Source organism: Tenebrio molitor, chromosome 1 (assembly GCF_963966145.1).
Source record: "Tenebrio molitor chromosome 1, icTenMoli1.1, whole genome shotgun sequence".
NCBI lineage: Eukaryota > Metazoa > Arthropoda > Insecta > Coleoptera > Tenebrionidae > Tenebrio > Tenebrio molitor.
In genome coordinates, this window is record NC_091046.1 from 25,295,184 (window position 1) to 25,541,988 (window position 246,805).

At 33.2% G+C, this 246,805-nt stretch overlaps 2 protein-coding genes and 3 long non-coding RNA genes across 13 annotated transcripts; 2 read left to right on the top strand and 3 right to left on the bottom strand.

The window, feature by feature from the left end:
• Window positions 1-5,223: 5,223 nt before the first annotated feature.
• On the bottom strand, window positions 5,224-231,626 carry Mp (Multiplexin). Of its 9 annotated transcripts, none has more exons than XM_069054718.1 (20): window positions 231,313-231,625; window positions 168,994-169,023; window positions 150,207-150,313; window positions 56,550-57,094; window positions 32,318-32,389; window positions 32,076-32,120; window positions 28,140-28,230; window positions 28,036-28,061; window positions 27,908-27,985; window positions 25,241-25,555; window positions 24,335-24,940; window positions 23,969-24,085; window positions 23,481-23,558; window positions 22,747-22,999; window positions 14,321-14,380; window positions 13,204-13,403; window positions 12,868-12,990; window positions 11,699-11,713; window positions 5,956-6,500; window positions 5,224-5,849 (listed from the first exon to the last, which is right to left on the bottom strand). In XM_069054718.1, the coding sequence occupies exons 1-20, from the start codon at window positions 231,321-231,323 to the stop codon at window positions 5,792-5,794; spliced, it is 3,375 nt and encodes a 1,124-aa protein (XP_068910819.1). In that variant the 5' UTR covers window positions 231,324-231,625; the 3' UTR covers window positions 5,224-5,791. The 9 variants fall into 9 exon arrangements, with proteins under 9 accessions (XP_068910819.1, XP_068910808.1, XP_068910827.1 ...); XM_069054707.1 differs by having other exon boundaries at window positions 28,036-28,079; window positions 231,313-231,624; XM_069054726.1 differs by lacking the exon at window positions 32,076-32,120 and having other exon boundaries at window positions 28,036-28,079; window positions 231,313-231,626.
• Window positions 61,672-67,906, top strand: LOC138140808 (uncharacterized). Its single transcript, XR_011162749.1, has 3 exons — window positions 61,672-67,370; window positions 67,430-67,570; window positions 67,631-67,906. It is a non-coding gene; the product is annotated as an uncharacterized lncRNA (long non-coding RNA).
• Window positions 166,274-168,437, bottom strand: LOC138135837 (uncharacterized). The gene is made up of 2 exons (XM_069054755.1): window positions 167,864-168,437; window positions 166,274-167,806 (listed from the first exon to the last, which is right to left on the bottom strand). The coding sequence occupies exons 1-2, from the start codon at window positions 167,960-167,962 to the stop codon at window positions 166,427-166,429; spliced, it is 1,479 nt and encodes a 492-aa protein (XP_068910856.1). The 5' UTR covers window positions 167,963-168,437; the 3' UTR covers window positions 166,274-166,426.
• On the top strand, window positions 202,212-204,008 carry LOC138141213 (uncharacterized). The gene is made up of 2 exons (XR_011163035.1): window positions 202,212-203,021; window positions 203,076-204,008. It is a non-coding gene; the product is annotated as an uncharacterized lncRNA (long non-coding RNA).
• Window positions 204,591-214,193, bottom strand: LOC138141488 (uncharacterized). Its single transcript, XR_011163169.1, has 4 exons — window positions 213,177-214,193; window positions 213,032-213,116; window positions 207,276-207,428; window positions 204,591-207,225 (listed from the first exon to the last, which is right to left on the bottom strand). It is a non-coding gene; the product is annotated as an uncharacterized lncRNA (long non-coding RNA).
• Window positions 231,627-246,805: the final 15,179 nt, after the last annotated feature.

Consider the following 246,805-nt stretch of genomic DNA (forward strand, 5'->3'; position numbering starts at 1 on the left):
CCGACTCAAAAATCACATATTTAATGAATGCAAACGAATGAAAAAACTTGCACTTTTTTTGACAGACGTTAAAAAATGCATTTATCCACAGTCACTATATTATAAGGTCATAATGCAATTGCTTGGCAACATGACAACCTTTAATGTGGTCTATAAAATTTTAGTGTTTTTATAAGTCATAAAACACGCCATAAAACATTCAAAATGAAATTTCAATTATTTTTGAGGTGACAGCCGCTGTCAGAGTGAAATGTCAAATTAATTTTGGATGACATCAGATAAAATTTCGGCGATTCTGATTCTAAATGAGTGTGATTGTGGATAAAACGTTGAATTGCATGCGTGTTTTAGATGCATTTTATTCACTTAAGAAAATTAAACGCTCGAGCAAGCTTTCGCGTTTAAACATTCTTGCGTGAATTAATTGCTATATAAAACACTTATAACTACAATAAATTTTCGTATCCCACCTCCACCCGGCGGCACGGCAATTTTGCCGGAGTACATACACTATTACGGATAATACTATCAAGTAATAGTGCAGTGCTTATCAACATAATTACCGGTGTCTCGCCTCCACATTTTGACTTTTTTGTGTTTTATGTTCTGTGTCAATGTTAAGGAATTTCCTCACGATGTGACATGAGTATAATAATATACCTTTTTGAATTTCAACCACCAATGTGTTCTCTAAGTCCAAAATTTTTAAATTTTTAAAAAGAGATTGCGGTACTATTCCTGTTGCTGAAATTATAAATGGTAAAATCGAAATTTTTTCTAAACACCAAAGATTTCTCATAGCAACGGATAGTTCTAAATATTTATTAATTTTTGTATTATATGTTTGTGTTATATTGTGTGAATTTGGAACAGCTATATCTAAAAGATATGCTTGCTTTTGTTGTTTATTTAAAATAATAATGTCTGGTCTGTTATGCTGAATGTGAATGTCAGTTAAAACTGTGCGATCAAAATATAATTTGTAATTGTCATTTTCGAAACAACTTTCTGGTTTATAAATGTAATGTGGTTGTGTATCCTTTAATAAATTGAATTTAACTGCTAAATTCATGTGTATAATTTTTGCGCATATATCATGACGTTTTTTATATTCGCTTTGAGCCAAAACGGTGCAAGAAGAAATGATGTGTTCAATGGTTTCCCCTTCAGTTCCGCAAATCCTACATTTATCGATGATCGATTGTAAACCGCATATGTGTTTTTTATAATTTCTTGTATTTATAACACGATCTTGTATTGCAAATATAAAACCCTCAGTCTCAGGATGAATATTTGATTTTTTAAGCCATGCATGAGAAGCTTGAATATTAATTTCTGGCTGTTCTAGCTCTTTAAAATATCTCCCATGTAAAGACTTTTGTTTTATATGTATTTGCTATAGTGTCAGGTATATTTGGCTCAACAATATCTGAAATTAAATAAATAATTATTATCATTGCAGAACCCAAAATAAATTCGACTGCAAATTTGATGTTGAGGGCTGCGGTTCCAACACTGAATACTGTTTTTTTTGTTCTCTTTCCACTATGTCCAGAAGAACTATCTGACAAAGAATGTTCATCAATCATCATCATTCTCTATCTGATATTCTTCTGATGAGTATTCAAAAGGTTCTTTATCCACATCAGATATGACTGTGTCCGCAAGATATTGCAAACACTTTTGTTCTTATTCGTACGTCTCTTGCAATAGTCTTACATCAACTAGACGGCGATCGAGTGATTGCAGCCTATAAAAAAATGAATACTTATGCAAGTTTCTGCAAGTTCAAACCGTGCACCACGTATGACTCACATGGCTCCATGAAGGCATTTTGGTTATTGAGGATTCGTAAAACATCCGCGATTCACACAGAAATAAGTGAAAATTGACTTCAATTTTTCATTTTTTTTTTTTGTTATATTTTCCTATGTATTATTTAGAGGTCAAAATTTTTAATGACAACCCAACTCGAAAATTTTTAACCAATCGAATTGCAGCATTTTTCAAATTTGGACCAATCAAATTGATTTATAGTGAAAAAACACCGGGCAGAGTGAAAAAACAACCAGCTGAGTGAAAAAACAACTAGTGGTTTTTCAGCGAAAAAATTTATGTCAAAATGAAACGTCAAATTTATTAGGTTAACTCGATAAAAATTTTCTCGGTGGATTGTCAAGTCGAATACAATTCGTGGTCTAATTTTTTCTTGAAAATTTGTCATTTAAGACATTCGTAGCTTTTGCTTTTGGAAAATTACACTCGTCTCCTTCGTCGACTCGTGTAATTTTCATTGCAAAAGCTACTCATGTCTTTAATGACAAATTTTGTTGGAAAAAATTACACCACTTATTGTATTATACAGGGTGATGAAAAAAAGTGCCCGTGCTAACCTGCACGTTATAAAGTATTTTTAACTAAACACAAATTCGAAATCCAAAATTAAATTTGTCCACTCTTCGCCAAGATATAAGATTTCCTTTTTAGACAATAGAAATCTATATGATTAACCGTTTACTAATAATTTTATTGTTGAAGTCTAGATTTTTGTCGAGTTGATAATGTTCTTAAGTAAAAAATGCAAGAAGTCTATCGGAACCAACGTTATTAAAGATGTTAGAGTACCATTTCTTGGGTCCAAAGAAAATTCGTCAATGTTACAACATTGCAAAGCTCCTAAGATACAGAAACATGTAATTTTTGAAAACGATAGCAACAATAATTCAATTTTTAATGTTAATGGTTTTGTCAAATTTAACCTGTCAATTTTCCAAAAAGTCTGAAAAAATGGCATACAATTTTAACGAATATGTAGACATGTTACTCTACTTGGGTGCATCAAATGATAACGCATCTGAAGCAACAAGAGACTATGCAATACTGTACTCTCAACGACGTCATCCAGATGCTAAGGTAATAAGAAGATTGATGCAGCGATTAAGAGAAAACGGCCAGATAATGCCTCTTTATGTAAAACGTGGAAGGCCCGTGAAGTTCGAACACCAGCTTTGTAGGAAGCTTTTTTGGAAGCAATTGAAAATGCGCCAGGACGAAGTATACGAGGATTGGCGCGAGAGTTTCACGTAGACTATCGCACGGTACAAGGTATCCTGGCTGACGAACATTATCATCCTTACGAGTATCACTATGTTAAAGTGTAAGCTCTTCGTCCAGGTGATTATCCCCTCAGAGTAGAATTTTGTGAATGGCTACTTGGACGTCACAGAATCGATCCTAGGTTTATTCAAAACATTTTATGGACAGATGAATCATATTTTTCTCAAGACGGCATTTTTAATCAACACAATAATCATATCTGGGCAACTGAAAATCCTTTCGCTGTGCATCCTCGTGCACATCAGCTTCGGAATTAATTTGTGGGCTGGGGTCATTGATAATAACCTCGTAGGACCTTTTACGCTACTTGCCAGAGTGAATGCAGAAAATTTTCTACAATTTTTACAAAATGACTTTCAAGTTTTGCTTGAAGATTTGCCCCTTGCAATTTTGAGGCAAATGTGGCTACAACTGATGGTGCCCCTCCACATTTTGGTAGGATAGTACGAGATTGGTGTGACGAGACTTATCCAAATAGATGGATTGTTAGAGGTGGCGCGATTGCTTGCCCCCCCCGGTCACCTGACCTTAATCCTTGTGATTTCTTCGTCTGGGGTCATCTCCAAAATTTTGTATATGCTGAGCCGATTGCTAAATTAGAGGAATTAACAGAAAGAATCAACGCAGCAGTTAATACCATAAATGTTCCTATACTTCAAAGGGTTCAAGAGAACATTGTTCGAAGAGCAGCATTGTGCATTGAAGATTTAATTAAAACATTTACCTTTTTGTTCAATTTATTGTAAATTAAAATTTTGATTCATATCCACATGACAGCTTTATTTTTATGCAGGTAACAGAATCTGTCATCACCATTGGTTTCTTAGATACGGCGAAGTACGTGAATATAATATTTTTTGGAAAAAAAAGTGCAATATTGCCAATTTGTACTGTTAGGAAAGCTGTTTAATTTTTAAAAGAATGTTTTTAGATCATTTTTGTGTTGATTTTCACAATACTTCGACACAAAAGGACAAGTTTCAGTCGTGGGCACTTTTTTATAATCACCCTGTATATGAAAAAAAAACGGCCTATAATCTGTTTCAAAATCAAAAATCCACCACCTGTTGAATTATGTTGGCAAAAAAAAAGAAATCCCTAGAATAAGTTTCATTTTTTGGGTTGACCCAACCTCCTGCCAAAATTTGACATTGAACTGTTGAGTTTATTTACGTAACACAAAATAATTATTATGTACAAAAAGGTGGTAGCTACCGTATCATAACTTTTGAAAGATATAATAAAATGAGAATGAAAAACACGATAAATTACGACCTAAACAATTGTCAACAGTTTTCTTTCATAACTCCACTTTTTTCTGACACTTGCAAACACACTAAAAGCAAAAATTGGCGACGTTGTCGGTTGTATTTTCGAGGTAGAATGCAGTGTTGGTGGATTTTTGATTTTGAAACAGATTATAGGTTGAATTTTTTCTTTACATTTTGGTAGTCAACGTGTTCGTTGCGAATGTATTGTGGATTGCATTTTCAATTCCGTCGGGTTCATTATCACTCGTGAAATACTACCTGCATATTAAGTTGGTTTTTCACGTAAGAAAGACTTGTTTTAGTTATCGTGAAGATTAGAGTTTAAATTTAAAAAAAATGGCTAAATAGTTGCTATCATATTGACCACTACTGTATATACAGTGTCATTAATGATTGTTCCATCGTAGTAGGCGTTGGTGACGTAGTTGAATGTGCCACAAGCCTCATAACATGAGTGAGACTAGTATCGCCACCGGCACCGCTACCGGCGGTAGTGGAAATCTGTCTACTAGTTTGATAGTTTGTCTAACGTTGCGCGGCTGCAGCACATCCAAAATTTGTGTAGGTTTTCAACGCCAACTGGGATGGGACAATCATTTATAATGAACTTGTACATAATTTCATTGGTTATTACTTATTATGTTGCATTATTATCAATTCTGGCCCATGTGGATTTAAATGAGATTAGTTTTAAGTATATTGGTACTTTAGTGTCTTTTGGTCATGATCATCAAGCCTTTAAAATTTGTAATACATTGGTGAAAACATTTATATTAAAAAAAGGAAAATATGTGATAAAATAACAGGTGTTTTTTAAATACCAAAAACAATTGCATGATATGTAGGACATTTATAAATAATTTATTACAAATACATGGCATTCAATACTATTTAGTAACATTTACACCAAAACATTTTGCAACTCACATATTTACAATCAGTCCATTAAACATAACGTTAACGTACATTTTTTATATAAATAAGACAAATCTGATATGTAGTCAGATAGAAAAAGGTTATCGAAACACTTACAAGAAAGCTAAAAATTCGCAAACGCAGAAAGAAATGCTAAGCAAGTACATGAGATGTACCTATCCTAGAGCTTAAAAGAACCTAGAACTTTCTTTTTCAGGTTTCTTACATTTAACGCAAACAATGTAACAGTTATGAAACCATAAGTCCTATTCAGATAGATAAAATAAAAAAAACTAGATTGAAAACAACAAAATACAACTATCTGGTTACATTAAATTCTTGTTTTCATATTAGTTAGGTTTTATTATCTTATGTATTCGTAGGTATACTTAAATTTAAATTAGTGGACATATGCATTACAGATGACACGGAATAATCGATGTTTGACTATGGATGGAACGGTCGTTGACCAATCACAAAGTTTCACTTCAGTAGATGAGATTTAGTAGACTGCGATAATCGTTCTCGTTCAATATTTCGTCGTTGCTGAAACAAAATTCCATTTAAAAGAGAAGTGTTAAATTTAACGCCATCTTTAATGATCTTTAAATAATAAGTGACGCGGAAAGATCAGCGATTTATAACTAAATACCTGTTATCTACATCCCTACGTTTCCTCTGAACAAATAGCTCACTGGTCGCTTCAATGCAAAGCAGAATTAGTTTCTTGTCGCACGAGTACGAGGTTTGTTCTAGCAACCTCGGTCCTTTGAGCGAGCCAGCAAGTCCTACTTTGTCGCGAGAAGCTGAGTGCCAGGCGTCACACGACGTGTCCAAAGCTCTTTCACCATTCACCAAAGCTCCATGCCATACGGCTTTGTGCGGCCAAGAAAGATCAGTTAATACGTTCTTCCCATTAAAAGAGTAAATGCGTGGCGGATGCGGGAATGGCGCGCCGTCTCCTTTGAACATTTCAGACCAAGAGTTGAAAAGTACTTCACCTCTGAGATTAGATACAGGCAACTTGCGATCCGCCAGACGCACAATGGAATCGACATTTTGAACGCGCGAGGATAGAAAGGCTCTGAAAGTTCCTCGCAAACCCGCACGTCGAGCTTCTCGATAACATGAGTAATCTGCCCCACGTACTCCGTGAACGTCTCCGGTATATGCCTCATTCAATGCAGCCATACGAAGCTGAAAATGTCAACGAGTTATAGGTTGTTACAACTTTGATGGAGATGACGTTAGATCTTTTATGCGTAGTTGAGGCGGAAATGTGCATGTTTTGGTGTATCACTGGTTAAAAAGTCAAACTTCGTGAGTTCGTTTTCATAGGGCATACAAAAATGTGAAAAACAACTTTCCACAATGAGGTTACAAAAAATTAGTGGATGATTCTAAGCGAGTATTTTTTGCATATGTACCTAATACAGCGCGATCAAGAATGACTGAGTCTGTTGGCAATGAAACAATTGAAAAGTACTGGTGTTTTTTGTCTCGCAATTGGCACTGATCGGATTTTTTAGGTTGAGAAGACGTTAAAAACATTTTTGCCGGTTATGTTTATGCTATGTATTACAAAAATGAACCTTTGTTGTTCAAATTTCATTATTACCAACAGACTCAGTCATTCTTGATCACAGTGATCACACCGTATGTTATAAAAGTGAATCAAAACCCTCTTTGCTTTTCATTTGTAATAGTAAGTATATTTTTAAACGAGCAAGTAAAGGTTTTTATCCACAAAAATAAAAGTTGCAGCCCAAGCCGAAAGCGAGTGCTGTAATTATTTGAGTGGATAAAAACCTTTACTTGCGAGTATAATACTTATACTTTATCTACGATCAAATGTACAAAAAAAAAAACAAATTCTTAGCTCGATATTTTTAATTTTTTAAATTTTGATGTTCCTTTTGATACCATGGTTACGTTCTCGAATTTTGTTAGGTTGCTGCAGTTACTGCAATTTTTAATTTTGGTTGGTCCAAGTCTGATGGATAAAAGATTCTGGCAATTTTATCCATGGCTGGGAACCAATAAGAGCTCTCTTTCAATTTGTCGGTGGATGAAATGACAATTTAGAGAAGAGCTTTCACATCAATAAAGTTGCTTTTATCCGATGATTGTAGTTAAAAATAATTTTTCCTATTTGATGCGCTTTCATTAGAACAAATACATATTTTACCCACCCCGAACAACAGAAGTAGGATTTAGATGATATTTTAAACAAAGATATAGCTATCTAGCTATATTCTGTAAAATATTCGAGTCTAACTAAAAACTAAAACTTTTTTTTAATAAGATAAAATAGCTTGTTGCCTGTCAATTTCATGAGAGACACTCTCAGCTGACAATTATTTTCGTCAAATTTCTGTAAGGTAACAGTGCGTGAGTTGTGAGTTGAGATGTAAGTCGACGAGATAATTTTATAATTCTGGATTCAAAACACAAAATATTATTTATACAGGATGAAATCGATATATACTTACAATATCCAAACTAAACACCGTTCACGTTGTTTTGGCATACCTAATGGGAGGCCATGATTTATTTTTTTAACGTTGGACATACCTACTGTTTGATTCACTAAAGTGCTGACATGCGGACCTATCAAAATGAACATAACATGTTGCTGAATTTCCTGCGATGTCTGCGTATTCTTCTGTTGCAAACTACTGAAACTGACAACTGTGCACTAGACATTGACGCTACTTATGCCGGTTTGCGCCGTCGTACTAAGCAATACTTAAGTATTGGAATCACATTGTGATCGAATACTTAAGCATTGCTTAGTACGACTGTGCAAACTAGCATTATAACCTAATTCAACAGACAGTTTTACTAACAAATTAAATTTCCATGGCCTCCCATTATCCCAAAACAACGTGAATGCGTTCTACAGGGTTATTCTAAATGATTGTAGTCGAAGTAGGCGTGAAAACTGAATGTAAAATTTATGGTTGCCGCTCCACATAAAAAAATCATCAAAATGATGTGTTAAATTGGGTGCAAAACAACTCAATATTTTTAAAATTGATTGCAGAACAACTCAATATTTCTGGATTCAATCGTTAATTTAACAAAAATAAATAAAATCCTCATCACCGCACTTTTCACCTAAAAAATGACAGTGACAGCGACACAACTGACAGTTCACATGAAAGCGGCAAAAACGTAATAACATGGGCATGGCCTACTTCGACTACAATCATTTAGAATAACCCTGTACATGCACCGATATCAAATTTATGTATGTTTAACCCTTCCCGATTTGAAAGTGTAAGTCTGAAGCATTTTTTCCATATTTTTTTCATGCGTATTATTCCGGACACGGAATCTTGGCGATAACTGACATTTAACTGACAAATATGTGTGAACTGGCCTTTATTGAATATAACCCAACTTTTGACTCGATAATGCCACTTCTTTGCTTTTTGATGTCAGAATAAAAACTTCAAAGTGATTTTTAATAATTGTCATTTATTAATGACGCTAATGATTGGTTTACATTATTTTTTTTAGAAATGTCACAAAAATTGTTGGCCAAGATTCTGTGTCCGGAATAGTACATTTAAACATCCTCGATAACGCATAGTTTGTTTTTTAATCAAAGAACCACAGCACCGCAATTTACACCCAAAATAGAGGTGACAACATTGCACACTTTTGACCTAGGGTGAAAAATCTCATCATATAAAAATTGAGGTTATTAGAGATTTTAGTAGCACTGCATGTTAATAAAGTTAATAACAATTAATAACAACTAATTTGAGAGTTTAATAAATGTCTTACTTTGCAAAGCATTTTTGGTAATACATTCAAATTTTAAATGCGAGTTTGCGTATTTTCAAGGACATTAAAAATGACAGGCGCTGGTGGGTATAGCTAATAGATATCATTAAATTCCCCAAATTTAGTAAAATTTTATATTTGCAAACCTAAATCAACAGGTCGTGGTTCTTTGATTAAAAAATAGACTATAGTAAGTAGTAGTGAATAAAATTCCATATCTGCAGAAAGATTCATATTCTATACGAACTAACCAGTAACTACATATGTAATTGCTTTTTGATAGACTTTATTCAAATTTCTCCCCCGATTGACTGTTACTGCCAATTATATAAAATTATTATACTCAGTTTCAGAACAGAATACAGTTTAAAGAAGCAAGTACTGTCGCGAGCAATAAATTTTGGTCGTCAAGGTCATTCTTTGACACAATGGAAAGTGCTGTAATGTGAAACGGGGGCATCACCTCTAATAAATTCTATTTGTTTTGTCTTGTCAACTTTTTGGAAATCCCAACTGGATCGCCACCCTAGCTTCTGACACATCATCATCTCCATCAGCGAAATAATTTTCACTCTGTTAAAATACGATATTGGGGCCATAATTCTGAATATTTAGCATAAAACTTTGACAATTTTTTTTTATTGACGTTTTATTGACATTGGCCCTAATTAAGCAGGCAAAATTTTTCATTTATGACAGTAGCGGGAAATTTCAAAATGACCTTGACGATCAAGATTTAATGCTCGCGACTGTACATAGGTAAAATTATTTTAATATGAAGAAATGTTGGTGAGTAGGTACTTAGAAACTGACATGCTAATTGAAGAATCTGATTTGGAAATATAAAACAGGCGAGTCCTATTTAAGTATTAATACACAGTTATGCATTTTTTGTAATCTGTAATACAGGGTTATTAAAAATGATTGTCCCATGCATGGCAGTTGGCGTTGGTGGCGTAGTTGAACGTACCGTACCGCAAGCCTCATAACATGCGTCAGACTAATATCGCCGATAGGTGGGAGGCTGGCGGCACATCCAAAATTTGTGTAGTTTTCAACGTCAATTGCGATGGGAGAATCATTTATAATAACACTGTATTACAGATTTAGTTTCTCAAGATTTTATGTTCCCGGATTTTCCCCAAAGTTATATCTCTATTAAACAATAATATCCATAGAATAAAGGTATTTCCTGTTTGTTGATAATTTATAAAACAAAATTAACATGCATGAGTGACTTGTTTATTGTTTTCATGTTGTGGAGTGTAACTTTACTACATAATTTTCTGGATAATTTTAATTTTTAATTATAAACGAAATCAGTGCTTATAATTAAAAACTTATTTTTTCAAAGGGAGAGACTTATTTTGTGCACATAAAACGGGTTTTAATTTATACGGACAGCGTGCACAAATGCTACAAGTTGTATAAAGTATAATTAAAAACATTAAGATGAGAACGTAAAATTTTTCACTACTTATCGTTAATCGATACTGATGAAACTCGACTTTAATTCTTACCTTTTAAATTGATTCGTTTTGTTTTTAATAGAAAAAATAAAATAAAAGCAATATGCTTTTAATTTAACGTCTTCTAGCCGAATAGGTATAATATGTATACATATTGAATTTTATTTTAACTAGAAAGGAAAATGTAAAAACGCAACGGTGATAATATTTCTTATGTCGATTACAACTGCGTGCAAATCATAAAATTTTAAACATGTAGGTATGTGATATACATAATATCTAAAGTTGTTTTTTACATGTCAAATTCACGAGTTCATTCGGATTCAGAAATTACTGTTTTATCTCATTTTCAGCAAAATTTTTTCGACTTTCCTTTCTGGGTTGATGTCGGAGGTAAACAAACAAAAACACAAATTAATTAAACAACATTTACGTGTCGTATTTTTCTTTGCGTTACAGATCAAAAACATTCTAAAATTACAGCCCAGCACAAACTCACGCATTCTACGTAAATCCCTCATTTAATCGATTGAGAAACTATATTTTAATACACCATATTTAGGTCGTATGTCTGTTGAAATAACAATACCTACTGTCGTACTGTCGTACTTTGTGATTTCATTTAATTTATTTATCGGTGATTTAGTACTAATTCACTTTACGTCAATTGCTCTCTTTAAAATTTTACGAGTATAAAATAAAATTTATAAAGCTCAGGTCGTTGTGTGATATAAGCGAATAAAATTTGATTATCTGTTACATCAAGAATATTTTTGGTGAATGTTGCTGATACAGTGAAGCTATATAAAGAAACATCAAAAGAAGCCTTGCTACGAAGTGTCTCTTTTCTATACAATGGCTGAGCTCATTACAGCGAGAGAAACTGTTGATACATTTTAGAGTTTGTTTTCAAATACATTACCTGCTTGGACTATTACAGTCTCCAGCGTGGTCATCGATTTTATACCAATAATTGACAAAGTCAAAATCACATCTTTTACATTGACAACAAAATAAAGACCATAGGTAATTTACCATTCCGACAGAATGTAGGTGTTTGTCATTGTACATATAGATACTTACTTTGTAACTTTAATTTTATAAATAAATAATACATATAAAGAAACTTACCATTTTCGGATGCCACTGAAACAAAGTAATACGTATTAAAATCACTAAAAAGCTTAATTAAATACAATGATACCTATTAGCATCAATTTGATATCAGCATTAATTATGTAATGACTAATAGTTAGGTAGTTTTAGTGACGAGTTAATAGTTTACTGTAGAGTTAAACATTATCTCCACTCTAACGTTTTTTAACGTATTTTTTATAAAATGTAAAATTTGTTAAAAAATTCCATCAGGTGAACGAGTCACAAGGGAAGTAAAATCGATAACAATTTGTATACAGAAATTTACTAAGTAAACAAATGTGAAGTGCTTTATTAAAATGGAATCCCATCCATATAAATGTAAATAAGCCGGAAACTAATTTTTCTTTTACCTATAAAATGCAATAGGTAAATGTACACATATCCTCAAACAAAGACAAATAAAATCGGATAACTGTTTTTTACTTTGTAAAATCTGATTGTTAATAGAGACATTTGTATTCTAAAAGTCAAAAAGAAAAAAATTAATTTTATTTCTATATAAAATGTATATTTTTAGATATCAGTAAGATTAATATTTAATTATAGTAAATAAATATAATTAAAGAAGGAGGCATAACCAAGCAAGCAATCCTGCGACTTATTTATTTTATTTCAACAAAGTCTAATAACTGATTTTGACGTGCTCGACTTTTATGGCATTGTAAAACGTTTTCACATTTTAAAGTTTGTATTTATTCTAATAAATAAAACAAATTTATTGTAAAGGCCAGAGCAAATGGTAAAAATCTAATTTTTCAAAAATAATTGATATGATAAGAACAATCTTTTTGACGTAATATATTGGAGTAATATATTATCGTTCCATTTTATCTTTCTTCTTGCAATTTATTCGCTCGATTCTTCGTACATCTGACGAAAATTGAAAAATGTGTATGATCAACAATTCATTAATTAATTATTCACATTTTATACGTTTTCATCGCAAATGCAAGTCCTGTAAACGTTTTCCCAATATTAACAACTCATTAATTTGTTAAGATCTTCATCCCACACGTAGGTAGGTATTTTGTATATAAATGAAATAATTGCATGTAGGTAGGTACTTGTTATTACGTCAAATGTAGCTCAATAAATTAAACTTAAAATATAATTCCAGGGAAACTAAAACCATTATTACTTACATTAGAAACATCAGCTGGCTTAGATATGTGATTAATGAGATTACTAGCTTCGAAAGGTGGTCTTAGTTGTGGGCTGCTTGTGGTAGGTGGGGCTGGTGTAGTTACAGGTAAAACCGATCCCAACTGAAACACAATATATTCACTTTAACCACAACTAATTCAGGAGTGATGGAGATATTGGACTTTAATTCGCTTTGATAAGTAACGTTTTTCGACATTTTAATAACTTTAGTCAAGTTAGGTACACCACAAAATTGTATAGATGTGGTATATTTACTATTTTGAAAACGTGGATTATACTGATACGAGTTGATGATAAGCAGTTATCAGTCTTACCGCAATGTACTGCCAACCATTGTTGACTCGCACAAGAAGAGCTTCTTCTTCAATGACATAGGCCAAGGTTCCCACGGGACTGGCCGACGACATCTTTATCATGGCGTCGTGGTCTTGGAAAGTTACAGCTCCCGGCACAATGCGAGCCGTAACTTCTTGTTCAGGAACCGTGAATATAGGTGGGCTTGCTGTAGATCTGCCTAAAAGGGATTTCAAATAATGGACACTATTCTCTGCGACGTCTATGAGCAACATGACCGAATCAAACTTCAATCATAACTTAATTATGTTTCATGTAGATATGTTAAATTGGTAGCCATTCTTACTCAAATTTTCAGCAAGCAGGACTAAAAATCATTGTAGCAGTATCTACTTGAGGCATATTTAAGTTTTGTAATCAAATGAAAGTAAATACAAATATGTAAAAACAATATTTTTAGAACTCTCAATGTGAAGCGTCATTTACAAATCAAAATATACCTACTAACCTAGTATCATTAAATTGTGTCTTCAAATTAAATCAATTTTGAAGTTTTTATTACACTCAATACTGGTATCCTAATTTCATACCTATGTTAGAGAAAAAAAAATTTAAACAGAATATTTGTTTCAAAGAAAATATCTCTTAGTTAGATCTCGATTCAAATTTTATTCGTTTTTATAAGGATAATAAGAATAAGATAATATAGAGATGATATTATCAAGCGTGGCATAAATTTATAATAAAATATTTTTAACCCAGTAATCCAGTATGTTAGTACTTAATATTATTTTAAAATAGTCTAAAAGTAATCGGCAGAGAAGATAGGTAATGATGATATTAAATATGTAAATAATATGTGTATAAAAATTTGTAAACATATTAATAAATTGTGAGAAAAAACATGTTTTGTCTAAATTAACAAATTCGCAAAGATTAAAAAAAAAAAAAAAATAAAGTGCAGGATTCTTATTTATTTCATTGTTAATCGTGGAAATGTTAAATTTTTGTCCAATTAATTTAAGATTGTTGTGCCAAGCTATAAAAAAGTTTCAACGTATATTATGTTAAAATGAATATTAAGAAAAACGAAGATCCAAAACCAAATTATGGACAAGAATAAGTGGGTCATCCTACCTGACTTTAAATCCTTCAGTTCTCTTAATGCTTTAAGTTCTTCCAAGCTACTTCTTACTCCTTAATTTGTATGCACAGAAAAAATAATTAACATAATTATTAATCTATTAAAAAAGATAAAAAGTAGGTGGTTATGTATTTAGGTATATTGAGAGGTGTCAGTTAGGTAGGTACTAAGAATTAAGGCACAATTTTTTACAAGTAGGTGCCTTTAATACAGTAACACCATAAATCATGTTAGAATGTAATTGTGAACTGCATTTAATTTTTTATTCTTTACTCACAACCAGAAGTATCTAGATGTGATTATTTTTAAAACACTGTTTGCAAATAATATCAAATTCTGTTTTCATGTGAGATTTGGCTGTTTACCACATTATGGAATGAGACAAGAAAATCAGTACCTAGCAACTCAAGGAATAGCAACGTAATTTTGGCCGTACAAAATAACACAAAAGATTCAGTGTCCGTCTATTGTTAATTTCTTATTACATATTATTACAAATCAGACAATCAAGCGAGTGAGGATAGTATTGAGTTGAAAAATCGCACTTTGATCACTTATAGTGTAATATACTATAGCAACATCGATTATGAAAATGAGTCTCAATTTTAATACCCTATTTTTTGAATTTTCCGGATCTGGAGTTTCAATTAATGCAAGTAACAGTGTTTTAAATTTTTATATTAATAGGTAGGTAGTTAGTAGATTGTTAATGTGGTAGATTGTTAAATACATTTTCCTCACTAGTGATGCAAACACCTATTTTCCTCACTAAATTGAGTGAAAAAAGTATCATTTTCATAATCGATGTTGGAAACACAATTTTTACTTTAATTATAACTCATTACGTTTAAAATATTCACATATTATATCTCAAGTGCAAAATTTTTTATCGGAAAATTTTTTGCTAATAAACGAAAACATCCATAAATGAGGTCAGAAGACCAATTATTATCAAATAAGAGCACGAGACGAAGTCGAGGGCTTTTATTTGATAATAATAATTGGTCTTCTGACCGAATAAAAAATTTACCCATATTAAAATTTTGCACGAGGGGTATACGGCTGATTATTTCCTGAATAGAATGAAAACAAACGCATTATTTCCAATCTTTTTTATTCAAAATAATTTATTAAAAAAAAATCAGGTACCGACATTTTTTATTCGATGATTGCACAGTGTGCATTTTAGAGAAATTTTATCGGGTTATTTTTTGTTTTCTCGTTTTGATTGGTCAATATTTGTCACGCAATTGGTTGCTAAACATATGAAGGAAATAATCTATTTAATCGATTATTATTAAAGTTATTAGGTAATTTTAAAAAACAGTCAAATATAAATTAATTAACAGAGTTATACAGTGTGGTGATAAAGTAAGGAACAAAATTTATAATTGCGTTATTAATTTAATGTTTTCAAGTTCAGACAGGTCAATTTTGTTTTTTAATTAGCTGCCTTATGACATGACAAATTTTTACTTATGACGTCATCATTGTTTTTTTTTTTTTTTAATGACAACCCCTACTTTTTTATTCTCTTTTTACATAACAATTTTTTTCAGAAATGACAAATTTTACTTCAAACAATAATTTAATTTTACCGTAAAATTGTTTTTCAATGGGGTTATTTAAAATTGAGGCTTTATTTTAATAGACCAAATAATTTAGAACATTTAGGGCCAGTTTACAGAAGCGAAATTAAGTTAATCGTAATCAAATGCGAGATTAACTGAACACGTAGCCGTAGCCGTAGATATTTATTTGTTCTTGTTTGAGCTCAATTAAAATTTCATAATAAAAATTAAATTAAATTTTCAACGTAAAATTTGTGATTTTCTCGTTCATTCATCGTTGAATTGGAAGAGAAGAAAAAAATGGGAGTTGTCATTTAAAAAAAAATTGGTAATGACGTCATTGCGCAAAAACCAATAACGTTATTTAAACAAATTGCACGTCATATGATGGCATTTTTCGAAATAAAATCGACCTATTCGAGCGATTTTCTTAAAAATGTCAGATAAATTTTGTTCCTGTCTTTATCACCATACTGTACCTAAGTATATTTCTTGCACTGTATCGTTTTCAAATTACTCACAAAGCTTGAATTTCCACCTTCACAGAACTAAATAGTGTTCACAAACGTCTCTTTAAATAAACAAGTGCTACATCGTTCCTACAGTGATGTTTTATCATTAGACTTTAGAGTAATAGATATTTATTTATTAAATAAATAAGATACCTATTGTATAGTTATTTGCGCAAAATGATTGTTTTTTGTTGGGGCATGAGAATGAGTTTTTGGTCGAGACAGTCAGGGCGGTAATTTTTGTAAAATTTTCCTTGGATGCTAAAATATACTTACCTACATAAGTACAGTGGGGAGCACGGAATTTCGCACACCAATTTGTATGTCATTAAAAAAAACTATCTAGTCTAAGCTTTATGGTCATTATAATCAATCATGATATATGTGATCATGACTGATGTTTCACCTAAACTGTCACGAAACTGCCGCCAGTATCTCATTTTAATAAAATTATGTCAGTGAAATGTCCAATGTGTGCGAAATTCCGTGCTCGCCACTGTACGTACTCTCGTGTCAAAAATGGATTACTCCCTAGAATTCGAACTTTTAGGGAAATAACGTTTTTCATGTTGTGTGTAACTAGAATTTTCAAAAGTTATTTTGAATGCCTAAGGTTGGTTACTTTGAATTGAGAGATTAAATCCAAATAAATATGCCGCCCGTAACCAAAATTAATTGTAAAAGGAGAAATTAGTCATTGCAACTGTTCCAATTAATTTGTTGTCTTACATTTTTGGGATATCTTTTGTTTGTCACCAGAAACCACATAGCCTCCAACCTAACCAAATTTATGGCAACCTAGTAACGAATATCCCTAAATCCTAGGGAGTAATCCATTTTTGACACGAGAGTACTATCCGTTTATTAAACTCCCGCACTGTCAGTGTCAAATTTTTGATTTTTTTTTGGAGTGTACCTTTTCAGTTGCCTGTACACAAAATCTAGTTATAAAAATGTCAACAAGAAACGTTTGGTTATGTTACTGGAGTTAATTCTCTTCTTTCCAAACAATAATTAACAATACCCTGCTTCTCTCTGGCCGCTAGCAGTATTTTTTTACGTTTCATATCTTTTTCTTGTTCAGCCTTTTCGTGTAAGTAATACTTTGAATGAAAGAAAGCAAATTTATTAAACTTAACTTCAAATTTGAAATTTCAAACTTTTGCGCCAATGTTAAAGTAAAAATTACTAGTTTCAGAACGGCAGTGTGGCAACTTGCAAACACTTTGACAGTGCGGGAGTTTAAAAAACGGACAGTAACTATTTTAGCATCCAAGGAAACTTTTTCACAAATATTTTTTCACTATAAAAAATTACATACTTTGCGACTTGATAACGATGCATAAATGTCACGTTTTTTTGACGGTTGTAGAAAAAATTCCTTTTTGTAATGACGAACTAGCTGGAACAATTTTTTTTTGTTAGATCTTTTTACAAAATAAATAAAAATTGGACAGTTGGTAAAGCTTTAAATTGTCATATTATTGTCGCTGCCATAATGAATGAATTTCCAAAACGGAGTCGAGCATCAATAAGACGAAGCAGTACATCTTAAAGGCTTTCAACAAAATAAAAGAAAGAAGCTACTCAAGGAGGAAAGGTAATGAATAAGTACAAAATTGTAGAAGCAAATGACGTGACTCATACTCTCGTGTCAAAAATGGATTACTCCCTAGGATTTAGGGATATTCGTTACTAGGTTGCCATAAATTTGGTTAGGTTGGAGGCTATGTGGTTTTTGGTGACAAACAAAATACATCCCAAAAATGTAAGACAGCAAATTAATTGTAACAGTTGCAAGTGACTAATTTCTCGCTAAGTGATAGATGATTTTTCGTTTCACAATCGTTTTTGCCTACTGGCGGCATATTTATTTGGATTTAATCTCTCAATTCAAAGTAACCAACCTTAGGCATTCAAAATAACTTTTGAAAATTCTAGTTACACACAACATGAAAAACCTTATTTCCCTAAAAGTTCGAATTCTAGGGAGTAATCCATTTTTGACACGAGAATAATAACCTAACTTTTTAAAATCCCAAATTCGCGGTAAATAGGTGTGTTCACAAGACAAAAGTTACTAAATTTAGTAACTCTAGTTCGTCATCAGAAAACTGAATTTATTATTCACCGTAAAGTTTCAGCGAAAATTTAATGTTATGCAACACAAATTACCAAAAGCTCAGATTTTTAACGTTTTTATTTTCTGTTAAGGTTATAAGAAGATTCATTTTATAGTCTGACATAATAAAAAAAATTGTACTGTCGCGAGCAATAAATTTTGGTCGTCAATGTCATTTCAAAATTTGGTTAGATTGTTACAAATTTAAAAAAATTCCCTGCCTGATTATGCCCATGTCAACAAAGTGTCAAAAAAATGAGAACAAAATGACAATTAATGTCATACAACATGATGTTGGGTTATGACATTTACGACTGTTTTACAATGGAGCATTTTCGATTGCGTCAAAGAATGACCTTGACGACCAAAATTTATTGCTCGCGACTGTACGTTTTACACGATTTTATCATGTATTCAAACGATGAAAAAACAGACATGATTTTCATTGTTGGTGAGTGCCGTAAAAATGCTGTTCAACCTGGACATGTTTAGTCTCAAAGATATCCAAATATGCCTATTTCTCACTTTTTTGTCTAACGTTGATTTCATCCAATATTTCTTCGTAAACCTTACATAGAGACAAAATGTCATTTTGACTTTTAAATGAAACTATTTTGATTCCTTATTTGTAAAACGTTAAACATGCCATCTAGCAATCTGAGCTTTTAGTATGTTGTGTTGCATAACATTAAGTTTTCACGGGAACTCTCTACGGTGAATAACTCTGTAAGTATACAGGTGTCTCAGCTAAGACTTTCGAGCCTAATAACTCAGTTATTTTCCAGCGGATTTTTGTGAAATTTAAAATGCAGATATTTTAGACGGTGAAGAATAAAATCTCATTAATGCAATCACCCAAGTCTTAAAAACGTAATTTTTACATGCCTTTTTAAAATGTTGAATCAATTAAGATTTACATAAAAAATTTATCATCAATAAAAAATGCTGTAGGGAAAAACTGGTCCTTGAAAGACGTTTGGTTTGCAAGAAAAAAGCAAAAAACTGTGTTAGACGTGGCTGCAAATGCAAAAACGTAGACGCGTATGAAACAAACGGGCAATTTTGCAGAATTTTGGTCATCCCTTTTCGCAGAAGCGCAGGTGACATATTTGACGTTTATCTTGCTAACCTTACAAACACTTATAAAGTTAAAGACAACATTTGGACGTATGTAATTTATTATACTGGATGCTTTAATTTTTCCATAAAGGACTAAAACACTCTCCATAGGCAATTTTTTTTCCTTTTTCAACAATATTAAAATTTCTGCCGCTGTAGTCTATTTTTAGAGCATTTTCAATAAATTTCACAATTTGACGTTTCTAATAAAGCGCGCCCAATTTTGGAAGACTTTAATGGGTGTAGGTACAAAATGTTGCTTGGCAATTAATCAGCAATTGTTTCAAAAGATAACTGCTCAAATACCTTCAAATTTTACATTAAATTTTTAACGACAAAATCTAATCTTTTCGTTGAATCAGACAAGTGATTTACTTACCTAATTGTTTGTGTAGACCCCTATTTTTTAATGTTTAACAATCTAATAATAATCGCGCATAATTTTCGATAAAGGAAACATGTGTTAAAATTACATTTTTTAACTTGAGGTAATTTTATTATTACTAATTGAACCTTCACGGTCTAAAATAAAAATCCGTTGGCAAACAACCGAGATATTAGGCTCGAAAGTCTTAGCTGAGACACCCTGTATAAATAATATTAAGGAATCTAGAATAACGAGTGTTCAAATAAATTTGTGGTCAAACAGGTTGCGATCTTCACTATTTTTTCCAAACGTAGGTCGTCTTTTTACAGATACATAAGCTCATTTCTTGTTGTGAAAAATTCCATTCTTTCGTTTTATTAATTTATTATTAATTATTTGACAGCTGATGAAGCGCCATAGGTACTATCGGGTAGCAAAAAAAAATGGTACAGTATGTTACTGTAGACACTTCCAAACTGAATGAGTTTGAATGAGTTTTGGAAGTGTCTATAGTAACATAACTGTACAACACCAGGCTACTCGACCACCAATTTTTTGAACACATTATCAAAATTTTGATTAATCTAATATTAATGTAATAATCCATATATATGTATTCTACTGATCTAATCTGAACCTATAAACATTTCCATCTTTTGTTTTCAATTATTTTACTAAAGAATTATCACGGCAATAAAGCAGATTTACCTCGTATTGACAGTGTTGTTTTTTAATACGTAAATTTTTACTTTTAAAGGTCCATTTTTATTGATATTCGATCAAGTTTCGACAAAATTCGAAGCGTACTAAACAAATTCACGTGATTATATTAATGCATTAGCCGATGAAGGTTGGAAATACAACACTGAGGCGAACAATTTTTCACGTCGCCCTGCTATTTGAAAAAAAAAATGGAAAAATAGCAGAGTTGTCTAGACAAGAAACACTGCAACAACTATCATCTTAATTTTTTTTCTGAAATAGTATTTTTTGAAACAACAATTTAAATACATACATGTATACAATCTTTACATGATTGTATACATCATACATACATACATGTATAAATTAAAAAAGTGACCAAAGTAGAAAAATTCTCACTGCGTTCATCGTGCCCCAACCAACTCGTGTCACAATCAAGCGTCTTATAAAACTCGTATAAATAACATAGATACTATTGTACGGTAAATACTTTACAGTTTTTGAAGAAAGAACGATCGGTGTTCTAATACTAACAGTTTTTATTGTTATTCATTCGATTAATTCTTTTCTCGTGTTTCGTTATCAATGGATGTGCAAACAGATGAGGGGTGCGAATTTTAGGGTTCAAATTCTTATTTAATTCAACTCTGTTTGGAAAATTTTCCGGAAAAATGACAAATAAATAAATGCTTATTTTAACGAGTCATATTGGTGGTTAAATTTATTACGTGGATTTTCATAATACCCGGTACATAAAATAAAATATTCTTATATAATGTTTGTGATGTACAGTCATGTTCAAATAAATCTGGAACAACTTTATATTTATTTTATTTAGAAAAATATTTTGGCTGAAATTAACAATTCAATTGTTATTGTTATTTTATTATTATTAGGCATTTTGCGGTAAAATTGTTTTGAAAAGTATAATCATTTGTTAACTTTGACAAATAAATTAAATCTGCTAATTGTTCTGGCAGCAAAAAATGGAAATATTGTTCAATGTTTAGCCCACATTACTCTCGAAAAATAAAATTGTCTCAGATTTATTTGGACATGACTGACTGTACATTGTACGGTCGCACAATAGTGTCGTCGTGCTGTCATACTTTCTAAAACGACGTTCATGTACTTATTAATAACCTTAATTTTGATTGTGTCAATTTTGAAAATACGAATGTCAGATTTACCGACAAAACATTCAAGATGTTTTAAAAATCAGACAAATGGAATACGAGGTTTCAATTAAATAATTAAAAATAGAAAATGAATAAATAATCGCTCATATTGACAAATTGTAGATAAATTTGATAACAATTTCATCATTCATGTGTGACAATTTCAATAAAGCACGATTTATAGTATTTTTTTTTATATGACAGAAAAATTATGTCCAAAATTTAATGATCCAATAGTATTACAACATTTTAAAAACTCCTAATTGTACATTGTATTTTAGAGAATCACAGTACGAGTAGGTATCTACATATTATTAAAATTAAAATTTATTTCATTTTACAGGAACATATCAAACACACTGATTTTATTTTCTTTTTCTACAAAGTTTACATTCGTAAAATGATATTTTGTCACGTTCATGTTTCATTAGATATTCGTGCAAAAACAAACGTAAACCTTAATTAACGACGGCTGCTACAGGCACTTTTTCGGTCTCACCTTTTATAACGTTATTTTATTGTGGACACATAAAAATGATAAAAAATCGGTAGGAAAATATACAAAAATAAAATAAGTACTGTCATATTGTTATCATTGTGTAATATCCTAATATCATTTACGTTGTCAAAATCGGCAACGGCAATTTGATTTTTATTTATTTGAATGTATGTATGTACATCAAAATTACCTAGTCAATTAATAATATATGTAATTATTATTTCCCACAAGCATGCTGTAGTAATAAACTCAGCAAAATATATTTGATAATAATTCGTAAAACATGGTGCGAATTTAAATACGTTTTTACTTTTAAATGTCGATAAAAATGTAAAAGATGTGTACGTACCTGGCCTTAAGTTGTAGGTTGGTTCTCCATATGGATAATTACCCGGTTCCCCTTTTGGTCCTGTTATTGATATTCCAGGTTGTCCTGGGGGCCCAGGAGGTCCAGGAGGGCCCGCAACGGGAATATAGCGAACTGTTTCGTCCGAAGGGGCTGCTCCAGGCAAACCTGGCGGTCCTGGATTGCCATCTCGGCCGTCTCTTCCTGGAATTCCATCCTGGCCTCGTTCACCCCTGTCTCCTTTGTCGCCTTTAGGCTGTTGGATTACGTTCGTTTAGATATTTCATAGGGATACATTTTTAGTAACGAAAATGCCTGTTCCGAAATATCTATTCGAAATATTTGTTTGGATTATCAATCAGTGGAATTAATGTAGCAAATCGGCAGAAACTGTAATCGTAGTGCTTTATTAAACGCACGCAAATTTATCATTAAATAATGTCATCATTCATCAAATTATATTTTATTTGTGATATTACATACACAATCAACGTTTCTTAGGTAACAATAATTTTAATATGTAATTCAAAACAGCTCGCAAATGCGTTTGTAAATAATAAGCACGATTGAAACGCTATTTTTTTTCTTACAACCTTTACATGTAACCTGCATTATATCAGTTAAATCGCTTCTTCTTCGTAAATTTATAAATAACAACCTTACTATATTCCAATGAAAATTTGCAGGGATAGATTAGATATACAACTTCTCTGTCTATTTAAGAATATCAAACTTACCCCTCCGTAATTACCGGCATCTCCTTTTTCACCTTTTGGTCCCGGAATTCCTGGTAATCCTGCAGAACCCGGTCGACCCTAATGTAAAAATAAACTCTAAGATCTGTATCGTGCCAACAATTTAGATTACAAAAAAGTACCCCAAAACAATTTTCCGTGATCTAAAACGAAATTTATATTTGAAGTTACACAAATCTTTTAAACGTATTATTTTCCTTAACAACCCATTTTATTTTATGGGATGACTTTAAAAAAGTACATATAAGTTCTTATTTGGCTGATAAATTGTATTTGAATATAAAAGAATTATGTACACCAATATAATTCATGAAGGTAATTAGTGTTTCTCTTTAAGTACAAATAGTTAAACTAATTTATGTGAATACAACTGTACGAATGGAATCCTTACCTTTCCATTCTAAGACGACAGCGTAAGCACGAAAAATTAAGTAAGAGACAAAATATACAATTTTTTGTAACTAACTTACCATCCAGCCAGGCAGTCCTATTTCACCTATAGGTCCAACTTTGCCTGGAGGTCCTGCTGGTCCAGGAGGACCCGGCTTACCTCGCCTTCCGCGTCTACCCATTTCACCCTTGTCTCCCTAATTCAAAACGTATAATAAGTAGGTAGGTACATAATTATATTATGGTAATTTACATGTTTCATAAAATAGGAAATCACAATATCAACTGATAATAATAGTTGAAGTTACCATATACCACACATGGAATTTAGGGTATTCCTTCAGTGAATTGAGTAGGTACAATAATTATAATTTATAAGAATAATATATGATACAAATTGTAGCTTTCTGAATAAGAAAAGAAAACCTACTTGACTTGAAGCTTACTTTTATTGTTATGATTTCCTCATTCCCATTAGGCGTAATTATACTTCCGGGAGGACCCCGTTCGCCTTTTTCCCCTTTTGTACCAGGGGATCCTACGGGTCCAATAGCTCCATCTATTCCCGGATCTCCCTTTTCACCAGATGATCCCGGTGTTCCATGCATTCCAGGCACTCCGGGTATTCCGGCTTCTCCTTCTTCTCCTTTGTCTCCTTTAACACCTTTTTCTCCTGGTTCGCCCTTAACTCCTTGAGCTCCTGGTATAATGCTGGTCACGTCTCCATTATAAGATATGCCGGGTGGTCCAGGAGGTCCTTGAGGTCCCGGAGAACCTTTTTCACCTTTTTCACCATGTTTTCCATGCATTCCCGGTGTGCCTGGTATTCCATCAAGACCAGAAGTTCCCAGTTCACCTTTGGGACCCGGAGTGCCTTTTTCACCAGGAAAACCACGATCACCTCGTTCACCCTTTAAACCTGTATCTCCACGTGAACCTTTCATTCCTTGTGCACCTTTTTCTCCTCTTGGGCCGGAAGGACCGGATTTTCCCGGTTCTCCTTTGGTTCCTGGAACACCTGGGCGTACCAAGGGTCCACCGAGAACCGTTTCCTAGATAACAAAACAAATAAAAATAATGTATCTACTTAAGATTGTCAAAATATACAATGCATTTTCAGTTGTAGATATACAGTAGTACTTAATATAAACAGTTCAAAATATCTTTGAGTACCATTTCTACTAAAATTTCACTAATAAAATCAATACACAGAGGGTTTTTACTCCGCTTATACCTTAAATGGCCCTCTAGGTTTCCAACTAGGCTGCTTGTGAAATTAAAAACATAATATAAAATTAAAAACTTAAGACTAACGCTAGTAATGTGGTTAATAAGTTAAATTGTAAACTCACGTCAACATTTTCGAATTCCACCGGACCAGGGGGTCCCGGAGGTCCGGGAGGACCAGGTTTTCCAGAAAGACCATCCTTGCCAGGTTCCCCTTTGGGACCTTGTAACCCACTTGGGCCTTGAAGACCCCGCTCTCCTCTATCGCCTTTATCACCCTGTATTCCAATCGTTCCCCTCTCCCCAGGAGGTCCAGGTGGTCCTGGAATACCAGGCATACCTGGTTTGCCTTCAACACCCTGAATTCCTAGCGAACTAGGAAGGGAATTGGATGACGTAAAAGAGTTTAATAAACTGGTGAAATTACAAGAGCATACACCCTGAAACAGATGTGATAATTATGTATATTATTATTAAACATAGTTAAATATAGCACGTGTGTGGGTGTATGTGTTGGTGTATACAGGGTGATTCTGAAATAAGTTTGAAAAAAAAAACCGGTAATTGGTGATGATGAGAAGTCATAGCCAAAAAAATTTTCTTATAAAAGTTTTTTCGTTTTCGAGATACAAATGATTGAAAATTTGGTCAAAATTGCTAGTACGCTGCTGAGTTAAAGGTGATTACATGATTATATTTCTACCGGGTGATCAAGAAGGACTGTTTAAGTTGGCAGTACAATTAAGAAATTTTTTTAATTCGGTTATTTTTAACACTGCAACTGGATATGTTTTGTTGGTTTATTTGACAATTATCTGATATAGGTATACCATTAACAACGACAAGCCACCAACAACCGAAAGTTACTCCTGTTATACGATTTAAAATACCATTCAGTGTTACCAACTTAAACAGTCCTTCTTGATCACCCCGTAGTTTAGCAACAATAATAATCAAAGGTGCCCGTCAGTCACAAACGTAACCTTACTCCTCTCGATCATTTCCATAGAAACATTTACAAAGCAGTGTGCTTGCACCTACGCCTTTATTGTGGAGTTGATGTAACAATTGTTGCTAATGAAGTGAACAAATTCGGACAAATTTTCCCTATTCATAGGCGTCGAAAATACAAGGATATAGGGTAATTTCCTTCCTTTTGATTTCACCTCCAAAAGTCATTTACGCAGAATTATTTTGTGTCAAGAATACTCCACATTTTTTTTCCAAACTTATTTCAGAATCACCTGTATGTATGCAGCGGCGGCCCCAGCCCTTTATCAGGGAAGAGCGAGATTGTCTTTCGGCGCTCTTTGGTCGACAACTTAAAATCAATTACAATTCAATTTCTGATAATAAAATACAAACATTTTCAAAAATTGGATTTTGGCGCCCCGTGCCACTTGGCGCTTAGAGCGGCCGCTCCACTCGCTCTACCCCAGGGCCGCCACTGTATGTATGTATACAGGTGTCCCAAAAATGACGCAATAATGGTGCACTACGGTGTAGAAGAGATTACCGCAAATGTGAGGAAAATGTTTAAAACATTCTATTGGACTCATTTGCTGATTTGGAGGTCTTTGAAAGTGACATTTAACACTCTTAACAGGTCAATTATTTTGAAATACATATATGTATTAAATTGTCATGAAAACTATCTCGAATCGTACATATTATCAAAGTACAAGACCACTCACTACCAATATCTGATCCTGCATAATAGAGAATTTAGAAGCTTTGGAAATCTCAAAAAAATTATCTTAAATCCACTACGACAACATTGCAACGTAATGATGTATATCTTTGGTTACGTTGTGTTCTTGTTAATTGCAATAATTGATTTATCTGTTATATCACCATAGGTGTCAAAATTAAATGAGCTTAGTGTCAGTATTTTATTTTTTATTTATATTTTGATTTCTGTCACGTTGCTATAGTGTTAAAATGTAGGTAAATTTTATTATTCAAACTACCTACATGCAACGATGCCAAATTTATTTACATTTAACCCTCTCCGATTTGAAAATGTAAGTCTAGAGAATTTTTTCCATATTTTTCTCATGTACAGTTGCGGCCAAATAAAAGCGACCACTAAATTGACATTTTATGTCATCTTTATAAATTTTGGTAATTCAGGCTTTTAAAATGAAAGTTTCTCTGGTAACCAGATACCCATACCTGTGGCACAACATAACAGTGACGGATGTTACGTTATGGTATCTCCTAGGAGATGATTTTTGAGGTGATTTAATATTTAATTCCGATTTACAACAGAAAAAATTGCTGCCCAGTTTTATTTGGCCGCAACTGTACATTTAAACATCCTCGATAAGGTAGTAAGTATTGGGTGATTCAAAATGATTGTGGATAAGCATGGCAATACAATGGCCGGCAATAAAAACTAGCCATCACTTTTCTGTCACATAAAAATCCACATGTGTAATTATTAATGCTTTAATAAGACTGACGTTTAAATGATGGCTAACTTTTTTTGCCGGCCACTGTACGAAAATTTATGTGGCAACTGTGTGGGTAGGATAAAGTTGATATTTCTCTGACAGTTCATAGTCGCGTAATTTTTAAAATTGTCAAATAAATGTGCAATGGTATATTATAAAAAAAATCAAATGGACGATTATGAAATGTCATACAACTCATACAAATGTCAACTTTACTCCACCCACATAGTTGCCACATAAATTTTCGTACATAGTTGCCATATTTCCATACAATCATTTTGAATCACCCAATAGTTAGTGCGCCAATTTTGGGACACGCTTTATATATGTACGTACCTCTGGAGCTACAGGACCAGGTAATCCTGGTGGTCCAGGTGGTCCAGGAGGTCCTCTAATTGATTCACCCGGAGGACCCTAAAAATTGTATGTTTGCAAACAATTGAAAAATTAGTTTCTTAATTTACCCTTGGTCCTTTTTCACCTTTGTCTCCTTTATTGCCATAGATAGCTTTTATATCATTCAAAAGATAATTGCAACAATTTTCGTTATTACACATGCAAAGCTTACCGTCCGGGGGTGGAGGAGGAGGCGGAATAAAACCGAAATCTTCGGATCCACTGCCTTCTCTAAATGTTCCATCGTAGTCACTGCGTTCAACCTATAGAACATATTTTACATACGTTTTAAATCTCGGTAATTAATAATGATACCTACTTAATGATTTTGTGTGTTAATATTTTCATATGTACCTATATTTTATATTCCAGTAAACGTTAAAAAATGTATTTCATGAACTTAGCTCATACTCTCATAAATATACTTAATCACAACTTTTTAAAATAAAAATGACAAAATGCGGAATTTTTTCGGATTTTTTTTTTTGTGCTTAATAACGAAGAGTAGCATTTATTCGAAGTGGTCAGTGACGACCACAATCAAGTAGAAGAGACTTAGTCAGCACTGATACATTAATAAATACAAATCACTACTGACAGCACTGGTGTTTTAATGAAACTCAATAACAATACTTATTGTAGTTTCTTTAAAACACATCGTGGTTACTAGTTGTAACAATGGCTTGTAGGTATGTACTATTGCGGGTAAAAAAAGTGGGACATCAAATTTCTCTCAGTTTTGAAAAATTCGATGTAGTTTAAGCTTTATTGTCATTTTTTTTGACACTATTCCAGCTGACAGTTTAAAAATTTATTTTATACTCCTATTTTCCCTTTCCAAATGCCCTCTTCTTTTGATAAAGGTAGATTTTGATTGGAACTTTGCTTTAAATAAATATTCACTACGTGCTTACTTACAATCATTCCCTACAACCTACAATACTTAATGACAACGTCAATCAATTCAAAGTAGGGTTAGAATCAGGTAAGGGTTATTTCACATTAAAAGTCAAGACAATGACGTTGATGTCCCACTTTTTTTGCCCGCAATAGTACATATTTGTAGTTTGTAAGGATTAATTAGGCTATGTGACAAATATTATTTTTTATTTACCTATCTGGGTTGTAAGTGTTATTTTATAATTTGCTATGCATCAAAAGTACAGCAAAAAGTCATTATTCTCCATAATCTTTATTTTTGTGATATTTTATTTGCTATTTTATATTTACGACGCGAGTCAAAAATTTAATTAGGAATTCTGCCCCTGGATTCAAGAAAATTAGATTATAGAAAAAAGTTGTTTCATTTCTGGCCAATTTTTTTGCTTTCAGGGGGTAAATTTGAATTTTCTTCGTAAATATGAAATACATATCAGTCCTGGCAAGGCGGATTCTATTTTAACAGGCCAGGACTCTGGCTGTGTTGCCAAATTTCTTAGTAGGCCATTCCATAGCATCCTGAGTTTCAAAAATATTGGCACTTCCATAGGAAGGCGGTTCATTCAAAAATCATTTTGACAAAGACAATTAATTAATAATTGAAAAATAAACATGCCACACAAATGTTGTGTTCTCGTAGATACCCAATTGCAAGTCAAATTATGCTTCGAGTAAGTCTTCCTATGTTAGCGTTTTCAAATTCCCATCGAAGAAGATTAGAATGCAAGAATGGATGCGGATTTTGGAACTAGAAAACTGGCGCGTGAGGTCTTTGTTGCTCGTTCCATTAGGTCTAAAATCCATTTTAAATTATAAACCTGTATTGATGGTAGGGTCCATACACCCGAGTGGCTAGCTTTTGCAGTTCTTATTTATTTTCAACAATTCATACTGCACCTTTATTGGTCTTTAATGGTCTCTGTGTACGACTTTAGAAAAAAAATCTTGTCCTGAGCTGTACAGTGTACAGGTGGCATGTGTTGGAATTTGCACACGAGCTAATGCAATCAAGGTGAACTAAAAGGACTTCTACGAGTATCTTCATTTTGGATAGGATACTTGTTCAGAATACAGGACTATGAAATTTTACTAACAATAGCTATCTTATAAAACAGGATACACATAATTACCTTGACTTGGTCACCTGATATACTTTGACTGAAGTAAAGTTGCAATACGAGAATTAGAAAAATCTTTCAGTGATGATTAACTGACAGCTAACAATGACAAAATAGTGAGTGACAGTGAGTGATCACAAAACTTCAAAACTAGTAACTTTTTTTAAAGGTTGGCGAAGCAACGTTGTCAGACGTTAGTGAGCCATTCCACAGACCACTTTCTGAAGTCAGTGTCACGGCCTGTTAAAATAAAGACCGCCTTGGTCCTGGCCATAAAAACAAAATTTGTGAAGAACAATGGCCATTTTCTAAAATGTTTAGGCGGACAACATAGTCGAACCGTGATTTGACTCTATTTTCACCTTGTTTTTTAAAACGTCTGAGTTCTTATTAGATGAAAACAAAATTTTACTTTTCAAACATTTTACATAGGTATGTACAGTCGATGGACAAATAAAACTGGGAAAAAAATGACAATAACATAAGTCAAAATTTACAAATTTGTATCGTTTAATTACGGCTTTATCACAAATACACTCACCGGCACAAAAAACGACTCATTATGATTTCTTTAATATATGATCTTGAAATTATATTTTTGCTTATTTTTCTTTATTATAGTTAAATTGGGATATTTTCAATGATCGGGTGTACTATGGTTACCATGGCAACCGAATTGTTTTGTTTAAATAAATAATTAGAAAATTTGCGTTACTTCCACGCTGTGTTTTTGTCGGTTGATTTATGTGTTAAAAGATTTAATGTGACAATACGAGATACTAATTTACAATGCTGTTCACATTTTTGCAATTTTTCATAACATAAAATTTTTTCTGAAAAATTACTTTTATTTTTTTTTCATTAAAATTTTATTTGCTGTGTTTGATGTTTTGTTTGTCGGATATTCTTTGATAAAGGATAACTTAAATAACACTTATCAATACAACATGATATCAAAAAAAAATACTAAGACAATGAATTACTTAATTATATTAATAAAATTCAAAGTGAGTCGTTTTTTGTGCCGGTCAGTGTAGTTAAACTTTGGTATGACATATTATATACTAGAGATATTTTCATATTTGGTGGCGGAAACAAAAGACTGAGAAATGTCACAAATTTGTATTGTCAGTGTCAAATTTCTCAAAGACGTTCGTGATTTCGACAGAAATGCAGCAAATTGGAAATAAGAAAGTCATTCATCGTCGAACTAGAGAAATAATTTGTAATACGTTTGATTATATGAGAATAACTTTTCCTTTTGAAGCACTGACAAAAATTGGTTTCCTTAAAATTTGTTTTTTCAATCTATTTAGCGAAAATTTAAATTTACCTAGACATTCCTTTTTACGGCGTTTATGAGAAATTTGACACTGACAATACATTTTTGTGACATTTCTCAGTCTTTTGTTTCCGCCACCAAATATGAAAATATCTCTATCCGTTTATTAAACTCCCGCACTGTCAGTGTCAAATTTTTTATTTTTTTGGAGTATACCTATGGTGACATACATTTTACATAATTAACAATACCGTGCTTCTCTCTGACCGTTAACAATATTCTTTTACGTTTCATATCTTCTTCTTGTTCAGCTATTTCGTGTGCGTAATACTTTGAATGAAAGAAACCGAATTTATTAAACTTAACTTGAAATTTTAAATTTTTGCACCAACGTTAAAGTAAAAATTGCTAGTCTCAGAAGGGCAGTGCGGCAACTTGCAAACACTTTGACAGTGGGGAAGTTTAGTAAATGGATAGTAGACACTGACAAATATATTGACAATTAATGGTCCGGATTTACATACATTAAATTTTAAGTGTCCCAGTTTTATTTGTCCACCGACGGTACCTATATGTATGATTAAATAAAAAAAAATACAAAATGTTAGCTTCTATTCAAATGTAAATTAATGGGTGGTTTGAGAGACCGGTTTTAATTATCTATTCACAATAAAGAAAAAAAAGTTACTAGTGAGTCGGCGAATTGTTAGTAAGTTATTGTATTAATTCTTGAACGTGCAGTTAGTAAGTTATTTTAGACTTTACTTACGCTGTTTATTTCGTTTTCGTAATCTGGGTTGAGGTTTTGAAAACCCTAATTATAAAAAATAAAGAAAATAAGAACTAATATCTACATAAAAATTTAAAAGAAATTATTGTAGGTTCTAATTGTAAGATAACAACCTTTATTATACGAATTATACTGCAATTTTAAATGCAATGAACAAAACATTAAACAAAATGATCCATTATACATATATATTATATATTTTAATGAAATAAAAAACAAACCTGAAAATCTGTTTTACACTGGTCCGCTGCCATGTTAAGGTTTCGAAATATTTTCAGTTGATCCAAGGCTCCCTTAAATAAATTTTTTTGTGTAAAATATTAAATTTGAGTTATTGAGAAATATCCATCATAATCTGTAATACGATATTTTCGAATATTTTTTTTTAAATTTGATCGGCCAAGAACAATACTTAACGGTTTGTCGAATGTTAAACAATAAAATTCATGTTTGTAATACCTACTGCCATCATTTAATTAACTTTTTATCAAGTACAGTGGCGTTTTTAGAATTAAAAAAAACTGAATAAGTAATACTCGTATTTATCATCTATTTCAAGGTGGATGGCTTTTCTTTTTTCCTGTATTTATTAAAAATTAGTGCTCTCAAGTTTATGCTTCATTATTAACCTAAAGTGGGTAAATTCCTTGATTTACGACATTTCTAATACTACTTATCATCAATATCTCACCGTCTTTTCTAAGCACGCGAGCTTTTTTATGAGTTTTTATTAATCCATAAACTGAAGTAAAGTGATCACCGTGAAGAAATGCCACTTGCTTAAACATTTAAAATATATAACAAAGACATGCACTAATCCGCACTAAGTACTAGAAGATAATTAAAAAATAAACATTTCAATTAATTTTGAAGTCAAATTTTGATGCATATACCTACCACAATTCAGTTCTAAATACTGGAAAAAAATCAGTTATTTTATGGAAATTCTTGTTTATTTTTGAAGCAGCCAACAACATAACTCGTAGTCGTAAGTATATCGGTGTTCTGGTGTTCATTTAAATTTATTCTCAAAGTAGGTATTGGCGAGTCGATTGTAAACGCACCACGGATTACAGATCACGGATCTGTTTAAATCTAACCTCACTTTTGCGTTGTTTGTGTTTTTACGTCCAGATTGACGAGTGGCGCGTTCACAATCGACTCTTCAACATCAACTTTGATAAATTTAAATGAAAACATAGGTTTAATCATACTATAGTATTTCCACCGATATAATTGTATTTTTTAAATTAAGACACCTACCAGAATGTAACTAAAAAGTACTAAAATCGATAAATTACATTTAAAACAAAATTACATTTTATCTTGGTACGGGAATATCTTTTAGCGGGTTTGTATTGATACGATGCACATAACAACTGCATGGGTTAACTTCAACTTTTGATACATAAGTCGTTCATTTTATTTATTAATAGGTGTGTGTTCAGCCAATCAGAGCGCTTGCTTTCATCCAATCAAAAATGTTTATCGCGATAAAAACGTTCTACTACTCTGTCATCTGTCAAAAGTGATTAAAATTGTCAGATTCTTAAATAGTTTTTAATAATTGTGTTTTTAATAACTGTATTATACATAAATAATTATCGTTAAAGTTTGCATTTTGGAATTAATCTTGACAAAAATAACACGACCTAATTTTTAATACGAGTATCTGATAATTTTCCCAATTTTACGAGTTGATATTTGGGCATTTTTATTCAAAGGTTAAACCCTCGAGCTAAAGCAAAAAGTTTTCGTAAAATTGAAAAATTTATTCGATAAAAAAATTAGGTCTTGTTATTTTACTTTCAACTAAAAAACTCTAAACTAATAACCATTAAACTTGGGATACGTAATATTTTTCAAGTACATATTAAGTAAGTACTATGGCGGACAATAAATTTAGGCCGGCCTGTCATTGAGTTGACATCAAAATGTGAAGCTGGCATTATGTTCAACTAACCCCATTTTCGATTTTTGTCATTCTTGTCATCGTGACAGCGATAATCAAAATTAAAATTGGGAAAAGAAGCGTGCACCAGAGAGAAGTGCTACTACAAATCAGTTATGCTAGTGCGTCATGATCTGTAACTTACGAAAAAGGCGAAGGAAACGCCAAACAGATTGAAAACCTTCAGTTTGACAAACTGACAAATCAGTCATAATGACAATAAATGGTCGCTTGCATTGACTTTTTTGAAATGTCAGAAATTTGCCGGCCTAAATTTATTGTCCGCCATAGGGGTCTAGGCCAACTCGACACCAAACCTTAGAAGCAATAAACATTGACCGGCCAACTCGACACCAAAAAAAGCAGGTAGTTTTCAAAGACACCCCAAGAGATAGGCCAACTCGACACTAAGCGCCCACTCACTACCTGTCTATATGATGCCCCCTAGTAGAGGGTATTTCCTGAAGGGCAGGCGTCTTTTCCGCATCAACCATTGCTTATAACACCCCTATTACCGCAGGTACAATTTTGGTGTACCTACTGCTTTTTCGCACTAGGAGTTCGAGAAACTGGACTTAAATTCTTAAGGGGTGCGTTATAGACACTTCATAATTTTTGTTTGCTACGCACTATTTTATTTTAAATCGACTGGTTCATTTAAACTTTGTATTTTTATACATTGTGCCCAGGGAAGTGGTGACAACTTTTATTTTAAATACATTTTTTAATCTTTAGGTATTCATTATTTTTGACTTTTGCTTAACCTAATTTACAGTGATGCGGACAATGTTTTGTAATGTTGCCATATATCAAAAATATTTTCTCTTAATAGTTCCATTTGGTGGAACTAATTAATTAATTCCTGGGCACACTGTATAAATATCAGTTTGAAAATTTTTAAGTACTTATAGAAATATAGAGGTGGATGCGTAACATAAAACCTGGAATTAAACCGTCCCAGGTAGACAGTGCCGAGTTGGCTTGACCGCGGTGCCGAGTTGGCCGGTTATCCATGGGCTACCGGTGCCGAGATGGCCTGTTGTACTTTATTGCAAATTTTACATAGGTATAATAAAGTGCCGAGTTGGCGTCCGCCCCGCCATAGTACTATGGCGGACAATAAATTTAGGCCGGCCTGTCGTTGGCTTGACATCAAAATGTGAAGCTGGCATTATGTTCAACTAACCCCTTTTCGATTTTTGTCATTCTTGTCATGGTGACAGTGATAATCAAAATTAAAATTGCGAAAAGAAGGCCAAGAAGCGTGCAGCAAAGAGAAGTGCTACTACAAATCAGTTATGCTAGTGCGTCATGATCTGTAAGTTACGAAAAAGGCGAAAGAAACGCCAAACAGCTTGAAAACCTTCAGTTTGACAAACTAACACATCAGTCACAATGACAATAAATGGTCGCTTGCATTGACTTTTTTGAAATTTGCCGGCCTAAATTTATTGTCCGCCATAGTACATACAATTAAATAAAATTTTAGTGAAATAATAAATTGTTTTTATAATGAGCTCTAGCTAAAACTTCTTTGGACAGATTTCTTTAGAAAAAATAACTTATGTCGTATATGGTATAGTAAAGAATAACAGTGGTGATAAATATTAATTGATAAATATGTACATACTTAACTTATTTCAGCTCTAACAAGAGTCAACTTAAATTTTCGGGCCACATGAAAATTAATTTTTAACGTGTGATGGTTCTGTGAATGGAAGTCTCAGTGGAAATACTATACAGTGTGAACATAAAGTTTGGAACAAAATTCATAATAGCATTATGTGTTGTTTTTAAGAAAATCGGTCGGACAGGTCGATTTTATTTGTTTATAACGTCATTGGTTTTTGTGCAATGACGTCATCACCACTTTTTTTAAATGACAACCCCCACTTTTTTCTTCTATTTCTGATAGACCTTCTTTAATGTAAAAATGATTTCCTATGGGGTTATTTAAAATCGATTTTATTGTTAACTTTAGATGTTTGTTTTTGTTTGAGGTCAATTAAAATTTTTACATTTTTTTTAAATTTTGTTCCATCCTTACAATTGTAGTTGAAATGAAACAGTACGAATCCTATTTGTAGCATGAAAAACATTAATATCATTTAATTCCTTGAACAAAATTTAGGCTTCACTGAGTTGTTTAATACATAAATATTTATTAACTCATCATTTACTGCAATAAAATTTTAATAATCAATTGAGCCTTGTTGAAATTTCTGTTGTACTCAACTAATAGAATCCTTCATAAAAAATAATTCAAAGAAATGCAAATATTATTACTATGCTTTTATCATGTTATCATATCGTGCGTTCATTTAATGTATCCTCAAAGTTGGCGTTGAAGAATCGATTGTGAATGCACCACTCGTGTAAAAACGTAAGATTTCAACAGGTGCGTCGACAATCGAGTCTTCAATGCCAACTTTGAGGATAAATTTAAATGAACGCGCGATATCATATATGTGAGATGAAAAAATTCCAAATAAATATGGGATTAAGTACGTAACAAAACATGTTTTGAAAGTGAAAGAAGTATTTTTATAAAATTAAATGGAATAAGAAGTGACAAAATAAGAGCGGATTCGGATTCGCTGATTCGCATGTACCAGGATTAAGAGAAAAAAGTAATTAAAAACGATTCGGAGGAGAGAAAACGAAATAAGAATCTTAGATAGGGCAATAAGATGAATAAAATAGATTTCTTTGTAAAATGCAAAAACTTTTAACTGATTTTTCCTTCTTAAATGTAGATATGTATTTGAACATCATGCACTTGATGTCAAAAAACATCTTGTGAATTGAACATGTATGCTATACAAGACACAAGTATTACATACAAAACCTTTTTCTACCACCACTCTTATTTTGTAATTTTTATTCCATTCAATTTTATTTTAACAATAATTCAAAAATGTTCAATTTACGAAAAGCATAAATATGAAATAAATTTGCGGTAATTATGGAAAAAACATTTTTAATACAGAAAAGAACTTTAAATGTGGATTGCACATTTTTTACTAAAGAACATTCATATATGTAACATATAATTTTATTCTCTTTATATGTCCGACCGCAATGCTGACACTAAAAGTGCTGGAAACGCATAACGCACATTTCCTCTATTGGAAACGAAATGCTTTGGCTTTCCAGTGCCCGAATAAGTGAATTTGCATGGTAATTCAGAATTGCAGCGCTCGTTGCTACTATTCAGTTTAATTTGTTTAATTATAATTTTTAAATCAACATATCCATCATCAAATGTTTTACCTTAAAAATTGTTAATTTCAATTCATTTTATTGCATTTCAGTAGATATTATAACTGCGAACATTTGAGAATTTCAAGTAAGTGTGTGGTTTTGTTGCTAATCTTTGTATAATATGTGCGTCAGAAACAAAAATGTTCCAAACCAAGTGATTTAACTTGGTAATAAATTTTCACTCTTGCAGCGCCTATTTTATTTACGATTAGATAATCTTGAGGGATGAATGAGCAGCTTAACATTTATTATCGCAAACTAGTTTCAAAACTTACGCAGCAATCTCAGTTTTAAACCATTTTCAATCACAATTATTTTTACAACTATTATAGACTGTTTAATTTTTAAATTACTGCCATATTTAATCAATTGTAACATCACCTTACTATCAATTAACAAAACTAATAATCACTGACAAATATGTGTGTAACGTGGTGTTTTCACAAAAAAGGAAGTTACATTTAATACTGGAAATGAAACCGAAAAATGTCGACCTATATGCAGGGTATTTCACGAGTGATAATGAGCCCGACGGCACTGAAAATGCAACCCACAATACACTGCCAAAAAAAGCCGGATATTAAAATTAAAATAATTGGCTTTTTTTGACAGCATTTGTTTGTGGTTGCATTTTCAATGCCGTCGGGCTCATTATTATCACTCGTGAAGTACCTTGTGTTATGTTATATTTTTATAAAGTTTACATAATAATAATTATTCAATAATTTCTAATCACGTGTTCAATGGAATTACAAAACATTACCTATGCATTATTATTATCCCCCCCCCCCCCCCCGGCGGCACGGCAATTTTGCCGGAGTACATACACTATTACGGATAATACTATCAAGTAATAGTGCAGTGCTTATCAACATAATTACCGGCGTCTCGCCTCCACATTTTGACTTTTTTGTGTTTTATGTTCTGTGTCAATGTTAAGGAATTTCCTCACGATGTGACATGAGTATAATAATATACCTTTTTGAATTTCAACCACCAATGTGTTCTCTAAGTCCAAAATTTTTAAATTTTTAAAAAAAGATTGCGGTACTATTCCTGTTGCTGAAATTATAAATGGTAAAATCGAAATTTTTTCTAAACACCAAAGATTTCTCATAGCAACGGAGAGTTCTAAATATTTATTAATTTTTGTATTATATCTGTGTTATACTGTGTGAATTTGGAACAGCTATATCTAAAAGATATGCTTGCTTTTGTTGTTTATTTAAAATAATAATGTCTGGTCTGTGATGATGAATGTGAATGTCAGTTAAAACTGTGCGATCAAAATATAATTTGTAATTGTCATTTTCCAAACAACTTTCTGGTTTATTATTATTATTATTATTATTATTATCAAAAATATAAATGTAGTTTTCATTTATAATACGAGTAGTCCAAATTATGTCGATTATTTTTCAAACTGGTCACGAATTATCAATTGTGCTTGGGAATGAGTGAAACCAGATTGAAAAATAATCGACATAATTTGGATTACGAGTTGTATTCGGGGTACTATTCCATGAACCAACTTTGGCAATTTCACTAGTGGTATTACCGATCCAATTTCCACGAGTGGGAATATTCGGTCGAATTTTTTGAAACCATGGTAACAAATGTGTAAAATTGTGTTTTTATTGGTCCATTTTTAACAAATGACAGGTGAATGGAATAGTCATTAATAATTGTGATGCAAGATCAAACACTTCTATTGTTACTCGAACATGTAGAGACAGTTTGGTATAAATAATCAACCATCAATCGTAAAGTGCAGCTTTTATATAAATAATGTACATAAAATAGGTAGTTGAATACAACGTTTTTTTTTGTTCGACGAGCCCCTTAAAGGGTCCAAATTAGCTTGACGTTTCGTTTTGACAAGTTGTGATATTTATCAAAATCCGTTCACACAGGAGAAAATTCTCAAATTCTGACAGTGTCGAACAAAAAATATTTTTTTACAAACTATAAAAAATAATAAAATGGTTCTAAAAAGACTATTGAACATAGCTACCTAACATACTAATTTAATTTACGATTGTTATTATTTATTTCCATCATATCTTCATACATATAACCTTTTACTTTCACTTCGAAGCAAATAACTCACTTGTATGAGCAAATGCTGAAGAAAATTAAATCAAGTGGGTCTCAGCCAAATCAGTTAAAACTACTGTTAATCCTATTTTCCAGTAGTATCAGTGGGTCTTATGAATAAAATTAAAGCAATTGCTCAAAGTATAAGAGTGTGTCTAGCGTCTAAAGATGAATTACGAAGCCGAAGACGAAGAAGATCTTACAGCGATGAAGAAAACAGGAGAGACGAATTTGAAAATGGAAGGCAGGCAGATAATAATGATAATAACGCATTACGATTTTTCTCACAAGCTTTAAAAAACTTTTCGGCAGTCTTGTCGAAATCGCAGCTGCCGGAAACGAAAGCCAAAAAAAAAAACAGAAGGACTGAAGCGATTAGTAAAATTGTACGAGAATCATTGTGGAAAAACAATAACAATGCAACAAATGGCAAAAAAATCAATAACATGAAAGCAAGACTAAAAAAGAAAACGGACAAGAAGAAAACTGCTAATAAACGGAATAAATTATGCGAATGGGAAAAAAATTGTATAAATGTAATGGATGCTGATGCTGATAGTAATCCTGCGCTTAATAAAAGTCCAGATATGTAAATAGATGTTATAGAAAGGCACACTTTTTATAAAAAAATAAGGGGTCAAACAAAAGTGAGAAATGACACAGACCAATAAATATAACGCCGTCATAGACGCTACTCCTGATGTAGCCGCAATATTCCCAGAAATCACCAGTGGTCAGGAGAAAAATGCTTTGCTGAAAATAAAAATGTTAAAAGCAAGATCGGCTCAAAAATTTGAAACTGAGGAATCTGCAACATTATCCACCCCTGAGTTACAACATTTAGTTTTGATTGAACAGTTAAAAACTACACGAACTCAACGCAGCTATTAGTGCTTATTCACAATGGACATAAGGCATAAGAAATACATAAGAGATACCTAAGAATAATTTGTAAATTTGGGCAATTGGAAAATAATTTATGTGTCCATATAACTCGAATGCCTTTTTGTACACACTGAGGTCACTTCTCATAAGTTACTTAAAAATTAATAGTATATCCACTGTATGCATCATGAATTTCTTATGTCCTTATGTCAAGCTTATGTCCATTTTGAATAAGCACTTACTTAGACAAACTTAAGAGAAGTGGAACAGTCATAGAAGAAGAGACCTTAAAGATTTGATGTAAAACGATGACTTACTTGTGTTGATGATTCTCATCTTGACTAGCATCATAAATTTTGGTGTAAATAGTTAACAACTGAAGCATTTAAGAACCTACTTCATTCTATTAATACAATTTTCTCAAAAAATGAGCAAGAGGTTTTAGTTGAAGTAAATGCTCAGATCGTGTCCTTTTACTTTTAGCAAAAGCAGATGACAGAATTTTTATTCCTATATATTATAAGCAAATGCTCACAAAAAGTGAAGTATGAGCACAAACTCAATTTTATTCATACGGCCTCTTATGTAAATTCCTAGTGTGGCATGGATTTGTTTGTTGTTCAATAATTTTCTTAAAGTTTATAATTTTAATACAGTTAATTAAGTTAATTGTACATGTATGTACTCGTATGTTAATTCAGCGCTAGTTTTAATTGTTTTAACATGTTGAGAGAGCAAAATTAAATTTTTAGATGTGATATGAATAAAAATTCGACAAAAGAGATAGCAATTTGGACAGTAATTCAACAGCCTACTGTGAATAAGCTAGTGTCAATTTCATTTACAACAGGTACGTTTGTTTTAATATAAAATTTGAATATGCTGCATGTGAATTTATTTCGTTCACAGTAAATGTAATCCGGTTTAAATAAAAATAAATTTAGGCTGATTATTTACTAAATAAAGATAACTGAAATTCAACGTTTAAATCTGCATTGCACATTTCTCTGCAATAAAAATTTCCATTGTTTAAATATATCTTTACTGGAGCACTTGTACCAAACAATCTAGAGAGGTTTTGGAAAATTCTGTTTAACAGAATGTTGTAAAAGCACCCCGTTCTGCTGATGAAATTTTGTCGTTATTCATGAATATTATCAAAGAAAAGAAACAAAGTGAATTTATTCTCAAACGAACCTTATATCCAACAAACCGTCTCCGTCCACTAAAAATTCAGTTAAACGTATTTAACATTAGGTACGCATACCTCTACTAAAAACAATTTGTAATTTTGTGTATAGTAGTTTAAAAGTTTAAGAGAAGTGGTACCTACATATCTTCGATCGAATTTTCTTAGGTTTTAAAAAATATTGTACAGATTATCGTAATAATGTCTATCATTAGGGATTACAATTAAATTTAACAGAAATTTACAATTGCATAATTTACGAGTATATGTCCAAAGACCATTTTGTATATGTATTCGGCAATGAAATATTAAAATTTTAACGTTAAAAAACACATTTTTTATATAAATGGTAAATACAACTTATTTCTGACCTAGAGTCGTTTACAAAAAAACTTGTAAATAACATCTGGGTGTTTGTGACGATTAATGTTGAAGTTGTACCTACGTACTTCTCCATAATACCTACTCTCTGTAGAACAAGGACTGATAGTAGTTTACGACAATAGGTACTCATCCATAAAAATTAAGCAATTCAAAAGCAGATGTACAGGAAGTAAAAGTAAAAATGTATTTGTATTGTACGTTTTTTTACGACTGATGGAAGTTGGATGATTTTTTAAATTTCACATCTAGCCATGATTTCATTTGAACGTCCGATATAATGTAGCCGCCTAGATGTGAAATTTAAAATCACCCGGTACAAGATCTGTTAAAAAGTAAGAGGTATTATTAATTGTGCAAAATTTAGGTCACACTATTATATTAGTAGTAAATGGTCGATATATTTCGAGAAGTACAAAGTGAATGAAAGAATCAAATGCACCGATGAAAACACCTACGCATTTGCTGTTGAATATTACGAATGTAATGAATCAAAGTAATGACATTATTGAAGTGAAAATATTATTTTGGGAAAAAATCCAATTAATGTTACCAAATATTGAAAAAATAAATTACTGAAAGAGCTCCGAATTCTTTTTCATGTCGGAAGTTAAAATAAAATGACGTTATTAAACTTTTTGAATTAATTTAACTTTTATTAAATCCTGAAGTACACTTTATGGGACTGTTGTAATTAAATTGTTACAAAGCGATTTAAAAGTGTTTCATTGAGTTTCTTTATTTAATATAAAATGAGCAATTTTATCGTATACACCTGCAGGTTTCAGCTAAGCAGAACAACAACGTTTCCTATTGCTACGTGGTTTTCATAAACATTTTTTATGTTCGTAATCGTTCATTCACTTTGACAACGTAATGTTTAATAATATAAACAATCTCTCTAGGTTCTTTTCACTTTGTTCTGTGATTAAACTGACAAATAAATGATAAATTGGAAACCGTTTCCCAAACATTGTTCTCACTTTTATTAGGTAGATACAATGTAAATAACTACCATGTGCGTCCAATTTTATTTAACAGATTTGTCTATTTTGAGACTTTGAACTGATGCAAAGGAATATCACATTTCCGTAATACAAATAAACTATTCAGTTGAAATAAACTTAATAATATCAGAAGGAAGTAACATTTAAACACATTGCTGTTTTTAGACGATTTTAAAATTAACAATTGATTGATTGAATTAAATTAAATTAATTAAAGAAGTTTGTGGGGAGGCTGCATGGGCGATCTTTGTGCTGGATGGTGAGGTATCCCCCCACATACATAATTCCAGTACATACAGTACAGTTTTTGCCATTCAAATTTTCGGTTACTAGCATAAAAATACACAAGGTATTGCTGTTTGTAGGTAAGTATATTATTTTAAGAAAGGTGAAAATTCATTAACTATTTTCGATCATAACTACTAATAGTCATACGTAATATACTACAGAGATGAGTAAAACTAATGTTTACTTAAGATATGACTTCTAGATAATTTTGTTAGAAATGATTGACAATTATTATTGCGTACATCAATGGGTTATGTATTAAAAAAACTGTGCAAATGTTCAATATCTGCATTTTGTTCATCCAAGTTTCTGCACTCTGCTCTTAAAAATAAAACGACTTTATGTAAAACTTTCAGTTGTATTATGTACCTGTACAGAGTAAATGATGCAAATATGGTTCTAACAGATTGAACCTTTTTTCAGAGTAACGGCAATATTATATTAATAATTGCACAACAGTAATAAATTCTCTTCAAGATATTAAAAAAATCTGTATCAGTAAACATACTGTATAATAAATAATTTACTTTTATATGGACAAATTCGTAGTGAAACTTAGACCGTAATTATAGGACACCTACATACATAAATTGAAATGTTTTTCATGTACTAATTACCATGTAGGTACATGTCAGGACCAAATATCATTTGTTGGCTATCATTAGTAATACATATTTACAATCTAGTAATGATGTACAATAATTAATGTAGTAATACAATGTTCTACATTTACAAGTAAGCCGACAGACAATTTTCTGTAAATAATAAATTAGTAGAACGTATTTTTGTTTACTTATTTATCAGAACCTACAATACAGAAGAAGACAGTATAGGCATCATTTCATCACAGAACCGATACTCACACTGTTTTTGAAAAATTGGGTTGATACGATATAGTTCTAATATCACGAACGAATTACAAACGAAATAAGCATTACTCCCTGTAGTTTCATATATTGCTGCGAGTATACTCATATATAAACTAGTTCCCTTCAAAATAATAAAGCATGTTTTCTTTTAGGCATTTTTACCTACTGTGTAGTCATTGAACTCAAGGGATCTTTTAGCAGTTTCGCTATTGACATCCATGAACAATTAATTTATACACAAATGTAATGAAACTGTTTCGCGTCAGTTTATTTGCGAATAAAGAATATTTTAATTGTAGAAAAGATTGTTAAACAGTGCAGGATATGACTGAAGAAAGAAATCAAAACATATCCTTTAAGCAGAGATATTTGCGTTATCACAATAATAATAATAATTAAATAATTGCAGGTATTTACTTCACTGAAAAAAAACCGGTGTGTAATTATTTATCTTGTTGATGCTATTTCGCGAAACACCGCCTTTATTTAATAACATATACGGGGTGATCAAGGACTGTTTAAGCTGGCAATACAATTAAGAACATTTTTTTTTATTCGGCTATTTGCAACCCTTTGTTGGTTTATTTCAAAGATATTTGACAGAGACAAAACGGTAGGTTATGAGAGTAAAAACTAACGGTAAAAATAACTTAAACTTAAAATGCAGAACAATGATCTAAAAATTAACTAAAAAAATGCTTGAAATACTCCCCATTTTGCTCCGAACATAAATTGACTCTTCCTTTTAGGCTCTCGAACAGATTCACCAACATGTTTATTTTAATTTGAAATGTCAAATGTTATTTGTTAATGATGCGGCTGTCAGTGTTAAGGCATCAACATCCGGTTACTCCAGTTGTACCATTTAAAAATGAAATTCCGTATTACCAACTCAAACAATCCTTCTTCATCACCCTGTATATAGTTTATTTTAATGTAGAAAGCTTTCTTTATATAAGTAAGTAACTATTTGGTTGTTCAATCAGGCCGTTGTTTTCTCTTTCTTTTTCAAACATAGGTCGTCTTTTTAGTTGATAAATGCTTCAGATACGTGTACATAACGTCATTTATGTGATTACCTTCATTTGTTGTGATAAATGACAAATTGAAGTGTCCATATTTTCAATTCTTAAATGTTTCACAAAAAAACACCTCCGTTGTTCTTTAAATTCTTTCAAATATCTATTAGATATATATTTTGATCAAACTTACTAAATATTTTTTATCGTGTGCTATTATTAGTAGCTCAATTAATTACGTCTAGTGTATACCATGGTCTTTAAATGTTTCTAATAAGAAACCTGCACCTCATTCAGTGTTCTCGTAAAATATTACTTGTTTTAATTTAATACGAAATTAATAGTGAGGTACAGAATCACAGGGGAAACAAATTATAAGAAAATATTAGAAGTGTCGTTAGTTTTACTTACTGATAATTTATAGGTGTTCATCAATCACTCCGAATCAAATAAAGATTATTTTTTTGTACCAAACTGGATATTCCGTAATCATCCAATATGATTACCGACAGATATAACTTAAGAAAAAAGAGAAATATTTGCCACCTACTAAAATTAAACGATTAAATAATATATACGGATATAGATCACGTTATTAATTCAATTTTTATTATAAATAGTATTGTAATGAATGAATTCATTTTAGAATTGTAGTATAGCGGACAATTGAGGCAATTGATGGGACTGATTTATTCCATTAAATGGTCGTTCAAATTATGCGAACGTAGATAGAGACTTAAAAAAATTCGTAAACCTACAAGAATTTTTTTTAAACATGACACAGTAGAAGATGAAGGATTTAAACAAGACACTTTATTTTTAAAAATCTGACTTGCTAATGTTACAACTGGTTTATCTGATTCTGAAAAGAATTCACTCACTGGAAATCATAATACTTAAACCAGTTGAATTGAGAAAAAAAGTCGTGACAATTACTTACGAGTATATTTAGACTGATGGTTAAAATGGCGTCTCATTAAATTTTTTTGTCCGTATTAAGGCGCATGCTGTCTCAAAAAACAGAAGTAAGTTATTAAATTACTGTTTATTAAATTGGCTTTCGTTTTAGCGCAAATAAATAAACGGTTGTTCCATTTAACCACAATTCACTATTTTAAAGGTCTGCTAGATACCTAACAACTTTTAAACTTTACATGGTTTCGCCAACAGATAAATTATTATTATTGTTTTTTGCTTATTACCTTTCAGTTGATATTATTTGAATATTACTATTAAAAGTGACGAAAAAAGTTTAACTGTAATTTCTGACGCAACAGACAGCAGGAATTAAATGTAAGCACATTTTACATAATACAAAGTAGTTGCATCTTTCGTATGTCTAAGTTTAAAAAAAAAAAGCATTGCAACAACCAAACAATGTACGATATTCACAATAAAAATTAAACCACAAACATAAACAAGAGCCATTTTTAATTTGTCGCAATAAATAATATAAAGAACTCTGAATATTTGTATTGCAAATTGTTGTAATTAAATGCAATGGTGTTTGTGACATATAGGTATGCATGTTTAATTAATTTTGAATTATACATTCCTATTCAAAATAATCACTTTACTGTTCATTTTAACTTTAACAGGGATTTTAATAAAAAGTCATCCATTTTCTTTTTTGATGATGTAGAATGATGTTTGAATGATGACTATCAACTTATTGACTTTATTGTTGTTTTGCCATTAATTTCTTGATGATGTAAACGCAATTTGTTTCTATGTTTTAATAAGAGTGTTCACAATTTATTTAGCCATTATATCGTGCGATCAACAATTACTTAGATATTTCGTATCTTTGCTAACTTTAGTTAATAAGCGTCAAACAATTGTCACTATTAATCAAATTTTAACGCAAAATGGTTTTTACTTCAGAACATAAAAGATTCATCATTGAATCTTACTTTCGTAATGGTGTTTTCAATAACGGAGAACGGACATACAGCACTGTTGCCTGTTTGACCGAGTTTCGGAAAAAATTACCAATTCTAAATTGAAATGTACATGCATTCCAGAGCATCTGTGGACATACGTCCAAAATCTCAAAGGCTTTTTTGATCTAAATAATTGTTGATCGCATTAATGTGATTAATTTTTTGTTGCAAACTTTATCTGCATATATTAATTGCTGTAAAGAAATAAACTTACGTAATTATAGACATATCGATTCGGACCATTTTGAACATACCTGCAGAAAATATATGATCATGGAAACATAGGAATTTATTTTGAGTAGGTACTGTAAATATACCAATTTAAATGATGTGTTATATTTATTTAATAAGGTATGTTTAGGATCTGTGTCAAAATTAGAAATAATAGTATTTTACAGTAGAAGTCCGTTAGGATAGCCTTTACTGCCGAGCCAGAGATTTTGTGAGACGAGCTCGCAGAGCGAGTCGAATAATACTGGCGAGGCTGGAAAGCCCCTAACGGACGTGTATTGTACAATAGTTTTTGTAATATCTCTACGATTCGTTCACAATTATTTTTTTGAAATACATTTTTTTCGACGCCATCGAAAAAACCGAATGATTAATAAGTGTGCGGAGGACGTCGTCATGTCAACCGTTGTTTGTGAAAAAAAATTGTTTCAATGTTGTTTGTCAGATTTGTTCAACGCTTAACTTTCCGTTGAAAATAAATGAATGAAATCAATAAAAAATCGCAATCAAGATATGCCCGATGTCCGGAAGTGAGGTATCGTTATTGCCTGCAAAATCGCGCTTGTGTTAGCTTAAAATTGTGAAGCATCATCTTCGATCTTGTCTACATTTGCTGCTGTTTGTCAGATTTGTTCAACACTTAACTTTCCGTTGAAAATAAACGACTGAAAACAATAAAAAACCGCGATCAAGATATTCCCGATGTCCGGATGGTCGCAGAGCAAGTGAGGTCATCGTTATTCCCTGGAAAATCGCGCTTGTGTTCGTGTTAAAAGTCTGAAGCATCATCTTCGATCTCGTCTACATCTGCTAGTGGCATACGGATTTCGATTAATTCAAGGTGTTTCCCATAACATTAAACATTAATTATTGTACCAATTGTAAAAAAGTTGAAAAATAAAGTTTTGATCTACGTTGCTATAGTTATTTAGTTATTCATAACGGCCGCTCCCGCTCATAACGGCCGCTTCCGCTCATAACGGACACCCTTAACGGACTCCGGCCGTTATGAGGTTGTTTACATGGTGACAAACAATCCGGAAAGCCACCTTTAACAACTAGGTATTACAAAAAAGATTTAACGACTACCAAATTTATGACTAAATATTATTTGCAAAATCTATTATTTACCTACCATTACTTAGTACGTATTTATCGTTCAGTAAAATGATCAATACGTAAATCCGCTGTATCTCTTTAATAGTTATTTATGTATCAAGGCCAAAAAGTGCATCTTTTTTGTCCAAGTTTGGGTTTTCTAGTTGAGGCGCAGCCGACACTTGAAAATAGGCGAGGACAAAAGGCATTTTTTGGCCGAGGTGCACATTACATTTTTTAGGCGACCGCACGAACTACAAAGTAAAAGACATCATTGGAAAAATTGCAAAACTATTTTGTATCTATGTATTTTTTTCAAATAGATACATTTATATATACATATTAATGATTTTTATAGTATTTTTTATCAGCTTGCCAACAAAACGTTAAATCTTTATATCTCGCAATTACAGTAATAATAAATATACTGAAGTATAAAAGTAAGTTTTTTTAATTACTCTTCTGACTGCATTAAATAATTTTTGGATACTAGGTACACTTTTACTAAATTCATTTCAAAATCCTGATTATGAAAAATGAATATGCCAAAAGTTAGTTCACTGTTAACTATGCTGCCAGTGTTTTGGGAATTGTGGCCAAAAGCTCAGGACTTGAAGACGTTTTTTTTATTTGTCTAAAATTTAGTTTAGCCGTGTAATTTGTAAAATGTTCAAATATTGTTGTAAATAAAATATATTTATCTTATAAAAAGAATTCACTTAAACTAAATTTTAAAAAACATATTTCTCATATACTCGTACAATACGGTAGAGATGAATATTTCCGTTTAATATATTTTTGAATTTTGTCTCAAGTTAAAGAATGTATCGGATCTATATCTAAAGATGGTACAAAATTGATAAAATTTAGTGCGGCCGTTCCCGTCATTGTTATGATGAGCTAAACATTTTTTTTAAATGAATTCACTTCACCGTTAATGAGTTAGGTTTACGATTTTAATTTTACACGTGTTATTATGGAAAACACGATTTTATTTAATATAATTTTGGCTAAAACATACTGAAAAAATGGTACCAGTTTGTCTCAAACTTGTACGTTCAGAATAACTGATAGTTTCTGCAAAATTTGACTAGTCTTCACAACACTGTTTTCAATTTTTACACAGTGCGTTAGTTCCAGGAGCTGTGAAATTGCGGCAATCCGTTGAACAAGTGAAATGAACCTATAGCCGAAATTTTCTACAGCAGAGTCACGTTGTGAGTTCTCTTTTTATTTATTGTTAATCTCATTTAGAGATAGTCGGTGAAAATGCACAAATAGTTGCATAACTGCCAACCTATGAAAAACAGTACAGTGTTGTTAGATTTAATTCTGTCCAGAAAGAGTCGAATATCAGCGTTAATATACAGACTGATTCATATAACTTTCCGAGCCTAACGAATTTTAAATGCAACCAGTAATACGTTAATCAGTTATAACTCGATATTTACTATAAAATCTGAAAACTCCTGGCGTTATTGACAGACACTTGACAATTCGCTTTTGTATAATTCTGAAATATTTTTTGTTAATTAAAATGTTCTCCAATGACTAAACGATCGATATGATATTGATATATGAGTCAGTTTCGTAAATAAAAAAATATTGTCGATTATTGCCATTTTTAAATGTTTATAATTTAGACTGTGAGGGATGTCAAAACCATACAAAAGTTTAAAATTATTCATATTTTTGGATCAAGGTATGAATGAAAAACGTATTTCTGGTTAATTTAAATTTCGTTAGTGTCGGAAAGTTATGTGAATCAGTCTGTATAATATTTGTATTATTTGTTATAAATACAATAAATAGTGCCGTTTATTCTTGTTATTTAAATCACATTTATTAATTTGTGTTAATGTTACTAATGTGAAAAATTTGAAAAATACTATAAAATATTAATTTACTATCAAGCATATGGGTATACATTTATTAAAAAGTGATTAATAGCAATTTTTTGATTTATAGAAATCATCTATGAAGTCAGTGTCATGTAAATTTAATACTCCTATGTAATTATGCGCAATAATGTGTATTTATAAATTTTTTAGTGGATTCTTCTAGAGCCAGTTCAATCAATAATAACTCCTGAATAAGTAAAATTAATTTAAGATACGTGGAAGTTTTATTATACCTAGTCTCATTATAAATTAAACCGTTACGTTACTACAAGTAAGAACAATTGTAAAATTTCATTCGCGAGATCTTCATTCACATGAAACTATTACCCTGCTTTATTTATGTTTTTGCAAAGTTTTCGTTGTAATTTTAATTAAAAAAAAAACAACTACAGCTTTCCTGAAATGCCTCTTGTGGGAGTTGATCATATCAATAAAGCCTTTTAAAATTAAATTGGAATAAAAGTGATGAAATTCAAAACGAAATGGATTGGTACGGTAGACAAAACAGGTATAATTACGAATGTCACATACATTAGTTAAAAGATGAAAAAGTCATTAGAAAAGTGAAGTATTTAGGTTGAAAATGACAGGTTAGCGAGCGTGAAATGGTTTCGTGTGATAATTAAGCTCGTATGGTCGTTATTGTACCTGTCGAAGCTTGGCTGGCACGGGCTCGGATGAGATTCGTGGGTGAAACCACCCTGTCAAAGAGCCAACAGCCAAAGCACCAGCTAACACTAAGAGAGTGAAGCACAGTGCCACCAACAGTCGACTCTGGCTAGACAGTACCATAGCCATTGTCTGAAAGTCACATTACACCATTTCGATGATGAAAAATGCCGTCTTCGCGCGTAAAACACCGTCTCTTCGGTATACAACGTGGTCGCAAGAGCGTAAAATTCATAGCGGAAGAAGTTGACGAACTTTGAAAGAGATCGTCAGCGCCGCAGTGACTGCCCGTCGAACTAACGACGTTAAGCGTCGCGCCGCTACTGTATCAAAGACACGGCTCGTCCGCCACTACAGACGCTTTTCCTATGCCGTCTGCGCACTGCAATGATACGTTTACCGTCAAAATAAATTAAGTAATTATATTCAAGCTTGTTTCAAAAAGTGTTGTTAGACTTAATGAGTTAACGCGTGCCCAGCGCCCAGATGCAGATAAAAAAGAATTACATCGGGAAAGTTTGCTAATAAAATAAAAGATTCAGTCATTGTTTGGACAGTAAAAAGTTCAGAGAGCGTCCTCTTATCGTGAGCTTTATAGGATCTCATTTCCAGGCAGAAGGCCGCGGAGATATCGGTGGGCGAATCGACAAACGGTTACGTTTATCTGTAATCAAAGTTTGGCCGAATCTGGATAACCGCATGTGCGGGAACGAAGGACTCATCTTTGCCGTTAGCTTCGACCGACCATTACAGATGATGATGGCTTACTCTCAAATTTAGATTGCACTTTGGTGCAGAATGTTTCTGTATTACTACCTAACCCTACTGACGAACTAATGGAACGTTCAAGCAACGCTGCTTTATTGCAGACCGACTATATAAAAAAGAAATAAAACCATATAGGTAGCTGCATTTAAACTAGCAATAAAAGAAATGGCTAATAAAACTTCAACAGATTTTAATTTAGATAATAATAAACAAATTTAATTGTCAAAATCAGAGGCGTTATTTTTATTCCAGTTTTAGAATTACTCATAAATTAATATAGGCAATAGGTTCCGAAGATATGATTTTATGATTTTTTTTTATTTCGGTATTTATTTATTGACTTTTGGTTAGTGCTACATTTGATAAATAATAGGCGACCAATATAAAAAAAAATCGACGGAGATTTCGGAAGCAGTGATGTAATTTTCTTTCAAAAAGATAGAAATTTAGTCTAAATTACAGTTGTTATCAAATCGGTTTACATTCTCTCGCCATTTTTATAACAACCGTAAAATTGTAATTTTTGAAGTATTCAATTACTCAATTAGTGTTTTTTTTTATATGAACCATAACAATAACTTCAATTCAATGAAATTGAAATGATAAAATTAAAAAACAAATAACTAATAAATTTTTTATTTAATTCGTGGCAAAAACTTCATTAGAGTGTTAATCTGAGGTGCATAAGTATGTGGGACTATTATTTAGCACCAGAAAGGATATACAGGTATAATATAGAAGACATCATCATAACGTTGTTATTTCTTGTGCGAATTCAAAAAGCGGCAAAGAATAGTTATTTTTCTACTACGAGTAGAGTTTGGAAAACTTCAACATTGTAATACTAATTTGAGTTAGGAAAAGTGAAAAATTTCCTACTAAGGGCGGAATAGCTATTTATGTAACCAGTTAGGAAATGCGTTATTTTGTGTAACGAGTGGAATATTTGCTGGACGAGCGCAGCGAGATCCCGCAAAATCACAGGAGTTACACAAAATTGCATTTCCAAACGTGTTACATACAAGATTTTTTCTAATTTTGACAAAAAAAAAGTTTCTTCAAACGTTAAACGCAGTAATGAATTTCATTAATAATAAATTATTATTGTGTTAAAATATCAAGTAGGTAAGTAGGCACGGTTATTTTGCTTAAAAACAAAAAATATGACAGTGTCAACTGGTGATACAATAAATTTTTCCTAACCAGTTAGGAAAGATTTTACTTTTCGTAACCAGTTACGAAAAGTGTGACGTTTCCAAACGTCAATTAATTTTGAAAAGTGTCACTTTATATGTCAAAATTAGAAAAATAATATTTCAACACTAAAAGTTCAATTTTGGTCGTTTCCTGGGATACGTAACGTAAAAACTGGTATTTAATTGCGATAAAAGCTTAAACGCCTTCACAATTTTTCATTAATAAATTGTTTCTCTATGGTAACGAAAGCAGAACAATTTTGATTTCGCTTTGTAATTTAGAAATAATTAATAGTATATTAAAAATATCCAAATTTTATGTATTTTCCAAACTCCAGTAGAAAAAATCATGTGTGCAATTCGTAGGAAAAGTGTTTTTTCCGTACTCGACGCGATTTTAATCTCGACTTCGTCTCGATTAAAAATCCCGCATCTCGTACGGAAAAAAATCACTTTTTCTAACTTATTGCACAAATAGCTATTGTATCATTAGGTCAGAAACGGCACGTTTACGAGTGGGAATAAAATTTGCGGGCCGAGTTTCTTGACCTGTGATGCACAAACATTTTTGTGCCGCCTTTCTGCGGATTTTTGTTAAATAAAGGTTAAAACACTTCTTTTAACAATTGGTATTATGGAGTTTTTTTGTGTTGGCAACACTTAAACGTTTAAATTTTAAAATTAACATCGCTCTTGTTTCCTGACATTTATTAAATTTAATTAATTTGTTTTTTTTTTGGACATTTTCTTGAAACATTTGGTATAATGGATACACCATCCCATATTCAAGAAGTCGGTCAAAATAACTAATAAAAGTCAAGTCTCTAAATTATCATTTAACATTTTATTGCAATCCATCTAATCATTCTATGTATAACCGCAGTGTTCGATCCATAGATGACATCTTCTTCCAACCGACAACTTTAAGTGCCAACAAAATATTAGGGTCTATTTCACAGTAAATGTTAATAATTCGTGTTTTTTTTTTCATATTTTAAAACTATCTGGATAAGTAAGATATAGTTTTTCTTGGTTATATGTATCTTATAGATCTGAAGAAGAACTGGTCATTAGTTTGATGTTTTTTGTACATAATGAATGGTTATTTGAGCATTCTGCGACGCTGGAATTCAAGAGAAGGATGACCTAAAAAAATATTAGATCTTGTCGAAACAAGAAATTATAATTTTGCTGATTTAAATGTATTCCATAAAATACCACAACACACATTTATATTAAATTTTCTTTGAAATAGAATCCAATAATTTTGTGCAATTCAATGTTGGCGGTTACAAGGAGATCTCAGCTGGCATCGACCACAACGGCATGCAGTTTGAGCAATACCTACACTACACGTAGATTAATTATTTATTATGTCTGTAAGAATTCCAATTCTAAATTTGATCAAGGATAACTATCCGTATTTAACTATTTTGTTACTTAATTATTTAATAAATTAAAAAAAAAAATTCTCGAAAATTTTCTTTTCAAAGAGTATACTTTTTATATCACTATAGAGAGAAAAAAGATTTACTAGAATCAGCTGAAAAAATATACATTGTCATTTAAATAGTTATTTATGTAACATGTGCAAAAAGTGAATTATTATTGCACGCGACGTAGACGTTCGTAGACAGACTGTTGACAGATGCGTGCAATAAAGACTTTTTAGAATCTGCGTCTTTAATAAGTCTATTATTGTATTCAATTTGGAGTCGTTTAGGGATACCTCTTAAAGCACTCGTAGTTTAATAGATCTCTAAGAAAATTTTTATCAATATTTCAGTGTATTATTGTCATTTACACCAAAAAACTTCCAATATTAATGTTCAAACTCTACTTTTTAACATGTGTTGCAGATGTAGTTGCATCCGTTACCTTGAATTACCAATTAATACAAAATTCCCTAGAATTTGACAATTTAATTTTTTTATTTAAAAATTAAAGCAATGGTGCAAATTCTAAAAAATAACATAAAAAACTTGTTTTATAAGGGCATTGGCGCACTCGTTCCATACAAAACTCCCCTACGGGTCGTTTTCTACACCTGGAACTCGTGCGCCAAATCAACCCTTATAAAACTCGTTCTTTAATATACTATTATTGCACTAGTGTAATTAAGAGGCACTTTTTCCACTAAAAACAATGCAATGAAGACTCACTTTTTGCACGATCGTAGAAAAAAAAATTATCGCCTATCAATGGGTCGGTCCATGGCAAAAAGTAAGTGAAAGGATACGGAGAGAGATCGCGGAATAACGTCGTTATGACGGTGTCCATCTTTTATATTTACACCCTGTATAAAATTATTAAAATTAAATGTTCTCACCCAGTTATTCTTACATTATTTCTTTATTCTCATTGGAATAAAGGGGAGAAGTGTTGTGTAATTAAAAATACATAAGTGTTACGTTTGGGTCAGAAATCCCGAGAGTACCTAAAGAAAAAATATATGTACACTTCTATTAAAAAAAAAGCGTACACGTATTAAGGGCTACTGTAAATGGGACAATTAATTTAATCGTTTCCAAGAAACCGTATTACTGACATTTTGTATGTCAAATGTGTGAAAATTGCTTTTATAAACTCTATAAATCTTTAAATTGTAGTTGTTAAATCGCTGAGAATTGCCTTTTTCTATAAATTTATTAATAAAAGTTTCAGTTGTGTTTGTAGTATTTGGTAATGCTTGCCTAATAAATAAGGGAAAAAATTTACACACTTTAAAATCTCTGAAAAATACATCGATAAAATCCAGCTATCAGCAGATGTTTAGTTTCAGGTTTCTAAGTAACAACAATTAAAAGATAGGTTTACAATATGACAATTTAGCCAAAATTGGGTTCACTACTTGTACGCTTTTTTTCTGAATAGAACTGTACGGCTATATGAGTCACTAGCTGTTCTTAATGCCACTCTCCTTTTTGGTTTTTTCATAATTTTCTATTTTTATTAAATTACAAGATGCTAATAAGTGATAAAATGTGTGATTTTTCATGTACATAGTGTTATAACTTGACTTAAAGTCAAAGCAAGCTTAAAAATAAAAAAAAAACATTTACCCCAACACTTTGTTGATAAAAACAAATTTTTCCTGATTATAACCGCACTGATCCCAGTGAATTACAGTGGTAAAAGAAAACAGCGGAAAATTAAAATATTTGCTCGTAAATTATATGTAATTATGTACTAATTATAATAGAAATATCTACGATTCCGTTACTACCAATAAATATTCAAGCAAAGCGAATTTTCAATAGTGCATGACAACAGTTAGTAGCCGAGAAAACACTAATTCAGCAACAGAACTATAATTGTTTGGACATTCTTATCTGCAATATTTTATTTTAGGAATAAATCTGTTAGTTTGATTTTTCATCAAACAGATAGTCTCATAGATCTAAAAGAGCTTTTTGTAAAATAGCGTTGAATGTTCCATTAGCGTGGGAATGCCGCACAAAAGAGTAGGTAGAAATTAATAAAACAGAAAAACCGTCGCTGACATTAAGAAACTAATAACTGTAAGATGTTTGTATTAAAAAGGTTGTAATGCGAGGAAATGAAATGTTGAATAAGATGCAAAGTTTCTCGGTAACATTAAATCTCCTTTGAATATTCATGGCCAACGAATATGCTTCTGTTTTATTAATGGCGGGTAAATCATTGTATTTCATTAAATCAGAAAGTGAACGCTCACCTCATAGGGTTCCCCAATAACAGGTCCAGCTTGTGCAATATAAAGTGTAGATGCAGAATCGAAAATTAATTCTAACGGTTCCCGTTTGACAGAAACGGTTTCTGTTTCGTTACAGTTAAAAAATAGCGTGACGTTTTCAACAGATAACCGGAACGCAAATCTCGTCCATTTTCCATTGAATCTATTAACAGTAAAATTCGCGATAATCTGGGAAGCAATATGAGAAGTGTCCGTGTAAAATAAAGATATGACGGTATTACTGGTTCCCTCCGGAGCAATTCTTACTCCCAATCCTACAACAGTGTCGTATGGGTTGACTACTGCAAATATAAATCCACCCTTTCGAGATCGCGGTTTGGCACTAATTAAAATCGAAAATTCTGATGGCAATTTTTCGGGCAATATTTGGCGGTGGGCTATTTTTACGTCGGATCCAGATTTAAATCCAAACGCTGGAAATCCGTCGTGGCCGTCTTCGTCGATGTATTGAGTTTTCGCATCTTGAAAAGGAATTTTCACAGCCCCAAGCAGATCGTATTCGGATACTGAAACAAAAGATACATATATTACAGACATTTGTCATTCGCACATTCTTAACTAAATTGTTAAAAGTAAAAAGCTCTATCTATTGTATAAATGTAGGAAGTCTAATGTATGGCAAAATGGCAACAAAAAGGTTCTATGTATGTACAATAATAATAGTAATTTTATAAGTAAACAAAATAATTAGTTAATAGTTATTTCGTTAAAGATTTTATCAAATAAAAAACGTTAAAATATCAATGCCATAATTTATCGTAAGAATTGAATATGTACTTTTTTTCGCTATTCGCGTCTACATAAGATGTTGAAAAAATAAGCAAATATTAATATAAATCACTAATGTATTAAACCATTATTATATACTTAAAGTTTATCATTATACAAAAATTCTAGTGTAGTCGACGATATAATAAAAAATTGTTTAAATTAATAAATTAGTTGTTCTGACAGTGTTATCAGAAAATATACAAATTGTTGCAAATTGGTACTACCATTGTAACATCTACATTTTAAATAAATAAGGCTTGTCGGATTGTAAGAGAATTGTCCATTTTTTACAGTTAGTACATAAAACTGATTAAATATTTTTACTAATTATAGTTATTTATAATATTATGCGAAGTTAAGATAGGAACATCGTTCAACAAATAGTAAAGGAGAAAAAATTATATTACACAAACCATAGTAGTAGGCAAAATACATTTTTATTTTTATCATCATTGCGAAAATACAAACGATACAGACTATACAGACCAAGAAAGCATTTCCTTGGACATCGAAATTGCAACAAATGCGGATATTGCAGCGCGATAACAGCAAAAGTACGAGAAATTTACCTTAGACTTTAGGTTACTGCATTTGTGCGAAAAGGTATGCAATTACGACATTCAAATGATTGATATAAAGTCTGATGTATATTGCTAGTAGATTAGATAAAAATAGTTATACAGGGTTATTCACGAGAGGGGTATTTCTGAATTTCTTTTTACGGCAACCCATTATACACATTGCAACAATATCTTGATTTAAAATTTTGAAAATAATTATAACTGAATCCACGATGGCTCTTAGTTCTGTGATTGATTCTGTCTCTTTGACGTTAAAGCAAAAAATCTTTGTCAATTCGAAAAATGTGTTTTTACAATAACGACGAAAAGACTGACATGCTCCTCATTTATGGACAGTGTGGAAAGAATTCTGTCGCTGCTGCGGATGTTTAGAAGCCGATGGTAGACACTTTGAACACCTTTTACACTAAATTAATTTGTTTGTTGAATTTTGATTAAATACAGGTTATCTGTCAATCTGACATTTCTCACAAATCTATCTAACTTACTTTGATTTCTAATTTAAAAGAAATAACACATTTGATTTAGTATACTTGGGCTAACCAACAGATATAGTAACAAAAACCGCCCCCTAGTGCCCGCGTATTTTAAATAGCAGCTTCCAATTGGCTTATTCAAAACGTGCGCAGATTTTCGAAAGCCTGATGTGCATCCACAAAAATTACTTGACGGCATCCGGCATCTCATTCGTTTTAACCTCGCTTCGGGAGTTTGACCACGTGTTTATGTTTGTTTGTTTTCCTTGGCATTTTTCGATTTGTATTAAAAATAGTTTTTTTTTTCAAGACTTTTGGTTCTGTATTTGTTAGAAAGAACCTGCTTCATTGTGAAACAGGCTTCGGCATATATCGTTCTACGCAACTAGGCCACATCCCCTTTTTTTTATTACTATATCTGTTGGTTGGCCCAAGTATAGTTACTGACATTGGTATTGTTGGTTGAGGCAAAATAAAAATTCAGAAGTAGAGTTAAGCCGGCCTGAGATATGTCATTTGGTGGGGGAAATCTGCGCGGACAAATCACTTAAATTACTCAAAAAACAGCTAAATGGAAAGTTTTACTCGTTCACTGAAAAAATCAGCTGATTTTTAATCTGTTGAACACCCCTATTTTACGAAAGATGGACTCGTCCGACTGTTTTCCGTCTTCGCGCACCCCCACCAAATGACATATCTCAGGCCGGCTTAACTCTCGTGAATAACCCTGTATATTAGCAATTATTTCGTACAACTACAGGTTACTACGAGGTTAAAGCTGCTGCCACTTGAGAAAAGATGAAAGCGCGGTGATTTAATATGGACATTTAAAATTTTCAGTAACAACAAATACAGTTCTCTCCAAAAATTGTTCAGATCAATTGACAATCCACACTTGAGAGATCACAAATTCAAACTGAAAATGCAATGTAGCACCACCAACGTCAGGCGCAACTTTTTTCCTAATAGAATGTTTGTTGCTTGGAACCAGCTTACTGAAGAAAGTCTAAATCTTTCTAAAAGCACACTGGACAGTCAACTTTGACGCTTTTTATTTTTGCGTGGGACCTGATAGTGATAGATCAACACTGATCTCGGTTCCGCTCAATGATAATAATAAAATAAGAAGGTACACAACTTTCTTTGCAACTAACACACATCTATAATAATTGTCTTATTAATTAAAAAAGAACCTTGTACATCATACATTACACGCAAAGTCTTTCAATGAAAATTTCCAAATATCAATATCTGAAAAGCTATAAAAAAATAGAAGCAGTTTCAAAATTATATTACACATTTTCAAATGACAATACCTAAAGTTCACTCAAGTTGCAAAAAAACACTTTGCCTTTGCAACAGTACTTTTATGGCATTAGTCTTTTGAAATTACTTTAAAACTGTACTTTTATGGAAAATATTCAGTCCAAACTATGATTTTCTGGTCCCTTCGTGCTTTTATTTGGTTCAAAAATGTTGAAAAAATGCTGTTGCAAATGACAAGTGGTTTTTTGCAATTTGAGTCAACTGTCAACTACATATACAGGGTTATTGTAGTCAAAGCAGGCCATGCCCATGTTATGAAATTTTTGCCGCTTTTATGTGAACTGTTAATTTTTGTCGCTGACACTGTAATTTTCTAGGAGATGAGAATTTTTATTTTTTTATTTTTTTTTATTTTTTTTTTTATTAATGATTGAATCCAAAAATATTGAGTTGTTTTGCAACCAATTCTAAAAATATTGAGTTGTTTTGCACCCAATTTAACTCCTGTGTGTGAACCATAACTTTTACATTCAGTATTTACGCCTACTTGGACTACAATCATTTATAATAACCCCGTATATCCTGTCAATGTGATTACATAGATAGCCTTTTCGAACAAAATAAAAAAAATCTGTATTTAATTTAAGAACTCTATTAGGAGTTTGAATTAGTTTGGAAATATTATCTTGAAATGTGCCATTACAGATTTTCAATTAAAAATATTTGTTTTCATTCAGTGTTTACATACTTTTCAAAAGAAGTGTGTTTTAATTTTGTGAAAATGAACAAGGTAATGCTTATGCCGCGGGTCGTTTTTTTAACGAATTTTTGAAAATGTTTTTCTTTATACCATACTGTTATTAGGATTTATCAGTACTCAATGCTTGATTGATATGATACCTATAACAGACTAGGCCGTTATTCAAAATTATCAGACCGAGGCCGTTATTTTTGCTACCGTTGCTACGGTTACGGCATAGATGACGACTAAATTTAATTTTTGAAGTAAAGAGAAATGTCAGTCTTACAAATAAATCATCGTTAAATGTTAAGTATTATTGGTATAAAGAAAACTATAAAACAACATACGGCCGATATGGATATAACAGACTTGGTTGATTATAAAATCTCGGCTCCGCCTCGATTTTACAATACCTCAACCATGTCTGTTATATAACCCATATCGGCCTAATACCGTTATATACTATTTTGCTTTACTCCTATACATTGGAAACTATACAGGCTGATTCACGTAGCCCGTTCGTTAGAAACTTTCTGATTTTCCAAAATCGTATTAATATGAAAATTGGTAGACGACTATAATCGACTGCTCCGAGTTCAAATAAAATATTTTCAAAATGGCGACATTTCCGGAAATACCGAAAATCGACACCATCTTTGTTTTTTTAAATGGAAAGGCCCCAATTTAACTCAATATTTCGATTCTACGTTAAAGTTTCAGTTTAGAACGTCCTTTTGTCAATACTTATGTGTCATCATTTTTTACCTGTGTCATCTTTTTCTTAAAAAAGCGGGGTTGCAGGGCTTCATTAAAAAATGTATATCTCCTGAACCATTGGAAATAAATAATTGATTTTTAAAATTTCATTCCTAAAGGCTTGGCCGATCTGTTGTGCTATTAGTGAAATTTTTTTATGTTTCATAAGCCTACTGCAATTTTTCAAAATTGGTAATCAAAAAATGTCGAAAACTTCATTTTTTTTAAAGGCAATTACCATTTCTGACAATAGATGTAAATGTAAAATTTAATTTTAAGGCCACTTTTATTAACATTGTGTATGCCTATTCACAGTCGTTTTGGCGTAATTTCTATTTTTTCAATAAAATATTCTTTTTTTTATCAAGCAATTGTTTTATTTGAATTTTTATTCAAAAATCACATGCAAAAGGTTAAAATATTTTTTTGTTAATTTGCTTGTTTTTTATTATTTTGTTGTTATCTACTATTTTTTGGGTCACCATGGTGAGACAAGAGGAGGAGCTCTTTCACCCGAGCTTAAAATGAAAACACTCTTGAAGTATTTGGCGGACCCTGGATTTCAATCTGGAATTGGTGAACAGCTAGGGATTCATCAGTTTACAGTCTCAAAGACAATTACAGAAGTAATGCATGCTGTCAATAACCGTGCTGATTTTGGATTCATTTTCCTGGCAACGACCGCGAAATCCAAGAAGCAAAAGCTGAATGGCAGAATTTTTATGACTTTCCAACAGCCATCGGTGCACTGGATTGCACACAAATTGCTATAGAAAAACCAGCTCATCACAGAGAGGAGTACATTTGTCGTAAAGGGTTTGCTTCGATAAATGTTCAAACAACTTGTAACGCAAAAGAAATTTTCACAGGCGTTTGTGCGAGCTGGCCTGGATCAGTGCATGACAGCAGAATATGGAAGACTGCTAATCTCAGAGAGCATTAGGTACGTTTACAAAATTGTGGTGCTGTGCTTCTGGCCGATTCAGGGTATGGTTTAGAACCATGGTTTACGACACCTTTTAGGATTTGTCATACAAATGAAGAAAATGCTTTCAATAGACTTCTTAAAAAGGAACGTGTTATTATTGAAAGATCTTTTGGACAAGTTAAGAGGAGATTGCCAATCATCAAATACCATATTTATTCGTAAACACTGCTGCATGATATCATAAACAATTGTTATGGTATTTTATTTTATTTAACAAAAATAATTAATTTTCAAAGACTGAACAGGATCCAAATTTTCAATTTCAATTTGATAAAAGCGTCTCTGTGTTCTCAAAGTTTTTAGTTGTTCTAGCATTACTAGTCTCTGAAGTTCAGCATTTGAAAGGGAAGAAGTTTCCTGGGTTTCATTTTCACTTAAAATATTATTTGTTCGTTTTCTTTTAATTACAGGTGAAATAACCGCTAGTTTAGAAATGTCATTTCTGAGGCTACAACACACTATAATTGATATCAATAGAGCATTTGCTCATACGGCAGAAAGCACAGGGTAAAAAATTCAAATTATTCTTTAATTTCTGTTTTATACGACTGACCTGTCTTAGCTGATTCATGCTGCATAGATTCGCGATGAATCAGCCCACGTTCTTCAGCTATATAAGCAAGTAAACAAAAAAAATTATATAAAAGTAAAGTGTGACATGCACTAGTTGTAATCACGTTAAACATTTTGCGTCTTATCTTAAGTTATCTGTAATTGTTTCACGAAAGTTTGCACTTTGAGACTTAAAAAATGGTACAAATCTATAAATACCGTTTTTGCACGACCTGTATATAATGAGCAACTTTATTACCTGATTGTATGGAGTAAACCGGGTCATTTTTCCCCTTGGGCAAAAAACCATAGCCAATTCAACCTTTTATGATACATATTTATTTAAAATTAATTTGTTTTTTTACTCGAGGTGCAGTTTGTAGCCCGAAGGCGAAGCCCGAGGGTCCTACAAAGCACCGACGGGAATAATCTTGCAGTCCCGAAGTGCAGATACTATTACTTGCGCGATCCAAAAATTTTAATTGAAAAAGCCGAAAGGTTAAATAGTATATTATATACCAAGGTGGAGAAGTTCATGATTATAGCCAGAGCGCCAAGATTAGAGCCCGAGGCGCGCCGAGGGTTGTAAGGCGCGAAGGATATAAGGGACTTCTCCACCGTGGTTTATATACTATTTTTTTCACTACTAGATACGTTAAAACCCTTTCTGATAATAATTATTAATCAAATTATTTTGTCGGATGCGACGGGTCCGAGTTGTCATTTCTTGACAGTTGGTATGAAAATCGCCTGCGTTAACCAATGAAATAGACGACAATCTTTCGTTGCTAGGTGACGGTTGTTCCATTATTCACCACTGGTTAATAATGAAAAATTATTTACCTGTCACTGAGCCAACGTAGAAAAACGAAACTTCTCAGTGTTCTATGACAACCGATAACGCTAGACTTTATTACTAGTAGTGAAAAAAAATATTTTTGCACGAGCGGGCGTGAAATTGAATTTTAAGACGCTGTTAGCGGGCGTAAAATAGCATTTTTCAGCCCTAGGGCCATATGCCTTTTTATAAATTTTCGTTGACATTAAAGGCAATAAGTTCAAGGCTGCTGAATTTGCAGTTTTTGCCACATCGGATGGTGTACAGCAGCTATCATTTTCTTCGCCTTGTAACATAATTAAGCTGCGTTATTTACACAAATAAACTGAAACTTTCACGTTTTAATTGTGGTTTTCATTTAAATTTATAAATAACAGAACCATTGTTTTATTACTATGGATATACAGGACCTTCCAAGACGGAGCCCGGGTGCTATTGTATCGTCCCAAATGCATTTTCTTTTTTCATTTAAGAATGTATTAGCAGTGTCCCGTGCAAAAATTTTTGTATGAATGACAGGCGTAAAGGGCATTTTTGGCCCTTATCGTGTTAGAGCCCTTGGCTTCGCCTCGGGCCAAAAACGTCTACTTTACGCCCTTAATACATAAATAACTATTTTAACTGTCAGCTTGACAGTTAGTGATAATTTACAAATTGTCGGCTTTGTTCAATAAAAATCGTTGGGTCGTGCAAAAAATAGTATATGGACCTCGGGAGCGAATGATTTTTACCCTCAGTGCTTTGTAGAACCCTCGGGCTAAGCGCTCGGGCTACAAACTGCAGCTCGGGTAAAAATCATCCACTTCACTCCCTCGGTGCATAATATACAGCTGTGTAATATGTACGGTACCTATAGTTTAAAGTTATATTACACACCCTGTTGTTAAAGGTTAAATAGCGTAACTAAAAAGCCGATAGTGGAGGTCTTCGTCTTCGTCTTCGACTCGGGCGATTAATAACTTTATCAGCAACGAACTCAAAAAAAATTTCGGATATAATCTATGCATCGTGATATTATAAGTGATTAATTCGTATAATTCAGGCTTCGTTTTGCGTGGGTCGTGGGTGATATTCCGTCGTACCAGCCAAGAAATTATGTCGTTTTTCTTGGTAGCCCTTGTTGGGTCTTTATTAATTTTTACGTTATGATAGAATGCATTGTCTATCACTAAAACAGCTTGTGGAGGTAGATAGATTTGGAATAGCGTGGTTCTAACCCAGGTCATAAAATTTGTGTGATTCATTTCGTCGTGATAATCTCCCGACTTCGTACCTGTAATTTCAAGGAAAGATCAACCACTTTGTTTATTTTTATTGGAATTTACTTGAGCGAAATATTAGCAAAGCATTCGGGATGAAATCATCCATTAAAAGTGCTTTCTGCGAATAAATAAAATAAAACAAATTAACTGGTAAATTTTATATTTTGATATTTTCCCTCAGTAAAGAACACTGTTTTAAAACTGTGTAGCCCTGAAAAGAACTGATTTTATAAAAACGGCTAAAAAGACTCGGAAACAACACACGAAATCACCAACACGCTACGTAAATTCGAAATGAATCTGGAATCGCCGAAACTAGACATTTCGACATGGGCGTCACTGTGCAGGTAGAACACCACTTAAATTTAAAAGTGGACTCGGTCCGACTCAATTTGTCATCAACGCAAGTTTATTGGTGTGCTGCTCTTAGAACGGGCGGACTCTAGCCAGATACTTTTCATCAAGAGTACCTATTATGTAGAAATTATGAATTAGGACCGTTTCGTGCGTTTCCATTTCGTGCGCTAATGAAAATATTCCCGATTCCGGCGTCCGTCGTCCGAAGTCTTTACCTGCTACGAGTGCCACTTCGTGCGTTGGTCCGTTGATAATGAGGAATACGGTCATGTACCGAATACCTACCCAATATTTGCTTAAGAAAGCACATTTTTAATCAAAGACATTATACAAATATTTATTTCTCGTATTTACTATGTTTCGTTGTCAAATAATGTTATCCAAACTCTTCAAGCTGGGACTGATTTCATTCACTTGACTGTAGGCTTATTTCTTAGGCTTCTGATACTTGTTTGATTTCGCTTAGAATAAGGTTGCCGAAATGGCTTTATGACAAACTCCTTCTTACTTTATACCTATCTATTTAGAGTGCATTTAAATGCAAAATAAGCGTGTTTTTCACATTAGACGTGAAGAGGTCTTCATAATAACTTTTCCCTTAGCCAGTACCTACCTACTTACATGCACTCAGATAGGTAGGTATAAAATAAGTAGAAATTTGTCATAAAGCCTTTACAAGGCTAAGTGTACCTTATTCTTTGCTAAATCTATAGTCAAGTGGACGAAATCAATCCCAATTTGAAGAGTTTTGGATAACATTATTTGACAGCGAAACATAGTAAATACGAGGAATAAATACGAGTATCTACTGTCGCGAGCAATAAATTTTGGTCGTCAAGGTCATTCTTTCAAGCAAGCTCTAATGTGAAACGGGCATAACCTCTAATAAATCCTATTTGTCTTGTCCTGTCAAGATCTTGTCAACTTTTTGGAAATCCCAACTGGGCTGCCACCCTAGCTTCTGACACATCCGTCTCTATTAGCCAAATAATTTTTACTCTGTTAAAATACGACATTGGGGCCATAATTTTGAATGTTTAGAATAAAACTTTGACAATTTTTTTTTGGTTGATGTTTTATTGACATTGGCCCTGTTACCACCGACCCCCTGGAGCGGTCGAACTGTCGAGTCCATCTTCGGGGCTGGTGTTGAGATTTGTTGACCGATGCCGTTTTAACGCTGGAGTAGCAAATGCACAATGCACCCCGTCGAAGAAGATAGTCGTTTCGCAATCCAGTCGGTTTACCCGGACCGTCAGGCCCTGGGGTTCAGAAGGAGAGGAGCACGGAAAAAAACAACCTTCTCCTCTTAGATCAGGTAGAGAAGTGCCAGTGGCCGTGCCGTTTCCGGCCGGCGTCGACTATTTTTAGAAAGTTGTTAAGCAGGCAAAATTTTTAATTTGTGACAGTAGTGGGAAATTGCAAAATGACCTTGACGACCAAGATTTAATGCTCGCGACTGTAGGTAGGTATACGTATCCGGCGTTTTTTTTTTCACCCCATAGTACGATTTGCAGTACCGATTGTGAACGCAGCGTACCTACTGGTTATGGATCACGCATCAGCTGTTTGAATCTTATGTTTTACACGAGTGGTGCGTTCACAATCGACTGTTCAAGGCCTACTACAAGGGGAAATAAAAAAGATATATTGGGTGGGTATTCCGTACATGACCGACCGTATCCCGCATTTTCAGCGGACCAACGCACGAAACGGCACTACTCTCGTGTCAAAAATGGATTACTCCCTAGAATTCGAACTTTTAGGGAAATAACGTTTTTCATGTTGTGTGTAACTAGAATTTTCAAAAGTTATTTTGAATGTCTAAGATTGGTTACTTTGAATTGAGAGATTAAATCCAAATAAATATGCCGCCAGTAACCAAAATTGATTGTGAAACTTGTGAAACTTAGCGAGAAATTAGTCATTTGCAACTGTTACAATTAATTTGCTGTCTTACATTTTTGGGATATCTTTTGTTTGTCACCAGAAACCACATAGCCTCCAACCTAACCAAATTTATGGCAACTTATTAACAAACATTCCAAAATCCTAGGGAGTAATCCATTTTTGACACGAGAGTAATTCGAGTCACTCGTTTCCTCTACAGTTACATTGAAGATTGTGTCGAAAACAAGAGTCAATTTACAAGACGACCTCAATGTGTAATCAAGAAGACAAGGAAAATTCGGGGTATAAAATTTTCACAATGCCAATGTCGCGGTAAGTGTGCTAATATTATTTGATTGCAGCGGCAAGGAAGGCCGACTACAAGAGCCGTGTGAGTTTCCAGAAGGTGCTAACATCTTGTCTTCAACTTTTGTCTACATAAATGAAGAATTGTCGAAACCAACGACCTTAATGTGTAATCAAGAAGGCAAGGAAAATGCGGGGTATGAAAATTTTGACAATGCCAATGTCGCGGCAAGTTTGCTAATGCTATTTCATTGCAGCGGCAAGGAAAGCCGACTACAAGAGATTTTTGAGTTTCCAGAAAGTGCTCCCATAACTTGTCTTCAACTTCTGTCTACATAAAAATGATTATAATAATCGATTAATTTTGAATAAATTTTACTTACCGTTCTAGAACACCAAAAATTTCTTACCGTCCAGTTTATCGTTAGCAACGAGTACACAGAGCTCACCGTCTTGGAAACAGACGTGGTAAACAAGCAAATAGAGTACAATCGCGCAATAACTTTATTTTAAAATGTCATTTTAGTAGTAAATAAAATAGATCATTAAATTTCGTTTTAATTTTGTATCAAATCCAAAAAGATTTAAAAACAACGCATTCAACATTTTCTTGGACATTCGTTGACTTTCGAATGATGCCACCAAGATCATTATACAATCAATGTTTTCCAGCTTAAATGTTAAGTGACTTTACTTTTGTATAGGATGGTAGTATAGTATTAGAAAATGTGTTGAGACAAATAATTATGTATGCATCAAATTTACATAACAAATCCCAAGTCTTAAATACTTTAACAAACATTAAGTTCTGGCACCTATAAAGTTTAACTATCTCCTTATGTGGTACAGGTCAATATATTAATGTCAAATTTTATGCAACAAAAACTAACATATGTATTTAAAAACTTAATTCGAACTAGAACGGAGATTTGTTTTAATATCGTATCTTAAGAGAATTTTCTGATTCTGGTTTCATTATTGAAATTACTGTAACAGAAAACTAAAAAAAACAACACCTAGATTAAGCATTTTTACAAATATAAGAATATATAAATACCTGCAATTAATACAGGGTGATTCACGAATAGTGTCTGATTTATTTACAAAAATATGATTATTTTGACACATTTGATTGAAACTATTGTTTCATTTTTCTGAAATCGGATTACTAACTATAATCACAAAAAAAATTCAAATTGAAAAACAACCAAGTATTCTATACTTCATTCTTTATCTTGGTGAGTGGTCGATGCGATCAAGCAAGCCATGGGTAGCTTTGTAAGTTTTACTTTTTCCACCAAATTTGTGTGTCGAGTAAATCAAATACATACCTGTTAACAGTCATCGCTATCATTCAGATTCAGAATCTTCGTCAAGCATTCATGTCCAAATCTCGCGATCTTGTGTCGCGAAATGTAAATATAAAGCTGTACACATCGATTCTTAAATTTAACCGTTCCCGATATGAAAATTATCGGCGTCCGTCGTTGGTCAATCCGACCGAACATTATTCCCTCCTGTGCCGGGCAATATTGCAAAGAAGTTTGGGTGTGAGAAATTAACCGGATTCTTAAACTATAAACCGGACCAAATTTTACTGGAAAGTGTGTGGCCGGTGTAGAACATTTTGAAATTCCCAAGCAAGTTATTACAATTTTAGAAAACGATGCGATATGAAGATGACACATTTGAGGTTATGTCTCGGTGCATATGAATCATGAGCAATTTAACCTGGAAAACAATAGGGCAGTCCAACGAGCTGTCAAAGTAAAATCAATATGGCCGCTGGGAGGCTGACGGATCATGTGTTTATATACAGGCCGGTTAAAAAAATCAAAAAGTAAACGTTTGTACTGCTGAAATATGCCTCATTTCTGTTGTGTGGTAAATTGTGATAATGTCTAATTTTATCGCATACCATCAATTTTGCACTTTAAACATAAAGTAAAGCTAAATGAACTTTCCGCTCTTAGACGACAAAAATGAATAAATGCTATCAGACGTAAAGATTTCAGTGAAGAAATGGTAAAAAATGCCCATGTGTGTTCTAAACATTTTATATCAGGTAATTTGTATTGGTATTATATAGACATAAGGACTTCAATTGAATATTTTGTAGGAAAGCCGGCATCATCTCGGCATAAAATCCACACTAGAAGTGGGCGTTCATTCATTCTTCGTGAATGTTTGACCTAAAGTATATAAAACAAAAACAATAAATGAGCGGCATAACATGAAATAAGAACAAAAAACTTACACGTCCTACGACAGAGTACGACTACCATGTTGTCATTAATTTTTATTGCACCACAATTATGCACAAATCCAGCTTCAAAACTTTTAAAAGCGTTTAAACTTTTGTAGGTATGCTTTCATTTGACAGCTGGTATAAAAACTTGTAGTACCAAGTAACTAACAATGTCCATGTTTGTTACAGGTGGAAAAGCCTCTGGTTTGTACGTTAGTTCTGAATCTTTCACAGAAAATGGAACGATACCCTTTACTTTTGAAATTTTCTGTTGGTATTATTCAGCAACATCAGGGTGTTCAACAGTTCAACCATAACTGAATAGTCACTCATTGTGTGGTTGAGAGAAAATACCAAAATCCCACGAAATCTATCTGTAATAATACTGGGACTTATTTACTAAAGCCAAATAAACCTTGCTGCTACAGCTTAATCAATAAGTAAACCTTGCTACTTACAGTAATAATTAATAAATATTCAGAAAATGCATAATTTCAAGAGAAATTGTACCGATCACGTACTTCTGTTGAATGTCGGAAAAGATCCAAGAAATAACAGAATCCACACAAAATCTATCTGTAATAATACTGGTACTTATTTACTAAAGCTAGATAAACCTTGCTACTTACATTAAATGCTCAGAAAAAAGTACAATTTTAAAAAGCTCGCTCCACACCGTTTGGTTCAATGTAAACAAATGAAACACCTCCCAGCGGCCATTTTTAAAGTGCGAAGCATATAGTCTTGGACTGCCCTATAAATAGAAATACTTTGCGGCGTCTCTGTAAGTACATTATTGTAATATTTGAATATTTTTCAACAACTATCAACGCACTTTTCCATTGGAACTTTCAAAAATCCCAAAGACCACTCACCAAGATAAAGAATGGAGTATACGAGAGAGTATTTTATAAAGGCGATAAATCAGACACTACTCGTACGAGTATATCACCTTGTATGTACTATGAAAATAATATGAATGATCAAAAATTTAGATGCTTAGGTTATACATATTAGTTCAACGCCGTGCAGATTTTCGGCAGTTAGACGACTTTCACATAACTGCGAAAAGTGGTTCTTTAATTTTGCACTATTTTTCAACGAATGGGCTGAAGTACTTTGGTCGGTCTGCGTTGTTAGTCTAGGCTACGCAAGATGGTTTCAAAATGGGGAAAATAAATATTGCTTTTCATCAAGATGTCCTAGAAATACCATAAAGCGTAAACATCGACCTCTTCGTCGCTCTACTCTGCGGGATTAATTATCATCAGGCAAATGGAAACGACTGGTCAACTCTAAATGGACGAAGCGTTTCTATGTCAACAATCAATGGGATCAAATTATTTTCAATAGTCTGTAGGACCATTATGGCAGCAAAAAGTAAGATGCCGACACGGTCTTGGTGACAGCGTATTGCCTGTAGACTTGCAGAGCCACATTTTTCAACATGACAATGCGCATCCCCATACGGCAACAGTTGCTTGAACGTACCCAAGTATCTAACTTTGTTGACATGATCGTCTAGTTCCTTTTATAGCCAATAAAACATGTAGGTACTCATGGGATATCATGGAGTTAAGACTTAAGATAGGCGTCTTACAGCTCTTCTTTAAGAATCTCGTAGAACTTTGACGTGGAATTCAGAAAATACGCAGTGAAATATACCAACGAGATGATTTCTAGCATGGCGCAAAATATTTTGCTGTTTTGTTTTTATTAATGCTAAACCCTAGGTAAGTAAATCGGATTAGCTAAATATCAGTTATCCTGTATTTCGGCGAATAAACAACTCAAAATCTGTGGTCATTGTACAGGGTTATTATAGATGGTTGTAGGCCAAGTAGGCGTAAAGACTGAATGTAAAATTTATGGTTGCCGCTCCATATAAAAAACATCAAAATGATGTACCTATAGTCTATTTTTTAATCACAGAACCACGACCTGTTGATTTAGGTTTGTAAATATAAAAATTTACTAAATATAGGGAATTTAATGATATCTATTGGCTATACCAGCCAACGTCTGTCATTTTTAATGTCCTTGAAAGTATGCAAACTCGCAACTAAATTTTGAACATGTTATTAAAATTAATTTTTTCTTCAAACGTCTGTAAAATATGACATTGCACTGCTGCATTGATAATGCTAAAGTGTCACTTCATTGTCATGGCATCTAACGAGCTGACCAGCGTCCGTCCGTGAAGTTATTATCTCCGCTGAGGAGCGCCCGTGAAGTTATTATCTCCGTTGATGAGCGGCTGTAAAGTAAACTAGCTAAATCATGTGAAATTCCTACCTGGTTTCTTAACATGTCTTAAATAATTTGTTATGAAGGAGCAAAAATGAAGTTTTATGTGCTGCGGCTGGTAGATTGGCTGCCGAACGCAGCGTAGTGTCACTTTATATGTAAAAGATTTATTGGTAAAAGTTTAAGGTTAAGGTCTTGTAATATATGCAACAAAAAAAAGGATAAATGGCTACCACAGAAATTAAAATTTCCGAAAACATGTGACGCTGTTTCAGTCATACTAACGGCGATGATAAAGATATGTTTCACCAAAACTCTAATAAACAAGGTTATCTATGGTAAATCTAGTCACCATTTTCTTTATTCTTCCTTTCGAAAATGGAGTTCTGTGATAAATGTCGCAATTGTCAAGTGACAGTTTATTAAGTTACGTCGCACCTTTTCAGAACTTTTGTTTTCCATAGCCTTCACTTATCTATTTTTTGTTGGTAATCTATATTTATACCGCGATGTCAAAAATTATCTTGGTCGAAGGTGGTCATGGATTGGAAAACGTCCGTCTAACTTATTGCGTGTGACGATTTCTTCGGTACGAATAACTGGCTTACCAGCACCTTTTTTATCAGTTACAGAGCCAGTTCCGCGAAACACACCAACACAATTTGCAAGGCATGCATAAAAATCCTTCGACATTATTGCAAAGTGTGGGAAGTGCTCTCGAAAATTGATTTTGACATTTAAAAAATGATTGACACAAAGTTTCGACAATTATTTGAAAATCTATGACTACCTTTGACCAAGATAATTTTTGATATCCCGGTACTATGTCTATACAAAGTGATCAACAAAACAACAAATCAAGAATGCTACCTCATGTTTTATTTTATCGAAACGTCTGTCTTAGCTTAATCCGAACACATATTGAAACGTTTCGACAATGGAATAAAAACGATTGAACACATAAATTTTACTGAACAAGAAATCGTTTCTGATGGTGATTGGTCCCAACAAATGGTAGAAATAAATAAATGAATTTAATGACAGAAGTTGGTGGACATTTTACTCAAGTCGATTTGACTCGCGGCCCACGAATTGAGATCTGACTCATGAATAAATGACAAAGCTGGGCAAATACAGAAGTTTCTGGCACGAACAGAATTATACTAGTTTGAGATGCGAACTATGTGATCCGATTTAGATTTGACTTGTGTCCCCAATTAAATTGAACCCGACGCGGTACCCTGGAATCTCATAGATCACCCTGGTCTACTCCGGTGGTTGCAAATAAAAGGGAAAAAGGTTCTAACAGGGCCAAAGGGTGCCTCTCTTCACGTGTCAGCTGGCCTAGTTTGGTCACTAGCCCCCTTGGGGGTAACGCGGCCAATTTTGTGCTCTTACGCCGGACCACAGCTAATTGAGTGCGACGGACACTGGCGGTAGCTTCCCGAACTCGAGACTCCAAGACACATATAATGAATGAAAATGTTTTATAGTGATTGTATAATGGTTCGCCTTGGTGAAAGCACGTTTCCCCAGTCGGTAAATGCAAGAAGATGCTTTAAATAAATTGTCGGCCGAAAATTTTTTGTGTATTACACGCTAGAAAATGTTTTGCAAGTGCTCGCACGGCTGACGCCTCTGCACCACAAACCGTGCTTGCACTTGCAAAATGGCATTTTCTAGCCTTGTGATACAAATAACTATTGTAATATCTCTACGATTCGTTTACAATTATCTTTTTGAAATACATTTTTTTCAACGCCATCGAAAAAACCGAATGATTAATAAGTGTGCGGAGGACGTCGTCATGTCTACCGTTGTTTGTGAAAAAAAATTGTCTCAATGTTGTTTGTCACATTTGTTCAACGCTTAACTTTCCGTTGAAAATAAATGAATCAAGATATTCTCGATGACTGGAAGTGAGGTCATCGTCAAGGGCGTAGCAATGATTTTTTGCCGGGGGGGGGGGGGCAGATTTTAAACCACAGACAGATGATAGATAGATACTGCAGATGTATCTTGTTTTTAATGTGTTTTACTTTTATTCTAGGGTGGGCCAGAAGGATTCTGGGGTGGGCCGGGCCCACCTGCCCCCCCCCTTTGCTACGCCCTTGGTCATCGTTATTGCCTCCAAAATCGGGCTTGTGTTAGTGTTAAAATTGTGAAGCATCATCTTCGATCTTGTCTACGTTTGCTGCTGTGTGTCAGATTTGTTCAACACTTAACTTTCCGTTGAAAATAAACGACTGAAATCAATAAAAAATCGCGATCAAGCTATTCCCGATGTCCGGATGGCCGCAGAGCAAGTGAGGTCATCGTTATTCCCTGCAAAATCGCGCTTGTGTTGGTGTTAAAATTCTGAAGCATTATCTTCGATCTCGTCTACATCTGCTAGTGGCATACGGATTTCGATTAATTCAAGATGTGTCCCATAACATTAAATATTAATTATTGTACCAATTGTAAAAAAGTTGAAAAATAAAGTTTAGATCTACGTTGTTATAGTTATTTAGTAATTCATAACGGCCGCTCCCGCTCATAACGGACACCCTTAACGAACTCCGGCCGTTATGAGGTTGTTGACATGGTGACAAACAGCCCGGAAAGCCACCTTTAACAACTAGATATTACAAAAACGTATTTAGGTTATCTATTTGACATGTTGGACATTAGTAACCAGTTAACATAAAGTACGTAGAAACGTTACACTACATTTTTGAAAAGTTGACATAACAACGACGTTTTGCTGTCCTAGTTTTTCATAAATTCTAATGCTTATAAGCATTTGCTCATAAGTAGATACTAATTTTTATGAATATCACCCAATATGTACACTTGCACTAACTATCTCGTCCAGTTAGTTCTTCCATTTCTTCTACCGAATTTATCGGCTGGCTATAAGCCAGCTGTTTAAAATGCTCCCATAAAGAAATCACGAGGATTTAAATCCGGAGATCTTGGCGGCCAAAGTGAATCCTGCCTCATCGGTAAATAAAATAACCCGTAAAAATTCTGGTTGTTCTACAAATTTTCCCAGCACAAAACTGTTGTCGCCGCACGTCATCTCCTGTTTGCAGGGCTTGTACTTTTTGTACGTTGCAAGGATAAAGGCCTTGTTCTTTTAAACTGCCCCATACTCACTATATGCGAGTGAAACTTCTACCTGGAGTGTTAGCCTTCGCGTACTTGTTCCAGGATTTGCGATTTACGTTTTTCAAAAAAGCACATTTTTTCATTGACGCCGAAGTATTCAGTACTGACGTGTTTAAATATTTCGATGTATTTTGATTACAGGCTCTATGTAACGGGTGTTTTTTTAAATTTGGCGTTGAAGAGTCGATTGTGAATGCACTATGCAGATAACAGATCACGGATCAGCTGTTTAATCTTACGCTTTTACACGAGTGATGGGTTCTCAATCGACTCTCCAACGCCAACTTCGACGCCAAATTAAAAAAAAAAACCTTCATACCGGAATATCAAAAATTATCTTGGTCATGGATTTTCAAGTAATTGTCGAAGCATTTGTGTCACTCATTTTTTGAATGTCAAAATCTGTTTCACAGTTTTATTTTTTATTTTTTCCCACACTTTGCAGTAATGCCGAAGGATTTTTATGCATGCATACAAATTGTGTTGGTGTGTTTCGCGAAATTGACTCTGTGACTCATAAAAAAGGTGCTAGTATGTATAACTCTGTTTGTGAGGCCGATGCAGCTAAGCCATAAAACGACCGAAGCGCTGATAGATTCCAGAGCGTCCAAAACATTTCATGAATAATTAATTATTAGCAGAAGAATTAATATTTCTAAGAAGATGAACTTTTTGGATTTCCTGCTCTAAAGTAATATCCCTTACCTAGCATCTTCCAAACATCATGTTTTCTCACTCTTACGCCCGCACGCAGCTTTCAGAACAAGGATCCAGTTGGTTAACGTAAGCCGAGCGCAGTATCTTCCCGACAAAAGAAATTTGCATATGCGTGTGTTAAGCGGTGATTATTATTGATTTATGACAACCCAGTTTTACGACTTATTCGCAACAATATCAAAAACCGACCTAATCGTTCGTACCGAAGAAATCGGCACAGGAAATAAATTGAGACGGACGTTTTCCAATCCATGACCATCTTTGACCAAGATAATTTTTGATATCTCGGTAGTATTACTACTACTAAATGATTATCCCGTCGTAGTAGGCGTTGGTGACGTAGTTGAATGTGCAGGAAGCCTCATAACATGAGTGAGACTAGTTTCGCCTATAGGTGGCGCTACCGGCTGTAGTGGAAATCTGTCTACCGTTGCGAGGCTGGCGGCACATCTAAAATTTGTGAGGGTTTTCAACGCCAACTGAGATGGGACAATCATTTATAATGACCCTCTATAATTTATGCAATAATAAAATTTCTTTAATAGTACAGTATGGAAACTACTTAAAATTTTTAATTGAGGTCAAACAAAAACAACAGACATCTAAAATTAACGATAAAATTTAATGCAAATGTTGAAATTGTCCCCCACCAACTATCGACTCGCACTCATCGACACTTTGTACACTGCGCTCAATGATGTCAGGACTTATTTGTTCCATTTCAACACGAATTCTCTGCCGGAAGTCTTCTAAATTGTTTGGTCTATTAAAATAAATCTTCTATTTTAAATAAACCCATACAAAAGAATTTTTACATTAAAAATTAAATTACATTTTTGAATTAATGTTAATTAATTGTTATGTAATTTTTTTCATTTATCGTTTAGGTAGTAGGAAGGTCTTTCAGAAAGAGAAGAAAAAAAATGAGGGTTGTCATTTAAAAAAATTGGTAATGACCTCATAGCTCAAAAATGGATGACGTCACGAACAAGTGAAGCAACTTAAAATAAGCATTATGATAAATAAAAATCGACCTGTTTCAACGTTTTTGACAAATGTCATTAGTTTTGAAATTACTGAATTTATTCCATAAGTAGTTTCCACACTGTATACGTATTATTCAGTGAGTGGATAATGATGGCTATTACACGTGAGGATGATTTTGTGTCGAAGGCGAGTGGCGTAATTCATCCGACAAAGTAATAGCCATTATCCACGAGTAGAATACTATACTTTTTCTACGACTATGAAGAGAAATTGATAAATAAGTTTAATTATTAGACAAACTGAAACTGACGTTTTACAATTATTAGTTTGTATACTTGATACCATTGCATTGCATTAAAATTTTTGCGATTAGATTTCATAAACTAGTTGCTATGGTGAATTTCTTTATAACTGAATACAAAAATTCACTATGAAAACTAACAAAACAAATGAAAATAAATTATACATTTACATAATTAAGTATAGATCAAAACTTGAAATGCTAAATAAAACTGAAATAATATCGATCCGTGTAAACTAAAGTGTTATTACAGCATACACATAAAAATTAATAAAACATAATTGCAAATGGCATCGCTGAGTTGTGTTATATTTCATGTTAAATACATTACGTTATTGGGTCTGTTATTAAATTAATTAATACTGCAACAAACTCAACAACATATAACAGGCAAACATTATTCACTAAGGGAAACAAATAATGTTTAATCCACAACAAGTTGCAATTAATTTTGAATTTTAGCAATAGCAAACTTAATAGCGGTAACAAATTTTGATGTCGTAGTTGACCAGTATTGGTAATTGCTCGTTTACTCCAAAATGGAAAATAACAATTATAAATTGTTAAATTTTCAAATATCCGTCGTAACTTAAAATTCGAAAGATTGCCATGTCGGTTTTTTTTTCGACTTAAAAGCTGACCAAATTTATTAATGAACTGAACAATTGAAAATTGAAATGATTAAAACGAGAGACGCAAAACACAACTATAATAAACGAATTATCTATTGGGCATTGCTGTTGGGTTTATAGACATACGTACGTACTCGTATAACTTGACTAAAATTTGAAAATGCCTGTTATGCCTTGGTAAATCAAAAATTAAAAAAAATGTTGATACTCTTAGGGCCAGTTTACAGAAGCGAAATTAAGTTAATGGTAACCAATCGAAGTTTCGCATTCATGGGCTAATCGCGCATTAAAATTTAATTCGAAATCATTTTTAATAATAGAAAGTAAAAATTCTCACTTTTGAGATAGAATATTTATTCTGAAACACTTACTTCTTATGTGTTTTGCATGTATTTTCATTCCATAACAAGTGACTGAATGAATACTCTATAATTATGCTCAACGAAATACATACAGTGTGTCCCCGGATAGGTTAAACGACTCTTGTAAAGGATAAAAAATTCTCGATTTAAATTTTAATTTTCTGGGTTTCAGCCCGGCTTGGTTAAAGACTTATTTCTAACATAATTTCAGTTTTGCAAAATCAGGTATGCCTTGGAAATTTTCAAAAAACCTATTTTCCTGTAAAGTGCCTTTTATCTGACAAATACGACAAAAAGTTACTAAGAAAAGTTGTTTCAATCATCGGCCAACTATGATTTTTCATTTTTTTAATGTTTATTCACAAATCAAAGAATTTTATTTTTAACAGTTCTCAACAACAACAAAATGCTTTATTTTGCCCTACGGGCTTACGGATTCCTGATTACACAACATAAACATAAAAATAACAATTTATTGTCCTCCCTCACTCCTCTCGTTCTCTACTCTTTCTCTCCTCTTCCTTATTCTTTCATCCATCTCCCTGCCGTCTTCGCTCCATATTTCCCCCCATTCCCTTCTCTTTCTCTCTCTCATTTCGCCGCATGTGTTCGATCTTCTCACTGTCCTCGCGTCACCTCCTGCACCTTCTCTCTCTCTTCTCCTTCCTTCCCATTCCTGTTCTCTCTCTCGTCGTCCCCACCTCTGCAACCCGCTATCATTTTCCTCTCTCACACACAATCTCTCCCCTCCCTATTGTACTTCGATTCTCCTATTATCTCTCTTCTCTCTTACTTTTCTGTGTCTTTGTCCGTATACCTTTTTATTCACCTTCTCCTTGTACATTTTCTCGCCGAGTCGTCTTCTTATTCTCTCCTTCTTCTAGCAAATTTTCTTCAGTTTCTCCTATCTCTTATCCCATCTAAACCAGTCCCCGGGTTTATCTGTATTTTCCTGTATCCTATTTTCACCATTTTTCCTCTATCTCTCTCCTCTCTGGCCAACTCTCTTAACTTCTTTTGTGTTTCCCTTTCTTCTTTTGTCAAATCGTCATCTATATACATCCTCTCACCTTTTTTTTTCCTTTAACTTACTCTTACTTAGCATTATGTTCTTCTGCTCCCAACTTTCTATTTTTGCCAGCATCATCTTATCTTTATTTATTTTAAATGCTTCCTTTACATTCACTTTCACCCCTATCTCCCGTTCTAACCATTCTTCCACCCCCCTCTCTATATTTCCACTTTTAACAGTTCTCTTATGATGAGTAAAAAAAAATCACACTTAGATTATTACTACAAATTACTGGCTTAACACTAATAAGTTATAATTAAATAAAAGTAAATTAAAACCTTAGATTAAATGGAAAAAAAATGAAAAATCATGGTTGGCCGATGATTTTGAAATTTTTTCTAGGGCCCTAGATGTTGATTCTAAACAACTTTTTTAATACATTTTTGTCGTATTTACCATATAAAAGACACTTTACTCTAAAGAAAAATAGGTTTTTTGAAAATTTCCAAGGCATACTTGACTTTTCAAAACTATAATCCTGTTAAAAATTAGTCTTTAACCAAGCAGGACTAAACGCCAAAAAATGAAAATTTAAATGAATTTTTTTTATCTTTTACAAGAGTCGTTTCACCTATCCGGGCACACACTGTAGATTGGCATGGATTTCAAAACTGTCAGATATCAATGTGGCATCCTAATTGTTTTATGACAAGTTTTAATTGAAATAAACAAAAATTGTTTAGATTTAATTGTTTTTGATTCATACTTTCTGGTCGTGGAGAAAATACAGTCTGTTACTCGGTTAGAATGAAAATTCGATCTACTCGCTAAGCTCGCCCTCGCGTTCGGAATCTTCCACTCGTAGATCGAATTTTCAGTCTAACCTTGTTACAGAATATACAAATATTTCAACTTAATGATAGGTATCATGCCAGAATAGTACCGTGAGACGATTTAAATTAATAATTAAAGTGGGGTATGCTTTTTAAATTAAATTGGCAACACTGTTCACAACTTGATTTAAATTGTCAAAATTACGCTACAAAATATGAAACTGCCGGGGGAGTTATGCGTTATGGTAGTATATGCCTCTGAAATGAAGTAAGTATACCTGTATGTATAAGAGAAAGTTTGTAAGTAAGTATGTGTGTACAGTGCCGAAACTACTTATGGAATAAATTCAGTAATTTCAAAACGAATGATATTTTTGTAAAATAGGCCAACTTTTATTTTAAAGTCGTAAGGTACATACTATTTAATAATAACGAATGTGTGACAGTGTAAAGTTGTTGATATTTCAGGTTTAACCAGTAAGTACTTGTTACAAATGTGCAAATATTTTCCAAATGATTAAATGTGAGATGAAATATGGTACAGAAATATTCATTTGGTGTCGTAAACGAAAACAAAAGACAACAGGATCAATACTTGACTCTGTTTTGAATAAAAATGACAACATTGCTAAAATAATTCTTGAGAATTAGTATATAAAGTATAAAAAGATATCATGTAGGATTTGTGACAAAGTTAAGAGTACCTACTAACCAAAACTAAAGCAAAAATTATTGCATTGCATTTAAAAAAAATGAGTGTGACGTCATAGCTCAAAAATGGATGACGTCGTGAACAAGTGAAGCAACTTAAAATAAGCAAATAAGCGTTTTCGACAAATGTCATTAGTTTTGAAATTACTGAATTTATTCCATAAGTAGTTTCCACACAATGTTTAATGTTGGAAATGAATTTATCGCTCGTGCCTAAACTCTACATAGATACTTAACAGATAACATGTATGTAACATATTTATGTACAGTCAGAGACAAAATTGTAGTGTCGAAAGCAAGGTTAAAACAAGCTAATCCCCTGGATTACTGCAATTAGAAGTACCAACATTTTTTTATGATGTGTGTATCAAAAAAGATGAACCACCTACTAACTCATTTTGTTTGAAATCCCCAGTTGCAGAACAATTTTGGTCTCCAAGTCGGACGTATCGGGTGTTCATTTAAATTTCCGGTCAAAGTTGGCGTAGAAGAGTGGATTGTGAATGCATCAGCTGTTTAAATCTTACTCCAGTTTTTGCGTTGTTTGTGATTTTACATGAGTGATGCGCTCACAATCAGATCTTCAACGCCAACTTTGACCGGAAATTTAAATGAACACCCGATATATTCAGTTGTAGCATTCAAACGAAATTTTGAGAAGTACCTCGTCATACTATATTATATCTAACCCTGACTGTATACGTATACATAAAGTTCCGCTTTCCACTGTTTTTTCAATGATCAGTATATGTATTTAGAAATTTTTACAATAAATATACAGCAGTATTTTCATTTAAAATTAATTACAGGGATATCTAAAATAAATGCAAAATATGTCCAATACATATTTTCATGTGTCTCACAACTGGTTATAATAAGTCCCCTGCACATCTTTGCGTATGGCTTTCTAAACCTATTTTTGTTCATTTGTTTTAAAAATTTTGTGGTTTATAGTTTTTCTCTATTCCTAGAATATAAATGAAGTGTTCTTTTCCTTATTTTGAACTGACGTCACTACATCTCTGCACTCAATTCCTTCATTATTTTTTATTACAATGATTAATTTTTATATTTAATAACAAAAATTAACGTCCTTAAGGTATACATGTAGGTACTTTGTTTTCTATAAATCATACTCCAAACAAATTTACTTTAGAGAATAATATATGTATTACTAACTTAACTCCTAGTTGTTATTGTTGCTAACAATAATTTGCTATGAATTTTAAACCTGTTTAGATAGAAAACAGAATTTCATTCTGGCAACTTGAACTTCGTGGTATTAGGGGAACATTATTGGTCTCTAAATTGATAGCAATAGTAAGAAAATCAAATTCTGTATTATATTTCCTGACATTCATCAAGGACATAATAGTTATTTTTATATTAAGTGCGTGAAGTGAGTGTTTTTTGTGCATGAAAAGGTCTTTTCCGCCGAGACGAAGGTCGAGGCAGTAAAAGCCTTTAAATCTGATCTGTCGACTGACAATAAAAATTTCACGTAAAATTTAAATTAAAGTCAAAAATTCCTCGTAAAGGTAGCAGTTTTTACGTTTCTTTTTAAAATATTGAATACGTAAAATAGCAACTAAATCACGTAACTTTAGATTGACATGTCAATCGTAGAAGACATACAATTTCATCTCCAAGACTGAATCGATTAGAAATTTTCTTGATCACACGATAGTTACAACATATAAAATGCCGTAATATCCTTTCAAAATTCAAATAAAGCCTAATCACAATTTAAAGGATAATACAGAAGATACATATAATTTGTCACCCAGCTTATTAATAAACTTTAATTACGAATATAATGTTATATAAATAGAGATACACCACCATATTGGTTTCTTTACTTAATACATATATGCTATTCTAATAAATAGTGAAACTATATTTAACGTCCATATACATATGAAAGTAAAATTTTTCAAAACGTTGTTTTCTGCTGTCGTAAGGACGCTCGACGATTCGAGTATTGTCTTTCATTTTTAATTCGATGAGAATCGCCGGCTGCCATTGACAACCACACTTGCCAATATGAAAACCGCTGACCGGTGGCCACTCCTGCTTTCTGAACAATATTGAATGTGCTCTTGGACTAGTGTTATTCGACAGCTAAAAACAACACCTGTATACTCGGCTGCGTAGCTTGTTTGTAGAAATTCTCAATAGGATGCTTTCCAACGTCACTTTTATCTGATTAGATTGGATGTATGCATGATGATATTCACATGCAAACGCTCTCTCAGTTTTGCTTTGTATTAAATGGTGAGTCAGAACATTGTTCTTGTTTGAATAAAAAAAATGAAAGCCGGAGTAAATGAGACTTTTGTTCGATTTTCCCGTGACACGGGAGTTCTTATTGCAAAGGAGCATATTAAATATCTCTTTCAGTTATGTCAGAGTATACATAATTTGTTTTCCTGCTGCTATACAAATTAACAATGGATCCTTGAGATCCATAATATTATATGTAGGTACAAATTCTAATTTACGGACTTGACTTTTTGAAGATAATAATTACCGTTGAATATATTTTTATACAATAAGTCAATAAGCTTCCTGAATTAAGTACTAAAAATTTTAAATTCAAATTACCACTAGCATAAATCCCTCATGGCTAAGTCGGGGAAACTCAAACATTGTTTAGATATTTAAATTAATTTCATAATGGTAAACTCTAAAAATAAAACTGAATGATATTATGCCTTTCAAATGAATTTTTAAATATAAAAAAAAAACGATCACTATGGTTTCGTTTCCCAACATTGTGCGAGATGAGTTTTTATATTTCTGAAACTGGATGGAATAATCACGTCTCACCGGGGGTGAAAGCTTCATCATCATGTGTGTTGCTCACAGGCATGCAGGCATACGTATATATGTACCTACCACACGTAGAATAGGGTCTTATATTTACACAGACATCAGTGGAAGATACTAAGGAGCGGTAACGAACCTAACTAAATCTCACGCGCTGTTTCTCACCCAACCACGTCTTTGGCCAGGTTGAACGTTGATATTCCGGATACCAGCGAACCTACATCCCATAACAAATCTGTGGTAGGAAAAAGGTAGGAAAAAAAGTGATTTACAGTGAGTAATGGTAGTTAATTATTTAACATGTAATATTTGGTATGCGTCAACATGCAAGGAAGATACAACTTACTTTAGCTATTTATGAATATACACGTGTCTCGGAAATATGTACATTAATTTTAAATGGTAATAGAACTCGTTAATAGCAACAATATATTTAAATATATTTTTTTCCTAAACCTTATACATATGTAGTTATCCAATTAAAATTATTGAAAGATTTGGCGCAAATTTCGTTACCCGCCTATGGGGATTATTTGCTTCACCGATGCTGTAACCTATAATGATAAGGGTGGAAGAGAAAATATGGTAGATATTAAATAATAATAATAATAGACTTTATTTCTCAAAAAAACAAAGACAATACATAACAAAATAAAAAAGTATCCTATTAAAAGGTGAGAAATAGGAGGCGGAGTCTAGCTATAGCTACTCCACTCAACCTCCATAATAAAAAGAAAAGGAAAAATAGACTATATACATAATTATACTTATTTACTAAGTTATTTGGAAGACATAATATTAAGGAAGAAAAAGAAAGTGCAAGTTAAATTCAGATAACAATTAAAGGCCACGACGTATGGATAATAAAATTAAGCAGATGAATGTACATTACTGATTAAGAGTAGATAAATCTAGTAAATGGGCCTTATATTTTATGAAAATAATTTTAATAATAAATATTTTAAACTGACCCTAATGAATCGCCCATAACTAAAATAATGACAAAATGTCTCCTAAAATTAGTGTATTAATCCGTAAAAATTCTCATAAAGTAATTAAAGTAATCACATCACTAACCGTTACAAGAAGTGTTCAAAGTGATCGCCGTTATTGTCAATACTCAACACAATAATGAAGGCGCCGACGAAATGATTCTTTCAACTCTTTCCAACATTCCTTTGTTATTGCAAATTGTTGAAGCAGCATGTTCCACCCGTTTTGTTAAAACTTTTAGGCCCGGTTGTATAAAGCTTAGTTAACATCGTGTCAGCTAACAGTCGGAATTCCGCCCGTTTGATTGTCTGATTCAAATAAAATGTTAAACATCCTGCAATCAGATCGCTTGACATTATGTTAACTTTAACAACGACTTGACATCGCTTTATGCAACCGGGCCCAAATGTGTCAATTGGGATCGAATATACCAAGTCCTTCATGTACCCCCACAAGAAGGAGTAGCACGGAAATTCTCTAGACCCGAGGAGCACGCTTCACCATACACCAAGACAATATCTATGTAGCTATTCACTACTCGAAAATAAACTCGCCATTTTCACAAAATTTTACCTTAAATCAGAGAATCAATACGTAAACACCTGCTTTGTGGAGTCGAACAAAACTAACTAAAAACTACACCTCGGCCGCGAGCGGAAAAACTGTATTCTAAAAACACAATGTTTTGCGTTGATTTTACCAAAAGTATTATTTCACGGTCACTGTCATTGAGTTAAATAACTAGAAAATGTGAGTAAATAGACAGCTCGTTAATTTATGGGGGGGAAAAATATTAAAATGAAAATTAGATTTCGAAAAAATGATACATAAAAATTTTGTTGTTCTTGACGAGAACTGTCACTGGTTAAAATGAATGTACTTATTTCTGAGACACGTTGTATATTTATGAATTATAGGTAGAACATTCTTGTTTTGTTCTCTGGTTAGAGAATTAGCATTTAATCCAGTCAAAATATTAAAGTTAGGCCCGGTTGTATAAAGCTCAGTTAACATCGTGTCAGCTAATAACGCGTGAAGTCGGAAATCCGCCCATTTGATTGGCTGCTTCAAATAAAATGTTAAAAATATCCTCCAATCAGATCGTTTGACATTATGTTAACTTTAACAACGACTTGACATCGCTTTATGCAACCGGGCCTTAATGTCAAACTAATTATCGTTTAAAGGGTATATGTTTTGGTCCTTATTTCATAAAAGTATGTAAAATAAAAGAAAAATGTAATAATAGTATCGTGTGAGCAACAAGTACTGATTCAGTTGGCAATAAATTCTGGTGATTTTTGGTGACTTTTATGTCATGTTCCAACCAGAAAACCATTTTATTAATAAAAGATTACAAAAACCAAGACGTTTAAATTTGAAATGTATACCAGCTGTCAATAATGTCAATAAAACAAACCGAAATAGGTACAATTCACAGTCTTGAAAATTTTATGTAAAATTTTTTATTGCCAACTGAAACAGTTATTGTTGCTCACCCTGTATATTATATACCAAGGTGGAGAAGTTCATGATTATAGCCAGAGCGCCAAGATTAGAGCCCGAGGCGCGCCGAGGGTTGTAAGGCGCGAAGGCTATAAGGGACTTCTCCACCGTGGTTTATATACTATTTTTTTCACTACTAGATACGTTAAAACCCTTTCTGGTAATAATTATTAATCAAATTATTTTGTCGGATGCGACGGGTCCGAGTTGTCATTTCTTGACAGTTGGTATGAAAATCGTCTACGTTAACCAATAAAATAGACGACAATCTTTCGTTGCTAGGTGACGGTTATTCCATTATTCACCACTGGTTAATAATGAAAAATTATTTACCTGTCACTGGGCCAACGTAGAAAAACGAATCTTCTCAACGTTCTATGACAACCGATAACACTAGACTTTATTCCTAGTAGTGAAAAAACAATTTTTGTCACGTCGAGTAAGGAGTCCAGTAAAGTAGAATATGGGAAGTAACTAAAGAATTTAATTCTTGTAAGGTCTAGCGCTCACTGGCATTACATACTTGTTTGTTTACAAAAACGTTAAAGTTGCTGCTAGCATGTACCCTCATTAAAAATAACATTTCAGAGACATAAAACGCCATTACTCACTACCTATTCTAGCAATATAACTGATGGAAACTACAATCTAACATCTAACAAAAATCCGGTTTTTCCTTTGAACTTTTTTAACTTCCATGTTTCGTAAGAAAATGGAAATATGGTCCTGTGTTGCCCTATCCCCAGAATGGTTTTCTGCATCGCGGCTGTACGTGTATCTGTCTGTCGGCTTGTAGAAGTTTTTGCGTTCACGATCACTTTTGCAAAAATTAAATGATATGAATGTTTCCTTTTGCAAAATGAGTAAGGACTCTAGGATGGCTATAGGTTTATTGATTTTGGCGACAATCGGATCAGTAAGTTTTGGAAACGCGCAATTTTGTGCAATTTCTAATTCATTCAGGTTAACTGTGCAAAAGTTCACGGATCTGATCACTTAGATCAGCTATTTTGGAAATAAGCCCAATTTTACGGATACATATTTTATACCTACAACAATACTGTCTAAAAATCGTATAGGGGTTATCTGACAAATTCTACTGAAATTTTTCTGTAATAATAGTACCGCGTGATCAAATAAAAATTTATTTTATTGTTTTATGTGTATTCATTGGTGTAGAAATAATTGTCAAAATTTCAAAATTTGAGTCGCTGTGCTGGAAATTTGATTAAACTAATGGTTAATAATTCAAAGCTTGAATGGTATTTGATTAGATTATTTTATACAAATATGCAATTGCACGGATTCTGAATAAAATATACAAGTGAAATCAAAATATATTAGAATATTAAAACCCTAGGATCTTTAGAGCAATTGTGAAAATCACATGCATTTAGTTTTGTGCTAGATACATCTACATGAGAGCAGACATGCTATGTACAGTTTAAGCACATAAGTTGGGTGCGCCACTAATATCGCATTATGAAGAATAGTAAGATTAAAAAGTTATCGAGTGCAACGCAAAAAAAGTGCAAAAACTTTTGTTATCGCGGGAGCTAGTGCCGCATTTTCATTCATAGTATTATTACAGGTTTTGGCGGCTCTGTGTATTTAATTTTTTTTTTCATATGAGTCAGATGACTTTTCAGGCCGAAATTTGAAGCACGATGCGTTAGCGAAGTGATGCAAAACAGGCCGAATACCGAAAACTGACAGTGCACGAATATTGAATAACGTTTTTCATGTTCGTTTCAGCGAAGTCTTAAAAAACATTGATTAATTGTAAATTTTGAGGTTATCTTTGACAGATGTCAAGATAGATACATGTATAGAGTGTTATGGAAGTCCACGTAATAAATTTAACCACCAGTAAGACTCGTTAAAATAAACATTTTTTTTATTTATCATTTTTTCCGCAAAGTTTTTAAATCAGAGTTAAAATTAAATAGGATTTGAACCCTAAAATTCATGCCCGCTCATATGTTTACACATCCATTGATAACGAAGCATGAAAAAAGAATTTATCTTCAAATGGTCGAAAATCGCGCCTTGTGTACCTCCATAGAGACGGTTAAACTTTCTTCTTTTTCTGAGCGGAGTAGAAGTACTTCAAATCCTAGGAGTAGAAGTGTCCCACAGGCCGCTCGACCGGGTCAAATGTAAGATCATTTGAAGTATTTGTCATGATCTATTTATCAATTATTACAACTATCAATTACACGAAATATTTAATAAATAAACTATCCCCATTAAGACAAAGCCTCTAAAAAAACGAAATAACGAAATTATTATCCAATATTTTAACCGATTCAATTGTGGCTGCGCCTCGACTAGAAATGCTAGACTCGAATGAAAAAGATGCACTTTTTGGCATTGATACACAAGTAACTAACTATTTCGGTTATTTCATTCATAGTAAGGTTTGGTCACTCTCTGTTTTTCAAGCGTTTTTGTGGCTATTTATGTTTCGATTTATTCGGGATAGAATTAAGGTAAATTGGACTTTATGAATTTAAAATGTTTAACCACATTGTCGGTTTATTCACTTATTGAATCGAATTGATATCGATTGTGAACACACCACTGCACAGTAAAAACACAAACAAAGCAAAAAGTGAGGTCAAATTTAAGCAGCTGATTCGTAATCCGTGGTGTATTCACAATCGACTCTTCAACGCCAAATTTGAGGATAAATTTAAATGAATACCCGATACTTTATGTGAAAGTTAATACTATATCACTATATTAAAAAAAAAAATTGAGAAATAATTTCATTGTTAAATCCAGTAAGTACTATAGCCAGCGAATAAATTTCGGGCACCAAATTTGCTGTCATTTGGAAAAATGAAATGTAGTCTAGGCTTTATTGTCATAATTTCTGACATATTAAAATTATTTTCTCAATACTTCAAAGTAACGTCAGATTAACTGAATTTGAACATGTGAATTGTGTCAAAGTGACAACTGTGCAAAATAGGGTTATTAATATGTAAAGGGTGTTTTACAACTAATGACAATGACATGAAATTGATGTCCGAAATTTATTCGCAGGCATAGTATAATTGATTTCATATAAATGTTCATCAAGTGAGCTGTGCATTTGTAAAAGCACCTTTAATTACAAAAGTCACGTTTATGAAGGTCATGTCCAATAAATATTTACTTGGTAAAAATACAAAGACAAAAACAAATAAGAATTACTTTAATTTAATCAGTAAAAAGACGTAACATTGCTTTTGAAATCAGCAATGTTAAAATGGACAAAAACTAAAAAATTAGTCAAATCGGGTTCGCGCAGAGCAAGTAACTTTGAAAGTTAAAGTCACTAGCTTTAGTTTTACTACCAACAGAAAATCAGATTTTCATGGCTTGCTTAGATGCACATTTATATGAAATTGAGTATACCTACATGTTTAATTACTCAAATGTGTCCCCAAATTTTCCCCTTCATAAAACGTTACAGCTTTTTTTTTCAAATATTTTAGTAAAACATGTAAAACTGGTACAACATTTTCAACACTACTCAAAGTAAGTACAAGGATAAATTCATTTTATACAGCGAAATGTAATTTAGGAGTCAAACAAGTAAAGCATAAAGAAATTAAAATCTCTGCAATGAAACCGGGGTTTTGTGTTATTATTATTCTGTGACAAGTGAAAATTATTAAACCGAGAATTATTTATGCTTACTTTGAATACATAAATACAAAAGAGAAGGTACATATTAATTTGTAACTTAAAACATGGGAAATTTATTTCACTATAACGATTAATTAACAATTAAAGAGATTTAAGATGAATACACTATATACAGTGACTTTTGATAATCTGTAACATATTTTTACATTACGTGTGAACTGTAGCTAAATTACCTATTCTATCTATACAGGGTAATTCAGGTTAAATGACCCACTTGACCCCTCGTGGCAGGCAATCCATAATACATTGAGCGATTATTCGTTGATTCAAAATTAAATTTTCAAAATATCGAGAATCAAAGAATGTGTCGTTCAATCATTGTCAATTTGAAAATAAATTATTTCAATGTTTCAAAAATGCCGAGATATTTCTCTTCTTTTTTTTTCTCGAAGAATATCAACATTTGCATAAGACACTATTCGCTCACTCGTTACCTTTTGTGGAGTTCTATCACAAGTTAAAATATCTGCACAACCTTCAAAGTTACCCTGGATATACAGATGTCCCCAGAATTCGCTTTCCAAAGAAAAAAAGAAGAAATTTCCAAAAAAGGACAAAGAAATAATCCCAAAGAAAAAATGTTCTAGCTGGAACGGTGTTCAAGAAATATTACGGTTGGCTTCAAAAAAAAACGGGAACTGTCAGAAAAAGTTCTGTCAGATTTTATTACATTTTTATAGTTTGAAACGGCCTTTTCGAATTTAGGTTAAAAAACTGCACTTATGTGTCAGAAATGTCAGTTATGCAAATACAGTACAAATGCTGTCATACAGACACAAATTGACAAATTCAATTTCCAATTCACATTAGGTCAAATTTCATTTCCCGTTTTTTTTGAAGCCAACTGTAGTTTATTACACAAGAACGAGTTGAATACAACTTTTTTTTGTTCGACGAGCCCCCCCAAAGGCTCCAAATCGCTGAAAATCTTTAAAATTAGCTTGACGTTTTTATCAAAATCCGTTCACAAAGGAGAAAATTCTCAAATTCTGACAGTGTCGAACAAAAAACAAACATTTTAATTCTCGTAATTGTTGCTAGGTTGCATATTTTATTACGTTTTCAATAAACTGACCGACTATGAAACTTTTGAGAAACGACAGTGTCAAAATTTATTCAAATCCCTTCAAATCGCTTTAGTACCGCCGTCGTGCTCAACCGTGCTCTTTGATCATGTATTCTGCAGCGGATTATGTGGAAATGTTGATAATTTAAGGAAGAATGTGGACGGAATGCAAGAGAGGCAGCAAGGGTTTATGCCCAATGTTTTCCTAACAGGAATCATCCAGATCACAAAACGATCCTCAGTATTATCGCACGAACAGGAAATTGATGGTGCTCCTAGGACTGTACGCACTGTTGAGAACGAAGAAGCTACTCGTATTTTAGATGCCTTTGAAGAAGGTGCCGAAAGCATTAGAGAAGTTGCTCAGGAATTTAATATTTCGAAAACTTCTGTACATCGAGTGATGAAAACTGAATGACGACATCCATACCATTATACGCGTATGCAGCATTTGCAGCCAGAAGATTACCCTGCCAGACGGGAATTCTGTACATGGCTTTTAAATCTAGAAGAAAATAATCCTAATTTAATTTCTTGGATTTTGTTTTCTGATGAATCACTTTTCGGCAAACAAGGATGCTACAATGCGCATAATTGGCACATCTGGGTGGAAGAAAATCCACACGCTCTATTTTCAAGAGCATTTCAAGAAAGATTTTCTATATAAATTTGTGGGCTGGTCAATGAAGGAATCGTGTGGTATGTCTTCAATAGAAATTAGTTTACATGACATCTAACTTCCCTCTTTAGGTAGGACCTTTTGAATTTCTTGGACGGTTAACTGGAGACATTTACACAGAATTTTTGAACGCAGAACTTTCCAATTTGCTTGAAGACATTCCACTTCTTTTTTGTGCTAGCGGCTGGTTAGAACACGACGGCGCACCATCATACTTCAGTCGACAAGTTCGAGAAATTTTGGACCAACAGTATTCTCATCGATGGATAGGTCGTGGCGGTCCACTACACTGGGCTGCGCGGTCCCCCGATTTAAATCCTGTAGATTTCTTTCTTTGGGGCCACGTTAAAAATATTGTATACAAGAGCCCTATTGCTACAAAAGAACAACTCAGGGGTCGCGTTCAGGAAGGTTTTGCTACAATTATTCCAGAAATGGTTACGAATTCTAAAGTCTTTTGTGGCGGGCACTTTGAGCACTTGCCCTGATTGTATTTATTTTTCCTTTCATAATCCCTTCTGGCTCATGTTATACCTTTGATGTTGACACTTTGGCAGGAATGTCATTCTGACAGTGATTCTATTCACATTAACATCTGGAGTTCCTTTTCTGGAATTGGTGGATCTCAAACGTCTCACAACTATATTATGCAAGCTATTAATTTTTCTTCGTTTGCATTCTTGGGATCTAGATTGTCGTCGGCATTGGTCAGTTTTCTCTGGGGTGCGAGTACTGGGACACTGTATATAAAATTATTTTATTTCTAATTTGATAACTATTAAATTGGTACTTAAGTCGAAATGTTTTTAGTACATTTTTGAGTAAGACTATGCAGTAGCAAGCCCAGAGGTTCAAGAACCTCGTATTGAAATGTTAATCTATCAGAAGTGTCCCATTTTTGACTTTAACTAATGTCTATATGAGAGGATTGAGAGGAGTATACGACGCTTAGGAGTGATACACAAAAGCGATAAGGGAAACTGTAACGCCCGCAGCTTCTAAAGTAAGCATCACAGCCTAAATCGAGGGTCAGGATTTAAAAAAAAATAATTTTCCAACACTACTACATCCCTAAATGACGCATCTTTAAGGAAATGCAGTACTTTTGGGACACCGATATAAACAAATACATTTTGAAATAAACTAATACTTACTACATTTAAAAAAATATTTCAAGCACATTAAATTAAATAGTGCCGAGGGATGTAAGGCGCGAAGGCTATAAGGAACTTCTCCACCGTGGTTTATATACTATTTTTTTCACTACTATAGTTTGTCTCAATTCTAAATTTCCACCACCTGTTGAATTATGATGGCAAAATAAAAATATTTCTAAATTGGGGATTCTTATAACCAAAGTTGGCAATTTAATTATTTTGTAAAAATTCGAAAACATTAAAACTATGTAGTTGGTAAATTTATTTTGCTTTTAGAATTCGATTTTCTGCCTATTCACTTGCTGAATTTTAGAAAAGGTTTTCACTCTTTTCCTTTGTTCTAAAATTTTGAGTTTTAAAAACGGAAATTGACAGATAACCTAACAAATACAATCTGACGCATTTTTTACCAAACGGTGTTGCCGGTTGTATTTCCAACCTAGAATGCAGTGTTGGTGGAAATTTATAATTAAGACAGACTATAGATACGTTAAAACCCTTTCTAATAATTTCGTATCCCACCTCCACCCGGCGGCACGGCAATTTTGCCGGAGTACATACACTATTACGGATAATACTATCAAGTAATAGTGCAGTGCTTATCAACATAATTACCGGCGTCTCGCCTCCACATTTTGACTTTTTTGTGTTTTATGTTCTGTGTCAATGTTAAGGAATTTCCTCACGATGTGACATGAGTATAATAATATACCTTTTTGAATTGCAACCACCAATGTGTTCTCTAAGTCCAAAATTTTTAAATTTTAAAAAAGAGATTGCGGTACTATTCCTGTTGCTGAAATTATAAATGGTAAAATCGAAATTTTTTCTAAACACCAAAGATTTCTCATAGCAACGGAGAGTTCTAAATATTTATTAATTTTTGTATTATATGTCTGTGTTATATTGTGTGAATTTGGAACAGCTATATCTAAAAGATATGCTTGCTTTTGTTGTTTATTTAAAATAATAATGTCTGGTCTGTGATGATGAATGTGAATGTCAGTTAAAACTGTGCGATCAAAATATAATTTGTAATTGTCATTTTCCAAACAACTTTCGGGTTTATAAATGTAATGTGGTTGTATATCCTTTAATAAATTGAATTTAACTGCTAAATTCATGTGTATGACGGCTGTTCATTATTAACCACTGGTTAAAAATGAAAATTATTAACCAGGAGGAGAGAAATTCTACTTCTGGGTTCAGGTCGAGACTCAATAATGACGCCTTCTAAGACTAGTAGTGAAAAAAAATTATTACTTATATGCAAAACGAGCTAAACTCTTTAGTAACATGAAACATTCTTTTTCTTATCTCCTTTGTGAGATTGTACAGATGTTTTTGGCTAGAATAATATGCGCAATATTTCTTTGTTGGTACAATAAATTCAAAAAATAATAATTTTTCAGAAATACTAACAAGAGTTCGGACGAGAACACTGGAGAATTGTATACCTAATGCAAATAAAGTTATTTCACGGAGTCCGGGTTATGTGATTGGCTGCACGTCATTCCACTCCTGTTTCTCTATCAACAATTCATCATTGCAGGTATATAAAACACACTATCCTTGGGGACCGTGTTTGTAATTATTGATGCCATCTGAAAATCTCACTTCCTCCGGAACAGAGTTGAACTTCCGCAATGCTCAACTTACCAGGATATTCCTGTAATTTCCTACGTGGAAATTCGAAGATTTATTTAGTTTAAATATATCTAAAAGCGACGATATTGATTAGAAACAGAAATTTGATATATCATATGAAATTTAATTGAAAAAATTTCATTCTTGGTTTTATGCCTATTCCACGTCCTGAAAATCTGATCGAACTGTCCAATAAAATATATCTACATTTGCTTGCAAATCGCATGATCCCGGCTTTATCCCCCATACTTTACCAACATTCGAACAAAAGAATATCAATTGCTTGTTTTGCTTATTCCTCCATTCCTGCCGTCTTCTGTCCTCCACGTACAAATTGTTTATACGTTGCTTGGGAAAGTTTCAATCTTGCAACAAAATTTATTGAGGAATGTTTGGAACTGCCCTTAAAACAAATCAGTATGGATAAACCAATTCCTTTTGAGATCGAAGAAAATTTTATAATTTTTATGGAAATGTACTGTTTCCTTCTTTTTTATCTACAATTAAGACATTTTAACTTATACAGAGATTGACAATAATCGATTTTTCCTTTTCTTTTAATTTTTGTACCCATATAAAAAATTCGTGCATACGACGTACAACGTAGATATTAATATTTTAGAATTTTTATTTTTAATAGTTTAGAAGAGCAGCTACTGTTGTTACTAACAGCCGTTTAACAAATTCCCTTAAAGCATAAACTAGATGTACTCCAAAGATAAGTAGACCTACGCCACTGAAAGTTTACCTATCGAACACATTATAAAACAATTTTTCTAGCTGTCACACTGTTTCTAGTTACTAGTTTTGTAGTCTCCAAGTATAAATTAAGGGTTGAAATAATTCCCAGAAAATCGGTGCTTTGTTTGTTTTTCGCTTATATCTCCAAAAATTTAAAGAGATAGGGATAAAATCCCATTGGCAAAAGATTTAGTTTTTTCACAGTCCAGAAGTGTATGTAAATTGAAAATTAAAAATAGAGGTTGTGGAACAAGTGGGGAAAAGTGCAAAATTTCTCACAGGTGTGGAGAAGTATCACACGAGGGAGAAATAGGCTTTTCGCACAATCATGTTACACATTATGCTTTTTCCACATTCATGTACAATAAACGATTGATCAAGTAAAAGCGGATTAACTTTTTTAGATCAACGTAACCAACGAAAATTACAATTTAGACTAACTTGTCACTTGACACGTATGAGACGCGCATATGTATAGTTGGAAATTTCTGTCCAGGATCACCAGATCTCAACCCACTTGAACATGCTTGGATATCTGCTCGATAGAGTTTTAGTCGACCATCGTGGAGTGCAAGTGATGTACGGGCTGCGTGTCCGATTTTTGAGATAATTTAAACCAAGGTATCATTGACATCTTAATTTTAAGTATGCCGCGGAGGATCGATGCTGTTTTCAATAATAGGGATGGAATTACTCGCTATTAACTTTATTTATTTTTTCTTATTGAAGATATTTTGATTTAAGTGGACAAAACAAACTGTGGTTCCTTTTTTGTTAGGGGATTCATGTTTTTTTACTAATCTTATTTATTATGAAAGCATTTTTTAATATATCTTACATGGTGATAAACACAATGGGCCGTATCACGAAGTCCTTATTAAATTTAATCATAACTCTAATTACTATAGTGACGAATTTATCTCTTTCTGGCAAGTTATAATTGCATAAAACTATATTGTTTTATGTTTACTTTAATCACGAATCTAGTTAACGGCAACTTTAATAACGGTGTCGTGGTACCCCATTGTATCTTTAATTTTTCATTTCGACCTGTTTATAAAGTAAAATATATCACCGGTCTTCAAAAACAGGGAAAATAAATGTTTATATAAAGAGAAATAAATTAATCGTGATTATTTTGAAAATAAGAGAAAAGAGAGAATCTAGTATTTTTGATGTCTTGGTTGTTACATGAGTAAAGTGTAAATAAACCTTTAGGCACCGTAACCCCACTTTAGATTCTTGTCATATTGACATGCATATTGTTATTCTGACAATTAATTTAAACTGTTTAAATCTCAGGTATTCCAAAAATCCGACATAAATGAACAAAATTAGAGCAGTCGTACATAGATAATCTGAGGTAAACGTCTGTGTAGTAAAAAATGACAAAAAAAAATTGAAATTTTGAAATTTACCACCCAAAAATTACCAATCATAATCAAGACGGTCGGTAATCATAGTGACAATAAAGTATGGCTTACAAATTTTACTTTTGAACTGACAGAAATTGACGGCTAAAATTTTTTGGCCGCCATAGTACAACAGTTATTGTGCATATTAAAGGGTACATTAAATTGACAAAATGGCGTATACAGGATGATTCCGAAATAAGTTTGGAAAAAACCGGTAATTGGTGATGATGAGAAGTCATAGACAAAAAGAAAATGTTATAGAATTTTTTCGTTTTCAATTTTGGTCAAAATTGCTAGTACTATCCCGACCAAAATACTTTGGTCGTTAATGTGACATTAATGATATTCAATTATTGTAAAGCAAGCTTTAGGATGTAAACCTTATTTCTTACTGTTATCAAAATCATTTTAATCTGTTGGTGTCATACGAGTGGGGTAAATCCTAGCTGCGGAGGCAGTGTTCAAAAGCAAAAGATCAACATCAATTTGCCCCATAGACAACCCTTCAAAAGCAAGTAAGACGATTCTATATTTATCAAAAACTGAAGGTGCCATATTTTTGACAAGAATAATTTGAAATTGTGTACCTACATGTACATTAATACTTGATTTACATTTGAAGTGTCAAAAAGTGACGACCAATGTATTTTGGCCGCGATAGTACGCTGCTGAGTTAAAAGTGATTAATGGATAATTCTGGTAGTTTAGCAACAATAATAATCAAAGGTAAACGGTGCCCGTCAGTCATAAACATGACATTACTCCTTTCGATAATATCCATAGAAACATTTGCAAAGTAGTGTACTTGCACATAATGACTTTATTGTTGAGTAACAATGATTGCTAATGAAGTGAACAAATTCGGACAAATTTTCCCTAATCATAGGCGTCGAAAATGCAAGGATATGGGGTAATTTCCATACTTTTGATTTCACTCCCAAAAGACATTTACCGAGAATTTTTCCAAACTTATTTCAGAATCATTCTGTATTTCGGCAACAACTTGCGGATAAAACTAGGTGAAAATTTTCCATTCAACTTCATAATTTTATTTCATATCTGTGACATTATTCCCCAAACTATTAAACCATCTTAGATACTATTTAAGACAACGAATGTCGAACTAATAATTCAGTTGTATACAATGAATGAAATACCTTGAATGTACCTTTTTGTAATGTATAACCATCAGTGGTAACCACAATATTTTTACGTATTCTCATTCAAAAGTAAGTACCTTAAGAAAAATGTCATATACCTACCATATGTTACAAAAAATGTTTGGTCGACAGGGGCTGTGAAAGAGAAAAGATTTGAAAAATTATGGCGTAATATAAACGAACTGTCTTAAAGTAGCGAATAGAGCTACACGTGTGTTTCAACAGTCTGAGTAAGATCAAAAACAGTTTTGGCTTGAGAATGAGAATTACCGTTACCTACCAAATACTAGTCGACGATGGTACAATCCAATAACATGTAATTCGCAACAGAAAACTTGGGTTATGTGACTCTTAATATGTGGTTATGGCCCGGTTGTATAAAGCGATGTCAAGTCGTTGTTAAAGTTAACATAATGTCAAGCGATCTGATTGGAGAATATTTAATATTTTATTTGAATCGGCCAATCAAATGGACGGATTTCCGACTTGACGCGTTGTTAGTTGACACGATGTTAACTACGCTTTATACAACCGGGCCTAGTGTAATCATCTAAAGCTGAGCCAGACGTTTTCGATGTTTTTGTTTTTCACAGCCGCTCTTGACCAGAGATTTTTTCAAATATACCATATACTGACTCAAAAAGCCGAATCAATTTTTAAGAATCAAGCTTCATAGTACACTAAATGAAAAGAATTCCGGGCACATGCCAGTAGCATTTTCACATCAGTTAAATGATCTTAGTTCAGGAAAGGGAACATCTTGTTACATAGAATCTCTTTGCGCCAAGAAAAACTTTTCATTTCAAATTATTTTCATTTTATTGTAGCTAGTTGACAATTATTAAAGTTTCTTAAAGTACTCTAAGTATCGAGTTATGTAACGCTTTTGTGAAAGACGTAGATTTTACAGATTTCTCTCCTACTCTCCTACACAACTAGTCTCGAGAGGGACATTGAGGGTATGGAACACTTCTGGAAAAGTTTTATTCTTGGCACTAAATGTAATGATGGACTTGTAAACTTCGAGACGGTTGCATTGCGAAGGTGATGTTGTTATGAAATATAAATCAAACATCGTATATCTGTATAGTGTACCTACTACAAGAAAGAGGAAAAAAGCAAATGAGGTTCCTGATTGAGTGTGCTCAATCTACGAACAAGAAGCAAACTTTATAATCGAGTTGAGACAATATTTATTTATGGCAATCGTATGCCATCAGATTACATCCGTTGGGAATTCTCAGATTTATGTTTGGTTAAACTTAAATTTTAAAATAGAGACAGTTTGTTTTATCAACGTGTGTAAGCTATTATTTATTCACTTTATTAACTGTGGGATTCTGGGACTAGGATTAAAACATCCGCCAAATATCACACAATTTATCATTCTTAATTCTCACATAAATTAAAATCTACCCCAAAACTAAATTTCGAAATAAAACTAGGTGTATCTCTTCAACTTACAGTTTAATAAATTAATAAATTGTGCTCGAATTTAAAAACACTACTGATTTTGAGTACTGCATAGAGGTTATATACCTTTTCAATAAGACACATTTACTTCAATTTTATGAAAAAAAATGTGTAAATACGCTCAAGCAATTAGCAGCTGATCCAGAAAATATAGTGAACAGATGGATCACAGAAGATTTCTTCGTTAATTACGATCACAATCAAATGTCTACAGTCATATGCCCTCCTCGTCACTGCATTCTAGTTAATATGTTAATTTAGTAAAGTTTATTGTTTTTCAAATTTAAAAACTTGAAATTGTTATTTTTTGCATATCGTAATGAAAGTGGCACTTTTTTACACGCAAAATCGTAGTCAAAGTAGCACTTTTTTACACGAAAAATCGTAGTGAAAGTAGTACTTTTTTGCATCATTTTATTCCATCTCCTTGGAAATTATTGTCAAAGCATACCTTTTTTTTTATAATATTTCATAAATCCTTTTAGACCAAATTTCTCAACTTATATCGATATGCAAAAGAATAGTGTGTACAACACTTATGGAAGTCTCTTTTTTTTCACTTATTTGTTTAATTCATAACTAGTTGTACAAATAACTATTGTACAACTAATTAGTTACTTTTTTTCATGAATTTGCAGCAAGCAAATAAGTGAAAAAAAGAGACTTTCATAACGTGTTATACACACAATTTTTTTTTTGCATATCGATGTACAAGTAAATTGAGAAATTTGGTCTAAAAGGATTTATGAAAAATTACAAAAAAAAAAAAAAAAATAGGTAGATATGTTTTGACAATCATCTCCAAGGAAATGGAATAAAATGATGCAAAAAAGTACTAGTTTCACTACGAATTTTCGTGTAAAAAAATGCTACTTTCACTACGATTTTTCGTGTAAAAAAGTGCCACTTTCATTACGAAATGCAAAAAATGAATTTTTTAATACAGTTACAGTCTATTTTTTAATCAAAGAACCACAACTTGTTGATTTAGGTTTGTACAGTGGCCGGCAAAAAAAGTTAGCCATCATTTAAATGTCAGTGGGCCGTATGATTTCCCTTTCATTAAAGTTAAAGAACGTCGTTAAATTGTTTTGTCTCTGTCTAACATTGTGCTTGGCATATACTCTCACTTTGTCTAATCAATTATTTAGCTAATGAAAGGCTTAACGAATGGGAAATCATACGGCCCACTGTCATTAAACCATTAATTATACATTTGGATTTTGACGTGACAGAAAAGTGATGGCTAGTTTTTATTGGCGGCCATTGTAAATATAAAATTATACTAAATTTAGGGAATTTAATGATATCTATTGGCTATACCAGCCAACGTCTGTCATTTTTAATGTCCATGAAAGTACGCAAACTCGCAGCTAAAATTTGAATGTGTTATTAAAAATGCCTCGCAAAGTAAGACATTAATTAAACTCTCAAATTAGTTGTTATTAACTTTATTAACATGCTGCGCCACTAATAGGTATCTCTAATAACCTCAATTTTTATATGACGAGATTTTTCACCCTATGTCAAGTGTACAATGTTGTCAGTTCTATTTTGGGTGTAAATTGCGATGTTGTGGTTCTTTGATTAAAAAATAAACTGTGTCCGCGCAGCTAAATGATGCGTTATTTTCTGCGGCACCAAGAGCTAAATACATTATGTATTACAATATTCATCTACGGTAAAACTCATTTTGAAAACAATTTGAAAACTGTCACAATTTCATTGACATTTATTTTATAAAGGTGTTTTTTTTGCGTTGCTATAATAAATAATTACGTTACAATGTTGCCGGGTTTGAAAACTAATCCCTCACAGTAAATTTCATCATATTTATTAACACTGACGAAGGAACGGATTTCAAACGTACTCATGAAAGGAATTTTGAAAGTTGACGCATACAATTATGTTCCCACATCGATAACAGGCACATTTAATTTTACAAGTATGTAGTTTAGTTGTGACTTCCCAAAGCTCTTGTGCGTTAACGAAAGGATAAAAAAAATGTCTTTATGTTCCATGATTACCCTAAATTGTGTCCCTTTTTGGTGTCCGTTCTTTTTGACACACCCGATATAAATCAGTACTTATGTATAATCTTTGTTGTGCAATATATTTTTAGTTATGCATATTATGCCTTATTTAATTTATTTCTTATTATTATTAATTTAAAATACTTGGGGCCAGTTTATAGAAAGAGAATTAAATATTTAATTCGAATTAAATTTTAATGCGCCATTAACTCCGAAAGTTCTATTGGTTCAATCTGATCACGTGTTCAGTTAATCTCGCATTTGATTATGATTAATTTAATTTCGTTTCTGTAACTGTAACTGGCCCTTACGTTATTGTTATGCTATTTAGCCTCAAGGAAACCTTGGTGCCAAAAATTGTAAAGAATAGGACATAACCTATTCGGTTAAACGTTAGAAATAAATCTATTTAAACATTGTAAATTTAAAAATGATTTTTCGTTTTTATAAATTTGAGAACTTATGTTTTCTATTTTTTAGGTTTTGTGTTAACCTTGCCTTACTAATGAATTAAGTATAATCTTGAAAACATTCAATATTAATACACGAAAGTTAAACTGTTATAATGCAACTATCTATTGATAAATTTCGACCCGAAGGAATAGTATTCCATCCTGACATCAAAGTGACCCATTGACATTTGGAATATAGGAGTTAAAGGTGCATGCTAAAATCTAATTAATTAAGGTCAATTACGGTTTCTAGACCCTATGGAATTCATACGGGTTCTAAGCAATTTACTTTATCAATAATGCAAATATTTACTGGTCATATCAGTTTAAATTGCTGCCTGCTGTGACTCTGGAATCCGTCAATCAAACTGTCTCACTGAACATGTCTGTATTACCCAAACGTTAATGATTTAATATATGTATAACATATTTAATACAAACATTTACTTAAATACATAATACCCATCGTATATGTCTTTGATTTTAGTCCAAGTTGTTTTCAACTAGCTACGATGATGAATAACTTTATTTTATAATGTTTATGGAGAAAATTCTAGTACCAAATAAAGATCGTTTAGTAAGGTAAAGGATCGATTCTGTAAACAGGCTAATGGAAATCTCAAATGTCCATTTAGAAAAATATAAAAAAGTTTTAATCTGGCTACAGCTACTGAGTCTAAAATATCAGCATGTTATTAACTTTTTTAATTACGTTTGAAACAAATATAATGTTTACCTTAAATCTTCTCAGTTTAAATTAAAGTTAGATTTACCTACACAATGTTAAAAAGAACTTCAAAAACCTCATCTGAAAAACAAGATTAATGCACAGATACAGAGGTAAATTTCAATATTTACTGACTTCAGTAAATTAAAATTCTTAGTATCAGTTTAACGCAGGGTCAGTAAAGAGTGTTAATAACAAAAATTAATCAAAACAAAACAAACGGAAACGATAACTATCTTCTTCAAGTAAAGTTTATCAATTTCCGCGTTAAATTATTCATTAAAATCAATAAATGCTGAAATGATTAAAGATACAATTATAACGTTGAAAGCAATGCTCATCCTTATTATACAGTGTGGAAACTACTTATGGAATAAATTCAGTAACTTCAAAACTAATGATATTTATCGAAAACGCTGAAAAACAGGTCAATTTTTATTTCCCATTATGCTTATTTTAAGTTGCTTCATTTGTTGATGACGTCATCCATTTTTGAGCTATGACGTCACACACATGTTTGAGGTCATTTATAGTATTTAACATTACTAGCATGGTAAAAGGGTTTTTACTGGCGACAGAAGGATATGACTGGAGAGCTGAAGGCGAGCCAGTCACCTTCTGGAGCCAGTAAAACACGTTACCTTGCGTGTATTGTTGAATATTTTATTTGTTCCACACTTGTAAATAGTTATAGACTACGTCCACTGATAGAATGAATTTTTTTAAATATCCTTAGATAACAAAATCCCCAAACCATAACATTAAAATATTAAGAAAGTATCATAGATTGTGTTGGTAATATCTTGAAGCATTCGCGCCACTGATTCTCATTGGTTGTTATAAAACCCACGCGAAAAATAAATTACATATATGACGTTTCAAATTTGAAATTGTCAGTGCTGTCAAGTGATTTAAGCATTTAGATTTGCGATTTTTCATCTTTAGAGGTTTGTTTTGCGTTCCTCTGGTTTTAAAAGTTATTAGTTTTGATCGTGTTGCTGTTTTGATCTCCTCCGTTGCGATTTTTGTTGATTTCTTTGAATTTGTGAAGTGAGTGCGTGCCTCAAGAATCTAGCATAATGAACACTTTAAGTGACATTACAAACATCGAAAATGATACAGAGGTAATTTTTGTTCACTCATTAAATATTAAATAATCTCTTGTTTGTTTTAGCCATTTCCGAAAAAAGCTGGATATTTTGATTTCTGTAGCCAGCTTTTTTCGGAAATTCGAAAGTGTATTGTGCGTTGCATTTTTAAATCCATCGGGCACATTATCACTCTTGAAATGCCCTGTATTAATAACACCTAATATATTACCCCTGCTATACTGAAGTTTTCTTTCGTCTTTCCTAAGTGCAAACATACAGAATAATAATAAAACATCACGTGTAAACCTGTTCTTTCATTTTTTTTAATTTCGCGCCGGATCTATTTCTTATAGCGTAGAGTGAACACTTTTAGTAACATTTATGTCAAGCAATCTATCAGTGGACAGACTATTAAAAATTCCAATATTTGAAAAAAAAAAATCGTTTGAGCTTTACACGTATTGCACGACACACATGAGCACGGGTGTAAAATTTTACTGGCTAGCCAGTAAAAAATTTACAGACTAGCCAGTTAAGAGACATTTTCAAGGCGAATACAGTGACTTGTAAAACTGACGTTTACAAGTGCGGAACAAATAAAAAAATTTACATTAAAAAAATTAAATTTTTTAAGTAAAAATTGTAATTTAATGTAATTTTCTCAAAAAAATTGTTACGTAAGGTACCAATTTTTTTCATTCATAGTTTAGGTGGTAAGAAGGTCTGTCAGAAAAAGAAGAAAAAATTAGGGGTTGTTATTTAAAAAACATGAGTGTGACGTCATAGCTCAAAAATGGATGACCTCATCAACAAGTGAAGCAACTTAAAATAAGTATAATGGGAAATAAAAATTGACCTGTTTCAGCGTTTTCGACAAATGTCATTAGTTTTGAAGTTACTGAATTTATTCCATAAGTAGTTTCCCCACTGTATAATAACTGCTTCGTTATTTTTTTTAATTTTCGTTAATTTTAAATAGTAAATACATAATCACTTCAGTAATCCTTTGACAGAATATTTAGCACATGTATAAGTCATGCCAAAACCAAATAACCACCAACACTGCATTATACCCAAAAAATCAACTGGCAACGTTGTGTACTCAGATTTGATTGGTCTATCATCCTAGTTATATCAAAATTGCCATTATACACTTAGTGTAATTTTGTTTTCACCAACTTAATTCAACAGGTGGTGGTTTGGCACTGCCTATATGTATGTAGTTTTTGTTGCAAACTCTCTATAGCCTAGACAAAATATCTGTTTGTTGGTTTAATTTATAATTTCTAGTAGATATTATTAATTCAATTTAACACGAATAATAATAAAGGTTTTTTTTTTTTTAATTTGGCGTCGAAGCTGGTGTTGAAGAATGGGTTGTAAACGAACCACTTGTCTGAAAAACAATGATTTTTCAAACTGCATTTAATAAAAACACGCAAAAAGTGAGGTTACATTTAAACAGCGGATTAGAGTTGTAATCCGGTGGTGCATTCACAATCACAATCGACCCGTTACACCAATGCAAAATGTTCTAGCTTTAATCATTTAATAAAATTGTTTTGTTTCAATTTTTTATTTCATGCCTATGTACTGCTTGACCAGAATAGCTTGGCCGATGAGATGCGCAGAAGAGAAAACGAGAGAGTGTCTGTAAGACAAGGATATGGTTACGATCTAAACAACTGCAGACACAACAAACAAATGCGCTTCGCTAGTGGGCGGGATTTCAATCCACTGCGTCACCCCCAAACTGTTTTGGTCCAGCTGTAGATATAATAAAGTAGGTACTATTCCGGACACGGAATCTTGGCCACAACTGACATTTAACTGACAAATATGTGTGAACTGGCCTTTATTGAATATAACCCAACTTTTGACTCGATGCCATTTCCCTGCTTTTTTGATGTCACACGAAAAACTTCAAAGTAACTTTTAATTATTGTCACTTAAATGACACTAAGGATTGGTTTACATCATTTTTTTTAGAAATGTCTAAAAAATGTTGGCCAAGATTCCGTGGACGGAATAGTACATGTTATTATGTATTCATTTTCTAAATGCATGAAGGTTGGCCATGACTTTGTTAGAGTACCTATCCACTCTGTATAAACTATGCCAGTATAAAATGTCATTTTGGAGTGAAAACGTCAGTGTGAAAGCACAAACAACAATAATATAGATTCGAATTCATGTGCCTAATTATATTTATAAAATTCGTAAATTACAATGGTTAAGAAGTCTTAGTTCTCTTTGATTTTAGAAGCAATATTTTAAACTTAACTTCCATCATTTCACTATCAGAATCGAATTTTTCATCATCTGATGCTGAATCTTGCAGGTTTCCTGGTTTTTCTGTTACAACATCGTTAATTAGACGACGTTTCCAGATTATCATAGCTCAAATTATAGTGGAGTAACGATAGACAAAAATACGGCGTTATTTCGGAACCGGTAGCAAGAGTTCGGATTGTAATACTTTATTTTTTTTTATGTCATGAATACAAAATACTACAACCTTTATAGGTTAAAAACTGACGCTCATAGTGGGAAATACACTCACCGGCACAAAAAGCGACTCATTATGATTTCTTTAATAAATAATCTTGAAATTATATTTGTGCTTATTTTTTTTTTTATAATAGTTAAATTGGGATATTTTCAAAGATCGGGAGTGCTATGGTCACCATAGCAACCGAATTGTTTTGTTTAAATAAATTATTGAAAAGTTTGCGCTACTTCCATGTTGTGTTTTTGTCGGTTGTTTTACGTGTTAAAATTTTTAATTTGACAATACGAGATACTAATTCAAAATACTGTTCAGATTTTGACAATTTTATATAACATACATTTTTTTTCTAAAAAATATCTTTTATCATTTTTCATTAAAATCTTATTTCCTGTGTTTAATGTTTTGTTTGTCGGATATTCTTTGGCAAAGAATAACTTAAATAGCACCTACCAATACAACATGATACCAAAAAAAAAATTCTAACACAATGAATTACTTAAAATTCAAAGTGAGTCGAACTCTTCAAACGATCATTGTGACGGGTATTGGTAAAAAATATACAAGAGATACTGAAAGTAAAAATTTATTAAGAGTGTATTATAAAAATCAAATATTTTCCCCGGTTTCATCCTCTTCTATGTCATTTTCATCTAAAATTGTTGATGGTGGGCAATTACAGTGGCCTATTTTTGAACTCGTTGTTTTTCAGGAATGGAAAAACAAAATAATTAAGGCAAGTTGTTGGTACAGTTGGGAGTAAAAAAAACGGACATCAAATGTGACATTTTCAAAAATTCAATATAACCCATTCTTTATTGTCAATGTGACAGTTTATGACAACTGGAACATTTGAAGAATTGATCAGACGTACCTACTACCTTGTCAAAAATTAATTACTCCCTATATTTCGAACTTTTAGAGAAATAACGTTTTTCATGTTGTGTAACTAGAATTTTCAGAAGTAATTTTGAATTCCTAAGGTTGGTTACTATAAATTGAGGGATTAAGTTCAATTAAATATGCCGACAGAAACCAAAATTGATTGTGAAACGAAAAATCACTTAGCGAGGCATTAGTCATTAATTTGCAACTGTGACAAGGAATTAGCCACAGCCTTGCATTTTTGAGATATCTTTTGACTGTCACCAGAAACCACATAGCCCCCAACCTAACCAAATTTATGGCAACCTAGTATCGAATATCCCTAAATTCTAGAGAGTAATTTATTTTTGACACGATTGTAGCACAGTTATTAACTAAACTGTCACAATCAGTCTAAATAAGTTTAAATGTAGGAAGGGCGGTTTCACACTGATGACTGTTATGTCAAAAATTATGTCTGTTTTTTTTTACTCTCCACTGTAAGTGCTTTGAAAGTCCGGAAACTTTTGTTGAAATTCCTCGAGAACTAGAGGTGTTGAATAGGACGATTCGCCGTTTCTGAAGTAACACTGCCCAATGAAAATTTTTTGCTCTGAAGTGAACATATTTTAATAGTCAATAATTAATAATGACAGTTCTCCATTGTAATGACATCTGATGACATTTGAATTACATTTTTACGTGTTTCCAACTGAAGCGTATTACTCACGGACCTCTGGATTTTTTTTAATTTTCGATCGCGTGGTATTACTAAACACTTTTTTGTCAAAAACCATTAAAAATAATTATATATTTTCTTCAAAAAATGCTAACTATGCGACTCTGTTTCTATCTGAGTCGGTCAACACCGGGCTACCGAACATCTGCCTATTGTTCTTCTTTTTCCACATACAATTAATTCCAAACAAGTTTCAATATAACAATATACTCTTCCCAAAGTCATTCTATATTGTTCTCTAGTATTTTTCTGGCGAAAATAACGATTTCTAACTGGAAAATTTCAGTTCTTATAAATAAACAATAAATTAATGAAATAAATAATGAGCGGCAATTTTTAACCTATAAAGGTTTTAATATGTTTAATTTATAACACATTAAAAAAATTTTGTTCAAATCCGAGCTCTTGCTACCGGTTCCGAAATAAAAACCTAACGTTACTCCACTATTAGGCCTATCTTGCTTCATGTTTTCATAGGATTTCAAGATGCTCCACTTGGTTTTTTGAGACACAACTTTCGGCATCGTGTTTAAGAAAATTTTTACTTGATACCTGACAGTTGATGACAATTTGTGTTGTCAAATTTACTATACTGTGTGGAATGTGTCAAAAAATCCTGGCCAACCCTCATGCGTTTAGAAAATGAATACATAATACACGTATAATCGAAAATGGTAAACATGATCTGGACTTACAGAAATATTTAAAAATCTTCATTGCTAAAACGAATGAAAGTGTGGACAGTTCAGAACACAAAATTAATACAGCTGGCTTGATCTAACATCTAACTAAGGGCCGGTTTCACCAAAGCCAGTTAAAGTTCACTGTAGGTTAAAATGTTTCGTGACTTTAGTTACCTAAACTCGGTACAGGTTGCAAAGACACACTTGTCATTTGCAATAGCATTTTTTTCATATTTCTGAACCAAATAAAGGCACAAAGGGACCAAAAAATCATAGTTTGGGTTGAATATTTTCCATATAAGTACAGTTTTAAAGTAATTTCAAATGACTAATGCCATAAAAGTGTTGTTGCAAATGACAAGTGTGTCTTTGCAACCTGTACCGAGTTTATTGTTATAACAATGTTTTCGTACATTTTAATCTACAGTTAACTTTAACTGGCGTTGGTGAAACCGGCCCTTAAACATTTAGTAATTCTGTCAATAAGTCTACAATCGATAGTCAGAATTAAGAACCTTCAAAAATACCAGCAAAATATTCCCGTTAAATACTGTATTCTGATTATATTTAAAGTTGACTCAAGTTGCAAAAAACCAATTTGGATTTGCAACAGCAATTTTATGGCATTAGTCGTTTGAAATTACTTTAAAACTGTACTTATATGGGAAATATTCAATCCAAACTATGATTTTCAGGTCCTTTTGTGCCTTTATTTGGTTCAAAAATATTGAAAAAATGCTGTTGCAAATGACAAGTGGTTTTTTGCAACTTGAGTCAACGGTATAATGTATTTATTTATTTTGAGTGTAATAAAATTTAATGAACCACTTCGTGTTCACAACTATAACACTTTGTTGATTTCCTTTCACTAAATACACATTATTACTATTTAAAGTAAAGCTGACGCGCGTTTCGACAGCAAAGCTGTCGTCTTCAGTGTAACAGTACAAAAGTTGTTCGCATTGAGTGTTTACACGTCAGTTTTACATTAGTACTAAAGTGTTATAATAGAGTTTAATATACAGGGTTATGATAAAGTAACGCACAAAATTCAGAAAACGTAAAGTATTAATTTTTGAAAAAATGCAAAAACACGTCAAACAGTTTTTTAAATTCTTGCTTTAAAGTATTGTTTAATTTATTTATTAGTTATTAAAATCAAGTTTATTTCGTTCTTTATAAATTTGCTTATTTTTTTTTTATGTAATCCCTACTTAAACTAGATTTTTATAATCCAGAAAAATAATCTCTATTAAATAATCTAATCGGGATCGTAGCTTCCAATTTGAAAAAAATATTAATGACGTCATAACTTTGACAAATTTGACCCATTTTTTTTTCTATATACGTTAAAAGACGCATAATTTAAAAAACTGTTTCACGTGTTTTTGCATTTTCTTTAAAAATTAATACTGTGCGTTTTATTAATTGTGTGCGTTATTTTATCATAACCCTCTATAGTAAATAATAATAATAATCATTTCTTCTTGCACCGTTTTGGCTCAAAGCGAATATAAAAAACGTCATGATATATTCGCAAAAATTATACACATGAATTTAGCAGTTAAATTCAACTTATTAAAGGATACACAACCACATTATATTTATAAACCCGAAAGTTGTTTGGAAAATGACAATTACAAATTATATTTTGATCGTACAGTTTTAACCGACATTCATATTCAGCATAACAGACCAGACATTATTATTTTAAATAAACAACAAAAGCAAGCATATCTTTTAGATATAGCTGTTCCAAATTCACACAATATAACACAGACATATAATACAAAAATTAATAAATATTTAGAACTCTCCGTTGCTATGAGAAATCTTTGGTGTTTAGAAAAAATTTCGATTTTACCATTTATAATTTCAGCAACAGGAATAGTACCGCAATCTCTTTTTAAAAATTTAAAAATTTTGGACTTAGACAACAAATTGGTGGTTGAAATTCAAAAAGGTATATTATTATACTCATGTCATATCGTGAGGAAATTCCTTAACATTGACACAGAACATAAAACACAAAAAAGTCAATATGTGGAGGCGAGACGCCGGTAATTATGTTGATAAGCACTGCACTATTACTTGATAGTATTATCCGTAATAGTGTATGTACTCCGGCAAAATTGCCGTGCCGCCGGGTGGAGGTGGGATACGAGAAGTAAATAATATCACTACTACGAAAAAATTGAAAAAGAACTGAGAAAGAAGTTTAGTGTGTAAATATTATCATATACGGGTCATTATAAATGTTTGTAACAACTAGTGGGCGTAGCGGCGCACCTAATGCATAGCGCACAGCCACTTACGATGGGACAATCATTTATAATGACCCTGTACTATTGATCAATACTGTCAATATCAGCAACGTTCCATGGCAACTATTAACATTATTTGATATATCCCTTGAAGTATGAAGAAGTTGCGCGCTAAAAATAGTAAAATATTGTACGGTGCGATCAATTAAAAAATAAATCGAGTCGGCGTGTTACCTACGGCAACCCATGCTATAGCATAGGCTCCAAAGCAAAGTCGATTTATTTTTTAAATGATCGCTCGGTAGTTTCTTTGAGTTGTAGAAAAAAAAATCCGTTTTCTCTGCTTAATTATACAGATATACAGAGTGTATTAAAAATGGCGCGTCATGCGAATCTACGTTGAATAGTAAACAAACAATTCTAATGTGAATTTGGGCTTTGACGAATAATTTTTAAATTATTATTATTGAATAATGACCAAAACCGTGGCAAAGTTCTTCTTAAATTAGATTTCAAAAACGCCTTTAACTCAGTTGAACGGGATTGTATTCTAAGAGAAGTGCATTCTCATACCCCACTTCTTTACCCTTATCTTTATCAATGCCATAGAAATCCTTCAACTTTATTTTTCGGTAATCATTTAATTTCTTCTTCTATTGGAGCCCAGCAAGGAGATCCTTGCGGTCCTATGATTTTTAGTCTTGCCATTCAACCAATTATTTTTACTTTGGATTCTCAACTGAATATTTGGCATTTAGATGATGAAATCTTAGCTAATTACCCAGAAGTCGTTTTGTCCGACTTGAAGAAAGTTATCAATTTATCCTTGAATTAAACTTTAACAAATGCGAGATCTTTTGCTGTTCTGGAGACACAGATTTAAAAGTCATAAAGGAATTTCAAAATTTAGCACCAGGTATTAAAATTTGTGACGGAGGAAGTTTGTCTCTTTTAGGCTCCCCAATCTTTGACCAAGGCTTCAAACACACTATTGAAAAAACTATCATTACAGTTGAAAATCTCTTACACAAAGCTGAACTTCTTAGCAGACACGTAGCTTATACTTTAATCAAGAAATGTCGTTATACTAAAATTTAATTTTTTATTAAGAACAACTCGATTTTGGAAATTTTCTAATTATGTATATTAATTCAATTGATTCTTATTTAAAGTCTTCTTTAGAAAAAATATTTAATTTACGTTTAACTGATTTACAATGGTTGCAATTCAACGTGGAAACCCTGCAAGCATTCGAGCCACTTTTCCAGATTCCGCATTATTATCGGAAATTTTTATAATGTAAAACAAATTTCTGTCACTTCAAAAAAAAATTTGTAAGCCATACTTTATTGTCACTATGATTACCGTCTTGATTATGATTGGTATTTTTTGGGTGGTAAATTTAGAAACTCGAAATTATTTTGTCATTTTCTATTACACAGACGTTTACCTCAGATTATTATCTATGTACACTTGATTTCAAAAAAATAGCGTACAAGTGCTGAGAGCGATTTTTGTAATATTTTCCTAATGTAAAGGGCACGCTATAAACTGTTTCTAGGCAACACGTTACCTTCCTTTTAGTTTAGTGATAATTCGGGGATTCGGGCTTTTGTCACTTTAATGTAACCATGAAAACAAAGCTAACATTACATGGGGAAATACATATTAGGTGTACGCTATTTTTTTGAAATCAAGTGTACGACTGCTCTAATTTTGTTCATTCATGTAGGATTTTTGGAATATCTGAAAATGACAAGCATCGAAAGTGGGGTTACAGTTCCTAAAGGTTTATTTACACTTTACATGAATGTCAAGATAGTGATGGCTAAAATTTTTTGGCCGCCATTGTATTACATATTATTATGTATGTACTTTATGCATTACCTAATAGATTTATTTCATTTTATTATTATCAAAAATGACATTAATGACAATCCTTGTTACTTTCTAACTTTACTCAAATTCGAAAAATCACTCTATCTAAGTTGCAATGTTGCAATAGCTTCAAAATTTATGAAAAGCATTTTTTTAAATGAATTTACAAATAAACCAATAATCAAAATGGTAAAATTAGTGCTGGAATATTTTTTTTTGTTCGATACTGTCAGAATTTGAGAATTTTCTCCTGTGTGAACGGATTTTGATAAATGTGACAACTTGTCAAAACGAAACGCCAAGCTAATTTTAAATATTTTAAGCGATTTAGAGCCTTTAAGAGACTCATCTAACAAAAAAACGTTGTATTCAACTCGTTCGTGTGTAAATTGGACTCTTTATGGCACTCGTAAAGAGCCCAAGTTACACACAAACTCGTTAAATAAACTACTCTCGTGTCAAAAATAAATTACTCCCTAGAATTTCGAAGTTTTACAAAAATAAGCCATATGCAAATATTACAAGGAATTCGCTGCCTTACGGTTACGATATCTTTTGTTTGTCACCAGAAACCACATAGCCTCCAACCTAACCAAATATATGGCAACCTAGTAACGAATGTCCCTAAATCATAGGGAGTGTGTAATTTATTTTTGACAAGATTATATCTACTATATTTTGCTTGTTGAATTATGTATTATTGATATGTACTATTTAAATGTATTTCTTCATTACAATCGAAGCAAATTTCCAAGTTTGACTGTTAACTCAACGAACACGTTAACTATAAATTGGTATACTCCGTCCAGCGAGAGATTGGGAGATTTTAAATTGTAGACTTGTAACCCAACACACAAAATGCACTAGAATATATTAATTAGGGCATAATTTCAGGGCAAAAAATGTTACTGCTTGAAGGTAAATAAATAGATAGATAGATAGATAGATAGATAGATAGATAGATAGATAGATAGATAGATAGATAGATAGATAAATAAATAAATAAATAAATAAATAAATAAATAAATAATTTACGCTAGGTAGTACTTTCTCTGCGTAGAATTAAGTGATTTTTATGTCAACCAATTTCTCGCTGGACAGACTTTAGCAGAGTTTTTTGCTTCATGTGATGTAGATATTATACGCCATTTTTAATACACTCTGTATAAATAAAGATAAAGCCATTTTTAAATGGTAAAGTGATTTATAGACCACGGTGCTTAACGCATTTAGATGTTTTTCATCCCTCTCTTCTCTTTAACAGCTACGTTACTGTGAAAACTAGATATTGCAGTGTTTACTTATTGAGTTCCTGTTATGTCTACATATTTCAGAATTTTGCAAATAGGTATATAAAATAAATTTTACTGGATCAATATTGAACTTGAATTATTGGAATCTTTTCCGTCTGTTTATTTTGTATTGTTTACATTCTACACTTCGTCGATTGATTGTTGCTTCTATAGCTTCTGGCGGTCGAATTCAAGCGTACACCTGAAAAGATAATAAAAACATCTTTAATGTTCGATATTTGATTTCTGTTTTTGTAGCACAAAGTACTATTCGTGTATACCTAATTATATCAATTCCATGGCCCACATTACTTTATAACAACAGTTATTTAGATAAAAGTCAGGAAAATCTCACATTATTGAAGAGGAGCTAAATTGAAATACGAGGCACTTTGTGCCGAGTATTTTAAAGCTCCGAGTCAGGTACGAGATTTTACTGACGTGTTTTGTATTAAATTTTTTCGGAAATCGTAAAAAAGACGAAATTTACAAATTTTAGAAAATTTTTTTACAAATTCCACAAAAATCAAGTTTGTCCATTTTCTTGGCAACTATAGTTACAAAGCAAAAAACATCGAAAAAATTAATTTTGCGTCCTGTAAAGTCTTTACAGTACTAGTCCGAAAAACTCAATTTTTCTGTGCGTAAATAAGTAGGAAAATGTTGTTTCCAAGACAGGGTATTCCCGGAAAATGCATTTACCCACGTAAGCATTGCGGCCATGCAATAAATCCAAGATTTCTAAACTTTACTACTTTTATATTTATATTCAATTAGCACTTTTAAATGAAATGTTTACTTAATTGATTCACTATTAATTTAAATTAGGGATGTAAACAATAATTACTTACTGGTGTGAATAGTTATCGAGATACATAATGCATCACCTTCTAGGCAACACATAATACACAGCCCACATTCACAAAGTTATCATCAGAGATAAACCGGCGCATCCACCAAAACTTGAACCGCATTACAGAAATACAATAAAGAAATATTGTAATACGCTGTATTTTAAAAAATACAGTAATAAAATAGTATGCAATTAGTAATACTGGGTGATTTTTTACAGAAAAATAATAAACTAACCTAGGAGTAATTATAGATATTTTTTCTTTACTATTAATATCTTAATGACAACCCAGTAAAACCATTATTGTTGGAAGCAAACTGGCTTTACTACTTTAATGACATTAACTAAAACCCTGTTAATTTCATGTTTTTATGGTTGTGCGTTTACAAATTATTAAAACTTAATTTACTTCAACTATGAACGTATCCCTGTCCGACATTTTCACCGCCAAATCTAATTAAATATACATTATCTGTCTACACAGTAACAGCAGCAAGACCTTTAACATACTATTTCAGCCAACATAAGCGGTCATTAGATTTTATTAGTAAACCTCCGTAACAAATGCAAAAACTATTATTGGTTTGAGAAGTTTAGCCTTTACAAGGGCCTTCTGTAACAACACAAATGCGGTTTAAAGTCCTAAAATGTACACTAGGCTAAACTTTCATAATACTGTAGAGTCGCGATAACGTGAACACCCTATATGGTGAACACCTCGGTAAGGTGAACACCTCGGTAAGGTGAACACTCAAAATTTTCTACAGAGAATTCTATAAGGTGAACAACTGAAACCTCGATAAGGTGAACAAAACAAACACTTTTTTATTACACATAATGCAATTGTATTTTTATATTTTCCAAAAGCTTCTTGTACCGTTTTTTGTAATTTTAAGTTACTGCGCCTCACCTCCTTAGATTTTACGTTTCTGCAAGTCTGCATATGTTCATTTCAATTCAGATTTTTGTGGCATTAGACGTAGTTTTGTAGTGTTTTTCAAATTTGATAAAGAGTCTAGCGTGACTGCACTTTTTCGCTATTAAGGTATTACTAATTCTACAGTTTGTGGCTCTCAAAAATTAATTCTCGGGTATAAATAATGAAAAACGAGTAAAAAAAGAACTTTCGAAAATGGAGGCAGCATTATAGGCATGGTTTTTGAAAATGCGACGTAGGAATTTGCCAATTCCGGTGCAATGATAAAAAAAAGCCAAAATATTTCAATGGTATTTTAAAGGAAAACAGAAATTTTAATAACAGCCAAGGATGGCTTCACAACTTCAAAAAAAATTTGGTCTATACCTATGATCGCAAAAATTTGCAGTCTACTCGAACTAAAACTAAATTAACGCATTACTTTGAAGACCAATAATTCTAAAGTGTTAAATAAAGAGTTACACGATCATATTTTGCCTTATTTTTTTGACCTTGATAAGGTGAACAAACTCGATAAGGTGAAAAGGGTCTGCCTGAATTAGTTCACCTTATCGCGACTCTACTGTACGTGAATGATATCGACCAGTATCAGCGAAGAGAATGTGCCTATTATTATTATTAACTTGTTGTTTAAAACAACTTTACAGCCATTTTCAGAAAAAAAAAACTATCTCGTTTAATTAACTTATTTCGTTGTTTATTTGTAATTATTCTTCAATTATTCGTAAACTGTAAAATTAGATAACTTGCAAAGATTCAAAACACTTTTGTTGAACTGAAAAGCTAGATTATTTTTAATTTTAACTATAAATGGAATAGAATACACTAGTATCGTAATAATGAAATGTCCCTTATAGTGCAGGTATTTGCAACGAAGAAGAAAACTTCAAAAATTGTGTGCACACATTAGTGTAGTAAATAAAGGGTAACGACGCTTTCTTGTTATGAGACTAAAAATCATTTTTTGTTATGTATTGTTAATGCAGTCATTATAATTTGGTTGGGTACTGGTTTACCGTATGCGTCACTTATGATTAATAAATAAATTTGTTGTGAGAACGCTGCCCCACTAACAATAAGTTTTGTTGTACGTTTTATTAAGTAACAACACCTTTATTTTTCTCCGAGGTGTTTTTTTTTTCAGGAAATAGTCTAGCAAAATATCCCTCCTGCCTATCAAACCAATGCGCATTCGCGTCCTCGAGAAAATTATCGACATGCACTCGGGATACTACTACAGAAAATTATTCTATTTATTACTTGACGGACATGAAAAAAGTGGGAATAATACAATAATAATACATATGAACGGAAATATTAGGGTGTTCAGAAAGTTCTGAGCGTTTTTGTGGTATTCTGTTTCACGATATAAACTAAATGTAAAATGAATTGGCAATTTTTGTTAGTTTTTTAAAATATGAAGTACACTTGTCAATAAACAATTTGACGTTTCTCAGTTAAATAATTTTCAATTGGTTACATTCTGGTAATTGATTGTTTACATGGAAAAAGAACGAAATCGTAATTTAATGCTATATGAGTTTAAATGTGGACATTCCGCGGCAGCAGCCACAAGAAATAATATGCTGAATTGAAGGTGCGGGGACGGTAAAAGAGTACTTGTCGGCGATGATTTGCGAAATTTCTGAATGGGGAAGAAGGTCTTAAAGGTAAGAATCGTTCGGCACAAAAGAGTCCATCTTTTATCGTCGTGGAATTAAGCTTTTGGGACAAAGATGGTTGGAAGTCATTGACAATAACGGCGAATATTTAGTTTAATTGTTGTTTAATTTTTTAAGTAATAAATATTCATTTATTTTTATCTATTTTTCTAAAAAACGCTCAGAACTTTCTGGACACCCTAATATACAGGCTGTTTGATAAAAAAAATGCCTTAACCCATAACTTTTTTATTTGTTATTCGATTTCAATGAACAAAAAAACCAAAGATATGGTTTTTCATGCGCTACGAAGCAGCCATACAATATATTTTTTTTGGCGTTATTTTCAATAGCTAACGATAGTCAACTTTTTTTTTTAATGGACACATGTAGTTTTTTTAGGCTCAGTCTGGTAGTTTTTTTTTTCTGAATCTAATGATGTATTAAAAGTTATCATGTGGTCCCTAGCTAATTGAAAAAAAAAAACCGATGACTATCGTTAGCTATTAAAGATAACACCAAAAATAGCTATTTATGTAACCAGTTAGGAAATGCGTTATTTTGTGTAACGAGTGGAAAATTTGCGGGAGGAGCGCAGCGAGATCCCCCAAAATCACACGAGTTACACAAAATTGCATTTCCTAAAATGTTACATACAAGATTTTTTCTAATTTTGACAAAAAAAAGTTTCTTCAAACGTTAAACGAAGTAATGAATTTCATTAATAATAAATTATTATTGTGTTAAAATATCAAGTAGGTAAGTAGGCACGGTTATTTTGCTTAAAAACAAAAAATATGACAGTGTCAAATTGATGATAGAATAAATTTTTCCTAACCAGTTAGGAAAGATTTTACTTTTCGTAACCAGTTACGTTTGTAGCGCATGAAAAATCATATCTTTGGTTTTTTTATTATAAAATTTGTTACACAGTCTAGGACTGGTTTACTAGACTGTTCATTTATTGTTCATTGAAATCGGGTAATAAATAAAAAAGTTATGGGTTGAGGCGTTTTTTATCAAACAGCCTGTATGTATCTCAAAGGCATTTATTTACTTTCAAGCATTTCATAATTTGCCTAATGTGAGCTAATCAAAATACAAAATAAATCTAAGGTCGGTTTATAATAAATAACCTTTAGTCAAAAGTTCCACTTAGAAACATTATACAGAGTGGTCCAACGGAAAGTATCCACTCGGATTACCTGAAAACTACAAATTTACGAAACAAGTCAATTTTCATATCTACACATAATAGTAACAAATTCAGCAGGGCAACTTCATCCTCCGAGCCAAGGTGGCCTCCACCTGCTTGTGACTCATTACAGGAGACAGGGGTCAAGTTACCCATCATTTTAAAGCAATTTAAATTCTCTTTGCAGTAATACATATCATCACTCATCAGCTTCCTACTATTTATGTAACATCAGTCAAAATGAAAACCATTTACTTCCATATCGAGGATATCTATAAATTATTATCTGGTTCAGCTTGCTACAAAAACTTGTCAAATTTTGAATGTGCCACTTTATACAGGTGTCCCAAAAAAAAGACGAGTCCATATCTCCCTTATTTATCGGTGAATTGTAATTATACCGGGACATTTTTTTAACTCTGAACGTAGTCCATACTTATTCCCTATGTTCAATTTTAAAAAACACAGCATTGTGAGTTGCTATGCAACCAACTATACCGAACACCAGAGATTTTGAAATAATGTTAAAAATTGTTCCGATTGATGGAATTTGTCTATCATGTGTTGCATTGGAAATGTCACGCACATCTCTAATGCTCTGATTGAGATAGAATAACTGCATTATGTGTATTTCTTCTTCAAACAACTTGACCATTTTGTTAAACTGTCAAGTACTTATTTTCGTTACCTTGGTTACGTGATTACATACATGCATTGACCTGTGTTTTTTAAAACTGAACATAGGGAATAAGTATAGGCTATGTTCAATGTTAAAAAAATGTCCCGGTATATACTTACACCAAATTGAGTGGTTGTGAATAGGCTATAAAACGGCCTACTAAATTCACCCCAAGGGCTTCAAGGCTAAACTGTCAAAATATTTTTTTTCAAACACAAACACATAATTTTTTAGTTATTCTGATAGAGATTTTAATTCTCACATAAGAAAAAAAAACACTGACTTTTGAAACAAATGACGAGCACCAAGCGAGAAGCTATCAAAATGCATTGCGTTACAAATGTAATAACCAAATTAAGTTAGCTGGAAAAACAAATGACAAAACATGGAATTGAGCAGAGATGCCGTCAATGTTTAGCGCAAAATAGAGCATAGACGATAGTAGCGTGTTTTATATTTTTTGTTGTTGTATTTTTGGTATGTGAGTGTATACTTGTGACACATTGTTGTTTTTAGAACAAAAATCTCTATCAGAATTAAAGTAAAAGTATGTGTTCGCATTTAAAAAAAATATTTTGACAGTTTAGCCTTGAAGCCTTATAGGGGAATTTATTAGGCCCTTTTGTAGCCTATTCACAACCATTTAATTTGGTGTATAAATAATTAAAATCTTTCTTTTTTTAGGGGACACCTGTATACAGACTGTCTTACAAAAAACGGCCCACGCTATAACGTGGCTATTGATGACCCAAATGAAAAAAATATACAGGAAACGAAATGGCTCTAATGCCATTACAATCAGAAAAAAAAACTCTAACAGAATCAATAAAAAAAATTATAGGTTACCATTTGAAAAATAAAAGTTGCCCATTGCCCATAAATGGGCAGGTGAGATAAAAATTTAATGCTTACTCAGGTTTGTAGTATTTTTAGAGCCATTTGGTTTGCTGTATAATTTTTTTCATTTGGATCATCAAAAGCAAAGTTATAGCGTGGGCCGTTTTTTTTAAGAAAATGTTTTCAACAATACCACTACGTAGGGCAACTTACCAATGCCATACAGGCTGCCTGGAATACCATAACCCAGGGATACCTGGATTCTTTATTTAATTCTATTCCAAATAGAATCTTTGAAGCCATCCGCAAAGGAGGATCTCACACACACTATTAATGTTAATTTTTTAGTAGTTTTTGTTTATTATTTTATTTGTCATTGTTTTTTGTTCCTGTTTTACTATTAAACTGATTTAACTTAACGAATATTTTGCTTTTGTACTTAGGTTGTTGCAGTCGGGCTAATCAGATGTCGCGACGAAATTATTATCAGCTATAATATAACAAGTGGTATGATTATTATCGATGATATTATGAGTGAAATTGTGCTGGAGTCCGAAGGACGAGTGAAATGTCCTGCTTCAATTTCACGAATTTAATATCATCGATGATTAATCATACCACGTGTTATATTCGATGAGATAATATAATAAATGAAATACAAAATTATTCCTTTATTTGTCAAATTGACAAATTTATTTCAATTAAAAATCGTAACGACGAAAGTAAATAAGAAAATATTTTTTTTGTTTTTTATAATCGCTGTGATAGCCATGCAACTAAGGACTTTTACGCGTTTTCATTGGATCATTCATGATCACGTGATAGATGAATTATATTGTCATTTAAATAACGTTTGTTCTTTAATAATTAAAATTTCATATAACTTGATAATGTATAACAAAACAAATCGAACTCACTTCATAACATGCAAACAAGCGTAATTTTGGAGTGAGGCTAATCAGTTGTCCCGGAGTGTTTAGGCTAACGATAAAAAACCTGAGTATGATGGTATTTTCAAAATTCTCGACGCTAAATACTTCATGGTTTAAAAAATATATGCTATAAATATTGTCAGAAAATGTATGAAAGATGATGAAACACACAATGCTACTGATGCACACAATGTTCTTATAAAAAACCATTCTATTATTCATTATTGTACGTCAAGCTTCCATGACATAGAAGTGTATAAATTCTAAGTGTCAAAGCAGGCACATTTCTTTGTGTTGCACTGTTTTGTGTTTTGACTAATTCATATTAAGGGAATTATGAGTATAATACAGGGTAACTTTGAAAATTGTGCAGATATTTTAACCAGTGGTAGAACTCTACAATAGCTAACGATTGAGCCAATAATTCCTTATACAAATGTTGATATTTTTCGAAAAAAGGAGGCTAGAAGTTTTTCAAAACAAGTTTGAAAGCCACCGAATTTTATGAAAAAACTAGCTTTTACCCGTGGCTTCGCCCGCAATTTTTTTACGTGAAAATACAATCGGCAACACTGTATAAATATCATGCGTTCAAATGAAAACCTGGGCTGAGTAGACGTTGAAAAAAGTAAACCATTTGTGACAGTGTAATGTTTGAATTTCCGACCGTTAGACACGGATGATATTTGCTTCGAGAATAGGAATCCTTTGATTTTTTTTAATGTCAAACATTAGAAAGAAAAAAAACAGAAAGATTTTTTTGTTTATAAATTTTAGGTTAGCTGTCAACATTCTAGAATTACAACTGTGAATTTACATCTTAAAAAAGATAAACAATTGACGGTTTCCAACGCCCTCCCAGCCCATGATTTCATTTATTTGAACGCCCGCTACATTCGACGTTTGACATGGGGAAAATAAAACGTCAGGTTAGGCCTTGTCCTGTTGTTTGTGATTGTGCGGTTGAAAGATAAACGAATTGTACGAAAGTTTATACTATAGTATTGCCGTTATAACTTTTTATCTGCTCCGCCCACTAAAATTGGCCAATCAGAATCAAAGCCAGATTCAATCTGTACAACTTTTCATTACATTTGCCACGTAAAAAAGTTAAGGTTAGAATTTTGCTGTCAAGTCCACAATTATTGTTTTATGTTCTAAAAAATAAAATGTCATTAAGACAATTCAAATGTCAGAAATTTTTACTGTGTAAATCAGATCGTCTTAACAACCTATTTGATTGGTAACTAAGAAAATGAAATGGGCGGGGCAGATAAAATGTTACGTTGTCCTTAGTATAATAAATTAGTTTACAATATGCACATTGGCGGCCACCCAAAAGTGCACGATTTTTTTTCACATTAATAATATTACGAGTACATAGGTATTATACTTTTACAAGACTAATTTTAGAATCTTGGCTTTTTTAAACAAAGCATACATTTGTCATAAAAAAATGCATTCAGCACAAACCCCACTGCAAAGGTCCCGTTTTAAATCTAGGGAAAAATTAAGAAGTCTGCACCAGCTATCGTGCACTTTTAGGTGGCCGCGAGTGTACAACCAAAAACGGTTAAAAACAGCACGTTTTGAGTTGTTATTCAAATTATTTCTTCGTTTGCGCGGCGTTTCAAATAATCAGCACTTGACAAATTTTTTGACAGTTTTTAAATTTATAGCTGTAGCCACTCTAAGAACGTTAGCATAACCATTAGGGTTTTTTTTTATTGCCAACTTAATTCAACAGGTTGTGAAGATGTTATAAATGAATGTCAGTTTTCTCTTAAGTTGGAAATACCGAGCGATCCAAAAGTCTTTTTATCAAGTCAGCCATGACATTATTATAATTACACCATAAAATAAAAAAATGTGAAAATAAAAATATCAGAGCATACGGACAGGCTAATGAAACATATTTTTAATTTTCATTTAAATATGCGCCAAATATGCTTGATAGAAAGACTTTTGGATCGCTCGGTATTTTTCAAAAATTAAAAGTGAGGGGATTTCCAACTCGAAAAAACTGTTTTTTTGGTTACCACGGTTGAAAATGGTAATAGGGGTTGGTTGGTTGGTTGGTGAAGCAACGAAGGTGAGGATATACTCAGACGGATTAGTGAGGGTGTAGCGGCGAAGGTGAGGGGATTTCCAACTCAAGAAACTGTTTTTTTTTTTTAATTAAGAGGGTTGAAAATGGTAGTAGAGGCTGGTTTTTGTAAAATAGACAGTCATTTTCCTCTTGTTTTGAGGGTCAAGTGTGTAAAATTTCATTAAGATTGGAGTAAAAATGTAGATTTGCATACAAAACAAACAACCAGATATTCAGTTTTATATACTTACTAGCTTTTACCCGCGGCTTCGCCCGCAAATTTCAGATTTTGATTTTTCCGATATTAAGCTATTTGAAGCTTGTTCTGCTTCATTTAAGACATCTTCCGGTAAAACACAATCATTCAAACACATTTTGCGAAATTGTTACTTTTATAAACAACCAAATGTAACTATGACACTGGACATATCATGTAAACGCGATTTCCAACTCGAAAAAACTGTTTTTGTGCTTAACAGGCTTAAAAATGATAATAGGGGTTGCTTTTTGTGGGTGTCAAGCGGCGAAGGTGACGATATACTCAGAGGATGAAGTAGGGGTGAGGCGGCGAAGATGAGGGTATTTCCAACTCGAAAAACTGTCTTTTTTTCTTAACAGGGTTGAAAATGGTAGTAGGGGTTGGTTTTTGTAAAATTAAAGTAGACAGTAATTTTCTTCTTGTTTTGAATATCAAGTGTACAAAATTTCATCAAGATCGGAGTAAAACTGTAGATTTGCATACAAAATATATAAACAGACATTCAGTTTTATATACAGGGTGGTCCCGATATAACCTGCCAGAAGAAATCCAGTAATAGGTGACGATGAGTAGAACTCATACACAAAAAAAGTTTCTAATAAAAGTCTTTTCGTTTTCGAGATAAAAATAATTGAAAATTTGGTCAAAATTTGCTGTACGCTAATGAGTTAATCGGTTTTAAAAAGGTAATTCTGGTTACTTGGCTGCGATTTCTTTAGCAACGGTACCTGCAACACCTATGACATTTGTCAAGTTTAATTTTAAATTTGCGAATCCTTCAAAAAGTTATGAAATTCACGAAACAAGAATACGCCGATTTGCATTTACTCTATGGCGAAACACGTGGTAATTCAAGACCGGTATGGCTATCATACGGCGAGCGTTTTCCTGAAGGAGTCCTTCCGTCTTGTTGTACTTTTGTGGAGCTACATCTGCATTTATGTGAGGTTGGTTCTGACTGATTCCAATACGATGGCGTCCCCGACCCTCCATTTAACCCCTCGGGATTTTAATTTTTGGGGCCACAGGAAAGATTTGGTATACGAAGTTGAAATAAATACAAAAAGCCAACTCCAGAAACGCGTAAGAGACGCCGCGAACCAGATTCGTAAAAACCCAGAAATGCTGAATTTAGTATATGAAAATTGGTACCAGCGTACTCAAATGTGCTTAAATGCCAACGGAAGGCACACAGAACATGTATTATAAAACTAGCTGACCCGGTGAACTTCGTATCACCTACAATCGCTGTTCGTTAGTCTCGTTAAAACTCAAAAACAGCTTCACCGATTTGAATATATTTTTTTGTAACATTTTGATTAGCCATAATCAATCCTAATCAACCTTCCAACTTCAATTCATTGAGATCAATAGTACTGGCTATATCTTATACGGTTTGAATTTCGTTCGGTTATTAAATGAAACTTGTTTACAATTCCAATAAATTTGATGTCTTTTATGTACATGAAATATAAATACAATTGGTACCCCTGTGATCTAAACGCATTTCTGATTTCCGGTTGTCAGTTTTGACAGAGTTGACAGGCGAATTTGTGATTTCACAATTCATAATTTCATAATTTGACATTTCATAAGCGTGCATTTGATTTTTTAAATTTCATTACACATTGATTTGACAACTTTCAAAATTGCGCGACTATGAACTGTCAAAAAAATGTCAACTCTATCCCACCCACACAGTTACCACATAAATTTTTGTACATAGTTGCCAGATTTATCCACAATTATTTTGAATCACCCAATATTTATATTTCGATTTCGATTGCAAGATCGATGTTCAAGCAAACAATCCTATTGGTTTGATTCCCAATTTCACAATCAGCTGTCACATGACATTTGTGCATGTAGGCAAATAAATTGGAATAGAAATAAAACAACTACTATTTACATTTGTCGGACAGATCGCGTAACAACACAGAAGTAAAAGCAAATGTAATTTTATTTTAATTTACTGAATTGCGTTTTTCCAGATTTTCCAGGTTTTTTTTCAATTGAAAACAAAAAAAAGCATCAAGCAAATATGTAGCTCCTATTGTCAGTTATGACTTATGATCGAGAGTGCATACAAAAATTATAATTTTTTAAATTTGTCCGAATTTTCCGACTTTCTTTGTAATTGTCCCGAATTTTTTTCCGAAAACTTATCCAAAACCCTAACAAACACAACCAAAAAAGAATTACGCATAGCCATCGTTCGAATCCTGAGTTATGGTCTTGAGTTCATACAAAAAAGCACTTTCAGTTTTCCCCGAATTATTTTAATTTAGTTTTTTCAAATTTTTCTCCAAATCTTCCATATTTTTTCAATTGAGTTATTTCCATCCCGGGGCATATCGAACAAAAAAAAAGAATTAATCAAATATGTAGCTCCTATTGTCAGTTATGATCGAGAGTGGATACAAAAATTATAATTTTTTAAATTTGTCCGAATTTTTCGACTTTCCTTTGTAATTGTCCCGATTTTTTTTTCCTGAAAACTTTTTCACGACTATAACGAACAAAACAAAAAAAATAATGCATATCCATCACAAAAAAGCACTTTCAGTTTTTCCCGAATTTTCCAATTTTCCGGGCAACTTTTCCAGTTTTTATTTACATAAAAACCTCATACGGATTATTACGAACATAAAAAAAAAATTTGCCAAATCGTTCCAGCCATTCCCACAGAAAAAAGCACTTTCAGTTTTTCCCGAATTTTCCAATTTTCCGGGCAACTTTTCCGATTTTTTTTTTCTTTTTAAACCACCCCTGAAGTAAAGCGAACAAAATAAAAAAATAATTATTCAAATCGGTCGAGCCGTTTTTGAGTTTTAGCGAGACTAACGAACGGCGATTCATTTTTATATACCGGGTGTAGAATTGGTTTACGAGACATAGGATTTTACATGTAAAAATAAGGAGATCCAATTATTGGCTCCCCTAATAATTTTATGGCAAAATGGTTAAAATGAAAGTTAGAGAGAATTAGAAGTACTGTCTAATTCCACTCTTAGTTTTTTTCCAACATCTTGTGGTACTGAAAGAAAAGCAAGAAAGGAGTTAAGACAAAAATACTAAAAAGCAGTACTAGCAATGAAATTTGACTTCTAAAATTATTTGTCGGGTGGTTTCACTATTATTTAATTTTCTTTTGATCTGCCCTTCAAATGAACTCGTACAGGACTACAGGACCAATGAAAAGGTATCTTCCATTAAATGTTCCAATTCTTCGAATTGTTTCTATGGCTGAAATTGGTCGGTCTGGGAAACCTGAAGCAAATGTTGCTTGGAAGTTTCTTAAAGAAGATCCTCCATAATACCATTTAAAGAAAGAAATAAAATTTCATGCCTAGTAGTACTTTTTCGTATTTTTGTGTTAACTATTTTCTTGCCTTTCTTTCAGTACCACAAGATGTTAGAATAAAACTAAGATTGAAATTAGACAGTAATTTTAATTCTCTCTAACTTTCATTTTAACTATTTTGCCATAAAATTGTTAGGGGAGCCAATAATTGAAACTCTTTATTTTTATATGTAAAATCCTATGTCTCGTAAACCAATTCTACACCCGGTATACAGAGTGCGTCTGCTTAAACTTTATATTTGAATATCTTCGTTATTTTAAATGACTGCTCAATGATATTTAGTCTTAATAAAGGCTGCATTGTCCTCTTTACATAGGCACTACAAAAATTAACAAGGATCTGGACAGAAGAGGAATATTCAAGAAAAAAATTAATGAAAAAAAATTATTTTCACCATTTTCTAACAATATAACTTTTAACATGCATATCAAATGTTTCTGTGTAGATTTTCTGCCTAATAATCATCCTAGTGCTTATTATTGACGAATAAATTAATGTTAAATAAAGACAATTTCCAGACTTCACCAGTGTGTATTTACGTAAAAAAATACTTCAAGGCTTACTGATTTACAAAAAAAAAAAAACATAATTAATTTATTATTTGACAACGTCAAAGTAAAAAAGTTCGTGAAATCTTTGAAATAATCTTTTATACAAGATGTCGTTCTCACAGCAAGAGAAAATTAATATTGTTTTTACGTATGGAGAGTGTCACCGGTGCTATCGAGCCGCAGCAAGAATTCTTCAGGCCCGTCAAGAAAATGATCAATTTTCCGAAATGAATATCAGATAAATTGTAAAGCTGTTTGAAGATACTGGCAGTGTTAAAGAATTGCCACGAGTAAGGGATGCACTCCCCAAAAATATTAACTTTCAAAATGCCGTTGTTGATTAGGTAACTGAAAATCCACACACAAGCACAAGAGCAGTAGCGGCTACACTGAATGTCTCACAAAGCACGATTATTAGAACTTTAAAGTCTTTGAAATTTCATCCATATGAAATGATCCGGCAACAGGAACTTCACTGAGGAGTTTTTATTCCAGAATTGAAAGGTGTGTTGAAGTTAATGGTCAAAATAAATTTTGAGCATCTACATACATAATTTATTTTGAGGACATTTTTTAAATTTTCTGTGCTGCTAATTGTGTTACAGATATTTTAATTGTTATTATTTTTTTAGTATGTGCTTAAATTATTTATTCACCTTCACCCCCTCTTTAAGCTTGACTTCCACTTCCATAACAGCCACTTTTATAAAAAAAACAAAAAAATAAGGAGGGTATCGGCTACCGGGTACCCCATGATCCATTGTTTAAAAAATAAAATTAATAACATTTGAATTCGTTTTATTGAAAACTTACTTTAAAATAGTTTAGTAAATTTTTCCAGAGTAGACTGATCCCTAGGATGCAGACGTACCTACACCGGAGTTTGTACATACATACTTATTTGAATTTTTATTGTATTTTACCGAATAGTTCAGTAGTAAAAGAATTAAATAAGATAACAATGCCCCGTCAAATTGACGTATCTAAATTATTTGCTGAAAAATGAGTCAACTGTGAAACAAATTCGTAACAACTTTTTACGTATAAACTCTGTTTTGAACACAGCTGGAAAATTAGTTCTTTTTGGCCCATATTCACCAACGCCAGTTAAAGTTAACTGTAGGTTAAAATATACGAAAATATTGTTGTAACAATAGGTAACTAAGGTAACGAAACATTTTAACCTACAGTTAACTTTAACTGGCGTTGGTGAATACGGGCCTTAAACACTAATTTATTGCGTAGTCATCAGTAAAAGTGTAATAAAAACAATACAGGGAGATACAGAGGCCACAGCTGAATATGTTATACTCCGTAATCTGAGAAAAAGCCAAAAAAAAAAAAAAAATTTTACTGCGGTTATTTTTCAAATAACTCTGTATCCTTGCAGGTTTCGTTAACTTTTGTTAAGCACATGTCAAGAGGTCATTGAGAAGTATAATATTGCTAAATATTGTTTACCTTAATTGATAATTAAAAACGATATTCGGATATAAAGTTTTAGTAGACGCACCCTGTATAGATAATGTTTCTAGTCTAGTTTACCTTTCATTAGTTAGTAGATATGCTCAGTTAGAGTTGAAAGTACGAATATGTAAAGTGTAAATAAATTTATTCAATACATTATTTTGGCTATTTAACCACAATTAAGACGATACTCTTATTACACAGTTCTTCCACAATTTTGCACACACTACCTATACATTTATTTACACATTGAGGAACACCACTTTATTATTTTATTACTCATTCATCTCAGTCTACAAAATCAGCTTTTGTACCTAAATAAGCTGGTGAATTAACGCACGCAGTGTACAGCGTTTTCAATAAATGTCATTAATTTGATTTAGTTTGTCAGATTTGAGATTTGTCATAAACGATAGAGGTACCTATGTTGCATCCTTACAAACACCAACAATTAATTCCTGAGTAGGTACGTATTTTTGTGGTCAGCAGCGTCGAATGGGTGTGGATAGGGGTTAATTTATCCCCACTATTTTGGACCTAACGAAGGGGGTTTTTTTGGACTTGTTAGATCCTTCTAATGACCCAGAATTTTTTTGGCAGGTTATATCGGGACCACCCTGTATATTTACTAAGTTAATATAAGTTCTTTGAAAAATGTATACATACAAGTTATGAGCACGGTTTAAAAATATTTTAGATTATACAGGGTGTTTGGTGTATCGGTGGCAACACAAACTTATATTTTTTTAAATGGAACACCCAGTATTTTTTTGCGTTTTTGGAAAGCTCTCGTCAAAACAAAGAGGAAGATACCACATTTGATGGGTCTAACTTCTACTGTTAGTAAATTATTCGCTCTTTTGTGTCCGGACAAACCAAACTTTGAAAATTTGTAAAAAATTATAACAGATGATAATTACTTAGGTTAGGTTTTTTTAGAACATTGTAAATATCGTCAATTTTATTGCCTTGTTGAAAAACATTAAGATTTTTACTTAATTACGTAGAGGGCGCTTCAAACGCAAACTCTTTATTTAGTCAATTTTTTTAAATGGAACACCCTGTATTTCGATATACCGTTGGATAGCTCTTTCAATGAGCGTTTAAAAAATATAAGGTGTTTGGCATCTAAAATAAATAGTTTATCCACAAATTTCATTTAAAATATCAAATATTTCAGATTTTTCTTTAATTTAACTGAACCAAAAAAATACATTTCATCGAGTTTAATATTACTGTAGATGTACAAAATAATTCAAAAGAGAATAAATTTAACCTTTAATTAACTTAAAAAAAAGAAATAAAACGAACAGTGGCGGTTGTACACTTTCCAAAAAAAAAAACAAAATAAACAAGTTATCCAAATTTGTGGACAAACTATTTATTTTAGATGCCTTATATCTTTCGAACGCTCATTGAAAGAGCTATCCAACGGTACATCGAAATACAGGGTGTTCCATTTAAAAAAATTGACTAAATAAAGAGTTTTAAGGTACTATATCTTTAGATATAGTATAAAGATATAGTACCTTAAAGAGTTTGCGTTTGAAGCGCCCTCTACGTAATTAAGTAAAAATCTTAATGTTTTTCAACACGGCCTCCTAGATTAATAAGAGACTCGTCTGTCGCATTCGATAAATGTCTGTTTTTCAAAATTCCCCCAAGGTTGGTAGAACTGACTATTTTGTATAATAGGTTGCCTCGTTGAAAATTGGGGGGAGGGAGGGAAAGTAACTCGTGACGTAAAATTAACCCAGAAATTTTGAGTGTTCGAATAGAACTCAAGGTTTATAAACTCCGTGGAGTGTATTGGGTGGCTTTTTGGGCTTTATTCTAGCGAGGGAACACCTAAAGCATATCTACAGACTCTGCCTTAAAATTTTAGTACATTGTGACGTCACGAGTAACTTTTGCGGGGGGAAAAAATTCAAACTATTGCTTTAAATGGAAACGAGGCAACCTACTATACAAATTAGTCAGTTCTACCAACCTTGAATTCCCCGTATAGTATGTCCATCTAGCGGCTTTAATGTGACCCATCTATTAGTATATGCAACTAAAAATACGTATGAATAATGACATTTTATATAATAAATTGTCAATTTCAAAAACTAAGTGCAGTCGAAACTTTAAAAAATGCCACAAACAAAGAAAAAATGTTGTATTAGTTCACGACATAAAGTCAACATTTCTTATCATAATCTACCCAATGATATCACTTTAAATGCGGCATGGAAGATAGGACTGAGAGATCATACTGGTAATATCATGAGTGCCGCAGAATAAGCAAGTAGTAAAATTTTACCAAGATTCCAAAATTTAAGGACCAATGTAAATGTTTCAGTCACCTTGCAAGATAGTTCTCTGGAAAAACTAGAAAAGTTGTCTCCATTTACTTATTTGCCAAGTACCAATTTTCAAATTGAGACGGCGGCAACGGCTTTTTTATGTGGCTACTTAATTATGAAAATAACGGAGGCAATCCATGGATGTGATTATTGCTTGTCACATTTACGAGATCCAAATTCGAAAAAGAAAATCCCTTTATTGGAATTAATGTATTACTAAGATAGAGGAAGGCTAAGTTACCCCAATGATCAATTTGTGGGTCTAGTATAGTTTGGGAATGAGAAATTGGAATTTTAGCTTGTTCACTTGCAATGGGTTTTGGGTAGATTAAACATTTAGATAATAATGAAGATGTACGACTATGAGCAGTTCATTCCAGGGGGGACAAACAATCTGCATTTTACCGATATTCGGCATCCCTTTTTAGGAACTAGCAGGTAGATAAACTTACCACTATCGTAAATCTTCATTATTATAATCTTTACAATCTACCCTAAACCCATTGCAAGTGAAGAAGCTAAAATTCAAATTTCTCGTTCGCAAACTACAATTGACAATAATTTCAATAGTAGAAATTCTACCAAGCATTCCAAAGGAAAATATAAATTTTGTTTTGAAGAATATCTTAGCCTCATATTTTTCGGGAAATCCACTAATTCATGGTCCTATTCATTGTAAAATGTGAGTGAGACACTTATTTAAAAATTAGAACTTCCTGTCATTGTAAATTTTTGTAACTTGCACTCACAGACAAATAAAAAAAAATAATAAAAAAGAAAATTGTTGAAATTAAATTTACCGTTCATAAAAAATGTTTTTGATTTGAGATTTGGAAAAATTGTCAGATGTATTTGCGCGTTAAAACTGTTGAAAAATGTTGAAAACACGTCTATAAAACAATAATTTCCTGCAAGGCAGGCAACCAGTACAACACATAAGCCCCGTATTGTAGCGCACCCTACAAAACAAAAATAATGCTTAGAACTACGAATGCGGCAGGCCGGATAAGAGACGAGTCTCTTATGAATCTAGGAGGCCGTGTTTTTCAACAAGACAATAAAATTGACGAATTTACAATGTTCTAAAACAACCTAATCTAAATAATTATCATCTGTTATATTTTTTACAAATTTTCAAAGTTTGGTTTGTCCAGACACAAAAGAGCGAATAGTTTACTAACAGTAGAAGTGAGATTCATCAAATATGGTATCTTCCTCTTTGTTTTGACGAGAGCTTTCCAAAAACGCAAAAAAATACTGGGTGTTCCATTTAAAAAAATATAAGTTTGTGTTGCCACCGATACACCAAACAACCTGTATAATCTAAAATATTTTTAAACCGTGCTCATAACTTGTATGTATAACACGAAATAATAATATTTTTCAAAGAACTTATATTAACTTAGTAAATCTACTTTGCCAAACCGTTGGGACACCCGGTATAGATAGATTAGAAGAAATCATATTGTTGTCATTTAATTCAAAATTAAACCATTTTAACAAGAACATCAATCTTGAGCTAAATTGAAATCACAAATGGCTTTCATCAACCTGGAAGAAACCGATATGGTTTTGATCTTTGGCGAAGTCCGTGGACGGCAGATCTACGATGAAAGGATACTTCACAAAGCACGAACCTTTGTAAACGTTGTGCAGCGTTTTCGCGATTTCGGGCATTTTTTAAATGAATAAGCGCGATCTTGGCCGCCAACGAGAAGAACGCATTTTAATTGAAAATTAAAATCAGCCACGAACAAGTACTCGGCATCTTGCAAATCACTCAGGAGTTTCTCAGTTTGTACTTTGGCAGCGAGTTCAAAACGTCGCACAGGAAATTCGTCAAAACAGAGGCATTCTGAATCGAATTCGGCTTTCTTGGGCACGTCCGTCGTGCTGAAGCTTGCATTGCAAACGATGGCAGGCATTTTGAGCAACTTCTTTGATGTTTCATTTTATGCTTTTACTCACAATCTTTTTTCTTTGTTGTTTAAGCCTTTGTTGTTTTCTGAATAAGTTGCAGGCACTATTTTATCATAATTTTATCAAAGATTCATGATGAAACACAAAAAGTTTTAACGATAAAAATAACACATAACCTCGAATGACAGAAAAATTTGACATTTCAAGTTTGGTCGAACGGTGGTCGAACGTCAAAACTGCCTGCCAAATTTGAAATTTTTCAGCGGTTCCCTAACAACTGATTCCTTTGATACTCTTGTAAATCATTAACATTTGTATAAGGCAAGTTGGGTTATTTTGCCTTCTTTTAACACGTACACTTTTGTTCACGGAGAAAGCATACACGTCTTGGGAGAGATTTTTGCAATTTTTTGGCTTTGTAAATTTACTTTATATTTGTTTCCATGTTTACACATAATCAGGTGAGAATTTACAAACGAATTTTCATTATGCCAGACTTAAAGAACCCACAATAAACCTTGAACATAAATAATAATACTTCATTAAGTACACTTTTACTTCGACTGAAATCGAAATATTTCAATTATCTGCCACCGACAATGACAGTGACATCAGGTACTCGTAAATCTGATTTACACAAGCAAAATGTAAGTGTATGCTTTTTCAGTGAACAAAAGTGTACTACCTCAGGTTAAAATATCTGCACAACTTTCAAATAAGATGCTACGCATACGACCATCCATATTTTGTTGGCTTTTTGCAAAATGTTGGAGTAAGTTATAAAATGCCCGAATTTGCATTAGGTATATCATATTTAAATGGACCCCATTATAATTAAAAAAAAAACACCTGATAGGTACGGTCGGTGGACAAATAAAACTGGGACACTTAAAATGTAATCTATGTAAATCAGACCATTGAATTGTCAATGTATTTGTCAGTATCTATAGAATATGTCATACGAAAGTTAACCTATTTGTGACAAAGCCGTATTTAAACGATGCAAATTTGTAAATTTTGACTTATGTGATTGTCATTTTTGTCCCAGTTTTATTTGTCCATCGACTGTACATAAGTACTTTTTTCTTCAAACGTCTGTAAAATATGACATTACACTGCTGGATTGATAATGCTAAATTGTCACTCCATTGCCTATTTTATTTTATTTATTTATAATACCACGAGTAGTCCAAATTATGTCGATTATTTTTCAAACTGGTCACGAATTTTCAATTGTGCTTGGGAATGAATCCACGAGTGCGTCAGCACGAGTGAGATTCCCAAGTACAATTGAATGAGTGAAACCAGTTTGAAAAATAGTCTACAAAATTTGGACTACGAGTTGTATTCGGAGGACTATTCCGTGAACCAACTTTGGCAATTTGGCAGCAAATCGGAAGAAGAAATTAACGCAGAAATCGAAGAAAATGTTTCCAACAACACAAAAAAGACACGTGAGTCCATTTGGAAGCAATTCTCAAGGCTGCATTCATTTGTTAAAAATTATCGCTGGGATCACTAGCGGTATTACCGATACAATTTCCACGAGTGGGAATATTCGGTCCAATTTTTTGAAACCATGGTAACAAATGTTTAAAATTGTGTTTTTATTGGTCCATTTTTAACAAATGACAGGTGAATGGAATAGTCAATAAAATTGGTTTACTTCGATGCACACCAAGTTCTTTTTAAACATTATGAATCACAATTAAATAAGAAAAATTAAATTATGTAAAGTTAACATGATATGCAATACGATTACTTCAATATTTTTTATATTTCAACTATATTTTTGTAGAAAAATGTATAACAACTATTAAAATAAACAATCTGATTTATTTTGATATTAGATGTCTGGTCTCATCTGCCACTTTTAACCAAATACCTAGGTAGGTACCATGGAGAAAACATCATTGCCGTCTGATGCAAGATTAAATATTTGAAGAATCCAATAACGTAACACTTCTTTTGATGTAAGCCCATTTTTTATTCCATTTAAAGAAAGTTATCGTTAGCCTGCCCAAGGGAAATTCACGCTTTATGAATTTACTTAAGATTACAAACTTTGTGTTAAGTTACGTAGGTATATTCCCTGTTCAGTTTCCGCATTGGGATGTTTTAAGTGTGTCTCTGTGTAGTATTTAACAAACACACAATAACTTGTGTGTTAGTTTCATATGTGCAATACTACAGTTAATTTCAAAATTATAGAGTACACCTCATTTTCTACAGTGTAAAATGCACTTACATTTTTTGTCAATGATCAATGTCAATTTTGACAAACAAAATATCTAATCTAACGGAAAACGCGAAAGTGGTCATTCTTTCCAAATTAGAAGAAGGGTGGTCGATCCGGAGGGTAGCCCACTATTATAACATCGCCAAGAGCACCGTGCAGAGGATAAAACAGACACTATTATGGTGTTCTAAAATATCAACGACATTTTATGTTGTCAAACTTACCTAACCTATATAAAAAATATGACACTCAAATTTCAAAAAGGCATCTTTACATGTGGAAAAAACTGTAATAAATCGACTTCTTGATTTTTGCGGTGTACTCGATAATTTTGAAATTAACTGTACATGACCAATTTATAAGTAATTATCTTCTGTCTCCGAACTAATATGCATAAATGAATCGTAAAATTGTAACGACAGGTGTGAGTCAAGATTTAGCACGATAAAAAAAAACTAATTTTAAAAATGAGGTAATTAGAACCGTTATACAATCTTGGTTTTCGCCGTAGAAGAGAAATTTAGATTTTGTGTGCGTTTGCTAAATTGTCATTTGAAAAAACTTCGGGTCGTTTGAGGTTTGAGAAGAATTAAGGTTATCACGATCACCTTAAATAAAGTGGCTTAGCGAAATTTTAAATTAAAAAAAGAACAGGTATGAAAATAAATTACGTATTGTTGAGCACATGAATGCAAGAATCTGGCACCCTTGTTTTTCAACCGTGTTATTGAAGCGACTTGAAATAAGCTGTAAGAAGCATCATGCGTAAAATTAGGTTACTATCACTTCCATACTTTAGCCATTATCTATGGCGACAAACGGATAAAGTCATAAAGTAACTGATATATTGATATTTCTGGATCTATTTTTTTTTGTAGAATTAAATATGTAGTACAAAGAGACTGGATTAGTATTGATTAAATTTATCATATTCAAATGAGCTTATTAATTCCAAAGTTTTGATTAGAAGGTTTGGATCGTGGGGAAGAGAAAGCACAATGAATTTGCTTTGGTGCACGTACTTAGGTATGCAATGGGCGAACTTTTAATTCAGTTACTAAAGCACATGAGCCGCCTGAATTATGTATTCTGCGGTCATCTCTCAACGGATAATCTGTTAACATAAACAAACGTGTCTAGATGGGTATAAGTTATCATCTCCAGCCGTTGTTTAAATTTATATAGATAACCGGGTAATGTACAAACAAAAAGTTATAAATTGTGCGTAATCTAATATCGAGATTAATTCTCACACAATTTCAAAAATGTATGCGTAGTCCAAAGATTCGTGCACAATTTTTACTTGCATAGTAATTAAATGGCTGTGTGTTCTACCAGCATGTTGTAACAAGGCCGCAGCTTCAATTGTTTGAATTGCTTTGATGAATATGTCAACTTTCGGGAATTTAATTCACGTACGTAGTTAATTAAGATATCTCAGACATCATACCCGTATATATAACTTTGTCATAAGACTTATTCTAAAGTGATTGATGTTTCTCAGTCTCCAGTTAAAAATATTTATGACAAATTTAAAATAATGTGTACAGTACCGTAGAAGCCATATAACAATATTATTGTGAAATCATTACTAGCTGTTATTTTCAAAAAAGAAATCTACTCGTATTTTTACTTAATGGTTAAATATTCTATTCGAACAAATAGAATACATTGCATTTGTTTGATAATATATCATCACATTATTATTATTCATTTTGTTATGTAAATTTGTATACGCTCATCGACACTGTTGGCATGTGGGTTACCGCAAACCATGAAACTTAAACAATCAATAGCATATTTATAGAAATGTTTTTGTAATATGAAAAATAAAACTAAAACTGATGAATGTTAAAAAACAACTAATTCAAAGCAAGACATTTTTATAAGCATAATATAATTAGTGAGGTGAATCAATTCCAAAAAAAAAAAAAAAAATAAAACATCAAGATGACAGACTACCCGCAGCGTCAATAATGCGACCTTTTAAATACTACATTTTAATTTAGTGGTAACTTTCTTCACAGACTATAATTTCATAACAAAATTCAAATAAACATCTACTTTGTTGTTTGCATTTATCTTCTTTTACAGTAGAGGCTCGGAACAAATTGCTCTATAAAAAACAATACAAATATTAGAATAAATTATTTCATATTTTTGTATTTCGAAAATTCTATTTTGAGATTGTGACCGTATGTCGGCAGATGTCCGGAATGCAAGAAAGTATTTTTGGTTGCATATAACTGTTTCTATTTAAATTTGGAAAATTTTCCCGAAATGCGACCAAACAGGGAACAGCGCTATATGTATGGCCATTCTCCGTTATTGAAAACACCATTACGAAAGTAAGATGAATTTTTTATGATACAGTATTACAATACAGTTTTCACCTTCCTCTTTAATGGTACATACAGTAATGTTATCTGGGAAAATGTTATCGATGTCATTTGCAAAATCTGTACGTTGTTTGTAACATCGTTATGTCATTGGTTATCACAATAAAAAATATACTTACTTAGCTGATCGAAATACGCAACTATTTCGGTATAAAATACTTAAAAGAGATTAGGTATATAATTTTCAAATACTTTATGAAAAAAAAAAGTATAGCATAAATTCAGATGTTTACGCCACTGTTAACGGCCTATGCTAAGTTATTTATTTAACCTACATTTTCAACCAACATTTATGTAAAGAAAAATTGGAGCTAATGATTTCTGATCCTTTAACTAGAAATGTGTCCTGACTAAAAAAACCCTTCCTAACAAGTTAAGGAAACATTGTCAAATATTAAAAGATATTATTCTTGTAATATGTATTTACAATGCCTCAACAAATAAACTGTAAACTGTCTTTTAGGAAGAATATTACTAAATATGGTCAGCCCGAGAACTTTTATCGGAGATCGTATACCTACTGTGTAAGGTCCTTTATTAGATTTCCAATTTTCTTTTGCGTGATTCTGTTTAGTGTGTAAGATTGCAGCAAAATAAACGCATGCTTAAATTTTTTCTGTTTTATTTTTTATATGTCGCAATTTAGTCATTAATTTATTTAGGTACAAATGAGATTTACATAATATCAACGTATTTTTTCAGATTTAAAATGGAGAACTGATACTTAATCTAATAAAATATCGATCAAATCCTTGTTTTATCAGTTAATTCGATTTTCTAATAGAAAAATTATGCCCGAAAGTGTCAAAACAGCGTATGAATTAAAGACGATACTAATATCATTTACATATTATTTCAGTAGATAAACTACAGTCAATAAAGTAATGATTTCATTAATTTTATGTAATATAAATAAAAATTCTCAGAGACCACAAAAAAAGAAGTCAGTCCAATTTGTAAGTACTCGTCAAATTTTCATTTTTTTCAACTGGGCTTACACTTTTTGCTCGTCGTTTAAAGGAAGCAACCTGAAAGATCTATCCTCGACGCATAATTTGTGTTTATCTTTGGCAGGAGAGCAACGTGGAGCGTTGGTAATACTATTCAAGACGACTGCAACTGCTCCCTTGACGACGATGCTGTAATCTTACCGCGGTATTCATACCCCTACTTATCTTTTAGACTCGACGGTTCTGAATTACTTCTTAAATATGCTGCTTAGCTTAGAAGCATCAAATTGTGCCTTTACACTCTATGTCTGCTCGCCATAAAGTTATTTTATTGCAAGACGAATTGCCATCTCAATTGCTCATAGCAATTTACCGTTTAATTTATTTAGATTATCAGCATTTTGACAAAATTAAATTACGTAAGCTGCACCATTCTGTAACTTCTAAAACGTAACTGTCTAATTAAAATCCTACCAAGTATTTTGATTAATTCGTCTGTACAGAAATCAGAGTTCAGTTTAAAACTACAAGGAAAAGTAAAATGTTAATGGCAAGACAAGTGCAAATGAAATTTTTAATATCAGACATTCGCAAAGTCCAGAAAAATACAAGTGTACATTAAATGTTAAGAATGTTAAGAACTGTGCACAATTATGTGAAAGGGGTACAACAAAGTTCATTTATCTTTATATTTACTTAACATTTATTCGTTAGCAATTTTGAGAAATCAGATGAATTTTTTTTTAATACACATTGTTAAATTGTAATTTATGTTCATTTACCTATATATCGCGCGTTCAAATGAAATCCTGGGCTGAGTAGGCGTTGGAAAAATTAAATTAATCTACGCTTTAAAAAATCACAACAACTGACGGTTTCCAACGCCTTCTCAGCCCAGGATTTCATTTGAACGCGCGATACATTGAACATAGTCCATAGTCCATACTTAGTCCCTACGTTCAGTTCAGTGAAAAAAAAAAATCACAGGTCAATGCATGTATGTACCTACCTAATCAATGTCAAAATAGCTACTTGACAATAAAAAAAAGTCAAGTTGTTTGAATTATTATTATTGTGATAAAATAAATCTTTTTTCCCTGCCGGTTAGAAATGTAGGCTGTGGATACCTCATGTGAGGTGAGAAAATTCAACTTTCTCGCTAAGGTAAGAAAGTTAATCATGAAATGTTTATGGTAAAACTGTACCAAAATACAAATGTCAAAAGTGTCAAAAGTGAAATAAGTTATTGATAAATGAAAGCCAATTCAATAAAGCAAGTTGTAAAGCCGAGATTCTATACTGAAATTAAAGTTTAAGATATATAAATAAATGTTAAATAGGTTACTTTACCCTGTTTATATCAAATTTTCGAACAAACGTTAAATCTTCAAATGCGATGACAAGTTAATTAAACAAATAACCCAGCCTACTATTCAATTCTCAAAATTTTCGTTTTAATCAGGAATCTTTTTTTTACTTTTTTCAACGAAGTTGTACCGGTAGGGAAAAAAATAGTATTCAAACCATGTTAAGAAAGTGCCCTTGCAGATCTTGGTCACTTACAAACCTCGCCTACGGCTCGGTTTATAATCTTTGCCTGCGGTCTGCAAGAAAGCACTTTTTTACCTTGGTTTGAAATATACTATAAAATGTATTCAACTGAAGAAAAAATACCTACACACAATGCATTTATACCATGCATGCATTTATAAAGGGTGTTTTTTAAAATTTGGCGTCGAAGTAGGAGTTGGAGAATCGATTGAGATCGCACCACTCGTGTAAAAGCTGATCCGTGATCGGTAACCTGTATAGTGCGTTCACAATCGACACTTCAGCGCCTACTTCGACGCCAAATTTAAAAAAACACCCGTTATTGCTATAGTTGACTCAAGTTGCAAAAAACTACTTTGCCTTTGTAACAGCACTTTTATCGCATTGTCATTTGAAATTACTTTAAAGCTTATAAGAAAAATATTAAATCCAAACTATGATTTTCTGGTCCCTTTGTACCTTTGTTTGGTTCAAAAATATTGAAAAAATAATGTTACAAATGACAAGTGGATTTATGCAACCTGAGTCTACTTTAGTCGACATTTCGATCATTCTTGACAGGTTGGTGGTATAATTGGTTGCAAAACAAATACTCGCAATGCATTGATCTGTGTTTTTTAAACTGAGCACAGGGACTAAGTATGGACTATGTTCAAAGTAAAAAAAAAAATCTCCCGATATGTATGAATCATAACCTGATGTCCCTGTGTGCACATGTGCAGAATTTTATTTAATATAATTTTACCAGAGAGTGGGAATACAAAGCAAAGTAAAGTAACAGCATCTGATTAATTTCTATTAAAAGAATATTACAATATAAATACAAAAATTTAATTTAAACTGGATATGAATAAAATAAATAATAACTGTAAAGCAGTTTTTTGCAAAACTATCGCTCGTACAAAAGTGAATTTGCTAAGCGTAGGTAACAAATAGAGTTATGCGATTCTGTCAGTTGTTGAATTTCACATGGAGACAAAAACATTATAACATCAAGGGTATAGTTTCATGTTGTGCTATTTTATTGTAATACGAAATATCTCAGAGGCTAGATGGCAACATCCTCTAATTAATTGCGAAAACAAACGTATGGTGTTGAGTTTGTAGCTTGTCTATAGTTTTTCTTCTATTTATATCCATTTGGCACAATAAATTTCATTTCAAACGGTGTCTGTGTTAACAAACTGCAATTTCAACGTGTTTACTCGACACGAAAACAATAAGATGCGTTGACAGTGTTGACACGTATACCGGGTGACTGACGGAAAACCTTTGACGCTTCATCTTACTTATTCTTTATTCGATTTGAAATAATGATACATCAAATAAAATAGTTCGAAAAACACTTCCAACATTATCAGGTTCGATATTTTTTTCCGCATATATTTTTTGACAGACAATAACCAACTTTTTTTTTCAAGTTACACTGTATATATTTTTTTGTTTGTTCTAATAGAGAATTTTCTTCTGAATATTCCTACGGTCGATGGACAAATAAAACTGGGACACTTAAATTTTAATCTTCGTAATTGAATTGTCAATATATTTGTCAGTGTCTATACCGGGTATCAACCACCAAACCTGGCCATAGGCACATATTACACATATTAAAATAATATATGAGTTGCTATGAAATATATTGTTGCAATATTTTCTTCTTTGCTCTTGTCGGGAGGTTAATAAAATTACAAACACTGAATTAAATTAAAATAATGATGAATATATTGAATAAAATTTAACACACTACAACACACAAAATATTTTAATAATGAACAATCGATAGAACTCTTATGCCTTATTTTGATAACACTTAGGCCTCTAATTTGAGACTCTTAGTTGGGACTCTTAGTTGGGACTCGTCTCTCGAGCTTACATCCTCACCTTTTACTAAAATTCAAACATTCCTCTACCATTCTTTCATCCATTCAGGATTCATTCTTCACAACGGCCAAACTGGAGCTCCAATCAGGAGTTACTTTCATTACATCATTTTTAACCGATTTCCAATTTAACCGTTGTCTTACTCATACAATTTATTAGACCGTGCATAATCCTAATGCATCGACCGTTGGTCCGATTCTTGCAAATCTCACGTTTGCCACAATTTTACGACAAACGGTCTTCAACGGTCCTAACGAACTTTCCACATTCGTTCCATTTTCACGCAATTTCCAAAATATTATAACAATATTATTGTGTAATGTCATATTGACAGCTATAATTATCATCCGTACAAACAATGCCATCAGGAAACTTTTGATGTAGGTAACGTAGAAAGTAGAAATACTTTTGAAATTTGGAAAAGGGAAGAACGAACACAGAGCAGTATTATGCTCAATTATTGGGCAAATTTGACGAAACAATAAGATGTTTCATAGGAACTCATATATTATTTTAATATGTCTAATGTGCCTATGGCCAGGTTTGGTGGTTGATACCCGGTATAATATGTCATACCAAAGATAACCTATTTGTGATAAACCCGTAATTAAACGATGCAAATTTGTAAATTTTTACTTATGTTACTGTAATTTTTGTCCCAGTTTTATTTGTCCATCGACTGTACATTAAAAGAAAGAATAAAAAACTTATTTTAATTGAAAAATCAAATATAAAGTTACCAAATTTGTAAACAATACAAAATGTATTCTAGTCGCTCAAAATCCTCCATGCTGTTCCAATTTGGGGGTATTTCCTGACAGATTTGCATTATCTCTCTTCTAACTCTTCTCGGGTAGCCGGTGTCAAATAAACATTGTCTGGAATGTTTCGAAAAAATACTGGGTGCCCCAAAATTCGTGGAACAGCTTAGCAGTACGTTGTTAAGTAGGTAGTCATTAAAATATCAGGTAAAAATGTTGAAAAAACCAATCTTCGTTACACTAAATGTGGCAAAATTTAAAAACATTCTATAGTATACTCGAAATGTTTTAGATATGGATTGTCAAACTCAAGGTCGCTTAAAACTTATGATTGAACTGTACATTAGTGAGATCTGTCATAAATTCCAATAACCTTATTGGCGCGCCTAGTTACTTTTGCTGGTAGTGCCAACTTAACGACAAGTCCTCAATCCACATCCATAACATTCCGACTGTAAAGTCCATGTAATACCCCAAGTCAGTAAAATATCCTTTTCTAACATAAAAATTTTGGATAAAACGGACAACTACAGCAAAAAAACGTATCTCTGTTGATTAATTGAATCTTGTTGTTTTATAGAATATCATGCATAACATAATTTCATGCACATGAATTTTATAGTTAAAAATGTAAGCTTTAATTTTACTGACTTGGGGTATTACATGGACTATAGATTCATTTTTGTAATGACAAACTAAAGTTACTAAATTTAGTAACTTTTGTTTTGTGGACACATCTTTTTACCGCGAATTTGGGCTTTTAAAAAATTAGGTTATGGGTCACGTCATTTGTTCTGTCAAAACTGGTCCCAATCAAAGTACTGTGAAATTAAATTTGTTTAATTATTTTGAAAGAAAAAGCAAAGTTGCACTAAACAAATACGAAAAGGCAGTTGAACGTAACAATGAAATAATTTTGCATTTTGCTACTCATCCTCGTCATCGTCGCTGTTTTCTAAGTCCGAATGGTAATCTTCAACCAAATTAACAATAAGCAATTGGGGATATGTCATGGATGCTAAAGTTTCCCATAAGCCTTGTCCTTGTCCTTCATTTAACATTTTGTGCATACTTCTGGGACTGAAGTCTGTACAGCACTTAGGGAGAGTTTTATTTTAGATTAGAATTTACCGAAAAAACTGCCGAAGCGTGTTTAAAACTAATGAGATGCCGTCAAGTAATTTTTGTGGATGTACATCAGGCTTTCAAAAATATGGGCACGTTTTGAATAAGCCAATTGGAAATTGCCGTTTAAAATACGCGGGCACTAGGGGCGGTTTTATATTACTATATCTGTTCGTTGTCCCAACTATAGTCCAATCTATCTCTAAAAATACCACACCACACGTTAACATTAAATCGTCTTTGGAAAATTTCTTCCACAACAACATGATTATTACACTATGAAAATGCTTTATTTTGCCCTACGGGCTTTTGGATTCCTAGTTACAGTATAAACATATACACATAAACAGTAGTAAACATAAAATAACAATTCCAAAAATAATCTTTTTTATTCCTACTATCCAGCCCCACTCCTTCTCTATCCTTTCCCTCCTCTTCCATATCTCTTTCATCCATCTTATGTCCCTTCCGTCTTCATTCAGTATTTGTTCCCGTTCCTTTCCCTCCCTCTGTCTTATTTCGCTATATATCAAACGATTGTTGATAATAAGCTTACCTAAGCGAAGAGCTATGGTACGGGATTCGCGATTCAATAAATTCAAAAACGACTTACCGCTGGGGGTGGATGTCTGAATTTTGTTGGTGTCTCGGTACGCGGTGGAACTCACTTCGTGTTCGAGATGTTACTTGTTACTTGTTTGGTAGTTACCGACGAAGTCTCTGAGACGAACTATTTTCTTCTTTGGGCCTCCCCGAGAGGGAGGATTTTATTGTCGTTTTTGAAGAGACGAATTGTGAATCGAAAAACGCGCCAATGACACACGATAGTAGAGTGCAACCACTTTCAATGAAACTAAATCCTAAGATCTAATATATAAAGAACTAAACTAACTAAAATGTACGGAAACAACAAAAGAAAAAAGTAAAGAGAGAAAAGGAAAAAAATCAACTATGTACAAATTCAACACGCTCTCTCTCCTCATAGCACATTCTTTCTTCTCAACTCTCCTTCCATCCTATTCCTGTTTTCTCTCTCCTCGTTCCCACATCTGAATCTCGCCATCATTTTTCTTGCTCTTGCATTCTCTCTCCCCCGGTACTCCGGAATTTCCTCTGTTATACACCTCTCGTGCTCCCTGTTGTATTTGGATTCTTTAATTTTTCCCCTTTTTTCTTGCTTGCCCGTGTGTTTGTCCCTTTCACTCAACTCTACATTCATCCATTTTCCTTTTGCTCTCAATCTTTCCATTTCTTCACTGGCATACCCGTTTCTCTGGTAGTAGGTACATATTTCTCTTTCTCCTTCTTCTCCATGTTCTTTTTCTTTCTCTCCAGCATTCCATTAGTATGCTGCACTCTAACCTTCTATCCATTTTGTCCTCAAGCTTTGTCGCTCTCTTTCCCGCTTTCACTATCATCCTATTCCTCTTGCACTTTTCCCTCACTATGTAACCTAGCGTTTCTCTCTCCACTCCTTGCACCTCTGTCAAATATTTTTCTTGCAGTCTCTCTCGCTCTTCTTGTTCCTTCCATCCCCCTATCTCTGCCCCGTACATCATTCTCCTGCTGAAATCACTTCCCCACTTTCTCTCTCCTATTCCCCAAACACATCCCACTACTTTGTTTGCTTTCCTCAATATCTATCTGATGTGTGCCTTATCCGTGGCTCTTTCGTTGAATGTGTATTTTCCCTCCTTCCCATTGCCACTCATTCTCTTCACTCTTTCTCATTCTCTTATTGAACATTCACTTCCAGCTTGTACTTCCTCACATACTTTCACAGGCTTCTCATCATTTCTTTGATTTCTCTCTCAGTCTGCCACTATTAGCAAGTCAACTGCGAACACCAAACTCCAAACTTTCTCCGTACCCACCACATTCCCCCCGCTTGTGCTATCTCGTAACATTTCGTCCATCTCTGCCACATATATATGGTAAACATGATTATTATTGTATTATTTCCCTCCACCACCCGGCGGCACGGCAATTTTGCCGGAGTACATACACTATTACGGATATTACTGTCAAGTAATAGTGCAGTGCTAATCAACATAATTACCGGCGTCTCGCCTCCACATTTTGACTTTGTTGTGTTTTATTATGTTCTGTGTCAATGTTAAGGAACTTCCTCACGATGTGACATGAGTATAATAATATACCTTTCTGAATTTCAACTACCAATGTGTTCCCTATCAAGAATTTTTAAATTTTTAAAAATTGACTGTGGTACTATTCCCGTTCCTGAAATTATAAGTGGCATTATTATTATTATTATCATCATCAAACTGTTTTGACAAATGACGTGACTGAAAAATATCCAGAGCTTACTTACTCATTTCGAACATTTAGAACAAACATTTCTCTTGTTTACTTTGGTCACTTGACTTTTTAATTTTGTACCGTAACTTTTAAATTTCTTGATTTTTCCTAACTTTTCTTAACTTTTAATCACCTAATGTTCACCATCTGTCAAAAACTGGACTCAAGAAAAAAATTTAATTTAGTTTGTATTGAAGTGTTCAAAATTATTTCATTTGATGTGTCATTTATTCATATCGGATAAAAAAGAAGCAAGATACAGCATCAAAGGTTTTTAGTCAGTCGGTCGTCAGAACGTTAGTGGTAAAATACGAAAAGTTAATAAATATTTGATTAGAGACAACGTTTATTGTAAATTTTTACTGATGTGGGTAAATGAAGTATGTACTTATGCGTTTTGTTTTATCTGTCCCCTTAACAGTATTTTTAACACCATCTCCGTGAATCGCGTCACTTACTAAATAAGTAAAGTCAGCGATTACTGCTCTAGATGGTAGAAACTGATTATCACAAAGGGTGATAAGGAAAAGGAAAGAAATATAACATTCAATAGGAAAACCTGCAATAACAGCGTGAAATCGAGAAAAACGATAAAACATTTATTACTTATTTTTAGAATACGGTTTTTATTCGAAAGAGATTTGTCAAAATGGCGTGCCAAGAAGATGTCGGCCTTCATGCAATTCAACGTCAATCACTGGGTGGTTACTTATATTATAACAGCTAATACCTTTCGCTTTCTTAGCCGGCGAAAATCGTAAGTAGATCCCTTTACAGATATTATACTTCCTAAATGATTAACAATTTTCGCACTATGAAAGTACGATTCGCAGGCGACTGATGGTATCAAAAAAGTGAAGAAAATCTTGGTGTAGGAATCGTGATACGTAGGTACAACGCGCGGTCAGGTAGCGTGATTTAACAAGTTGCAAAAAAGACTAACCAAAGGGAAATTGGCAAGACAGTTAAAAAAATTCGACTTGAAGATTTGAATGAAATTTAATGGACCACTTATATTCATAACTATAAGACACGCGACGATACACAGATTTTATTGCTCTGACGGTGACAGCTTCACTATCATAAATATAAATATACTTACCGACTTTTTCTCTTGCTTATTGTGTTTGTAAATCGAGTAGGGAACATGGTGGTGTTTATACATTGACTAGCAACTATAGGTACAAAACATAAAACAATTTCATATAAGATATTTTACTTAGATGTGCATTCTTGATTTTGCGTAGTTGAAATGAAATGAAGGAGCGATTAACCATTTTTCTGTAAGAAAGAGCACACTTTTTTAATGTCTCGTCTTTTTTTTTACAGACGCCTGTACAAAGTCATCTGACTCAAAGTCTCATTCATGATCCTTGGAATAATTCATAAGAAAAATTTCAAATTATCAAACATTCTATTAACAAAAATGTTGTAATTGGTACAAGGGATTACGCTAGTTAGTAACTGACAAATAATATTACAATGCAATTACTGTGACAATCACTTCATATTATGCATAATATGCACCAGTGAAGACGATAAATGGTCACAGTAAAACCACACCTAATTTAATGCACAACTGTTATTTTATACGACGTATTAAGAAGGGTGTAACCGTTGTTTTACTATTTTGGAGAAAATGTATAATTCATGTGACATTTGGCTTCATTTATCATAACGTGACTATATTAGTAAACTAAAATTATGGAAAATGGGTTTATGTAAGTCTGTCATCCACATTTCATAACGAATTGTAGAAATTACTTTCAAATAATAATAATAATAATCACAGTTGTTTATTACGACCATTATCTTTACTCCAGAAGATCAACTCCAGATTTTTAGCGGTTGTAATTCAGTCTAGGTTCTGCTTCAGTAACTTTCACTAATCTCTGTGCGTTTTGAGATACAGAAATAAACGTTATATCAAATTAATTTTTTAAAGAAATTGGACCTGCATTAGTAAAGCACAGCTTAGAATAATATAGTTATTTATGTATCAAGGGCATTATGAAGATGTTTATGTTCGAGGGCAACCAGTTTAAAAGGTCGAGGGCCGCCAGGCCCTAGAGTTTTTGAGGTGCCCGAGAGCATAAACATCGAGTAATGCCCGTGGTGAATACAACGTTTTATGTTTCACTGCATTTGAATTTGTGAACATTTAAAAAAATTATAGATTGTGAACTTGATTTTGATAAATTTCCTAGTTTGCGGTGGCTCGTATCTATGACGACTTGTTTGAGCGGGCGTAATAAGCGGGCATTATGATTTATACTCCCTAGGGCATTATATACTACATAATATATCTCGTTGTCAAGGTATAAAAAACAAATAATGATTCAGTGAAACATAATAGCTATTTATGCACCAAGGGCGTTACAACGATGATTACGCCCGGAGAACAATGTATCCAGCTCGAGGGCTTTAGCCCGAGAGATGGATATCGTTCGATGGGCGTAATCATTCGGTGACGCCGTGGTGCATACAAGATTTTATTTTTCACTATACGTGTTCTTAAAAAAATATATAAAAAATTGGCATCTTTGCAATTTTGATTGATGAGGGCGTTATGAATTCATTACGCCCGCTTATTCTTATTACGCCCGCTTATTCTTATTACACCCTGTATTATTCCCCGGTTTTTATGGATATGTTTACGTATTTCGTATCCTAGGAGTTATCATGCAATTATACTAAAGTGAAAAATAAAAAATATTATTCACTTGAAAAATCCCTAACCTCCTAACCGGCATAATTCAAACCAGTTTGCCTTAAATGTAAGTTAATACTAGGATAGTATGTTATACAAGGTTGTTCAGATAAGAATACGAATTTACCTGAGGGCCATAGGCAGCCCAAAATACGTCTTCCATTACTACGTTGATAACTTATTTTTTTTTTTTAAGTTATCTCAAATAATGGCATCACGATACTGACATCCTAATGCGTCAACATGAAAACAACAATGACTAGAGGAGAAACATTTTAAACAATTTATTAAATAGGTAGGTAGGTAATACAACTATGCATTGTTCAAATTTCTTGCCGTTCTTTAACTTCCTCTTTTCCGAGATGGCCAGTTTCCTCGTAATTCTCGTTGTGTTGCCAAAGTCCAGTAAAACGTGAAATGTCAAGAAAACTTTATAGCTATTAAGACAACAAGTGTTTTATAGACGATTTAAAAATCGAGATCGTAGTTTAAATCAGAGCGACCGCAGGGAGCGAGGATTTAATAGATCGAGATTTTTAAACTATAAAACACGCGTTGCCTTCAAGATTTTTTCTAACACTAACATCTTATCAGAAATTTTAATAAACTCAGAAATTATTCGAGGCGCGTCACAATACACAAAATGCGGAGGTTGCCGTGGGTACTATGGTAATAATATCAACAAATTTGGAAAAAAACAATTTTCATCGTTGAAATGTGCCAAAACGTTCCAGAAGAAATAAGAAAAAAGGGGCAATTTGTTACCAATGAAGTCTAAAAGTGCATACGAAAAGGTGTATGTTTCGTTTCAAGGCCGGAACAATAAAAAAAAGCATCACGGAGGTAACGGAAGATGTCATTTTGGCTTTTCTTGATATGGGGTAAGCGTGTAGAACTTCATTAAAAGTTAATTCACACTACGGCAAGAATCATTTGAAGAAAATGTAAAGATTGCCATTTTCGATGGCCAGGCACTTGCATTGGATGAAACAGCAGAAGTTAAAGAAGAAGATGTTAGGAACAAGAGCACGAAGCTAATGTGGCAATTCCAATTCAATAATTGTACTTTTCACTTTTGTGATAATTACTGTAAAAATGATGAATAAAATGTTACTTGAATGACGTGTGTGAGCGTATTTTATGACTCTATAAGATACGTTGCTATTGACGACGTGTCTTATAGAGAGAAGCGTATTTTATGGGAAACATAAGGTGTGAGCTCAAATGCACCATGGAAACAGTATAAGATATTAGTGTTAGAAAAAAAACATTTGATTATATGTTTTATTTATAATATAAATATCGACAAAATATCCCTGATTGATGATTTTTGGGTTGCCTATAGCCCTCAAGTAAATTCGTATTCTTATCTGAATAACCCTGTATATTTTTCATTTGTAGCACAATTCATACATTTAATTGCACAATTCCTGAAAATTCATTTTTAAGTTAAATAGTTATTCTAGGAGAAAATACTATTTATTATAATATTTACTAAATAGGCAACCATTACTACTTTGCTCATGACATAATTCCTAAATCTGCATAATATGCCAAAACACCAGCAAATGTAAGTATGTCAAGTAGTAATTCAGTTAGGTACATGTAATTTTTTACGATCTGACTTTTCCTCATGTGTATTACTTGAAAAAGTACATGTGTATAACGAATTTTTTATGAAATTAAAACAGATCTCGTTACTTACCTTCCAAATTACTCCCTAGAGCAAATGATGGAGGCAAAGCAAATGAATCCTCTCCGAACACTGTTGATAGAAGGGAATATATGTAAACTGCTGCAAATGTTCGTATTCTGCAACATACAACAATAAAACCATAATAGCAAACAATCACATAAAAATAATTATATAAAAATTACTTTAAAATTATAAGTTACATATTTTAACAGATAATTCTACAAATTTTTCTTTAGATTGCATACTACATAATTTACATGTAGTGTGTCCAAAAGTCTGGAAACCTCAAATAAAATAGAAACGAATTATTTTCGAGAAAAACGCAAAAACAGGTGAAGTAGCGTTTTTAAAAAGCTTTCTGTTGATGATATGTGTTTGCTGTTTTTCATGACCTTGAAAGAGTTATGATGTCATCAGAGGTTTTTTTAAATGGCAACGTCGCATTTTTACCACCGTTTTTAATAGATCTTTTAATTGTCTACCCGACAGTCAAAATAATTTTCACTTTACATATAAGAAATTTCCTGAAAAAACCTAATTGGTTATTATAAAATAAAGAAAACTTTATTTTTGAAAGGCAACTATAATTCTTACAACAAATATTCAAAATGTTGTCCTTGAACATCTTGACAATATCCTAAACGATAATAAAATTCGTTTTTGACGTTTTCTATTATTTCAGCAATTTTTTTTTTAATAACAATAACTTTTTCAAGGTCATCGAAAAGACCGAACAGACACTATCAGCAGAAAGCTTTTTTAAAACACTAATTGACCTGTCTTTAGATTTTTTTCAAAAATTATGCGTTACGTTTTCATTTGGGAGTTTCTAGACTTTTTGGACACACTGTATAATAGTATCTATATTATAATATTGTCTCTAATCTGTAATGTCGACCTGGATGTCTAAAAAGTGGGAGTATAGAAAATAAATAATAAAATAAATAGTGCTTTCAAACGAATTATCATTACTTATAATTTTTTTCACACCTCATAAAAGTACTTTTACACTTTTATGACTTGATACGAGTAGACAGGTGAAAGTTTCTTTTTTAGCCTAGGCTTAAAAATGCCTTTGCTTTTGTTAGACCCCAAAACCTAATGAAGTTTTAGATCTTTGCTAATGTCGTCATCGTGATCTCATTAGTGAATAATGTGACCACACACTGAAGCTGTGCACTTTCAAAGCAATTCTTGGTCACTTTATTGTGGGATTGTGACAAACAAGCTGATCAACACTGAACAAGTAACAATTCTAGAAAAAAATAACTTGTTTGTTTTGACTATTCCAGATGGGCCAGACGGACCAATCACGCTTGTTTTAAAAAAATTGCCGCGGAAATTTTCACTATTTATTGACGAAGTGCTATAACAACCTTTTTTAAATTACAAACTACTATTCAAGTATTTCTTTCATGGAATTTTTCAATCTTCGCTCGGTGAATTGTCATGCCGAGTACAAACTCGTGCATACGAAATTGCCGGAAATTTTCTCCTCAGACCACTCGTATTTGTTTCTTAAGACATTTTTCTAAACTAAAATTGTCGCCGAAACAAATAGGTATGTACTGTATCTGAGATCGAAAATTTCCGGCAATTTCGTACCCATTCGTTGTATTACTTATGAATGAGTATTGTATAATCCACAGTATTACCATATGCCTTAGAAGAAGTGGGTCAACAGAGTTCATTTTTATTGAAAATGGTCGACCACACTGAGCAAATCTTGTGAATCAAGATTATACGTATTCTGTCAACTTAACATGGCACACAATAAACAATCGAAAATAGTCGGAAATTTCAGGAAATCCTTTACAATCGAATCCCTTGCGCACGCAAGCATTACTCAGTAGCATTACTGAGGTTTAATCCTGTATTGCTGTTAGAGGAAACCATACCTACTTTCCATGTGCAATTACTTAACGTTTCTTCTGCTAGTACCGACTGTAAGTATTAATAAACTAATTACAAGCAAGCTTGTTGTTCAATAAAGCGGGAATGGTATATTATTATTATACAAGTTTTATAAGACGCTCCAACAAAACGAGTGTAACAGTGAATCTTATAAAACGAGTGTAATATACCTACTATTTTTTCTCTTTTGGTCGCATTGATTTGATAAAAACTTTTGTGTGGCATGAGTTATGATCGCATTTCTATGAAATTTATGCTTGATCAGGTGAAACACAGATTTCCTATACATATTAAAAAAACCCAAAAACAGTTTTACAAAAAGTTTCTTTTTCTACATACTTTGGTATCATAAGTGAGTCTTTGTGAAACTAAAAGTAGTGTCACAAAGGAATTTTTTGTGAAACTGTTTTTGTTTTTTTTTAATACGTATTACGTTGGTATTGCTTTAACAGCACACGCTGGCCGGCTTCCGGCATCTCTAGCGAGCTCCTGTTAACAATTAAAATATTTGAAATTCGACATACATTTCACAGAAATGCTACCATAACACATCCCACACAAAAGTCCCTAAATTATTTCATGATTTGAGTTTTTATTAAATTAATACAACCAAAATAGAAAAAATAGCATATTACACTCGTCTTATAAGACGCACTGTGACACTCGTTCCGTTGGAGCACTCCTCACTGCGTTCGTCGTGTCCCAACCAACTCGTGTCACAATCAAGCGTCTTATAAAACCCGTATAATAATATACTTTTTGTAATTTGCCTCCATTTTGATTCTCTAATAGACATATTAACGAACGCGACGTCATCATCTGAGATGTCCTTATAGCCATTATTTCACGGAACATTTTACGAAAACTTTTAGGTTGGCAAAGCTTGATTCGTCATGCGTGTCAGTTTAAATTACAAAATGTGCAAAGAATTATTTATCAGGATTTATCAAGCAACAAATTCGTGACCGTATTTTTGGAAATTTCACGTATTTCAGCGGGCGTACATGAAAGATTATCTTTCATATTCGTGTTTTGTGACAGAATTTGGATAAAACAAAAGGCGACTTTGAAGACTTGATCAAATTTTCACTTTTAAAATTAAGACATTACCAACCGCCACGAAAATCCCTAAATCGAGGAAAGTAAACATTTTTGTTTAAAAACGGCTTAAAAAGGGCAAATTACAAAAAATAGTATAAAAAACTCGTTTCATAAGACCTTGAAGCACTCATTCTTTAAAATAACTCGTGGCTAAGCCACTCGTTTTTTAATCTTGAATTAGTGCTTCAAGACTGGTCTTATGAAACTTGTCTTTTAATATACTAATTTGACACTACTTTTAGTTTCACAAAGACTCACTTATGATACCAAAGTAGAAAAAATTAATTTCGATGGTTATAGCTAGAGCGCGGATTTCTAGCTATTATACGTGATTTTTAATAGCAGGGTAATTTTAAGTTTATATACAACGTGTCTCAGAAATAAGTACACTTATTTTAACAGGTAATAGAACTCGTTAATAGCAACAATATATTTAAATAGATTTTTTTCCTGTACATTATACAATTCAAATTATTGAAAGATTTGGCACAAATTTCGTTACCCGCCTATGGGGATTATTTGCTTCGTCGATCCCGATAAGCGAAGAACAAAAAAACAAAAATGCAAGAAAACTTTCACTTGTTTCTTGCGAATTTAAGTACAGCGGTTAATTGCTACGTACAGTTGCGGAATTAAAATTTCGGGCACTATTTTTCTGTCACTTCAACAAAATCTCTGTAAAGCACCTTCTACTGTCATCATGACTGACATTCAAAAATTAAACTTTTCTGTGTCAGTCACCCAATCAATTTTGAATTTTGAAATTTCAGATAGTTGCACTGAGTGTAATTAAATCATCGCTTTGATATGTTGCCTACCCGTTATTATGCCACAAATGACAATTTTTGAATGCCAAAAAGACAAAAACATGACAAGAGTAAAAAATAAGGTTATTAACGTAAAGGTTGTTTTAGAGTTTATATCATGACATTGACTATAGCGCCCGAAATTTTAATTCCGCAACTGTACTTACGTTGCTGTAACGTATAATGATAAGGGTGGAAGAAGAAAAAGAGAATTATATGGTAGATATTAAATGAAAACAATTTTAATGATAAATATTTTAAACTAACCCTAATGAAACGCCCATACTCAAATAACAACAAAATGTCATTAGTGTATTAATCCATGAAAGTTCTCATGAAGTAATTAATTAGAGTAATAAGTAATCACTAACCACTATAAGAAATGTTCAAAGTGACTGCCGTTATTGTCAATACAATAATGAAGGCGTCGACGAAATGATTCTTCCACTGTTTCCATCATTCTTTGTTATTGCGAATTGTTGGGGCAACATTTTCCACCCGTTTTTTCTTAAAACTTCAGTTGCCAATTGGGATCGAAAATACCAAGTCTTTCATGTACCCCCACAAGAACTAGCACCGAAATTCTCTAGACCCGAGGAGCACTCCCGCGCTTCACCATACACCAACACAATATCTATGTATTCACTAGGTACTCAAAAATAAACTCGCCACTTTCACAAAATTTTAGCTTAAATCACAGAATCAAGACGTAAACACCTGCCTTGTGGGGTCGGATAAAACTAACTAACTAACATATCGGCTGCAGAGCGGAAAAATTGTATTCAAAAAACACAATGTTTTGCGTTGATTTTATAAAAAGTATTATTTCACGGTAACTGTCATTGAGTCCCATAACTAGAAAATGCGAGTAAATAGACAACTCGTTAGTTTATGGGGAGGAAAAATACTGAAATGAAAATTTTGTTGTTCTTGACGAGAACTGTCACTGGTTAAAATTAATGTACTTATTTCGGAGACACGTTGTACAGAGTGTCCCAGAACTGACGTACATCCAGTTAACTGCAAATGTAAATATTTATTCCGAAATGGATTCTGCAAAAAAAATTGTTAAAATACTTTTGTTTTTAAGTTACAACGATTTTAATTTAACCAATCATCGTAGACAAATATTAATTCAATTCAGCGTTTCCTAGGAAACAACAGCTCCCAGTAGATTTATCTGTAATCTTTCTGTTGTGATTGGCTAACTTAAAATTGCTGTAGTTTAAAAACTATAAGGTTAAACAAAAAAATTCTAGTGAAATCTTTCTCAGCAGAAAGAGCGGAACACGTGGTTAACGGGATGTACGCCAGTTCTGGGGCAGCCTGTATGTATACAACAGAATCACTCAATCACGGAAAAGCTGTTTTATCAACAAATAAACCAACTAAAGCAATGTATTGAAGAAAAAAGGTCCACGCATTGGTCAATAGAAAAGGTTTCATTCTTCCATAACCACTATCCACAACGCTGGTTTCAAAATATTAGAACAACCTTTTTTATATGCCATATCTAACTATTAAATCAGTGATCATTGTTGAGATTCAAATTAAAATACCACCTTTGTGGCAATTATTGAGTTATTATTTCCTTACGTATTTATAAAATCAATAGTTATTTGCACAACTAGTTATGAAAGTCATACTTTTTTTCATAAATTTACGAGGCGTAGCCCGGTTTAATCAAGCAAATAAGTAAAAAAAAAGAAACTTTCATAACGTGTTGTACACACTATGTTTTTCCATATCGATGTAAGTTGAGAAATTTGGTCCAAAAGGATTTATGAAAAATTACAAAAAAAAAATAGGTATGCTTTAACATCCAAGGAGATGGAATAAAATGATGCAAAAAAGTACTACTTTCACTACAATTTTTCATGTAAAAAAGTGCTACTTTCACTACGATTTTGCGTGTAAAAAAGTGCCACTTTCATTACGATAGGCAAAAATTTTTTTAAATATAAACAACAAAATTTAAAGTTTTACTTTAGTATATTGTCTAATTTTGAAAATTGTGCAGATATTTTAACCTGAGGTAGTATGTTAAGTAACCAGTAGGGGTGTCCTTCTCCCACCCCAACTTAGCTTATATAACCACTGACGAGAACCGTCCAGGACTGTCCGTCTCTCTGTCACCACTCTGTCTTTTACCTGTATTATACCTTTTGTAACTCAACACAACACGAGACAATATACATTTGTTAAGTTATACATTCCGAGTACATCATTTTACATCATCATCAAACCAGCAAAACCACACATAGTAAGTCTTAAAAGAAGGCAAAATAACCCAACTTGCTTAATACAAATGTTTTAATGGTTTACAAGAGAATCAAATGAATCACTTTGTTTGGGAAATGCTGAAAACTTTTAAATCTGGGGGGCAGTTTTGACGTTCGACCAACCGAAAATATCAAGTTTTTCTGTCATTCGAGATTATGTTTGATTTATATCGTTAAAGTTTTTGAGTTTCATCATGAATTTTTGATAAAATTTACAGTTATGATAAAATAATGCCTCCAACTTGTCGTCGAATTACTAGAGAAATGTTTTCGAGTAATTCTGGCAAAACTTCGTTTAAAAATTGAAGATAACCGTCTTCATTGAAAGGGTGACGTAAAATATAAGCACCTGTGAGGTGATTTTCAATTATCCCAACCCACACATTAATTGAATATGCTGCTGGAAGTGACGCTCTTGATTTCTTCTGCAACTAAAATGCGATCTTCATGTCGAAACGCCCGAAATTTCGAAGATGCTGCACAACGTTCACAAAGGTTCCTTGAAGAATCCTTTCAGCGTAGATTTGCCGTGGTAGCTCTGAATGTCCATGGGCTTCGCCATAGATCAAAACTATATCGGTTTTCTCCAGCAAATTGCAACAAACAAGTCTATGATTTTTTTTTAGTCCTTTTTACATAAATTTCAGTGGCTCCTAATTTTTTTTTGCAAACCTTTTAAAGTAAAAACGTTTTGGATGTGAATTGTCAAAATCAAGGTGGCTTAAAACTTATGATTGAACTGTACGGTAGTGAGACCTGTCATAAATTCCAAATACCTTATTTGCTGGTAGTGCCAACCTAACGACAAGTATCCAATTCACATCTACAACGTTCCGACAGTAGCTTCCTTTTCTCGAAAAATATCAAAATTTGTATAAATAAAGAGCGATCAAATTAATTTGTAATCGAGTTATCCATTAATCCGAAATCGTATGTCGTTGCTTGAACTCCACGCTGCAATAAACACAGCTTGAAACACAGGTTAGATCTCCACATATCAATCGCAAAAGACATACGGATCCAAATCCATGGATGATTCGATTACAAATTAATTTGATCGTTCATATGTATAAGGCATCATTGAGTCAATTATTACCTATTGTGGAGTTCTATTACTGGTTAAAATATCTGCACAACTTTCAAAGTCACCCTGTATATTTATTTGTATGTATTTGTAATTAAAAATCGATCTTTTCATTAATTATCCGTAAAAAAAATTAAGATCCAATGTAATTGATGTGATCAATTGTGGAGGACGGATCACTTTCAATTTTAGTCCAACATGAGGCGCTTGAGAGTATAGTTGATGACCTTGAAATATGAAATAATGAAATAGAAAATAATTATTATTTATTCCCTCGTTGGTACCTTCACATCATATATGTAGTTGATTGCAAAAAAATCGGTAATTGTTCACTTTAACTACTTCTGGAATTTTCGCGTTTTTTCTGGATAGACAGCCTTAGGGCGTCCTCCTAGATCGTGTCCCACCATTCAAACCTTGTGCAAATGCCCTTTTTTTCTCTCTTGTTGTGTTTCAAGGTCGCGTCAAGGTCGCGCCAAATCTTAGTATAACTAAAGGGTAAGGAAAATTTTCATTTGCACAAGGTTTGACTGGTGGGAAATGATGTAGGAGGACGTCCTGAGGCTGTCTAGCCAGAAAAAACGCGAAAATTCCAGAAGTAGTTAAAGTGAACAATTACCAAAAAATCGAGTACACACATCAAAATTTCTATTGTTTAATTCATCCTTCTTGTTGTCAATTTTGATGTTACCGAGACAAGCAAAATGTCAAAATTTCTCATTTCTTACGTCAGACATAATGACATTCCTTGTATCAGACATAACCTATTTGAAGAACCATGCCACTAAAAGTCAGAAAAGCCTGATTTACATGTATTAAAAATAGGAAAATTCAGTGCACTTGATTTTTATTATGTATGTACTCGATTTTTTTGCAACCGACTGTACATACATTCCTGGACTCAGTGACTTTTCAATTAATAACAAAATATTTTTAATGAAATTAAATGCCTATACTCTTGATCTTATGGACGCACACACCAGAAAATATTTACAATTCTCTAGACCAACTTTTCCTTCTAAAAACATTTGCACAAATAAAAAATAAACAAGCAATTCCGTCAGCTTTTTTATAGCTTTTCATAAAAACATGTTTGTAAATTTAATATTTGATAAAACCAGGCTTTGAATATACCGTATGATTAAGAAAATTGAAGAACCCAGGTTGCCATGACAAATAAAAATGTAACGAGATCGAGACCAAGATAAATTGGTACAATCGAAAAGACTGGCAATGGAATACGTATATTAAAAACATCAAACAGACAGGGTCTGTTGCAGTGAAATTTAATTCATCTTGATTACTATGCAGCAAAATTAATAAAGAACCTGATCGCCGCAGTTTATGCATTTTTCCGCACATCTTTGATTGAGAAATGTGTGACAAGTTCGACGAAATTCGTCAAAGTGAGTTCCCTCATCTATAAGCACCTCAACTGATCGGCAACGTTGCGGTATCAACTTTCATTTTGTAAAGTGTGCATTTTGCATTTTGTAGATGTTGTGTGCCAAGAACGTAATGTAAAACCAAATAATGAAATCAATTTAGTTGCGGCATGTTCATTGATGCTTTGACATCCACGCAGAGTTACTGTAAGGTCAACGCGAAGCCAGGATGAGCTGCGGCGGTGAAAACTAGACGTCGTACCACAGACTACAATGTGGTCAACCCGCTATTCATGTAGATGACCTGGTTTGAAGAAAATCTTGGTACGAGTCGATAGCCACAGGTCGTCCCCAGTTTATTTCCCGGCGATCTTCCTGGCAGTGTCATTTGACAGCCAGTTCTTTCTGTATTGTTATTGATGTAATCAGTAACGCCCGCATTTCTGCTACCAGTTTCGCTGACCAAAGCAAGATTGGGTTTACACTGGTGGGTGTCCGTCCTATCTAAACCTTACTGTTCTTAAGAATTGCGCCGTCAAGCTGTTGAGACGCAGCTCACCCTTCGGAGCTTCATCCCTGGAATGATCCTAACCCAAGCATGCAGACTTTCAATCAGTGACCCTATCACGTTGACGCGGGAAGGAGGCGAACCCCAGTGGACTCCTCGACCTAAATAGTTTGGATCCTTGGTAACTCAGTACTGGTCGACCAACTCCGTCCGTGGAGATCGTCACTCAGACACAGTAACTTTTGCTACAATGTAGTGCGAAAAACTCAAGTGCAGCTATCACAAAAATTACGGAACAAATTTTGCGGCAAGTTAGGTGGTATTTCTTCAATTTCATGCCTGATTCTGGCTTCCAGGTCTTACAAATTTTGTGGTTTCTCTTTGTAAATTTTATTTTTTAAATGATCCCAGAAGAAAAAATCTAGGGAACTCAAATCAGGTGACCTGGCAGGCCATTCAACAGATCTCCGACGACCTGGAAAGATGATATTCAGAAACAGGCGAACATCAACTCCATAATGTGGTGAAGCGCCGTCTTGCTGAAACCAAACGTTGCGGTTTGGCATTCCTTGTCGATCTTCATTCGGAAATACATGTGTAATGTCAGGTACAATGTGATCATGTGGTCACGCTGTCAAATTTCCATCTATAAAGTATAAATCTATTATGTGGTGCTCAATAGTATCAGTCCAGACATTAAGTTTTTGTGGATGCTGTGTATGGTGTTCCACCATCCAATGACGATTTTCACTGAACCAGTAGCGATAATTGTGTCTGTTTACGAACCCATTTGGCAAAACGTGGCTTCATCAGAAAATAAAATGTGGTTTAAACGATTTGAATTATTCTTGCACAAAACTACATCCTTCAGTCAGGGTCATCTTCGTTTAGCTCATGGAGATGGTGTATCTTGTAGGGTTTGTGTTTGTTCTTTTTTAATATTCGAACAATCGACGATTGTCTAATATCATTATCCAAAGCAAGTTGCATGGTTGACGTACAGTGGAACTCGGTTATAACGAACACTCAAGGGACTTCAGAATTTGTTCGTTATATCCGATCGTTCGTTCTAACCGTACGTCGTCGTTATTTGTTAAGAAAGATAAATAATTACATAGGTATACATAAGATAATATGCTAAACATTTTATTTAATTCAAATAATCACTAAGAGTTTCGTCTTCTCAGTACAGGTCATATTAGCGCAAAACAAAAATCGTTTGCCGTTCCTTGGACTGTTTTCCGCCACATAATTTTTCACCTTTGAATTTCAAAGTTTGATTTGGTGTTTATTTTATTATTTATAAAATAATCCCGTTTCATCACCGTTGAAAATATCCCTCTCATTATACAGCCTGTCTTAGATTTATCTGTATTTCATAAACGAAAATTTGTTGGTAGTGTGCTGGACTTAAAAGGCAATTTTACGCACGTTTCATGTTGCATATTTTATTTATCTAATTATAATTCATAAAATTCATCGAATAATGGAGGTCGGTTAACTTGATTTTTTTCATTAATATATATCACAATAAACCGAGCAATTAACCTAATTTTGATGCAACATATTTTCCTTTTTTTCTCGAAAATTTTGTCATCAAAGTGTATATGTAGTTTTTTTTATGCATTACAATCAGAAAAAAAACTCTAATAGAATCAATAAAATAAATAGGTTACCATTTGAAAAATACAAGTTGCCCATTGTCCATAAATGGGTAGATGGTATAAAAATTATATGCTTACTCAGGTTTGTAGTGTTTTTAGAGCCATTTCGTTTCCTGTATAATTTTTTTCATTTGGGTCATCAGTAGCAAAGTTATAGCACGGGCCGTTTTTTTTTTTTTTTAAACAGCCTGTATCTTCTTCGTAATTTTGGCCATACGGACGTAAACTAAGAAACAGTGACTGCCTTGTCAACGCTTGCTGTGTTTATTGTTTCCTAGAATGTAACAAAAGTGCACGTGCGTACGTTATAACCGAGTTGTAGACCGCTTTCGCGCCTAAATATTGAACGTTAAAAGCAAGCGTTCGTTGTAAGCGAGGTTCGTTATAACCGAACAAATTTGTTAATATAATATAGGACTTTCAAACGGGACTTTCAATTCTGTTCGTTATATCCGAGCGTTCGTTATAAGCCGGGTTCGTTCTAACCGAGTTCTACTGTAATTGGATTATCCATAACACTGAGTTAGTTTATACATCAAGAGCTTGATCATGATTTGTGGCTGATTTTTGACGTCCAGACTTTGGGATACCTTTTACATTCCCAGTTTCTCTAAAATTTCTAACCAATTTAGACATTGTGGATTGTACAATAGGATTTCCCTCCGGATGAACGTTATTAAATAAATGACAAACATCTTGGTGTGAACATTGGCATTAGGATTTAAATGATTTCAGTTTCACAGAGTTTCACCACGTTTACAAATCAAAATGAAACTATCGGGTGCTTTTTTAAATTTCACCTCGTAGTAGGCGTTGAAGAGTCGATTATGAACGCACCACTCGTGTATAACGTAAGATTTTAAACAGCTGATCCGTGATCCGTAACCTGTATGGTGCGTTCGCAATCGACTCTTCAACGCCTACTATGAAGTGAAATTTAAAAAAACACCGATACATATTCTTATTAGATTACTATCCATTTACTAAACTGTCAAAGTGTTTGCAAGTTGCCGCAATGCCCTTCTGAGACTAGTAATTTTTACTTTAACGTTGGCGCAAAAATTTATAATTTCAAATTTGAAGTTAAGTTTAATAAATTCGCTTTCTTTCGTTCAAAGTATTACTTACACGAAATAGCTGAACAAGAAGAAGATATGAAATGTAAAAGAATACTGTTAACGGCTAGAGAGAAGCAGGGGAGTGTTAATTATTGTTTGGAAAGAAAGAATTAACTCCATTAACATAACCAAACTTTTCTTGTTGACGTTTTTATAACTAGATTTTGTGTACAGGCAACTGAAAATGTATCTCACCATAGGTACACTCCAAAAAAAATTCCCAATTGCAGGAGCTATGATGCGAGTGCGAGAGATATAACTCTCGCAGAGAGAGACAGAACACAAAAATAATAATAATGCTGATACTAATCAAATTGTCAATCAATATAACACATCAAACTTGATGCAGTGTCAGGATGTCGTAATTTGGTAATTGTCAGTAAATAAAATAATTGGGTGAACATTACGTTAACAATGGTGTCATGACGGCTTGTGTCGTGGATCGAGGTGATCGTGGTCTGCACATCTATCACAGGCTTACCTCCTGTAAAATAATAAAATGGGGTGGTGAGTAACCAGTTCGCTGAAAGTGTTGTGCGAGCACAACCAATACATATTTACAATAATAAATCACACACATCTCAAATATGGTACCATCACAACGTCAACGTCAACTCTTAATATCTTTGGTGATTATCAATTATCATCACATATTCATTGAGCTCTAGTACTTTAGGTTATTATCAATTATTATTAACTCATTGGGCTTTGTCCAGGGTTGTTAGGAAAAGGAAAAGAGTAGGGTTCACTCAGAACCCCCAGGACTCTAACAGTTCACTGCACAACTGTAATCAAACGAGGCGCCCTGATAACACTCAGCGACCCTCAATCAATTGTGATCACCAAAAACAGGTGAGCGGCCCTGATGGACCTCAGCGGCACACTCGACCTGCCACACTGGCAGCATCCCCGGTCTCTGCCAGTGCATCACAATCAATTTCACCCCGCTAGCAGCTCCACGGTCTCTGCTAGCGTACAGTTGCCGGAACAAAGGAAGTTTGGACAGTCTAATTAATTAGCTCGACATGTCGGGGCTCAATCATATCAAATTTAGCAATTGCATCAAACTGTTATGACTCTGATCAACTCAACAACATAATCACCCTCAATGGTGAAAACAATATCATCTCAATTAATTATAACTCACGAGCAGTCCTGATCCCTGTCAGCGACTCTCAACTCATTATTAATCACGAGCGGTCCTGATCTCAGTCAGCGACCCTCAATTAATTAGCAATCACGAGCAGCCCTGATCTCAGTCAGCGACTCTCAATACTCTCAATTAATTATTCATAAATCATTCAAAGACTCATCATGCTGATTGTATTTAATTATGGCCATGATCATCATCAATATCAATTAATTAAAATAGGTAAACTCACCACATCACCAACAGAAACAGGTTACTCAGTGATACACTCACCTTGTGTAAATTAACTACACCTTTCACAAACTCACTTTCGCATAAACTTTAATAAGATATTCTAATTGGATTCTTTGCTCTACACTCTGTCACAGTTCGTCTTCAACTGCCCTAGTCCGCCCTTTAAATACCCTAATAATCAGCATCCAACAATCACAAAATGGGTCTCATGGTCTGACGCTGACAGATTTGTGACGGTCTGGCATCTCGCACTATTGGGGTGTGCGAGAGGGTTGTAAATAATGTCTCGGTACTGTTTTGTTTGTCTTGAACTATTTATCGAAATTCCTGAAGGTCCAAAACAAGTCTATAAATCCATCTAACTTTTGGACGTGACTTAGACATATGCAAAAGACGAAAACAGGAAAAAAAAATGTGTTTAATATTTCGTTGTCCTACACAATATTTGACACTGGCAATGCGGGAGTTTAATAAACGGATAGTAACTTGTTAACTTATTGGAAGGTACTTCACAATGACATGAAAAATAACATTAAGAAGGAAGTATTAAAATCTAGAGAATCTGATTTGGTATCACATTTTGCCGTTTATTGGAAATTACGATTTTACACAGAAATTTTGTTATTAAAGCATAGGAAAAAAATATCAAGCAATTTGAAGAAAAAAAAAAAGACGAATAAAAATCAGCAAAAAAATAACTCGGTTGCAATTTAAAAAAAAATACGTTTCCATGGAAATGTGTTGACACACAAAAACGATGAGTAGGCTAAGAAATTGAGAATAAAACAACTTTTATTAAAGACATTTTGTTAGTTCATATTTACGGAAATACACCGCCCATTCCATATTTTTAACTAACTTGTAGATATACTTGAAGGCAATTAGCTTACGAGGTATTCGAATTGCCACTAATTTTTTACATGAAATGAAACCAACCTAAAAAAGCAAACAGGTTACATTTTTAATTTATTCACACGACCTCTATAAGTATCATAAAAAATTAAAAGATAACAATGATATTAAATTTGATTTGTGGGATTTTTACTTATTAGTGAGGTTGAATGACCATTGACAGAAGTCTTACAATACTGATGAAGCTGCGGTTAGTTTGTCATAGTTTCCAATTTCATAAGCGTTTTGATGTTTATATTTTGTAAAACAGTTTTTTACAATCTAAATTATCGTCTACTTAATACAAAATGACCCTTGACAAAATGAACGTCCCATGAACATAAATAATAGCTACTTATGTCTATTGGATAAGTATTACTTTTTGTTAAACACAATGCTATGTTTTCAGTAACGTGGGTGGGCCAATTCTAATCTAGTCGTAGAGTATAAGAATATTGTCATGGTTCACAGACTGATTATAACAATAATAACAGTATTATGTAGGTACTAAAGGGTTAACAGAACTGTGTCACACACGTGTACGCGGTATTCTAAGTAGTGTCAGCTAATGAACCTGAATGGTAAGCACATCGTTTAAAAAATATATTTGATGTTGTAAAGAAAACTTGTACTTGTAACGTGATAAGAAGTCTATTCAGATGTTTGTGTTAAATATATTTAAAAATTAACCTTTTATATTTCTTTAGAAGCCTCTTAAAAGATGTGTACCTACAAATATACAGGTGTCCCCAAAAAAGAAGACGAGTCCATAGCTCCCTTATTTATCGGAGGATTTTAATTATCTATACACCAAATTAAATGGTTGTGAATAGGCTACAAAATGGCCTACTAAATTCACGTATAACCTCAAGGTTTCCAGGCTAAACTGTCAAAATATTTTTTTTCAAATGGGAACACATACATACTTTTTCTTTATACCATACTGTTATTAGGATGTATCAGTACTCAATGCTTGATTGATATGACACCTATAACAGTCTAGGCCGTTATTCAAAATTATAGGCCGTTATTCAAAATTATCAGACCGAGGCCGTTATTTTTGCTGCCGTTGCTACGGTTACGGCACAAATGACAACTAAATTTAATTTTTGAAGTAAAGAGAAATGTCAGTCTTACAAATAAATCATCGTTAAATGTTAAGTATTATTGGTATAAAGAAAACTATAAAACAACATACGGCCGATATGGATATAACAGACTCGGTTGATTATAAAATCTCGGCTCCGCCTCGATTTTACAATATCTCAACCTCGTCTGTTATATAACCCATATCGGCCTAATACCGTTATATACTATTTTTAGTAATTCTAATAGAAATTTTCGGTCATTGTACACTTTAACTACTTCTGGAATTTTCCCTTTTTTTCTGGCTAAACAGCCTCAGGGCGTCCTCCTACATCGTTTTCCACCACTCAAACCTTGTGCAAATGAATTTTCCTTACCCTTTAGTTATACGAAGACATTGGCGCGACCTTGACGCGACCTTGAAACACAACAAAAGAGAAAAAGGCATTTGCACAAGGTTTGAATGGTGGGAAACGATCTAGGAGGACGCCCTGAGGCTGTTTAGCCAGAAAAAACGCCAAAATTCCAAAAGTAATTAAAGTGAAAAGTATTAACATATCGTAACAGCTATTAACAATTAAAAAAAAGATGTAAACGTACTTTTACTTTTCACCACCGTTACTAACAACTACTACCTACACTGTTAGATCAAGATATGTACACATACATCGGTATTCATGCATACATGACAATTTCTGAAACGTGAAAAAGCTAACCTGTTAAATATGGAAATTCATTAGGACAATTATGATATTTTTAAACTAAACCTTACAATAAATACATAGTAATAGTTAGAGAGCGGATTTATATGCACAAAAAAATAAAAATTAAGCGCTTAAATAAGCATAACATACTGAATAAAAAAGTTTTATTTTAAACAAAAAAGCATTAAAAAGCATAAAAACAAGATAATAAAACACAATTCCTAAAAATGAAAATATAACATTTTTGTATTGCTTATACAACAAAAAACAACTCCTTATGGTTAGAAAACACTACTTGAACTTCAATCTTCTTCTTTGAAACAATGAATGATAAGGAGTTGTTCTAAATGATTAATTGTAAGATTTCTTCGTCGATCATTCAATATATTTTTAAAGTTGGAGAAACTGCGCTCCACATCTACACTTGTAGTTGGCGCAAATTTGAATTTGGGGATAATTGTAGAATCGATGTTTAAGTTTTCCACATATTCGCCTTGTAAAACTCGCGCTATGTCACACAAAATACCAAAACCTGTGTTTTTGTTTAAAACATTGTCGAGTTTCTCAGATACGACACGCCCAACTGCTCCTCTCACAGAGTTAGTTTCTTCTTTAAATTTTTGAACCATATTCACTGAGTCAACCAATGGAACACCTTGTTTTTCTAGTTTTGTTATAGTCTCACATACAAATTCATAATTACTTTTTAGAAAAGCTAAATTCTGTCGCAACTCTTTATTTTTGAAAATATCTATGCAGTTTCTTATTGACTGCGACGGAGCGTCGACAAATTCGGTAACTACTTCTTCAAATTGATTAATATATTGACTATAATAAAATGCGGCCTCTAACCAAGTTCCCCATCTGGTCAAAATTGGTTCTGGTGGTAAAGGTATGGTTGGAAATGTTTCCTTAAAATATTGCACTCTTAGTGGGGCTTTAACAAAAATTTTTTTACCATTTGAAATTAACTTATTTACCACAGGAAATTCTAATCGTATAGTTTCAGCTATTCTGTTTAGTCCGTGCGCAACACATGTACAGTGAATTAATTTTTCGTAAAATATTTTTAAGTTTGTTCCAGCTTTAATCATGTATGCAGCGGCATCCGAAATCATTAGCAAAATTTTGTCCGTTGGTACGGCATTTGGAAGAAAAAAAGACGTAAGACTTTCATTAACAAATCTGGTAATCGAATTACTGTTTGTTTTGGACAATTCTTTGCAACTGACAACATATCCTTTAGTAGGAATATCTTCCTTTAAAATACCGAGAATTAAACTTGCCACGTACCTTCCACAACTGTCTGTTGTTTCATCGACTGCAAACCACATGTAGTTACTTCCGATGCGTTGTTTAATTTTGTTACACACTTCTCGAAATACTGGCTCTAAATAATTTTTACGAAGAGTGCTCTCAGCCGGAACGTGTCTATTGCAATGGGTTTGTAGAAACTGTTGAAATGGGCCTTTATCTAACTTTTTGAATGGTATATTGGACTGAACCATCATCCTACATAAGTCGAAGTTAAACTGAAATTGTTCGTTTTGCCGTGATGTGCTTGCAACAGATTCTTGTAGAGTTTGTTGTTTAAATTTTGAAATCTCGAATTTTTTTCTTCGTTCAACATGAGTGTTGCTTTTCATATGTTGAATAACATTATATTTTTTTTCGCTTTGAATCTAAAATAATATTTTCTGAATACTAGAGAATTAGGTAACTACACAAAAAATACTTACGGTTTTAACGCAAACTCGACAAAATATTTTATTATTTTCAATTATAAATTCTGGAAAATTTTTTATCCACTCATCAGGCGTAGATTTTGGTTTTGGCATTTTTGAATTAAATTTTAAATGAAATGAAACAATGACCTGCACTCTAAGAAGGAATACGAGGGAATCGGTAAATATGGAGCAAATAATTCGCCTAGTGTTATCGTGTTAAACCGGTTTTTCGCAACAACAAAGTGAGAGATGAGTTCCTATAAACCTGGCTGCCACCACATTTCATCAACGACAAACGAGAAATTAATTTTTTTCATTTCTTGCGGCAACGGAATGTTTTCCGTGTTAAAACAATAAAAATTCTAATAAGTAAAGAATGAAAAAATACCTATAAATAAGGAAAAAGGCAGTAAATAAGCATATACATTTTAATATGCATAAAACTGCAAAAAAAGCAAAAAAAGCATAACAAAATAGGGCTCAAATGACTCAAAATTTTAAGTCTGTTACACATCTCAAAAAGTATTGAGCTACTTATAACCCCCACAAAAAGCATAAAAACTAGAAATCCGCTCTCTAGTAATAGTACATGAAGTTTGCGTTTCTACTTATAACTAATTTATTATTGCAGCCAATAATGCAACTTCGCACATTTTGAGAATTTTTTTAATAAAATATTGCCTTCAAACTAATAATGTGCGTCTTTTACGGACAACTTTGATTTTCAGTCACTAACAATACATACATATCTTACTTTTCTTGAATATTTTATCTTATTGTAAAAATGTGTGTAACTTTTTTTTATTTCATTTAAGGATTAAATACGAGTATTTAACTAATATTTCCAGTTTCAATTCAGCTTTGAACGGATTACTTTTGCGAGTTGAATTTAGACTGCAATCCGTTGAGTGAAAAAAATCTACATTTCCATTTACTTCATTTGTTAATATACCTTAAGTAATACCTTTTATCTATGACATTACAGAGAAAGTTGCCCATTAAAACGCATGTAGTACAATTTAACACATTTCCAATAAGATATGTAGATCTTTAATCTTTTGCATTATGAATATTTTTAGGATAATACAGAACTATAAAATAAAATTATACTAAAACCATTAACAATATGCCTCTAAAATTACCTTAATCGAACTGCTTGGACTGCTCTATTCCTGAAACAAAAATAAATATCTACAAAAACTTGCAAAAAATATCAAAATCTAAATTTGCAGTTTTAATGTACAAATGATAAAAACACTATTGATGCGAATTTATAACTTATGACAAAATGTCACTAGGTAACTGTAACAAATTTTGATGAACTAAATTAGACAATTTGCCAGACAATTTGTCAAATTACATTGGTTTAAAAGCACAATAATTCAAACAAAAAGAACTAAATAACACGAAACTCATTTTTCTGTGATTTATTTTAGAGTACGTGTAGATCCCACATGTTATTTAAAATGATGATTTATAGACCAGACGACCATAGGGTGACTGCCGAGTAAACCACTTTTATGTACTGTTTCATGAGTGATGACTGGAAGTTTATCTTTTGGTGCTCTTGCGGGCATATCCAATTAAACTGTTGAAAAAAGGGCTTTAGAGTTACAACAATCCCACATTTACCTCGAAAACTTACACGTAATTCAATTCAGATGGATGTGATGTAATGAAAACTAAGAAATGAATGTGATACTATAAATATCTTAATTAATTTTTATGAACTGTGCCTTACCAATGCCAATTGAGCAAATTATAAATTAAATGTCTTTTTACACAATTGTATATTATGTTGCAACATATAAAAAAGAACAGTATTTCTGCAACTAGTAAAATAATTGTAAAAACGACATTATTATTATACCGGGTGTAGAATTGGTTTACGAGACATAGGATTTTACATGTAAAAATAAGAAGATCCAATTATTGGCTCCCCTAATAATTTTATGGCAAAATGGTTAAAATGAAAGTTAGAGAGAATTAAAAGTACTGTCTAATTCCACTCTTTGTTTTTTTCTAACATCTTGTGGTACTGAAAGAAAAGCAAGAAAGGAGTTAAGACAAAAATACTAAAAAGCACTACTAGCAATGAAATTTGACTTCTAAAATTATTTGTCGGGTGGTTTCACTATTATTTAATTTTCTTTTGATCTGCCCTTCAAATGAACTCGTACAGGACTACAGGACGAATGAAAAGCTATCTTCCATTAAATGTTCCAATTCTTCGAATTGTTTCTATGGCTGAAATTGGTCGGTCTGGGGAAACAAATGTTGCTTGGAAGTTTCTTAAAGAAGATCCTCCATAATACCATTTAAAGAAAGAAATAAAATTTCATGCCTAGTAGTACTTTTTAGTATTCTTGTGTTAATTCTTTTCTTGCCTTTCTTTCAGTACCACAAGATGTTAGAATAAAACTAAGATTGAAATTAGACAGTTATTTTAATTCTCTCTAACTTTCATTTTAACTATTTTGCCATAAAATTGTTAGGGGAGCCAATAATTGAAACTCTTTATTTTTACATGTAAAAAAATAAAATGTCTCATAAACCAATTCTACACCCGGTATAAATGTTATAATAAGTTGTACAAAACATCTGCAAAAAACTACATAAGGTGTATTTACAGGACATGAAGACCATAACAACGTATACATACCTACTTAATTTTTTTTTGTGTACAGCGAAGATGATTGATGCAACCTTCTGCGAGCCGTATTTAGACAGAAGGTAACAGCAACAATTATAAAAGCTGAAGAATGATCAAATAATTATTAATAATACAATACATTTATTGTAGGGAAATTTGTTTATGCTGGGTTGATGGATGAATTCATAAAAAAAAACTCTGTTGTGGATAAACAATATATGTTTTCTAATTGTAAGATAAAACAAATTAAAAAAATTACACAGAACATTTATCATTTATAGCATTTATGTGTGCAGATAAGTAAAATTCCAAACAACATTTGACTTGCTGCAATAAAAACAACCAATAACTCACAATACAAGTTTTTTAATGAAAAGTATATATTTACATCTTTTTAAATTCACATTCGCATGGATGTAAAAGCTATCAGCTTTTTGTAATCAGGGAACCTTACAAGCGAATTCAATACCTTTTGGTTATAAAATTACATGAATTAAAAAACCATGACTACCATATGATAAAAAAAAATCTCGGCACCTTAAGTTATTTTAGGCAAATTTTTATGTAAATGCCTGTCACTTGCCCATCAAAAATTAGGATTCAAGAATAAATCTAGCAGTAATGAGAGCTACACTAAAAACGACAGTAAAAAATAAATATTTGTAGAAAAAAAATATAAATATGTTATATACTAATCATAATATTATTCCACAAATAAACAAATTAAAAATTGCTAAAATAATAAAATTTTTATGTAAATTACTGGCAATATCTGCACTTGATGATTAGAGTACTTTGCACAAATATTTGCAATTCATGTTTTAAATCTGTTTTGTTGAGTTAAAAAAAAGAAAATTACTTATATTTTCACATTCAGCTGTTCAAGGAAACACGTTATAAAAAAAACAGTTAAATTTAGTTTCACATACTAATAAAGGTCATATAAATCTAAAGTTAATGTTAAAGGTTTATGTCAAAATTCAAATAGACTACACCATTATTTTGTTGTAAATTAGATAATCCCCGAAACGCTGAAAAGTCGTTTCATTCGGGATTGAAGTTTATAAGAGTTAAGTTTGAATTTCAAACAGCGAAAGTGAATTTAAAATGTGTAGCTTATCTCTCATTTCAGATGTTTATCTTTTAGAAGATGTTTTTCTTATGCAATGATACTGCTTTTTATCTCTTCGATCTAACTGTATGTTAAATTAAAGAAAATCTGTTTCATTAAAAGTCCACATTTAACACGTAGTAGTTCGTAATAGAAATTTCAAGAAACTTATCATTTAACCCGTTTTATTTAATTTTGATACATGACACTACATAAACGCTGCAAGCATTCGGGGCACTTTTCCAGATTTCGCAATATTATCGGAAATTTTTGTATTATAAAACAAAAATGTTTATGTAATTATGTTATTAATATAGATTTTCTACATAAAATTAACATCAAAATTTTCTATGCATTGTAAGATGGTAAGCGGTGTGCAGATTTTTTCCGCACAAACTTTGTATTTAACTTTTGTAATCACTTTTGGATTGATTTATTGTCATGAAATAGGGCTCAATTTCGATATATGTACATATGATAATTTTGTGATAATAATGTTTAAAAGTGAACGTGTTAAAAAAAAATGTGGTCACGCGACCTGCTGCAGGTTTTGTTTCCATTTCATGAAATAGAAAGTGTAGGACGAAAGAGTGGATCATCAATACGAATTTCAGAAACTATTGAAAGAGAGAGAAAACCACGGTGTGCCTTGACCACAAATTTATTTGCACACTCGTTACCTAATATCTACTGTCGCGAGCAATAAATTTTGGTCGTCAATGTCATTTCAAAATTTGGTTAGATTGTCACAAATTTAAAAAATTTCCCTGCCTGATTATGCCCGCGTCAACAAAGTGTCAAAAAATTAAGAAAAAAATGACAATTAATGTCATACAACATGATGATAGGTTATGATATTTACTGTTTTACAATGGAGCATTTTCGATTGCGATTGACGATCAAAATCTATTGCTCGCGACTGTACGTTGGCATATTAATTTTTTATGTAAAAAAGTGTCTTTCTAATAATATACTTCATTCGGATTAGTACTGACATAAATCGTAAGTAGGTATATCAATAACAACTTCCGATCATATTTATCGGGTGTTGCATTTAAATTTATCCTCAAAATTGGCGTTGAAGAGTCGATTGTGAACACACCACTCGTCCGTCTGGAGAGTAAAAACACAAACAATGCAAAAAATGCGGAGGTTAGATTTAAACAGCTGATCCGTGGTGCATTTTAGGATACATTTGAACACATACAAATGAACACCCGATACATATGTCTATTAATAGTAGGTAGTTTATTTTAAAACGCGAGTGACACGAGCGTTTTAAAGGCCCACGAGTGCCAAAAAGGCCCAATTTACACACGAACGAGATGAATACAATGTCTTTTTGTTCGACGAACTCCTTAAAGACTCCAAATCGCTTAAAATCTTTAAAATTAGCTTGACGTTTCGCTTTGACACGTTGTGACATTTATCAAAATCCGTTCCCACAAGAGAAAATTCTCAAATTCTGACAGTGTCGAACAAAAAAACCTTTTAATGCAAATTTAGAAAGTCAAAAAGCTAGCTTACAATGAAACAATTAATATCTTAATATTAGCGAAATGTTTACAACTACGTCGGTACTCTAAGGGTAATATGAAAACTGCAATTAATCAATTTTTTTTTGCAATTTTTTTCTCCGATATCCAAATAACATACACACATAAGATTGAAGAAGCATAAAACCGTATTTGCAATAGAAATATATAGTAAAACCCCGAAACACATTATGTACTATCCCGGCCAAAAATTTTTGGCCGTCATTGTCTGTCAATTCAAAAAAAAAATTGTAATCCGTACTTTATTGTCATTATGATTACCGCCTTGATTATGAACGTTATTTTTTGGGTGGTAAATTTCAAAACTCAAAATTATTTTGTCATTTCTACTACACAGAACGTTTACCTCAGGTTATCTATGTACGATTACTCTAATTTTGTTTATTCAAACAGTTTAAATTGATTGTCAAAATGACAAGAATCGAAAGTGGGGTTACGATTCCTTAAGGTTTATTTACACTTTAGTTGAATGTCAAGAAAGTGACGGCCAAAATTTTTTGGCCGCCATAGTTCCGGGTGATTTTAAATGATTGTGACTTTTTTTCTTAAGTTGGGAACATTTTTCATAAATTATCTGTCAAACTTGATACCTTAATCAACACATTGGCGTACGTACGTCATTTTGACATTTTATGTATTAATAAATTGTGTAAAATAGGCGAGGAGGCCTATGTTTATGTCAACTATCACATTAAAAAGCAGAATAACCAACAATAATATTACCAACCTATGAAAAAAAGTCACAATCATTTAAAATCACCCGGTACTAAAGTTGACTCAAGTTTCAAAAAACCACTTGTCATTTGCAACAGCATTTTTTTCATATTTTTGAACCAAAAAAAGGCACAAAGGGACCATAAAATCATAGTTTGGATTGAAAATTTTCCATATAAGTACAATTTTAGAGTAATTTCAAATGACTAATGCCATAAAAATGCTGTTGAATTTCGGGCAGCAATTTAATTGTCATTAAAAAAAAAACATTGTAGTCTAAGCTTGATTGTCATAAATGTCATAATTAATTTTTTCGGCCTCCGTCTAGAAACACTGTAGTTTCGTTCGTCTAAATCGTCTGGAAACTAGCATTTCCCTGCCTAGGCAAGAAAATCGAAACAGGAATTTTTAATGAAAGATTTTAGGTTGGCAGCACAAAATGTCAATGTCATGTGGAATTTTTCTACAAATTTGTAAGTGTAAAATATTGATGTCGGGCAAATTTGTATCCTTTATCACAAGCTATACATTGTGTATAGCAGTAGTGGCCGAGGGGGTACCAAGCGACGTCTTAGTAATAATAGAGAGGACGACGATGGTTTTGAATATTTGAGGAATTGATTGACTTTGGTTGTGACTGTCGCTTGCACTTGCAACTTTTCAGGATTGATGAATGCAATTTGTCAAAATGATATGTGACAATAGTGGATATTAAAATGAGGTTATTAATACGTCTAGCACCTAAAGCCTATTTCACATCTTATATCAGTCAAATTTCAAGTCTGCCCGAAATTCCGTGCTCCAGTACAGACATGAAGATATAAAATTAATCAATTGTCGTCTCTTTGAAATAATAGCACACTAAACAAAAAACATTGGTAGTTAATATAAAGAAATAGCTTTTATTTACAGATAAATTGAGTGTAATTATAGAATTACACATAAGACAAGTATAAAATAAAAGTCAGAGAAAATTTATGTTTAAAGCCATTTTAAATACTAAAGGAATAGTTGGTTAACGTTATGTCTAGAAGAAATTATACAGAAACTGTGTAGGCTGACAAGTACGTACATAGATAAATTAAATAACGTGTGTTCAAAAAAAAAAGTGTGGCCAAGTGGCCTGGTGCTTGCTTTCACCATCACTGTTGAGTTAGGGAAATAATATAAAATGAACCGAAAATTCCAATTTGTCATTTACAAATGAAGATATGATCATGCATCTGAACAATTTGTCAACTAAAAAACGATTTACGTTTGGAAAGGTGAGAGAAAAGGGAGTCTGCTTTACTACAAATTTATTTGAATACTCGTGTGAATAGTGATGTTTCTAATTTTTATTGGAAAGTAATGAAAGTAGGACGTAGAGGTCAAAAATGTACACAATACTGACACTAGTTTTGATGTATGTATTAAAAAACAATTTGTTAAATTTTGACTGTAGCGTTCTGTTCATCTTGTTACTTGTTTAACAATTTGATGAGCGATAAAACTAAAATTCATAGCCGTGCTGTACTTCAGTGTTTGCATTCCTCGTATTCAAACGAACGCATAACGCCGAATCACGACTCTTAGATATGTGAACAGTTAAAATATGATCCTCAACAATTATTAATACAACTTGAAATTTCAACGGTGATGTCTTGATTAGCATTCAGTAAATAACCGATAAAGCGTGAGATAAAATTAATTATTTTTTCCTTTAATAATTACATGGAAGCAAGTGCTCTGGCACGGCAGGTAGATACCTGTAATTGTATTTTTCATGGAAGATAATTAATTTCACGTTGGATTAACTTTAAGTTGCATAATGGTCCTTTGATAAGAAAATTACGAAATAATAATTGCGCGCAAGAAAATATCCAAGGGTAACAAAGGAATTCAAAAAAGAAAAGGATGGTAATTTATAAGGACCACCTTCTCGATTTAGCGGTTGAGTGATTGTTCTTTTTCAGGAACAGATGTTGTGGCCTCTTCCAGTTTGCCGCTTAACAGCTATGCAGTGAGATATTGCATACATAATATCCAACATCTCGTGAATCGGAAACTTATAGTCTAGAATAAATATCCTCATATTTTTAAAATGAGACAAACACAATAAGCGAGTATCTATTTTTTAAAACGTCAACAATAATTGTAATTAGTTTTAATGTGTACGAGCACACTCGCCATTAGACGATGAAAAAATTATCATCATAAAGCTCTTCGTAAATACTTTTAGAGAAACCAGAAGTCATAAAATATCGTAAGAAATCTATTATTTGCGTAATGTCTACAAAGATAAATAAACCACACCTATTTCAGACTTGATAAATTTAGATCCAGCCAAATAAATCTGGAATGGGATACCTGTGGAAATACTTAATTTATACAATCAATTTGATCGATATTTCATGAATACAATAACGTTTCATATCTTGATCAGACGCGGCAGGTTTCAAGGCAATAAACAAAACCACGTTTCGGTTAGCGTTTTTTGATCACGTAGCTGGATTAACAACTAAACAACTAACCGGAGGCTTGTACATGTAATCAAAAGACATTATATCGTTTAACATTTTTCAGAATAATCTCACCCTAGCTTAAAGTTATTATCGCCTCCTGGGACAGAAATAAATTTATAGAGGATCAGATACATTATTGCTTCATTTAAATTGCAAAATAATTCTGCACCAAAAGTTGCGGTTGTCTTTGGATGTATATGAACCCTGTAAACAATTCCAAGTTGGTAAATATAATCTACAATAATAACGAACATATTTTATCATACGAATTGAGTCCTGATCAAATATTCAATATTTTTTCGAAATGCATTTATGGGAGGAAATGATTTAATTACGAAATTTAAAAATGATGTTTATGCAATTTCATTGCAGCCATAAACATTAACACACGGAAAGGTTATTTATCTACACTATTTGTGTGATTCGTGCAGGAATAAGATTAGATTTTATAATTATGTATTATCAGACTCGGAATAAATATGTAATTTACTATCATTGTTGCGTTTTCCAGAGATATTTAAATGGGCGGATTTTATTTTATCTTCTTTTAAATGTGTAGGTGTCAACGAATAAATCGTAAACCAGCATGATGCTGAAGTGCATGGCATATGTAATGGCCTAATGGCCCTGAGGAGTGTCTACATGGTTTGCCCTGCGACCTCAAACATTCTCAGAAATTCAGTTTGGCTATTCATTAATACTGTATGTATCTGTGCAGTTTATTCAAACAATATTATTATGTCGTGTACATGATACTTTTGTATTTTTGTGCGTTCATCATATTTTACTCTATACTTAATAGTTGTTTTTGTATTATGTGCGCAAAATGAGTGTTTTTTGTTGATGCATGAGAATGAGTTTTTAGTCGAGACCGTCAGGTCGAGACCAAAAACTCATTCGAATGCGCCAACAAAATACGAATTTTGCCACGAAATACAAACACTATTTTTTCTACAACCGTCAAAAAAAGAATTTCATTTTTGAAGGCAAATTATATGAAGAAAATCAAAGTATCAAGTATTGTGACAAGTCATTGTAACCTAGGAAACGCGCAAATGAAGACTACATTTTTTCACATGTGAAAAAAAAATCAATTTTTTCACATGAGCAAAAAAGAGAAACTTTGCAACTTGATAACGATGTATAAATGTCACGTTTTTTTTGACGGTTATTAATGAATTAATGATAAAATATGACTTGGATTAAATTATACCTTTCGAGATTTTAACGAATTGTTTCAGAGCCAGGATTTTTTATCTTAATTTGCATTAGATACACGTTGATGAAATTAAATTTCTCCAGTGTACTTGAAACGTATTGTATTATAACTTCATATGAATAAGATTGTAACACTCCAAACAGTGCTCTTAAGTACACCAATTTGTTGCATTCCTTCCAAAGACTAAGATTTCCAGAACATCTGTCCATTTTGATGCGTGTTGCATAGTTTCAGTGAATGTGGTGAATGAAAGGTGATGTATTTTCAAATGATTGCCAAATGAAAATGTTAACGCTGACCTACAAGGCAAGTAGACTTAAACTGAAGTTGTAAATACACGTTCTGTCACAAAAAACTTGATAAGACTTTTTGTGTGGAAAGCAATTTGCTTTCATTGCTGCTTTCAGTTACATGTCGAACGACTCGTTAAAAGAAGGAGAAAATAAGTTACTCAAATTGGTAAACTCAATTACCGGTTCAAGTTAGTATATCTATTTCTATTATATCTGTACATAGATTCCGGACATGTAACGCTACTATTTTTTATATAAAATATACATATCTCCAAAAATTCCCAGTTGGACAAAAGCGGTAACAGTTCTTCATCGGAAAAAACAACTTTATTTTGAATTTTAACGATAAAAAAAGAGGAATTCGACTGAATTGAATTAATAGAAATTAAGCTAATCTTAAGTACCTAATGGTAATTAGTAATTATTACAGACATCACGTAATGTTGATAGTAAAAAAAAATATTGTCCACCTTTATAAAAGCCGTTTATTCGGAATCGTATTGTAAGATGCACATTCCTAACCTTACACGAGGGCGGAAAGTTAACAATTCCTTTTTATCTTTACTTCCCTCTCTTGGTCAGTAATAGGCCACTTTCAGCCCTATTATAAGGTTTTTCCAGTGGCAGTAACAGTAATTATGTGTATTCAACACTTATCTTCTCATCTTTTACTAAATACAGGGTGACTTTGAAAGTTCTGCAGATATTTTAACCCGTGATGGAACTCCACAATAGGCAACGATTTTTTCAAGAAAAAAAACAGAATGTGTCGTAAAGACGCACGATAGAAGTGAAACTTTTATATTACAGGGAAACATTGTAATTATTCATCAATCACTTTTAAATAGCATATTCACAACAAAATTGTATATTTTAATGAAGAAAATAAATTATAAACAACGATAACACTAAACAATATCGAAATGCGTAACTCATTGTTCATTTTTAAGCCTCCAAATTAAAGAGAGGACATTATCGATAAATGCCGTGAGTGTGACAAAGACAGAGACACTGCTCCCACTCGACCCAATAGTGTTTACCGCCACCACTTTTCGTCACACAAAAAGGTTGCCGATCAGAATTTCAAGACCCTCCCATAAAAAGTTTCACTTCAAAAGGAGCTGAAAGTTTTTCAAAAAATTTTGGAAGCTACTGAATTTTATGAAAAAAATGGGGCAAAAAAAAAGCATAGTAGACTTTTTTTGTTGTCATTTAATTCAAAATTAAGTCACTTTGACAAGAACCTCTCAATTTAAATCACAAATGGCTTTCACCAACCTGGAAAAAACCGATATGGTTTTGACCTATGGCGAAGCCCGTGAACATTCAAAACTAGCACGGCAAATCTACGTTGAAAGATTTCCTAAGAGGATATTTCCCAATGCACGAACCTTTGTAAACCTTGTACAACATCTTCACGATTTCGGGCGTTTCGAAATAAATAAACGCGATCTTGGTCGTCAACGAGAAAATCGCATTTTAGTTGCAGAAGAAGAAATTCCTGAAAAACCTTCAAAACCAAGAGTTAAGCGGTCATTTTCAGTTAACGTGTGGGTTAGGATTATCTAAAATCACCGCGTAGGCCCTTACGTTTTACCTCGCGGTTTGAATAGAGATGATTATCTTCAATGTTTAAACAAGATTATCTGAATTACTAGAGGAAATTTCTCAGCAATTGGACGAAAAATATGGTCGCTTCAAGATAGTGCACCGCTTCATTATTACATTCAAAATGCTGCTTAGGAAATTCGTGAAAACAAAGGCATTCTGAATCGAGTTCGGCTTTCTTGGAGATGTTGTGCTGAAGTTTGCATTGCAAATGATGGCAGGCATTTACTTTGTTATTTATCCTTTGTTGTTTTCTGAATAAGTCGCAGGCACTATTTTATCGTCACTTTACAAATTTTATCAAAAATTCATAATGAAACTTAAAAAAATTAAACGATAAAGAACAAAAATAACCTCGAATGATATAAAAAACTTGACTTTTTAGGTTGGTCGTACGTCAAAACTGCCCGCCATATTTGAAATTTTTCAGCGGATCCCAAACAAATTGATTCCTTTGATTCTCCTGTAAACCATTTCAACTTTCAAAATCAGATTGTACTATTACGATAATTAAATTTTGGACATATGTACATATTTTTTTTTGTCATATAAAAAAATTACTCTACATCATGCTTTATTGAAATTACCACACATAAATGATGAAATTGTTGTCAAATTTATCTACAATATGTCAATATGAGCGATAACATATTAAGTTTATACTTTTTATTTATTTATTTTCTATTTTTAATTAATTAAAACGTCATTCTATTCCATTTGTCTGATTTTTAAAAGTTCTTGAATGTTTTGTCAGCAAATCTGACATTTACATTTTCAAAATTGACACAACAATCAAACAACAAGGTTATTAATACATAAAGGTCGTTTTAGAATGTATGACAGCACGACGACACTAGCTTTAGAATGGTTAACCTTATTTTTTACTGTTGTCATTTTAATCTGTCAGTGAGGTTCTATTAAACCCGTTCTTCGCCATTTGTTAACTACATACGTAACAACACTTTTTGATATTCCCGTTACTTCGGAAATTTGCCCTATGGACAACCCTTCAGAAGCAAGTAAGACGATTCTACCGAGTGACTATAAATGACTGAAAATTATTTTGTTATGTTGGTAACACATTTGAAATCATTAGTTGGCAACATCGTTGGCATGACACACGTAATTTTTAAAATTGAAACAAACGTCAAAAAAATCTAAATCGACAATGTACTTCGTGATTCAACCTAACCTAAATAGAAATGATTGACAAATGATGCACGAGAAGACTTGCATTACCAACTGCATCAGTGTTGCCAATCCACTATTTTCTTTCAATCATTTATAGTCACTCGGTATATTTATCAAAAACTGAAGGTGCCATATTTTTGACAAGAATAATTTGAACTTGTCATATACATTGACATTAATACTTGATTTACATTTGAAGTGTCAAAAAGTGACGACCAATGTATTTTGGCCGCGATAGTACAAACATATTTTTAGTTATTAATTCTCCAAATATTTTATAGCTATTAAGACAACAATTGCTTTATAGACGATTTAAAAATCGAGGGAGCGAGGATTTAATAGACTAAGGGCCAGTTTACAGAAGCGAAATTAAGTTAATCGTAATCAAATGCGAGATTAACTGAACACGTGATCAGGTTGAACCAATCGAAGTTTCGGATTCATGGGTTAATCGCGCTTTAAAATTTTATTTGAATTAAATATTTGTTGTTTTCAGAATAAAAATCTCTATTAAAATTACTACCCCATAGGGCTATACGGGAATTTATTAGCCCTTTTTGTAGTCTATTCATAACCATTTAATTTGGTATAAATAATTAAAATCCTCCAATAAATAAGAGACTTATGGACTCGTCTTTTTTTTTTGAGGCACCTGTATAAAGTGAATACATATTTAGATTGTCATTCATTATACAGGATTATTAACGTAAGATGACGAGCCTGACCGGGTAAAAATACAACCCAAAATATTACATTATCATAATGCTAATAAAACATACAGTCGCGGACAGAAAAAAGTAGGACAATGTTTTTTCGCTAATGTAAATTGGTTTACTCTTTCTATGGTTACTATTAAAATATTTATTTATTTACCATAGTATGCCCGGTTTGCCCCACTCAATTTTAGCTAAAAATCTTAATAAAACTTCTCATACTTTTTTCTGTCCGCTACTGTAGATGGCTTTCAACGTCAGCCTAATGAATGCCAATTTCGACAGAAAAATACCTCTCTCGACGAAGTATGATTTAATAACAATAATAAGCAATTAAAATCAGAAAAGTAATAGGTAAGTAGGATTATGTCGGTTCTGTCATCGTTCGAAAACATTTTCAAATACATACTAAATATGAACGAAAAATGCAATGACAGATATACCTTTGAAATTAATAGAATATCTTCTTGGATTCTTGATTTAATTTTTAAATACCAAAACATAATGTAGTTTGGGTTGCATTTTTACTTGGTCAGGCTTGTCATCTTACGTGAATAACCCTGTATATTTTTTTTTCTAACACTAATATCTTATACTGTTTCTATGGTGCATTTGAGCTTACATCTTATGATTACTACGGGGTGATCAAAAAGGACTGTTTAAGTTGGTAACACTGGATCGTATTTTAAATCGTATAACAGGAGTAACTTCCGGTTGTTGGTGGCTTGTCGTTGTTAATACTATACCTATATCAGATATTTGTCAAATAAACCAACAAAACATATCGAGTTGCAGTGTTATAAATAACCCAATTAAAAAATTTTCTTAATTGTATTGCCAACTTAAACAGTCCTTCTTGATCACCCGGTATAAAATACGCTTTTCTCTATAAAACATATCGTCAATAGCAACGTTCTTATAAGGTCATAAAATACGCTGATTCATATTATTCAAGTAACATTTTATTCATCATTTTTACTGTAATTATCTCAAAAGTGAAATAGTTATTTACACAATTAGTGGGATAAAAGCAATATTACAGGATTCGAGTATGAAGACTGCAGATGACGAGGGCGTTAGCCCGAGTTCATCTGTAATCACACGAGTTTCCTGTAATATGCTTTAGCCGACGTGTTATGTACAAAATTTTATCTAAGACCGCCCCGAATTAAAAACAAAAAGGTAAATCTTATTTATTTGCGCCAGTTTCATTACACCACTCAGTGGAATAATGACTTACTTATCCCACTGAGTGGGATAATGAAGCTCACTTATTCCACTGAGTGAAGTAATGAAATGCGTCCGGTAATGAAGTTCCTTATTCCACTCAAATGAGTGGGATAAGTGTCATTTATCCCACGAGATTAGATAAAGTACAATTATTGAATTGGAACTGCTACATTAGCTTCGTGCTCTTGTTCCTAACATCTTCTTCTTTAACTTCTGTTTCATCCAGTGCAAGTGTCTCACCATCGAAAACTAGCAATCTTTACATTGTTTTCAAATGATTCTTGCCGTAATATGAATTAACTTTTAATGAAGTTCTACACACTTACTGTTAGTGTATATAATCTCGATCCCCGCGCCGCCCCTGGTGTATTGTCGTACAAACAGTGTCCGGTTACACCGACCGAAACGATGACGTTGCGCATGTGCGGTCGGAGATCGATGACCGAAGAGGTCGACCATAATTGTAACGCCGTACGCCATCTTGTCTTTTGTCTCACGTGTGTCTTGTATCTGTTCATTAATGTAGTGTAGTCTGTAGTAGAATTAAATATACTCCTGTTGCTCCCGGTGCACTGCGTTTTACTCGAACACCGCTAACAGGTTATGGGACCAGGCCAGTGAACGCAAAAATTTCGTTGCTTTGTAGTCCGTCTCCGCCAAACGATACGATGGGTTCAAATCAGTTGGCGAGGATAGAAACCCTAAACAAGGAGAACTACGACACGTGGAAGATGCAGATGGAAGCATTGCTGATCAAAAATGACGCGTGGAGTTACGTGAACGGGGCAACGGTGAAACCAGCGGTGGTAGTCGGCGACGTCGAATCAGAAGCTGCTGCACAACAATGGGTGAGGAACGACAGTAAAGCTAAATCCGACATCATACTGGCGATCAACCCCTCTGAGCTGAAGCAGATAAAAGGATGTGGGTCATCGAGAGAAGTCTGGCTCAAGCTCGAGGGTATATACCAGTCGAAGGGACCTGCGAGGAAGGCCACGTTACTGAAACAGCTGACACTTCAGCGCATGGAGGAATCCGGTGATGTGCGAGAACACATCGATATGTTCTTCGATGCGGTCGACAAACTCCAGGAGATGGAAGTTGAAATCAACCGAGATTTGTTAGCGATCATGCTGCTGTATAGCTTGCCTGACAGCTTTGAGAATTTCAGGTGTGCCATTGAGTCGCGGGACCACCTCCCGACACCTGATGTCCTTCGTGTGAAAATAATCGAAGAGAGTAATGCCAGGAAAACTGCAGCGAGAGGAGCTTCTCAAAATGCATTGTTCAGTAACCATAAAGCAAATTGGCGAAAGAAGAACGTGAAGAAGACTGAAAAAACGACGAACGGCGAGAACTCGAAATCCGGTACCAAGAACGACTATGGAAATTTCAAATATCGGTGCTACAAGTGCAAAGAAATCGGACATAAAGCAGCTGACTGCAAGAACAAAGACTTCCGTGCCTCCGCGAAAAGTGCAGAAGATACTTGCCTGAGCGTATCTGAATGTCATCTGACCAGTTCGAACAAGAGAAACACGTGGTGTCTGGACAGTGGTGCAACTTCTCATCTGTGCAATGATGAAAGAGCCTTCTCCGAAATGAAGTCTGAACCTGGAAAGTTAAATCTCGCAAACAATGGCTCTACAAATATCATTGCCCAAGGAAAAGCAATGTTCACCGCCGATGTGTTTGGTGAGTCGAAAAACATTTCTTTGAGTAAGACTTTGCTTGTTCCAGACCTACGTACGAACTTGCTATCTGTGGGAAAAATCACCGAAAAGGGTTGTGAGGTCATATTTAAAAGAGACAACGCATTCGTAGTCGGTAAGGACGGTAGCGTAAAGCTGGTTGCTGACAGGATTGGCGAATTATATTACGCGCGCGAACGAAACAAAGAGAGATCAACGGGATCGGTTTTCGCAGCGGGACTTCCCTGTACCAAGACGTTCGAGGTGTGGCACAGGCGATTAGGACATCTAAACGCGAGAGACATGTCCGAAGCCATAAGCAAAGGGACCGTGCTTGGATTGGACGTTTTAAAGCCCATGAACTTCGCGAGAGACTCCATTGAGTGTGAGGTGTGTCTTCAGGGGAAGATGGTACGCACACCCTTCCCGAAACGGTCTGACAGAACGAGCGAATTGCTGGAACTGATACATTCGGATGTTTGCGGGTCGATGCGTGTTGAGTCGATGAGTAAAGCACGATACTTCATCGAGTTCATAGATGATTGTTCCAGATGGACTGTTGTTCGTTTCCTCAGGTCGAAAAGCGAAGCGATTGAAGCCACAAAAGGGTTCATCACTATGGTCGAAAATCAACAGGGCAAGAAAATAAAAACGTTTCAAACTGATAACGGTGGAGAGTACACCAGTGAACAGTTCGACAACCTTCTGAAGGGACTTGGAATAACCCGACGATTCACCATTCCGCATAATCCTGAACAAAATGGGATTGCCGAAAGAAAGAATCGAACTTTATTAGACATGGCTCGTTGTCTGATGTTGCAGTCGGGTCTTCCACCCAGTTTTTGGGCCGAAGCGGTCAACACGGCGAACTACATTAGAAATCGATGCCCATCCAAGAGTCTCGGTGGCAGAACACCCTATGAAGTGTGGACTGGCAAGAAACCTAATGTTAGTCACTTTAGGGAATTTGGATGTCGTGTATTCCGCCTGGACAGACAACCCAACAGAGGAAAATTCGACTCTCGGGCAAAGGAAGGTGTATTCCTGGGCTACTCAGAAGAAAGCAAGGGATATCGAGTGTGGATGCCTAATGAAAGAAAGGTCGAAATCACACGAGACGTGAAATTCCTAGAAGGTACTGAGAAAAAGGCTGAGATCTTCACTGAATTTGTGCCAGATGATCTGTTCAAAGGCGAAACAGACGTGGTGGAGTCGCCTAGGTACGTGGGTATCGAAATGCGATCAGCTGAAGAAGTCGAAAACCCAGAAGAAGAGGTGCAGGATGAAATAGAGGAAGAGCCCGTAGTCAGAAGAGAAAGAGGTAGACCTAGGCTTGTTAGAACAGGAGCGAGGGGAAGACCTCGAAAAGTCTGCAGATTTCAGGAAGCAGGAACTGCCGAAATAGAGGAAGAGGCCTTTATATCTGAAATTCCTGCAAGAATAGCAATGAATTCACCAGAAGTCGACGAGTGGTATGACGCGATGGCCGTTGAAATAAGGTCCATCATCAAGAACAATACGTGGAAACTTGTCAAACGTCCTGATGATCGTGAAGTCATAGGCAGCCGAATCGTATTGAGAAATAAATACAACGCGAACGGTACATTAGAAAGAAGAAAGGCTCGACTAGTGGCTCAGGGGTTTAGCCAACGACCTGGAGTTCATTTCAAAGAAACCTTCGCACCGGTTGCGCGACTGAGTTCAATTCGACTTTTAGCCTCTATAGCAGCTCAATACGATATGAACATAAGACAGTTCGATGTAACTTGTGCATATCTGAATGGAGAACTAGAGGAAGAGATCTTCATGGAACCTCCGAAATACCTGTTGCAAGTGCTGGAGATGATCCAATCTGAAGAAGATAGAGAAGTAGGAGACAAGGCTAGGAAGATGCTCAAGCAACTACGAGAGGGTGACCATGTTTGTTTGCTGAAAAAATCCTTGTATGGCCTACGTCAGGCTGGTCGGAGTTGGTACGCCAAACTGGATGGCATACTGAGGAGATTCGGAGCGGTTCCCACCAAGGCCGACCCCTGTGTTTACCAAATCGGGACTGGTGAAGAGTCAACCTTAATAGCTATCTACGTTGACGACATCATCGTCGCTTCGCGTGACCCAAGGATGGCCGATAGGTTGTTTAGTTGTCTATCTCAGAGATTCGAGACCAGTGACCTCGGCGAGATTGGTTACTGCCTAGGTATGGAATTTAACAGGACTCTCGGTGCGATTAACATACTTCAGACGGGTTATATCAACGAGTTGTTGAAGAGATTTGGAATGTTCGACTCAAAACCGGTCTGTGCACCGTTGGATCCTGGAGTGAAGTTATTGAAGAGTGAAGAACCTCCCGACGAGAATTTGCCTTACCGTGAGTTGGTCGGAGCTCTGACGTACTTGTCAACCGCTACCAGACCTGACATCAGTTTTGCTGTCAGTTACCTGGGACAGTTTAATAATTGCTATGGAAAGCCTCATTGGACTGCCGCCAAGCGAGTACTTCGTTACCTCAAAGGCACAACGAAGCTTGGGCTGACCTTTTTTAAGAAATCCCAGTTCTTGGAAGGCTTCGTAGATGCGGACTGGGGAAATTGCCCCAACGACAGAAAATCGTTCACCGGGTATGTCTTTATGTTGGGGGGTGGACCTGTTTCGTGGGATGCGAGAAAACAAAAGACTGTCGCATTATCGTCCACCGAGGCTGAGTACATGGGACTGGCCGAAGCCACCAAGGAAGCTAAGTATCTCCGGTCTTTTCTCATCGAGTTGGGCCTGGATCACTTGTCCTCCGTTGTTGTATATGAAGACAACTTGGGTGCCTTGAAGCTTGCTGCGAACCCTACGTTCCACAACAGGAGCAAACACATCGATATAAAGTATCACTTTATCAGAGACGCTGTCAAAGAGAAGATCCTTAGTCTCAGTCATGTTTCGTCTACGGAGATGGTGGCCGACGTCCTTACCAAGGGGCTTCCTGGATCTCGACACCAACGTTGTGTGCGCGAACTTGGCTTGTGTCGCGCCGCAGAAACTTATCGCGACTAGTGTTTGTTACGAGTTGGCCGGCGTTCGCGAGGGGAAGTGTTAGTGTATATAATCTCGATCCCCGCGCCGCCCCTGGTGTATTGTCGTACAAACAGTGTCCGGTTACACCGACCGAAACGATGACGTTGCGCATGTGCGGTCGGAGATCGATGACCGAAGAGGTCGACCATAATTGTAACGCCGTACGCCATCTTGTCTTTTGTCTCACGTGTGTCTTGTATCTGTTCATTAATGTAGTGTAGTCTGTAGTAGAATTAAATATACTCCTGTTGCTCCCGGTGCACTGCGTTTTACTCGAACACCGCTAACACTTACCCCATGCCAAGAAAAGCCAAAATGACATCTTCCGTTACCTCCGTGATGATTATTGTTCCGGGCTTGAAACGAAACATACGTATGCACTTTTCGACTTCATTGTTAACAAATTGCCCCTTTTTTCTTATTTTTTCTGGAACGTTTTGGCACATTTCAACGATGAAAATTCTTTTTTTCAAAATTTGTTAGATATTATTATTATTATTACCGTAGTACCCACGGTAACCTTCGCATTTTATGTATTGTGACGCGTCTCGAATAATTTATGACATTTTAAAATAATTTCTGAATTTATTAAAATTTCTGATAAGATGTTGAAGACAACACGTCTTTTATACTTAGTTTAAAAATCTCGGGGCCAGTTTATAGAAAGAAAATTAAGGTTATTCACGAGTAATATTGGGCCTTACAAGCATTAATACGCAACCAGTTATACATTTTCATAGCCTTCGTGGATCATTTATATTTATTTTTTTTAAATTAAAACATATTTTTTTATTTGGCATGAAATTGACATCTAAATTAATGTAAATTTTTTAGATTATGTATTTTTATTTAAACACAAAATATATTTTAGGTTTGATAGATGTCACATAACGACAACTGGAAATTGTCTTAATAAAAGCAGACTTGGATTCATTAAAAAATAAAAAAATCAATTGGTATCTACTCGTTTGAGAAATATGTTTATTTGGTTGCGTCGGGACGTTGTTAAGCCCATTATTACTCGTGAATACCCCTGTATAAATGAATACGTTAGGTTTATTGTATTATTATTATTATTATTAATAGACCGTCACAAAAACTGTTTCCATAGAACTATCGTTAGTCAGGAAATAATTGTCACTCTATACACGTAATTCTTAATTAACCCTTACTTTCATGTTGAACCATTCCACTAATATCGGGTGTTTTTTTAAATTTCACCTCGTAGTAGGCGTTGAAGAGTCGATGTGAACGCACCACTCGTGTAAAACGTCAGATTTAAACAGCTGATCGGTGATCCGTAACCCGTATAGTGCATTCACAATCGACTCTTCAACGCCTACTATGAGATGAAATTTAAAAAAACACCCGATACTTGTCCCGTTCTATTACTAGACAATTTGGGACAGCTAAGTGCAACTTCATTAAAATTATTTTCAAGAAAAGACATTACCAGAGGATTATCCATCAAAATAATTAATGCAGTGATGAAGCACCAAGTTTGCGAATTAGATTTAAAGGTCAGAACCTATTGGTGACTGTGTTCATAGGAACTTTATGTTTAAAAATTTCACACCATTCGCCAACTATTTTCTAATGGGAGAACGTAATATTTATATATGATTTGTGAATTACTAAAAAATAATAAAGGGTGTTAATAGTGCAGAATGTTCACTACTGCTAATTAATCTTCAATTTCAAATTTAAAAATATCATTGGATTAATTAATTTTGCTAATACATACATATAAATACACGATATGTGACTCGACGTTAAAAGCCGAATATGATTTGATCTTGTCATCAAGTGCATGAGTGAACGAGGAGCGACACATTTTTTTAATACAAATTTAATTTATGTTTAACCGCTGATGTTCTGATGTGTGCTGCCATGTCAAAACAGAATTTTATGGCCTTAAACATTATTTTATCTTGTATCCTAAACATTAAACATTTATAGGTTTATGTCATGACCATGTTGAGCATTATAGACGCGTTATCTTAGCACGAATAAATAGAGTAAATGAGATTACACACAAATATAAACAATAACAACTTAGTTGGATAAATAACTGTTGATATTATTGCCACTAAAATAATGCATCAAGTAAAAAATATCTAAATATTTAGTATGTAATAATAATAATAATAATAATAATATTACCAGCGCTAATTCCACCTTGATGACCTGCAGGAATCAAAACGCAGTCATTCCCGATTCTCCCCAGTTACTGTGACGTCATGGAGTGGCACACTAGAAAATGCTGTGCCCTATCGTCAAGGGTAGGACGGTGCAGCAGAACAAAAACATAAAATCCGGTTCACCCTATGGGTGAATCCGGCAAAAAAAAAAATATATGAAAAGAAAACTTGCCTTCCATATATCTCTCTAATAAGGTAAAAAAGCATGTGTTTTATAAATAACTACTCGTTTTCTTGATGCCATTCATTAACAAAAGTTTTTAATTTTTTTCATATTTTATTCGTTATCTTGGCAGCCGCAATATGAAACACTAATGGGAAGCATTTATCAAAATTCTAGATCGAGCCACATAATGAAGTCACTTATTATTGTTAGTCATAATTAGTTGTTACAAGATGTTACAGTGGAAAAACTTTTTAATATCTGCTATAAATTATGTAATTGAATTATATGACTCTCATAAGTTAAAATTAAAAATAAATATACACAGTAAAACCAATGAAGTAATTTTTTATTTCAATAAATCCTAAATTTAGCAATCATCTAGATGAAGCTAGCCTGTTTTGTTAAAAACAAAAAGTGGTCTCTTCATGTTACATTTCTATATAAGTATGTTCCGTTTAACGATATTAACTTACATTATTTCCTTAATATTATTTATATAAGTACTTACATAAAGTGTGTATAAAGTGTGTCACAAGATTTCAGACCGTAGATTAAGTAAAATGTGTTCAGAAATAATGAAGATTACAGTGGTCAAGTAAATACATACCAGTGTACGTCGGTGACTATTTTTATCTCCCACAAACGATTCAATTCACACATTAAACATCCATCTTCATAATGAAAAATATTACAAAAAATAGTATGCACATTGTATTAAACAAAATTAGTTCTTATAAATTGGCCTACATGTCTACTTATGTAAAATACAATAATTCTCTCGTGTTTTACAATCTATTCAGAAATATGTACTTTGATGTACTTTTAACGCAAGGTCTAAATATGTATTATGAAATGTATGCAATTTAAGTAAGTTTCGTTCAGTACGCAAAAAAACTGTCTTCTAGTTCTAAAACACTCTGCCGAATTACATGAAAATATTTTTTAAATAATAATAATTTATTTGCGTGTTAGAAATCCTACTATTTTACACATTGTCTACAATAACCCAAAAAAAAAATACAATAATAATAATAAAGAGATATAAGTGAAACTAGAAAAAGTCTATAAGGACGTGAATGAAAAAAACTCTTCAAAAGAATAGAATGCATTTTCTCTCAACAATTGCTTCGAATGTTGTTTGAACGATTTAAAGTCCACATTTTTAGCATACAAAGGAAGAGCATTATAAAATTTTACGCATTAATAGTGAGTGCTATTTTGTGTGCAATCTTGAATAAACGCTTAATAATAAGATTAATAAGTTACGGTGCCTGGTTGAATATGAATGGTCTAACGAGCAGTAGTTGTCTTTATGCTCGTACTTTTTTCAGTACACATTGTAGAATATACCTATATACAGGGAACCGTTAATATATTTAATGTTTTAAACATATCTCAACAGTCATCTATATAACCAAGTCCACCTAAAACACGAATACATTTCCTCTGCTGGTTAAAAACTTTACATAAATGTGAAGAATGATCCCATAGGAGAATAGCGTAAGTTATATTACTGTGTACTAGAGCATAGTAGGCAGTAAGAAGTGTTTTAACGTTCACTTCATTATAAAGCTGCCTTAATACAAACAGCTTTTTGGAAATCGTCTTCACCAAATGCTCTTGCATGAGCTTCCCATGTCATTCTAGTGTCCAGATGGATAACAAGAAGTTTAATGGTTTTACTATTTTCACACCAATTTCCCGGAGCGAAAATATTATTGATTGTGTCTTATCTTTATTAACTACCAGTTAATTTGCAGTAAATCATGTGAGAATTTGTACCTGTGTGTGCTCGATTTCTGTGTTTAGAGACGAGAGACTAAACTCTCCATTTTCAATATACATTACTGTTAGGGAATTTTCTTTTTTTGTATTGCAATGAAAGTGTTTTATTTTATCTAATGTTGAACATTCAAAGCAGACGTTTTGAATTTGTCAAAAAATTTGACGCTGCCAGATTATAATTACATATTGAAAAAAGTACGATTAAGTAGCGATATCATGTAGGCCACAGGCAGACTTATGAAGAGAAAATGCCTCACTTTGGAGACAAACAAAACAAAGTGTTCACCGGTGTTTTAAAAACATTTGGGAAGTAAATGGCCCAAATTTGGAGAGGATACTTACCGAATGATTGGGGAGATTTTTGCCGTAAGTTGATAAATGCACTTTTAATTTAAATTGATCTACTTATTTAAAATGTTAGCTTCAATCTCCTACAGATATCTAAAGGAAAAGTACGGAGTAATTTCTGGGTCGGAGGCACAGGCACACAATAGAAACGACGCACGATGGAACAGTGAAGAAATATTTGCGCCGTTGTGCGCTTTTTTTAATTACAAGACCGCCGGGCTCCAGACTTGACTTGACAGGGTTTGTTCCTGAGCACTATTCATTTCTAATGTATCATGCTTTCACTCTGTGTCCTGCTCTGAAATATTTTCGTTAAAATCTGTTTACGTTACGTACACCTACTTGTTGGTTTCAATGCCGGTATTTAATATTAACCTGTAGATATTATAAATATTCAAAACTAGTTTGCTTAATTACGTGACCCGATTAAAGATTTGTCAAAAATGACAATAATCCTATAATCGTACATTATAACCTCTTCAAAATACACATAACCTGAATTATTATTTGTGACATTGCATTTACAATAGAAAAAAGTTGTATCCTATTACACCACAAAAGTTACTAAAATCACTAGATTAATTGTGTATATTGAAAATGGATGGAGTTTACGATTAGAATTGCATGTGGTTGTATCGTCGGCAAATGGTGTAAATTTGTTCCTCGGTAATGCCAATGGCAGATCATTAATGTAGATGAGGAAAAGCAATTGGCCTAACACTAAACCTTGGGGAACGCCGCAATTGATGAGTAAGTTATCTGATACCATTCCGTTCACTGTAACAAGCTGCTCTCGGTTTTGAAGATAGGACTATATCAGATCAGTGTTGTCTTGTTTAAAACCATAGTATCCGAGCTTTATTTTAGTCGATTGTATCATAAAGTAGGATTTTTTCGGTTTGAATATTTGGAGGAAAATGTCACATTTTCGTCAAAGCATTATTTTTCGTCTTAGGCCAAAAAATATTTTCCTTCCGCTATGTTGTTGAACAATGAATAACGTTCAACAATCGACAACAGTTAAGTTGTCAATAACACCCTGGTTGTTAAGGAAGTTTTTAACAGCCCATATTTTTTCAAAATTATTATGGTTCAAACGTCAGTTTGGTAACGGAATGATAGTATATTATATTATAAGTGATAGAAATGCATCATTATACAAGAGTGAGAATTTTGACCGTCGAGTGCGCTTGCGCACGAGTGGGACACTTCTCACGAGTTTCATAATGGCATTTCGATCACGTGTGATATACAACGTTTTATCTTACAGGTGCAACTATTGCAAAAATCCAAGAAATGCAGTTTCATTCAAGTAAAATGACAGCTGTCAAATTTTGTCACTTGTGAGTGATTTATGTCAAGTTAAATGGCAACTGTCAAATTAACTCACTAGTGAGTACTTTATCTCACTTGTGATTAAAATTTGACTTCTGTCACCGAAAACAATGGTCTAAGGTAGCTCAAAAACTCCACCTGTAAGATAAAAATCTTTACGAGTATGTCTGATATATGGACGAAAACAATATTTCGGACTCACTGCTGTTGCAATTTCCGGCAAATCGTCCGAAATATGTATTTTCTTTTTCATCCTTATAATAACATAAATAACTATTGCATAGTATATAAAATGCTATGAAAATCATATGCGAATATTTTAACTGGTAACAGAATCCACCGATTTGAATGACTTTTCTTTATAACAACTGTTCGAACTTACATATTGTTTTGAGCATTTTTTCTTCTTCATTTTAACGGGTCCTTCGACATGTATACTAGTTCTAGTGTAGTACCCAAAACATTAGCGAAAATCAATTTTCGAGTTTTCGAGTTTTATTTAGTGCCAACATGGTGAATTATACCAATTCTAAATTGACAGCCATGGTGTATATGATAAGGAGTTTGGAAGTGCATTAGAAGCATAACGTTTATACAGTAAAAGTTTCGTGGACGTCATCTTTCGGATTCCAGTGCATTGTAGTAAATATTACATACACTGCTCCCAGAAATTATCACTTTGGAAAATGTGAAAATAGTTGATAGTTGTAAATAACTCACAACAAATCAGTTCTTATTCGGGAGTGTTTTAAATTGCTAAAAAAAAATAAACGTCCCAACTGCCTCTACAAAATAAACTAGAGAAAATGGCTTAGGAGCGGGTTTTTCCATCTCTAGTATGAATGAAGTCTTCACACCGTCTACCTTTGCTGTTAATAGTGGACAGGACATCTGCTTGGCCCTGATTGTCCCAAATAGCGATTATCTGCTCACCAAGTTCACCCAGCGTAGCTGGAGGTGGCTGAAGGGCCCGGACTCGTCGCCTCATCATGTCCAACGCATTTTCTATCGGGTCATGGTCCTGATTTCTTGCTAGCCATTGCATAGAAGCAATACCGACTTCGTCCAGATACTCGCACAACACAATTCTGACACTGTATTGGAAGATGAAATTATCCCCGATAAATGGGGCAAATGGTACCGCATATTGTTCCAGGATATCTGTTACATAAACTGTGCTATTCATTAGAGAGTTTTCGCGTTACGTTTTTCAGATAACCGTGTACGCTAACGCCGGTGTTGCTAGGCAATAGCGTAACCGATTCATTATTACAATAAGCGATTACGGTAATTGCTCGCGAATAGCGTACCGGTTATTTTAACGGAACGTAACGCGAAAACTCTCTAATGTCCCTCTGGGAAAAACATGCAAATCGGTACGAGCCGTAGAACATAAACCACCCCAAATCATAACCGAGCCAGCTCCGTAAGGCTGCCTTCCAAGAATGTTGCATGGGCATAGCGTTCATTTGGTCGTCGAATTACTCTTACACGTCTGTCAGATGAATCCAAGCAAAATCTGGACTCATCTGAGAAAGTACTCGTGCCCATTCATTATTATCATTCCATCTGGCATGGTTTTCGACAAACTGCAGACGTGCTTGCCGATGAGCTGCTGTTCCAGTAGCAGGACGTCGGATGTGCAAGTTGTCTTCTAGAAGACGTTGGCGAATGATTTCGAGGCCAATTCGAACGTTAGTTCCTCGGGCTAGCTGCATTTGCAGACGTCGGATATTGGTGAAGCGTTTCCTGACAGCGAACAATCTTAGATATCTGTCCTGTGGTGCTATTGTGGACCGATGTCTTCCTTGTGCAGGACGCCTAACATGGTCTCCAGTCTCCCTATAACGTTGCATGACCCGAAAAATGGTAGATTGCGAAACACCAAAGCTTCAACGCACTCATCACGCCTGAAATTGCGAGAAACTCGGTTCATTATGACTAAAACTAGCAAGACAATACAAATTATGATACAGTTCAATCAAAACTGTTCTACTGTAACACATCTGTGTACCACTACTGAATTTCTTAGTGGTGCTCTGAATGACCGACGGCAGGTAGATATGGTTTATACGGACTTCTCGAGTGCATTTGATAGCATAGAATACATCATGATATTTTAATTAAAAAAACTCGATTTCTTTGGTTTCTCTGATAAATCTGCGGTTACTCCTTCAGTCATACTTACATGACCGGTTTTGTATACTTAAATGTATTCAAATCTTACTTTTTTAGACAGGATTCCGGGGTCCCGCAGGGATCAGTTCTGGATCCGTTGTTTTTCACATTTACATAAATGACATTGTGGAATCTTTGGACTCGCCATGTTTGCTTTTTGCCAATGACATGAAGGTTTATTCCATGATTGGTTGTCAAGATGACACCCTACGACTGCAGGATGGTATTGACAACATCGTCCGATGATGCGCTGATAATAATTTACTTCTAAACTGCGCCAAGTGCAAGGTGGTCAGTTTCACCAAGAAAACTGAACCTCTCTTGTTCAATTATAGCATCAACGGTACAGCACTTCCACGCAGTAATTCAGTTCGGGATTTTGGTGTTGTTTTTGACTCCCAGCTGTAGTTCACTAACCATATCGAGTCAATCGTCAACTCCTCTTTTAAGTCTCTCGGCTTTGTTTTGAGAAACGGCAGAGAATTTTCGGATGTTGACACGTTAAAGCTGCTCTACTTCACCTACGTTCGATCTCTCTTGGAGTATGCTTCTATAGTTTGGTCGCCTATGTATAACAATCACATATCCTCTCTAGGGCGCGTTCACCGCAGGTTCTTGAAGAATGGGGTACATATGTTAACTGGTAGTTACCCATCCAGAGGCCATCCTAACGATCTTCTTTTGGAACAACTTGGAATGTCATCAGTCATCACTATTTTCAGTGGTTTTCCTGTTCAAATTGATCCACGGTCTTGTCGACTGTTCAGATTTGTTGTCGCAAGTTACTTTTAAGATAAATCGTCCGGCTTGTCGCACGAAAAACACAGAGACAGCTATATACGTGTATTTTAGTTTTTACACGTAGGTACTTTTTTAACAAATCATAGCATCCATCTTTGGAAATTTTTGTAGACTTTTCGATTATTCCAAAAAATGTTAGAGATGCGTTAATTTCTGGAAGCAGTGTAGTTGGAGTGCAGTGCTCATCAAAGATCAAAAAGGGTTGTGGAAATAGAACCAATAATTTTACATGTTATTACTGAAGAATCCAACATCAGTATTAGGAAATTAGCTCTTCGTATGGGTTTTTCGATGTCTATTGTAGAGAGAACACTTCACGAGTAAATAATGTATCCATATTTTAGGGTCAGATGCCTGCTATTATAGTACTAGAATATGGAGATTAATCTCGCAGATTAGCTTTCTGTTGTTGGCTAAGACAGAAATTCAAGAACTTGATTTTCTAAATAATCTAATAGTCACTGACCACGGTGAATTTATGCATGATGGGATATGTAATATTCACAATGCCTACATGTGGTCTGATGAAAATCCACACGCAATTAGACAGTGGTATTTTCAGCGACAATTTTCTATTGATGTATGTGGGAACCTGCTTGCCTTACATATGGATTTTATGTAAAATGCGTAGACCGGTCTTTTGGCCATCGTAGCCTTAGTTAGAATTTAGACTGTGATTTTTACATGACCGTGCTACGCTATAAACGTCGTCAATTTGTTGAACAAAAAATGATAGTTATTTTTATAAGAAATGCGTGAAGTGAATGTATTTTGCACGAAATAGTTATTTTTGTCGCACGTGTTTTTTAGGACACGAGGAGCGCAGCGACGAGTGCTATAAAGCAAACAAGTGCGACAAAATGGCTTATAAAACGAGTACAATACAATGTTTTTTCTCTTTTGCCCCGTACGTTTAAAAAAAGTTCTAAACATAATGCTAGGAAAATGATATTTGGCAAATATGAGGGTTTGTAACGCTGGTAAATAGACGAACAATTGTAAGTTTTCGATTTAAAGTGTCGTGAAGTGCAGTGATCACGTAGCAACAACTCACTATGAGTCACTGCAACATTAAAAATGTTAGTAAATGTTTCGCGTATCGAAAAGAGCTCCTTTTCGGAATCCGTTCGAGTGTTATACTGACTGCGTTATAGGTGCAAAATATGTGTGGAATATGTAGGAAATCCAACAAACAACAATATCTGCTCATTTCATAATTCGTACCTACTATTAACCGCCGTTTGTACAATGTTGGACCTAAGGCTGTCAAAGCGTGGTAAACTTCGATTTGAATGGTTGGAAAGTTTTTGCAAATCTGTTTTAAACTGTCCCACCACTATGGTTCAAATTACATCTAACGGCAATATGGAGCACAGGAACGAAAACATTCGATTCGTATTCGAGACATCCATCCTACCACGGGCATACAAACATAAGTTACACAATATTATATCAGCACTGATATGTCCATTGAGTCCTAAAGCTGGAAACTGAAAACTTTTCCAAGATGGTTATTTTCCCAAGATAATATTTGCTTCAACCTCGCAGGCACATGGCATTCGACATTCTAGTTTCTCTAAATTTAACCCGATAGTTTGCTTATGAAACATGAAAAAAACATAGAAATTCCAACATAAGTACTGTTCAGAAAACCATTTGTTGTGGTATTTTTCAATGCAAAACCAAGTAAAAAATAGTAATAATGAACGCCCATGGCTAATATTTAAATAATTCAAAACATGATGAATTAACAATTAACTCAAAACTAGAGGTCGCCCAGCGGTCGAAATTCGACCGTTATTCACTAAATTTTTAAATTTGAATGTTATTGAGGTTTTTTTTATCAAAGAGTATACTTCTGTAATCATTGCATATAATTTTTTTGAATTGTGTTGTATTACGTCAGCTGCGGGCGTGTACAAATACGTCATTATTCATTAATTTTCCAGTTATTAGAAAAATACGAACCACAGGAAAAATGAGGTGTAGCTTGGCTAAGCCATATTTAAAAAACAATAACGCGTTTTTTTGACATTTCCTTGGGTTGTTTTTATTGCTATACATACAGGCCAGGTTTCCCCAAGGCTACACAGTTAATTTTCCTATCTTTTTCAAATTATATAAAATTTAAATAAAAAATTAATACAAAAAATTAAAAATGAAATACCAAAGAATTTACTATTTCACTCCGAAGATTTTTTTTTTAATAAATAATCTAAATAAACTCCTACTCACTACGGAAGGATTAAGCATAGACGATAGTAGCGTTTTTTAACTTTTTTTTGTATTTTTGGTATGTTAGTGTACACTTGTGTTACATTGTTCTTTTCAGAATAAAAATCTCTATCAGAATTGTTAAAAAAAATTATGTATTCGCATTTGAAAATAGTATATTATGTTATGAGGAGCAAAAATGAAGTTTTATGACAAACCAGCCAAAGCACATAAAACCATTTTTGCTCCGAATAACATATACTATTTTTTCTTCAAACCTTCATAACAAATTATTTAAGACATGTTAAGAAACCAGGTAGGAATTTCAAATGATTTAGCTAGTTTACTTTACTGCCGCTCATCAGCGGAGATAATAACTTCACGGACGCCCTCAGCGGAGATAATAACTTTATTTGCCGCTCTCAGCGGAGATAGTAACTTTTATTTTTTAGTAACACGATATTGTTTCTTTTCGTCATAGATACACATTGTGAAAAACAACTCATATCTCCCTTGGGATTTGTCAAATTTTTTCGCTCTCCACATTGTTGACAACAAACTCATGAGAACGAAACTATAGCAACCACATATTCCGCACTCCTCCACATAAACTTTAACTATGCCAAATCTCACACTCCTCCGTGCGCGCAATTTGCTTAAAAGGGGGTACAAAGTTTTTCCTTCACGTATTAATATATAGATATAATAACGAACTAAAAGTCTCATTATCTCATTAAGATCAAATGTAAAAAAAAACACAAACGTAAAAAATTTCCAAAACCTAAATTAAAGAGGTACATATTTAATTAAAAATGTCGCAATTTATTAAAAAGATGTACCTTTATTTTTTTTAACACTTTATACAGAGTGTCCCAAAACTACCTCCCCATAGAAAAGGGGGAGTATTTAGGTAAATGTGATAATCTTAATTTTAAGACATCATAAACTGGACCAATCAGAGTTGAGCACCATCAAGGTAGGATGACCGCAATTTTGCGTTGCCGAAATTTCGAATATCGATTTTTGTTGCGATATCATATAATTATTTTTGCTGGCTAGCAACCTGTCCGATTTTTTAGTATGTACATAATACATGGCGATAAACTTCTAGAATTGGTGAAATTCAAAACTTTATAACTCGGTTATTTGAGCTCCAGGAAAATTTATTTTAGTGATTTTGTTGCCATAGAAAACAGGCATCTGTTGACAGCAAGAGACTTCTTTTGCTCTCGGCAGATGCCTGTTTTTTATGGCAACATGGCCTTGATTGCTCTTTCTTATTTCCCTGGATACCAAAAAAAAAAAAGAAATTTTGCCGAATATTGGGATAAATCCAATACATATTTCTAAATGTTGCCACATTTAGAAAAGAAGATAATTTATAATATAATATAATTTATAATATATACATAGCTACGAAACAACAACAATTGACCATTTCTATATCAACGGTTAATGACACAGGTTACTTCAGAAAAGGTATTTCAATTTACTTTTTTTGTTGTAATATTCAGATTGTAGTGCAGGTATAATAAAAAATAGCGTATGATACACGTGTATGAAGGTCTTTAACGCACTTGCCACGTTAAAAGCACTCCGCTACGCGTCGTGCTCTTTAAACTCATCGCGCGTGCTTTAAATGCTTCCTTATAAACTTGTAAATATTTTTTTATGGGTTTATTTAAAATTGAAGGTTTATTTTATAGACCAAACAATTTAGAAGATTTGCGGCAGAGAATTCGCGCTGAAATGGAACAAATAAGCCCTGACATTATTGAGCGCAATGTACAAAAGTGTTGGTGAGTGCCAAATGATTGGCGGGAGGCAATTTCAACATTTGCGTTAAATTTTATTGTAAACCTTAGATCTTTGTTTGTTTTTGTTTGAGGTCAATTACAATTTTTACATTAAAAATTAATACACTGACCGGCACAAAAAACGACTCATTATGATTTCTTTAATAAATGATCTTGAAATTATATTTGTGCTTATTTTTCTTTATTATAGTTAAATTGGGATATTTTCAATGATCGGGAGTGCTATGGTTACCATGGCAACCGAATTGTTTTATTTAAATAAATTATTAGAAAATTTGTGCTACTTCCATGTTGTGTTTTTGTCGGTTGATTTACGTGTTAAAAGATTTAATTTGACAATACCAGATCCTAATTCAAAATGCTGTTCAAATTTTGGCAAAGAATAACTTAAACAACACTTATCAATACAACATGATATCAAAAAAAAATTCTAAGACAATAAATTACTTAATTATATTAATAAAATTCAAAGTGAGTCGTTTCTTGTGCCGGTCAGTGTAGTTATTTAATAAACTAGTTTGTTAATGAAGGCAATTAATAATCGAAACTGTTTAAAGCACGAACGCGTGTAGCGAGTGAGTGCCTTTAATAGTTGAGATTATTAATCGCCCATTAACAAACGAGTTGATTACAACTTTTTTTCGTTGACCGCAAACTTTTTTTTTTGTGACAAATTTTCAAATTAAAGCCAAATCAAAACCAATTTCATCTTTTTCGATAAAGATGAGACCTTATAAAATACCTTCATCCCTTTTTTGTCCTCAGGGTAAGCCATTTTTAAATTTTTCAACACTTTCTATTCACTTTTCCACAAAGAGTGTCAGAAGACGTCAACTCCATTCACATTCAATTCACGTAAAAATCACGGTTGCTAAGAAAACCTAGTTACCTTTGAAAAATATGACATGCGAAATATATATAATCAAAAAGGTCGGCTTTTTGAAAAAGTGAATTCGTAATTGTGCAGTTGTGGAGCTATAAAATATAGAAAACCCTGCTGCAATGTTGGTAAGTGCAAACAATGCATGTTCGAGGTTGTTTATACATCAAAATATCATCGAAACGTCAAAATCGCAAAAATCGTTGATTAATGAAAAATAGTGTATTAATGAGGTTCATTAATACACTATATTTTAGACAAAATAATTCATTAATATTGAAATTAACAAGCGGTCAGCGGAAAATTAAATTTTTGAAGTAAAATTTGTCATTTTCATTGTTATGTAAGGTATCAATTTTTTTCACTCATCGTTTAGGTCGTACGGACGTAGACGAGTTCCTCCCAGCGGACAGTTTACACCACAGGTGGTCGGTACTTAGCTGTTATCTGTAGACGAGTTGCTCCCGCTTATTGTCGAAGGATTAAGGAAGGCGGTAGGTATATTTTTACATTTTTGAGTGCAAGATAAACGAATATTTACTAAATATTAAAATAAAATGTTTACTCTCAGGAATATTATTACAACATAGGTTTATTATGATAAGAAATTATTTGTACAAAATTTATTGTAGGGAGTATTCCATTTTTATAATTTTCTATTAATTTTTGTAATGTCTCCTTTTTGTTTCTTACGTCGTTTCTCAACTTTTACATTCCTCTGTTTGCAAATTGAATTTTGCTATATGTATATGTTTGAAAACTAATAAGTACATCTAAAAAAGCAAAAATGGAAGGATGACTAGAATAAATATGTATGTATGTTAGTCTTGTATTAAGTGCGCAAAATGATGTTTTTTGTTAGGGCATGAGAATGAGTTTTTGGTCGAGACCGTCAGATCGAGACTTCAAACTCATTCGAATACGCCAACAAAACAATCATCTTTCGCACGAAATACAAACACTATTTTTTCTACAACCGCATTTTAAAATTTTTGAATTTTTAAATTTTTGTAAAATTTTCCTTGGATGCTAAAATTATTGGCAAAAATTACATACTTTGAGACTTGATAACGATGCATAAATGTCACGTTTTTTTGACGGTTGTAGAAAAAAATATTTTTTAAATGTACAGATGATAATTACCACCCCTGCAATGCGGTCTAATCCCCAACCCTTCACTACCTGCATTCAAGATTAGGATATTTTGGGTACCGGGAGGAACTCGTCTCCGCCGGGTCGTACGAAGGTATATCAGAAAGAGAAGAAAAAAGTGGGGGTCGACATTGAAAAAACAAATGATAACGTCATTGTGCAAAAATAGGTACATGACGTCATAAGTAATAGTTATTTACACTACGAGAGAGGAAGGTAAAGCTTTTGTTCACGCGAATTGCATGTTCGGCCACGACGCGCAGCGGAGTGGTCGATGCAATTCAAGTGAACAAAAGCGGCCTTACTCTCGAGTGCTGTATTTGATTTTGTTCGATACCAGACATAACTCCTTAGAAAATGAGTCTGTAACTTTATATTCAAAATTTTAAATAAAATTAAAATAAAATAAATAAATCACATTTTCGGAGAGATCTGTTGCTATGGAAAAAAATAAAATACAAAATAAACAAAGTTTTGCAAAGTCAATAAAGTGATTGTGCACACCACGTTGTGGAAATGGATGACAAAGAATTCTGCGTTCCTTTTGACGTCCTGGAAGAAGCAAGTGCCGCGAAGTACCAAATGGTGCCTACGAAATCAAAATTACGATACCAGAAAGAATTGGAAATATTTACACAATGGCAGACCGAGATCAACGGAAAAGACGAAAGCAGCATCAGCGTGGTTATTCAATGTTGAAGAGTACACTGTTTGTATTTCAAAACGTTTATATCTCCAGGTATCCAGGTAAGAGGTTTTTTTAATAAGCTATTAGTTGTTTTAATATAATAAATTGTACAGGTTCAACAGTCTCACCTCCTTTTTGAAAACAAAATGTAGAAACTATCAACCGAAAAAAGCTACAACTTCTTCAAGAAACGATGTTTGCAAGTTTTTACTGGAAGCGGCGGACCAAGAGTGGATCCTTCAGAAAGTTGTACTGATGATGGGCATATTCGGTGGCCGTCGTGATTAATTATGTAAAGTGATGAATTGTTATACAGTGAGTTTTTTTTAAGACTGGCCATAGGGTTTTACAAGCTACATTTTTCAACCCCCTGTTAACTTTTGTCCTCATGAAAATATTCAACCCAGTTTTGTAGTAAAGTTGTGGGATATGATAATGTATTGAAACAATTTCAATTTAATAACCAGAATCAAGGAATAAGTTATAGCAAAAAGACAATTTTTGAATTCCGTTTGCTCTAATTTTAAATTTTCAGTAGGCTAAAATTTCACCTGACATTTGTAATTTTGATATGTAATTGATTATGTGATTGCTTAACTGCCTCTGGAGGCCATTTTGAACATTTCATTTAATTTTTATTAAAATAAAGAAACTTGTTATAACATAAATAATTTTATTTCTAAATTGTCTATTACAACCATTTAGGTATTACAAATACAAAGTTAACAGGAGGTTGAAAAATTAGCATGTAAAACCCTCTGGCCAGTCTTAAAAAAACGCACTGTGTACGTTATTCACGTTGAATTGAACATTTCAAGGTCAAATAATTTAGCAAACAGTGACATGCAGGTAAATACCGTTCACGATGGATTGAGCATTGCTAAATTCGCATTATGTTGGTTAGCTGCATGTCACTATTTACAAAACATAATTACAGAGCCAAAAAATAAAATTATTTGACCTTGAAATGTTCAACTCCACGTGAATAACGTTTAGTTATTATTGGTATGTAATTATTTTCAATATACAAATTCTTTTTCATAAAATCGAATTTCAATTATGCATGAGAGAAAGTGCGTGAGCGAAAGTGCGTGAGCGAAAGTACGTGAGCGAAAGTGCGTGAGCGAAAGTGGAACCTTCACTCACTGGTAACCATGGATACAGACCCACTTTCTAGGGAGGTATCGAACAAAATTTTTATTTCATAAGCTCGCTAATTAAAAAATAAAATTAATCTGTCCGAGCGTTTTGCTTGAAAACATTAAATAATGCAATTTTACATTTTGTTTCTTACCTTATCACCACACTATATATACGTATATACAGCCTGTCCCAGAACTGCAACAGGCATGTGCCGACAGCAAAAGAGACTGACTAAAATAAATTTTCCTGGAGCTCACATAACCGAGTTATAAAGTTTTCAATTTCAACAATCCCAGAAGCTTGTCCTCAGGTATCACTAAGAAATCGGACAGGTTGCTTGACAGTAAAAATAATTGACATAAATATTGACATCGCAACAATCGGCAAAATATTATGGAGATTTTAATAATTAGATAGAGAACTTCGAAACACAAAATTGCGGTCGTCCTACCTTGATGGTGCTCAACTCTGATTGGTCAAATTTGGGATGTCTTTTTTCGATTATCGCTTCAGATAGGAGTTTTTTCTTTAAAATTCAGATTATCACATTTATGCAAATTTTTCTGCTCTGAGGAGGCAGTTTTGGGAGACCTATATACAGGTGATTCCGAAATAAGTTTGGAAAAAAAAAAAAGTGGAGTATCCTTGACGCAAAATAATTCTGCCTAAATGACTTTTGGAGGTGAAATTAAAAGGATGGAAATTACCCTATATCCTTGTACCGTGCGATCCCAAAGTCATTCTATCAAGTGGGTCATGACAGTGGAAACGAATGCCGTTGGGCTGCAACATATTTGGCGCAATTTTGAATAAACATTAAAAATATGTTTTATTAGTCTGTCCGTATCCTTTGATATTTTTAATTTCATATTTTTTTATTTTATGGTGTAATTATAATAATGTCATGGCTCACTTGACAGAAAAACTTTTGGATCGCTCGGTATTTTCGACGCATACGAATTGGAAAAATTTGTCCGAATCTGTTCTCTTCATTAGCAACCATTGTGAGTAATGTCATAGGTAAATATTAAAATTGGTGACTGACGGGCACCTTTGATTATTATTGTTGCTAAACTACTAAGATAATCAGGTAATCACCTTTAACTCAGCAGAGTACTAGCAATTTTGACCAAATTTTCAATCATTTGTATCCCGAAAACGAAAAAAATGTTTGTCTATGACTTCTTCTCATCATCACCAATTACCGGGGTATTTTTCCAAACTTATTTCAGAATCACCTTGTATATACAGACTGTCGTCACATTCGTTCTTAAAAACCCATAATAAATACAAATTTATGCAGGGCCTTTCACAACTCGCGCTCTAGAGAAAAAGGGCACCTGCCGACGACAAAGAATTTACTACTGTTTTCATAACTGAGTTACAAGACTTGTAATTCTACCAATCCCAGAAGGGCATCTCGAGGTGTGATGTTATTTCAACCAAATAAAGCCAGTTGCTAGGTTTCAAAAATAATACCATCAGCTACAAAAAATATTTGGGTTACTGTAATTTTGACACTATTAGATTTGACTTTTCATTCTCAACAAATTTAGGTTAACAATCTGAAATGTTAGAGCTGTCATTACATTGCAAGTTCAGATGTCTACTGCAAAGCCTATGGGCGATTCTAGGAGATACTTGGAGTGTAGGGACTCCATGGACCTGAGCTGAGCCACCAGTGTCGGATCTGACAATAAATCGGTTACAGAGGCTCTGATGCTCAAAACCTACCCATGATTTTTGGCTGGCATGACCAGGTCGGACGCGCTCTCAAGTTTTGTCTTGGACGGGCCGCGGGCCTCGGACTCGTGGGGTTGATGCTTGATAGTCGCAACTAAATGGCATTCTAGGTCATTTCAATTATTATTACAACGTATTGTAGCAAAAAATAAAAAAAATGTGTTGCAAACGAAAAAATAATTGTCATTTCTGCTTGGAAAACGTTCTTTGAAGACTCTTGCTGGCTCCCTAGCGTTACGCTCACATTCCCCAAAAATTATTATCATTTCTAAATAATCAGCGGCTGAATACCTGATTGTAACCAAATAAACAAAGGTTTTGGCTTTTTTATTACAAGTTTAATTTGACAGTGACATCTTTCAAAAACAACTCCAATCGCCCAAATATTTTAAAGATGTTTTTTCTTAAATGAAATCCTAGCAACGTAAAATTACGGCAAACACACCTTGGAGGTGTAGATCTCTGATTAGTTAACTTTAAGTTGTCTTTTCTCGAATATCTGTTAAGCTAGATTTTTTTTTCTTCAAAATTACACATCCAAATGCGATCTCTTGTTTCCTCTTTTTCTCTAGGGAGCGAGTTGTGAAAGACCCTGTATGTTATTCTTAATAGTTTTCTTTATTATCACTTTTAGCTTAATTGTTTTGCAACTAACTAGATAATGTTGTATGGGCACCTTCATATTAGATTCGACTTATAGGGGCTCTGCGTTTAGAGTTGACACATTTTCCAAACAACGGTTGTTTGTTTTTTTTTAGTAACCATGGAGCAAGCAACAATCCGTCGTTGTAACCTCAATTAGGTTAGCCAGTGCATTGACTATGTGGCCGTATAGTCCCAATTGTTGAAGTAGAGATTTAATTATTAATGATTTTAAACCTCAATGACATTACTTCTTTTATTCTTTTAACCTTAAACTCATCAAAGCGATGAGTTGAATATCCAAAATTGATATTTTGGTAAACTAAACTCGTTTGTGTGCAACCGTATGCGAAATGAGCACTTCGCGTACAGAAAACAGGCCGCGAAATCCAAGCTCGCGGCCGTTGCTCTTAGTGACGGCCGTTAAGTACTTATACGTCATTTTAATATTTGATACAAATCAGAGCTTCCATGTTTTATTTTGTTTTGAGTTTTAAATTGAATTCAATAAACATTGTACGATGAACTTTTAGAAATAATTTATTATCACACAACATATCAATCTTCATATTTGTAGTGTAATTTTGCAAAATCTGAATTGGTGAGAGTTAAAGTTCGATTTATGTCAGTTTTTGTGTCAGGAACGGTCACTATTAGTACAGAATTTTATCCTGAATGTCATTAATAGACATTTTGGTTGATTCGTCTCTTCGCACAGCCCACGATTAAAATGGCCTAAAAAAGGTCAGATAATACAACTTATCATAACAGAACTTAACATTTACCTTCCACAATAAATAAATTCCAGTACCTAAATAACTAAATACAATATTTTTCGACACCGTTTTTACATTCTTTTTGTTACACCAGTCTCTAAAGTCACTGTAATATTTTTCATACTGCCCTTTAGATTTTTCACTCCAGAGGAGTACACGGAACTAAAACATCGTAATGTTATTCCGACATTTCTAAATTTTTTTTTCAAAATTAATTGTTTTATTTATGTCATTCCTACAGCGACATGCCGACATGTAAGGCAACTTTATATTTATTGACAGTGAAGGAAATTTTACTTGTTCAGTTTATAATTACAAATTTTCGGCTCCACACAAAATGTTGTGTACAAATCCTTTAACATCCTAGAAATTGTGCTGCCTCGGTCGCAAGCGACCTTGGCGACAATTTTTCTCTCGGTACGTTAAAAAACGATTTCGCAGCCTTGATATACAAATAACTATTACTTCTAAAGTTTGACCTTGATTGTGGAGTCTTTAGACTCATTTTTTCAAAAATAGAAGATTTAAAAAAAAAAATTTCAGCACTTCATAACACTTCTAGATGACGTACCTTTAAGGAAATGGGGTACTTTTGGGACAACCTAGAACCTACACAAACAGAGTGACTTTGAAGGTTGTGTAGAAATTTTAACCTGTGATAGAACCTCACAAAATGTAACGATTGAGCTAATAATGTCTTATACAAATGTTGATAGTTTTCGAGAAAAAGGGGATACAAGTTTTTCAAAAAAAGTTTGGGAGCCACTGAATTTTATGAAAAAATATTGTTACTTAACTCAAACTTAAATCACTTTGACAAGAACATCAATCTTAACCTCACTTTAAATCACAAATGTTTTTCATCAACCTGCAGAAAACCAGTAAATGGTTTTTGATCTATGACGAAGCTCGTAAACATTCAGAGCTAGCACGGAAAATCTACGGTGAAAGCTTTCCTCAAAGGATACTTCCCAATGCACGAACCTTTGTGAACGTTGTGCAGCATCTTCGCGATTTCGGGCGTTTCGAAATGAATAAGCGCGATCTTGGCCGCCAATGAGAAGTTCGCATTTTGCGGAAGAAGACATTCATCACGAATGCCAAGAGCGTCACTTGTCACTTCCAGCAGTAATTTTTCAATTAACGTTTGGGTTGGATTGAGATTGTTGAAAAACACCTCGTAGGTGCCTATGTTTTACTTTACCTCGCCATTTGAATATGGACGGTTATCTTCAATTTTTTAAAGTTTTGCCCGAATTACTCGAAGAAATTCCTCTAGCAAGTCGACGAAAAATGTGGTACCTTTTCAATAATGCACCGCCTCATCACGTTCAAAACGCAGCTCACGAAATTCGTGAAAACAGAGGCATTCTAAATCGAGTTCGGCTTTCTTGGACACGTCCTACTAAAGCTTGTAGACGATGGTAGGCATTTCGACCAACTTCTTTGATGTTTCATTTTATGCTTTTACTCACAATTACTTACACTTCCTTGTTCAAGCCTTTGTTGTTTTCTGAATAACGGGTCTATTTTGTAACTTATCGTTAAACAACTATCCGTCCGATAGTGATGCTCGTTAAGCATTGGTCGCTATTGAACTATAACGATTTCAGCATATTTGGTATTTCTTAAATCCTATCGTTATCATTATAATTCGATAACCATCGTTATGGAAAAAGTTTACAATTCTAGGTTGGATAGTAGCACAACGACCAACTTTATAGTACCTATATGTTCATGACAGTTCATGTACTTTTTATGTTTTTTACTGTCACTACCCCGCAAATGTTGAAAATGCAATAAGTAAATAACACTGATCACAATCAATAATAACTCATACGAAAGCGGCAAGAAAAGTTTGCGACTGTATAAAGTTACAGCTTCCCCATTGTAGCTTGAGCTATGAGAGTCGGATGCGCAGTGGTCTAACACTAATTTTGTCGCATTTCTTTGCTGCTTCCAGGGCCTCTTTATCGGACCTCTTTATTACTTTATTCAACTTTGCGCATCCCTCACAGCTCAAGCTACAATGGGCAAGCTGTATATAAAAACAATGCTCAAGCGTAAATGCAAGACGACTCAGCAGCAGTATCAGCTCTATGTTGACGAATTAGAAAACACTATGTTCTTCAGGAATAATAAAACTATGTAATAAAAGTAAAAAAAAAATAAAAAAAAAATGGGCCAAGTGTTTTACCATAATTTGTACAATTTCATAAAGGCTGTGGACTGAGACATTGCTTATTGCTTCATACAGGCTTTTGGTAACTGCCGTGAGCCATAAAACTCAGGGCTACTACAAATTTTAGTATTTTTTTGACTCTGCCGTTATCTACGTAAGGTAATAGTATATTGTTATATAAGTGAGGAAAGGGATGCATTGCTAAACGAGAATGACAATTGGATCACGAGCGATAGCGAGTTGATCTAATCATTCAAGTTTAGCAATGGACCTTTCCTCACGTATATAACATACTATTTTTTCCAACGTCAAGAGCTTTCGGTTTATCTTGCATAGGTATTATCAATTTATTATTTTATACAAATCAACATAGAAGTAAAATTTGAAAATCACGTTTCCATGCTCACAGTAAACAATAAAATTTAATTAATGAATGTCAAGTCGTGTTTTTACCAAAACGTGAAAATTAATCAGAATTTACTAAACAAATAGTGATGGAAGTAGAAGATAGTGTTGTAAATTTACCAAATACAGAAATTAAAGAAGCAGCGAACTAGGTATCTTTGGAATTATTACCTATAAAATCTCGAGCACGCTACGGAAAGGAATACAATCCGTTACTGAGATGGAGACAAGTAGTAAGAAGTGCTAGTTTGGCGTCAACGTCAAGCTCTGTACCGACACGTTATTTAGAAAAAAAAAAAAAATCAGGAACATTTGGAGTTTTAATTCGTGTAAAAAATTGTACATTTAATTTCTATAATACTGATAAAAAAGTTAAGTATCTTTGTATGTGCTAATTGTTAATAAAGAATTCTTATAAATGTATATGTATGTAAAGTTTGTCTAAACATAAGTGAATTTTATGGTTTTAACATCTAAAGTACTTTATGAGGGATTTTAGGGTTGTTCACGACAAATCCATCACAACAGAATATTTAGCTACCCTGTCGTAAATTTTGCAACGCGTGCCTGCTTTGTTAAACGAAAAGCTGTAGATTTGGTTATTGCCACTTTTACAACATCCCTCATAAAGTACTTTAGTTGTTAAAACCGTAAAATTCACTTATGTTTAGACACACTTTATGAACGTTATTTTAAAGAAAGTACCTAAATGGGGATCAAATTTTTGTTTTACTTTCCCCACTAGTGAGGGAAGTGATTTACTTTCCTCACATGTGATGCAAACGCCTACTTTCATCTCTAAATTGAGTGATGGAAATGTCATTTTCAGACTTGACGTTGGAAAAAATTTCTAAAAACAAATCTTGTCCAGCCTCCCTACTAAGTAGCTAGTGTTTTCTGAAATTTTCTTTTGTTGTAAAGAACTGATCAGTTACATCTCTTAAATATTGATTTGAGAATCGATCACGATCTCTGTATTTTATACCGATCAGTTAATAATAATTTATAAGAACTCTTTTCCAATTCTGCCAATATTTGTATCAATATGTCTGTTCATCGCTAGAAAAATTAACAAGAGCAAGTTTTAATAAGACAAATCAACACGAACGAAATATAGTGGATAGTAAAAATGCATAAACTATTTAACGATGACAGCTGACGTCAATTTACGTTATTTAGCGAGAAGCAAACCTTACAAAATACCATTAGATCACTACCTTTAGTAATGATGATCGTTGAGAGTTACAAAATAGACCCGTAAGTTGCAGGCACTATTTTGTCATCATTTTACAAATTTCATCAAAAATTCATAATGAGACGCAAAAAACTTTTAAACAATAAAAATCAAACATAACCTCAAAAACTTGACTTTTTAGATTGGTCATTCGTCAAAACTGGCCGCCAAACTTGAAAATTTTCAGCGTTTCCCAAACAAAGTGATTCCTTTGATTTTCATGTAAACCATTAAATTTGTGTAAGGCAAGTTAGGTTATTCTGCCTTCTTTTAAAACGTACTACCTCACTACTATTAAACAAGGTTTTCGTTCTTTTCCTTTATTCTAAAGTTTTGAGTTGTAAAAACGGAAATTGACAGACACAGAGAATGATAACCGGATAAATACAACCTGACGCATTTTTCACCAAACAGTGTTGCCGGTTGTATTTCTAATGCAGTGTGGAAATTTAGAATTGAGACCGACTATAGAGCTGAATCATGTAGCCCGTTCGATAGAAACTTTCTGATTTCCCAAAATCGTATTAATATGAAAATTGGCAGCCAACTATAATCGACTACTCCAAGTTCAAATAAAATATTTTCAAAATGGCGACTCTTCGGAATCGACGCCATCTTTGTTTTTTTTAATGGAAAGGGCCAATTTTTATTTCAAATTTGAATTCTGCGTTAAATTTTGAATTTAGAACGTCCTTTTGTCAACACTTATCTGTCATCGTTTTTGACTTATGTCATCTTATTCCCAAAAGTACGGGGTTGCAGAGCTTCATTAAAAAATGTATAACTCCTGAACCATTGGAAATAAATAATTGATTTTTTTTGTTGAATATTGAAAGGTTTGGCCATTGGTGACATTTTTTTATATTTCATACGTCTACTGCAATTTTTCAAAAATGATAATCAAAAAATGTCGAAAACTTCATTTTTTTAAATATCAACTACCATTTCTGACACTAGATATTTTTGTAGTTACCTATAAAGTCAACAAAATGATTTCAAAGAAATTTTCAAGGACGGCAGTTACATTTTATAGACCCAGAATGACCCTACTTAATGGAGTTCAAAATTTTGCTCTATGTCAAAAAACTGGTAATTTCAGTTAACGTAATATCAAAAAACAATAGTTACTTCATTTCCACCTGTATCTGAAATGTCAGTAGTATAAAAAGTGGACAACCAAAACCGTACGGTCCGTAATCATTTCAACGTCCATGTTAATTTAAGCCGAAGGCAAAACTATATTTGAATCCGTAGACCACCAGCACGAAAAATTAATTTTCAACTTACTCATTAAATAAAAGCACGACACGAATGTAGCGACTATGTTACAGCGTAGTTCCTCCTGCTAGCATTAAACTCAATACATTATCCTAGACACTGACTCCAAAGACAAACAAACAAATACCACTCACAATCACAAAATGTAAAGGAGTGCCTTGTCGCATGGACACTAATGATTGGTTTACATTGATTTACCTTAGTTTTAATTAAACGAACTGAAGATAATGTCGAATGTGTGTCGTCACATAAGCTATTCTATAAATTCTTATGCGATCTGAACGCCGTTGGTATTTTTAGGTTTACAGACATCCTATTGGATTTCTATTTGAAAAAAGAATAAAAAAGAAATTACGAATCCATGAATTGCTTGCTATTTGTTTTTCGTTATTTTTTTAATACTTAATTGACTGTACATTTCCATTCCCCCACGGTTCCGAGTTTATTTAAGCTGACAACCGTAACGTATAAATAAAAACGTTAAACAAAATAATTATTTATCTGCCAAAATTACCAACCACCTCGTATTCGTATTTGATCAATGAGCCAATAAAATGATCCCTTTTTCAATTAATTTAAAAAAAATACAAAATTACATATTTTGTTATATTACCAAATAATTATTATTATGTATTATGCATTATGTAGAAACTAATATGCATATACCTACGCTTGGACCAACAACCATATCATGAAGACATCAAAACGACACCTTAGAGGTTTTAGATTTTCCTGTTTAACACCCACTGATCTAAAAAATAAACAGTTCATCCTAAAACTTAATTAAACGTGTATTTGTATTTAATGCCACCTGCTGAAAAGAAGTTTGAAGCCCGTCAATAATTGTCATAATAAAAATATATAATTCTATACAAATGTTTTGCATTTATTTAAAACAACGCTTTTTCAGATTTGTAGGTACGACGTGCAGCCGAAATCACTTCGCGGCACCTCACTGTCCAGTCTGAATTGTTACGAGTGTTCAGATCAATTTGTGGTCAAGCAAGCCGCGGTTTTTTCTATCTCTTTTCCAAACGTAGGTTTTCTTTTTAGTTGACAAATAATTCAGATGCATAACTTCATTTTGATCATAATATATTCATTCTTGCGATAAATGAGAAATTACAGTTTTCGATTCATTTTATGTAATTTCCCAAACTCTTTAGGTTTCTGAAATTCGTGCTGATGATTTTCACTGTTTCGTTTCCAGACATAATTAAAAACTGATGAAACTACGCTGTACGTTACCGAAAACTGCTTTGTATTACCTAAGAACACTTTTGCAATGCTCTTCGAGGAATATTAAAAATACATAGGTATAAGAATTTTTCCATGCTCTTCTTGAATGCTCTTATCCTGGCGGAACACCGCTGTAGCAACTTGAACTTGAAACTAGAGCAGTTAGTATGAACTCATATGAATCCGTGTAATATTAACTCCCAAAGAGGCATTTTCGGAGGTTTAATTAAACACAACGTTACAGAAATCCAACGTCATATATGTGAAATATAAGAAGAAACATTTGCATAGGTAAATGAATAATAAAGCAATTTATAAGCGAAAACATAAGTTAACTACTAAGACTGTGTATATATATTTTATTGTCCAGTTCTGAGAAATTATACTTTAAAATTCAGACACACACAGAAGACCGCCAAGTGTACAAACATCACGACACGAGAGTCGGAAGTACAGGAAGTTGCGAGTTCTGAAGAAGTACCTAATTAAATATCTACCAAGAGATACGAGTTGTGAAACGAGCAAAGATTATTTCTTCGTACGTTGACCCAAAACATACACCTAGGGTGTCGTTACTGTATGAGAAATATAATAAGTATCCTTGGCTTCATGTACAAATAGTTGAGTATTTGCGTTTACGAGCCACCGCTAAAATGGTGTCTCAGAACAGGATTTCACGTATTAAGCTTCAAAATTTATAACACTCTGTCGCTACTGCAGATGTTTAACTATGTTATTTCAAATTTTTATTAACTAGAAGTAGACTTGTTGTTTGTTTAAAAATTAAAGTTGTTAAACCGTAAATTTGCCTCCTTGGTGATCCACAAGTAAGAGATAGCTTCAGAGAAGTTATTGTGGAATTGAATGTAATTAGCATTCTTTGCAACATTTGCGTCAATAATAATCAACACTGTAAAAATTTCGTTGAATTCCAAGTAAATTTAATATTCTAGGTACATGTAACTTCTGGGTAGTTTTATATTCCCGAAAGTGCTTAAAAGGCCGCATTAAATAGACGAACAAGCTGTAGTAAATTGCGCCGTGGAATAAATATTTGAGTATCTAATAAGCGGCTACAATAGCAATGCACATGTATGTGGGTAAGATAAAGGTTATAAATAACATCTCTTATTTTTAAAGAATTTTATTACACGCAAGCAACTACGTTAGACGTGGTCAAATAAAAATGGAACAAAAAAAAAACATATTTACGTTCAACAATGTCAGTGTGTAGGTACTAGCATTCTTGTAGAAATAGAATCGACACACTGAAATTTTTCATAGCTTGATACTTTTGCACGTGGGACCTCCACTGAATTTGGTAAAATAAATCGCACTAAAAATAAATATGTATGTAGTTATATCGTATAAAACGCGAGATTCTGCTGACAGTTGTAGGTCAGAATTAAAAGATATTTTTTAATTTAACAAAAAATAGAAAGGAAACATAGATTTACAAATAAAAATCAGTTCCAAAACTTACACTGAAATTATAAAATTGTTTCAGTTTTTTTTTTTTTATAACGTTTCATCACTGTTCCCTGAAAGATACTGCCAAAAGATAGCAAAGAATTCATTATAAATTCTTTTATGAAATCTTGTAAAGTGAAGTTTCTCTAAAAATAATATAAATAATAAATAATAATTGCACCGTTTTGGCTCAAAGCGAATATAAGAAACTTCATGATATATTCGCTAAAATTATACACATGAATTTAGCTGTTAAATTCAATTTATTAAAGAATACACAACCACACTATAGTTATAAACCAGAAAGTTGTTTGGAAAATGACAATTACAAATTATATTTTGATGGAACAGTTTTAATTAATATTATATTATTATTTTAAATAAACAACAAAAGCAAGCATATCTTTTAGATATAGCTGTTCCAAATTCACACAATATAACACCGACAATCTTTGGTGTTTAGAAAAAAATTCGATTTTACCACTTATAATTTCAGCAACGGGAATAGTAGTAAAGTTTGTCCAGCGAGAGATTGGTTGACATAAGAGTCACTAAATTCTATGTAGAGAAAGTACTACTTAGCGCATGTAAAATTTGAAATATATCCTTCAAGCAGTAACATTTTTGGCCTGAAATTATGGTCTCATTAATGTATTCTAGTGCATTTTGTAGTGTTGGGTTAATTTAATATAATTTAAAATCTCCCAATCTCTCACTGGATGAAGTATACCTCAATCTCTTTTTAAAAATTTAAAGATTCTGGATCAAGGGAACACATTGGTAAGTTGAAATTCAAAAAGGTATATTATTATACTCATGTCATATCGTGAGGAAGTTCCTTAATATTGACACAGAACATAATAAAACACAAAAAAGTCAAAATATGGAGGCGAGACGCCGGTAATTATGTTGATAAGCACTGCACTATTACTTGATAGTATTATCCGTAATAGTGCCGTGCCGCCGGGTGGTGGAGAGAAAGTAAAAAATTCACTGTTCACCATTCGCTTTCTTTTAAAGAAAATAATACTTCATTTGTTTTTTGATCATTCTCAGAACGAATAAATATTTTAAATGATTAGATATTATCATTATCACTCAAGTAAATACGATTAAATGTTTCCAGTCTTCTATTTCTAGAGTAAATTTTACTTCAATGAAAGTTTCCTATCCCTACTACAGATGCATTTCAAAAATTCTAAACTAAAGTGCGTCCTCTATTTTTAAGCTGAATAAGTTATACCGATACGATTTAATACACAGAGATAATAGTAATAAACCAAAATATCTTTTGTGGTTAAATCACGTAATTGATAACGCTAAACCAAAAATTTAGTAATTCGTTTTCTTATTATTGCAGTGAATAACGCAACCGCAACCACCACATTACATCCTTCCAGTTAAATGAATTCCTGTCTATTTTAATACATAATTCCAAGACAGTAAAGTCACTTTTTCATAAAAAGCTAAGAATGTAACAAATCAATAATTATACACAAGGGCCTCTTGAAAAGTTAATATGTGGAAAAGACAAAGGCAAATAAATTAATTAGGCAGTTTCCCAAAAAAAAATTATCCAATTAGATCACTGGCAAACTTGGATTTCAGCCAGTGACAAACAAATTACAGCAAATAATTTTATGCACTAGTACTATTATCGCAAATTATCGACAATTTGACGTGTACTCTGGAGATTATTACTGAAATGTTCTTACACATATTACTAATTTTATTAACCGGAATTAATCGGTACAGTGCTGAATATTGTATTGAACGTTTTCGCTTCTGGACCCACCTTCCTGTACAAAATTAAAATAAAACTAAAACTAAAAACTGAAGAAAGAAAGTCTTACGAGTACATCACCATTCACATAATAATATTTGTATGTACCAATAATACTTGGCGATATTAATTACATTTTTATTTTATTCGTACTTTTAAAACACATAATCTCTCGGACCGCACTATTCAACAATGAACCGATATTTGAGAGCCTTTCTATTTGTTAAAAATGTTTAGTTTCAAAATTTAAGAATAAATTATTCCATTCACCTTTGAAGTATTAATTGTGACGGCTTCTACTAGTGAATGACGAAGAGGAAAATTTCTCTTACTCCAATCTAATTTTACTGATTAAAATAATAAACCAAATGGGCACAGAGTTGAACTCTTGCTTAAACAATAACACTTCATATTTTTCTTCCAAAACTAAAACAAACTAAAACAAATCAGGTTTTTCTTTCAGTTTCAACCAGAACTGTCCAAGCATATCTAAAATTTAATAAGAATCGTATTAAAAACCTGAACAGTTGGATTCGAAAACCACTGAGCTCCTAATTAGTATATTGAAGAACGAGTTCTATAAGGGTTGATTTGGCGCACGAGTTCCAAGTGTAGAAAACGAGCCGTAGGGTTTTGTATGGGACGAGTGCGCCAATGCCCATATAAAACGAGTTTTTTATGTTATTTTTTAGAATTTGCACCCTTGTTTTAATAAATTTTCAAATTCTATGGAATTTTGTATTAATTGGTAATTTAAGGTAACGCATGCAACTACATCTGTAATAGATGTTAAAAAGTAGAGTTTGAACATTAATATTGGAAGTTTTTTGGTGTAAATGACAATAATACACTGAAATATTCATAAACATGTAGTGACCCAGTTTAAAATTTAAATTTCCGGTACCGCCACAACAGCGCGCCAAATGTGAAGGTACTAGCGGCTAGACTAGGCACTACGAGCGGAAATATAGCGGGGGGTGAAACGGGCTCGCGCGGGTGGTTGACGGGGGTAGGGCACTTTTGTTTAGTTTTTCGAAACGAACACACCTTGCGAAGAGCGATCCAAGTTTCTCAAATTTGTAAGTTAAATCCGAACCAATTACACTACCGTCCCGAGTAGATATTTTGTGTCCCCGAGAAGAATCCGGCAGTTTCTTTTATCCACACGGGTAATTATTTATCTCACGTTCGTTGTCCGTTGTTTTTTTTTTTGGGACCAGGACCACGTGGTAAGGGTATGTTGTAGATTACCTTTTGTTGCATGCTGTTTCTTTAAGAAGCGCCCATTTGTTAATTTTAAGCGTTATCTTTCTCCCGGGAGGTTCATTTTTTGTTAGCAATCTGGTAATTTCGAAAATTCGGAGCCGTCGTCCGAACCGCGTGCGTCCATGTTGTTTTTTTCTTCCTAACATTTTCTAACAGCACTCGACCCGCCATTTTCTTTTTTTGTTTAATATTGCCAGCAAGTATGGTATTCCTTTTTAAAGCGTTTTATTTTATCGTTATTTAACCTCGCGTTTTGTTCGCTTTTATTTCCTCATTGTTTAATGTGCGTTTGTTTTGCTTATGTTATCATTGTTTAATGTTGCGTTTTGTTTTGCTTATTTTATCATTGTTTAATGTTGCGCTCTGTTTTGCTGGATTTTCTCATCATTGAATGTTACTCCTTGTTTGATTGAATTAAACTCGGTTTTTGTTTTTCTTTGTGTTGTTGCTAGATTTCGAAAAAGTTAAAGTTAAAATGTTGTAAGTACGATCACATGGGGGCTAGGTGACATTCAGAAGGTCGGAGGGGTTGTTTAGTCAAATTTCCGTGGGGGCGACGGTTATGTAGGACCGTATAACGGAGGTGGTACAAGTTCTGCTGTATGCGACTCTGAGAAGCTGACGTGAAGCCCCCGTCGCAGTTATAGGGATCTTGGGAGTTTGTCGGAAACGGTTGGTTGGGGAAGGTGGAACAAGTTCTGCTCTACGCGACTCTGAGAAGCTCATCGTACAACCCCGAACGCTAATATCACTCGGAATTGGTCGGTACACAGTAGTCCGACACGCGATACCCCGAGTACCTATAAATGTCGCTGCTTTCAAGACGACTCAGATTTTCTGAGTCCCCTCGCGGCCGAAAGTTTGTTACCTCCAGCTCTAAGTTCCCGTTGGCGTACCTTGACCGCGTAGTTCCAAATTAAACATTGTTTGTCATTAATCGAATTGTAAAAAATGAGTAATACCTGGGATACGGTTTTTGAAGAGGGTTTTTCATCCGTCCCTGTCTGTAATAACTGCCTTATAATTTGTTTACTTGTTTTGCAAGCTTTAAACTGACATTTTGTCTGTCATGTACCCGTTTTCTGTTATTCTAAATATTGTTGCATTCATCTTGTCGTTTATCTTTGTGATGTACTCAACTAGTTAATTTCTTGTACTTCGTTAACCTTAATTTCTGTCTTTTGTATTCGTTTCAATTTCTTTTTCATCAAAGTTATTACAGGCATTTTTAATAAAAGGTATTTTGCGTCCCTCACATGTGTGTTTTATTTGCGGCACTCTTCCAACTGGAACCCTCACCGTTTGCATTCCGAACCTTTTCCGCCAAAAGAAAATCACAACGTAGGGCTCCTCCGATTCGATGACGATCACGACCACATTTGTTACCGTTTTGCGCAGGTTCAAATATTTGGCGGAAAAGTAATGTATTCAAATCATTACAGAATTGGTGCCGTGACCAGGATGCAAATTGCGTGAGATCCTTGTGAAGAGAGCCGAGTTTAGGTTTTTGTTTCTGTGTTTGTCTGTTTTGTGCCTGTTCATGTATTCACCCCGCGGGGAGCGGAGTCCCCTTGTGTGTTTTTGTTGTAGAGGAGGACGACGATGGAAGCCGGATGTAGACGCGGAAGAGGAAGGGTGCTTAGGCCCAGGGATAGAGCCCCAGACACCCCACGGAACCATACACGACAGCGGGAGGAGGACACCACGATAGCGCTGTTACGCCAACAGCAAGAAATCATGGCTCAGATGGTGGACTTCTTCCTGGAGCGGCAACCTGTGGTACATCCTCCAAAACGTCCACGAACGGAACTTGTCTCACCAAAACCGAACGTGGGAGGCACCACATCGTCAGGACCGACACCACAAGCGCCACCACAAGGATGGTTGGGTCTGCCGCCATCGGAGAGACGGGAGGGGCGATCAACCCATTCTCTGTGCCACCTCCAGGTCACTAGTGTGAGGTGTCCCCCCTAATTTTTCCGGCGATAGGAGAAAAAGAAAAAGGGTAACTATAACATTGCCAACCTAAAGTTGTGTCATAGGAAAGCATGAGTCTGCCTAAAATGTTCTGTTCCATGTACCACGGACCTCGGGGGCGTCGTCAAGGATTGTTACCCCCCTGCCGCCGGCCAAAACGACACCGACACCAACGCGACTACCCACCACAACACGACAACCAGCCATAGCATCACTTTAACGTCCAAAAATTTGTAAACTGCGCCACCGGTTTAAAGCGTCTTCAGTCACTTCCACATTTTTTTTCGTTCCGAAGAAGCTTGGGGGCGTGTGTAGTGACCCAGTTTAAAATTTAAATTTCCGGTACCGCCACAACAGCGCGCCAAATGTGAAGGTACTAGCGGCTAGACTAGGCACTACGAGCGGAAATATAGCGGGGGGTGAAACGGGCTCGCGCGGGTGGTTGACGGGGGTAGGGCACTTTTGTTTAGTTTTTCGAAACGAACACACCTTGCGAAGAGCGATCCAAGTTTCTCAAATTTGTAAGTTAAATCCGAACCAATTACACTACCGTCCCGAGTAGATATTTTGTGTCCCCGAGAAGAATCCGGCAGTTTCTTTTATCCACACGGGTAATTATTTATCTCACGTTCGTTGTCCGTTGTTTTTTTTTTTGGGACCAGGACCACGTGGTAAGGGTATGTTGTAGATTACCTTTTGTTGCATGCTGTTTCTTTAAGAAGCGCCCATTTGTTAATTTTAAGCGTTATCTTTCTCCCGGGAGGTTCATTTTTTGTTAGCAATCTGGTAATTTCGAAAATTCGGAGCCGTCGTCCGAACCGCGTGCGTCCATGTTGTTTTTTTCTTCCTAACATTTTCTAACAGCACTCGACCCGCCATTTTCTTTTTTTGTTTAATATTGCCAGCAAGTATGGTATTCCTTTTTAAAGCGTTTTATTTTATCGTTATTTAACCTCGCGTTTTGTTCGCTTTTATTTCCTCATTGTTTAATGTGCGTTTGTTTTGCTTATGTTATCATTGTTTAATGTTGCGTTTTGTTTTGCTTATTTTATCATTGTTTAATGTTGCGCTCTGTTTTGCTGGATTTTCTCATCATTGAATGTTACTCCTTGTTTGATTGAATTAAACTCGGTTTTTGTTTTTCTTTGTGTTGTTGCTAGATTTCGAAAAAGTTAAAGTTAAAATGTTGTAAGTACGATCACATGGGGGCTAGGTGACATTCAGAAGGTCGGAGGGGTTGTTTAGTCAAATTTCCGTGGGGGCGACGGTTATGTAGGACCGTATAACGGAGGTGGTACAAGTTCTGCTGTATGCGACTCTGAGAAGCTGACGTGAAGCCCCCGTCGCAGTTATAGGGATCTTGGGAGTTTGTCGGAAACGGTTGGTTGGGGAAGGTGGAACAAGTTCTGCTCTACGCGACTCTGAGAAGCTCATCGTACAACCCCGAACGCTAATATCACTCGGAATTGGTCGGTACACAGTAGTCCGACACGCGATACCCCGAGTACCTATAAATGTCGCTGCTTTCAAGACGACTCAGATTTTCTGAGTCCCCTCGCGGCCGAAAGTTTGTTACCTCCAGCTCTAAGTTCCCGTTGGCGTACCTTGACCGCGTAGTTCCAAATTAAACATTGTTTGTCATTAATCGAATTGTAAAAAATGAGTAATACCTGGGATACGGTTTTTGAAGAGGGTTTTTCATCCGTCCCTGTCTGTAATAACTGCCTTATAATTTGTTTACTTGTTTTGCAAGCTTTAAACTGACATTTTGTCTGTCATGTACCCGTTTTCTGTTATTCTAAATATTGTTGCATTCATCTTGTCGTTTATCTTTGTGATGTACTCAACTAGTTAATTTCTTGTACTTCGTTAACCTTAATTTCTGTCTTTTGTATTCGTTTCAATTTCTTTTTCATCAAAGTTATTACAGGCATTTTTAATAAAAGGTATTTTGCGTCCCTCACATGTGTGTTTTATTTGCGGCACTCTTCCAACTGGAACCCTCACCGTTTGCATTCCGAACCTTTTCCGCCAAAAGAAAATCACAACGTAGGGCTCCTCCGATTCGATGACGATCACGACCACATTTGTTACCGTTTTGCGCAGGTTCAAATATTTGGCGGAAAAGTAATGTATTCAAATCATTACAAACATTTTCTTAGAAATCTATTAAACTACGAGTGCTTTAATAGATAGCCATAAAAGACTCCAAATTGAATACAATAATAGACTATTAGAGACGCAAATTCTAAAAAATTTATTTCTAAATATTCACGTTAGAACATTTTTTCTTAGAACGTCAACTATTGTTATTGTATTGGGTGATTCAAAATTATTTTTATACCATTGCACGTTGATTTGACAATTTTCAAAATAGCGCGACTATGAACTGTCAAAGAAATGTCTATCCTATCCACACAGTTGCCACATAAATGTTCGTATGTACATAGTTGCCATACTTATCCACAATCATTTTGAATCACCCAATACTTTACATTTACAACTTAACGTTTTCCCATCTGCTTCCAAAAGAGGCACCACCTTTTGTAAAAACAATAGCTTTAAGATAATATTCACACTGTACCTATAACCAACAAGAAGGATAGGATATCATGTACAAAATATTATTTTACTGCCAGCAATATATTCGAACTATCAAGTCCTTACAATCGTTCGATCCAATTGACATTTATGATAAATAAATAAATAACTTTTGATAAAAAAATTCTAATATTAATTTTGTTAATCTTTACTTAGGCCTTTATATGACAGTAAGATTTGTCTTCATCTTTAAAGAATAAATGCAGTTGAACGCTCAAAGATCTGGTAATTTAATAAAATATTTCGGCAATTTACACACTGAAAAAACCTGGATTATTGAATATAAAAATATTATAAATATTCAATTCTTACAATTTAAATTGTAACGATTTCATACTATTCTTATCTTCATATGCCATGCTATTAGTATCATTATCCTCAATTAATGTCTTGCAAAACCTTTATTAAGTTATAAAATTTAATAGACGCCGCTCAGATATAACGGTAATATCCTTTTTTAGTAGAAGCATGAGGCTTTTCTCTAATTTAAAGAAAGAAAAATGCGTCCTTTGTGCCATTACATTGTTTATCTCCTAATGCGATCATTAAAGAAAGCAAAACGCTCAGACTGGAACGCTCGAGTACTTCAAAGTATACGCAGTTTCAATTATTTCGAAATTTGCTAAAGCGTGAAAAAATAAATAAACATTTTATGTAACTAAAATAAAAAAAGTGATGAAATCCTCTTTGAACAAAAATAATGAATCTAATAAAACAAATAAATAAATATGTCAGCCAATACCGGAAACTGGAGAACAATCCGGACAACCAAGTTTCCGTTAATGGTCTATAATTGTTCGTATCCCACCTCCACCCGGCGGCACGGCAATTTTGCCGGAGTACATACACTATTACGGATAATACTATCAAGTAATAGTGCAGTGCTTATCAACATAATTACCGGCGTCTCGCCTCCACATTTTGACTTTTTTGTGTTTTATGTTCTGTGTCAATGTTAAGGAATTTCCTCCCGATGTGACATGAGTATATAATACTACTTTTGTTGCCCAATTTGATATTAATCAACCATATTAATTCAAAAACTTCATAAAAAATGCGATTTTATATAAAATAAAAGTTCTAATAAAAAGAACCAAAATTCTATACCCTACCGCTTTCAATAGCTATATGGCAATTCTCTAAAAATTAAAACATCCTAACCAAAAACAAAAGAATTTAGGTAAATTACATAATTGAAAACGACTAATCTGACTAACTAAAAATTCAACTCATGGTCATCAATGACATTTTTCCATTATCAGCAGTAAAACAAGAAATACTTTAAGTCGGCAAGTCCGTTTTCAAATGTAGGTACACGTTGTTGTCAATGCGGTAGGTATTATGTTTTGACAGTTGAGGTTAGTGCTTTTGCTTGTGATTTCGGATTTTTTTTCGTTTGTGACCAGTGCAATTGATAATTTTATTAACGCAGGATATAACTGGAAAACCCTTCTACTGCTGTTGACCTAAGTAGACATACTTTGCTATACTAGTCCGTAATTGTTCAATGAATTATATTGTTGTCCTGGGTGTTAGTGTGAGAAATATTGGGTGATTCAAAATGATTGTGGATAAGTATGGCAACTATGTACGAAAATTTATGTGGCAACTGTGTGGGTGGTTTGTATGACATTTCATAAGCGTACATTTCTGCGTGCATTTGATTTTTTTTATATCTTTGCATGTTGATTTGACAATTTTCAAAATTGCGCGACTATGAACTGTCAAAGAAATGTCAACTCTATCCTACCCACTCAGTTGCTACATAAATTTTCGTTACATAGTTGCCATACTTATCCACAATCATTTTGAATCATGCAATATTACCTTTGTAGAAAAAAAAGGAAACATTGTTATTTACCTAACGTACTATTACGGGCAAAAAAAGTGGGACATCAACGTCATTGTCTTGACTTTTAATGTGAAATAACCCTTATCTTATTCTAACCCTACTTTGAATTGATTGACGTTGTCATTAAGTATTGTAGGTTGTAGGGAATGATTGTAAGTAAGCACGTAGTGAAGATTTATTTAAGTCCCAATCAAAATCTATTTTTATCAAAAGGAGAGAGCATTTGGAAAAGGAAAATAGGAGTATAAAATAAATTTTTAAACTGTCATCTGGAATAGTGTCAAAAAAATGACAATAAAGCTTAAACTACATCGAATTTTTCAAAACTGACAGAAATTTGATGTCCCACTTTTTTTGCCCGCAATAGTACGCGGGAAGAGAAATTTTGCACTTTGTTTGCGAACGCGGGAAATTTTCCCCGCAAAAGTTAGGTACATATAATATTTTTTGTAACGAATAACTCAAAAATATTTTAAAATAAAATGAAAAAAGTAAATAATTTGACATTACTAACTTTTTAACTTTGGGTTGGTAGCGTCTTCCGCGCTGATTACTAGATTATTAAAATTTAAAGCATCGGTGGTGGCGTCTTCTATCTACAGTGTGATCAAGAATGACTGAATCTGTTGGTAACAATGAAATTTTGCAAATTTGAAATTTACCATCAAAGGTTCATTTTTGTAATATGTAGCACAAACGTAACCGGCATAACCAAAAATGTTTTTAATGTCGCCTCAAGTTAAAAAATCCGGTCAGTGCCAATTACGAGACAAAAAAAACCAATACTTTTCAATTGTTTCATTGCCAACAGACTCAGTCATTGTTGATGACGCTGTATTATACGGGGTCAATATAAATATTTGTAACAACTAGTGGACGTAGCGGCGCACTTAAAGCATAGCGCACAGCCACCTACGATGATGGTACAATAATTTATAATGACCCCGTACATACGATCACACAACATATTAAACAAATTCTTCCTCTTCACTTGAAAAACAACAAAAATTATTTTCAGGGCCCTGTTATTACTCTTACCCTTTTGAATTGTATTCTTATTTCTTTTATAATTAAATTACTTAGGTATTTATTGTGTTGATGAGAATTGCAAATGTCACGAAACGTTCATTTTATTTAAAGTGAGTTGACTTGTCAGAGTTAAATTCTTCTAAAAGAGTATGTGAAAAATCAACGTGAAACTGAACCTTCATGTTTATACCTTGATAAAACGTAGATATTTATAAATGGTCTGGTAACCAGATCATGGCACGATGATAATGCCAAAAGTGTCAAGAAGTTAAAGAAGAGAACAAAATAAGTTTCAATGGCAATTTCATTGTTCTTTATCGACACTCTGTTTCAGGTATGTGAAACATCACATGAAGATACGGAAAAATTATTAAACGTTATAGCAATGCTTAACTACCGTTTTTTAATAGGGTAGAACCTATGTAGTAAATTATTTATTATTTCTCACCTCAAAGTAGACGTTGAAGAGTCGATTGTACGGATTACGGATCACGGATTAGCTGTTTAAATCTTAGGTCTTTACATGAGTGTTCACAGTCGACTCTTCAACGCCTATTTTGAGCTGAAATTTAAAAAAACACCCGATACATTTTTAAAAGTAAACACATTCTTGACATTTTCGTTGGATTTAATAAAATTCACAGATGAATTCCTTTCATTATCATTTTATTTTCATAATATGTACATATTCCAATTCATTCCAGTGTCACCAGTTGACGAACATATAAAAATAATGTTAAAATTTGTTGCTGTTTGCTGACATTAGAATTTTCTACATCTAGGTAATTAATACACATAATAATACATATTTTCAATGGAAAAGTTGCCCTTTTCAATGTCTCTAGTGTAAATAATGTCCTTAAATAATAATTAGTTAATTAATGATGAATGATTATATTTAGAATATACGTTGTGCATTTAATAGTCTTGTAACTATTGTGGACATTTTGAAGTCTTATGAAGTCTGGTGACCCAGGTGGCCAGTGGCCGCATAACTGGACTATTGGTACTAACTCACCGATTGCCACATCTGTAATTTAAATATTTACCGACACACATCTTAACTGTGGATGATACGGCATGTCAGTTGAAAAAATGATAAAAAAGTGACTAAGTATTTAAATCAATTAAAAATAAATGGATCTTTCTCGATTTAAAAAATCAATTCGATGTAACCCAATTAGACAACGTTCAACTGATTCACAAATAAATCTTTCTTAAAACATTTGTATTATGAAATAAAACGCGGCATACCAGAAGAAAAACAAAACAAAGCAATACTTTTATTGGAGAAACGGTAATAGCATTCCTGCACCACAATTACATATTATATGGTTTTCTTTACACTCCGTTTTATTTGAACGCTTATTTTCACAATTCCATGACACGTTAATTAATAAAAAAAAGTACATCATCGAATAATTGTTATAAAATTGAGTTTTTTATAAAAAAGCGTAATTCAGATCAGAAATTTCTCCAATTGTAAATGTTAGTCGCTAATCTTATTTTCGATTAGGTATGTACGGGGTCATTATAAATGATTGTACCATCGTAGGTGGCTGTGCGCTATACTTTAGGTGCGCCCCTACGCCCACTAGTTGTTACAAACATTTATAATGACCCCGTATTAAGTTTTACTCTTAAGTCTTTTTAAGTTTTACTTTTTTGTAACAAATATGGCGAAATGTGTGAATTCATAAACTTATTCCACTATTAAAAATATCTCAATACGTCAATTAACGCATAGACATTTCCAGCGTTTGGTAAATAGCCAATTGTACAAATTGACTTCAAGTTCATTAACATTCACTTCACCAAAAATAACATCGAAAGAGAATGTATAACCATTATAAACTCCTAATTTTATATTTGAAATAACCAATTAAGCTTAATAATCTTATGAAATAACCGCAGAAAATACCTTGATAATAATTAACCCTTAAATAACAATAGAAAAGACATTACAACGAAAGTATTGAGATAAACATAATTTAGTAAAACATCTAATAATGATTTTACATTGAATCTTATACCATTTGTTAATTAATTGGTTGCGTAATGGGAATATAAACGTTTTATTACAAACTAGAATTCATAGGTAGATAATTATTTAATTTGTAATAAAAAATATAAAAACTGAAGGCCTGTCGTTCCATTAGAATTAATAACAAAACTAGTGAATCATCATTTTGAAATTATCATCTGTTAATAGGATCATGTTCTATTACCGTTAAAACATTAAAAAAATACACACGACAAAACTGCATGAAAGACATAGATTTATTTTTAATTAACGTAAATGTTAAGTTGATGAGTCTTTTTTTGAAAATTTAAATTTGAGATGTAACAAAAGTTTTCAAAGATTTTTGATGCAAAAAAAAATAAGTTTTTATATTTCCCATGCCTTGCTAGAACGATACACAACAAAAAGTTTCAGGATTCACAGTGACAATTGTAACCAAAATACCACACGGTTTAATATCTTTTTTAGTGGCAGAAGTATGTACTACATTTTTCAAGTTATTGACAGTGTAAACTCATATGGATAATACATACTCGCATTATAACATGTGTTCAATTGAAAAGTTCATCAAATTGTCTTTGATTCTTTTTGTCGCTATCTTTGTCTAACCAATTTAATTTACGATGTTGTTGTCTCTTAAAAAATAACGTCATAGCCAACTTGATGAACAATTCAATTGAACACTCGTTATAGATTTGTAAATAATCATTTAAATAATACAGGCTATTTATTATGATAAATCTCTTGTAAATAAATATCACTTGTACTAAAATTTGTATTCAATATTGTTATTACAGTATTTAACATTACTAGCACGGTACAAGGGTTTTTACTGGCGGACAGAAGGATATGTCACCTTCTGGAGCCAATAAAAGTATTAAAAACTTTGTTCATTGAAACTGAAAACCTATTAATACATATTACTTCCATTAAGAAAATCAGATTCTCGATTGTCTTGATTTGTAATATATGTATATGTATCAGCGATCAGTCAATCACTGTGATAAAGAAGTTATGTTTTTTATTTAATTTTGGTAAAGCTTATTAGATCTGTAAACAACAGTACTGGAATTGAAAAAAAGATGTTTTTGTATAGAATTGATTAAAAAAATTGATATTCACGCATAGTTATCCATGCGTGAAGTGGGTCATTTTCTTACATGTATTTTTTTTACATTGTTACTACTATAGAAACAACTATAGAACATATATAGAAGAAACAATACATAACAGTGTGTGAAATGCGATTTAACGCACATAACTTTTTCCGTTTTTCACTTCACGCACTGTTTTTTATTACATGGTTACCTAGCAACATGGTCACTGGTTGATATAAAGTCCATTTTTTAATTATAGTCCGATGTATCAATTAAAAAGCAGAACAACTGTCATATTGCTATCTCTTTTCAACATAATGTAAACAAACTATTGAATTCTTGTACGTATTGTATTAAGCGGGTCCCACTATGCATCTCGCTTTAGCATGTGTGATTCGAGCAAGACACGAGTTGTACGTTTATTACATTAGCGACGTCAAATTTTTAGGTTACGTTTTAACCACATTTACAGCCCTTTCACAATGGCGTTAACGTTACGTCGATGTTAAAACGTTAATGTTAACGTTAGATCTAATTACATGTATTTCAGTACTTTTTATAAATTATTTCCGTTGGCTAATGTTAGAATGTAACGTTAAGAATCCAGAACATTTCTAGAACTAACGTTAACGCTAACAATATCATACAACATGAATTTTCATCATAACGTCATTGTGAACGGTCCACTATGAAATACATGTAATTTTGAATTTCTAGATCTAACGTTAACATTAACGTTTTAACATCGACGTAACGTTAACGCCATTGTGTATGGGCCTTAATTGCGATAATTTTGTTTAATTTTGCTTGAAATGTCCTCCGTATGATGCCAACGAAAACATGTGGACAGATTCATTTACAGAATTTGTAAATTGCAAAAATAATATTGGAATTGCCCGGAAACGTGCAAGACTGGAAGTTAACAGGTAAGGGGGTAAACTAATTCATAGAGAGTTGTTCTGTGTTCATGGCGTTGCCGAAACAAAATCTAGGAAGAAAGAAAGACAGTCTAATCGTGGTTGTTTAGTGCTGTTTTCAACAATTTTTAATATATCTGACCTATTAGTTGATAAAAGTAAATAGTTATCAAAAGAGTTCTGAAGGGAGCGGTTTTTTGAAAGACAAAATTAAAACGGAGGAATGAATTTGCAGAAAAACTAAGAAAGCACGAAAGAACACAACTCAAAATCTTAAAAATTGAAATTTGTAATATCTGTCTCATGTTGCCTAAATAAATGTTCAAATATTGGTAGAACCATGCACTGCTCTCAAATGTCGAAAGCAGTTCATGTCGACTTCTTGATTCGGACTAAGCTCATCGGACTATAGTAAAAAAAATGGACTATACTTCAGATTTCCATCAAAAATTTGAATTTTAAAATTTAGTTTTGAAAGCAATTATAGAAAAAATGTTGTTTATACGAGTACATATTTCGTGCGTGAAGTTTTTTGTGCATGCAAACGCTTTTACAGTGTCGACCTGCGTCTCGGCTTAAAAGACCTTTTCATGCACAAAAAAACACTCACGTTTTTCACCGATTCAAAAAACACTATTGACTATTGTATCATAAAAACTGAATACTATTCAACGAATTCTCGTCCAAGTATTCATTGATACAGAAATAGTTAATAATTGTATTTTCAGTGCATGTGAACAGACTATGGTCCTTTTAAAAAAAAACAATTGTCAATGTCAAAATTGCCTTAAAGACCAGGCTATACCACCCTAAAACCTTTCGTTTCGGAAGATCTGTATCGTAATATCTCCCTAGATCAGGTTTGAGGTTATCTCAATGATTTTTAAAAGTCAGAAAAGTTCCAGGTGTAAGCAAATTTTATACCAACAAACAAGAAATGAAGACGATAATGACACTAAAAAATACAACTGAACATATTCAGTAGCGCAAGCGTCTTTACATCAAAAGGGCTGACCCGGCTGACATACAATTGACATTTAATTTTGCGAACCTAGTAACCATCAAATAACTAGTGACTTTGACAATTGTTTTAAAGAAAAAATGAGCTTTATATAAATTTTAGTTCTTACAAGGTTGTTTTGTAACAACATAATTATTTCAAATGAATTTATTATAACAAATGTGGATTTTTCTACATAATGCAAATATAACGGGCATTGTTATTTAACTATGCTGTTTAATATACTACATATTATACATACACATATATAAATTCATATTCATGTAATATCACTTAAACATAGACTTACCCACAAGAAAACATTTTTTTTATTGAACTTGTTAAATGAGTTTGATGATCAATATCATATTGTGTAATATTTATCCTAAAAACTCATGTAGTTGCGGAAAGCTTCGTAATAAAATTGCCTACAATTGTAGCTTTAACGAAAATTAAATTGACTTTAATGGAATGTCAGAATTTACTTTTACCCGGTTGTATAGGTGCGTAACATAAACACCTATAAAACACATTTATGTCACATGATTCGTATGACAAATGAACGAGTAGAAAATTTGGCATGGTCGAACTTTGATTTATTATTATCAAATATGATTTTTGATCCTGGTATTGACGGAAAGCTATAGCACATTTGAGGCGAGAGAACGCAACTCGGCTTGCCAACGGACTCACCTATAAATCATTTTGTCGCATTCAATCACACAACATTTTCATGCGCACAGTAGCAAACTCGACATGCTTCCACTGAACACGTGGTACCGGCACACGTGGTAAAAAGCTCGCGAAGCCAACTGCAACAGACTCCCCGTCCGATGGATGAAGCACAACTGCCGCGAGATCTGAACTCACTCTCCGCGTCTACAATCGGTCATCTTCGGAAACAAAAGACGCTTCTTCTTCTTCTGGAGGGGATCACCACGATTTATTCTCATTGTTATCCCATTGTTTCCATCTACTTAATTGTTGTGGTCAGGGTTGCTGTGAGTAACGCCCGCTTCCGACAACAGGGTGCGTGAACGGCACAAAATTAACTGGGGCTTCTTGCGTCGCCTTCTCTGATCTTGTTAGCCAAAGCGCATTATAGGACTAGATTCTTATCTCTTCTGTACACCGAATGTCTTTAATCCCAGACATAAATAACAAGCCTGCTTTCTTTTTTTTTTATATATATAAATAGCCACAACGTACGATATCATGAAGTTCAATTTCGCTCTCGTGGCGCGAAAATAAAACGACGAGAATTTTAATGAGGAACAGCAAGTTCTCTGTCAACGGAACGATGTGTTATTAAAGCTTAGAAAGTGCAGACAGATTTTTTCAATGGGTAAAGCACAAGGATACAATGGTTCCAAAGAATCGGCATGAGCATACAAGTCATCACATTGTGCACGTATGAAGGATACATTACACGCGTAACGAAAGACACGAACACATGCAGAAACAATTTTTGCTGTCACCTTGTAAAGGAAGTTGAAAATTATTATGAGTATATGACGACAGTTCATCCATCTATAAAATTGTACATTGACCATTTATGCATTCAGTTTTGCGCTATACCTACCTACTTCCGCACGAGGGCAGAAATGCCATGTGCATTAGGAAGAATAGTAAGATTAAAAAGTTATCGAGTGCAACGCAAAAAAGGTGCAAAATATAAGGTTTTGTGATCCTCTGTTTTTAAAGCGTTTTTGTGGCTATTCATGTTTGGATTTATTAGAGCTTCCAGAAGCGTCTCGTTGGGCATGGAATTACATATTATGAATATGATGCATTTCAATTTCACCCTGTACATATATATCAACATATCAGTGAAACTAAGAAGTAGCAAATGAAATGGTGTACAAAAAGTTTTTAAATCTTTGATTACGGAATTTTGTAATTTTGTGTTACTTTATCCCCAGCTTTGTAACAATTGAATAAATGTACACGGATTCTCAGAATATCCCATCCAAATCGAAAAATAAAATGGGGTTCTACACTAAGGTTGTATGAAAATAATCCTTCGTTATTTTGTAAAGTCGTGTTCAACTAAAAAAATTATGGTTGTTTTTTAATCGCTTGTATTGTACTCGTATACAGGTATCCCAGAATGAACCAACATAATTTTAACCACGAGCTACTGGCTTCATGTAGAACTCGAAAAAAATATTTAAAAAATTCTGTCAAAAAATAAAATGACATTTAATTTTTGAGGTACAATTTTTTTCACATGCTTTTAGTCTTCTACGTTGTGCTACAACCTTGTAGCTAAAATTTCGGCAATTTTAAAAATACACCCTTGTACAGGATGTCTCAGCTAAGACTTTCGAGCCTAATATCTTTATGAAATTTAAAATACAGATATTTTAGACGGTGAAGCTTCAATTAGTAATAATAAAATTACCTCAAGTAAAAAAAATTAATTTTAACACATGTTTTCTTTATTGAAAATTAAGCGCAATTATTATTAGATTGTTAAACATTAAAAAATAGGTGTCTGCATAAAGAATTAGCTAAATCAACGAAAAGATTAGATTTTCTTGTTAAAAATTTAATCTAAATTTTGAAGGTATTTGAGCAGTGACCTTTTGAAATAATTGATGAAAAGTTGCCAAGTAATATTTTGTACACCCCTTAAAATCTGTCAAAAGAATTAGAAAAGTCAAATTGTGTACATTTATTGAAAATACTCTAAAAATAGACTACAATGGCAGAAATTTCAATATTCTTGAAAAAGGAAATAATTTTTGCGTCGTAAGAACTTCAATAACAAAGTTCGTTTTCTCGTGGAACACTATGCAAATGTAAGTAGGCTTTACAAAATGTAAGGTTCAGACTCGTTAATTTATTTGAAAACACAGGAAGCGTATATGAACTAATTACCTTGCTAAAATATCCCGATCCTGTTTTAGTCCTTTATGGAAGAATTAAAGCATCCAGTATAATAAATTACGTCCAAATGTTGTTTTTAACTTCGTAAGAATTTGTAAGGTTAGAAAGATCAACGTCAAATATGTCACCTGCGTTTATGCGAAGCGGGGTGACCAAAATTCGACAATAGTGTGCGTTTGTTTCATACGCGTCTACGTTTTTGCATCTGCAGCCACGTTTAACACAGTTTTTTTCTTTTTTCTTGCAAACCAGACATCTTCCAAGGACGAGTTTCTCCTTACAGTATTTTTTATTGACGATCAATTTTTAATTTAATCTTTAATCTAAGTGATTCAACATTTTAAAAAGGCATGTAAAAATTACGTTTTTAAGACTTGGGTTATTGCATTAATGGGATTTTACTCTTCACCATCTAGAATATTTGCATTTTAAATTTTACAAAAATCCGTTGGAAAATAACCGAGATATTAGGCTCAAAGTATTAGCTGAGACACCCTGTATATCATATTTTATAAAATGTACACCAATGTGGTTTCCTTGTTTTAAAGCATATTTCTTAGAAGTTACTTCGCATTGGCGTATTTTTATAAAATATGGTATACAAGGGTGTATTTTTAAAATGTGCCAAAATTTTACCTAGGAGGTTGTGAGACAACAACCAAAAGCACTGTACCTCAAAAATTAAATGTCATTTTATTTTTTAACTGAATTTTTTAAATATTTTTTCCGAGTTCTGCATGAAGCCATTAACTCGTGGTTAAAATTATGATGGTTCATTCTGGGACACTTGTATGTAATAAATAATCAATGTGTTGGAACATGACACTTCTATCATAATATACGAGCTCAGCAAACACTTTGTGAACAAGAATTTCTCGTAAATTCAAGTGCTGGATCATCTAACCTTTAATACTGTCTTTACACTGCGAAATTTAGTCGCTTTCAATTCGATTGAAAAGACAGTGTTAATTAGTTTCGGTACAAATATGTAAACTATGAAGGAGCATACATTCAAAGACTGCGTTACAAAACTTTTGTAAGTAACCTATAAGAGGTTCTCGAAACAATGTTCAGTTTAAAAGTTCATTACTTTAGTAATCTAAGAACAACTCTTGGAATTTGTAACGCATTTTAGAATTTTCTACTTGTAAATATTGAAGTAGTAAATACAGCGGCGGTGTTTATGTTCCATTATATTTTCCAAGACCTTACCCTTTTCACAGTTCAAACAATTTAAACAGTTCCTAGTCTAAATTTTATTGTGATCATATTAATTTTGAATACATACTAAAAAACGTTAACTAAAAAAATTATATTCCACAGAAAAACTATGTGATTATTGATTAATGATTAGAACTATTGGAACATTTTGACACTTTGACTCACAGTAATTTTAATATAACAGCTGAACTGGAACAAGTAATGTTACGTAAAGTTTGGGTAATTATTCACTTTAATTACTTCTGGAATTTTCGCGTTTTTTCTGGCTAGACAGCTTCAGGACATCCTCCTACATCGTTTCCCACTAGTCAAACCTTGTGCAAATGAAAATTTTCCTTACCCTTTAGTTATACTAAGACTTGGCATGACTTTGACGCGACCTTGAAACACAACAAGAGAGAAAAAAAAAGGCATTTGCACAAGGTTTGAATGGTGGAACACGATCTAGGAGGACGTCCTGAGGCTATCTAGCCAGAAAAAACGCGAAAATTCCAGAAGTAGTTAAAGTGAACAATTACCAAAGTTTGTTTATTTGTCTACAAAATGGCACTACTCCCATTGTTCGGACTACTAAGGAAACTTCCGGCAGAACATTAGAAAAAGTTCGCCCTAGTCCTAGGTCAGTTGTTATAGGGAAAGGGATTAGTTATAACACATTATGAAAATAATAATACATTTGTAGTTTTAATATACAGGGTGTTTCAAAATTGGCGAATTCCGAATTCAGAGCGTGGTAGGGAAAGACCCAGTGGAGCTTGTAAATACTTAGAAAAAAAAAAATCGCTCTTCTTGAAGAAGATATAAGCACTGAATATCCACAGTGACCAAATACTATTCTAGCTACATTGCAGTTCCATTTTTAAGAAAAATTACAAACATTTAAGATTTTTTTACTCCAAAGTAAAGCTATTCTTCAAAAAATTGTTTCACGTTATTATTTTCCACAATCATCTATGTCATAAATAACAATAAACACTAAACTTTTCAGCCTGTATTTGAAGAAAACGCACTTCAAAGGGTGCACCTTCAGACCAATGTATCTTTGTGGGGGGAGTCCCGATTTTTTTATTTGGACTACTGAAGGGATCCCCTACAATGCTCTGAATTCGGAATTCGCAAATTTTGAGACACCCTGTATTTATTGAATGCAAATAATAAAAAAACAACCACTAATACAAGTAACAACTTTTAAAGCACAACATTTCGGCTATTTAGCTTCATAAAATTCTCAAACCATAAACAATAAAAAATAAACAGCCTTTTTACAAATTTGCTATCTTGTAATAGATAGTCGTAATTTATCATCTCAATAATTATACCGGGTGTTATGGAAGTCCACGAAATAAATTTAACCACCAATAGGACTCGTTAAAATAAACATTATTTTATTTATAATTTTTTACGCAAATTCTTCAAAACATACCAGGTCATGTGTTTACACATCCATTGATAATGAAGCACCAAAAAAGTTACTCGATTAAAATACTCGAATGAAAAACAATAAAAACTGTTAGTATAGTTTGTCCAGCGAGAAACTGGATAAAAATCACTAAATTCTACGCAGAGAAAGTACAGGGTTATTATAAATGATTGTAGTCGAAGCAGGCCATGCCCATGTTATGAAATTTTTGCCGCTTTCATGTGAACTGTCAATTTTAGTCGCTGTCAGTGTCATTTTTTAGGTAAAAAGTGCGGTGATAAGGGTTTTATTTTTTTTTTTAATTAACGATTGAATCCAAAAATATTGAATTGTTTTGCACCCAATTTAACTCCTGTGGGTGAACGGTGTGTACCTACTCACTTATTCACATCAATTTGATGTTTTTTATGTGGAGCGGCAACCATAAATTTTACATTCAGTTTTTACGCCTACCTACTTGGATTACAATCATTTAGAATAACACTGTACCACTTGGTGCACGTAAAATTTGAAACATATTGGAAGATATTTTAACTACCGCTAATGAATCTTCGATTTATTCACAGTATTAGAACTTACAACTGTTCCTTACTACAATAATTGACTCCAGTCTACCCTGTTTAACATTACTCTGTATTTAAATGTACGGCCAAATTTTAAAATGCAACAAAACAATTTTTATCTCAATTAACAATTATTCACTACAGTGGAAGAGACTGGGGGAAAATTTAAAGGTTCTGCTTCAGTTAATTAATTCCGTAAATTAAAGCAGCAATACTCATTACCCACTCGAGCATTACACTATACATTTTTACATTCGGTTTACCCTGAAGTGAATTTACACCAGACTCTGTTAAAAATATTGTGTTCTTTAATTAAAAATCAGGCAATTAAAATGGAAAACAGTTTTTTGGAATAATTCTTGTTTAAATTCACCTCAATGTTTATTAATTTACATTTTTCAAATACAGATTTAATATTGTTTTTAAATTGAATAAAAAAGAGAAGAAATTCCTTCAAAGTTTGTAGTCTCTATTGCTAATACCGGTATAATGTTACGTGATTATGTCATTTATAATTTCGCATTATTTCAGAAAAACTCATTTATTTATTGAATTTAAAAATAGAAATAAGTCAGACAAAAGAATTGTATTAATATAGTAACTAGCCATTATAGTCATATTTCTATAGTAACCAACCATTATAGTCACTTGTGAGCATATTATCTCACTAGTGGCTAAAACTTCATTTTATAAAATGTTTTATCATTTTAGTAGCGACTATTGCCATACATTCTACAACTGTTTTCAGCGACCAAAATGTACTACATATTATTCATCATTCCAACAATAATTGTAAAATACAATATGGTCAGGTGACTTATTATCATTTAAACAAAGACATAGGAAAACAGCTACATCATTTCTCTAACTTTCCACAATAATGTTTTTATTTAAACAAAGAAATTGGAAAACAGCTACGTAAACGTAACTTCTCTAACTCTCCACAATAATGTTTTTCGAAATTATCTTTAACCTATTGACCAGTTTAATGACAATGTTCTATTATTGTTTGTGCGGAAGACAATTAATTAGAGATGATGACATTCAAGTTAAAGGTCATGCAATAATTTTGCAGTAGTTAATGAATCATAATGTAGTATATGTAGCGTTCATATGGACGAATGTTCACACTTTGTCATGAAAAATATATACAGGTGCACAGTGAAATCTCTTTAAATTTATATGTATCAGGTATACATTAAAATTTCCCGTCAAAATTGGCGTTGAAGAGTCGATTGTGCACACACCACTCGCGTCAGTCTGCAAAGGAAAAACACAAACAACGCAAAAAGTGATGTTAGATTTACACAACCTTGTCAAAAAAGTTACATTGTTATAGAAAAAATTAAATCATTTAAATTAAACTTCTCGTGGTTACAAAAAAATGTAGAGATTAGTTAATCACACTAAATGACTCGTTTGATAATAATTAGCGGCAAAAAATCTTGAAAAACTTTGCGAATTTTGCAAAATGTTATAGAGAAAAGTTTCATAAATCAGAGAGTTCTTCCACTGGTTAAAATTAAAACACGTATTTCAGATTCACCCTGTATAATATACAGGCAATTCACAAAGCAATCTCGATCCCTATTACATTATCCGTCATTATCACAATACGCATAAAACATAGACAGATTTTAACGTCAGCCTAATGAATGTCAAGTTCTGACAGAAAAATACCTCTCTCAGGAAAATATGATTTAATAACAATAATAAGCAATTAAAATCACAAAAGTAATGTGTAAGTAGGATCATATCGGTTCTATCATCGTTCGAAAACCTTTTCAAATACTAAATATAAACGAAAAATGTAAATACCAAAACCCAATTAATGCTTTGTAAAGTGTATTTTGGGTTGTATTTTTACCTAGTCAAGCTCGTCATCTTAGGTGAATAACCCTGTATGTATTAAATTGTCAAGAAAACTACCTCGAATCGTACATCATTCATTCATTTTTTTAACAAATTTTTCATTACAGGTAAGAAAATTAAATTTAAGTATTGCGAATTTTGGTCCATAGTGGACTTTCACTAATTTGTTTTGATTTCATGTTACAATATTGTCAGTAAAAAAGAGATAAAGGGCGCCTCTGGAAAAAAGAGTGTGTGCTTAAAACCGCACGACAGAAGTGAAAACTTCTATGATGCTCGTTACTGATTTTAAGTCTCTAATATGTACCCATTCTATAATAGTATATTATGATACGAGTCTTATAAGAAGCATTTTATCGCACGCACGGTTTTAGAGCACGACGAGCGTAGCAAAAAGTGCCCTAAAGGAGTAAGTGCGATAAAATGCCTTATAAACGAGATGTCATACAGTATTTTTTCTACTTTGCCACTTTTTCAATGAAAAAAAATAATTAAAATTTAAAACCGTTAAAGTTGAAGGATTCCACCCAAGGTCACGGCTGCGGTCTGCCGCGACACCAGAGTATCCGTCAAAATTAAAAAATTAAATTTCACCATTTTTAGTATTATTATTATATCACGCCTTTTCCTATTACGATACGCAAAACAGTATACGATACTGTACGAACGCAAAGTAGAAAAAAAATATATCATTACGGATGAGTTGGAGGAATAAGGAGCAAGACATAAATAATAATTAATATTATTTAAATCCAATGTTGTTTTTAAATAAACATCAAAAATCTGTATTTTTCAATAGAAACTGCAAATACGTCCGCTAGAGGTACACTCTAGCAAAATTTGTGAGGTTAGGTTTGGATGTTTAAGTTTTATTTTCTTGACAATGATATTGAACACAACACAAGTTGCTTTGTGAGACCTGTCAGCAAGAGCTAATCGTGAGTAAAAATGAATGCCTTTGAAGAAATGACCGACATGCTACATGTCAGATCTAAACTCCATTCGAGGTACGGAAACACCGTGTCCTTGTCAAATTCTTTGCGTAACAAATGCTCTAGCAACTTGATTTTATTCGCTTTTTCATTAAAATGTCTCAATTATTATTTATTAAACATTTTTATTTCTTCAAAACTTTTCAAAAAACAAATAATATTTTTATACAGCAATGTTTAAAAAAATAGTGATTTTAAAAATAAGTAATTAAAAACATATGTCACAATTTAAAATAAGAAAGTTAAATACCACCCAGCTTAAACTGCTTCTTTAAAAAATAAATATTATATGGCAGTTCATAGTCCCTTAAACGCCTTTTCATTTGATATATCGCTTATTGAAATCGGACAAGAAGTAAAGTTGCTAGAGTATTTTTTTTAAAAATTGGACCATCCTGTATATACAGGATGTTTCTGAAATACGTGTGTTAATTTTAACCAGTGGCAGTGGAAGAACGCGCCAAATCATGGAACTTTTCTCTATAACATTTTTACGAAAAAGCAATACAAATTGATTTAAAATTTGGAATAAATTAACCATCAAAGTGTATACCCGCCTATGGGTAAGGGTGAAAATTTTCTGTTGTGATAGAAACAGAGCTTTGTTAAAAAGTTCCATTGTTATAGAAAAAAATAAATAATCTAAATTTAGATTCTCATGGTTACAAGAAATAGAAACTAGTTAATCACATAAAACAACTCGTTTGGTAAAAATTGTGGGGCAAAAAATCTTGGAATACTTTTACGAATTTTACAAAATGTTATAGAGAAGTTTCATAAATTGGTGAGTTCTTTCACTGGTTAAAATTAACACACGTATTTCAAAAACACCTGTATACAATTACTCCTGTAGCTCTGCACTGAGGTCAGTCAGGTTACAACACAAAGTACAACGAAAATTTAAAATTGACAAGTGACGCACAGTTGATTGTTTTTCGCTCGCTCCGCTAAAAAACTCGACTCCCTTGAGTTTAGCTTGCCGTGTCGTGCTGTGAACGATTTTCGCTGAGCTGCGAACGATTTTCGCTTGTGCTGCGAACGTTTTTACCGTGTCACATGAAATTAATTCACTGCCCGGGAATAAAATGTATGTGGCGCGCCTAAAGGAGTTTTCACTTCAAAAATCTGAAAATTTCTCCTGTGTGAGCAAATTTTGATAAATGTTACATTTGTCAGAACGAAACGTTAAAAGCTAATTTTAAAGATTTTAAGCGATTTTGAGCCTTTAAGGGGCTCGTCAGACAAAAAAACGTTGTATTCAACTCGTTCTTGTGTAAATTGGGCCTTCTTTGGCATGAGTGGACCAAATTAAAACGCGAGTGAAACGAGCGTTTTAAAGGCCCACTCGTTAAATAAATTACTATTATTTAACTCGTGGACCTTTAAAACGCTCGTTTCACTCGCGTTTTAATCTGGTCCACTCATACCAAAAAAAGCCCAATTTACACAAGAACGAGTTGAATGCAACGTTTTTTTGTTCGAGGACCCCCTTAAAGGCTCCAAATCGCTTAAAATCTTTAAAATTACATTGACGTTTCGTTTTGACAAGTTGTCACATTTATCAAAATCCGTTCACATAGGAGAAAATTCTCAAATTCTGACAGTATCGAAGAAAAAAAAATCGTAGCTCAAAAAATAAATGTTATTTTATTTTTTGACATAGAATTTTTTAAATATTTTTTCCGACTCAATGAAGCCAGTAGCTCGTGGTTAAAATTTGCTTTTAATTGAAACATTATTGTCTGCGTTTAATATTCTTATTACAAGATTCCTACTACAACGTTGTATACATTAAGTTTAATTAAATAAATAATAATTTATAAAGCATAAAGCTTATTCAGGTTAGTTGTTTTATAGTTTTCTATAACATTATCTTATAGTTATAACTAACGCTTAATAAATTATCTAAAATACCATAATACTTTTATCTTTAATTTAGACAAGTTAGCATCACTTTGAGATACCTATTTACATTCTTTTAAGTCTCTTATTTGAATAATGAATGACTCTGATAAAAAATACCCACTTGTAAAGTACAAAACTTGTTCTGTAAAGTTGTGATTTATCGGTCTTGTAAGGGATTTTTGAGATGTATTATATTTTAATGAGTTGACGACTTTTGATATAGACCACACAAGAACAATGTATTTCAGTTAAGTCTTTGAACATATAATCATTGTCTAGACAGTTAGCTAAGCAGCAATTTATGACGCATAAGTTACTATGAAGTTATGAACTAAGACATCGAATATTGTACCTTTTCTTATAATTAATTTTTCTTCACGCATATGATACAGATTAGACACCATTATTAACACTTAGTATTATTCTGTAATAACTGATTTTCTCGGAACTCTGATTAGGCGCTGTTACAAATATAAATGGCATTGTAAGTGAATCAATACTACTTGTACTCGTGTATTAAACTGGAAGTACGAGTACATACAGGGTGACTGACGAAAAACCTTTGACGCTGTATCTTACTTATTTTTCATCCGATTTGAATAAATGGCACATCAAATGAAATAGTTCGAAAAGCACTTCATTATTATCCTAATCGATATTTTTTTCGACATCTATTTTTTGACAGGCGATAGCCAATTTTTGTTTTTCAAATTACACTCTATATATTTTTTTATTCGTTCTTATAAAGAATCTTCTTCTGAATATTCGTGCATTAAAAGAAAAAACAAAAAATGTATTTTAATTGAAAAAAATTGAAAATCAAAAATCAAGTAATCAAATTTGTAAACAATACAAAATCTATTCTAGTTGCTCACAATTTTCCTCAATGCTGTTGCAGACACTGTCGATACCTTCTAGAAATACCCACCTTTGCATTCAGTAAAAAAATTCGGGGTTTTTCCTGACATACTGGCACTATCCATTTTCTTAACTCTTTTTGGGTACCTGGTGGGGTCAAATAAACATTGTCTCGAAAGTTTCCAATGAAGATTAAAAAAATCCAATGGATTCAAATCTGGGGAAGTAGCGGGCCATCGAATAGCTCCATGAGCACCATTCATCGTTCACCAAAATGATTTAAATGATTTAAAAATACAAAATTCATGCGTGCATTACGTGGTATGGCGCCGTCCTGATGAAACACGACTCTATTCAACACTGCTAATGGTATCTCATCCAGAAAGTAGCTTATTTCATTTGATAATAAATAATATGATATTTTGTTTGATCGAGACTGCTATCAATAAAAAAGGGACCCACTAGTCCATTCTATCTCCAAAAATGCCACACCACACGTTAACACTAAATAGTCTTTGGAAATTTTCTTCCACAGCAACATTATTATTATTATTATCATCAAACTGATTTTACAAATGAATATTCAGAGCTTACTTAGTCATTTCGAGCATTTAGAACAAACTTCTCCCTTGTTTATTTTGGTCACTTGATTTTTAAATTTTGTACATTTACTCTTTAATTTCTCGACTTTTGTTTAATGAATGGGTACAGTTCTTTGCATTTTTATATTCAGAAGACAAATCTCTATAATACTGAAATGAAAAAAATGTATAGTGCTATTTGAAAAAAAGAAGCTGATGTTCATCTGTCAAAAACTGGACGCAAGTATTTTTTTTTATTAAGTTGGTATTGAAGTGTTTTCAAAATTATTTCATTTGACGTATCATTTATTCAAATCAGATAAAAAATAAGCAAGATACAGCATCAAAGGTTTTTCGTCAGTCACCCTGTATATGCATTTGGAAGCCGCGTTACCTTCATAAAAAGTTGTAGATTTATAAATCATAAATACAAAAATTTCAGAAACAAAACAAAGAAATTTACAGCTTAAAAGTGTCTTCATAGCTTTTTACAAATCAAATAACCGTCACTGATCATTCAGATTTACTTCAAGAGCAGGAAGTAAGTCCTAGCAATTTAAAAAAATTATTATATATACTGAGTGCCCCAGATTTCGCGGCACAGCTTAGCAGTAGATACTGTCGCGAGCAAAAAAAAACTGGTCATCAAAATCATGCTTTGACGCAATGGAAAATGCTCTATTGTAAAACGGTCTTAAATATCATAACCTATCATCATGTTGTATGGCATTTACTGACATTGATAAATTTATTTTTTGACACTTTGTTGACGTGGGCTTGATCAGGCAGGGAAATTTTTTAATTTGTGACAATCTAACCAAATTTTGAAATGACTTTGAAGACCAGAATTTTTTCTAAAAAAACTGGTGTAAACCAAATGTACAAATACCTCTCGTGGGTAATATCTTAAATAACCCACTTAAGTTTACCATAAATAACTATTATCTAATCCCGTGAGATAAATGATACTTATCCCACTACTTTTGAGTGGGATAAGAACTTCATTACCTCACGCATTTTCATTACCTATCTCAATGGGAACAGTAAATTCTTATCCCACTGAGTGCGGTAATGAAAGTCATTTATTTCACTGGCGAAAATCAATAGATAAGATTAATTTTTTTAATTTGGGGCGGTCTTAGATAAAATTTAGTACATAACACGTGGGCTAAAGCATATTACAGGAAACTCGTGTGATTACAGATGAACTCGGGCTAACGCTCTCGTCATCTGCAATCTTCACACTCGAGTCCTGTAATATTGCTTTTATCCCACTAATTATGTAATAGTTATTTTCGTGCCGCCGGCCGTTATCGACGGTTTTGCATGATTCAAAATCCGCCGGGAACGTAAAATTCCCGGCCTAGTACTTACAAAAGTGACCTTGACTAAAAATTCGCTAGAGAATGAGCAGGCAGCTTTGAATATAGCCAACGGACTCCGTTTCGGCTCAGGGACGCGAGAGTCGCGGGTTCGATTCCGCTTGTGAAACAAATTTTTTACTTTTTAAAAATGATTGAAATTTCTCGGCATGAAAAATTTTGTGGATTACACGTCCAGAAAATGTTTTGCGAGTGCTCGTGTTGCTTTGCCTCGGCTAAACCGCCTCGGCTACGCAATATCACTCACACTCGCAAAATATCATTTTCTGGACTTGTGATCCAAATAACTATTACTTCATTATTTAGAACTTGATCACAATCATTCAGAATTATTATAGCATTGGCTAATAAAAAACAAATAGTCAAAAAAAAATTTAATATTTAAAATAAACGAGATTAAAGCTGCACCTGCTGAGTGCTCATATCTTCAAATCTAAAATGTATGGAATTTATTTATTATTTTTCTCATAAATTTCTAACATGAGTTGTCATTGCCCCACTGGGCCGTATGATTTCCCTTTCATTAAAGTTGAAGAACGTCGTTCAATTGTTTTGTCTCTGTCTAACATAGTGCTGGCATATACTCTCACTTTGTCTAATCAATTATTTAGCTAATGAAAGGCTTAACGAATGGGAAATCATACGGCCCATAGAGTTGTTCCGCGAATTATAGGCACCCAGTATATTTAAAAGCGTAAGTTAATCAAAAATTTTCTTTTATAATCTAATGGTCTAGATAAATCTCCAATTACAAATAGTTAATTTTTTTCTTTCATATTATGGTCATGTAATAACTCAATGTTGAATTATATTTTTTTTCGAAACCTTAAGACTGACGTATAATATACATACAGCCTAACATATTTGAGCATAGTAGGAAAGTGATTGAATTTCCTCTTGTTAAGATTTCCACAGAATAATCATGACAACTTACCATTTGTCATAAATGCGACATTAATCTTGTATTTTGTAGGTTTAAACGTATTATATGGTGGTTCAACCAATGTTTCTGTGTCAATTCAAGGAAACGGTTCATATTTTTATGCATTAATTCCTAATGACAATGAGTAAACCAAAATTCTGTGAAAAGTTAATTAACTTTCTGAACCGATCGCAGCATTTATCTTTAATTTGATGTATCAATGTACCATTTTAAATTTTAGAAAGTTTAAATCGTAACTAAAAAATAACATATACATACTAATTTTTCCTCAAACCTTCATAACACTAGCAACATCGGTAACTTGTGTGAAGTCAATTGTGTAGATTTGGTAGCTGTTGAGGCTGTTCTTGGTAACAAGTCTTTGGTTATTTGCGCATTGTACATTCCCCCGGGGTCTAAGGTTGACTGCTACACAACACTTCTTGATTTCCTAATTTCGAACAACCTATTCTACGATTCACACGTGATTTTCTTGGGAGATTTCAACATGCCTGATTACATTCTGTGGTCTCAGAGCAAATCGTCATCTTCAATTTACACACATTTTTCATGCTTTTGCATTTTTTTTTACTTTGAATCAATTCAATAATGTAGCTACTAACATGGGAAAACTGTTGGATTTAGTTTTGAGTAATGGTTCATGTTGTGTCACCAAAGCTAATGATATCCTTCTTAGAGAGGATAAATACCATCCTGCATTACACATCGTAATTTGTGCTGAATTTTGGGAAAATTTTCCCACTTCTGCTCGCGACAGCTACAACTTTAAAAAAGCTGATTTCCGTGGATTGTATCTGGCATTGTCTCATGTTGATTGGACGGTTCTTGACAGTATCCCTAATCCAGATGAAGGTGTTGACTTATTGTATAAAGCACTATTCTCGATTTTCGACGAGTTTGTTCCCAAGAAACGTCAATCACTTGGTTCATATCCTTCGTGGTTTAAGAGGGAAATCATTGGTCTGATAAAAAGAAAGTATAAAGCATTAAAGAAGTACAAACATTCCAGGGCAATTGAAGACTACATTTGTTTTAAGGGCCTTAGATCGGAAGTGAAAACTAAAATAAAAGCTGCATATAGGAACTTTATAGTAAACATGAACGATAAAATCAAGACGAATCCTAAATGTTTGTGGGGATATCTGAATTCAATGAGAAAAACAACTTCAATTCCGGCTGTCATGAATTATAGAGGATTAATAGTCAAAGATCCTAAAGATATTGTGAACAAATTTGCAAATTACTTTTCTCAGTCGTTTAATACAAATAACAATTCTAGTATTAGTACACACAACCCAACAGTCAATCAAAATGTTTTGCATGTTGACCAGTTAACAGAAAGGGAAATAGTATTAGCGATAAGTAAGCTAAAGAACAATGAAACTTGTGGTCCTGATCAGATACCTTCTTTCCTGATTCGTGACTGTAGACATCTGTTAGCACCTCCGTTAAAAGTAATCTTCAACTCCATAATTAGGTGTTCTGCGTTTCCGGTTAAGTGGAAGGAATCACGAATTACTCCGGTTTATAAAAATGGTGACAGGTGTGAGATAACTA

Bases quoted from the DNA above. Each gene is read 5' to 3' on its own strand.
- LOC138135837 (XM_069054755.1), bottom strand. From the start codon at position 167,962: ATGCCAAAACCAAAATCTACGCCTGATGAGTGGATAAAAAATTTTCCA. The intron at 167,807-167,863 runs GTAAGTATTTTT...ATATTATTTTAG, and splicing joins GTCGAGTTTGCGTTAAAACC to ATTCAAAGCGAAAAAAAATA.
- Mp (XM_069054671.1), bottom strand. The intron at 32,390-56,549 runs GTGAGCGTTCAC...AATTTATTTAAG, and splicing joins TTATTGGGGAACCCTATGAG to GGAGCCTTGGATCAACTGAA. The intron at 24,086-24,334 runs GTAAGCTTCAAG...GTTTTGAATTAG, and splicing joins AGGAAATCATAACAATAAAA to GGAGACAAGGGTGAAATGGG.